The sequence below is a fragment of the Impatiens glandulifera genome, chromosome 3 (genome assembly GCF_907164915.1).
Source record: "Impatiens glandulifera chromosome 3, dImpGla2.1, whole genome shotgun sequence".
Classification (NCBI taxonomy): Eukaryota; Viridiplantae; Streptophyta; class Magnoliopsida; order Ericales; family Balsaminaceae; genus Impatiens; species Impatiens glandulifera.
Window position 1 is genome coordinate 5105273 of NC_061864.1, and position 282873 is coordinate 5388145.

A 282873-nucleotide genomic window follows, 5' to 3' on the forward strand; every position below is an offset into this window, starting at 1 on the left:
TTCTAAATCCCTATAATTTTCTTTAAGTTATCAAAACTATAATTGTTTTAATCCCTATGCGTTTATGGATTGGGCGTCATTTAATCCCTATCCGACAATTTTCAAAAAGTGCCGTGTTGCAATTATCTGGAGAGATTTTGCGTAGTTTGACGTTAACTCACAAACTCTGATTACCATAATTTTAGAGGTGTTGCAATCTGGATATTATTGCTCGTTTATATTCTGAAAAAATATACCTTTGGATGCTAAGTTTCTTAGTTCTGAATGTGATTCGGAATTTTCAATTGGTTTGGAGAGATATATTTGGAATGGTAATTAGACACCTTCAAACATTTTTCATAATGTAATTCTTTATTATTTATTATTAATTCTTAGTAAGATTATGTAGACAGAATCTTTAAAGGTACAATAAGCTGAGAATTTGTTATATGTGGCATGTCTAGAAAATAGAGTTTGAGAAACAGAGCGAATATTAATACACATTCAATAATATATATAGCATATATAGAGTCTAGTCTAGTTATATAGAGTATATATATATATATATATATATTATATTGCCTTGTTGCTTAAGAATTATTTAAAAAATATTTAAATAGCATTCATTCTTTTTATTTATCCTTCCATCAATCAATTTATAATGATTCTCTCTTTTTTATTTATTTTAAATATTTAATATTCATTTAAAATTATTCTCTTATTTATTTATTTTAAATATTTAATTATTTTTATTGCCATAGTTAATTTTTTCATAACCCGTGTACAAAATAATGTCTTTTTATCTGAAAAGAGGATCACTTCACTCTTTTTATGCATGGATTTTTTTTATATTAATTAAACTTTTAATAAAATTAGTTAGTGGGTAAACATAAATATTTTTTTCCCATTATATTTAAGAAAGTGAAAATTAAAACCGTGACACTTGCCTTTTTAAAAAACATTAATATTGTCACTTGAATTACTTTTAATAATCCAAACAAAGTTAAACATTATTTCACTCTCTTCTCATTTATCACATCACTTAATTTATTAATCAAAATACTAAAATATCCTCTATTTTAATATTTTATTTATATATATATATATGAATACATTTTAACTCTTTTTACTAAAAATAATCATCACTTCCTCAAAGTTATCAACAATTATTTTTTTTTTCTTCTTCTAAAATTTTCAAATAACCCCAAATCCGAACGAGATCTAATTGATATAGCGTGTAATTCCAACATTTAATAATATATAAACACTTGAAAGTTGTTTAATTCAACATTTTTGTTTTTTTTTAAAGCTAACCAAGTCAATTATCTAATCACATTGAACGGGTACTTTTAACTTAATTACAACAATGATGAGGTCGAATTCTGAACATTTTTGTTGGGGGCATTATGATTTTGAAGTACTTGAAGAGGAATATATGGTGATTGATTAATGTGGTTTGACACATATATATGCATGGAACAGATTATGTTTCTTCTTAATTAATTAAACTAGAGGTTGCATTTTCATGACTTCCAGCTTCTTTATCTACAATACTAGAGTAGTGCAGATCGATTTTATCATGTAAGAACTTTATTATATTGGTTCAAAACATAATTCCAAAGATTTATTCTAAAAAAATAACTCATCATAAAAGATTATCCAAAATGGAAAGTGGGTGAATGTTATTTAAAGTCTACTAAGATTTTGTTTGATTTTGGGTTATTTAAATAATTATTTGAGTTATTTAAATAATCTTGTTAGGTATTGGATTATAAAAAGTTGGGTTATTGATAAAATATTTAATAAAACATATATTTGTTTTAAAAAATAAATAAATAATATTTTAATTGATTAATTATTTGATTTGTTTGATGAAGAGATAAATATTAAGAGGACTAACTTTTAATCTTAGGCAGAGTAAGGAGTGTCACTTCGGGTTGTGTTTTTCTTGTATTATAAAGATAGATTTAGATGTTTTTCAAAAAGAAGAAAAAAAAAATCCAATTATTGTTCAATTTTATCCAAACAGGCCACTAATCATGGGTCAATTATTCTCTTAAATTTATATATATATACCATGTATAATCCAATTATTGTCCAGACCAAACAATATATATTCGATATCATAAAGTCAACTCACTAACCAAGATAGGAGACACAAGTATTATTTTACACGTATTCATTTTTGTAAAATAAATTAAAATGTTCAATCTAAAGATGAAACCCAAGACAAGTCTTCATAATTTAACTCTAAATTAAAAAAAAAAAAATACCATTTCATCCAATTTATTCAGAACAAGTTTTATACGATGGATCTAATTATAAAGAATATATAACAATTTTCTAATGTTTTTTTTATATTTGTATTTATAAATTTAGCCAGCCATACACAAAAATGTTCCCAATTAGCCAATATTTATCGAACTCCAAGGAGTTTGTTGGCAATACAAATGAATGTAAATAAATAAATATTCGTCCAATTAGCAAAAGTTGAGTAATACCTTAAATCGAGTCCCTATCGACAAATAAACCGGACAACAAACATACCAACAACCAACTACAATTTGTTGCAATATCGATGTATAACTTTATCGCGGTTAAATGTCAAATTATAAAAAGTTAGGAAATATATTAAATTAAATACTTATTAAGTGAAGAATTGTGATATGGATATTTGTGCGGCTTAAGCAAACCCTAATAATAGAAAATGAACCGTCAAGATGGAATCCGTGTGAACGCCTCAACCTATACAAATACAATTTGGTGGGTTTTGGTCCCCCCACCCCCTACCCCTTAATTATCTGTTTGTTGCAGGCACATGTAATTTTCTTTATTATATTACAATACACTCTATAAATGTGACCCCAATTCATTTGACTTCTTCTTTTACTTTATAAATTAAATTCCATTAATAAAATTATTTTCACAAAAATAATAATATATAAAATTATTAAGAATGTAGCATGAATAGGGGTGGGTCAGTATAATATACCTTAATGTTTTATCCATACCTTATACCTTACCGAAAATTTCAGTATACAAAAAATGCATATTTTTACCTTACCTTGATTTCAGTATACCCTGATTTCGATATATCTTAATTTCGGTATATAAAAAATCCATACCCTTACATTACCTTGATTTCAATATACCTTAATTTCGGAACGGTATCGGTAATAAACATTTGATACATAAAAAAAAACATATTAATTTAAAAAAATTAATTTCATCGGTAAGGTAGAGATTACATATTAAATAATATTTCTATATAATTATATTTTGATATTATTCAAAAATTATATTTTATATTTAAATTAATATCAAATTTATTTAATTATTTTCTTATAAGTATCATAAATATATTATATATAGTTTAACTTATAAATACTATTTCGGTATATCTCGATATATTAAAATTTTAAATTTTTTATACTTTTACCGTACCAATAATTTTGGTATCGGTATCGGTATCCTACCTTATATTTTTTTCGGTATACCTTAAAAATCGATATTTTCGATATATTGCGGTACGGTATTTTCGATATACCTTTAATATCGGTAATTTTTCTCATCCTTAAACATGAACACATCTCAATTTAAGGTGTTTTAAATGAGAATTGAATTATGACATTATCTTTAAACGTTGATTCTTGTCCTTCGATTTAAACTATTTAAAAGTTAGTAACTTTTGTATATATGGTTGCTTCCAAATGAGGGAATTTTAATGGTCCAACTTATTATTGGCACCAAACTCAAGTTTTTAATTAATAATAATTAAGATAGTAGGGTATCCAAAGGGAGGTGAATTGTTTTTGTATTTCTTTTAATTAACTTATATTAATTTGTGACATTTGTGTTTTAATTTCCTATGAATTCATAGACATTTCTGTTATGATAAACTAATGAAAAAGTCATACCCTTAAAAAAAATAGCCTTAGCTTCTACCTCCTATTAATGTGGCTAAAGAAAAATTATTATCACAATCATTGGCACAAATCAGAATCTCAATCCATATGAATTAATTAAGTAAATCCATTTTTTTTTTTTATCATAGTCACATCATTGCTGTGTTTCAAATTTTGATTTAACAATTTTCATACCATATTTTTAATTGCTTTAATAAAAATCATGCTAAATCGATCTATTTCACTTTTTTTAGTAGTCTCGTAATTATTTTCTCTGGATGAGTTTGCATTCATTTATATGTCTATTTTATATGCTAATAATTAATGCTCATTTTATGTATCATCCCATTAGAATAATAGATTTTTCTAGATAAAGATAAATATAAAAGTTTCTAAATTAATGAGACTACATTCCTTGTTATTAAAATGACGGGTATTTTACTATATTAAGATAGATGTCACAATAAACACCTTCCTCTCTCAATATCAAATTAAATAATAGCTCATATCTTATTAACTATTTAAAAATATATATAATCAATATTTTATACTAAACACTTAATTACAACTTAGGACACTTGCCTTTTTCATAAAAAAAAATATATATATAGAAAAAGAAAGAATGAGGACCACTTCTCCTTTAGTTAAATAAAATGGTGTGTCTCTGTCAAAGGATAATTACTTTTTGGGTAAAAACAATCAATACTATTTATTTCTTCAAATAAAATTCAATAAAATTAACCTTAAACACAAATATGTGTCAAGTTGTCAACCATATAAACAAGCGAGAAAGAGTGGAGTATTTTTTCGTATCTTACTTATATATCTCAAAATGTTACCCAAAAAACATGAGATAATGGAAACAAATAAAAAAAAATCATTAAAATAGTATTATATATATACGACTTCACAAAAAATAAATTGGTTAATTTAATAACACAATTAAGTAAAAATAGTTGTTAAGAACTTATTTAGAACGACATTAATATTATTAGACTACTCGTCTAGATTTGAATATACATTTATTTTACTTCAACTTTAAATCATTTCAAAGAAAATAATTAATTTATATTTAAGTATACTAATATTCATATTCTATTTTTAGTAAGATTTTTTTCTAAAAGAGTTTATAAACACAAGCTTATTGAAATCTATCACTTTTACAAAGACTTGACAAAGATATCATTAATGTTGAATATTTGAAAACAATTAATTGATTGGAACTGGTTGGAAATGTCTCAACCATATTATCATGATGAAACACACATTTCACATCAAGTACTTGAAATGCAAACCCTAGGGTTAACAAATTGAGATTGAACATGAATCATATATATTAAAGTTCTCTATATATATTTTCAAAAAAAATTGGTCTCGTAGTCCTTAGAATCATTAGAGGGTCGGGCTTACCACTTAATAACGTGAATCATGTCATAATTCAACAATATAATCGATCTCTAGACAACATATCTCTTGTCTATCGTAAAATACATAGACAATCAATATCGATCAGCAAGAATCATGGTTTCATTGATGAAAAAAATATCGTGTGCCCACACCACATCACCCTCGTAAAAGAATAACGGTGACTTTTCATAGTCCCAGTCCCCCACATGCACCACTTGTTTCTATGTCGCGAAAACAGTCCCCTACACCACACCACATTACAGCGCTTGAGTCTTTGTCTCGAAAAGGATCAAATTGTGGAATTGTATGGTAACCGTCCTCAGCCTCAAAAGCCATTTATTTATTATTGAAATTCAGATGTTCTTTTCATTTGAAAAAAAAAGAAAGAAAAAAGTAAGTAGCCAGGTGTTTCAACCAAGTGGAGAGTTGTCCAACTAATAATAATAATAATAATAAACACATCACACAAGTAGCTTTAATTTGTTAATTTAGATATCAATTTCTCTCTATCTCTTCCTTATCTGCACGACGTTCTTCTTCTTTATTATTATTATATTATTATTATTATTATTTTCATTCCTTCACATCAATGCACAGTACCATGGATTTGGACTCACAAACCACAGAAAAAGAAGAAGCAAAATGACAAAGCCAGGAATAAATAATTAATGCAAGAAACTATTTATTTAGATCATCAACAAGTTGATTCATATGTGTGACTTAGAATAGAAATTGGATTATTTTGGGTTTTTTTTAATATTATTATTAATGAAAAATAAAATAAAATTAATCAATAAATTAAAAATTACATTCAACGAAAACCTCTCAATCACTTAAAAAAATTACGTAAGACAATTTAATCAATCTTCATACCAAATATGAATAAAATTGTGAAACTATTATAATAATAGAAAAAGACTGATAACCTAAAATAATAACTCTTATGTAATGTATACATGAAAATTCAATCAAACAAGATCCCTTTGGATCGTGTGATCTTCAAAACACTTGACCTTTTTACTGTTACATTAATTCTTGATCAAATTATGATTCATCTTCCTCCGAGGATTCCGGATCTGGGTATTCGTTCAAATCGGGTTTTACTCGCCGCCGATTAATCGAATCACAAGAGCTTGAAGGATGACCAGCAGCAGCAGCAACACCAGCTTGGTGGGCGGTTTCCATGGCGTCGACCCGAGCACCCACTTCAGTAGCCCGTTTCCGTATAGAGGCGGCGGACATATCCCGAATCTCGTCATGACCGGCGGTGGCGGCGGCGGCGATGAATTCAGGGAAATTTAAACGGGCGGTAGGGCCACGAAGGTAAAAGACGGCGGTGTCGTAAGCACGAGCGGCGGCTATTGGGGAAGAGTAAGAACCGAGCCAGATACGAGACCTTTTGTTGGGTTCTCGAATCTCGGCTACCCATTTTCCCCACTTTCTCATCCTGATTCCTCTGTATGGCTTGTTCTTGTTGCTGATAGTACTATTATCATGTTGCTGCTGTTGTTTCAACTTCGTCTTCTCCGGTGAACAACAATCGCCTTCCATGATTAAATCCTTTTTTTTCCTCGGATGGACGGATAGAGAGAGAAAAAAAGGATGTCAGATTTCTACTAATCCGAGAAAACGCTAACCCTTAATTCATCACTGAATATTTATATAGGGGACGGACAAATTTAACCCAAATTTAACTTAAAAAAATGGAGATATATATAAGGATTCCCTTAGGTTAATTATGGTTTTATTATATTTATTTATATGTGATTAAAATTATTACAAATAATTATATATGAAAGAAGATAAATCGGTTTGTGAATTGGCATGTAGTGTGTCGTCTGGTTGCGGCGGCCACGTGGATGAAGGTTAAAAGATAAGTCCAAACTTGGCCGACATCATCCATCGCACCATCCCTCCTCCAACAAGAAGGATAGAATCGTCATTTACTACTAATAATAATAATAATAATAGTGTGGCTTTGTTTTTGTATTGTGGGCGCAGCAAGAGAGGTCTAGGGATTTTTTTGTCTTTTTCTATTAACTAATTTCTCTTTACGACAAAACAATTTAATTAGGCTCATTTTTAATTGGATTTTTTATTTTATTATTTTGACATTTTTCATCCTCACAAGTTTTCTTATTTTTATTACAATAAAATTTAGCCATACATCCAACCAACATAATTTTTATTTAAAACATTCCAAATAGGAGCAGTGTAAAATTTAATTTTTTAAGACATTGTTTTAGTTTGAGACTTGAGATAAATATTCAATTATATATATATTTATTGTTACATTGTAAATATTAAATTTTTTATTAATTGTTTTTAGAATTAATTGAGAACTAGCCATAGCCATGACACTCCACACTCACATTTATGTCCCTGTTTAAACTCAAAGAGCTTCAGTGAGGATTACTGTGATGTGTAAGGTTAGTTCTTATTTATAATTCAAAACAAAAATTATAAAAAATCTAAATAGTTTAGTTAGTTAAATAATATAATATTTTCTAAGAGGTTACTAGTAAAAATAGAGTTAAAGAAAATTTGTAAATTTTTTTAAGTAAGAAATGACATGTCATTGAATAAAAATTTAATAGAAAAAAAAATTAACTCATTGTTCTATATTAAAATTCCCTTAGAAAATTTATGTTCTATATTAAAATTCCCTAAGAAAAATTATCTAAGTTTATCATTACTAGTTTATTTAACCAGTTTACATATTTGTAAATTAAATTTAAAAGAACTAATCTAAAAATTGTAACATTAAAGTCAACAACAAAGACTTTTGTAATAATATTATATAATTATTATTTAAAATAAAGTTTTATACTAAATAAATGTGACAATAATTTATAAAAAAAATTAATAATAATTAAATAAAATCAATTAACAAATATAACAATCAACAGTTCAAAACTTGAAAATAAAATAATTAAAACGAGATACATATTTTCAAATATCTATTATTTAAAATAATAAAAATTAATTTACTTAACTCTGAAATTTAATAATCACTTTATAAAAATAAATAAATTATACCAGAACAAAATAATTTTAACTAGTTTTACATTTTATTAAATTAATTTACATATCAAAAAATTTAATTTAGATATTATTTTTGTATATTTGTTTTTCATAAACTTAACTTGCACTTAACCTTTCAATATTCATAATTAGTATTGTGAAAAATATAGTGGATATGACTAAAAATTCTAACACTAATATCCAAGTCTATTTTTGTCCCTTTTTCATTGTTGTTATATCTCTGGCTTACAGTAAAATGTTATTTTTTAAGCCCAAAATTTGGCTTATTTGTCCATACCTAAATTCAATATAATTAAATAGAGGAATTGAAGAATGCAAGCATCTTCCACTCATAACAACCAACAGAGCTCATAATCTCAAATGTTACAATTAGAATAAAAAATATGACAATCATTGATCTAAAGAAAACAGACTAGCCCTCATTCTTAATCTGTCACTAAGATAGTAAGCAAATAGACAAAAAAAAATGAGGAGTGCAGATAAGAATGAAGGCTGAAGACATGTGTTGCATTTAGTTGGTTGGGGCAGGAGGAACAAAGACAATTTGAAACACTTTCAGGATTTAGGTCTGAGTTTGAACACACAAAAAGTGTTTCTCATGAAAATTTGTTGACGTTTTCTAGTTCAAACTCAGAAAGGGTTTTCAAGTGGGGATTATATCGCTAACAATTTACATGGGTGGGTGCAACCAAGATAGCATCACTGAAATATTCAGTCAAAAAATAATCCAAAGCTTACCAGAATTCAGCCTCTGTCTTTGTTGACTCAGCTGTGTCATCTTCAAACACACATCCTTATCTTTAGGTACAACTATGGATGGAAGGCAGAGCATAAACAATTTGAGGGGACCCTTCAATCATATCACAATTCATAATGATGGTTGGTTGGCCGGAGTTTGCTCACCAAATTGCTTCCAACCCATCTAGGGCCTGCCTGCCTAATACTTGAGATGGATATAATTTGCTTTCCGGCAGAGGTTGCTATTGATTCATCTAAAGATGACAAAATGTTCTAAACAACCATATATTTTTGTCCATCTATCATCATTCATCCAGCTGGTCTGGAACAGAACAAGAAAATTTCGTATATTGGGTAATTTGTAAAAACATTGGTGATCCTAACTACGAATTGGGGTCAAAAAGACTCTTTATCCAATACAATATAGCAAGTTCATCAATCAATTGCAACCAGTTTGTTCAGCTGAAGAATCAATAGCATCCTAAGTTGCAACAAGCTACATACTGATAATATTCTCAACAAAAATGCAAGCTTTCAAATCATAGTGTAATGAATTATATAATATACCTCAAGATTTTGCAAATTGCCTCTTTTGAAGATCTCCAATAAGAAATCCATTCTCCTATATCTACAAATCAGCTATAAATCAATCAGTAGTATATATCTCCTTCATCTTCACTGTCCAACAAGAAATCATCATCATCATCATCATCTTCATCATCTTCCTCCATTTCTGATTCTTCTTCATCATCTTCATGATAATATGAATTCATTTCCAGGCTATGAAAATCTGTTCTTCCTGCAACAAGATCATCCACCACTCTGTCCACATCTCTATTATTGGCATAAACACCTTGATTTGAGAATGAATCATTTTCCATCTCATCAATATTCATCCTAGGCCTTAAATCCTTCTCAAGAACTTCCCCATTCTCTACCCTATTCCAAGGAACCCACACATCAGCATGTCTACCCAATGCTCTGTCCATATCGCCCACAACAACTGTCCCGAGATTTGATTCTCTAGCTTTCCTCAACATATCTGAAAAGTCTGAGTCGTCTGAAACCAAGAACATCCAGTCGATTCCTCGGCTCATTGAATGTATCATTTGCCGTTTCAACGCCCAATCAGCTGCCTGAGGTTTGTCCTCCACTGTCTTGACATAGACCCCAGCTCGCCGGAGTTCAGCTTCCAGACCGTACCCAACCTTAGGTGTGACCAAGCTCCTCGCGGCATCGTTGTACTTAATGTTACCATCTACGAATCTTTCTTTGTATCTCTGCCGTTTCTTACCCTTGAGAGATTTCAAACGATTGAGCTTCTTCTGACGTTCTCTCTCGTGGAGCTGTCGGAAGTGCTTTTTGAGATCCAGATTGGTGTTGAATTTTCGACCGCAGACGCCGCAGACGTAGGGATCGGACGGCGTTATCGTTCCTTTTCGTTCGAGGGAGTCGAGATGACGGCGTTCGCGGCGCTCGTCGACGACCCACCTGGGGAGATGGATGAAAGCGTGGCGATTGGCGTAGGCAGATACTTCGATCACCTCTCCAAACATCTTCGCTACCCTCTTCAATGCTATGGCCGCGTCGTACGGTGGTCCACGTGGCGGCTTGTTGTCTAGGTCCCACAATACAACCACTTTATTCTTCTTGGATGTGTAGAGGCCCTCCCTGTTTTTCACCATGTCGATCTCTGGACCCAATCTAGCATGGTCGGCGGCGCTGGCTTTGATGGAGATGGTGGGTTTTTTGACGGAGATCGTATGGGGTTCGATGAAGCGAAGCGATAATGGAAGAAGATGGGTTTTGCAGGGAAGAGCTAGCCCTCCATTGCTGATGGAGGAAGCATTCAGTATCATGTTCAATCGATTACACCTTTCACAGGTTTCTGCTAGAACACGAGAGGAAGAAGATAAGGAAAATTACATTTCTTTCAATTTTTAAATAAAATAAATTATTTTTTTTGATAAAATATCATTTATAGAAAACAAATTAATTAGTTGATTTTGAAAAAAAAAATCTTTTTTTTTTTTTTATATTACTAAATTAATTAATTAAAATAATTTTTATATATATATATATACTATTATATATGAATACATTTTATAAAAATCAATAAAGAAACTAAATTTATTTAAAAAAATTGATAGAAATCTATATAAAAAAATTGAAATCTTATCTTTTTAGAAATTAAAATAGAACTAGTGTTACAACCTTGAATGTTGGCCTCGTACTTGGCTTGATTGCGGAGGGCCAGGACCGAGAGGTCCCTAAAAAGAATGTCGCGTGTGTGCGGCATGGGCACCAGAGTTGCGGAGTGTTAAGTGTCGAAAGTTTTTATCGGGGCGCGAGTTTCAAATACAAGGACCGAGAAATGGATGTTAGAATGCGTGCTTGGCTCCGCATGATGCGGAGTGCCGAGACCGAGCTGAAGTGTGGTCGTGTGCGTGCGACCTGAGTGCAAAAGAGTGACAACAGCCAACGCATTGAGTGTGCGCGCACCGAGTGCGGAAAATACGGAGTCGATCGATGACGGTTAGAGAAGGACCGAGGACGATCAGACGAGGGACTCAGAAATGTCAACATGATGAGTTGTGGACCCGAAAATATCAGAATGATGGGTTGAGGACCGAGAAAGTCGGCATGATGGACCGAAGTGGGGGATAAAGTCAGCAGCAGCTGGGTCCGAGGGAAAACGTGGGTGTAGTGGACGATTACAGCCCACTACTTGCAGTTATACCCACGACCAGAAGCTTGTGGCGCAACTTGACTGGGGAAGACCGTGGGACTGGATAATGGACAGTTTAAAGACCGAGTACTAGTAGTTAAAGACCGAGTACTGGCAGTTGAGACCCAAGATTCAGCACCCACGGCCGAGCAGTTAGACCCCACATTCTGGAGCAATTATTTTCCTAGGCTGATGTTATTTATTTGAATATAAATATAACACTTGAGCTGCACAATGACGTTTGGTTGAGTTTTTGTAGAAAAATACCCACAACTAGTGAGAGTCATTTTGTGTGCAGCCAAGTGAGTTTATAGTCCTTCTTTGTAATTGTTATTTGTGAGCGAAATAAAATTATAAAGTTGGGCGTGACCCGTAATTCTGTGTCTTTTACTTTCTTGTATACTTATTGATTGTGTTGTGAGTTTGCTGTTTATTTCTGTGCGAAAATAAATTTCGGTGTTGAGTTTGGCTGATTGTTTTGGTGCGCAAAACAAGCCGCACAAGGGCGAAAAAGTTAGTAAAAATCCGTTGCGTTTTTTGCCCGTGTGACAACTAGTATGATAACCCTGTTTAAAGTCAAAGTATTTTCAAGATGAAATCGAACTCGTGATATTTTGTGGTATTTTAAATCGACTCTTATCACTCGGCCAAATTTGAATTCTTATTTTACCAACAACAATCCTATGAAATATTATTTGAAGCTGTACTATATATTTTTAAATTTTAAAAAATAAAAGCAAAACATGTTACATAAGCAAAGATGGTGGCCGATGTCTTAGATGAATCTCATATAACTAACTTCCATCATCTTCTACAATTTCATTGTCATTTAATTTTTAGATTAAATTCATAAACTTTGATAATTTGATCGGACGTATAAAAAAAATGCTCATACTAAATGAACCAAACCAGGTCCGTCGTCGCGTTTTGGCTACGTTGTTGTTGTCGTCGTAAATCAAGTCCTAATAATTTGAGAAAGATGTTGAGGTTGAGATCGATGAACCCCAATTTTGTTTTTAATAAAGTAAGGTGAAATTATTCCGAAAATAGATCTGTATCTTGTAATTTCTGTTTGGTTCAGAATATTGGATTCAATTATAATTTTTATTTTTAATGAAATGGTTGAAACCTTTACGTGGCTTTCTGAGTTTGACAGCGCTATGCAAATGCATGCCCGACCGACCTGACCTGACCTGTCACTTAAATAAATATAGTTTGGTGTCATTTTTTTAACAAAAAAGTGCCACAACTTTAGGATCAGTTTGGTTTGATTTGATTTGATCTGATCGATCTCACAAAAGTAGTAGTATAAGTAAAGACTTTTTCATCTTTGAAGAAGACATAATAATAATAATGGCATCATCATCATCAGATTTCCATGTGATGTTCATTCCATACATGGCTCCAGGCCACATGATACCAATGCTCGACATAGCCGGTCTCTTCGCCGAAAACGGAGTCAGAGTCACCATCATCACCACTCCAAACAACGCCGATCGTTACATCAATCACAAGATTTTCCGACCACTCATAACCCTAAAACTCTTCCCTTTCCCCACCCTCCAAGCCGGCCTTCCAAAACACTGCGAAAACATAACCGATGCCCCCACTCCAGCTATGTCGATCCGTTTCCTCCGCGCCGTCGATATGCTCCGCCCAGAAATCGAAACCTTCATACGCCAAACCAAACCCCAATGCATCTTCTCCGACGTCCTCTTCCCTTGGACGTCTCAAATCGCAATCGAACTCGGCATACCCAGGTTGTCATTTTGCGGCAGCGGCTTCTTTAATCTCGCCGTTTCTCTTGCCATCCAACGCTTCAAACCCCACGAAAACGTTGAATCTGATTCAACAAAGTTTGTTGTTCCCACCCTTCCGCATCGGGTTCTGCTCACCAGATCCCAGTTACCCGACATAATGAAATCGAGAACCACATTCTCTCAACTGTTTGATCAGTTGAATGAGGCAGAGAGCAAATGCTATGGGATGGTTGTGAATAGCTTCCAAGAACTTGAATCTGGTTATGGGGATTATTACAGAAAGACAATAGGAATCAAGGCATGGCATGTCGGACCTACTTCACTCTACAAAGGCACTCCTCCGACTTCGTCGGAAAAGTACGAATGTCTTACTTGGCTCGACGGCAAAGAACAAAACTCGGTTCTTTACATCTGTTTTGGGAGCCTGACTCGACTCTGTAAGACTCAAATCGACGAAATCGCAACCGCCCTCGAAGATTCAAAGCATTCCTTCATCTGGGTATTGACAAAGATTCTAAAAACAGGGGAGGAAGAGGAGGAGGAGCAAAACGGAGGAGATGAATGGTGGCTTCCTAATGGATTTGAGAAGAGAATGAATGAGAAACAAAAGGGAATCATTATTAAGGGTTGGGCTCCACAGGTAATGAAATAAATTAATCTAATTATTTTTTTTCAAAAGTATACTATAATAACATTCTATATTTCAAAACAAGATATCAATCCTAAGCCATCCGGCGACGGGAGGTTTCTTAACGCATTGCGGTTGGAACTCGATCTTGGAAGGAGTGGCGGCTGGGGTGCCTTTTGTTACTTGGCCGATAATGGCGGACCAATTCTCTAACGAGCAACTCTTAACTCAGGTTTTGAAGATTGGAATTCCGGTTGGAAATGAAGTGTGGAGAATTTGGGCGACTGAGGAGACTCCGTTGATCGATAGAGAGATGATCAAGAAAGCGATGGTTAAGGTTATGGATGGCGGAGACGGCGAGGAGGCGATGGAGATGAGGAATAAGGTGGCGATGATGAGTGAATTGGCTAAGAAAGCTGTTGAAAAAGATGGATCTTCTATTAAAGAGTTCAATGATTTAATCCAAGACATCAAATCTTATAAACCATAAATGAAAGAAAGTTATCTAGGGATTGAAATGATGTAAAATAAGTATCATATCGTTTTGGTTTTATATCCATAATTGATATGGTAGTAGACTATAATAAATAAATTGAAAGGTAAAGTAGTTGTTGATACTTAATCTTATGCTTTATGTTTTCTTAGTTAGAGAATATGTCCAACAAAAAAAAATAAAAAAAAATTGAGTTTTGAGCAAATAGATGCACTAAATATTTAGGTATCGAATCTTCTGCTCCCGATTTAAGTGTTTCACTCTTGAGGATAAATGAAATTGCAGGAGCATTATTTTAATAATAAATCAAAGTTGGGTTGAAGGGAGAGAGAGTATCCGAAACCTGAATTTCTATCCGGGTTTACCCCAAACGCCGTTAACGGAATGTCTAGTTAACGTATGGTGTGAAGCTCTCTTCTCCCAGGCTCCATTTCAAAAGGAATGCAAATATAAGTTTAGAGCGAAGCTCATTTCGCTCTATGCGCCATATAATAACAGTGTATATAGATATGAGATACAGAGAGAAGTGTACATCGTCAGTAGCCATGTAAAACGGAATGAAGAGATCTGTCTATCTGGGCGAACCATACTTAGCCTTAAGTATTTTCTTACCATGACGCTCATGTAAACTGTCTTTTCATGGAAGTGTTGGAGGTTTTACATGAGCGTCAGGGTAAGAAAATATTTAACTCAGTATGTTTCGCCCTAATAGGCGGATCTCTTCATTCCGTTTTACATGGCTCCTGAGCGAAGGAAGTTTCACCCGATTCTATAAGATTATATAAAGTAATTAAAGCGAAGTATGATTCGATCCAGTCTATAAATTAGTATAATTTTTTAATTTTTTTCTAATTTAAAAATAAATATTTTTGGTGAATTTTTGTATTTACATACATGAGTAAATGTTTTTCGTGAAAGGTAAACTTAAATGTTTTTTTCCATGTGTTAGGGGTTTTACATGAGCATTAGGGTAAGAAAATACTTAAGGCTAAGTATGGTTCGCCCTGATAGGCAGATCTCTTCATTCCGTTTTACATGGCTACTGGCAAAGTACACTTCTCTCCGTATCTCATATCTATATACACTGTTATTACATGGCGCATAGAGCGAAATGAGCTTCGCTCTAAACTTATATATGCATTCCTTTTGAAATGGAGTCTGGGGGAAGGGAGTTTCACTCCATACGTTAACTAGACATTCCGTTAATGGCGTTTGGGGTAAACCCAGATAGAAATCCGGGTTCCGAATACTCTCTCCCTCTCTTTAACCCAAATTTGATTTATTATTAAAATAATGCTCCTGCAATTTCATTGGTCCGCAACATGGGACAACTGAAATCGGGAGCAGAAGATCCGGTTTGAAATATTTATTGGTGGTTAATCAAATTGAAATTATAATTCTAGCAATGAAATTGTAACGATGATTTTAGAAAATAATAAGATAATGAATATAAAAATTTGAAGGTATTGTTTCTTTACTAATTATTTGAAATTATGTTAATCTTATTTGATTTTAGATATTAAAACATTGATTATATGTGGTTATTTGAAAAGAAAAGGAAAAGTAGTAAGGTACCGATGTATATAAAAAAAATATTATGATATTTTAGTTAATAATTTAATTATACAATTGATTAATTTATGAATTATTTGAGATTAATTCAAACTAATTAGCTATCTTGAATAAAAATAAAGGAAAAAATTAGATAAAGAAAACAATATAAAGAAGTGACAGATGTGTATTATATATGACTAAATAAAAAACATCCAAATGGTTTTATTAATTTCGGTGTGATCATTAATGGTTTTTTTTAATAATCTTAATTAACACATTTAATGTAGGCCATAGAAAATAATTTATTTAAAAATAAATATAAAATAATATAATATTTTTAGTTAATGATTTAATTTAAATTGTGAATTATTTGAAAGTTAACTAGCTAGCTATCTTGATTAAAAAAAAAGTGAAGGAAAAAAATATAAAAAAAAAAGTGACAGATGTGTATTGTATATGACTAATAAACAAAAATATAAAATTAGTTTTTATTAATTTTGGTATGATCAATAATGAGAAGGTTTAATAATCCTAATTAATACATTTAAGCTATAATTCATTTAAATATTGAGTCATAATCCTACAAAAAAAAATTTTTTTTATCAGTATGTTACTCATGTGTAAAAATATAATTTAAAATTACTAGAAAATTATATTAGTTTTAATGAAGTTGGAAATTATAAGTAAAATTGAATATATGGTTTTGAAACTTTAACCAAATCCTTACAGAAATTACAGAAATTTACATATAAGTCAACTAAAGCTTAAAAAAAATATTTTATAAAATTGTATCCCCATCTTAACCAAATTATACACATTTTTATTCCAAATATTAATGTTAAGATGTTCATTTTTTGTATTGCACGATATAATGTTGTATATTATAGGGAATTAAAATTTAGATGGTATAAAGTGGGTAAAATAATATTTTTGTTAATTTAATTATAGGTACAAGATATTATTCTGAAAAAGAAAAAAAATACTCTGGTATCTATCTACAAAGTTAAAAATTCCAAAAATATGTAATTTTAATACCTTAATTTGGTATTTTCTATTACTTTACACCTCAATTTTTAAAAACAATTAATTATATTAGTGCAACGGCTATATTTTATGGATGAAAAGAAAAGGAATAAATATTATCATAGCTTTGTTTATAAAAGATAAAATAGAAAATAAAAATAATTTATTAGATAGCTAATTATTCACTGAATCTACATTATTACACCATCAAAGAAAAGGAATAAATATTATTACATCTTTGTTTATAAAAGATAAAATAGAAAATAAAAATACATTAATTATTAGACAGCTAATTATTCACTGAATCTACATTATTACACCATCAAATGTTACATAAATCTCTTTAAATTGGTAATCCCTTTTCAAGTATAAAATGTATACCAAATATTAATTTATTCACCACTTCAACAGCAACTTTTTACAGGTAAACAATTGTTTCACCATTTCAGAGTCCCTCTCTCTATATGTAGTATATATATATTTTTTTATAATTTATGATATTTATAGTTTGAATTAATTATCTATATGTTTTGATAAATTGGATGGTTCATGACCTATATGTAATAAAACTGTTCTGTTTTTTTTTTTATTGTAGAAAAATAGTTTATTCTTTGTTATTGTAAATATGATTCATACATATACATATTGTCAAAATAGAACTCCATTTTATTATTTTACTAACATTGAATGGACATTTATATACAGGCAAATAATTGTCGAGTTGAACATTGTCCCTTCCGACTGAATTAATATGTCACAAAGTAATAGTTATTCTTCCGGTGATACTTGTAACGAGGTTAATTTCTTCTTTTTGTAGTTATAATTTTAAAATTTAATTGTTTGTGCTTATTATTAAGAGTAAAAAAAAGGAGTTGACACATTTTTTTTAAAATTAATGTTGCAGAAAAACATCAACGTTCTCCAAGACGAAGAATTGCCCATGAATATGCTCTACCAACAAAGCCCTCACATAAGCATTTTCCAAGAGCATGACATGCAAGTGAACCGAAATCAACAACAAAACCCGCAAATGAGTACTTTTCGCCAACAAAACACGAACATGTTGTACGAGGAAAACTCGGTGAGGAACATTGAGCATAATCCAAGTGCGATTAGACAAACTCCCGTCAGGGAGGGCGGCAATAGGAGGCCCGAAAGAGAAAATGATGTAGTAGAGGCGGTTGAAACACTCGGTGTAGATCAGATCAACGACACTAGGAAGAGAAAACGTAAAATATTCAATCGGCACACCCCACAACAAATTCAAGTAATGGAGAGGTATAGTTTCTTTAAAAATTCTTTTTTCATTTTGTTTTTAAATTAATTCAATTGAATTAATCAAATTGATATATATATTTTTGATTGTACAACTTTCAAGATTTTTCATAAAATGTCCTAATCCTGATGAGGTCCAAAGGAGGCTCTTGGGGCAAGAAATAGGAATGGAGCCTTTGCAAGTAAAATTTTGGTTCCAAAATAAACGTACTCAATCAAAGGTAGATCACTTTTATGATTATTTTTTTTTTACTTTTCTAAATTAACATATTCATAATTTTGATTAAATGTAGATGATTAATGAGCGTAACGAGGTCTTGAAATTGTCTAAGAGTAATGAAAGACTTAAGGCGGAAAACAAAATATACAAAGAAGCCCTCAAAAATGCTATATGTCCTTTATGTGGCGTACCCAAATCATCTGAGAACCGAAGCGAGATTTTGTTGGCCGGTCACAATTTGCCCGCCCACAATGTGAGCATAATAAATTTATTTAAGAAGAATTGTTTTAATTTATTTGATTTGATTTCAATTATTTAGTAATTTTATATATATGATGGTTCTTAATTTCATTTCAATTGTTTGTAGATTGAGAAGAGTGCTAACATTATCTCAAGGTTGAAGGCGTCTCGAAACATCATGCCAAGACAATCGCTTAAAATGGGATTGAGAAACGGAGTCTTGAATCCAACAACCTCGGCCAATGAACATCGGTATCCGTGGGGCAATCAACCGGACAAGGATATGATTATGTATCTAGCACATCTAGCAATGGATGAGCTTGATAAATTGGCCCAAATTGAACATCCTATGTGGTTTCCAAATGTTGTTAATAGCACCGGCTCTAAGTTGAACGAGACCGAGTACAATAGGGTTTTCGCAAGCAGATTAGGGCCTCACATTCCAACTCTCAAATGCGAGTCGTCTCGCCATACCAACAACATTTTCATCGATCCCTTGGACCTTATTAATATTTTCTTGGATATGGTATACATTTAAATATATTTGTGTATATATTTAGTAATGTTGTATTAATTTAAATTTGACTCTTCTTTTGGTTACATAATTATAGAACCAATGGAAGAAATTCTTTCATGCCATTGTTGCTAAAGCTATGACTTTGGAAGTCTGGTCAACTGGAACCGAAGAAAATCGTGACGGGGCCTTGCAAGCGGTAAACTATTTATCATTTGAAAATTGTTATTTTTTCATATTTACAAAAGTGATTTTTATTTGTACATTTTTTTATTGTTAATTGAGATTTTTGTGATGATTTAGATAAACGTAGAATTGCATGCACCTTCTCCATTAGTTCCAACCCGAGGAAGTATGTTAGCAAGGCATTGCAAGCAACTCGGAGAAAAAAGGTGGGGAATTGTGGATTTTTCTATCGATATTGTTCGACCAAGCGATGAAATTAAATATAGAAAAAGGCCTTCCGGGTGCATAATTGATGATTTGGGCAACGGAGTGACAAGAGTTACATGGATAGAGCATGTTGAAGTGGACCACAGTGGCGTTCATGCACTCTATAAGCCTCTCGTCAATCTCGGCTTAGCTTTCGGTGCCAAACGTTGGTTAGGGATACTCGGGAAGCAAACTGACCGTCTCCAATATTTTCTGTCCACTTTGGTACCTTCTAACGACATGGGTATAATTATTAAACATATCGCGATTATTATTATAATTTATTAAATTAGATATTGTTATAACAAATTAAAGCGTTACTCTTCTTTATTTTTTTGGATCATAAGTGGTGACTAGTGTAGAAAGTAAACGATGCATTACTCGATTGGCGGAGAGGATGGTAGAAAGCTATAGCGTGGCAGTGAGTTCGGCCGTCGATCATCCGTGGAGTTTAGTTGATCCTACGGCCGGACCAAAAGAAACAAGAATTCTCATATCGAGGAACACTAAGAATCCAGGGCGTCCATTAGGTACCATGCTTAGTGCTACAAATTCCTTTTGGCTTCCTGCCCAATCGAGAAATATATTTGACTATCTTAAAGAGACAAGGGCTAATGTAAGTAAAATATTTCAATTTTTTATAACAATTTTATTGTTAAAGATATTGAACTTTTTCTTATGATTTGTGTTTTTGTCGAAGTGGGATCTTCTTTCAAATGGTGTAAATCTTGAAGAAATCTCGAAAATTGTAATTGGGCAAGACAAGGGTAGTTGTATCTCAATTTTACAAATGAATGTGAGTATCGAAAACTTAGTTATATTATTTTTCTTTAAAAATTGAATTATATCTATAAGTGAAAATTATTAATTACCAATATAAAGCAGGAGGAAATGATAATCCTTCAAGAGACAAATTGGGATCCTTTGGGAGCTTACCTGATTTTTGCCCCAATTGACATTCAATCCATGGACATGTTGATGAACGGAGGAGATTCCGAAAATGTGGCAATGCTTTCCTCCGGTTTTGTGGTGGTACCCGATGGTTCGACGAGCAATGGAAGTGGTGGCTCTCTCGTTACCGTGTCCTTTCAGCTTTTGGTCGATGTTTGTCCGACTGCTATTTTAAACGAGGAATATACTCAAATGGTTACTAACTTGCTTAACCGAACCATTAATAATATGGAGGCCTGGTTTAAGAACTAGCTAAGGAGTCTTAGTTACAATTTTGTTAAATGTTTTTATTTATTTTTAATATTTTGAAAGATTTGTTATTTTTATTACATATGAAGTAGATGAAGACTAAATGTTGTTGGATGATTGGGACGTGACAAAGTTTAAGTTTTAATTATTTATATATTTGGAAGTTCAATGTCTATACCATTTTCTCAAGAATATATATAGTTTTTATATAATTAATTAATTTTAAACATCGATTTCCATACGAGAAATCTTTAATTGAAGTTTTTATATTATATAAGTAAAAACAATTATAAGGGAATTATTCCATTATCATTTTACCAAATTTTATTTATTTCTATGTTGCATAATATATATAAATGGTAATAAAATAAAATAAAAATTATAGACTATTTTTATTATCAGTGTTTTCAAGCAAAAGTCATGCAACTATTCAACAAAATTGTAAGAAAAAACGTTAAAAAAGTTTTATTTTAGCTAAATTTTTACCGTTTTAAATTTACGATAATAAGATTTTGCGATTTACAAGGTCAATAATTTTGATTTTACGATTTTATACGATTTTTATATTAAAAAAATATATATATATTTAAAAATTAAAAATAAATTATTATTTGTTCAAATAAATAAATTAATATAATTAATTTTGTAAATATAAATTTTATATAGTGTCATTTATTTATTATTATTATTTTATTAATTAATATATAAATAATAATAATATATGACTAATATTTTTAAATTAAAATCTTACTATTTCAATTAAAACTCTCGATCTTATGATATTATAATCACTTTCTATTTGGATCATTCTTGCGTTGATACTTAGTCTCATTCATTCGAACATGTAGAAAAAAAAGGTGATCATAAGATAGTGGGCCATTAACTATTTTATGTAAATATTAAAAGCTTTAGAAAAAGAAAAAAAAAGTGTTATTAGATATTGGGCCATTAACTATTTTATGTAAATATTCAAAGCTTTAGAAAAAGAAAAAAAAAAGTGTTATTAGATATTGGGCCCTTAATAATAATATATAACTCATCTTTTTTAAATTAAAATTTTACCATTTTAATTAAAACTCTCGATTTTATGAGTTACAATAATTTTTTTTATTCCAATCGTTCCTGCAGTTCGGATATTCAGTCTCTATCAAAGTTTTAGACAAAGGTTCTCTTGAGATATTGGGCCCTTAACGATATTACGGAAATATTCAAAGCTTTAGAAAAAAAATGTTATTATGATACTATGCCTTTAACGATTTTACGTAAACTCCGGTTTCCTTGATAACATTGCTGTGTAGGTCTAAACTCTATTGTACTAACCCACATTCCCTTATCTACACAGGCCCATATAAAAACTCAGAATGGACTTTTGTTAAATTATTTAATCAATCCTTTTTCTTTTCTTTATTATATATGGATTTAGTACACATATCTTAAACCATATTTAAGGAATTTTAAAAAATAAATAAAGAGAAAGGCAAGAAGAATTGATTCATAGAGAATTTTATGTCCCATTATTGAATGCTTGTCTAACTGTTAAAAAAAAGTTTATACAAATACAATCCCAAAAAGTGAACTCAAAAAACACTTAAAACTAATACAAAATCCAATAATTTAATGTACATTGGGAGAACATGTCTATATATGAAATTTCTAACCCTAAGTCATTTTTTTTAATATAGGGAGCTTTTTAAAATTCTTTTATTTATGGGTGTAGAAAAGTTTACATGAAACATTGATTAACTCCAAAAACATCTAACAAACTAATATTTCATAAATTGCCAATAACAAATACTTAGTTTAATTTGTGAATGTTTTCAATAGCTAGATTGATCCAATTAAGCAATATAACACATAGAGTATATCTAGAGTTTCAGGAATATATCTAAATAAATTGTTCAACTCGAAATGTGATAGTGTTGAGTTCTATGTATTTTTTTTAACATTGGTTTAAAAAGTGTTAGAGATCTAATATATTAATATTAAATTTAAAAAAAAAAAAATAGAATGATTTAGTTTAGTCGGTTTGTTGTCTTTTGTAAATAAAATATTTAGGGATGAATTTAGTATATTGAATCATCTTTTTTACTCATTTAATAAAATAGATACATAAACCAAGTAAGATGTTTTTTTTTTTTTTAAAAATGCAATTATTTTATTAAGATGAATAGTAAAGGAAGAAATTTGGGAGAGAGAATGACGTGTCACAACATCACTAGTTGTAAAAAATGATAAAAGGGTGAGGAGAGAAGAAAAAAAAATATTATTTTTTCAACAAATTAGGTTGCATATTTATTCTATCTCAAATTTTCTCCCTAATCATTTCTCTTTTATTATTAATCCACATTTATTTGAAATCACAAATCAATAAAAAAAAATATTTAAAACAGAATTGTCATAAATTACAAAAATCAACCAAATGAAACGTCAACCAAATAAATAGAAATCTAATCCAAAATAACAATCAATCATGCAAGCTGTTTTTCGGGCAGGAATAACAAGTCGTGCATATGAATTTAACATTATTTAATCATATTTAAAAAAATAATAATTTTGAAATCAATCTATTTATATATTGTTATATAGCACCTGGATCTAACAAATATTATTTAACCCTATGCAAAAGAAATGTCTTCCAAATTAATTAAGCATCATATGATCAACCTACCTTTCTTAATATGAAGATCAATTTTAGTTACATTCACTTTTATGACCCATTTGCCTAGCTAATATTATAATATATATATATATATATATATATATATAAGTTACAATATTAAACTTGTTAAATATATATATATTGAAAGCAAGCTAGCCCTAAATAGAATGAGACTCAGAAAGAGTGATCATATTATATAATATTTATTTATTTGTTTGCTTTCATGTCTTTTCACATTGATATATATTTCTTATCCACTTCTGACACCTTAATAAAAACACATATAAGTATGCTTCCTCCCATTATTTATTTTAGTAGCATTTTATTAGACCTTATTTGGCCTCTCATGGACTGTCATCATAATTTGGTACAACCCGAAATAAACTTTTAAATAAATTTATTTATTTATTTATATTTTAGATATTTATAAGGTATAATTAATTAGTTATGAATTATGTGGGTCACTTGTTGGAAATTAATTAATGAAATGTGATTATTTTATTCCAATGGGTGGATTGCCTAATATTGTAGACTATATTTACAAGTATCTAGTCAAACCGGTCGGTGTTAGGTTAGCTGTGTTAAATTTGGAATAATTTATTAAAATTATATTTGTACAATATAAAACAAAATGTTTGTGTGATGAGTATTTTTATTAGACATATTACTCAAATTAAATGATGAGTATTTTTTTTTTAATAATTGGGTTTGTAAATAAAGAGAGATTATAAGTGGAGAGAGCAAAAATGTTATGATTATTTATAAAGTTTTGTTTAATTACCCAACTAAGAAAATAATATGTGGAAAGTTGAAAATAGGTAATGGGAACCAATTCTAAAGTTGTTGGGGGGAGCCCTTATGCTATCAAAGTTAATTATGAATATTTGCACATGATATGTCTCCACTCCCACCTTTCTTTTCACAAGATCAGGAAGGAAGAACAATGGACAATGAATTAGACAAATCTACAGCCAAGTATTTTTTTTTTTTAAAAAGTAATTTTGTGCTAAAAGATCGAACAAAGTATGTATATATATATATATGAAACGCGCGTAAAAAAAAACAGTAAAAGAAAAGTATTAAAAAATTCTTATTTGAGAAACAAATTTATGGTTTGAATGGTGTAAATGTTTTATGAATGTTGGTTTTATGCTTTGATTTAAACAATATCAAGTGTTTTGATGGTTGTAATTTATAAGTTTTTTTCCTATCATATTTTAGTTTGTTAATGTGTGATTTTGTACTGAAATATGTATCGATTTTTTTTTTGTCAAGGATACTTTTTTATTTCTTAACATATAATTAACCGATTATTTTATATACAAAATTAAAATAATTTACTTTTAAAAAGAATATTTTAAATTAAATTTGTAATAGTGAAAATGTGATGATTATGTAATTAGATTCCACACTTAATTTAATAAATAACCATGAAAAATAATTATTATCTAAATGATGTTTTAGTTTTATTTAGATGATAATAGGGCCATTTTCATGATGAGTACATAGAAAAAGAAAGAAAAATCATGCAGTATGACAACATAATCTTATATATATAAATTGTTAGCTAGGCGATTATATTACTTAATATGATAATGACTTGATTAAAGAAAAACCCATTAGATGTATATTGAGATTATAATTATTAATTAGTCTTCATTCATTATGTCACTAATCAAGTAATCAAAATATATAATGGCTTCTCTTTTGCAACCCATTATTATTTTTCTATATTTTGACTTTCTTTTAAGTACTTTGGGGGTTTGTAATTCTGTTTATTGTAATATTTTATTAAGTTAAGATATATAACACATTTTAAAGAATTTTAGAGTATAAGTCATGGGTGTAGGGTTTATAAAAAAATACATCTTTTTCTTTCTAATTTTTACTTAAAATAGTTTCATCTCTGACTCCCTAGAAACCCATTAATTGAAAATGTAAATGAAGGGTAAAGGTGAAGGAATTGGGATGAGAGAAAGAAAGATAATATATAGATATTAGGTTAAAAAGAGAAAAAGAAGGGAATTTTGAAAAGAGAAAGCATGTGGGTGTGGGTAAGGAAGGATGTTGATGAATGTGTAAGTGGGGTAATTATATATATATATATAGTAGCTAGTGATCAGAGAATATATAATCGGATCCATGAAGTTAGCTAGCTAGGGTTTGTGATCTTAACATGTGTGATCGAGACTGCCTGCCTGCTGCCTGCCTTTAAAGCTGTAAACCTCCCTCGTGGATCGTGGCCAACTAGATTAAAGTTGTTGTTGAGTCTTCAAGAAAAATACATCAAAAAGCAGGAAAACTGCATGTGCATGCATGCTTTGTTCCAAGTAAATCCACCATGCCAAATTAATAATACTGTAATTAGTTAAATCAAGGGCCAAATCTTCTGTTAATTTGTCACCGTTTATTCAACCAAATTACACTTTTACCAAGATGGTACTTTAGAAAGTTTTAGAATGTTCAAGATAATAATAAGGTAGTTTAAATGACATGATAAGAGTGAAAACGTATTAAGAATCAGGTATGTGGATGTAAGATGTTTTTACTGTGAATAATTTTGCTAGTCAGTTTTCTACATTAAAAAAATGTTTGAGATAATAAAAATGTAATAACGTGATTTTTTCTTTAAGAAGAAGAAACTTTTAAGAAACATTAAATATAATTAAACAAAATAAAGAGAATTGAAATCCCATAACTTAAATAATTAATATCAAGATAAGGGCATGCATCCATTCAAATCCATGTTAACCTAAGTTATTTTTTGTAGAACTTGAACCTCAATGAACACATTTCTCTTGATATTTTCAATATTTTTATATTAAATTATGACAACTCATTACACAAACTTATTTTATACTAGTTTTATTTTTAAAATAATTAGCTAGCTTTTTTAATATTATGAAAAAATGTAAACCTCTTTGTGCATGTAGATTTTAATTTCTTTTAAAATAGTAAAGTGTGTTTAAGAACTCCTCGTGTCACTAGATCAACCTTACAAAAAAAAAAGGAAATTATATATCTGTAGTATAACTGGCTCTCACTTTAAAAAAAAAGAAGTAAAAATAAATAAATAAAAATCATCTCCTCCATTAATTAATTCACCCATCCACTATATATATATATAACTTTTTGTTGAAAGGGAACCGTCACTAACTTTGATGTTACAAATATATAATAAGCGTTTATTTAATTAATTGTTATATATTTCCATGCACAGTTTGATTGATAATAACTCCATGGCTGCAAGAAATTAATTAAGCAAGGTCCCCTTAATTTGTCGTAGCTCGATATATATATATATATATAATCCTTAATTAATTATTTGTGGTATAATGCAAGCTAAAGCAATATTATTATTTCTCTCAAAGCCCCCACCGTCACCAAATTCAAACATTCTCTATCTTTGATTCATCTTCAAGGAATATCATATATATAATGGAAGAAATAAAGAATTTAAATTTACAGCTACTAGAGAAGACGCTTCCCACTTTACCACAATTATATTTTCTATTTGTTTCGATCCGAAAATATTCTGATAGGGCGATTTTTCTAAGTTAGTCGGGATAAACGGATGATATTTATATCATATGTCCCAATCTTACTTTATTGTGCCACAAATACAATTAAATATATAATATAAAATTTATATTTATATTTATTTATTATTTATATTATAAAAAAATTAATATTAAAATATTAATTTATATAATTTTAAAAAATATATTTTTTTTAGAGAATATACAGATTTTTAAAAATCGAACAAATCAAAAAAAAGTTCAACATAAAATGAAATATGTATAAGATGGAGATGATAAACGCATTCACCGCATAACTGTATCCATAACAACTTCTTCTCATCTACTCCATTATCAAATCCTACCGTTAGCTTCGACGCTAACCTTTTACCAGAAAGAACGAAGCACCCAATCTATCAATATTATTATTAATATTTATTTCCATCATTTACTTTTCCTTTTCATTAGATACATATATGGTCCCACTCTCCTTCCTCTTTTCTATCCATCTCCTTTTTTTTTCTTATTAAAATTATTTTATATATTTAATTTGTAATTTATTTGGTTGAAATTGTCTCATTTCCAAAGTATGTAACATTTATTAAAGGAAAAAAGCTCACTTAGACGTATGTACTTGTACAACTAGCTCACTTAGACGTATGTACTAATAAAAGATCATTTAAACATATGTACTATCAAAAATTGGCTCATTTAGCCTCTTTTAATAATCATGGTTAACTTTTATTTTTAAATTTATATATTTACTAATTAAATATTAATATATTTTCTCTCTCTTTCTTTTTCATTAATTAAACTAAGTAATTTATTTTATTTTTAAATTTTTTATTATTTTAATATTAATTTCTCTTTTATATTTCATATTCATTTTTTTATTAGTTTTCATTTCTCATATTTCTTAAATTCTCATTTTTTTTAAAAAAATTTAACAACTATTTTATGAATTTTATGTTTCACTGTAATATTTTTTAAAGATTTTTTTTATTTAATTTAATATAATAAAAATGAAAAAGGGTTTTTTCTTATTTAGTTTAATATAAATAAAAATAAAATTAATAATTTTTTATTTAATTTTTATTCACGACTTATATTAGTAGTAAAAGAATTGTTTTGTCTAATATTTGATTATTACTCTTTTAGTGTTTGATGAATGAGTTTTTATTATTATTCAATTCTTAAATTCTTAATTAATTAATTTTTTTATTGAAAGAATTTTGATTGTTATATTCAATTATTAGGATCAAACAATTTTAAAATAATTAATAATTAATGTGAATATAAAAAGATATATATAAAAAAAGAAATATATAGTTAAAATAATTAAGGATGAATGCTCGTATATATAAAATAAAATTAAAATAATCAATCATAAATAATCATATAAAAATAATAAAAAATTATAAAAAAGATAAAAATAGAGAATTCATTTATTAGTAATAAATGAAATAATAAATGAAAAGGAAAGAGAGAGAAAATATATTAATATTTAATTAATAAATATATAAATTTAAAAATAAAAGTTAACCATGGTTATTAAAAGAGGCTAAATGAGCCAATTTTTGATAGTACGTACGTTTAAATGACTTTTTATTAGTATATACGTTTAAGTGAGCTAGTTGTACAAGTACATACGTCTAAGTGAGCTTTTTTCCTTTATTAAACCTATAATACAATAATACAGATCATTTAAGATAGAGTAAAGTATTTTGAGATTATATACGTAATATAAACTAGCAGCGATTTCTTTTTTACGCTGGACTTTCTATATTCTAATTAAGGTTAATCTAGAATTTACAGTTCCTTTATTTTTTTTTTAAATGTATCAGTCCTTTTATTAAAAAAAAATAAATCCTAAAGTAATTTTACCATTCTTTTTTGTTTTCTAAATTTAGAATTTATTAACCGGAGAAAGATAGCACAACATATTATCATTTCACGATTTCATCTTTTAAAAAAATATCTTGGTTAATTAATTTTATATAACTATTATTAAATTCAATCAAATACCAATGCCAAACCTGTGTCTAACGCTTTGATAACATTTATTTGTTAACTACTCTAAATGTATATAAGATATTTCGTGAATTATAAGTTCGATCGATGACATATGCGTACATTATAATTAAACAAGCAAATTACACGCATAAATATTGTCGATGAATTGTTGCGTGTTATTGGAGATGACTCAAGGAAAAATTAATTCCACCAAGAAATAAATATATGCAGCTATCAATGCATGGCTATGTTTTTACGATTCCATCAATTTATTTTGCTGTTATTCGACCTATAATAGTGCTACTCCTACTACACTTATTCTCTTTTTAATTTATTGCCACTCTAGTTAATGGTCCCATGTGTAAGTGTATATGTAAATGCAACCACTTCATAATAATAAAGGGATGAAAATTAAACATCATTCTTCTTGGACAATAATAACTCTCAGTTTATAGCAGTTGACTTTGTGAAAATAAACAATATAATTCATCTCCACAATAAAGGACTATATATGAACTTCCAAAAGTATTCCTTTGTTATATTTAACCTTATAGTATTGAGGGTAAACTTTAGATAAATGTGTTCTATTTAATTCCTTTGAAAATTTTGTACAGAATTGTCACGAAAGTTCAGTGTCAATATCGGATTTTTCTTAGGTATATGGTCATATCCTGTCACTTGATCGATCGCTAAAAAAGATTAGGATGAATAAATTTTGGTATTTTGAATTGTCTCTAGTCGTCTTTATAAGTGATAATATTTTATTAAGATTACTTCTAGTTTGTTCAATAAGATGCATAAGTTAACTGGTTACATTTCTAAAAAGATTAGCTAGAGCCTAGAGTTTGATGATATATAGAATTTAATAATGTTAGAATAGGTGTAATGAGACTCCTTGTTTCTTTTCTAAAAATATATATTAAAATCAATGCATTAGTTGTTAAGAATCTAAATTTTAATAGTTTTTAAAATTTTATTATATATATATATATATAAAGATTTTTTTTAAATTTATATTTTATTATATATATATAATAAACTATGTCCCATAAAAATCTAAAGTGACACCATATACAATAGAAATCAACAATATATATAATTTTGATCACAAGTTTAACAAGATTAAATTACAAAAGAAATAATAAATTATCAATAACTCAAAAAGCAAATTACATTGCCGAATCAATATAAAAACTAAAAAAGTGAAATTAAATAGAATCAAGACAAAATTTCTTAAGTTACTAATACTATCATTAATTATTTTAAAGTTATATATAGTTTTGCAAACTTTTTGTGAGATAAACACGTATTTTCTAAAAGAGTTGGTTTATTGCTTATTTCTGTTGATAAATATCATTTTACTCAATTGTTGCTTACAGCTTGTCTTGGACGGGGTTAGGTAGGATCATATTTTCTTTTTTTCCATTCTTTAATTCTTTTTCTTGCATTGTTCTGTCCATACTCTTTTGTATGATTTTAGTTGACACTTTCTCAACTTCTCATTTATAAAATAACTATTCACATTAACAGAAATAGTAAAAATAACTATTCTCATTGATATATATGTATTATTTTTACTATATTTTTTTCTTTTTCAAACAAACAAATAGTAAAAATAATACATATATATCAAACAAACATACCATAAATTCTCAAATAATCACCATTGACTTATAAGGTGCAACAAACAAATATGCAATACATTACATTATATGAGTGTAGGAAAATAAATGACAACCTATTTGTGGTACTCTTAACCATTCATTTTACAAATTAAACAACATCAACCAAATAATGCTAAATGCAAATTTTCTCTATTTTCTATCATAGCTAATTACAAAATGCTCTAACTTTTTAGGTTTCTTATTCAACTTTGATTTCAAAATTATTTTTAAAATAATATTTGTTTTTAGTTTTTTTTAATATAAAAAGTTATGATGTTCCACAATCATGACATTCACTTCAATTTAAAGTGTTATAAATGAGAATTGAACTCATAACATTTAATTTATATGTATTACTTTGTCACTTGAGCTACTAGTGAGTTCAATTTATCATATAATATATATATATATATATATATATATATATATATATATTAATTATTTCCACTCATTACTTTTCTTAAAATGTAATTGTTATTGTGATAAAAAAAATGAAAACAAAATATCATTTTGAAAAGGACTAATGAATTAAGTCATCCACCACATCACCGCCCTTAACAAATTAAGTCATTTTTCATAGAGCCTTGAAAGGCAAATCAATATGTTACCCAAAAAATCTTAACAAAATATTAAGGACGATAAAAACCCTACCCCTATAAACCAATATTTGCATTCAACTTTTATCTTCTCTACACATAGTTTAGTTTGATTCAGCGAATGCATTAAAGCTTATTTTAATTACTAAAAATATTATCTTAATTAGATCATAATTTTCAGTTTTATTAAATATTGTTTAAATGTCACCAAATCAATTCTCATTTAAAAAAATAGTTTAAGTTGGAGTGGTATTATATTAATTTTTTAAATTAAAAAAATATATATATGATTCTAAACTATAGTATAAAAACAGCTTCTAAAATTGATTATTATTGATTATATATATATACGCGTTATATCATGTTTGAAATGTATGTTTTTATTTAATGAATAAAATATATAAAGTCACAAACTATCATGTGTATGCATATATCTTCATAATTAATTAAGTTAGAAGATTCTTTCTTTCTTGGCAATTCATTATTCAAAGTAAGATGATCAATTAATTTTGGGCAAAAGTGATGCACATTCTTGTCTTTCACATATGGTAACAAAGTTTCTACATACAGACAGTCACTCTTTTTCATAGATCATGCTCTTTTAAAAAAATAATTTATTTATTAAATAAAAAATTGGTCATATTTTGAACATGAAAAAAACTTAAAGTCAATCCATATATACGACATCAAATTCCAATTAAATAGTTTAGTCAAAATCCATGTCCCATTTGATGAGAAAACATTTTTGGCATTAATAATAATTTTTTTTATCACTTGTTCAAGATGTGAAGTGCATAAAATGCATGAGGTTCCAACCCTTCACATGATATAATCATAAAGAAAGATAAAATTCGTCCGTATTAATAAATCATGAAGGTATTGAGATACTATAAAAAAAATTTAGAGAAAGAAAATACAAAAAAAAGAAAAGAAAAAAAGATAAAGATAATAGTAAATAAATGAGCTAGATTAGATCCATATGGGACCTATGCATGGTATGATTGGATGTTGGGGCACCCCCTTTTTGCATATTAAGCCCCTTCACATTTGATTAAGGTCAGCCCTGGTCGGTCATTTCACTTTGTACTCTTAATGCCTTATAAAGGTTCTAATTATCCTAATTATAAATATACACTTTCCACTTTGAAGATGCTGTTAACATTGATCACTTGCTTTATATATATTTCTTTTTCATTTTATTTTTTTATTTGGTAACAAGTCAAAATCATTTGTTTTACTTTGTTCCTAAATCCTAACCATGGTTAGTTTTAAGTTATTTAATTTACAAATATATAACAGAAAGTATTTTAATTTATTGTTTCCTTAAATTAGATGAATGACAAATTATTTGAAAATTTTACAATATAAGATCATAAATTTAAATGAATGAATCCAAAGAATGTCATTAGTTGACTACTATTATAAACTATAAAATTATTTACATATAATCATTAACATTAAATGACACTAAATGCCATAAAAGTATTCAAATAAAAAAATAAAACATAACAACATTAATATTGATATAGTTGAAATTAGTTAAAATTTAACTTGTTAATCCGAACATAAAGTGCTTGGTTATCAGGTGACGTGATATTTTTATCTACAATTTTTATATTTCGAACGTTATTTAATTTATTAACTAAAATATGAATATATTTTTTTTATTAAATATAATTTTTAAATATAAAAGCATAATAATAATTTAATCAATTAAAAATCTAAACAAACTACCATTTCCTACAATTGTTTTATAAAATTACATTAACCTAACCTACACACAAATAATCCATATCAAAGAGACTCAAATTAAAGAGTGATGATTCCATTCCTTTGTCTTTATAATAGAATATATTCCAAATATACATTTATTCATTAATTTTTTTACTTATATAAAATAAAAAAAATTAAAGTATTTATTTTTAATAAGATTTATTTCATAATATGTTTTAAATTATAATGTTTTTAATAAAAATTGAACATAATATGTTTAATCTCTTAATTAAGACTTTTACCACTTAAATTGTAAAAATATATATTTGTTTTTAACTAAATAGACTTTTGTTAGCTTTACAAAACTTAAAATAACTCCAAATTAGAACCTCAAGATCTGGTCTTATTTATTTTAGGCCATATAAAATAATTTCAAATAATTCATCCTCTTATCTTATGGGAAATCATATATAACTATTCATAAAATAACTATCGTAAGGAATTTACCAAAGCTTACTCCCTTCCTTAAAAGACGAAGTCTGTGATGAAAGTGGGCCCCATCTTGGGCGTTGGGACCCACTTTCCCTTTGATCATCATCATCAGTCATTACATACCCAAATAAATATAATAAATATATTTATTTTTAAATTTTAAATTTTATTTATTTATTTATTTATATTATTTATATTTGCCATGTGATGTAGGAGACCACCAGCTGGCTATGTTTAAAGTGTGGGTCTCTCTCTCATTAGTCATTAATGTCGCTTTCCCTCTCCAAATGCAGCTTTTCCTAAACACATAGTACCGGTCATATTTTCATTATATAATTTTATATTTTAATTAAATTATTATTTTAATAAATAAAAATATACTTTTTCATTCCTACTTAAGTTAAATAAAACTAAGAAATCAAAATTAAACTTATTAATTTAATTATTTGTTTATCAAATTATTGTTTCATCTAGATTTAAATGAATGTATGGTACATCTTTGGTGCACCCCATGGACCCATTTGCTCTTACTCCAGTTTAGGACAATATATATACTAGTATCCAATATATGACAAAATTATACAAATTATTGAGATCTATCAATACCCACAAATATATATTATTGTCTATCATTTAAACAAATCTGCATAATATAATACAACAATATTATTACAATATACCTTTTCTGTTTTTTCTATCAATTATATTCAACAGACAATAATAGTTGGAATTTCACATCTCTATATCTTGATTAGCTAAAATAAAATATCTACAAGTTTATTCTTTTATAAATTGTAATTGATTAGATGGCCATTTGAAATGAAGAGTGTAATGTTTTTTTGATGACCAGTGTGTACAAGTCATCTCTCATGAATAATTATAATTTGTTGTTATAATAGTCGATTTGACTTAGATATTTCTTTGTTCATACTTTTTAATAAACTGTTAACTAATTAATTATTATATTTTGTATCATGTTAGGTGAATTTTTATTGTATATTAATTTAAGAGCAAGGTCTAATTTATTTTTTGTTTTATTTCTAGTGAATAATAATTACCATTTTGAATTTTTGATCTAACCAAAAAAATTCGTATATTAAAGTTAATTCTTAACATGTGTCCAATTAGACTTGGGGAATTGTATTTACAAATATCCTACATTCATTGTCAACCTTACAAATTTCATTAAAAAATTCCAACTTATATTTACAATATTACCATTATTTCATATTTTAGATATTAAAAAATTAATGAGGATAGGGAACAAGAAAAATATTGATAAAAAAAAAATGACAGTGAGTCATTATTTGAAAATTTAATATGAGAGACAATTTTTAAATTTTTAATTCTTTACATTTTATTATCAATATTTTTCATATTCTATGTCATTTATTTAAAATAAAATAGACAAAGTTATCAAATTTTTACTCTTTATTTAGCTTTCAAACCACACAATTGAGACTTTTTATTATTAAAATTATACCAAATGATATTTTGTTTTAACGATTTTAAACACCGTTAATTTATTATTTACGTGACATTCATAAATAAATAATGTATATTACTAATTTAACTATCAAATTTTAGTTAATAGGGTTGTAACTATCAATTTTTTGAAATTCGGTACTCAAAATTCTAAATTCGCTAAAATTTAGTAGTTAAACGAGTAACATTAATTATTTATTTATAAATGTCACGTATGTAATAAGTTAACGTTATTTGAAACCAATAAGATTAAACATTATTCTACATAACTTTAACATTAAACAGTTTTAAACTATATAGTTAAAAAAAAAAAATCAAATTTATCAATTCAGTCAAATAAAATATAATTTAATAAATAACTCAAACAAACAAAAAAACAAGAATATGTATATGAATTCAATTATCTTTTTGGAAACCCATCTTGGAGTTGCTCGGTTAGAGAATTTTTTTATTTTTTAAATATTTTATTTGGGTACTAATTTAAATAAATAATGTTTTTTTTTTTTTTAATAATTATGTATATATATTAACAAATTTAATAATATTTATTTATTTAAATTCACACGTTCTAATTATAATCCAAGTAAAATTATTTTCAAGTTAATTTTTTATTAAAAGAAAATATATAAAATCAATTATTTGAAAGTATAGAGGAAAGATTATTGAGATAATGGAGGCAGCAGGGCGAGGGGCAATGGATCAAAGGTTGGCACCTCGTGGCGAAAAACTCTCCTTCGTGTGAATTTCGATTCTCAGGATCACGTGGCTTGCGCTGTCTAGACGACCCCCTCCCTCTTTTCTTTTTTCTTTTTTCTTTTATATTTATAATTAACCAAATTAGTGGGGACCACTTTTATATAGTAGAGTAGTTAGTATTTAGTGGTAATATTGAGGGAGGACAAATAAGTAATTTAGAGGGGGACGTTAGACAACTGTATTTCAGTCGGCGGAGAGCCGTTGATGAAGAAGAAGGGTATTTCGAGAAAGAGTATGGTCGAAGTTTAATCTTTTCCCGTCAGGAAGCTGCTGATTGCAGAGTGAATGCAAAGGAAAATGATAGTGGTTGTTGTTGTCGTTCTTTCAGCTTTCGTTTTACCCTTTCTCTTCTCTCTCTTTCCTCTATTTTCCCCCAACTACCCTTTTCTCTCTCTATATTTCTCTCTCTCTATACCACTTGTTGTCTCCTGCCTTCCACCACTTCTTCCTCCTCCCTTCCCACTCTCTCTCTCCCTCTGTCATCTTCCTTTGTGCTCTCTGCTACGCCATTTTCACTTTCTCAGCTCTCCAATCCTCTGTTTTCCACCTTCATCAGGATATTTATTACAATTTCTATCCAGCTAACCAAACTGAATTCACCTTCACAAAGAACTGTAACTGTCTTCGTGGCTTCTCACTCTCTCTCTATCTATCTCTATCTCTCTCCTGATTTTTTAAGCTTCCGATGGAAGCGAACACTGAGGACTGCTGCGTTAAAGTGGCGGTTCACATCCGGCCGCTCATCGGAGATGAGAAACTCCAGGGATGCAAGGATTGCGTCACTGTCGTTAATGGAAAGCCTCAGGTAATGTCCGTCTTCGGAATGTGATTGTTTCAAGAGGAGGCCTACGGATTGATTGATTGAAAATCTGGATTAGGCTTTAGGACGGAGAGGTTTTTAGAGATCTGGATCATAATAATGTTGCTTAATTTATCGATTCACTTCTCTCGTTAAGGAATCATCCAGTCCTGCATGTTTTGACTTCATTGCTGTTTTCGCGATTCTTAAATTCTCACGTAGAAGAAAACACTTTCGCCTAATCAATTACACTCTTTGATTTTCTCTTTTTCTCATGAATAAGTCCGATGATAGTGCTTCTATTGTGAGAGTGTTGAGTTTAAAATGGCTTCCGATTTCTGTTTGTGAATATCACAATAACCTCCTTCTTTATTAGACCTATTTTCAGCTCGTTTTATATACTAACCTTTCCAGGTCTAGTGTTGTTGATATAGGATACTATAACTAGAAATGAGCTTTAAATGTTGTTATAGAGAATGCTTTGATTGATCTCAATATACTATACTTGAAGATAGAAAAGGATTGTTTCTTTCGAGCTCTTATTTAAATCAGATTAAAGTTTTACTTTCTCTAACCTTTGAGATGATATTCAATTGTTGATATCTCTTGATTGTGCAGGTACAACTAGGTATGCATTCGTTCACATTTGATCAAGTCTATGGAAGTACAGCTTCTTCTCCATCTCTCATGTTTGAAGAGTGTATAGCCCCACTCGTTGATGGTTTGTTCCAAGGATATAATGCAACTGTTCTAGCTTATGGCCAGGTATGAACTGTACTGTAAATACATCAATTGACTGATAATTTCTCCAAGTTCACTTCATGATGTGATGAAATCTATTATCTTCTGCAGACTGGTTCAGGGAAAACGTACACAATGGGAACTAGCTTTAGAGATGAATCCAGGACAGGTATAATTCCTCTAGTTATGGAGGCATTATTCAGCAAAATCGAGAGTTCAAAGCATCAAAGAGAGTACCAATTGCATGTTTCCTTCATTGAGGTAAACACAGTTGGCCCTTCAATGATCCTTGGCTACCATTAATTCCTTCTGGCGAAAAGTTTACTTATGAATAATCTTCTTAAGAAGCTATTCTATTTATGTTACTTATATTATTAACACGTGGTTATATTATTGATTTGATCTTTCAAGATCCTAAAAGAAGAAGTACGTGACTTGCTGGAACCAACATCAGTCAATAAATCAGATAATATAAATGGACAAGTAGGAAAAGTATCTATTCCAGGGAAACCTCCAATACAAATCCGCGAGAGCTCCAATGGTGTTATTACGCTTGCTGGTTCTACTGAGGTCAGTGTGCGAACGTTAAAAGAGATGTCCAGCTACCTGGAGCATGGTTCTTTGAATAGAGCAACTGGAAGTACAAACATGAACAATCAATCAAGGTTTAACCTCTCTGCTGTCACTTACTAAGGATATTTTCCTTTATAATGGTGAAGAAGATTTCACGAGCTTGATTTTAATTTTGATGCAGTCGCTCGCATGCGATCTTCACCATCACATTAGAGCAAATGCATAAGATTGATCCTGCTTTTCCTGGCAATGGCAATGGCAATTTAAGTGAGAGTATGACCGAAGAATATCTCTGTGCCAAATTGCATTTAGTAGACCTTGCTGGATCTGAGCGAGCCAAACGAACTGGATCAGATGGCATGCGTTTCAAAGAAGGTAATTATAGACTTAGACAACCTTATGTGATGTAATTATTCATATGATTCTGAGACCAATTAAGGGAAAAATTATGAAATTTGCTATATGACATGTTATTGATTTGCTTAACAGGTGTCCACATTAACAAAGGCCTTCTCGCACTTGGAAATGTTATTAGTGCACTTGGTGACGAAAAAAAGCGAAAAGAAGGTCTTCATGTTCCATACAGAGACAGTAAACTAACTCGGCTTTTGCAGGTTTAGCAAGCTCCTACGTTTCGTTTATTGGTTGTATTGTGTCGTTAATGTGACAAAGCAATAACTTTGTCTTTCTCACGTTTCTGATCTTTTGAAATTTTGCAGGATTCTTTAGGTGGCAATAGCAGAACTGTGATGATAGGTATCTCCTACTTTTCTATTTTGAAGTGTGAATTTCATTCACTATTAGAATATTGAAATTGGTGATGATTTTCTAAACTTGAACTTTGATGTTCCTGTTTTTTGTTTATTTCTAAGATGCTCGTTTTCTGTTGTTTTCTTATATCAACCCGACAGTCTCATAATGTTTTCTTCTTTCACTTAGTTGCCTCTGCATGTGTTTCTGAAATTTCAAATTATCATTTTCAATTTAGAAAGTCCTATCTTATCTAACTTATTGTCTTTTCAGCCTGCATTAGTCCTGCTGATATAAATGCGGAGGAAACTCTAAACACATTGAAATATGCAAACCGTGCACGGAACATTCAGAATAAGCCTGTTGTAAGTGGCAGCCTGAGTGTCTGTTTAGATACATTTTTTCTTGCTTAAGCCTATGTGTCTTAAAGGCATTCTACGCATCCTGAGCAGCCTGAGTGTCTGTTTAGATACATTTTTTCTTGCTTAAGCCTCTGTGTCTTAAAGGAATTCTACGTATCCTGAGCAGGTAAATAGAGACCCATTGTCCAGTGAGATGTTGAAAATGCGCCAACAGTTAGAATACTTGCAGGCAGAACTTTGTGCTCGTGGAAATGGAGGTTCGTCAGATCAAATGCAGGTAAACAACTTTTATCTTTCTTTATTTCAAAGTCAGATATTTTTCTTTTCTTTTTCTCATCTGTAATGCTGTTCCAGTTATCCTCTGGACTGATACTAACAAGAAGCATACTTCTACTGTTTTCCTATTTAGATGCTGAAAGAAAGGATAACCTGGCTTGAATCTACTAACGACGATCTATGCCGCCAGCTTCACGAATATCAAAGTAGATGTGGTGTTCGGGAGCACTGTCAAACAGATGAGCTTGTATGTGTTTTTTCTTAACTTAGATATTTATCTTCGTTGGAATTCTCATTTAGCTCAGTGATGCCACAAGGTTGTCGGTTGTGAGTCTTCATGACCATTTAAAAAATAATATATATATATATATATATATATATATATATATATATACATATATATCTGTCGTTTCATGTAATTTGCTGTGGTGGAGCTTTTTTCTAATGTTTATTTTGCTTGAATATTGATTTTTTTGCTATGGGTCCATTCATGTTTATAGGTCAGTGATGTCTGTTCTATGAAGAGTGTGGACTTTAAGAGAGATTTGCAAAGCACTGATTCTTCTGACTACCATATGGATGATAGCATAACTGGTAAGAGTAACGTCTACCTTCTATCAAGAAATAATCAACTATTAATTTGAAGATTGTTGTTTACTTAGAAACAAGAATGTGCTCCAGTTTATTCAGAGGAGACTTCTATTTTACAGGTGATCCTGGAGAAATAGATGAAGAAGCAGAAAAAGAATGGGAACACACCCTTCTACAGAACTCAATGGATAAAGAACTAAATGAACTAAACAGGCGATTGGAACAGAAAGAGGTTAGGTTTGAAAAATATTTTAAAATAAATTCATCCTCTAAATCAAAATGTAGATGCTATGCTCATTTTGCATTATTGAACTCTTCTCTTTGTCTATGAACTTTGCATGTTATGTCCGTTCTTCAGTCGGAGATGAAACTATTTGGTTCTGTGGCCCTTAAGCAGCACTTTGGGAAGAAAATCATGGAACTAGAGGAAGAAAAAAGAACTGTTCAGGTTTTTTTATTCAAAATTAACCAATCAGTCTTAACTTTTATGCAATTATTTTTTCTTATTTTATTATGTTTTATGAATACAGCAAGAAAGGGATCGGTTATTGGCTGAAGTTGAAAATCTCGCTGCTAACAATGATGGGCAAACACAGAAAATGCAAGATATCCACACACAAAAACTTAAATCCCTAGAAGCACAGGTTACAAGCTTGGCCATCATATCGTTTATGATGGAACTAAATTATGTTTATTCAATCTTTGCCTAACATAAGCTTCAACATCCCTTCAATTATCATATACCAGATTCAGGATCTTAGGAGAAAACAAGAAAACCAGGTTCAGCTTTTAAAGCAAAAACAAAAGAGTGATGAAGCAGCTAAACGATTGCAAGAAGAAATACAATACATCAAAGCACAAAAGGTTACTTCCAACTCTAACATGATCTAATCTTCATTGTCCTATTTTTTGCCATTTGTGTGGCTAATATTTGGTTGTCTATAGGTTCAACTGCAACAAAGAATGAAACAAGAAGCTGAACAATTTCGTCAATGGAAGGCCTCTAGAGAAAAAGAACTCCTGCAGGTGCTTATTTATTTTATTTTCGAGTCTTATTGTTGGTTTTCTGGATTGACAGTTTTTCCATGTATTTTTGGTTATTCATGATTTTTATTTTTCAAGTAAAATGAGTTTTAGCAAGTAAATGTTTGGAACTGATAGAGAGGAAGTTCTAGGAGATGGAGAAGCTTTCATTTGTATCAGTCCATATTAGGTTGTTGAAAGGAAGAACCAAGATTTTTAACTGCATATCAATATATCATCACTAGCTTAAATGATGGTAGAGCTGCCAGCTCAGTTGTAGAACCTAGCTGCCACATAAAAAAAAAAAATAATAGTTGTGCATCTTCGTTCATGATGCTTTGCTTAGATCTTAAGATACATTTGACCTTGAACATAGTTTATGATTTACGTAGACTCACTTTCTGGTCTTTATAAATGTTTTGGTTGTATAAGCTATTAATTTTCTCTGAAATATCTTGTTTGGTTTTGTATCATGTTCTGATCTTTGTTGTGCTGCAGTTACGAAAGGAAGGGAGGAGAAATGAGTATGAAAGGCACAAACTGCAAGCCTTAAATCAGCGCCAGAAAATGGTAAGTTTTCCCTTAGTTATGGTAATATGAGATGTAGGCTTTTCTATTTTAGGTAAGGTTAGAGTACATGTCTTGAGAGTTTTTAACTTTTGATTTCGAAGTGGCCTTGTTTCCAAGAGATGGATTAGAAATCATGTTTTTCTTACTCGATTTGTTGTTATTTCTAAGAAGTTTAGCAGAGTACCTATCCTTCACATTCTTGATCGTGGTAGTAGGTAGCATTAGGTGGAGAGCTCTCAATTTTTCTAGAGTAGACTTTAAATACCCCTGGCTCAAATTAGAACGTTGGACGAACGCATGCCAGCCATTGGAGAAGGCGAATCCCAGGCGATATCACCTCCTAATTCCTAAGAATTTGCATAACAACAAACAATAGTAATAAACCAGTACACAGCAATCACTAATGCACTTAAGCAAATGGTTAATCTCATAAGAAGAAGTTCAGGACCGAACAGAGAATCAGTACTAAGCTTTGGCAACAAATAGCGAAAGAGAAATGATGGGCGTTTCCTGGTGTTGAAGACGACCATAAGCACAAAAAAATCGCTTGGCATTTTTTTCTCTCTAAGCCGCTGGATTTTTTTTTTGGGGGTGTTTAGGATTAATACCAATAAAGCATAAGATCACATACACAAGCCCTTACTTTCCCATCCAAAACTTAAGGAAATGTTTTTGCTACAAGATATTCTTGAGCTAACCCTAAATGATAGATGAGATAATCTCAATATGTGTCAAGTTAACTTCTTTCTCCCTAATTGAACACGCAACCATCATTTTTTGTGCATGAAGATTGAATGAACAACAACAATATGAATCTACAAATAGATTTCATAAGTTGGAGCCTTGGAGGTTTCTCTGAATCACATTGACGTTTAAGTGGTTTTTATTATCATTCTGATAGATATTCTATTGTAGGTTCTTCAAAGAAAAACAGAGGAGGCTGCAATGGCTACTAAGAGGCTAAAGGAGTTGCTAGAGGCACGAAAATCTTCAGCACGCGATAATTCAGGTATTTTCGCTTCAGTGAATTCAATAAATGAATTCCAAAACAAAGGTCAAAACAATATTGCCTTTATCCGTAAAAGTAAGAACAAAGAAAACTGTATATATTTTTCTTGAAAAAGGAGAGATAAACTATATATAGGTATCGTATGATTAGCTTTTGTAAGGATTTTAGAGGAAAGCCTGTATATTTTCTTCTCTCTAAAATTAAAATATAGGTGACAAGATACTTCTACTTACGACATCTGATGTTTTGTCATTTCAGGTACAAACGGAAATGGAACAACCGCTCAGGTAAGCATTATATAATATTATAACACATTTTGCACCTTAGAGCATTTTTAACACATTTCCAGATAGTTGATTATTATTCTGGATCGATTTATTTCCAGAACAATGAAAAAGCCTTACAACGTTGGCTTGATCATGAGTTAGAAGTCATGGACAATGTTAATGAAGTTCGCTATGAATATGAGAAACAAAGTCAAGTGTAAGCACTTATTTCAATCTTAACTTACATTGATTAAAAAGAAGATTCTCTCTGCAAAGACAATAATTTCTGAAAACCTCTTATTCCATCTTCAGACGAGCCGCATTGGCAGAAGAGTTAGCAGTGTTAAAACAAGTTGATGAATTTGCAGCAAAGGGGCGTAGTCCTCCGAGAGGGAAGAATGGTTTTGCTAGGTAATGTAGTGTTCCTACTAAATACAAAAGTCATATTTATTGTTTCTTCAATTGGAAACTAGGAAACCCGTCTTATCTTACTTTTGGTACTTGTATTGTACAGAATATCTTCCATGTCACCGAATGCCAGAATGTCAAGAATATCTTCTCTCGAGAATATGTTAAGCATCTCGTCAAACTCGCTTGTGGCAATGGCTACACAACTATCAGAAGCTGAAGAACGTGAACGCGCCTTTGGTACTCGTGGGAAATGGAACCAGTTGCGCTCAATGGGCGAAGCAAAGATCTTACTTCAATATATGTTTAATTCTCTTGCGGAATCAAGGTCATTTTTCAACCATCATATCCTCTCTAATTAGTCTGATCTACATTTTCTAATGTATATAAATTAAACTCAAATATATGGCATTTTCTCATGTGCACATCCTGACAGCAAAAAAGTGTTTTCAAATTGGGTTGTGCACTTAGTCAAATGATATTGTTGCATATCATGATGGATGATTATTCAATGTTACTATCCTGAAGGTGAACTATGACTTCTATTCAATTCCTATTTTGATGAAAATGTACATACATAACCAGGTGCCAATCATGGGAGAGAGATATTGAAGTGAAGGAAATGAAGGAACAAATGAAAGAGCTGGTGGGTGTTCTCCGACAGAGCGAATCAAGGAGAAAGGAAGTTGAGAGAGAGTTGAAAATAAGAGAACAAGCTGAGGCAGTTGCACTTTCAACTCCACCCCCAGTAAGATTTATTATATCCGTTTATGTAGTTGAATTTTTAATAGAAACTCGTTACTTACTCCTCTTCATCATGATGATAAAAAAACAGGCCGCCATCTCTCATAATTCCTTGAAGCATTTTGCTGATGATTTAAGTAGTAGTCCATTGTCCCCAATGTCTCTTCCTGCTCAGAAACAGCTCAAATATACAGCAGGCGTCGCTAATGGCTCTTCCATCAGAGAATCAGCAGCTTTAGCAGCAGATCAAGCACGAAAGGTAAGTACTTACTTATCTTCTTCTTCTCCATCACTTTATAAATCAAATCATCAATTAAAATACACTCTTACTTCATCTTTTTGTAACATTTTAACCAAAGGCCTTGTATTCGGTCAGCATTATTTTAATTTAATCTCAAATAACATATTGTCCCCTCATCGATCAAAATATTATAATCAATCTTTTTCAGTATGTTTCTTTACCCAAACAATTAAATTTTCAATAATCTACACCCAAAATCGAATAAAGCCCAATTAAATAATCCACATTTTTCATCTCTTAGTTCTGTACAATGTTAAAATGATTGAAAGACTTGACCCCAAACTGTTTGTTGGTTGCAGATGGTTCCAATTTCACAGCTGTCAATGAAGAAGCTGGCACTAGTTCAAGGTGGGAAACTATGGAGGTGGAAGAGAAGTCATCACCAATGGCTAGTACAGTTTAAATGGAAATGGCAGAAGCCATGGAAGCTATCGGAATGGATAAGGCATAGCGATGAAACAGTAATGAGGCCAAGGCCTCGTCCACAAGCCTTGCCAGATGTTATTTATCATCACAGACGCTAGCTCATCTTGTCCAAAAATCTTCTTTTGATTGACCGTTTTTAGAATGGCTGGCACCAATAATAGGCCATGGAACGGTGGCAGTTGGAAAATTGATTTCAGGTAAATGTCTAAAAAAACGAAAACTTTGTATTTAATGTTGTTGAGTGTTCTTGTATGTGTACATACTGAGTTTTGTGTTTATTGTTGTGTTTTTAGTATTAGTTAGCCCTGATAAATCTCGGAGTTCTTTGTCGGGTCATAATGCTGGATTGCTGGTGGCTGCCGCTGTGTAGTAAGTAAGTAAGTAAGAAGAGTGATGAAGAGATGATTATATATATACAAAATAATATGGCAAAAACAGTATAACCCAAAAGTAGTAGTAAGTAGTGTAAAAAAGGAAATATGAAAAACACTTTTATTAATCGGGCGGGGTCAGTTTGTAGATGTTTTTCCTTATTATTATTATTATTGTGTCTAATTTTCTCTATATTGTCGGTGTTATTTGCCTGGTGTTGTTGACTGTTGATGTGTGCATACACAATAATGATTTTGGTTTAAAAGAAAAACTGATATTTTGTATAACTTTTCAGATGTCATTTATATTTGCTGCTGCCTCCTAATTGTTGACTTGTTACACTTTGTTTAAGTTTTAACTTGTAACTCGGGTGAAAATTATAAATAGTAAAAAGTTCAAGGACTAGATTGTATATTATGTTATAATTTCATTATACAAGGGATTTCAAGCCCTAATTCAATTGTAGTTTATATCTTTTATTTATTAATGGAAATAATACACATTCATTTATTGAATTTGATTTGAACATTATTTGAAACTAGAAAGTTATTTGATTATAATAATAGGGTTTAGAATTTTGATATTAAAAAAAATTGATCTATTAAAATAATGAAGAAATATATATACTTTTTCTTTTATAATATATCAATTAAAACAAAATATACTTTTTCTTTTATAATATACCAATTCGTTTTTGTTTGATATGAAAAAATTTTAAAAATATTTATTCTTTTTTTTTTAAATGTCCATTTATATTAAAAATGAAAAAAAATCGTTTAAGAACATCGACAAATAATGATATGAAAATAAAAATAAAAAAATAATACTAAATAAATTATCGAGCCCATAAATCGATTAACTCTCCGATAAAATCTCTATTTTAATAATAGTATTATGAATGATACGCATCGGACGATTACGACCATTGAAAGTTCGACGATTTCTCTCTAACTAGGTAGTCCACCAAAGAATAATTGGGATGGTAACCCAAATATGTAGGTATGTCATATCAGCCGCATCAATTGAAACTTCTCATCAACTATCTACGGATTCGGACATCACCCAATGAATCTTAGTAATACTCCACAAAAAACTTCAAATACTAGTCACTCTCGACAATGCAAAAGTAATTGAGTTGACGATTTAACCTCTTCTTGATACATACGACTATTCATAATACAACATTTTTCATAAACATATCATCTGATAGAATTTCACCATGAATAACGCTTCATCCAAAGAACGAGATATTTGATGAAATTTTTAACTCCCAAAGTTTTTTCCCAATAAAAATTATATAGAATCATCTTAGCGAACAACTTGTAGCAATGTCTCACATGGAAACTATCAATATTTTGTCAACGCATACGGTGACACTTGTTTGCGTTCTACCAAAAATAAAACTCTATTATGGGATGAATTTTCAAAATATTTAATCTTTTTCTATAGGGCAAATTACCTAGGCGGCCCTCGAACTATCTCGATCGCTCACTTTTGGCCCTCAAATTAATTTTTGAAACAAATTGCCCCTTCAACTTTTATAAAGGTCACCTGTGGCCCTTCCGTCAACTTTTTAGTTAAATCTAACCGTTTAAATTTAAAATATTATTTTTTTATATATTATCTTTAATATTATATTTTATATTTATATATATAATTATTAAATCGCTTATATATAATATTATATATATTATTATTAAATTTTATATAATTATTAAATCTTTTATTTAATAAATAAATAATATATATCATTTATTTTTATCTATATATATAATTTATATATATTATCTTTAACTAATTTATATATAATATTTATATAATATATATTTTAAAAAATAATTTAAGTGTTAAAAGTATTTGAGTAGTATTATTTTAACATTTAAATTATTTTTTAAAATATATATTATATAAATATTATATATAAATTAGTTAATGATAATATATATAAATTATATATATATAGATAAAAATAAATAATATATATTATTTATTTATTATATAAAAGATTTAATAATTATATAAAATTTAATAATAATATATATATATATAATATTATATATAAGCGATTTAATAATTATATATATAAATATAAAATATAAGTTTAAAGATAATATATTAAAAAATAATATTTTAAACTTAAACCGTTAAGTTTAACTAAAAAATTGACGGAAAGGCCACTGGTGACTTTTATAAAAGTTGAAGGAGCAATTTGTTTCAAAAATTAATTTGAGGGCCAAAAGTGAACGATCGAGATAGTTCGAGGGCCGCCCAGATAATTTTCCTTTTTTCTATATCTAATTCAACTAACAAAATCAATAGACCGATGATAAAAACATTTTCTTTTTACTATGGTATTTCTTCTATATCTTAAAATTATTATTATATTAATATTTTTTATTTAATTTTTTAATTAATTGTTTTAAATTTAGTATAAAGCATGTAAATATAAATTATTGGATATGTAAATAATTATTAAATAAATATAAGAAAAATAATTGAGAGTGAATTTGATAGAATGAATAAGAGAGGGAATTTGAAAGAGGTACCGAAGAAGAGAATGGCGTGGCGCAATATTGATTGACTAAAAAATAACAAATTTTTTATTTCTCTCCTTTTCTCAATCTTTATTCTTTTTCAATTAATTATGTAATGACACGTCAATCAATTTTGAATATAGGAGTTAAGTTTTACCATATTCTAAGTATCTTAATGAATATAATTTATGTGTAATATATATTTATTTATTTTGTTCTTATTTTTAAATAGATAAAATTTGTCAAAAATAAAATAAAAAAGGTGATATATCAATATAGTCAAAACTAAAAAATTATTTCAAACCTTTACTCACATTAAACTCGTAAAATTTTCCAATTTAGTTAAGCAAATCCTAACTTTTTCTAATTGTTTCATGTCGGTTGAAAAAAAAAAAGTAGTTCTTCTAAATTTTGAATAGTATTTAAAAATATTTTGTTTTTGATTATCTAATAAATCTTTTAATAAAAGTAGTTCATTTCAAAACTTTTATAATCCCTTCATGAACCAAACATGAATCTTTCTATTCATTGGGGTGTTACAAACACAAATTTTTGAATTACTTAAATTTCCTATCATTTTGTATGTAAAAACCTATCCTCTCTTTTGTGATCATTACTAATCCCATAATAAAAATTTAATTTTAAAAATATTAGTTCTATATTAGTATTATTTGTATATATAAATAAGTATAAAATTAATTTATTTATAAAAAACATATTATAAAGAATTAATAATTACACAAATTCAAGATAATAACTTAATTTTAAATTAATAAATATAAATTTATTTTATTAATATAAAATTATAAAATCCAGTTATTCAAATGTTCTAAAATTTTAAAACTAATTTAAGAATTTATCTAAATCTTACATTTTTTTCTCTTTTATAATTGTAAAATTTTAAGATTAAACTGATATTTTGCACCAAATGCCATACATAACATAATTTTTCAAACATATTAATTCAATAAAGATATAGATGAATGAATCGAATAGCCATTGGGTCAATTCATATGGGTTAATTAGATAAAAAAAAATAACAAAGATGTGGAGTGGCATTCAATCAAATGCATTATTATCTCGTGGGAGATCAAACTTACTAATTTCAGCACCATCTAAGGATTCAAACAAAGAGATACTAGAGAAAAGTTTGGTACAGTTTAAGGGAATAAACTTTCTAGGCCCTGCTGAATTCCCAGAATCCAGTAAAGGGACCTTTGCCGAATCTTCTAGCCCATCTTTCCGAACCAGTTCTCTTTTAGCCGCGTACTTTCTGCTAATCTCTTCGCGTTTACTATTGTACCTGGACGATGAACTTTCTATAGACCTCACTCCTCTGTTTGATGCATTCAGTTCAGCAACATTTATCTTCTGAGCCTATAAAATATTGGATGGTTCAATGATCTCGTATCAATTGAAGCAAAAATTGAAATCTTACCAAGTTACTGAAGCTTGATTCTTCAATATCCATGTTTGAAAATCCGCGACTACTCGGAAATCGAACAGCATCTTCACAGATTGCATGCCCTTGTTCAAGCCACATTCTTTCTGAGAAAACAACAATTGATATTTATCAGAACTGCCATCTAAAAACAAAAAGACATTCTTTACCTTTTTGCAAGATCAGTAAGCCAGATGGATCAAATCCATCTGTATCATCTTCCTCCATTTGGAATCTAAACTTCTTCAAGTTCCCAGAATAGTTACTTATCCGGGTAAAGGTATTACATGAAACCAACAATGTGTAGACGACCATAATTAATGGATATATCTTATTGAAGTTTTTCCCAAAGAATGGAATGGCATCACCGATAGTCCCCATACGCTACATAAAACAATCAAAGGAACGTTGTTGAAGAAAGATTGTAGAATTTAAGCATTGTTTTTTATAATACCAATGAATTTACCTTTTCAAACACAGTAATCTTCCCATCTAGGTTGAGAAGGTTCAGAAAATTGTATGAAATTGAAGGAGCATAACGAGCAACCATCCTGCCAATATGATTTGTGTAAGCTTCTACTTTAAAAAGGTTTTGAAATGCAATCAATAAAGAAACTTACGAGCATATCATAAGTAAGTTGACGGAACTTGTTTGTCGGGGTGTTAGAGAGTAAAACATAAGCATCCCAACTCTGAACAATGAGTAATATGTACAGATGCACATGTACATAAGAGGGACAAAAGCGGCCAGCTGAAAAGTTATATAATATCAAAATTAAACTAGAGATCCAGGAGGAGATAGTAAAGGCAATAAAGTCACTTTCTTCCATAGATAAGGGGGAAAACCTAATGAGGTTGGGTTGAAGGGGTAAATACCAATTTTCTCTATATCCTTCAGAAGATTTTTTTGCCTTCTAGCTATTCAAATTCATATTGACAAGGCATATAATGCTATGATTTTTGCAGGAAATAGATATTGACCTGAACAAGTGCCTCCTGCTTTCTGACAGATTTTATGAGAATTGAGAACATGGATAAATCAAGTTCACTTAGCAACAATGTTGCCTCTGCTAAAAGAATAGCAGCAGACATACAACCAAGAACAAAGGCAAATAGTCTTTGAAGTTGCATCTTCAGAAAACATCTCCAGATTAATTCTGCATGCAAGATGGTAGAAATGAGGGGGGGAAATTAAACTTAACCCGCGTACTGTAGTAGAGATATTCTAACTAGCCGTAATAAAAAGTAAACAGGGAAAGCAAATGTAAGTCGTTTTCGAACAAAATGTGTGAATCTCGTGAAATAAATTACTCATCAAATTTTATACTAATAAATTACCCATTGAATCGAAAAAAGACCCTATTTTGCCAGAACGTGCAGGTCTCAAGCTTGAAACAAATTTCCTGCATCACAAAATCTAATCTTAACCAAGATTTGAGCATAACTTACTAATACCATCAACATATTAAATAAAATATATGCCCTTTCCTTCACTATAATAACAAACTTCTCTAAAATTCACAAAAACATTATACAATTAAAATGTAAGAACTGACATTGGTAGACAAAAATGTGGAATATTGATGCCATTATAACTTTTAGTGACATAAGCTTTTGATTAACTCACATCAATAATATATCGGAAATATACTTTTTAACATTTTAAAGTATTAAAAACTAAGGATATTTTGGTCATTTGACTTGTATAACCTAATAATCCATTTTTATATCAAACAAAACTTTTTGAAGAAAAAATAAAAGTTTACTTTGAAATAAACCCAGATCAAACAAGCCTTGAACTGTCTTCTCTTTTAGAGTGCGTTCCCTTTCATGTAAATTCCCCAATTAACATGATTCATTTATAACAAAAAAACTAAAAATTTGATTAACTTGAATCTATGGTAGGCAACCTACACCTTTCTTGGCTCATGTATTAATGTAAATATATTAGGTTGGCCATCACTTGTAGGATTTTACTTCAACCAATCAAATAACAGTGCATCAGTAAATTAGTAATCGGAAATTTCAATTAACATGAGTAAAGATTTAATAGGAGATCATGCGAGTAAACAAAATTAGCAAATAGAAGCAAACCATCCGGTTGAACCACAGTGTTCACGATTCTTGATTGTATCCTCCAATTCAAAGGCTTCCATGACATATTTCACGTACTCGCTGCAAACCATGAAACTACACCATTTAATAGTGATTTAACCAATAATATTCTTAGTTGGAAAAGCACCAAAGAATATGAGCTTATTGACTAACTAGTGATCAGAATTATAATAGCTGTATATATATAAACACGTGATCAGATTTATGAAAGAAGTCTCAATTGATTTTCATCTCCATAAAACTAAATAAAAGCATGCCTTGATGAAAAAAATCACGATTTGTGTGGATAAAGAGATAAAAAATTACATGTGACATGAAATAGGAAAATAATAAATGGCAGAAATATAAATGGGATAGAGAGCAGATATATAAATATTACCTTTTATGGCGATAATACTCCCCTCGAGCATTCCTAAGATTCCGTCTAAGTTTGGACATCGATTTCTCATCAGCACCATAATCCATATCATTCTTCTCTAAAAGACTCCATTGGGGCTTCAAGGATGGGTCTTCCCGAAACTGATTAAAGTAAATTGTATACAATTTGAACACAAGAATTGAGTTGTTAACCTTATGTTATGAAGTACATAAGAATCGTTACCATTTCCACCAACATGTTGTTGATAACGTCCAAGCAAGGTCTCAACGGGTCATGCTTAGGCATCTGATTGGATGTCATTTGGGCAACCTAAAGAAGTAAACCATGCAAAGGATGAGCATTAAGAATAGGTGATCAGTTAGCAAATGAAACAACTAAATGGGGGAACGTGATTCAACAAAAAGAAAATCCCAACAAAATTAACTGAAAGAACTTAATAATATACTATATATTCTTCCTTACAATAGTACAATCAGACATAAGAAGGAAAATGAATATGGTAAGAAATAGAACCCAACTAACCATAGGGGTCAAGGACGTGATGTTTTCATGCATTTGAACACAAATTTCTCACGGTTAAAATGTTCAGATCATGCTTGCAAAATCTATCTTCCAAGTTTGGAAGGTGACAAAACAAGGAAACTTCGTACACAATTTTTTTTTAAAAAGGTCAACTTTGTTAGCATGGAGAAAAAATTGAATACAGAGAGTTTCACTTTTTACAAGAAAGCAAAGACAAAAGGGAAACTGAAATATAGTGAAATCAAAACAGGATGGATTCCGATCAAATATAAAAAGTCATATCATGTGCAGACTGGTGAGGACTTACCATAATTTCTTTTGACAATTCTTGTTCAGCGTGATCAAGTTTTGCTGCAGTGCTGCTGATTTTGTGAGAGATAATCTTCTGTCGAGTGGTCCAATCAGCATTTCTCCATATACTTTTCGGAATTTCACTTAAACCAAAACCAAGGAGAAATGCACCTGTTATGAGCCCAAAAGTATTTGAACATGCCATAGCTAAGCCCCGAATGTCATCACTCCTGTAAACCAGTTTGTAAATCAAGAATAATCAATTGTCAACACGAGTCATAAAAAAAGCATACCAATTATTGTTGAGCCATATATCACGTTCTAACATCAAATTAGTAGGTTTTGTTTATAAGGGGGGTAGAGGGGTTAAAAGATTTATGATAGCTAGCAACTGTATATTCAAGCAAAACAAGAATTCTGAAGTACTTCACCAACAAATTACTCTGCTAACAAAGAAGGTTATTGTAAAGTTGCTTCATCAACAATTGCTTAAGTTAATGAGGAGTATTCAAAGGCCAGAGGAAAAATGTCATCCAAAACAATGAGAAACTAACCCATCTTTGTGCATAAGAGAGAGGAGAACAATTCCAAAGAGACCAATCGATCCCAAGATGGCATAGAACTTCAAGTTCGCATGTATACTAGTCTTCAATCTCTCTGTCACCGTGAAGTCTCCAGCATCTTCAAAACCTTGAATAAGGGGAACAAGACCCCTGCTTAGGTTTCACATAAAATAACAAACAACATAAGAATTTATATGCATAACTAAATGATAGAATGTAAGTCATATTGGAGATAAGCTTATTAAAATAAATTGATAAATATGCTTATACTAACAGCCAACAGTATGTTTTCTTTTACTTGCATAAAGGTGGATGCGATTATGAATGAAATAAAAGAAGCATGACAAATAGACCAATTATACAAAATAAAACTTATGTGTTAGCAACCTTGAAACCAGAATTAGGTCCATTTTCATTATCCATTTACACAGTTAAACAGATTAGAATTCCAATCCTATTCTCTTGTCTCAAGTTCAAAATCCAATGCAGCCAATTTTTTTGCAAAGACTAGATTTTGTTCTTGGAGCTTCAAACCTATACTTCGAGGGCCATGTGTTAATAATGTATTTCTTCATTAATGAGGGAACTTCAGTAATTCCACATAAGCAGGACAAGTCAAAGCCTGTTTTGGTGGCATTGGGTTTCGGTGTGAATTTGATAGCATATGTCCCTTTAAATATAGAATCTGGTGGATATTGAACGAAGTTGAGTAGGTAATTTGAGACTTCCATAAGAGTTTGACGAGTTATTTGAACTTTTTTCCATGTGATAGGGTGGGACGGAAAAACAGTGGAAGTTGCCTACAAGCTAAGCCAACACATGAAAGCTGCAATCTTCTGAAAACCATATTCCCAGTGTTTCTTAAGAACCCACTTAAAATAGAAAAGAAGACAAGACTAAAAGAGATATCACTTTTGCTTGTTGACTATACTTGGAAGCTTTTATAGGATATTCTTGCAGTTTCCCGAAATTACAGTTTGTAACCTTGATTATCTATTAATATCTTTAACAAGAAGTAGGAAGGGCCAAGATGCATTTACCAAGTAAGCAAAAATGTACTCCAATATGACCAACTCCATAAGAAAGATATTCCACCATTTAAAGAACCACTTGTGGTCTGCAAAGTAGAGGAGAAAATTATCAAATGTGCGTAGAACCGTTGAACCATAGCAAACACAGTACTATAAGGCTTTAGAGGTAAATAAGGATGTAACAGGAAAAACAAGATAACCAATAATAGTAATATGTTGGAGTGTTCTTAGATACATGATGCAAGAAATAATTATCCCATTTGGAATTGGAAGCTGGTGATTTATTGAGAGACCCTAGACTTTAACAAAATAACTTAAATAAGGTCATACTTAAAATGTCTCAAATAAGATATTGTACATACAAATGTGTTCAAGTCACTGCATTAATAAAGTAAAAATTATTGTCATTAAATATTATACATAATAAATGGTTGGTACCGTCAATAGAATTGAGTCGAGTTTAAGCAGTTCGGGTTAGCTATATATGGATGGTTATACATTTTAAAGCCTGTGTAGCTATTAATGGTAATAATGGGGATAAAGAATAATGTCAAAATGTCTACCATATAAATACTTACTCATAGTTTAAATTTTTCAAAAAAAATTGAGTTATTTGAAACACTTTGGCATGTTATAAAACATTGTATGAGACAGTTTTAAGTATAGGATATTCGAGTATTTACGATATATTACATTGATACATGTGAGAGTAAAAATACAAGTAGAAGCAGAAGCATCAAACTATTTCAGCCTTCAAATTCCCAAAATAATTTCCAAACACTCGTTGACTTATACAAATACATTCAATCCACTCACTTCCACAAAAGTAGCCCATCACATGTAACATAAATAAGCATGTCCCAATAACAAAACATAATCCTTTCCTTTGGAACTAAATAATGTTTAAAGGAAGAACTTGCATTTTGCAAGCAAGAAAACAAGTGAAGGTGTACAGAATCCATTTGAAAATCGGTTTATAAATAATAGTGTAGTGCAACTAGTATAATATTCACCCTAGTTGGAATTTAAGAAACAATTCTTAAAGATGATGTTGACATAGATGAGAACATTAGTTTACATTTTCAAATAGGAACGCAATGAACCTTTCACAGTGATATGTCAAGAAAGAATGATATGTCAAACTTATTCAAAATTCGACAGAGAATGAATTCAGGACATTCCTAGTCCAAGAACTCTTCCCTAGTCAACAAATTGTTTAATAGAAAAACCCTTAACATCCGAGAAAATCAATCAGTATAAGTTCTAAACCTAGCATCTGAACATATGGATGCTTCTGTGAATGTAGATTTGATTTCCATTTGGGTTAATTGTTCTTCTATATATGAGGGTGATTCTAAATTTCAAAATATAATGTGGGTAATTTTCTATTATAGTTTTCAAATAAGCCCATGAACTGATTTGAGTCTCAAATCCCAAGTAGTTTGTATTCACTCAATTTAAGAAATAATGATTGCATGCAGTAGCAGAATAGAATAGAATAGAAACGATACCGTCCAGATATCAGCAGGGACGAGGATGATAATGGAAAGAGAGCAGAACCAGGCATATCCAACTGTGAAGAGAACGTAACGAGGAACTTGAGAAGCAGCAAAGTAAATTAGCGTCAAAACCACCATTGTCAGCGTCAATGGAAGCGAGATGAGGTAGAACACCCACATTCTATCTCCCCCTCGCCCAAAACTTAATTTCTCTGCTACAACAAGATATATATGTCTTCGGATTTAGATCGACCGGATCAAAAATCAAACTTGTTGCTGGAAGAATCGACTAATTCTTTCTCTTTCTCTAACCCTTTACTCAAATCAGGCTCAGGAATTCAGGATGATACTTCTTAATTTAAATCTAGCACTAATCCCAGTTGGATTTGAACTATTATCTTAATTTTTATTAACAACAAATATAAAATAAATTCACTATTATAAAAATATATATTATAATAGGTTAGATATTATTGTTATAAATTTCTAATTAGGTTTAGAGTTGGGTCAAATACAATCATATCTAACTTATTTAGATATTATTGTTATAAATATTTAATTAGGTTATTATTGAATTAAATATAATCATAATTTATTATTTGTGACTTAATTTATTTATATAAATAAGACTGTGTGAATAAAAATATTATAATAATAAGATGAATGACATTATTTCTTGAAGATTTATATCTTATGTTTATTAATTTTCTCATTTAAAATTTTAGATTAACAGTTAATGTGAAATTCATATATAATATATTAAACATTATTTAATAGTAGTGTCATTTTTAACCAAATCAAATAATTTGGTATTTTTAAATAATTCACTAGTAAAAAATGCTCTTAATTATTAAATTTTATATATTTTTTTTATATAAAGATATTTTTCTTTAAAATTATATATTTTCTTTATTCCTCACCTTTTTTTTAACTTCTATTTTAAGTAGAATCAAAACCAAAGAAATATCCTTAATATATATGGTTTTTGTTTCAAAATTGCAAATAAAAAAAATGTAGTATCAATATTACTCTTCATGAGTCTTCTAGTTGAACATTAATAATATAATCCAAGAAATTACCAACTAATTGTCCCATTCGAAGACATCTTATAAGTCACAATAATAATAAATGCAATAATGATTATGTTCTTGTTAATAATTTTGGAATATATATATATAAATATATATAAAGTTGAAAAATGTTACATTATGTAGTGGAACAAAACACATTTAACTAAAAAAATCACTTATACTACTAATTTATTCTAAATTTTAGAAGACATAGAAACATAAAATTTTATAGGTAATAATTTATTTTTATCTTTTTATAAGTTAATTTCGGGCGGATTCTTGCCTTTGCTGTCAAGAAATTTGATGAAATGAAACTAAAGATGCCTCTAATTGCTATAAGTGGCAGCGCATAAAAAAAATGTTGGTGACACTTTTAATTTTTTCCGGACGATTTTGCCCATGTCGCGAGACGCAACCGGCATTCGCGTGACGATTTTTTTTTTATTTTTTTAAATTTCGCACCCGGCATTCGCGAGACGATTTTTTTATCGTCTCGCGAATGCCGGTTGCGTCTCACGAATGCTGGTAGCGTCTCGCGATTGTGGACGTCTCGCGACATGGGCAAAATCGTCTGAAAAAAATTAAAAGTATCACCAACGCTTTTTTTTATGCGCTGACATTTTTATCAATTAAGAGCATCTTTAGTGTCATTTTATCAAATTTCCCTTACTTTCCCATCTCCTACTTATAATATAAAATAAATAAAAGATAAAGTAAACTAACTCATATAGGCCAGAGATATTCACTCTATTGTTATTAAGCGGCCTAAACTAAACTAGGAAGAGGGAATGTAGTTATATTTAATAAAATAAATAATACTTTCATATTAAGATTTAAAAATAATATATTAGACCTAATGAAAAGTCCATATTTTGAATTAAAACTCGATAAGTTGTTTAGGTATTAATTTGGCCTAGCTCAAAGGTTAGGTCTAAGGATGGCAATGGATACCCTACCTGATGGGTAGTGAAATATTCATTCCTGAACCCGATTTTAATTTCACTATCCAACCCCAAACCCGACGGGTATCACTACTTCTATCCACATCCTCAATTCATCGGGTACCCCATTACCCGATTAAAAAACTTATAAGATTATAAATATTGAATAAAAAAACACAACTTTTATAAATAATTTTAAAATAGTAATATCGAAATATTAAAAATATAAAAAAAAAAATTACTTGCCTACCTACGTACTTATTTTCTAAATCTTGAAGATAAATTAGTGTAGAGAAAAAATAGAATGAAAATTTAAAAAATAGAGATTAAATATGAAGAATGATAAGAGAGAAATAATATTTTCTTTTTAAATAAAAGTTATAGTTGAAGATTTATGTAGAGAAATAACTTTTGAGAATATAAAAAAATTAAAGTTGGAGTGTAGTGTATTTATGACAATATTTAGAGTGAAGTGTGGAAAAAATCAAATTAAACTTTAATAAAAAAAAATTAATTTTAATATTAATATAATTGAGTATCGGGTATCGGGTTTGAGTTTCACACACTTCCTATACTGATCCCGTACCTTCTCCCCTTTCCCATGCCCGACTCCGACCCTAAAACCCAATTTAAAATACCCAAGATAGTTAGGCCTATCCCAAGATAGTTCTGTGTCTCTCAAGCTCAGTATAACTTTTATAGATATCCCCTTTCATATATCAATAGCATTCTCTTAGATTTTTTAATTCTTAAAATTCTTATTCATATTATAGCCCTAAGATGAAAAATAAAAAACTATTATTCTTTTGAAATTTATTAGTTTTATTTTGTATTAGGTTAAATAAATATAATAATTTTGTATTATTTTCAATAAAATAAATATTATTTAGTTCGTTAGAAGAATCAAACTTTGTTGAATACTAATAATTTATATTGTTTTTGTTTTGCATTCCCTTACTTGGCAAGCCATACATGAATTGTAGTAGTGTTGGGCTTCACATACATCCAGTCTGACCTTGACATCTCTCTTCGAATTTAAGAAAGTTAACACGATCTCTCATAATTTTAATCTATTAAAAAAAATTCTTTTCACTTGAGCTATATAATGAATTATTACATATTATTATACTGACATATTTTTTATATATATAATATTTGTATGACATGACTAAGAATGAAAGCCCAATTAAGCAATACTACTATGTAGCAACACTCTAAAATAGTTCATTATATATTTTCAATATTGGTATGGTACTATATATTTATAATTTCGAGAAGACTACTATTAATGTTCATGGACCCATGGTCTCATTTTTGTAGGTACAATTATATTACATTGGATCATTCACATTCAATAATGCAACCAACACAAGTGTACTAGTTAGGTCCCATCTTAATTATTCTTCAATTTTGAGGAGGAATAATATATATATGCCAACTTGTAACTGGTAGTATATTTTTTTCAACCCGCCATATCACTTCAATCGAGGTGTTTGTAAATGAAAGTAAGAATATAATTTTCTTAATCAGTCAATACAAATATTCAAAAAGTATAATTAGTGTTCTCATATGATTCTACAAATAGTCAAATACATCTTTTTAATTTTATTTTTATTTTATATACCTTTAGTAATCTGTGAGATTTTATTTTTCTACAGTCAAATATTCTTTTTTTTTTTGATCCACAATTTTGAGAAGATCACAGAAATTAATGACAAATATCTACAAGATGTGACATAATTTATTACAAGTTTAACATAATAAAATTACAAGTAATAAAAACAACATTAAATTCACAACAAAAGATAGAAACTTGATTGTAACATGGCATAAGAACTAAATCAGTATATTTCAGTCTTCTTAGAGTTGAAATTTGTTTTTTTACTTATGATTTTATTATGACCATGGTTCAATTTCTAATTATTTGCCTTCAACTTATTCTTGTTCATCTCAAAATTCTCATTATCTTATTATTATTTTTGTAATTTTTGCCATTGATCATGTAAACTGAATTTTTTATGAGATTTTATTTTACCTTACTTTGCTTTTAAGGATTGATAAAATCTCACCATTATTATTATTTTTTAATACAAATAATATATTTTAAATAAATAGAACAAAATAGTTTGATTTATGTATTCACGAACACTTTTTTACACTACACTTAAAGTAAATAAATATGGGTTAAACAAAATATTTGAAAAGTTATATATAAAATAAACTTTATTAGTTAATAATCTTACTCTCATTTCACATCATTCAATTCAATTTAATTCATTAAAAAAATTAATAAAATATTGTTTGAAATTTTTATTTTTCATTTTATCAGTAAAATACCTTTGAACCAAAAAAATATCATCTTTTCAACATCATTATTTTTTTAAAATAACCTAATATAAAACAAAGCTGAATCACATATATAATTTTGTTATAAGAGCTTTAGACAATAAGTATTTGAATTTTCTTGTCTCTCCTTTTTCTTTAATATTAATTGTAACATACTTTTCAATATAGAGCAACTTTTGTTGTTTTTATGTATTTTTTTTTCTCATTTTTATATTTTAAATATAAAATATATTTTAATAATTTAACCCAAATAATTTATTAAAAAAAAAAATGTACAAGGTCAAAATCAGAAATTAGGCCGACTAGAGAGGAAAAGAGTAAAGAAAAAAAAACAAATAAAATAAATAAATATTAAAATAAGCAGTGGGTGGTTGGTTGGTTGCAACAGCTTCGAGACAAGTCTGAAATTCTATGCCAGCTTTATTTCTAAACCGATGAATCCAAAAAGGAAAAACCAGATCAGATCAAAGGGTCAACAATGTCGGAGTGCACCAGTAAAGATGAACTCGTTAACAGAGTATAATTTCTCATCTCTTTCTCTCTCCTCACAATTCTATTTCCATTTCATTCCTTCTTCTTTCTTCTTCAACTGTAACTCCGTGAAAAAGAGCTAAATTGACTTCATACAGAAAGCCATAATAATGAATCATTTCCACTGTAGTAGATCCGGAAAAACTTCGTAGTCGCCAACTACAATACAAAAAACAAGTCCACTCTCTCTCTCTCTCTCTTTCTCTCTCGTTCCATCGACGTGATTGTCAGTTTCAATGACCTGCAGCACCGGTGCAGATTAGGAAGAACATGATGACGAACGAAGACGTTTCGAAGAATTTCAGGTCACTGGTGGAAGCAGCAGACAGGAAATTCGCAAAGGTTCGTGACGTTCCTGCTTATGGCTGTGGCCCTAGCCAGAGTCAAAATTTCCAGTTTCAGAAGGTGTTTAAGGCTTACATGAAGTTGTGGAAGTATCAGCAAGTTAAACGGACGGAGCTTGTTGAGTTGGGACTACAGCGATGGGAGATCGGAGAAATCGCTTCTCGTATTGGACAGCTTTATTTTGGACAGTATTTGAGGACAAGCGAGGCTAGGTTTCTTCTTGAATCTTACATATTTTATGAAGCCACAATCAACCGCCGTTATTTCGATGGATCGAAAGATAGAGGTGTCAGATTCAAAGAATTGAGGTTCTACGCTAGGTTTTTGCTTGTCTCACTGATTCTGAATCGTTTCGAAATGGTAAAAATCCTTGCCGAGAAGCTCAAGGCTCTCGTCGACGATATTATTACCAATTTCCCGGTAATTACATTTTTAATAATCTCATATCTATGTTTTTTTTTCCTTTTTGGAGTCTTATACTGTCTGTCTTTCTCACTACTATGATCTAAATAGACTTTAGTTTGATTAACGTTCTCTGGAGTAGTAAGTAGTTAATCACGAAGAACAAAAGCATAATTTGGGAAAGACATAATGATCACAGAAGCAACGATAGAGGAAATAAGTCACTCTTTTTCTGTAATTTTTGTTTCAATAAAGGAAGAGTTGTTACATGGAGATGAAAATTTTGTGTTGTTAATTGTGTCTTACTAAAGAGGGAGGTAGTCTTGATATGGCTGCTTGTCATAGAGCTGTCTGTTTTCTACATTAATTCACCACTCATTATGAAACTACCAAATGGGCTCCTGACTGACTGTACACTTAAGGAAATATGATTGACCCCACATTCATAAAAGGTAGTATAGGGAAGTAATATATTTAAGTCTATTTGTTGGTTCCATCAAATTAAGCCCTTTACAATGTTATTCTAATTACAATCGGAACTGCAAGCTCCAATATCCACTATAATGCTCTCTTTTTAGCCTAGACTATGTTAACCCAGCTCATTTTCTTTGTGGATGGGCAAGAGGATAGGGGTGCCTTCCAATCAAGGATATCCTGACAAATTGTTTGCTTTCTTGTTCTGCTCTATTTTCTCAATAAAGTAACTATTTTGTAGTTTTTTTTTTTTTTTTTAAGTTAAGCACTTTTCAATGTTTTCACATAGTTCTTTAACATTTGAAGTTTAAAAAAAAGGAGTTCATCATTCATCATCTCGTTTCAAATTATCTGATCTGATGAAGCAAAAGAGTTGAGTGTGCATCTCATCAAATGGGTTAACATGTTTTTGAAGAAATAACAGATGAAACCAGGATTTCATTCTAGTCAACATGTATTTGTTCAGATGTGACAATTAGATCTTTGTTTGAACAAGTAAATTGATGGCTGGTTTTTATACATACATATTTTCATGGGAATTTATCTATTTACCATAAAATCATTTTATTAGATAAAGTTTGCCTATTGATTAACTGAGTATCTTATGTCAAATATTTTGTTTCTTGGATCTTTAGTCCTTTCTTAAGTGGCTACTTTGTCTATTATCTAGATCAAATTCCTTTACCTTCCTTAGTAAGAAACAAACAAAGCTAAAACAGTGGAGAAAAAGAGGATGGAAAGTTTAGAACTTGAAACAACTTACTAACACACTTTATTTAAGTGGAGCATGAGAGATGATGAATGAAAATAGAAGAACCATTGCATTTCAGTTTAAACAAAAATGTCACAAACAAAGAAATTCAAGGTTGCCTAAATAAGTTACATAGGTAGCAAAATAGTGTTGGTTTGTGTATTAGTAGTTTTTTAGCTACTATAGAGGTCTAAGTCGAATCATTAATATTATATATGCAGTGACCAAATAACTTCCATGTGGTTAAACTATATAATGGTCACCCATGAAAACAACAGCTATGTTTATTTAGTTGTAATTTACATCTCTACTTTCTAATTGAAATATAAATATAGAAGGCAGTATGCGCTCACCTCCATTTTTCATGTGGTCTCCACACACCATTTGTTGAGCTAGATGATTGCATTTAAAGTGTCTTTTCATAAGGACATATTATATCTTGCACTATATCTCTCCAGGAAACCAACTTCAAAGAATGGAAACTAGTGGTGCAGGAGATCACCCGATTCATGAGGACTGACATTGCTTTAGGGAGTGCGAGGCCAATGCGATATTGTGCTATATTTGATGCTTACACATATTCTCATTCATATGTGGCCCGCTTCCATGCAAATAAAGTGCTCAAATTTCGGGATGCTATCCTCACTAGCTATCATCGCAATGAGGTAATTGGTTCCTGTTCTTTTGAAGAATAACAATGTTGTGTGGTTGAACATTAACGCGCAGCCCTCAAAATTCAGTATGTTTGGGATTTCACATTCCAAGATTTTGTTTTTCTGAATCAGTATTATTACTCAGGTCAAATTTGCAGAATTTACATTAGACAGTTTCAGAATGCTGCAATCTCTGGAATGGGAATCAAGTGGATCCTTCTACCAGAAGCGCCAAATTGAATTGCAAGAAAATGGTGGTTTGACTGATCAGTCTCTTACCTCTGGATTAATTGATATAAACTTGGCTGCTGATATGGCTGATCCATCACTGCCTCCAAATCCGAAGAAAGCTATTCTTTATCATCCATCAGTAACACAATTGATAGCTGTGAGTTTGAATATCTCAATACTTCTATATGCTGCTAACTCTTTAGGATATGATACTGCAATTTCTGATTCATTTGCTTGCACTTGCAATGCACTAATACCTTCAAAACTCTCTTTTGTTTAGCACTTAACCCTAGATGTAATCACAGTCCTTGTGATTAATGGTTTTCTAATGCTACCATGATGATGTTTACTGAAAACCAATGCATGTTTTCACAAATTTCCAGCTATTTGCTACCTTGGAGTCCTAACTGTGAATCATTTGTCAGGTTATATTTGTATAAGTGGGGTCGTAGGAGACCTCAGGTTCAATTCTAACTAAGAACGCCTTAAGTTGTAGTGTGAGTGTGGGTAATAGTGGAAATTGGACGATTTTCTGGTCGGAGGAAATGAATGGTAGTTTTACTTCCAAAAAAATAAATAAAAAGTGTAAGGTCGATTATGCGTTTAATTAACATAGTAAAAAGGCATATTTGTTCATGTTGAAACTGTGGATGTGCATTTATTGTCTTATTACCCTTTCTTATATAGTGTCAATTCTTGATTGCTGAAGTCAGTTGAAATGTTATTCCTTATAATGTTTTGGGTTATCTATTAATTTAAAATCCAAATTCACAGTTAAACTTGCAGAAAATGCTCAATGGAGAGCTTGAACTAAAATGTTATTCCTTTTAATGTTTTTTTGTTATCTGCTAGTTAATTATTCACATTATTTATTATATTGCCTCAGGCAGGAAAACATATATGGAGATTCTATCTCTTTCAGTCACGACCATCAATGTCATCTTCTGACATATATTCTTTAGTTGTATACATCCTCAGGAGTGTCATGCCTCCTTAGAACCTGAAACCTTCAAATGACCTATGACAACTTTCTTCTTGGGGTCAAGACTGCCAGCATTTATTATCAGCTTTAAATAAGATTTGCATTTGAAATGTCAAGGTAGATTGTCCACTACCTTGACATTTCATACAGTTCATAAAGAAGACATATATCTCTCAAAACCGCTTTTTTTTTTCCAACAGTAATCATGTTCAGTGGAAGATGTTAGGGGAAAGAGGTCTTGGCACCTTTGTTTACTGAGATGAAAAATAGCTTCCCAATAAAGGAAAAATAAGTAAGGACCAACTTATGAAAAATGTGTCACCAAAATGATGCTTCAAATAGTGTTACCTGGAGACAACTATAAGAAATTTACTTTCCTTCTACTGGACGTTCGCCCTTCCCCTTGTATCAACTATAGCTTGGGTTCCCCCTAAAAAAGCTTCGGAACACCAAAATTCTGCTAATTGTTTCTTACTTCTCCGAATGAGGATTTTCATTGGTTTGGATCTTATTCATTGAGGAGTTATTTACATGATTTTTTTAATGTTTGAACAATGAACAATCTTGCATGAGTTTTCTAACTGAATTAGTCATAAGTTGGTGATGTAACATGGTGTCTATGCCAAAATAGGTGTGAACGAATTAACACAAAAGGGTGAATACGTTTATTTAGTTAGAAAAAACATGATTAGATTATCATGCATGTCGAATGAAAGAAAATATGGGATCTAGTCATATTAGATGGGATGGAGGGAAGGACTATATCCTGCTTTCTCCTAAGGAGTAAAATTCGTTTTCTATGATTATTATGGAATATCTTTCTTCGTGTTCTTTGGGTATGATTCTTCTCCACTAGTCTTCGATAGGGAAAAACTGTAATAGATGTTTTTTCACAAGGAATACCTAAAAGTGAGACTTGTACATGAGTCCGCTTGATCAGATTCATTAATAGAACCAATGTAAGTCAAATATGAATCTGATCCAGATGAGAAACTGCCAAATAAATTTTTATATTTGTGTACTAAGTTCTGTTTCCAAATGTGATCTATGTGAATCACATCCATATAAGATATATCAAAGAAATGGGCCCATTGATGTCAGGACAAACAGTATACTTAATAATTTATGCCTGAACATGATTACTATGATTACATCCCATGTAATCATAATGTGGTGGACAATCGGGAAAGAAATAATTTTCGAAGGAAAAAGTTATGGATACAAGCGTCTCAAAGGATTTATGTTACACGCGTTCGCCTCAATCCGAAAAAGAGGGGCTTGTACGGGATGAGAATTTTTCGATCTTATTGGCATTTAAAATTATTATATTGTTTTCTTATTTATTGTTTTGTTTTTTCCTTCCCTTTCGTAACGTATGAACGCATCTTGCGTTCATTTTAATAAAAGTTGACATTTTTCAAACAAAAAAAAGCTATGATTACATCTCATGTCTTTCTCTTATTTGCACGTGGAATGCATATATTTGCTTTGATCATCTAATGTTGACATATTTCTTTGTTTATTGTTCATTTATGGATGTTCAGGTTATTGCCACTATTTGTGAAGAGCTTGCTCCAGAAAGGGTGCTGCTACTTTACATTTCAGCATCAGGTTACCCTAGTTTTTAGCCAAGGGCTATATATATGCTTCTCGTTGTCTTATCATGCTGGATGACTAAATGCTATCATGTCCACTCAGGGAAGGCTATCCATATTAATAACTCAGTGAGCGAGAGTACAGGAGCCGTGAGGATGTCTTCAAAGGTCAAAATTGTTTCTCATACTTCCCATGGAAATTCTAACTCTGGATGTGAAAATCACGTCAATGAGAATGGGAAATCAAGTCACCCTTCTGGTGATTCCTTATGGCTAGGTCCTTGCAGAAATGGAGGTAAGACATTGGGCAGTTTTGTTATCATTTTTTTTCATATTGATCATTATCTGAAAAATATACATTTGTTATGTTTGTCAAAGATCACAATGATCTAAAACATAATCGGATCATGATTGAGAAAAAAATCTCTATACCAAATGTAACAAAAGAAAATACACTATAATTTGGACTGTGATTAAGAAATTGATTTGTATAGAAAATGAAGCAACAAAAATTACACTAAATTATGCATATGATCTAAAAAAATATCTAATCATGACCTAAAGAAATCTTATACCAAACGGAAAAGGATATCACTTTCAACTTTAAGTTTGGTGATTTTTTAATAATATTGTGATGTGGCAACATGCTAGTTTCTAAATAGGCTTTTGTTTTCTTTGTCATTCAATTTGCATCCAGGCATTCGTGCATTTAGGAGTGTGTATTGCTTGTACTCATTTGATTAAAAATCAGATTATGTTTATTCTTATCAATCATCTCAATTTCAGGTTCGAACAACCTATATCCTCATGACATAATTCCATTTACCAGGAAACCGCTTTTCTTGATCATTGATAGTGACAACAGTCATGCATTCAAGGCAGGTTTGTCCAAACTATATTATGATTTGACAAAATTGTTTAGTTTTCTCTCATGCTGGCCGTATTCTTGTTTTACATGCTTTTATTGCCTAATATTTGGTTTGTCCAGAACCTGAAATTTTGATATTTTATATGCACTGTTTCTCAACTTATGCTCTATTTAAAATCTTCAAATGAATTTTCTTGTACCACCATATCATCATTGAATGCAACTTAGCTTTAGCTCTTTCACGTTGAAATCATATTTACAGTCATGATGCTTTAGGCGGTTCCCGAAAAAAGAGAGCGAAAAAAATTATTCCTAGAGTCGGTATGCGTCATGTTCAGTAACCTTGGTACATATTTGCCATATCTATTTTTTGAGTGTTTGTTAAAGGGAGAAGTTGCTTTTTTTCTTATAGTATTCCCCTCTCTTAGAGTTTGCGGCCTTTTCTTCTCTGGTTCTGTTAACAGTAAATCTTGGCCCATATTTAGGTTGATTATAACTTGAGGTGTTTCTGGATATACTTGTATGTTCATTTAAAATTGAGAAACGACTATTGGATGAATTTTAACATTTGTGACTATTGGAATACTATAAAGACATTTCAAATTTGCGTCTATTGTGAGAATGCAGCTCTACACATAAAAGTCATCATTGCTGGGTTTTAGCATTTAACAAAACAACAGTTATATTAACTGCGGCAGAATTAAAATTTTGTTGAAACAACTCATCCAGAAGATCAATTAGCATGTTCTTAATTTAGTCTACTAGAAGGATGAAGAATCATACCTCTTTCAGATTGTTGTTTGAACTGTCTTTTCTCCACACTTCTTTATGACCAGAGCAATCCAAGTGTCCTGTCTCTAACAGTATCTACACGAAGTCATGGTCCATCAACTTCTCAATGTAACAAGCTTAATCTCAAACTTCTTATGCTAGTAAGAAGAGTATGAGGCTTGGATTGAGAACGAGAGATACGAAGAGAAATACAAAAGATAACTCTTCTCTTTTCAAAAACTGTGTTCTGCTGTCTAGTGAGATAGAAGGATGGCACCATTGTTAGAAACACATTAAGGTTTAGATCAAAAGAGAAAGCTAAAACCTTATGGGAAAAAGATTAGGGTTTTTCTTAAAATCCATGAAAATTCCTATTTTTATTTTTTTATTTCTTTTTCCTCTCATTCCTTTTAAGTGTGGAGGCAATAGCCCTACACCAGGATTATGTTTTTTCCTTTCCATGTATTTGCAAAACCCTAATGGGCTTGCACTGTCTTGGTCTCTAGTCTTTTTCTATGTTATGCATTTAAGCCTCACTCTATTCGAAATCAAATCCCAAAGTTGTCTACGACGTCTCGTCGACTTCTATGCTCATGACACATTAGGTTTATCCAAAATCAACTACTTGATTGTTAATAGATCATGAGCAGTATCTAGCACACATCATGACCCACAATTGATTGTAAAGTTAGTTGGTCTAATCTCAAACTCTTAATTTAATGTGTTTGTTATGCCTTGACCAACTTATACCCACTTGGTTTAGAGTATGTTTTATGTGTCAACTCCTATTGCGTCTATAACTCACGTCCAACCCAAGTACTTTGTTCACTATCCTATGGGATCAGTTACTCATATTCTCGTGCAATTCATTATTCAAACTATTTCATATACATAACAATGAACACATAAGGAATAAAGATTTCATTTATTCTTGAATTATAATATTTAATGTGAATACATCACGTGCGAGCACTTTTTCCAACAATAACTCTATCATGTTGGAACATAGATTTCTCTTATGCTCATCTTTTTGTAGAGTATTAGTATAATCCCCAGGTCTCTTATCCATAAACTATATATTTGTATTTCAATATTTCAATGAATAAATAAATATTTAATGCTAATATATATATATATATGAAACTCTTTCCAGATGATACATGGATCAGAGAGAGGTGAAACAGCGGCATTATTTCTGTCCCCCCTGAAACCATCGTTCAGATTCCCCCCTACTGGTTCTGATGCAGTTCAAAATGGGAGCCAATTTACTCTGTTCTTGACGTCTCCCATGTTGGCATTCTTTCAATTGGTTGGGGTTCCTTCATCGGATGACAATACTGTAAGTTTCTATTACATAATTTATTGCAGATGTTCAATAGTTTAGCATTCTTATAAGGATGTTGTTCTTCTCTGCCTTTCAGGATTTATACGAGAATGCTGAAAAAATACTCTCCGAGGCATTTGCCCAGTGGGAAATAATTATGTGTACAACTAACATGCTGGATCTCGTTTGGGCTCAAATGTTATCCGATCCGTTGTTAAGAAGGCTCATTATCAGGTAGTTTGATGTTTTAAAACGTTTGATTGTGTTGTCACTATTTAACCTCAAGCTAGGCCTTGTTCGGTTTGATTTGTGTAGTGCCAATCAAATAACCCATCACATCTAATCATCAATCAAAACATTTAAATCATCAACCAAAATAACCCACTTTTCAATAACTTAATCGCATAGTAGTTATTCAAATAACTTGCTTGGACCTTGTTTGATGAAGGGTTAATCCAAATAACTCCTTGTAATCCTTTTTTTTTTCAAATAACCTAACATCAAACAACCTGTTGGTGTTGGTGTTGGCAGATTTATCTTCTGCAGGTCAGCACTATTCTATTTCTGCAGTGGAGAAGATAAGAGGGAGGAGTGCACGCCCATTTGCCTACCCGAACTTCCTGCATCACTCTCCCCAAAATCAGAAGCGGTTCGATCGGCTGTCCTTCAGCTAGCTATTCACCTACAAGTTGCAGATTGCTTCTGTTTTGACAACACATAAAATATTTTAATTAAGTAGAAGAGGAGGAGCAGATTGTTGTATATGAGGAGTTTGGATGGAGTATTTTCTTTTAGGTGATTATTGGTAAGAGTTTACACAAATCTAATAGTACAGGAGAGAAAGAGAAAGACAAAGACAAAGTGAAAGAGAGACTTGACTTATTTGTAATTACTCTCTTGTTCCATTTTTTTTTAGATGTTGTGGGTAAGAACTGAGAATATGTTGTTATTTTGAGCGTTTTTATACCGAAATTTGGTGGGCGTGACTGTTATATCATTGGTTGTGGTTAGATGATTCTGTATTTTGATTCATGTTAGGGGAGTTGTGTTTAAAAGGGTTGAAACTAATTGTGATTTGTGGGTGTGGCTGATTATGAAGATATATTACTATTATTACTTTGTACCTGATGAAACAGATGAGGATTAAATGTCTATTTTCATTAATGCTTCTCTATTGGCAACCATTTTCTTAAATAGATTGGTCACATTTGGAAATAACTCTAGTTTTTACAAGCAAGTTATGTGACTTAGAAGTTGGTAAATAGTTTATGGATATCAACTCTAGTATATTCAATACGAAAATAGAGCTGCGTAACATGGGGCCCCAAAAAAATTTTGAAAAAAAAAATCTCAGTAATATTTGAACTTAACATCTTTTAAAAATTATTATATCATTTAATCAATTAAATTATTTATATTAATTATAATACAAAATTATAACAAAATAAATAAAAAATAAGAACAATTTTTATTTTTTGCAATCAGGCTCTCAATCTTCGGAGTCATCCCTCGTCTTAGCGTGTTTCAAGGAGGAAGTCAATGAATCGAATTTTAGATAAGGATTACTCAAAATATTTACAATGAATTTAATTGTCATTTTATAATGTTAATAAAAAACTCAGTCTATGTAAATTAAATAAACATTACAAAAATAATAATAATATTATTCCAAAAGTTTTTACAAGTATATTAGCTTAAAACATTATTTGATTTATTTGGAGTCAAACTTATAAGTATTAGAAATTTTAAAAAAGTTGAGGTAGGTATTTGATAGTTTTATACAAGTCTGAGGAATAGTTAAAATTGTAGAAGAAAAACGATAATTCCATCCAATAGAAATGGAGCATTGAAGCATGACGATCCCTGTTAACTCTCCAAACCCTAAAATCTAAGCCGTCCATTTTGACACCAGAAAACACACACAAGGCATTAATCCTCCGTCCGATATCCGACTAAAAAGCACACGTTTAATTCATCTTAACCTTCCGATTAATCTTTCTTTACCACGCCCCCCTTATATATATCCTTTTGCTACAGCGTTCTTTCAAATTTTCATTGACGTCGCACAAGAGAGAGAGAGAGAGGAGAGAGAGAGGGCGAAGAAGAAGAAGAAGCAAGGAACTTTGTTGTCATTTAATCGGTATGATTTCATAGTTTCGTTTGTGGTTTTGATATCGTGACTCGAACTAGAAAGGCTTTAGGATGTTGTTAAACAAGATATAGGTCTTGATCTGTTATGTGTTTTTGTTTCTGATATCGTGTTCAACAGTTTCACATTGGAATGTATCTTCTTCTATTCGTTATTGTTATGTGAATCATGATGTCTGTAACTGTTAGGGTTTCGTTCTTATCATACGAAATCATGACTTCTGTAACTATTAGGGTTTCGTTCGTTCTATTTAGGCGAAATTGAGGCGATAGGAAAACGATTGTTTTTTAATTGTTTTCCTCTTACAATTAGGGTTTCGTTCGTTCAAATTAGCTTTTCCAAACCCTAATTAGGGTTCCTGTATATTTTGTTTGTTAATTAATTTCTTGTACTCGGTAAATCTAGATGGCTCGTACCAAGCAAACTGCTCGTAAGTCAACTGGAGGAAAGGCTCCAAGGAAGCAACTCGCTACCAAGGTCCATCTTCTCGCTTTTCTGAAACTGTTTATTATTTATCTGCGTAATGTTCTTCCCATTTTCCTAATACAATTGTATTGATTCTTTTACAGGCTGCCCGTAAGTCTGCCCCAACTACTGGTGGTGTCAAGAAGCCACACAGATACCGTCCTGGTACTGTTGCCTTGCGGTATGATTTTCATGTTCTTCAAAACCATTAATTAATTGACAATTTGTTGTTTTATTGACAAATCTGATGATTTATCTTAATGGGTTTTCAGTGAAATCCGTAAGTACCAGAAGAGTACTGAACTTCTGATCAGGAAACTTCCATTCCAAAGGCTTGTTCGTGAAATTGCCCAGGATTTCAAGGTAAGTTGAATAAGAACTATCTTTACATGGGTTGAATTTGATTGTATATTATCTATCAAATAGTAATTGATTGTGGTTGTTTGTTGTGTGTGTGTGGTGCAGACTGATCTGCGTTTCCAGAGTCATGCAGTTTTGGCTCTTCAAGAAGCAGCAGAGGCATACCTTGTGGGTCTATTTGAGGACACCAATTTGTGCGCAATTCATGCTAAACGTGTTACCATTATGCCCAAGGACATTCAGCTGGCTAGGAGGATCAGGGGCGAGCGTGCTTAATCTTATTATTAATGCTTTGATTTGATTGTGTTTTAGGTATGGGTTTATTAAGACTGTCTTCTTTTAGGGTTTGTTTTGTCTTATGGTATATAGATGTGGTGGGTCTTGTGTTAATTTTAGTTTTTTGTTTTGGGCTTGTGTTGGATGAATACTTTATGGGTCGATTTGGTGGTGTGTTTTATCTACTTTAATATAAAGCCTATCTATATGCTAACATGGATGGTGTTGTTTAATTAAATTTCTTATGTTTTATGTTAATATGTTGCTTTTATCATATTTATAATATTCCAAGACTGTTAATTTTAATAAGATTATACTTGTAAAATAAATAAATTTAAATCAATTACTCCAAAACATTGAATATTAGGCTCAAACTTTGATTTGAACTATATGGGGTTCAATTATTAAACTTATGGCTATTTGGTTTTTTTTTACTAACTCGGTCTATTCCGTTAATTTTATTTAACATTTTCTTTTTAATTTAGGCTACAGTTATTGTTTTTAACTAAATGTGTAAAAAAAATAAAAATTTAGAAGCACTGTCTCTCTCTTTATCTTCTCTATTCTTCTTACCAAACCTCTTCTCGGTCAATGTAACCTCTTCATCTTCTCTGTTAATAATTTGTTATCGGACCGCCAAAATAGGTAATTCATCTCCTAGTTCAAATCGAGTCTTCTTCTTATTCAGCGAGAGAGATCGTCTTTGATCAGAATGTGGAAACTCTAAAGTTCTAATCCAAACATGATATAAATTTTCAAATTTCCTATAAGAAGATAACGAGGGAAATGAATTTTTTGAAATGAAAATAGACTATATAGAAGTTGGTCTCCGTAACCACAGATTGATATGGATTCCTTCCAGTTTGAGATAAAAATGATAAGAACAACGGTGTAGAAGTCACCGACGATTATCACGGCAAGGCAAAAGACGATGATAGCGATATTGAATTTGGAGGATTGAACATATGGAAACAGAGCTTAAATGGAATCGGAGCAATTTGCTTGTTCGGAGTCGCTGCTGCAAACTTCTGGTTGATGACAAAGTTTTTATCCAATTTCTTACATTTCTATCTCATAATCATTCTTCAAATTCATAAAAGAAATGACTCAACATGTTTAGTCGACGAAAAGAGGGTGGGCGAGAAGAGGAGATGAAAAGAGGGTGCATGTAAATTAATTTTTTACACCATGTCATGTCAAATAAAATAAACGGAGCAAACGGAAGTTTAATAAAAAACCTCAAATGGTCAAAAGTTTGATAGTTCGAGCGTCGTAGGGCTCAAATTAAAGTTCGAGCCTTATACGGTAAAAACGACTCAAGTTCGAGCCTCAAATGGTAATTGGGCCTTTTATAAATTAAAATTATTATTATTTATTTAAATAAATTAATATAATATTCTGTAATTATATGTTATTTACTGTTTTTTTTATTAATTTATATTATAAATTTTTAAAATTGATCGGTATAAAATAATTAATTATATATATATATATGTAAATAATAATAATATATATTTAATATTTTTTCAAACGCACAGGTAAAAAGTGAATCTTAAGCCTAAAATAAATAAATTATATATATATAAAATATTATCTCATTAATTTAGTTGAAAAAATAAAAAAGTAAAACAAAAATAAAAAATTATTTTATTTTTTCAACTAATATTATTTCATTATCTTTCTCATCCTTTTACTGAAATTCCTCTACAATCATTTATCTAAAATATTATTTAAGAATACTTCTATATTAGTTGGTCAATTTTTCAATTAAATTATTATTATTTGGTTTACTGATTCAATCTAACTTATTAATGACCTGTTCAAATTATTATGTTTTGATTTTTCATTCTCCATTTGTTTCATTTTAAGATCAATTTGATTTAAAAAAAACTTAGTTTGATATTTACAAAGTGAAGTTTAGTTAGAGTAAAGGTAAACAAGCAATCCGGACATCCTATTTATTTATATTGGAGTAATGCAACTGCTGGAGGATAGATTTGGTGAAGTATATTTTATACTAAACCTACTCTTTTTAGACATTTATTTGAACAACACGTTAAATTATTTTAATTAGAAAAAATTAGATCTCCAAACTAGTCATATCATCTCTCAATATTCATTTTTTAATCCATTATTGGTCAACTGTCACCTAACGTTTTATCATTTCTTTTTTTATTCATTCATTATTATATCATCAAATATCATATATATCTTGAGTAATTAAGATAACTCATAAAATCAAATTCTCAAATCTTATCTAAATAATATTTATTTTCTTTTAAAAATAAAAATAGACAGAATTACAAAAATAGACATAAATAAACATTAACACAAATTCATTATTTGATATACATGAGAAAGGCAATTCATTAATATAATTTCATATTAGTAAAAAAAATATGAATATAATTTATCTATAATAAGTAATACACTTTAATATATTTAGTATAAATTAAAAGATTTGAGATGATTTTATTTGGATTAATATAGTAAAATCATTATAATATTAACTAAAAATACTATTATATAAATCAACGTGTGAGCACATACAGAACTTAGTCTTGCCGTTACTTAAAGTTCGTTTTAGTTGTAAAACCCGCCAACCGCGGACTTCTTCTTCTTCAATCGCTTCTCCGCCTGCGATTGCGATTGCGACTGGGAGCAAGTTTTCTTATCTTATATATATATATCATTTGTCAAATCTGCATAATATTCCAAAGATAAAGGCGATTTCAACATGATGCGTTCAAAATCCAGGTACTGATTACTGTTTATCGTAGAAGATGACGAAGAATCGTCATGGATGATCCACCTTGTTTGAATTGAATTGAATCTTCCTTTCTCTATTTATAGGATCAATGTCGTTATGAATCTTCCTTCCTTCCTTCCTTGTTTTACTTTATATAGCTAGCCATTGATTGTTTTGGATTTGAGGCTGCGGCGTATATTGCTCGTGACCGATATATCTCTGCCACTGATGATAACCTTTCTGTGATTTTTCGGAATTTTTTTTCAGATTCGGTTCTGGAAGGAGCCATCAATCTGTATTTTCCAGGACTTTTTCTGCATCCAAGATTTGTAGAAGAGATACATTATTAACGCAGATTGACTCAAACGCACTTAAACCTGTTGACCGAGACGATCCTTCTAAGATCCATCGTTCTTCGTCTCTTGTATTGTTTCTTTCTTTTCTCTTTTTACTGTATTGTTAAGATTAAGAAGATGTTTATGGATTGATGATGATGATGAGATTTATTTGATTGAACAGAGAGGACATTCTGCAAGGATGCAGCAGTTACCGGAGGAAGAGGATGATGATGAAGAGCGGAAGGAGGAAAGACAATTGTCTCCTAAGAAAATTGGAGAGATGAGAGCGGAGATGAATGCGATGAAACAATCGATTGAGGTTTCCGAAAGAGAAATGAGAATGAAAGAGGATGATATAAAGTCAATGAAAAACGATCTTCAGAAGGCGAAAGCAGAATTTGAGATGATCTTAGCGGAGAGGAATAATGAACTGAACAGATTCAAGGAATCCGAGGCTCGTGCTATGAACTTGATATCGGAAAAAGAGATCGCAGCTAAGAACCTCACCGATGAACTGGAGAGAGTGAAGCAATCAGAGGCGAAAACGATGGAAACAATTGTTTTTCAAATGAAACTGTTAGAGGAAACGAAGACGGAGCTAGAAGAATCCAGGTACGAAATCGCTTCTCTTACGGACAAATTAGAAAGAAACTTACCAGTCCGATCCATTATCAACGATGAAGATAACCGCACAAACTACGACGATATCGTTTCAATGAAACAATCAATCGAGAGTTTACAGGCCGAGCTTCAACAAGCAAGAGATGAAGAAATGGCTGCATTAGAAAAAGCAAAACAAATCCATTCACTGAGAAACGAGCTGAAATCTGCAATAGAAGCAGAAGAAAGGAGTAAGAAAGCAATGGATGATTTAGCCATGGCGTTAAAAGAAGTCGCTACGGAATCAAATCAAACCAAGGAGAAACTTTCATTGACAGGATTACAGCTTGAACAAGTGAAAGCCGAAGCAGAACAATTCAAGAAATTGTTAAGAAACAACGATGATAAATACAAGAAGCAATTAGACGATTCGAAGAAAGAAATCGATTTCCAGAAAAACGTAATCAGAAGATTGAGATTAGAAGCTGAAGAATCCCATCTAGCATGGAACGATAAAGAAATGGGGTTCGTCATCTGTATCAAGAACGTAGAAGATGAAAAGAGTCTACTTCAAGAAGAAACATCCAGAGTTGCAGAATCTCTCAAAGCAAATGAAACCACCATTAAAACCCTACGAGAAGAGAATCATAAACTGAGAGATATCCTGAAACAGGGTCTGAAAGAAGCTAATGTAGCTAAAGAAGAAGCCGCCATTGCTAAAGAAGAATGCTCAACGCTGAAGGAATGTTTAGCCGAGAAAGACGAATCATTAGACATAATCACTCTTGAAAACGAACGGCTTAGAATCAACGAAGCGGCAGGTAAGGAAACGATAAAGGAATTAAAGCAATTGCTTTCTTCCGCCACCGCCGCGGTTCTTCCTAAGAAGCCGCCGGAGGATGAGAAATGTGCGGCGGCGGCGGAGGAGGATAACGTGAAGAAGAGATTCAAAACGTTTAGTTTCGACGTGAGTGAGTTGAAAAGAGGGACGAGTGAATTCGATGAAGATGATTTTATGGAATGTGATAAAGTATTTGGTGTGGCTGAGGAAGATGATCCAGCGAGAGCAGAGGCGTTGAAAGGTTCGATATTTGATACGGAATTGGATTCTCCGAATTCGCCACATACGCCGGTTCATAGAAGGATGTCGTCGCAGTTTATGGATACGGCGGAGGGAGATTTGCATTCTGATCAAGATACTGCTGAACAGTTGGAGTCTGATCATGATACGGATAACAGTGAAGGACGGCATTCGCCGAGGAAGAGGAGAGCTTTGTTGCAGAGGTTTACTGATCTTATAAGGATGAGAAAAGGTGGCGGCGGCGGCGGCGGTGGTGGTGGTGGTGGTGCTGGAATTAGTGGTGGCTCATCCCATTCTCATTCACATAAAAAGGAAGTATTTGTTGAATAGGTTTCGCCGGCGGCCGGTTGGTTCTGTTTTTTCACAAGGTAATGACATTATTTTGTTTTACTCATCAGAAATGTTGTATATATAGACTTGTTTACTACAAAACACATCAACATTATTGTTTAGAAATCAAGTTTATTATTATTGTTATGTATTTGCCGATTTGAAAACCAGGTTTTGCATTTGTTATTGATTATCTTTTTTTACTCGAATTTCTCCCGGGCAGTTTAGCAATTCATGTCACACTTATCATTGATTTAAATGCAAAATAACAATTGCATAATTGCATATTGATAAAACAAAACAAAACAAAAGGCACCAATTGAGATAAGAAAATCTTAGTTATTTGAAATGGATGGTTAGTGATAATTTTGAGAAGGTAATGATTTTTTTAGATAAATTTTTAAAAAATATTAATATATAATAATAAAATATAAAGTATTTTAGTATTTTGGTTATTGAGGTGTTTTATAAGAGAAATGATAGTTAAGATGTTTAATATTTGGTTTGAACCGAATATTCGTCATCGAATTATAATTTATCGAATTGGAATAAACCGAATTCAAATTTCATTTTCGATTCTAATTTTAAACTAATTCGAATTCAAATACATTTTTTTATTATATATTTTATTACATATAATTAAATAATTATACATAATTTATTATATAAAATATTCAAATTTGATTCGGTTTTGGAATAGGCTAAAAAAATAAAAATTTTAAACTCAAATCAAGAACTAAAAAATCGAATTAAAGTGATATAATTTTTTCGATTTTTTAGTTTTGATTTTTTAAATAATCAAAACTATGATAATCGAAACTATTCAGAATTTCTTCCTAAATGCAAATATTATTTATATTATTTTTTAGAAACTTATAAAACTTTTATTAATTTTAATAAAAAAAAAAGGCTACCTAACTTAACAATGCTTAAAAAAAAAAATTGGCCCAATTGAATATTTAAAGCTAGAAATTTCATTCGATTTCAACAAATGAGTATTCTTATTTTAAGTGACATTTATTAAATTAAATTATCATAATTAAAAAAATATTTATATTACCGCTAAGATTATAAACCCAAATTAAGTTTCATTACAAATAAATTTCTTAAACCCAATTGATTAAATTTTTATTACAGCTAAAATCGTAAATATATGCATTTGTAATGTAAAAGAGGGAACTTAAAAAATAATTTCATATTTTTTTAATATAATTATTTGTTTATTTACGGCGACAAATTGATTAAAATAAACAAATTCACGTAAGAAGACAAACTTCTTTTAAGAACAAAGAAATGCTCAGCCAGCCCAGCCATGTTCACTCCTCCCCTGATTGCTTATACATTACAAACCCTAAACCCTAAAATATAACAAGTGTAACAGTCACTATTCTTCATTCAAGATCGATTCGTCAGATTTTGATTTTAAAATGTCTAGTTATTTTTTGTGGAAGAAGATGATTGAGGGCGGTAACTGGTAAGTTCTTAGAAATTTACTAACTAGTTTTTCCACTCATCATTTCTTCGCTGGCTTGTTTGACTATGAGTAAAATAAGGCAGAATCTATTGAATAGGTTTATACTGGTACATTATAGATAAAATCTTATGTTGATGTATATTGCTAATGATTAAGGGGCTAGATGAATGCGCATGATAACCATGCGGAATTCTTTAGGCTTCAAGGTACCGGATGCTTTAGGATTCTTCATCCATGATAAAAATGGGTTATAAATCTCAATATGGGGGTGAAGATTATAAACATTCTTAATCTTAAAGTTTATGCTATCCCCAAAAATAGAGTGTTAAATCATTATTGTTAGTTGTAAAAACCTTGTGAGTAAGAAGGTTTTAGATTTGCTGAACTTTTCAAATGGGAACACCCACATATAAGAAGGGTGGATTAAGTTAGTGGGCTGGATAGATGTCACAGAGATATGTATGGTAGTGTTTCCTGTTGGGGCCATACAAAGTTGTGGTTGTTTTTGGTGAACACAATCTCACTACAATTCTGGTCACCTGAGCTGTAGTCTTAAAAAAATGGAGCATTTTATTAAAATGGGTATCCATATCATCATTATTGCATTTCCTGTCATGGTTTTATTTTGGTTTTTGAGTTATACGGGTAGCCCTCTTTGCTTGTTTGACTTAATACATATTTGATCCGTCATGACTCTGATATAATCTCTTAAGTGTATATATCCTTGTGAGGATATAGCTGCTTCTAATTATGCATTGCAGATTTTATTTGTTAATAAAAGGTGTTTTTCATTTTAAATGAATTATGCATTAGCAGCATTACAAAAAAATTCGTTATTTTTGTCACTCATAAACATTCTTTTGTCAATGGAGGATTTTGTTGCTCTATGGTGACTCATGTAAAGTAATTGCTTTGCAGATTTAACCGGTGATCAGCTGATACATTTTATACGTGGGAGTTTGAAATTTCCTTAAGTTTTTTCCATACCAATAAAGTGCTTTGGCTGTTGATTTGATTCATGTGGTTATAGGCCATGGTAATCAAGGACAAAGGTCAGTGATCCCAACTTGATTTGATTTGCATATTCGGGACTTGCTAGTGTAGGTCATCATGTCACCCATGGGCTGGGTGGTTTTGAACGTTCAACATCCAAACTGGAATTTCATTTAAATCTGGAATGCCACGTCAATTCTTGAGACTTGATTTTGTTCTTATACAATATGGCTATTTTATTTTACAATACATGTGTTTAGCTATGTTTATCTCATTACACACTAAACATCTATGATTTTGGCTGCTCAATAACTTATAGCTGTCCTAATCATCGATTCAATATTGCGATCTTACACACCTGGTGATTTCATATATCTATGATGCATCTAACTGAATTAATTGAATGGTTTGACTTTGATTTGATAGACTTGCGCAAAAAGGCTAAACTGCTTGAGAAGAAGAGATTGCAGAAATACAAAATCAGTGCTGAACAGTTACTTGTACTTGAGGAACTACTAGGATATATTTATGTTAATGGTCAGCCAAAGGCAAGTGATTATTACAATAGAAAAGATCTGGTGCGGATTTTCAATGAGATATCAAAGGAAATTTATGGTAACTTCTTGTACCATTCTTCTAATAACTATTACCTCGTGCACATTTATTGGGCTTCTTAAGAATTTCTGCATAATTTGATTTCAACAGTTTCTGAATAACTTTAGAGCACATGTTTGATTTCATGTAGATTGTTACTATTATTGATTCAAGGATTGCAAAATCTTCATAAAAATAAGTTAGAAGTTCATTATCTAAATTGATGTTAAATTTATAAAAATAATAAAACAAATTCAATTTGATTAATATTTATTATTTAAAAAATAAGATATAACAGTAAAGGGGAATATGTAGCTATAAGTTAGAATACTCATAACGTAATATTAAAAGAATAACATGAGAATAGTTATGTTGTAAATGTAATGAAACAAAGAGCACCAATTTATCCAAAATCATAAACAAAATATTTGATAAGGTAAAAGTACAATGAAGATAAAAGGATTGAAATTAAAATTAAATATAGATTATTTAAAAACTACAAGATAACATAGAACATGACTGACTTTGTATTTCTTCATATCATAAAGCATAAAATTGAATGTAGAATATATATTTAGACATTACAAATGATGAGCTAAAAGAATTGATGAAGAATTACATATCCTCATAATATTTATATGTATCCTTAAAATTCTAGCTTAAAATCTTATTCTAAATACAAAGGCTTCTGTTTTAATCCTCATCCTTAAATATCTCATTTAGAGTTTTATTTAGACTCTATTATTATTTAGTATCTAACTGGCTGAAAATTAACTAAGGAGTTAGTGATTAGAGTCTTTTTATAATTTTGTGGGAAATTTGAGATTTCTTCTTGTGTTTTTTTAATTTTGTTTTAAAAGAGAAACTTCATTAAAACTACAGGAGGCTCAAAATCTGAGTTAGCAGTAGAACTGATTACAAAACCAATTTACGAGCAGTATATCCTAATATTAACCTTTAATGTTTCTGACATAATTCATCATCTTCTCAACGTTTTTTTGTGCCATTGACCTGTGTGATAATTAATTGATAATTTGTTAGTTCATGCCTTCGCAACTGTGTTTTGATGGGGATTGACCAATTCAGTTTTGTCACTTGCTATTTGTTCAGGGAAGCTGGGTGAGATACCGGTTGTTGTCGGTTTTGGCTCATTCTTAATGGACATCTTCACTGCTAAAAGTGATCTTGATTTATCTGTCAATTTCAGTGACGGCACTTCTGATTTTCCTTTGGAGAGCAGGATTCAAGTTCTTCGAAAGTTTGCAAAGAAGTTTTATGCACTTCAAAGTAATTCTTAATGCTTACTAATACACTTTAGCCTTCTTGCTTTTGCTGGAATGTGATATGTTTCAAGCCTTACCCCAAACATATTTTGGTAGATTATTTCCTTTGTTTGCTTGGCAACTTAACCATCTATAGTTTTAGTTAATAATGTCTTTTTGTTTGACGAGTCTAAACGCCAATTATGCCCCTAATCTGTTTTGAAGGAATATCATCAGAAAGTACTGAAGTAATTATTAATGCTATATTATTCTTAGAAATCCTATTTGGTTTAGTATTTGTCTCATCATATATAGTTCAATGGTTAATGAGAAAATTAAATTTTATCCTGAAAATCTTTATGTTACCACATGAATATTCCTAACTATTTATGGTCAGAGACTGGATGTTCTCTGTGCTTGCTTCTTGATCAACAAGGCCTTCTTTTCTATTTTTAGGAGCTACACTTTTTTTCCTGCTTATTGTCTACTCAACCGTGTTTCTGCTGGTTCCTAGAGACTTTAGATGTACATGTTTTATTTAGGTTTTTTTCCTCTGAAACGGATACATTGTCTCAGCAGGTATATGAAAGAACAAAGATACAATATGTGCAAGTTGATAAAGTTACCTTATGGGTAAAACACTCCCTAGTTGAGAAAGGCATTTTGTGAGCTAAAACAATCACCTAAAACACAATTTGGGAGCTTACTGAAGTCATGAAGATTTTTGGGTATGAATAAATATTGGGTAGACTAAATGCTGCTTATTAGTCATTAGAAAGGTGCATTATGTAGATGACACCATAGTAACTGGAATGAGGGACGAGTAGCATGGATTAAAAAGAGACTTCTAAACAAGTGTGAGAAAATGGAACTAAGGAAGAGTACGTTTTTATTTTTTGCAAAATGTTAAAGTAATTTCCAATATTAAGGTGGCATTGGTTGATTACTAATACCAACAAAAGAAATTGAATGTTGAGCAAATATCTACTTTTGATCCAAATGTAGGTTTTGTAGAAGCTAAAGAAGATCTAGATTTGATCTAAGAATTCACCTTTATCAGACTCAACTAGGCGTATCATGCGGTGAGCATCATCAATTATCCAAGATAATCTCATCACCATTATCTTACTCAATGATCCATTGGTGAAAACTGAAAGCCTTTTCAAGACTAGATATTTTGTTAAAATATAGTTATGCTCTTCTTGTAGAAACTTATGATAAAAGTTACTATGTAGTTTCCTCAGTGGATAGAAGATCATAAAGGTTATTGTTTTTCTTAAAAGAAATATAATTACATGGACGAGCGGAAAACAAAATATAGTGGCAAGATCATAGATATAATCAAAATCCATGTTGCTCAAGCATTCTATGTAATCGTCTAGTTGAAAATCATTCTAGATGATTTGAAGATCAAATATAAAGGTAGTGGGTGACAAGAAACACAGTTATAATTGTTACCCATAATGCTTAACACCATGATAGTACAAGGCATATTAAACTGATAGACATTTAAGTTAAATGATTTAACTAAATAAAGATGAAGAATTATCATGTTTCTCATATGTTGCATAAGAATTATAACAGACTTTGTTAAAAAAAAAGATTGAACAGTTCAAGTTCCTATATACATGTATCTAAGCTAGGAATGAAAACAGCTATTACTCAACTTAAGGAGTATGTAATTGTAAATTAGCTATAAGTACTAAGTAGGTTGCATTTTATGGAGATTCAATCACTTAAATGTCGGTATTAAGTCCCATTGTTGACGTATTCCATAAATGAACTCTAGTTGAGGAGACATTTAGTTTCCTTTTGTCTTGATTGCATTTCCTTTTTTACCGATGTAACTAGTTTTCTCTTTAGAGATGAGATATGCTATTAGAATGAAGAAGACCATCATGTTAAGAGATGAGCTTGACCTAATGGGCCTTGTTAGTATTAGTTATTATATAATTAGGTCTGACTAACTATTATAATAGGAACTTATGTAATCAATTTCATTATCTATGAAATACAAAACATCGAGTCTTCTATTCTCATATTGTGGGTTATTCTTCTATTCCCATCCTCTTCTATTTCTAGCAAACCCTAGGAGTTTGTTTCATTGGTACCCGTCCATTACGTCTCGCAGCAATGTCTCTTCCTATGGTAGAACGGTTACCGCACAACCAACTCATGTGGACGTTGGCTCCTAGAGTGTGGTGGATTGTTATTACCAAATTTAGTGAGGGTGAGAGTTAGTTAATGGGACTTGGATCCCATACTAGAATTATGGGGTTCTAGTATGGATTTAAATTATTTAATCCAACTAGTTTTTGTATTGAGCATACAAGCTTTGTTTCATCAATAATTGGGTTCTTGTAGTTAGTAGCTGATATACTCTCAGCTCTACATTTATATGAATATCTAGATAATGATTTTTTTTTTCTACCTTTGCCAGAACCAGACTCATTAATTTCAATTGGTGAGAACCATTCATAATCTTTCTGCATACTTGACTAACTCTATGCTGATCGTCCTCCTTTTCACGTAAAGAACTTACTTCAGCTTTGATTTCAGATAGAATCAAATTGAGTAGCCAATGCATGTGTGTGTTGTAGGGAAAGGTCATGTTACTGGGGTGCAGCCAATCTTGAGTGCCAAGGTACCTATTTTAAAAGTTGCTGACTATGGAACTGGCATTGAATGCGATATATCAGTCGAGAACAGAGATGGAGTTCTTAAATCTCAGATTGTTCGCATGGTTTCTTCCATCGATGAAAGATTCCAGAGGCTAAGTTTCTTGGTAACAAACATCTTCTCATCTTTCCTATTCCGTGTGTTCACTATACTCACTTTTTTTATGCACCCATACATGTAGTTGTGGATGACGATGCAAGAAGAAATTTATTTTGCATCGCCAGCTATATTATCTTCTGAGCATAAATCCCTTGCATGTTTGTCATCCTGTATGAATAATTTTATTTGCATTATTCCATTTTATAACTAGTTTTCTTGTTCTCAAACTATTTTTTTTTTGTAAACGAAGCAGTGGAAAAGAATTATGACTCAACAAGTTTGTAGTGAATCTCTTTGCATTTCGTATGCCTTTTTTGCCACTAAAACAGGAAATGTTGACAAAACCTTAACAAACTTAATCCTTTTTGGAAGGGTGACAGTACACAGTCGTTCAAAACAAAAACCTTTGCTGAAATGACCTAATCATGATGATGCCATATGGAACTTTCAACAAAAGGAATCCTCACATTTCCTCTCCTCAGTGATTCATTGGAGGACACCCAATGCTTTGAAGAAACTTTCTCCAAATTTGTGGGGTCTCATATAAACACGTGTTCTCATATACTCTTCCATTGTCTTCAATACTGGCATAATTTACTAACACTAAACCTTTGGTTGTAAACCTGTAATATAGCAAAAAAAACTCTGGTTGTAATGAGGTATAACATAACTTACTGATAACATATGATCAACATTTGTTATGCTTAGAAGGCAAACTACTGCAAAGTGCAAGAGTCCCTCCATATAACGCGGCCTTAGAAAGTGATTATAGTGTCTGGTTCTCTTTTGGTGCATTCTGATGCACATGGCAAATAACTAGAGCTTGGCTATCATGAAGGGGATCAGAAGAAGTCGCGGGTCACTTTATTTAGCTCAAATTTTGAAGTGATGGGACAGAAATTTATCAGAATGTTGAAATTTTTTATCTACTAGATTTAATGTTTATGAATATACAAGAATTTACCCACAGATGGATCTGCTTGTTAAAATTTGTTTACCTTTCAATTTGTTTCCTACATATTCCTTGTTTTATTTTCATCCTACAGATTTGCATCTTACTATATTTTTTTTTTCTTAATTTTAGATGAAAACTTGGGCAAAGGCACATGATATAAACAGCTCAAAAGATCGTACTCTGAACTCCTTATCCATAATATCATTGGTTGCATTTCATTTGCAGGTATGGGTATTACATATGTTATTATTGTTTCACATAGCTCTTGGTTCATGTTAGCTGATTAAAGAAGCAATCAGAAAGTGTTAGGCTGATATACAATTGGCGTGCTTCTTATGTGCTTTTTGAGTTTTCTAAATCCCTTACTTTTCTAGTAGTCAAAGTAGGTTTTTAATGTAGATGTGACAATCCAGCTGACCCACAGTTATTTTGGGTGTTTTTACTCATGGAAAACTATTTTATCTCTTCTCTCTCCCTCTCCAAAACTAGAAGAATTTGACTATTGTTTTTTCAAGGCTTCTTCTATATGCTAACTCTCCTTGCTTTGTTAGGTATACATTCTCCAATTTTATTGCAATTTGTAGAATCCCCATCATTGTCCCTTATATGATGGATAACATACCATCAGAGATTCTGCAGTTTGGTCACACGTTAAATGTTTCTATACTTGATTTTGGTTGACCATCACAAGTGCCATGCAAATTGAAAAGTCTAAACATCTTCCTTCGCTTATTTCTTTCATCTCTTCCCCTTACTGCTTGAGGTTTATTCATGCTTTTGTCTGTAAACAACAGTTATCGTCTTGATCTAATGCAATTTCCTTGCCTTGCAGACTTGCAAGCCTCCTATATTGCCTCCTTTTTCGGTGGTGTTTAAAGGTATTAGCCACAGCCTCTCGTTAATGAAACTACTGCAGGATTATGGTAAAAGAATAGTTTATTCTACTTTGGAATGTAATTTACAAAAATCATCAATTTCGATTTTCACCAAGAATTTCTTAGCTATGATAAGTGGTGGTATTTCAATATCCTCTAAGTAATAACTTGTAAGTGCGTACTGCGTAGGTTATAGGAAAATATGATGAATTAACTCACAATCATTGTTTATTTGAATTAAGTTAATTTCATATTTGTTATTTAAAATTACTTAAATATTTAGATTCAACTCAAATTAAGCTAAAAATTCTAGAATAATTCGGTAAGCAATGGTCGTACTTAACTTAACTCGGTAAGCAATCCGGCGAGAACGTCCAAAAGATTACTTTAACCCCTGAAAATTAAACAAATTATGTCAGTACTATAAGGGCAAAATAGTCTTTAATTACTTTCTCCACAATAGTTTCACATCTTATCAAATCATCTTAGATATAAAGTACTTTAAATTTTGATATAGCTCAAGTGGAAAGAGTCTTTACCTAAGAGGTGGATGTCTTAGGTTCGATTCTCACTTGAAATGCCATGATTTAAGATAGGGTCATGGCTGTGAGATGTTGTTCTGCTTAGATATTTTCATTTAATTTTTCGGACTTAACTCGTTTCCGTACTTAAAATTCTGTATTCAACATTTAACACTTCATTTGAACCACTGCAGTCTTATCCTTATACCTGCCTAGAGAGGACTGTTCAAACCACCATGAATTTAGGATGTTATTAAGATCTGAGAACTGTGCAACTGTGCCATCTCTATTAATTAAGAGAATTTTTACGTTCTAATGATACCAGATGGAGCTAATCCAGTGGATGTGGAGAAAATAGTCAAAAGCTTACATGGCTATGGGAAGGAGAATAAAGAATCCCTTGGTGAGCTTTTTGTAAATCTATTAGTGAAGGTATGAATTTCTTACCTAACAAATTCTCTATTGTAAAAAAAGCATCCAAACAAATTCATATTTTTCTTTTTGGGAAAACGGCTTAGTGCCATTTCATTAAAAACCCCAAAAGAGGGGGAAAATTCTATATTGAAGAGTCTTCAAGAGGCTTCCCCATTAATTAGTCATACAAAAATTGACAGTTTCTCATATGATCTAGGTCCAGAAACAGAAAGTCATCTTTTTCATATGGAACTAGAAAAATTGACCCTTTTTTCCGGTGTTGTAGCTAGCATCAGTGGAGAATCTGTGGCGCAAAGGTTTATGTGCGAGCTCATACCAAGGATACTGGATACGCAAAACATGGGATTCCAAAATTAGCCATATGAGTGTAATTGAATCGTTACTACCTACTATTATCCTCTAGTTTAGATACATTTTCTCAAAACATAGCCGCGTCAATGATGCAGGTAGAGGATTTCACCGATCGATCTGAAAACGTATCTAGGGCAGTGGGAGAACCTCAGCTAAAGAAGATATACAAATGCATCCACCTCTCTCTTGAGCACATTTCATCTTACACTGTTGGTAAGATTGACAAGACAAAGCTGAAGGAATTATTGTTTGTTTTGTCGAAACCTGATGTAGCTTCAAACAAACCTATGTCAAAATACAATAAGAAAAGGAAAGCGGAAGCAGGTCGTCTCAACGATATGAAAAGAGCAAAGTTGGTTTGTCGAGGAGGAGGAGGTGAAGGATGGGAATCGTCGACAACAGAAACGAAAAAAGGAGGCTGGGATGCGGTTGGTCCGAACAACGAATGTAATATGAAAGTAGTGGTGCTGGGAAACGGTTGGGGCTCTTGGGGTGGTATTTCTTCAAAGGGTTGGGGCTCTTGGGGTATGACCAAATGCTGATTAGCCAATATTAGTAACAACCCTTGTGAGATCCAAGGGCCTTTTTTGTGATTATTATTATATATATACTTAAGTGCTGAATCCTTTATTAGTAAACTATGAATTGTTGCAAAACGAAAGTTTAATATAAAAGAAAAAAACCAGCAAATAGTTTGAGGATAAGTTTGTAATTTATTTATTGTAATTTAAAAAACGGTAGTTTGTTCATATTTAATTTACCGTTAAAAAAAGGAAATAGTTACCATAGAAACAAATTGAAATGAATAAAATACAAATTTATTCTTGATTTCATAACAGTTAGTATTATAACCAAATCATTAAATGAGAATATTTGAAATCAGATATATAAACGTTACTATTTATTTATTTATTTAAGAAAAAAGGAATTATTAATCCGAAAGCAGTTAAAAGTAACCAGCAGCGCATTTAGATTCCCTATCAATCTATCTATCTTTCTCTCTCTTGTTCTTGCCGTAAAGAGCAGCTCTTATGAATTCACAATGGAATCCTTGTTTCTATCATAATCGAACAGATACAAACAAGCATTTGTCATTTCCTAAGTAATTAATCCTTCCTTCCTTCCTTCCTTTCAGCTTCAATTTCTATTTCATTGATTCTTACAGCCAGATGTCAAACCCTAATTCGCATTCTCCACTCTCGATTTGATTCACCATTTTGAGAAATGGACAACGCCACTAGCCGGAATCCTCATCACCTCCGGAGAAATCGGCCTCGCCACCGGTCGTGGTGCTGTTCTTTCACTGTTCCGCCTCACAGTCCTGAAAATCAAGCTATATCCCGTCCTAAGCCTGCTAACAAACCTGAAACACCTTCCAAGTACGCTGCTTCTTTTCCTAATTCTCCTCAGAGCACCAAGCTTGGATTGGTCGGACGGATCGATCCTCGCCGTATCTTATCCCCTGGTCGAGTCTCACCTATCGATTCTCAGACCGATTTGGACGATGCCCTGCACGAAGCTGTTATTTCAGAGCCTCCGCGCGTTTCTGCAGCAAATCTCCCTTCTAGATCGAATTCTTTGAGGAGATTACCACCAAAGGAAGCAGCATCTGCTTCTAAAAGTGGATTGAAGGATGATGATAATGGTTGTTTGGGAGCTTTTGATGTGCGTTTGAATCTGAAGGGGAAGACTGGAGGTTCTCTAGTTCTTGAACTGAGTTCAGAAGTTTTGAGTGAAAACAGTTCGGTTTTTGCTGATCTAATTGCAGATCATCGAAGAAAACGCTCCAGCAGTTCGTCTAGGAATTTATGTAGGATTGAAGTTCCAGACGTGGATAACCTAAATGTGTTTCGAGAGACAATTGAGCTGATGTTTGAAGAAGATATCACTAGACGGCTATTGAAGATTGGGGTTTATCGATCCATTGATATACTTGAGGTGATAATTTAATTATATTCAATCTTTGATGAACAAGAATTAGGGTTCCAAAAGTTCACTATTATAATTCATTTTCCCTCTTTTAACTGTGTGTAGGTCTCATCAGGCATCATGTTTACAAAAGGTGTTTCATCGTGTTTAAAATATCTCGAGGCAGTTCCATGGACAGAGGAAGAAGAGGAGAAGCTAAGATCCCTATTTAGTAGGTCCATATTTGATGATACAACAACCAGTGATATCTTAGCCAGACTCTACCCAATGGATCCATCGACCCAACAACAAGATTTAGCCACACAATTGGTTTGGTCAATCACAACTTGTAACGATACTAATGCTAAGAACGAACTGAAATCGTTGGTCAAAGGTCTCTTCTCTAAAAGTTCAGTATACGAGAAGGACAATCAAGATATCAACAGAGAAAACCTATATAACATCACTCGATCTTGTCTTACTTCACTAGTTGATTTGTTACTCACTAATTACGAGGATAAACAACAACCGCTAGTGCAGAGGATCTCCAAGCAGGTAGATAATATCAACTGGGTCGTAGAGATTATGCTTGATCGACAGATGGCGGAGGAATTTGTTGATATCTGGAAAGATCAAGCTGAATTACTGAAAATGCATGAAACTGCTTCTCCTATGGTTCGGTATGAGCTGAGTCGGGTTTCTGCAATGTTGTTCATTGCTTTAGGGACACGAAAGCTGCAGTGCAGGTCGGAGGCTCGGCTCGGATTGTTTCAGGCTTGGTTTGGTCCGATGCTGTCAGATTTCGGTTGGCTTCAGAGGTGTAGAAAGGGGCTAGATGTTAGAGCATTGGAGGATGCGATGGGGCAGACACTTCTTACTCTTCCTTTAAAAGAACAGTATATTCTGTTCATGGAATGGTTCAGATTTTTCTCAAAGCATGGTACTGAGTGCCCTAATCTAGGAAAAGCTTTTCAGATATGGTGGCGAAGATCTTTCCTTAGAGGGTCTGAATCTCATGCAATAGAAAGTCGCTGACTGGCGGAAAAACAGGTCTCGAGCTTTCTCTTTTGTCTTTGTGATGTGGAAAACTTGTTGTTGCTTTGTAGGTTGGAGGCGGGCGATTGATTGATTGATATAGATTTTAGGTGTGTGTAGAATGGTGAATAGATGTTGTTGATGAATGATATTAAAGAATATTTTAGTATTTTTCCACTTTGAAGCTTGAAAGGTTGGTTGTTTAGGAAATTCAGACTAATATTAGCTGAAACAAATTTGGTTGAACCATGTTTCTTGAATTGAAAGTTGGGATTTTCTCAAAAACAAAAGGGAAAGGGAAAGTGTTTTAGTTGAATTCTGAGCCACCCATATCATTGTCGGTATGTTGTTTACTATGTTATTATATGTTCTTGTATTTATTTGACATCTATAATATAATCTTACTTTTGCATGCTTTATATTTTATATTGTTGTTGGGGGGTCTTCTTTATATACAACTTTGAGGATTTTTTGAATTTATTCCCACTAAGCTCTCCTCTGTCTTCTTTTCTCCCCTTTTTTCAAAAAGTGGTAATTGGTATTTTTCTCCCTGAATTTTGTTTCAATTCTCGGATTGATCCATATAATTTTAGAAAAAATTGTTATTTAATATTTAACAAATATTTATCTGTCTTTCATAATTTTTAAACAGTATATTTAATTTTTTTAAACACTTTTTTTACTTCCATTTCTTATTTTCTTTCAATTTTGACTGATTTTTCATTTATTTTATTTAATAATATTTATTTTAAACAAGAATATAATTATTATTTTTGTTTTAAAAATACCATTCATTTTTTTTATTTAACCATTCTAACACAAATTTTTAAATAAATAAAAAAGTCAACAACTACAATAATATTATAAACTAATATATAATAAGCAAAACATCAAATCTAAAGAATAATCTATATTAAATAACATCTTAAATTTCTAATCAAAAATAAAAAGATTTCGATAACTATTCACTAAACTTGACGGACGGACTCGTTATCAATAACTATTGATCTTGGCTCTTAATTGATATTTTTGTCATTACTAAAAGATCTAGTGTGCCATAAGTGGATTCTAACACGATTTTTTATTATGACTTCTTTTTTCACCTACTACACCGTATAATTCTACCTGTTTGGCTATTATCGTATGTCTGAATTTGTTCATCTTTATATTTGTCTTTCCTTCTATTATTTTTTTAATCTCCCACTACATCTTTAATCAAATATTAGTAACTTTTCCTATAAGTTGTTTTATTTGTACTAATTCACCACATAATTCTCAACACCTCCATTTGAAGATGAAATTATACAAATGACATGACAACAATCTCATATTCCGCCATTGCAATCGACACACGAGTCTCTCATATTCTTGTATGTAACTTCGTAGTCATGTTCACCATTAAATTTCACGCGACAAAGCATAGACTTAGTTCTATTATATTCGAAGAATTTCATCGTATTAAGATAAATGTTTGATGCCCATTGAAAAACAGATACTCTTTTTTTTTTTTTTTCAAATTATTCATTATCATTTGACGAATGTATTAATTCATGCTAATGATTGATTTCGTTTTTGTATCCAATATCCAAAATTTAAATGACTCCCAAATATTATTCGTAATCATTTAACATTTTAGTGTAGGAGAAATACAAGTCATCATTCACGGTGGAATTTCAACTGCGGCATCTTTAGCACCTACTTGTATCTTATTCGAGCTTTGTCAAATTATCCTTAAATTCCTTTTTATAGGTTGACTTGGCACATCTCCATAATTGAAATTTCAAATTCAAGTCCTATATTTTTTTTGCCCAACTAATATAAATGTGTCTATAATATAGTCGATGTTGAACTTTAGGCAAAACTTGTTTCCTTGCATCATTATTGCCCGCAAATTGTAATATGTTAAATTATTCATAAATTATAATTATCAAATTATAAAATGTTATAAATTAAATTTACCTTATGCTAGTCAGAAATGAATGTCTAACCCTCCTCTTTGTCGAGACCCAACATCTTGATAAAAATATCAATAAGAAATGAATATTTACCTTATGTTAGTCAGAAATGAATATTTTATAATAATGTTTATCAACTTTCAGTTATATACAAATTTTATTACTGATCATGGTATTTGAATTAGATATAACACAATTTGATTAATTTGTTCAACCCCTCTAATTCATCACTCATCTTCTTTACGAATATTTAGAATCAGTCTTAAAAAAATTACATGATTTTACAAAATTGTTATATTATTTAACATTTATTTAATATTGTTTTGTAATTTAATTTTGTATACGTAACTACTTATTTTAATTAATAATAATTTATTTTAAAAAATATTATAGTTAATTATTATTATTATTTTTTTAATCTTTCTAAAAAATAGTTTATATTTGTAATAGTTTAACATGTTAGAAATATGAAACTGAAAATAACCAAAATAAAATATTATAGTTTTCAAATTGGCTTGATTTTTTAAAGAAAAACAATTTATACATAATTTAATTTTGAAATATTACTAAACTATATTATTTTGATGTCAAATTATAATAATTTACACACAATAGTACTAGTTATTTAAATATTTTATCATTTCAAATTTCACTTTACATAAAACCCCCCAAATTTAAAAAGAACAAACCTTAAAGTTAAAGCTAATATTTTTTAAATATTTTCACATTTGACGCAAAAGAGCACATTTGCCGCCATTTATTTCAAAGAAATCAGACAATTTATTCTTCTTCTTATGTTGATCTCCACTCTCCAACTCCATATCCAGTCTTCTTGAGAGAGAGAGAAAGAGAGATGGATACGCTGCGAGCGGTGATAGATGCGGATCTCAGTCTATGCGACTCTCAGGTGAGATTCATTGTTTAGTCGATCTGATTTTTGAAACGAAATCTTCTCCGCATTCAGTTACTGTATCCATATCTCAGAAACTGACGATTCTCTCGTTTCGACATACGTTCTTGATATATAGCTGTTGCAGGTTCGGAATGACGCCGATTCTTCACTTACGTTACCTTCCGGTTAGTATCCGCCTATAATCTCTTCAATATTCTGAAAAAAGAAGAAGTAAACACTAGCTAATTATCTGTTATCTCTAATAGAGCCTCCAGACATTGGAAATTGGTTCTCTAGCTATGTATACGAATCTTCTACTGAGCTGAGTAAAGACGATGGATTAGGAGAGGATTCTAACATTATTAATGAGGACAACAGCAGAGTTGATTCGATTTTGCAGAGATCTGAGATGCTCGCCAATAAAACCACTCCTGCTAATGAGATCATACATATGAATGAGGTACTCACTTCTACCTGAAATCGAATATGGCTTAGAATCAACCACTCAATTAACTAGTAGTTATATCTATAAAATTTATGTTTATGTGAGACTTTGTGTTGTTAAATTGATCAATACTAGGCTACATTTGGTTTAAGCTAGGTTGAAGTTGAAATTGGATCATTTGTTTGTTCAAGGACTTTAAAAGAAGAATTGAAATTAGAATTATTATGTCTTAGATAAGACTCTTATCACTTGAACTAATCTGTTGGGTTGGTAAAGCTTGAATTGTAAATGAAATTCAATTCCATTTGTCTTAGAATTGAAATTGGATATACGAGTGTTGTCTTTCTTTGAATCTCATATAACATGTTATGGAAGAAGCTAATGTTAATTTTCTTTTGTTGTTCTTAAAATGTTTACAGAATCCAGAATCCTCAGAAAGCGTTGAGCTTCATTCAGAGCCTCTTGATATAGGAAGATGGTTTTCAAGCTATGTTTATGAATCTCCAGAATTAAACTCAGATGATGATGGGTTTCACTACTCTCCCTTCATGGCCACTGAAAAGGAAAAAGATGAAGATACTACTGAGAAACATAAGGAGTTCATACATGTCACCTCAATCAATGACAATGACAATGGCAATGGAAATGACACAGTTCAGACTAGCCATCCTGAAGGAGAAAACAGTCATTTTCATTGTCCTGTAAGCGTCAAACCAGAAGAGGGAACAAATACAGCAATAAGTATCACGATGGCTTGTGAAGTGGATTCATTTGAGCCAATATGCAAGATTAAAGCTCAAAAGTTAAATGTAGAAGAAGAAGAAGGTAGTAGTAGTAGTAATAAGGGTGAGGATTCTGCATATGATGATGGGTTTATACCAATCAAAAGGAGAAGAGGAGAGGAGAATTATGTCATTACAATGAAAAGTGGACTCGAAAAGAAAACAGAGCCAATGAACAAGGGTAAGAAAGAACAAAGTACAATCAGAAATCCTCTTGCAGAAATGACAAATGATCACCATGTTGAGTTTGCTGGAAAATGGCACTGCCCCCAGAAGAATAAGCCTGTTCTTGGCCCTCTTCTTAAGCAAAGGAGACTCGATCAATGGGTTCGTAGATTATGAGTATGTTTTTTGCTCCTTCAAATTCAATGTTTATTTATATGGCTCAGTTAAGTGATTAATAATAAAAATAATTTTTTATTTAAATTTAAATAATGAAATATTTGCTATAATGAAAAAACAAAAAAAAGTGAGCAATCATATAATTCACAGGGGATGGGAATGATTCAATTCAACACGTTTGAATCGACCAGTTTTGCGCCTCTGAGGGTGGAGATCGAGCTTTGGGTGTTGGAAAATCAATCAGTGCTGAATTCATAGTAAAAGAGAAAAAGAAAGAGAAAGAAAACTAAGAAAATGGATTCATTTGATGAAACGTATAACAATGAGGGGGAAGGAAATCAGACAGCTTCTCATCATCCATTTGGCAACGATGGCGATGGCGGCTACAATGCTGCGTATAATTACGAGGCTCCTAGCGGCGACAACACCGGTAATAATTCTCCTCAGCATATGAATTATCATCAACAACAAGAAGGATTCTCCACCGATCAAAACGACATTCAATCTCACGATGATACCTACGGAGGATTCAATTCCTCCCCCAATCCTGACCATGATTCAGGATTTCCTGAATCTAATGGCGATGATTCGAAACCCCCCTATGATATTGGAGACGATACAGACGGAATCTTCAGTGCACCTCCTCCTCCCGATGGACCTTTACTTCCAGAGCCAAATCAAATGCGCGAGGAAGCCGCTGCATTTCGTGAGTGGCGTCGGTGAGTTAGTTCTTCTCCTAGCTAGCTAGCTAGCTAACTAACTATCTATTACAAGAGATCTTATTGTTTGTTTGTTTGTTTGTTTGTTGTTGGTGTGACAGGAAGAATACAATTTATCTAGAGGAAAAGGAGAAGAAGGAGAAAGAGATGAGAGAACAGATATTCCAAGAAGCTGAACAGTACAAGAAAGCCTTTTATGACAAGAGAAATCTCAATGTTGAGACTAACAAAGCACATAACAGAGAAAGGGAAAAGGTAACAAAAACTAATATACACTTTTTACTTTTACTTTTACTCACTTTGATGAATCCATGATGATGTTAATCTGTATGATGATGATGAATCCACCAGTTATACTTGAGCAACCAGGAGAAATTTCACAAAGAAGCTGACAAGCAATACTGGAAAGCAATTGCAGAGATAATCCCATATGAGGTTGCTAACATTGAAAAAAGGGGAAGAAAAAAGGATGAAGAGAAGAAACCATCAATCCATATCATTCAAGGTCCTAAACCAGGTAAGCCAACTGATATGTCAAGAATGAGACAAATCATTACTAAACTCAAACAGCATCCCCCACCTCACATGCTTCCACCACCACCACCACCTGCTGCCGCCGATGCCGCCAAGGAAACCACCACCACAGACAAAAAAGATGCCAATGTAACCAAGAAACCTGATGACCCAGAATCTAAAACACCTTCCCCTGCTGTTGCTGAAGCGGCGGCGCCGGACCCTCCCAAAGCCTCCGAGCCTCCTGTTGCCAAGGCCGATCAAGTTGCTCAAACTTAGATTTTAAATTAGTTTGTAAGCAAGTTTTATTTACTGCTGCCTGATTAATGAAATAGAGAATAAGAAGAACTGCCTATATTAATACTGTTTTCAGGCTTTCTCATTAGGATTGAGGACCCATAACATTTCATTCATTTTTTTATATCAATCAATAATATTAATTGCCAAAATTCGATTAATAATAATGGTGTGATGAAAGTTTACCAAATATGCATATACTATTTAAAGCTATTTATTTAATAATAATTACCAAAAAAATAAAAATGAAGTGATTATCGAGGGTATTTTAGTAATTACACAACACAATTGAATATTGCGGCGGGCCCTTGCATATACATACTGCCATTATTGGTCAGGACTCCTTTATTTTACTTCTCTCTATCTCTCTCTTTCCGTACCAGTTTTTGCTGGAAGAAGATTGAATCCCGTTTGGATTCTCACGACGGTGTCTTCCTTCCTTCATCCACTCATTCCTCCTCTAGTAAACAACTGGTGATGTTATGGAATAATACTCAATCTATGTTGATGAATTTATGAACATATTTGCTATTTCATTATATGATTTCAACTTATTATTACTCTACTCTGTTAATTTAGCTTAGAATCAACCTGCATTTGATTTGCTATGTTCCGATAGTTTCGCCGATGTTTGTCTTATCTAGTATAGCTCGAATTCATTGAATCGCACTTTATCATGTTTCAATGTCACTCAATTTATGGCGTGCGAGTCTTTAATTATGCTGAACAATGTAATCCTCTGTTAATGAAGAAGATCCATCCCTAGTTTTTAGTGTGTGTTATTGAATTATGCTAGGACCGTTGTCAAATTAATCTTAATTATCTTCAGCTTAAACTGCAAAGCCTTTCTCAGACTGAAGAAGTAAAACTTGATGGTTGACTATTGATGATGTGTGTTAATCATACAAACACTAAATAATATAGGTCAAGCTAGACAAATCATAAACATTGCTCATTATCTTTCCAATTTAGTGAATGAAGAATCAAATCGATGAATTAAGTTCAAAATCAAATACTAACAAAAGCAATTGATTCTACAGATTGTAATATCTATTAGCCTGCCCTTAAGTTGCTTGATTATGTACACGGGAGTCTGTACTATAACATCCATTTTTTATTCATAAGAATAGTGCCAGAGTATAACATCTAATTTGATATATTTTTCCTCATAATTTTCTTGGTGTTGCAAACCAGGTATTTCCACAACCAATCTAATGCTATTTATCACTGTACTGACTAATTGATGGTTTCTTTATCAACATCTCTTGTTTGTTTCATTATGCATTTTGAATTTGATTTTAACATCTCTTACGGTTATTACATGATTAGGTTTGAACTGGCATCCTTAACAAGAATTTGGCAGCAAAAGCCTCTTATGATATGTCTCACTGTAAACCATGGAAGTGGAGTTTGAGTTTCATATTCATTCTGAGCTTCCTATTTACATCCACCATATCAACTAACCAAGAACTTCAGTTCCCTTGCAAGCCACCTCAACATAACTCCTACCCTTTCTGCGACACCTCCCTTCCCATCCAAGCTAGAGCCGAGTCCCTTGTCTCCTTCTTGACCCTTGAGGAGAAGATCAAACAGCTATCTGATAATGCCTCTAGTATCCTTAGGCTTGGCATACCTGCCTATGAGTGGTGGTCAGAGTCCCTCCATGGAATTGCCAAAAACGGCCCTGGTATCAACTTCAATGGGACAATTTCATCTGCCACTAGCTTCCCACAAGTCATCCTCACCACAGCTTCTTTTAATAGAAGCTTGTGGCGGTCAATTGCATCGGCCATTGCTGTGGAGGCTAGAGCAATGTATAATGTTGGTCAGGCCGGTTTGACCTTTTGGGCTCCCAATGTAAATATCTTTAGAGATCCCAGATGGGGGAGAGGTCAGGAGACACCCGGGGAGGACCCAATGGTTGCTTCTGTCTATGCTGTCGAGTATGTGAGGGGGTTTCAGGGCGGGAGCGTTCTTGCTAGTGCTCATGCGGATACTGACAAGAGCATTCTTACTAGTGATGATGACGATGCTGAATTGATGTTGTCTGCATGTTGCAAGCATGTCACTGCCTATGATTTGGAAGATTGGGGGTCTTTCACCAGATATAACTTCAATGCTGTGGTAAGATTCTCATTAATGAGCTAAAGAATTTATTTTCATCACAATAGAATACTAAATACGGATTTAAAGTCTGGAGAAACATAGTTTAATGATTTTGGATGTATAAAAATACTTTGTCTATAAGCATGCAATAGAGGTGATAATATAGAAAGAAAGGTGGTTAAAGTTACTTATCATAGAGAGGTATCATATCTTTAAAAAAAATAGGTGTGAGAAACACATGTAAACTTTTAAATTTGAGGTGGTTATGTTTTCTAAACTGAGTTTCATTGCAAGATGATCATGAGTTAACCTTCATTAATAATATCTTTCCAATTTGAAGGAAGACAGTTTTACTCTTAGTGTTTTTTTTGGTCTAGCTTTTTGCTTGAATCTTGAGCATTTATTTTGATGTATATAGCAGGATAGAATTCAAAACATCCCCATTCTGGTGCTTTTCTTTGTCTTTGAAGTTGTGTTGATGTACTCTCTGTTATGCAATGAGTGTATGTTGTTTAAACAATAAGCACAATGTTGTGAGTTCAACCCCTATCTTTCAAAAAATTATATTTTTCTTGTGTTTGACCTTGTGTTAATTCATTTCTTTCACTTAGATCACAAACCAAGATTTTGAGGATACTTATCAGCCGCCATTCAGAAGTTGCGTCGAACAGGGTAAAGCGAGCTGCTTAATGTGTTCGTATAATGCAGTCAACGGCATACCTGCTTGTGCACGAGAGGACCTCTTACAGAGAACACGAGTTGAATGGGGTTTCAAAGGGTGATTAAATTGCAAACCTCATTGTTGAGTATACTATTAGAAAGCACAATTTATTTTAAATCTTTTGACTAATTCATATATTCTTAATGGCACCACTCAGATATATTGCCTCAGATTGTGATGCTGTTGCTACTATATACGAATATCAAAAATATTCGAGAAGCCCAGAAGACGCAGTTGCAGATGCTTTAGGAGCAGGTATTTTTCTACAGACTTCTCAATAAACAGTTTTTTGTTTTGTTTATGATGAGGAGTTGACATATGATTAAAATAATTGTCTTTGCTTATTGCCTTACAAAAAAATGTTTGGGGGAATCTTATTTATTTTTATTTCTTTTCTTGTGTGTGTGGTGAAAACAATGTTTTGATCTAGGGTTATTTAATTAACCAAGTGGTTATTGGGAGTAAATGTAATTATTTAATGTTTTAAAATGTTATAAAATAAAGGGTAATTTTGTATTTTTATCGGTGATTTGAATGTTGTGATGATAGATTTCATCATTATCGTGGGTTATTTCGAAATAATCTCAAATAGCTCATGTCAACAAGGCCTTAGATGGACATGGAAATCAGAATCATTCAGGCCAATTTATATATTAATTGCAGTACAGTTTTCTAAATTTGTCCTTAGAATCATCAAAGTATTGATTATTGAGCTTTTTTGGTTTGTTTTCCTTTTTTTGGTAGGAATGGATATCAACTGTGGTACATATCTTCTTCGGCATACCCAGTCTGCTTTAGAACAAGGGAAAGTACAAGAAAAAGACATAGATAGAGCCCTTGTAAATTTATTTTCAGTTCTAATTCGCCTTGGCCTTTTTGATGGTGACCCTAAGAAAGGAAAGTTTGGGAAGTTAGGACCTAAAGATGTTTGCACTTTGAAGCACAGGGAATTAGCTCTTGAAGCAGCAAAGGAAGGCATTGTGCTCTTAAAAAATAATGATAAATTTCTGCCTCTAGCAAAAAGGAGTATATCTTCATTAGCTATCATTGGTCCTCTAGCTAATCAAACTGAATTGGGTGGTGGATACACAGGTAAAAATCTTTTTGAAAACTTGCAATTTGTCACAATCATGATTCAGATCATTCAGATTTTTGTCTTTTCAACACTCAGTGTTTTTTACTCTTCTCAGGAATCCCGTGTGAGCCAAGGAGCATCGTTGATGGAATGCAAAGATACGTAAAGAAAACAACATATGCCTCCGGTTGTGTTGATGTATCTTGTGCCACAAAAGCCGGTTTTAGTGAAGCTCTATCTGTTGCGAAAGAATCTGAGTTAGTCGTCATTGTTGTTGGACTCGATTTGAGTCAAGAGACTGAAGATCATGATAGACGTAGTCTTCTTTTGCCTGGTTATCAAACGGACCTTGTCAACTCAATTGCGTCTGTGAGTAAAAAACCCGTGATTTTAGTTCTAACCGGAGGTGGACCACTTGATGTGTCTTTTGCTAAGGAAGACCCAAGAATTGCAAGTATACTTTGGATTGGTTATCCTGGAGAAACCGGTGGGAAAGCTCTCGCTGAGATCTTGTTTGGAGATCATAATCCTGGTATGTCTTATCTCTTCTTCATGATTTCATTCATTACAAATTTCTTAACTAGTGGTCACCCACTCTGGGTAACAAGAGACTTGAACTAAAGGGACTTATTGTCATAAGGTCTCACGTTATTCTGAAAGCAGTGAGAGGTCATGATATGGGTTGCTATGCTAGCCTCTAAAAGCTGGCCCGGAAGTAGCACATATCCCATCGCCATGACCCCCACTAGAGACCTTTTAGATGAAAATTCTTTTCACTTCAACTACCATAAAACGGGTTAAAAAAAAACAAGTTTGCTTGGGTTTTACATGCATCATGTAATTTTCCAAAAGGTGGAAGATTGCCTGTGACATGGTACCCGGAGTCATTCACAAAGGTACCAATGAGCGACATGAACATGCGAGCAGATACTTCTCGCGGTTACCCTGGTAGAACATATCGGTTTTACACAGGTGAAAGAGTATACGGATTTGGGTACGGTTTAAGTTACTCGAAATTCTCCTACAAGCTTCTGTCTGCCCCACCAACAACACTCAGCTTATTATCAACAGGATCAACCGAACTTGATTCTTTTTCAAAACGGGCTAGGAGGAGCGCCTATGGAATCAACCACGTTCAAATCGATGATATGAAACACTATTGTGATTCATTGAGATTCCCGTTTGAAATATTGGTGACTAACAATGGAGAAATGGAAGGGGGGCATGTGGTGATGTTGTTTTCAGGATCCCCGAAAGTGTTGGAAAGAAGCGGGAGGAGTCCGGAGAAACAGTTGATTGGTTTCGAAAGGATTGAGACAGTTCCTTATGTGGGTGTAAAGGTAAGGATGATGGTTGATCCTTGTGAGGATCTTAGTATTGTGAATGAGGATGGGAAGAGAGTGTTGGCATTAGGTAATCATTCTCTTATGATAATGCAGCAGTATGGGGAGGATTTCGAGCTGCGTCATATTGTTTCAATAATTCTGTAATTATGTCCCTTTTTTATTTGGCATATTTATGCTATAGCTGAATTCCATTTCACCCTAATAAAGAACCCTTCATATCCGATCTTTGTTTCTTTCTTTCCACTAGACCATCTCCCAAAATCAATCAATTCATCTAACCGCCTTTGGGTCTTAAGCGGTTCAGTTTGATCGTTTCCCTATCGAAAAAATCATCAATCCAATCATTAATATCAGTTTTTTAAAATTTCATCAGTTGGTTAGTGATTAAACGTCGATTCGGTTTTAATAGTTAAAGACTTTCATAAAAAAAAAAACAAAAAAAAACAAAGTTTGATACACTAAACTATTATTATCTTAAATATTAATTATTTATAGACATAACTAATTGTTTAAAAAGGGATAAGAATTGAAGTTTATAGTCTTAAGACTATATAAGTATTCGATTTTGACTTGTAACACTTTAAATTGACATCTATCTCGATTATGACTTGTAACACTTTAAATTGACATCTATCTCGATTATAACACTTTAAATTGACATCTAACTAGATTAGTTGTCAATTTTCTTCATTTTTTTGATTTTGCTTTCACCGACCAACTGAGTTTTTGGTTTTTCTGAAATCTTAATGATAAAAAAAGGAACAGTAGAATATTGAACACTGCAACTTACAACACATATTATTGATTGTTAATGAAAGACAAATGCAACCAACTTTTGAGTTCCCATACATACATTGGCCACATGTTAATAATAAGATACATGCTTCATGACAGCCATATATATTATATGTCAAACATACAACACACAAATAAACAAACAAACAAACTTCATTCATTATTTTTTAGTTGACTGCAGCTACTTTCCCACCACCACCCCGGACACCACCCCCACAACCGCCACATCCACCACAGCCACCTCCACAGCCGCTACATTTCCCACCCTTTTCCATATTAACACCACAAGCTCCACCGCAGCCCCCGCAACCTCCACCACACCCTCCACAACCACCACTCTTCACTCCAGTTCCACAACCGCCACAACCTCCACCACAGCCTCCACAACTGCCGCTCTTCACTCCAGTTCCACAACCGCCACATCCTGCACCACAACCTCCACAACCGCCACAATTTTCTGTTCCCACTATAGATATTTCAGCTTTCAGTTCTGTTTCCTCCGTTTGAGGAGCAGTCGGAGCAAGTTCTGTTAACTTGCCCTCTTCTTTAATGAGAGGTTCCGCATCTGCCAGTTTCTCTTCACAATTCACCAGGCTATTAATGTTATTATTGTCGTCGTTATTGTATCCTTCCTTTTTCCAAATGTTAGCAAGGATAAAAGCCAACACCAGACCAGGCAATACAAACCATTCCTCATTCACCTATTCCACCAAAAATATAAACAAACTCATACATAAAAATCGTGTGTAGAATTTCTAAATATTGAAATAAAGATAAGTTACCTTGCACGATCCACATTTCAAATCAAACAATGCTACTGCTTTGCCATATGGATCAGCTGCAGAGAACTCCACAACAGTGATGAACTCTTGTTCACTTCTTTTGTTTGTGCAGGTTTTCGGTTGATATTCCAATCTACGTCCAGTGAACCATTTGATCTGTTCAAACGAATCATACACGAGAGTTACACTCTTGTTTGATGAAGAGTTATTTGGATTTCTTATCTCATCATTTTGATCATTTCATCAACTAAATCATTCAAATATTCAACCAAAATGACATATACACTTACTTTATTTTTTTTATATAATATTGTAAATATTAAACACAGGATATTTTAAGTCATTTAGCACAAATAACATATTTTTTCATCATTTTCCCAAAAAAATCCTACATCAAACAAGCTCTAAGCAATGCAGGGATAATAGTAATTGTTTCCAAATAGTGGGTTAGCTGAAACAACTTCCCAAAGACATGGCAGTAACCTTCCAATTTTCATAAACAAAACATATTTTTATTTTCAAGTCAGAAAAGGTTCGCCAAACTCAAATTTACTAACTCGAAATAAATGGATGTAACTTACCATCCTATGTCCTTTGAGGTCAATGAGATCACCATGTGCACGAGATCCCTTCTGAAGCTGAAAAGACCATTTATAGTCCAGCAAAGACCACTCTGACCCGTTAAACTCAGCAAGATGTTGAGTCTCACCAGATTTGGTAATGCCAACAACCTCTTTGCTCATATTGAAGTTGTTCGACCCTTTAGTTTCTTTTTTATCCCTAGGATATACAAAGGTAGGGATTTGTAACAAACAATTACATAACTATCATCCATGGAAAATAATTAAAACAAGATCATCAACTTTCACGCTACTAAATTATGATTCATTGCTTTGTGAAGCTCTGATTGATTTCCAAGAAACTTATAGTGCTTATTCCAATTAAGTAAATTTAATTTTTTTAATTTAAAATTACTTAATTATTTATATGAAGCTCAAATTAAGCTATAAAGTAAGAGTCGGCAAAAGACAATTTAACCTTGTAAATTCATCGATAAGGGTAAACTAGTAATTTTAAATCATTTTCAACACTAATACCACATTTTATTAAATCAATTTTCATATCAAGTACTAAAAATTTAGAATTTTGCATTTGGTTTATTCAGTATTGAAAACAATGATTTCACCCTTTGTAAAAAAGGAAATTCCACTGTTCAATTGAAATTGCAGTTTCCCTATGTAATATTTCTATATCAAGTATTGTCACAAGTTAATGCTTCAAAAGTAAACTATGAGCAAAAATGTGAATGTGTAGTAGTACCTCATCTGCAGGCTGATGATCTCACCACCACATTCATCAACAATATGTGTCCAACTCTTAGTGAACTGAACCCTCTTAGGAAGTGGGAAAAAGCAAGAACTGTTTGTAAAGGAACGTGATCGGACCATGTTAAAACTATATGGTTCTGATGTTGGTGGTGTGAACGAAAGGGCAACCAAAAGACCAAATGGCTTTGACTTCTGCGTAATAATGCCAGAACTGGGCTCAAGCTCAAGCCATTTTTCAAAGTATAGAGTTGAAGGTGAGGATACAAGTTCCTCCAAGGAGATGGAAGTGGAACCGATGGTTTTAACCGCCTTTGGAATTGGCAATTTGGATGAAGAATGAGCTACGAGGTCAAATATGAGATTTCCAGTAGGTTCGCACTGGAATAAAGCCACCTGTTTCTGCCCATACTCAGACATAATATTGAGTCTTCTCTTGGCATTAAAGATATTGTCAGGCTGTGTTTTTCTAAACATGACTGAAATACTTCCCTTTTGTCCTTCAGGTAAGTTTCTCACTGCAACGAACTCTAACATGATCTGGGAAAAAATTATATGAAATTATAAATCTAAATCAATAATTCTACATTGCATTTCCTTGTGGTTTCAATGATCTGTGACTTCGATTGATCGAAGGTTATTTGGATAAACAAGTGGCGATTTCCAAATAACCTTGCTTGATGTAGGTTATTTGTGAAAAAAAAACATTAAGAGTATAAATTTACGATGGGAAAAAATAATTATTTAAAAATAAAAGTAGAAGGTATTTTGGTTAATGATTTCAATGATATGAATGATGAGTAGTTTTGGAGATTGTTTGGTTAAGATTCAGAGAACCCTAAAATTAATAAAAATGAAAACTCCTTGAGCCAAATCCTGAAGGGTTATTTGAATTTAATCCAAATAACATCAATCAATTTAATTAATCAAATTATAAAAAAAAAAAAAACAAATTACCCTCATAGAAAATATATTTTAGTCATTTATTCCAAATAATCAACTTTTTCATCAAACAAGTATTTTTTCTTTCAAAAACCAGATTATTTTAAAAAAACAACCCTACATCAAACGAGCCCCAAGCATTTAAAGAATAGTTATTTACCTCCACTGACATGACAACCTTTGAAATGGATGTAATTTTCTCATGTTGAGTAATTTCAACATCCTTTGTTTTCAAACTATTGGACTTATAAGGAATAGTAGTAACAGGAGATGGAGTCGAGCCTCTGTACATTGCCCCGGCTCTCCAATATCTTGAACCAAATGTTTCTTCCCACTGCTTGGTAGTTTCAGAAAATCCAGTATCTAACTTCTTCCCTTTTGACCTGTCTGAATCAGTGTCATCATGCTCTAACACCTTACCAAGTGTTTTTACCAAATCCTTACAATAAGAAACCGGATTTAATTGATGAGAGTGCCATATTAGATCAATGTCATAAGTTGGGACACAAAAGCATTTCACAGATTTCTCCCAGTTCGACTTGATTAGATACAGAAATCCTTTGTATCTAGCAATGGCTGTCTCAAGAAAAAGATCGTAGTTCATGTGCTGTTTGGATACCTGTTGTTACCAAGACAAAGGAAAAAAATAAGTTGTGCAAAATGATTAAAGAACAAATTTGGTTTAAACTAAAAAGTCGATTTTACCTGATAAGAGAATGGGATTTGCCTTTTGATACCAGAAAGAAGATCATATGTGGTGTAGTTAGCAGCATCAGAAACATCTTCCATAGGGACAGATACTTCAGAAAGATGATTAAGGAGGTAAGGTTCATTGGGATATAGTTCACTCCAGATTTTCTCAGTTTCAGTTGCTGATACATCTTGTTGAATAGACGATAAAACATTTTCATTGTCAAGAATCCCACCATATAGTTTCTCACAGTCAGATTTGTATCTAACCTGAATATCCAAACCAAAAGGATTAAGTGAAAAAGATAAAGGTAAAAAAAACAAAATCTGAATAGAAAAAAAACCTACTGGATTGAGCCTGTGACAGTGCCAAACCCATTCACAGTCAAGAGGTACAACCAAAGGTCCTTGAGTAAAATCCTTGGACTTACAAAATTTCGCAAGCAAAGGGAGCCAACATGTTTTATACCTGTAAAATGTCTTAGGTTTAACATTTTCCCTAAAATATGAAACTAAATGAAAGACGATTGATTAATCACCTGTAAATAGCCCTCTCTATAATAGAATCTTCATAGAGCCAACGGTTTTTATCTACAGTAGACAAAAAGAGAAGATGCTTTTTGGCAACAGTAAGAATATCCACGCTTATCTCAATTTTCTGCGCTTTATCCCATTCTAACTCCGATTCCATCTCTCCAACCAGTCTATCTGATAAGATCGCACAATCAATTCAACTAAACAAACATATATGATTCAAAATCAACTACATGAAACAGTGATCGTTGATCGTCTATATATATATAATATAAACAATTACTGTATTCATTTCCGATCATGTTAAACAAAATCAACAACACTAATCATCTTATTGAGAATCTTTGCGATGGAGTAATGAAAAGTAAAAACAAGAAAAGGAAATGATCAAAGTAAACTATTACCAGAAAGCTTGATCGAGCTTCAGTTCTCTTCTCGGAACGATGAAGATAGGAGAGAGAGATTAATAAAGAAACTGAAACAGATTTTTTTTTTTTTTTAATGAAAACAGATATTTAGCAGTACGTACTACCAAATGTCATGAAATAGTACGCATTGAGTTTAATTACGAAATTACCTAAGAAATGTATCAATTTATTCAAATATTCTTTTAATAATTTATATTTAACAAAATTATTCAAAATTAGTTAAGTTTGGGAGGAAATTTCTTAAAGTCAAAATTTTACATGGTCCTTCAATTTGTATTATATGCTTAATAATTATACTCATTCTTTTAGGTTTTGTTTGAAATTAGATTCTTGGGTTATTGAAAATAAATATTTTGTTTAATAAAAAAGTAAATTATTTGAAAGAAATTACTAAAAAATGTCTTTAAATTTAATATTTTTAAATAATATAAAATAAAGTATTTTAATGATGTTTGGTGAGATTTTCAAATAATTCACATCAAACAAGTTCATATGAATTATTAGAATGAGTTTGTTCAAATGTCATTGTCAGGAAGTTTCTCTTATACACTTTGGAGTTGTTATCTTGTTATATATTAACATCATTATTTAAAATTAAATAATTAATGTTTATATATGATAAAGTTTAATTAATTTCAGAATATTTCAAATAAAATAGGTAGAATTGAAGGAACAATAAAGAAAAACTCATTAATTACTTGTAATAAAAACATCATGTTTGCTCATCTCCTTCATCTTGACATTGACGATATGTTAAACTAATATTTAGCACGTGCATTATACGGGCAATAATATAAAAAACTGTGAAAAACAATTACGAGTAATAATATTAAAAAAATATGAAAAAAAATTACAGATAATATTTTTAATTTTATTTTTAACCCTTTTAAGTTTATGGGTGGGTCAACCCACGATCCGACCCAAGTATCAATTTATTCAGCATCATTATATATATATATAGTTAGTTAAAAAGTTGAACTTATATTAATGTTAAAACGTTTTCCGCGTTCATCAAATTTGGTGTTGAATTAAAAATATAAAGTCTTAGTAGCCTAGTTGGTTAAAGGGTTGTACTTGTTTTTGTTAGGTTGCAAGTTTGAAACATACCTCTAGCATTTTTAATTTTATTTTTAACCGTTTTAAGTTTATGGACGGGTCAACCCACAATCCGACCCAAGTATCCAAATTAACCACGGCTCTCGACCCGGCAATCCGGACACTTTAAAAATTAAGCATCATCATATATATATATATAGATTAGTTAGTTAAAAGTTGAACTTATATTAATGTTAAAACGTCCCACGTTCATCAAAAATTGGTGTTTAATTTAAAATATAAAGTCTTAGTAGTCTAGTTGGTTAAAGGGTTTTACTTGTTTTGTTAGGTTGCAAATTCGAAACATACTTCTAGCATTTTAAATTTTATTTTTAACCGTTTTAAGTTTATGGACGGGTCAACCCACAATCCGACTCAAATATCTAAATTAACCACAACTCTCGACCCGGCAATCCGGACACTTTAAAAATTAAGCATCATTATATATATATATATAGATTAGTTATTTAAAAAGTTGAACTTATATTAATGTTAAAACGTCCCGCGTTTATCAAATTTGGTGTTAAATTTAAAATATAAAGTCTTAGTAGCATAGTTGGTTAAAATGTTGTACTTGTTTTTGTTAGGTTGTAAATTTGAAACATACCTCTAGCATTTTTTATTTTATTTTTAACCTTTTTAAGTTTGTGGGCGAGTCAACCCATAATCCGACCCAAGTATCAAAATTAACCACAACTTTTGACCCGGTAATCCGGACACTTTAAAAATTAAGCATCATATATATATATATATTTCAAAAAGAGCTTTTTTAGAGTATGATCTCTTTAAGATTTTTAAGATGCGGTAACAAAAAAAAATCATAATTTTAATATCTCATTCACAGATCTTTATTTCTTTTTAATGAAAATCGTCAATTTTCTTTATTTGATCCCAATGTTTTAGGGAAATTTTTGTAAGTTTTAAAATTTAAGGTCTATTTAAATATCTCATGCAAACCATTCAAGGTCAGCTTAAATATTAGCCATTGAAATATATATATATATATATTTAAAAGGAAGTGTTCCGACAACCAATTCATTTTTTTTTAATAAAGACATCCACTTTCTAGCTAGTTTCTACTATAAAGATATTTTGGTACTTAAATAAATCACTTTTCTCATCATCATTATCATTATCATCATTATTATTATTATTATTATTATTATTATTATTATTATTATTATTATAAAAAACAGATCCAACACGATCAAGTTGTAAAGTAGAGAAACCAACAAAATATATGTTGTTTTTCTCCTAATGTATCGTAATATTTTATATTCATTTTACTTTTAAAATACATATAAACTATTTAAATATATATATATATATATATATATATATATATTAAAATGATGCCAAGTAATTAATTAACTTAAAGTAATAATAACTCTTTATTAAAAGAAGAAGATTAGGCCAATAATTTGTTTATATAGTTTTAGAGTGTTTGTTTTAATGATTTGAATTATATGTATATTATGATTACTATTATGATTATAATTTGAATTAATATAAGTGAATAGATAAAAAAAAATAGTAATACTATATTTTAAGGATAATAATATATATTAATATTAAGGGCCTGTTTGATTTAGTAGTGTCAATAATGCATTTTATGTAGTGTGGGCGTTTTGATATTCAGACCAAAAGTGAATTCCAAATGAAGTGAATTGTACTTTCAAACTCACTTCAGAATAAGGTTGTCAAAATTGAGAGTTTATGATGTAATATCGTTGGGCAATTATAAACTCGTAAAATCTATAATTTATTTAAAATCTTAAGGTTTAATTTTAAAAAATAATTATTATATAATATTATTATTTATATATAATTAAGTATTTTATATTTAGTTAATTTTAAAATTTTATATATTTAAATATAAAATTAATTAAAAAATAATAATAAATAAATAACACTATAAAAAAATATACATAAAAAACAATTATATTAATTAATTTATTATAATAAATAATAACTTTATGTTTTAATTTTTAAATATAAATTTATTTTTTAAACATAAAATCAAAATTATTTACAAACTCGTAAAATCTTATTATCATAAATTTAAAATCGTAAAAATTTATCTATATAAGAGTTTAACTTAAAATCAGACTCATTAACCTTATGTATAATGGAAAAACTTAAAATTTTAAAAGTACTCAATATTTTAAAAACTTAATTTCGAGTACAAGTACACATATATTAGATTCCTCTTTCATACTAGCCTCATAAATATAAAGCTAAATTTTATTAAAATTTTGTGTTTCAAAAGATGTAAAAATGATTTATTTAAATTAATTGGGATAAATAAATATTTTTTTTTGGTTTTTTAACATTATAACGTTTTATAAAATATAAAATAGTGTTATTTTAATAATTTTAATGATAAGATATTATATATATATAAGGGCAAACTACTTGGGCGGCCCTCGAATTACCTCAATTGCTCACTTTTGGCCCTCAAATTAATTTTTGAAACAAATCGCCCCTTCAACTTTTAAAAAGATCACCAATGGCCCTTCCGTCAACTTTTTGGTTAAATATAACGGCTTAAGTTTAAAATATATTTTCTTATATATTATCTTTAATTTTATTTTTTTATATTTATATATATAATTATTAAATCGCTTATATATAATATTATATATATATATATATCTTTTATTATTAATTTTTATATTTATATAATTATTAAATCTCTTATATATATATATATATATATATATATATTATTTACTTTTATTTATATATATATATAAAATAAAATTTAAAAATAAATTATATGTATTATCTCTAATCATTAATTATATATATATATATATATATATATATATATAAATTTATATAATTTATAGAATATATATTTTAAAAAATAATTTGAAAGGTTAAAAGTAATGATAATCTTCTAATTACTCAATTATTTTTAGCACTAGAATTATTTTTTAAAATATATATTATATAAATTAATTAAAGATAATATATATTTATTATATAAATTATTTTAAACTTTATTTTATATAAATATAGATTAAAATAAATAATATATATATATTATTTATATATTATATAAAAGATTTAATAATTATATAAATATAAAATTTGATAATATATATATATATATAATATTATATATAAACGATTTAATAATTATATATAAATATAAAATATAAGATTAAAGATAATATATAAAAAAAATATTTTAAGCTTAAGCCGATATGTTCAACTAAAAAGTTGACGGAAGGGCCATTAGTGACCTTTATAAAAGTTGAAGGGCGATTTGTTTCAAAAATTAATTTGAGGGCCAAAAGTGAGCGATCGAGGTAATTCAAGGGCCGCCCAGGTAATTTGCCCTATATATAATAATGCTTAATTTTTAAAGTGTCCGGATCGCCGGGTCGAGAGCTGTGGTTAATTTGAATATTTATGTGAGAGTAAATGGATACTTGGGTCGGATTTTGGGTTGACCCGGCCATAAACTTAAAACGGTTAAAAATAAAATTAAAAATGCTATTTATATGTTTTGAACTTGCAACATAACAAAATAAGTACAACCCTTTAACCAACTAAACTAACAACGCTTTATATTTAATATTAAACACCAAATTTGATGAACGCGAGACATTTTAACAATAAAAGTTTAAATTTTAAACTAACTAATCTATATATATATATAATGATGCTTAATTTTTAAAGTGTCCGGATTACAGTTCGAGAGTTGTGGTTAATTTGGATATTTATGTGAGAGTAAATGGATATTGGGTCGGATTGTGCGTTGACCCGCCCATAAACTTAAAACGGTTAAAAATAAAATTAAAAATGTTATTTGTACGTTTCAAACTTGCAACCTAACTAAGCAAGTACAACCATTTAACCAACTAGGCTAACAATATTTTATATTTAAGATTCAACAAAAATTTGATGAACGCGAGATATTTTAACAATAAAAGTTCAAATTTTTAACGAACTAATTTATATATATAATGATGCTTAATTTTTAAAGTGTCAGGATTTCCGGGTCGAGAGTTGTGGTTAATTTGGATATTTATGTGAGAGTAAATGGATATTTGGGTCGAATTGTGGGTTGACCCGCCCATAAACTTAAAATGGTTAAAAATAAAATAAAAAATGTTATTTTATGTTTCGAACTTACAATCTAACAAAAATAAATACAATCCTTTAACCAACTAAGCTAACAACACTTTATATTTAAGATTCAACACCAAATTTGATTAATGCGAGACATTTTAACAATAAAAGTTCAAATTTTTAACGAACTAATCTATATATATAATGATGCTTAATTTTTAAAGTGTCCGGATTTCCGGGTCGAGAGTTGTGGTTAATTTGAATATTTATGTGAGAGTAAATGGATATTTGGGTCGGATTGTGGGTTGACCCGCCCATAAACTTAAAATGGTTAAAAATAAAATAAAAAATGATATTTGTATGTTTTGAACTTGCAACTTAACAAAATAAGTACAACCTTTAACCATGTGTGATGATGTGGTTTGCCGAGGGATAATAGACCAGTATCATTTGAAAGTGGTTAAAGAAATATGAATCAAATATTTGATTGACCAAAGTTTGAGGTCACGATGCTAATTATTAAAAAATATGAATTAAATATTTGATTGATAGTGAAAGTGTAAAATCACGAGATGAAAAATTCATTCGAAAAAAATATGTAATAAAAAATGTAAGAAAAAATAAGTTATTTTATCGAAGTGAATAAAAGGTGGAATGATAGCGTTATATTTTTATTTTAATAATTTTAAATATTAAATAAATATTATTATAATTTATTTTATTTTTATTCTTATTTGTGTACATTTAAAAAAAAAAATTCTAATTAATGTAATATTGGTCACTCAATCTATTCATTTATATCCATCAGGGGAAAGTACAATTATTAAGAAATTGAATTGATGTAATAATGGTCAAGCAACCCATTCATTTATATCAGGGGAAAGTACAATTATTAAGAAATTTAATAATGGTACTTCTTGTATACAAATAAAAGTAAGGCCGTGTTTGGATTGGGTTATTTTAATAATCCAAAAAATCAAGCATCACTTTATTTCTTTTCTCTTTTATTAAATCACTCAATTCATTCACCAAAATATTAAAATATTTTTTATTTTAAATTATTTTTATATATTTTTTTATATATATCAATACACTTAAAGTATTTTTACAAAAAAAAGAGCATCATTTCTTCAAAATCATTCAATTATTTAATTTTTCTTTCTCCAAATTATTTAAATAGAAGAGTGATAAGGGAGAAAATTTAAAATAAAGAATAATATGTCATTATATGACTGGACGAAAAAAAGATAAAAGTGATAAAAAAAAAATTATTATTATTTTTTTGATATTACATGTCAAGTTATTCCCTTCCCATTTTCACTCCCAAATTTAATTTACCAATCATTATCATCTCTCATTTAAATAATTTGAAACGAATCTTTACTTTTCATTCTGATTTACTATTATCAATATTTAATAATATCAAATTAATTTAAATATACTTCACCCCCAATTAACATATAACACAAGTAAAGAATTGCGTCTGTTACAATAAATTAAAAATTAAGAGTTTGATTTACATTAAAAAAATGTTTTAAATAAAAACTTACTAATGGAGAATCAAGCCACTTAAATTATATACAGACTTTAAAACTTACTAATATAGCTCAAGTAAAAGAATTATGCCTCTTAAATTACATCTATTACATCCAGACTACCTCAATCCCGTTGTTATAAGCATGATCTCTAAGAAAACAAAATTCATGGATTCAAATTTTACTAAGGGAGATAGAGTTGTATTTACTAAATTAAAATTAAAGTAAACAAAATTGCTCCTAAAAGACAAAATTTACTAACTCTATTTTCACTGAAAATATCTTTAAATTAAATTAAAAAAAAATCCCAAATATAAACTTTTAAACTAGTTCTTTAAAATTTTAAATCTATTATAATAATATTTTAAAAATTTATTTAACATAATTTTTTTTAATTAAATAATAATATATAACTAATATTAGTGAATACAACTTTTAATAAAATTTAATCTACCACTTTAAATTATTGTCCCCAAAAGGAACATAACAGAACTAGAAACATAAGCCCATTTCTTTCATATAATTTATCTCTTGTAAAAACCATAACTGAACAAGGTTTTAGAATGAGAACTTTGGGTTGCTGCCTGTTTGTTAGATGGTGTGTCAATAACATAATTACTTTTAGTGTGATAGTTGATGATGGTGGATCATAGAGTGATTAGAAGTAGGTGATGGATAATTACTTTTACTGTGATAGGTTGATGATGATGGCCATATGAGTGATTAGAAGTAGGTGACGGATGTTCGGATGAATTCAAATTTGCAGATGGTGGACCATGACCATATGAGTAATACTCATTTCAAGATATTTCAAGATATTTGACGAGATCTTGCAACCGTGATTTTCGATTCTCTCCTTCCACGGTGAGCCCCGTTAACACCAAAAAAAAGCTGAAATATTTTCAAATTTTTTTTTTTTGAAATAATTCAGCCGATTTTCATGATTAAGAAGTATAATAGTTATCGAGTAATGATAGAGAGCGCGAAAAAATTGACAAGAAAGTCTAGGGAAATGATGTGTCATTTCCTGAGTGGTTTGAAAATTTGAAAATCTGAAAATTATCTCTCCTATTAAATTTTCAAATCACTCAAGAAATGACACATCATTTCTTTAGACTTTCTTGTCATTTTTTTTCGCTCCCTATCTGTACTCAATGGTTATCTCATCAAACGATACATCTTTAACCGACGTAAGAGTGCGTATCATCGATTCATACTCTTCTGAAAATCCATTCATGATAGTCGTAGATCTTGATCTTGATCTGATCATATTTCTCGTCACATATTAATAAAAGAAAAATATAATTAAAATCTAGCCTAACTAATAGTCAAATGATTACTAGATTAAAAAAAAAAAAAAAGTTATACCATCTTTTAAGGATAATAATATATATTTAGGGCCTAATTGATTTAGCAGTGTCAATAATGCATTTGATGAAGTGTGGGCGTTTTGATATCTGAAAATAAAATCCAGACCAAATTTGAATTCCAGATGAAGCTAGTAGTCAAACTCACTTGAGTACAAATACACATCTATTAGATTCCTCTTTCATTCTAGCCTCATAAATATAAAGCTAGATTTTATTAAAATTTTGTGTTTCAGATGTAAAAATAATTTATTTAAATTAATTGGGGGTAAACAAATATATTTTTTGGGTTTTTAAATATTATAGTGTTTTATAAAGAATCAAATAGTGTTATTTTAATAATTTTAATAATAAGATCCTAAGACAAAATAAATAATTATTGATGTAATAATGGTCAAGCAACCATTAATTTATTTCATGAGGTAAGTACAATTATTAGGAAATATTTATAATTTATTACTGTACTTTCTATATACAAACTTAGGGTTTATAGGCTGAGTTTTGAGTTTGAGCGTTTGCGTAATAAGCTGCTACAGTAACTTTGCGTAATAAGTTCACGCAAAAAATTATAATCAAACACACTTTTGCGTTTAAACTCAATTTTCTCTCGACCTCCCTCCTCACTTTTAAAATTATAATTTCAGCGTTTAAGATTATAATTTCAGCTTTTTTCTCTCTTATCAATTTTAAATAGTTTTTTATTCATTCTCCCTAGTCTATTTCATTCATATTTCTAGTCATTTTATTCATTCTCTCATCAATTTAATCTCTCTCTAATCATTTTATTCATTTTCTCTCATCTATTCCATATATTTATAATTTTTTATATATTTATATAAAATTATTATAATAAAAAAACATACATTTAAATATATTTTTATTTATTATTTATAATATATGTACCTAAATATATAAAATAATTAAGTAAAATATAAAAATATAAATACATTATTATTTTTTTAATTTATAAATTATAGTTTTAAAAATTAAACTAGTTTTAATTATTCAAAAGTATCGAATTATAATTGAAATAAATTATAATACGAATAGGATGAGAGAGCTCGAAAATAAATGGACAATTAAAAAATTAGAGCAAAGGGAGAGTGTGAAAATATATATAATAATAAATTATTATTTTTCATCATTTATTTTAGAATATATTATTTTTTAAATTAAGTAATTTATTAATATTTAAAATTATGTATTAATAATTTTTTTTTATAAAAATTAATATATTAATATAATTTATTTTGAAATATATATTATTTTTTAATTTAAATCATCTATTAATATTTAAAATTAAATTAATATATATATATAATATTAATTATTAAATAATATTATAAATAAAAAAAAATAAATAAGCTGAACATATAAGCTGAATCAAACATGCCAAAACTTAACAATTAAATAAGCTAACATCAGGTAAATCTGAGAATAAGCTGTCGTCAATAAATTGAGAATAAGCTCAATCAAACTAGCCCAAAACAAAAGTAAGTATTCAAGGTGTTGGATGAAATTATTTATCTATTCCAATTTTCATGTACCATCATTTTAAATACTGGTACATTCAATTTGGGATTAAAGATTTCATTTCATTCAAGATTGGTTTATATTTTACTCTTTCATTCTAATTTACTCTTATTAATATTTAATAATATTAAATTAATCTATTTGCTTGCTGTATAAATTAAAATTTTATTAGGATAATCTAACTCAACTACTCAAGTGTCAAGAATCATGCTTAAGAAAACAAAATTCACGATTCGATTTTTACTAAAAACGTCTTAAGTTAAAGTGAGAAATCGTGCTATATTTACTACATTAAAAAGAACTAGTTAAGACTTAAGATATATCAAATGTAGAAATAAAAATCCCTAAAAACTAAAATTTACGAGTTCAATTTTCACTAAAATATTTTAAAATTAATTTTAAAAAAAATTCAAAATATAAAAATTTAAACTAGTCTTTAAATTTTTTATAATAAAATCTTACAAGTTTATAAACAATTTCAGTTTTATATAAAATTAAAATAATATTATAAATTTAAAAAAATATTATTATTTATTCAATGTAAATATAATTTTTTTTAACATAATTTGTTTATTAATATTTATTAATTAACAATAATATATAACTAATATTTGTAAATTCAAAACTTTACCAATTTACAACTTGTAATGAAATTTAATCTACCACTTTAAATTATTGTACCCAGAAGGAACATAACAGAACTAGAAACATAAGCCCATTTCTTTCATATAATATATTCTACAAACAACATAAACAAATGACATGCATCTCTATCTTCCCCATTGTTTTTCCTAAATCAAACAAACCATCAAATTAACTCTCGAAGATCGAGTTTGAGTCGTCGGGCTCACTCTCAGCAGTAGTCTTAGTCTTATAGTCACATTCAAAGTACTCCTCTTCGATTGTCTCCTTCAATATCATAAGCCTTTCTATAACAACTGGTTGATTCATCTGCTTCACTTCTCTCATTTCCGTTTCTTCTTTATTAAGATGATAAACATCCAGCATTATAGTCACCCACTTATGTAATTCCTTCGGTGTCCTGTCTCCCACAAAAAAAAAAGAAAAAAAATTACATCAAACCATAGAGATCAGGAGAATTAATTGAATATCAATCAATCAATAAATTTTACGTGTAGACTGCGCTTGGATCTTTGGATTGATGCTCGTCACCAGGAGAGAAAGCAGTAGCCAACGCTGAGAATCTGTCTTCAGGATCCGTTATATTCAGCAAATATTTTAGCAGCTTTATTTCCTTTGGGGCTATGGTTCTCAAGCTGCTCTTCATGGTTTTGTAAAGATGATACATTATATCTTTAACCTGGATTATTATATACATGATCAATAAGTCTACTACCAAAAGATTGCAATCCTAGGTTACCGATGCCAAGAAAATAGTCTGAAACATTAATCTTTTACATTCCTTATTGATCATGTAAAATTTATCATTCAAAGACAGACTAAACTCATACACAAGTTATCATTCAAAGAAAATAGTCTGAAACTTTAATCTTTTACAGTAAGCCTAATACACAAGTTTTGAAACACCTGGATATAATAAATCTAGATCCTGAATGAGATTATGTTTGGAAACTAAACTCATTCATAGACAGACTCATAAATTTATGGGTTGTTTCTCATCTGTGTATCTAGAGGATAAAAATGAATGAGATTATGTTTGGAAACTAAACTCAGTCAAACACAAATTCAAAAATTTCTCATAAGTATCTGGATGAGATTATGCTTGGAAACAAAATTTGGAAAAAAAAACCCAAGATTAAACAAGGCAATAACTATGCATCTGGACAAAGAATCTACAAAAGAAAAGAAGAGATAACAACATCAAGACTAAAACAGGGGTTTGTATTCAACTAGTAATAGTACCTCATTCTTCATGGTAGATGATTCCTTTGCTGCAGCCCAAGCACTGTTTATTAACAAGATCAAAGAAGAATCAAGCTGTTTCGATTTCGCAAGACTTTTAATCTTGTCACAAGCTACTTCAACTGAAGAAGAGTTAAGTATACTATTGAATTTCTCTTGAGCAGTATCGAATGTGTCCACAATCTCCAGTGTATTGTCGAAAGCAGACACAGCAGCCAAACACCTAGTCCCCAATCTAGATATTGCTGTTCTTCAAACAATGCAATCTTATGATTAATTCATAGCATATATATATTAAGATCTAAATAGAATTCAAGAACATACATACATATAACATACCATCGCGATCCTCCAAGCCTTCATTGGTCTCCCACAGTAAACTGAGATGGCGAAAGAATTCATCAGTGAAGTCCTTTCTCCTTCTGGCAACAATAACATTAATATCGGTTGGATTATCCTGAATCTGTTTAACAAGTTCAGCATGAACTTCCATTTCCTTATCAACCCTCTTAACTTTTCTTGATAAAGAAACAAACTTTTGCTTCAATTGAGGATTGGTCTCAGCATCAGCCCTAGACTGACATCGATTATAGAACCTATCACTGTATTTCTTCCACTCATCTCTGAAAACCAAATACTTCTTCCAATCCTTGGCTCTGGGTTTCTCATTTAGAAATAAATCAATCATCCTATCACAGAATTGAGTAATTGTGTAGCCGTCAGCCACTTCAACATCTACTTCCTGTTCCTCCTCCACTCCGGCAGACGTTTCTGAACAACAACATGAGGTAATTGGAAATGAATCCTAAGTCTCGAATCACTATATATATGAGAAATTTGACTTACTGGTGGTCGGGAAGGAACAGAGAAGAGTGTGAGGCCTTGAGCCGATTGTTGTTCCTCCTTTGCTTGACTTTGATGCGGCATGGAAGAGAAAGGAAGTAGATAGTGAGGGCACTTTTGAGGGATCGCCATTGAAGGAATGTATGAAAGCTCTACTAAGAAGAAGACAGGAGTTTTGAGGATTGGTAATTGTAGTGATCAAACAATTATCAATTCTCATTCTCTAAGGAGAGAGATAGAGAAGGAACGTTATCTTAGATACCTTCCTGTAAATAAAAATGGTTTCTTCTACCTAAAACCCCTTCCACGCTAAAACCCTACAATTTATTGGGAAATTTGATAATATGACCCTAAAAACTTAACTATTTTGAAATTTAACCTCACTAAATTTGGTTTTGTTTTTAACCTTTTTTTATAATTTTTTCCAATTATACCCCTGAATAACCTTTTCAATATTTTTTTTTTCTTTTTTCTTTTCTTTTTCTTTCTTTTCTTTTCTTTTCTTTTCTTTTCTTTTCTTTTCTTTTCTTCTTTTCCCCCGCTTTCCTCTTTCTCCCTTTCCTTTCCCCCCGACCGTTGCACTCCCCTTCTCCCCGCTTTCCTCTTCATCTTCTTCTTCTCCGTCACCTACCTCCCCAGCCTTGTTCCGTTTCCGTTTCTCCGCCGACGCCAAGCTCCGCCGCCGACGTTCGCCAAGAAGCCCAACCATTCGTCGATCGCCAAGCCGAACTTCTAGCCAACGGACATTTGAGGTTAGTTTAGGTTTATAGTTTAGGTTTATTGTTTGTTGTTTGTCATATTTTCGTGCCCTAAGGAGCTTCGTTCGGTTTGTAATAGTGAGGTTTATAGTTTAGGTTCGGATATTCGGTTTGTTCTTGGCCGTTTTCCTATCTTTACTCTAAGTATCTTTGTTGATATGTCAGTGCATTGATATAGATTGTGCTTAGATTGTTGAATAGTTAGATATACTTGAGATTGGTGAAAATGCTAAGATTGATATAGTTTGAAATGCTGAGAATGTTTGTGAATATTTGCTTTCCATGTTTTGCTTATTATGAATATGAATGTTTGTGAATGTTTTGCTTAGCTGGTATAGGGTTTTAGGGTGGTGAACATTAGGGTTTTAGGGTTTTAGTTTAGGTTTAGGGCTTGGCGTGGGGGTTGGGCGTGGGGCGTAGGGATTAGGCGTGGGGGTTGGGCGTTAGGCGTGGAAGTTGGGCGTGGGGAATGGGTTTGGGCGTGGGTCTTGGGCGTGGGGCGTAGGGCTTAGGCGTGGGGCGTGGGGAGTGGGCGTGGGGGCGTTGGGCGTTGGGCGTGGGTAGTGGGCGTGGGGGCTTGGGCGTTGGGCGTGGGGGTTAGGCGTGGGGGATTGGGCGTTGGGCGTGGGGCTTGGGCGTGGGGCGTTGGGCTTGGGCGTGGGGGTTGGGGCTTGGGCGTGGGGGTTGGGCGTGGGCGTGGACATTGGGCGTTGGGCGTGGGGGTTGGGCGTTGGGGGTTGGGCGTTGGGCGTTGGGCGTGGGCGTTGGGCGTGGGGGTTAGGCGTGGGGCGTGGGGCTTGGGCTTGGGCGTGGGGCGTGGGGCGTGGGGCGTGGGCGTGGGCGTGGGCGTTGGGCGTTGGGCGTGGGGGTTGGGCGTTGGGCGTAGGGATTAGGCGTTGGGCGTGGGTAGTGGGCGTGAGGCGTGGGGGTTGGGCGTGGGCGTTGGGCGTTGGGCGTAGGGATTAGGCGTTGGGCGTGGGTAGTGGGCGTGAGGCGTGGGGGTTAGGCGTGGGGCGTGGGGCTTCAATTATTAATATGATTTTATTGTTTTTGATCAACCAAACTGTGTTTATGATTTTAATGACTGTTTTTGCAGATGGCACCAAAGGAAACCATTCTCAATGATTTTAATGGTCGTGTTTCATGGAAATCCACCGGTCCTAGCTTGGCAAAGATAAAGGAGAGGTTTACTCACCATGATCTTTTGGATAGGGCTTTGCAGACCCAATTCAAGTCTATATTCCAAGCCCCGACATTATTATTTTCAGGAACCATACTCCATCAGATGCTTATCAGAAAAGTCAGTTCAAATTCGAAGGAGATAAGGTTCATGGTCAAAGGTAAGGAGGTCTGCTGGGGCATGAAGGATTATGCATTGGTGACAGGCCTCAACTTTGGCAGATTTCCGTTGGTGGAGGAGGTTGAAGAATGTCCACCCCTTGTCCTCAAATATTTTAAGGGTAAAAAAGATGTTAAACTGAAAGAGCTTGAAGACCTTTTCGTCGGATGCTCTGATAAGGAGGATTCATGGAAGATGGGGCTCATATTTCTCATTTACCAGTATCTGTTCGCATCTGATAACAGGAGGAAGATAAGTTTAAGAATCTTTCACATGGTGGAAGACATGGAGATGTTCCTCCAATTTCCATGGGGAAAGGTGTCCTTCAGAGCTACCCTGCAGGGTATTGACAAAGATATCAAATACCTCCGTGGATTATATCTCTTGAAGAAGAAAAACTGGAACAAGAAAGACGTATGTGATGTCGCTTATACTATACATGGGTTCGCACTAGCATTCCAAGTGTGGACCTATGAGCTTATCGATACATTCGTCCCCAATTTTGCTGAAAAGACACCGGAAGATGATCTTACAAGCCCAAGGATAGTGCTCTATAAATCTTTTAGGAGTTATACCGGACCTGAGGTATCTACAGCCATCCAGGAGTGCACTGTTCGAAGAAGAATTCATGAGTCTGCGGAGGAGAAGCGGATGTACTCTGGGGACGACTTTGAAGATATGACAAACAACATTTATGATGAATTCTTTGGATGTGATACGAGGAAGAGAAAGATTGAGGTTTTTGAAGAAGAAGAAAAACTTGAAAGGACTCCCAAACCGCCGACCAAGAAGAGTAGACATATTAGTCCCAAGGTCCCTGAAGTTAGTGGTGAAACTAGCCAAGAAAGCTCCTCTCATTCAATCCCTTCTGCGACGACTCCTATTCCAACTGTGTCTCAAGACTTAACTGCCAAACTTGATGTGCTGACAAATGTTGTGAATGAGATTAAAAAGGATGTCAATGACATTAAAAGTGAAATCAAGCTCATGAAGGACAATCAACAACTTATAATCACATTATTGGGGCAAAGAAATGAACAAAAGAATGGTGGAGGAGAAGAAAAAGAAGAGGCAGGTACAGCTGCAATTGATACTCAGAAGAGGACGACAAAGAGAAAGAATAATAATCTTACACTTGTTGAGAATAGAACGAAGAGGAAGAATGATGATGTTGATAATGAGAATAGGACGAAGAGGAAGAATGATGAGTTGATGAACTCTAAGAGGAAGAAGAATGACGATAAGATGAAGAAGACTGAGGATGATGATGAGATTACAAGAAAGAGGAATGAGAGGAAGGAGAGGCGAGAGAGGCTGACGATTTTGTCAAAGAAGAAGATTGATGATGAGTTGGCCAAGAAGAGGAATGCTGAGAAGTTGGCCAAGAAGAGGAAGGCTGAGAAGAGGAAATCGAAAAAGGTACACACCCTAAACCCACACGCCTAAGTCTCACGCCCCACGCCCACTACCCACGCCCCACGCCCACTACCCACGCCCCACGCCTAATCCCTACGCCCAACGCCCAACCCCCACTCCCAACGCCCAACCCCCACGCCCCACGCCCAACCCCCACGCCCAACCCCCACGCCCCACGCCCAACCCCCACGCCCCACGCCTAACCCCCACGCCCAACGCCTAACCCCCACGCCCAACGCCCAACCCCACGCCCAACGCCCAACCCCCACGCCCCACGCCTAACCCCCACGCCCAACGCCCAACCCCACGCCCAACCCCACGCCCAACTCCCACGCCCACGCCCAACCCCACGCCCAACGCCCAACCCCACGCCCAACTCCCACGCCCACGCCCAAGCCCCACGCCCAACGCCCAATCGCCCAACTCCCACACCCACGCCCAAGCCCCACGCCCAACGCCCAATCCCCACGCCCAACGCCCAATCCCCACGCCCAACCCCCACGCCCAACGCCCAACCCCCACGCCCAAGACCTCAAAATGTATATTAATCTCATTTCATTTTTGATTTTGCAGAACGATGAGGAGGAGGAGGACGAGTACGAGGACGAGGAGACTGAGGAGGAGGAGACTTTGGAGAAGGACGAGGAGACTGAGGAGGAGGACGAGGAGACTGAGGAGGAGGACGAGGAGACTGAGGAGGAGGACGAGGAGACTGAGGAGGAGGACGAGAATGACGAGAAGACTGAGGAGAATGACAAGGTATGGTATAGAACGTGCGAATCCCCACGTTCTACAATGTATATATATTAATCTGATTTTTCATTGTGCAGAATGATGATTCGCCCCCCACGCCAAAAACCTCTCGCAAATTGGTTTTTGATGGCTCAGAGGAGAAGAATGATGATGTGCATGAGAACAAGGAGAACAAGGAGAATAAAGAGGTGGAGGAGAACAAGGAGGAGGGGGAGAATAAGGAGGTAGAGGAGAATAAGGAGGAGGAGGTGGAGGTAGAGGGGAATAAGGAGGTGGAGGTGGAGGAGAACAAAGACAAGGAGGCGGAGGTGGAGAAGGAGAAGGAGGTTGAGAAGGAAGCTGAGAAGAATGACAAGGTATTGCACCACGCCCTACATGGGAATTCCCCCCTACATTCCAATTCCACAATGTATATTAATCTAATTTTTTGATTGTGCAGGAAGAAGATTTGCCTCATGTTCCAAAGGAGAAGAAAGAGGAGGTGGAAAAAGAGGTGAAACAATTGACTCCCTCACAATTTGTTGGTAAAAGTTTTCGGAGAAAGAAGAAGTCGAAACAATTGGGGGAATACACCGACCCTGGTGGGAAAGGGTTTAAACTAAATGATCCGGTTAAGGTTAATCCTTTGTTACGAATTGACGAGGAAAAGATGAAGGAGTTGAAGAAATGGTTAAAGAGTGATGCAAAGGATTTCAAGGAGTTGACGACTTGCTCTGCAGATCGTTCTTTATTCAACAGATTGCTCAAGCCTCAACAATGGTTACACAATACGGTAAGTATTTCTGTTCTCTATTTTTTAAACCCCACGCCCCACGCCCTACCCCCACGCCCCACGCCCTACTCCCACGCCCAACGCCCTACCCCCACGCCCAACGCCCAACCCCCACGCCCAACGCCCAACCCCCACGCCCAACGCCCAACCCCCACGCCCAACCCCCACGCCCAACCCCCACGCCCAACCCCCACGCCCCACGCCCAACCCCCACGCCCAACGCCCAAGCCCCACCCCCACGCCCAACCCCCACGCCCAACCTCCACGCCCCACGCCCAACCTCCACGCCCCACGCCCAACCTCCACGCCCCACGCCCAACCCCCACGCCCAACGCCCACTACCCACGCCCAACCCCCACGCCCAACGCCCAAGCCCCACCTTTTGTTCTACACCTAATAATTTTGCTTAATCTATAATTTTTTTCGCAGGAGATAGATGAAATCTGTCATCTACTGAAACGAAGGGTTGAGGAGTTCCCTAAGACATATCCAAGAAATTTCTCAATTGCTGACTCCAATTTATCTCAGAAGATGAATAATCGCTATGAAGTGTTCACCCCGAATCCTGCAGGCTACAAATTCGACGATCTCATGGAATACGTAATTGGTGAAGGAAGTAATCCTTGGAATATTGTTGATATGATATATGTACCCTTGAACATAAAGCAGAAGCACTGGGTCCTGTGCAAGATTCATCTACAAGATTGGTGCATATATGTATATGACTGCGAACAGAATATGTTCTCAAAGGATGAATATGACACATTCTTGGAACCAATGTGTGTAATGGTTCCGTACTTGCTTGAACAGGGGTTCAGCACGAGCGATAAACAAAGGTTTCCACATATCAAATTGGATGCGATGCCATATTCCATAATACCACACCCAATAGTCCCAAAGACAACCAAAAGTGGGGACTGTGGGGTTTTTACTATTATGCATTTGGAATACCTTACTGCCTCATTGGATATATCAAATGTGGTCACTGAAAATATGAATTTTTGGAGAAACAAATGGGCAGTAAGGTTATTCCATCAAATTGTAGACCCTTGATCTAAATTCAATATAAATAGTTATTTTGTTTGCTTTAAATTTCATTCTAAAATTAGTTAATTATTGTTGTCTTTGTTAGATTCAAATGAATGAGATTTTCCAGTAATATGTATAACAAAACCTTAAATTAATTCAAGTAAATGATATGTAAAGCTCCAACGCCCAAGCCCCACGCCCAACGCCCAACCCCACGCCCAACGCCCAACGCCACGCCCAACCCCACGCCCAACGCCCAACGCCACGCCCAACTCCCACGCCCCACGCCCAACCCCCACGCCCCACGCCCACGCCCAACCCCCACGCCCAAGCCCCACGCCCAACGCCCAACCCCACGCCCAACGCCCAACGCCACGCCCAACTCCCACGCCCAACCCCACGCCCCACGCCCAACCCCCACGCCCAACCCCACGCCCCACGCCCACGCCCAACCCCCACGCCCAACCCCCACGCCCCACGCCCACGCCCACTCCCCACGCCCACGCCCACTCCCCACGCCCACGCCCACTCCCCACGCCCACGCCCTACCCCCACGCCCTACGCCCACACCCCACGCCCCACGCCCACACCCCACGCCCCACGCCCACACCCCCACGCCCAAAGGCCCACGCCCAACCCCACGCCCAACCCCCACGCCCAAAGTCCCACGCCCCACGCCCAAAGTCCCACGCCCCACGCCCAAAGTCCCACGCCCCACGCCCAAAGGCCCACGCCCCACGCCCAATGGCCCACGCCCCACGCCCAATGGCCCACGCCCTACGCCCAAAGGCCCACGCCCCACGCCCAAAGGCCCAAGCCCCACTTATTGCCTTTGGGAACCTGCACATCAGATCTGTTACAACAGAAAAAAAGTCACCTGCACATATACCACCTGGACAAAACTACCACCTACATATATAAAACATCATATGGAATAGTAACTAATTCAGTTGGTGCAAAAACTTACAATTTAACAAAAAGATACAATTTAACCAAAAGAAATATTGTCTAGAGAATGTGGCAAAGATGAAGATTGTGAAGGTTGTTCCAATTGTGACGGTTGTGAAGGTTGTGAAGGTTGTGCCACTTGTTGTCTTGAAGTAGATGGTGCAGGCATCACTGCTTTGCATGTTGCCCTGTTATGGCCTCGACCGCCACATGAGTTGCACCGTCTCTGTTCCTTACGAGGCTCACCTTGTGATGGCCTACGCTTTGTTGTTGGCCTACCCTTCTTAACCTTGATGGGGGGTTTTAGACAAACTCGTTCCTTGATATTTTCTGGAATATCCCAAGAACCTTCATCGCAAACTGGATAACATGTATCTACATATGCCATACACCATGCTTCAGTTGTGAAAAACCTGAAAAAAAAACATTTAAGTTATATAAATTCAATCTTAGAATTAAACAATGCAATAATTCTCTAACCTTGAGCAGTACTCATAAGGAATTGTTTTCCGAGAACGGGCAGCAGCAAGGGCATGTTTACAAGGAAGACCAGATAGATCAAATACCCTACAAGTACAAGTTCGAGTTTGGAGATCAACTTGAAAATCATGTTGACCGTCATTCACATGAAACTCGAATCTGTTAAGCGGATTAACGGTGTAGAATCTGGCCTTCTCGGCTTGTTCACGTAAGTACTTTTCATAATATTGAGATAAATGTTCTGTGTGGTTAGAAGCTTTTTCTCTTCTATCATGAAACCATTCTTGTAGTGTGATTCGTAAATACTCAGCCAATGTTGATATGGGATATTTCCTAGCATTTCTGCACTGACTATTAAAGCTCTCAGCGTAATTGCTTGTCATTTGATTGTATCGAAAACCAGGAAAAAATGCACGACTCCATCTCTCCACTCCTATCTCTTCCAGATAGACAGCAATACGAGGGTCCTTGGTCTTGATCTTGTCAAAATGGAGTTGAAACTTTGGAACTGTATATGCGCGTGAAGCCATATCAAACTCATCGTGGCAATTATCGGTTTTGAATTTGGCCATAATATTCATTTTGATGTGGTATGTGCATGCCGCGTGATGTGCTTCTGGAAAAACAGCGGACAAAGCATTGGCAATACTTGGGTGTCTATCAGATACGAAGACGAGATCCGGGACTAATCCAATTGCCACTCTTAATTGTTGCATAAAATATGTCCAAGAGTTATTATTCTCCGAATCAACAACGCCAAAAGCAAGGGGAAATAGTTGTTCATTCGCATCCAATGCAATCGCAATCAATAATTGACCTCCAATCTTGTGTTTAAGAAAACTAGCATCGACGGACAATACTGGACGACAATACTTGAAACCTCTGATTGAGCAGCCTAGAGACATGAACATATATCTGAAATGACCATGCTCATCCGTCTGAATGTCAGTTATGGTACCTGGGTTACTCTTCGCCAACATGAACAAATATGATGGCAATTTTCCATATGATTCCTCCACTGTTCCTCGCACTGCCATTAATGCTTGTTCCCTAGACCTCTAAGCCTTATTATATTTCAGCTTAAACCCATAATTTGTCTGCATGTCTTCCATTATTTTCTTAGGCATGTGGTCATGGTGATGGTCCATATACTTACGTTTGATGCACTCCGCAATTACCCATGATGGTGCTTGCCTCACATTCTCTTGCCTCGTCAAAATTGAGCATGTGTGTACATTTAGTAATTTTCGAATCTCAAACATCTCTTGAAATTTCCCTTTCACAGCACGCAACCTCCACTTGCAATTCTCATTCACACATTTCACAAACCAAAGAACTTTTGTAGACTTTTCGATTTTGAATTCAAAATGATTAGCCATCGCATATCTATGCACCCTCAATTGAATTTCTTTTTTGTTCTCATAAAACGTACCCACTTCCAATCCGTTTTCAAGGGTTAATTGAGCATGTGTTTCAACCGGGATTGGTTCCTCAACATTAATGGATGTTTTCCTCATAGGGGAAATGGCTGGCCTGGGTTCAAAAGGGGGGGGGGGGGTACTAGCAACCAATTCACTCGGATGAAGAAATGGGACTTGTTGTTCTTCATTTACTGCATTGTGTATGTCATTTTGGGGGAGTGGATCTTCATGCTCAAATTCAGAAACCTCCTCTCTTTGGATTTCATCCGTTGGGTGTGAAGGTTGTGACTTCTCTAGTAAAGATACACAAAGAGGAGTGTTTTGCTCTTGGTGTGAAGTCGAAATATGTTGCACATAGAACATCACATCTTTATCACATCGGATAACAGCAGGAGGAGCTCTTTTAAAAAGACAATTATACTTCACTTTCAACACTAAATCATATCTCACTTTGTCCACGCGAATAGCATCATAGACGATTTCAGTTAATTCTTCATATGTAGTATTTCGGGATAGATGCACACCTACTAAAGAATTTGCTTCAAAAGAACTAACACCTTCATCATCTTTCAGCCACTCACCATCATATAGGACAAAACAGCTAACATATAAATTGGAATCTGCAATTGATAGAAATTTAAATGTTAGTGTACAAAAGAAAACCTACCATAAATGGATCGTTGGGCTTGGGCGTGGGGCGTGGGGGTTGAGCGTGGGGCCTGGGGCGTGGGGCGTGGGTCTTAGGCGAGGGGTGTGAGACTTGGGCGTGGGGTGTGGGCGTGGGGGTGGGGCGTGGGGCGTGAGACTTGGGCGTGGGGTGTGGGCGTGGGGGTTGGGCGTGGGGCGTGGGTCTTTGGCGTGGGGCGTGGGGAGTGGGCGTGGGGCTTGGGCGTGGGGCGTGGGCGTGGGGCGTGGGGCTTGGGCGTGGGGCGTGAGGCGTGGGGCGTGGGGCGTGGGCGTGGGGCGTGGGGCTTGGGCGTTGGGCGTGGGGCTTGGGCGTGGGGCGTGGGCGTGGGGGTTGGGGGTTGGGCGTGGGGCGTGAGGGTAGGGCGTGGGGCGTGGGAGTAGGGCGTGGGGCGTGAGGGTAGGGCGTGGGAGTAGGGCGTGGGGCGTGAGGGTAGGGCGTGGGGCGTGGGGGTAGGGCGTGGGGCGTGGGGGTAGGGCGTGGGGCGTGGGGGTAGGGCGTGGGGCGTGGGCGTGGGGTGTGGAGGTGGGAGATTATGCGTGGGGCGTGGGGCGTGGACCGATTTTGACAGCATTTCGTTTACGTAGCATTTCCCAGCATTTCCCAGCATTTCAACCATAACATAGACAGACATTCAACCATAACTTGAATGAAATGAGATTGATAGAAATGAACGTACCCATTTAGATGGTCTCGTCGTCGCGGGGTCTTAGTTGGGTCTCAGGCGTCGCGGAGCTGTGTCGTTGGCGTGGCGGCAGTTGACTACGGTGGTGGCTGTCAGTTGGGGGAAGGGAGGGTGGTGGGGTCGCGGTGGAAAGGAAGAAGAAAGGTGATTGGGGGAAGAAGGGAATGTTTGGGAAATGGGGGACATGTGGGGGATGGGGGTGGTGGGGGACCAACGGGAGGGGAGTGAATGAGAGGAGAGAGGGAAAAGAAAAGAAAGAAAAAGAAAGAAAAAAAAATTAAAAAATGAAAAGGTTATTCAGGGGTATAATTGGAAAAAATTATAAAAAAAGGTTAAAAAACAAAACCAAATTTAGTGAGGTTAAATTTCAAAATAGTTAAGTTTTTAGGGTCATATTATCAAATTTCCCCAATTTATTTTCTGTTTTTTTTAAAAAAAAATTATTTTGGATAAGACAGTGATATTTATTTAGGAGCAAATTAAGTATTGTACCATGCATTTCGAATTTATAGTTTTGATATAAATAATACTTGTTTTAAATATAAGAGATAAAAACAATATAAAAATATTGTTTTAAATGAAATCACCGACGAACAAACATCAAATTTAGTGTTAACGAGCTCAAAAATACTCAAGAAGATAAATAAGTTTACCGAAAATCTCCACCGAATTTTCATAAAAAAAATTCACATTTTATTATAATAATAATAGTGTTGTGTAGTAAACGCATCAATTGACCACGATTACTGAAATTCTTACCATTCATTTCGAGTCAAATAGTTCACTAAATATTATTTTATTTATTATCTCATTAATTATTATTTTATTCATTAATTAAAATATTTAAATACTATATATTTAAAAATAATAATATTTATAATTGTATATTAATACTCACTACTATAGTTATTTTATAAAATAAAAATAAAATAGATATTCTTAAAATTACTCCATTAATATTATTTAAATAAGTCCAAATTTATTTAAATAATCTAAACTGAAAAACTTTTTATTTTTAATGTAAAAAATTAAGTAACGCCCAACATCAATTTAAAGCTTTATAATCAATTAAACAAACTATTCGAATACATATATTTTTGAATCATTCACTTATACCACTAAACTTATAATTTTTTTTAAACTAACTTAAGATATTTTTATTAATTTTAATGATATTATACAAGTATTAACCCGGCCCGTGCCCTAGCTATATATCATTTTTTAGTATTTAGTTTTAAATTTTATATAAAATTAACAATTATGTCAAGTTGTCAACTTCAAGATAAAAAAAGGAGGTTAATTCTAAATGCATTAAAATAATGGGAGATAATTGTAAGGCAACAAATGATGAAGAAAACAAAGAAACAAGTTTCTTGTTTTTGATTAAGACAACGTTAATTAAAACGGATTGTTCTATGACAAAAGTTAACCTTAATTCATTAAACCTTGGAACTGCCTCCATTTGATGCTTCTCCCCCAGCTGTTCTTAAGGCACCTCTAGCTTCTTCTCCCTTATAATTCCATATCAAACCTAAAAACCAAAATCTTATTTAACAATTTTCTCTCAATAATTTTTATAATTATGGCGCATGTTGGAAGGCGTGGGAGGGTCGATACAATAATAGACGTCGCAAATCCGATAAATTTCACGGGTGGGCTCGAGTTCTCAAGTCTAACCTACACCGTCACAAAGAAGAAGAAAGTTGATGGAAATTGGGTTAAGCAAGAGGTCGACTTGTTGCACAACATAACTGGTTATGCACCAAAAGGCTCCATAACGGCTGTTATGGGACCGAGTGGTGCAGGAAAGTCGACTTTTCTTGATGGTTTAGCTGGAAGAATCGCTAGCGAAAGCCTCAAGGGGAGAGTATCTCTAGACGGTTTGGATGTCACCCCTAGCTTGATCAAAAGGACTTCCGCTTATATAATGCAAGAGGATAGGCTCTTTCCCATGTTAACCGTCTATGAAACACTCATCTTCGCAGCCGATTTTCGGCTAGGTTCGTTTTCTATGTCCGAGAAACAACTTCGGGTCGAGAAGCTCATTGAGCAGCTTGGATTATCGGTAAGCTTTCTTTGTATGGAAGTTTTTTTTTTTAATTTTATCATTAAATGATAAAATTCATTTAGTAAATTCAAGTTTTTGCGAACATTGATTGATTGTGGTGAAAACAATCCAACAAATTAAACCTAGGTCTCTAGTGATAAAGTACATTTTATTTTTAGTTTATGTTAGTAGTGTTGTTCTATAAATGGTTAAATGTGTTGTTTTTCTGGGGTGTGTTTAGTAATATATATGGACTGTTTTTTTTAGTTATTTTTTGTCACTTAAATTACTATCATCATTTATTTAAGAAAAAATGAAGTATTTTAGTTAACTATTTAAATCGATGATTTGAATGGATGCATGCAGTCGTCGAGGAACACATACATAGGAAACGAAGAGACAAGAGGGATATCGGGAGGTGAGCGACGTAGGGTCACAATCGGAGTTGATATCATCCACGGCCCGTCATTGTTATTCCTAGACGAGCCGACATCAGGGCTAGACTCTACGAGTGCCCACAGCGTGATCGAGAAGGTTCAAGACATCGCTCGATTAGGTAGCACGGTGGTGCTCACCATCCACCAACCCTCCTCAAGAATTCAACTACTTCTCGACCATCTCATCATCTTAGCACGAGGACAACTCATGTATCAAGGATCCCCCAAAGATGTCATTCTCCATTTAGGTCGAATGGGACGAAAAGTCCCCAAAGGAGAAAACTCCATAGAATTCTTGATCGACGTGATTCAAGAGTACGATCAATCGGACGTTGGCGTTGAGGTACTCGCCGAGTTTGTTCGCACCGGGATGAAGCCTCCGCCACTCGACGACGACGAGATGTCGGTTTTGACCGCCGTCCCGTCCCCACGTCCCGGGGATTGGGGACGACGCCATCGGTCGGAGGACGCTGATAGAGATTTCGACAGAAGTTTGAGGAGTAGTCATGGGAACACATCGATGTCTTGGACCCCACGGTTCACTCCTTCCCGTAAAAAAACAGAGCAAGCCCGAATTGGGTAACCTTATAACACCATCTTTTTTAAATGATTGATGTGAATATATAATTAGATTTCATATACTCTAATCCCTAACTACAGTCATTTTCTTTTTTTAAACAAATATTGATGGTTTGAATTTGATTGTAGATTGTCTCCAATGTATAGCTACTCCAAGGATATACTATCAAGCACTCCAACTCCTCATAGTAGCGACTACATTGTCAACGAAAACGACTATCGAACTCCGAGCAACGCCGCCTCCGGCGGCAGCCACCTCGGCCCCAAGTTTGCCAATTCCTTCTTTAGCGAAACATGGATCCTCACTAAGAGGAACTTCATAAACATAAGACGCACGCCTGAGCTCTTCTTATCTCGACTAATGGTTCTAACCGTAATGGGCTTCATGATGGCCACCATGTTCTTCCATCCAAAGAAGAACATGCAAGGCCTCACCAACCGTCTAAGTTTCTTCATCTTCACAGTCTGTCTCTTCTTCTTCTCATCAAATGACGCCGTTCCCGCATTCATCCAAGAACGCTTCATCTTCATTCGCGAGACATCTCACAACGCTTACCGAGCCTCTTCGTACACAATCTCGGGTCTCATCACATACCTTCCGTTTCTAGCTATTCAAGCAGGAGTCTACGCAGCCATAGTTTGGTTCCCCTTAAAGCTACGCGGTTCGTTCTTATACTTCTTCGTGATGCTTTTCGTGTCGCTTTTGACGACGAATTCTTTCGTGGTGTTCGTGAGTTGCGTAGTGCCGAATTTCATTCTAGGGTATGCGGCGGTGATAGCGTTCACGGCGTTGTTCTTTCTTTTTTGTGGGTACTTTGTGAGTAGTTATGAAATGCCGGTTTATTGGAAATGGATGAATAAGATATCGACGATGACATATCCTTATGAAGGTTTGTTGATGAATGAGTTTCAAACGGATAAAAGCTTTGGGAATAATGTGGGAATTGAGGTTAGTGGGTTCGACGTGTTGGAGCAGTTGTTAAGGATTGATCATAAGGATGAGAAGAAGATGTGGGAAAGGGTGTTGATCATGTTGGGATGGGCTGTTCTTTATAGGATTTTGTTTTATCTTGTACTACGTTTTGCGTCCAAGAATCAAAGGACTTGAACAAATAATGTTTAACTTGGTGTTAATTTGGTTTGGTTGTAATCCTATAAATTAAGCCATAATTTATTCATATGTTTCTTTTTTTTCAAATAATCACAAATGCACAAAAAAAAAAGAGGTATATTATTTTTAGGTTTCTAAAGAATCCTTCAATATTTCTTTTTAAATTTTAGAAGCCTCCTTTCAATTTTTCTTAGTAAAATTTAAATCAAAAACATTAAATTTCTTAAATCACAATACTATTTCAATAAACAATCTTAATTAATATATATATATATATATATATATATATATATATATATATATATATATATATATATATATATATATATATATATATATATATATATATATATATATATTATATAACCCACCGCCATGACTAACATTTGGTCTCTTATTAAATAAAAATTGAACATTTGTCTTTTAAGAACCATTTTTTAACATAGACTCCACACTTTAAGCTATTTTTTTTTGGTAGGTGAACATTCTCAAATCAAAATATTCTTAATGAAAATTGAAGTTAAAACTTATAATTTTCTGAAATAAGACTTAATTTTAAATAAACTAGTGAAAGTATTATGAGTATAGTTAAATATTTAAATTTAAAAAAGTGATTTATTTTCAATGTGTAGTACTCTTTATTAGGGATGAGCTCGACCGACCCAAACCATTTGATATGGTCTTTTAATATAATGTAAATTGATCCATTAGGGGTCAATTAACATTTAGCCAAATAATTAATTAAATCAATTCAGTTTGCTACCTCCACCTACTGCAAGTATATCCTTTAAACCGTATCAAAAGGGAAAAAAAATTGAGCATTAGAAACAAAGAATTGAGAATAATTTATAATAATGAATAATATTTTAAAGCTCAATTCTTTTGTATTTTGTGTTTCTCTTCACATTCAAATGTTACAAATAAGGACATTCAATATGATTTAAAAGATTCATCTCACCTTTTTAATATATTTAAATACAAACTGACAATTTATTATAATATTATAAATTCATATATATATATATATATATATATATATTTGTAAATAATAATAATAATAATAAATTTACTTAAGAAATTTAGCAAACATTATGAAAATAAAATACTTTTTTTCAGAAAATAAATTTTGATTTTTGAGGGGAAAAAATTGATAAGTAAAATAATACAACAAGATCATCTAAGGCGTGTATATAAATTTATAAATGAAGCAAAGAAATATATACAGCCAATCATGTACGTTCTAATAATGAGTCCAAATACATTTTGTTGAAGGTTGGATTGAAGGTCAAATATGATATAGACTAATATCCTTAAAAAAAACCTCTACACATTCAGAATATCAACCCTGGTTTTATTTTGTAATTTCTTGAGAACTATGAACATCTTAGAATTGAATTTTTTTAATAAGAAAATTATGAAATAAATCCACCAAATTTGTAACAAATAACTTTAAATCAAGTCAACAAAAATGTTCAATTAGTTCAAATAGTTAATTAATAGACTAGGCATGGTTAAGGATAATTTATATTTAAAAGCATCTTCGTGACCTAGACTTCAAATATTTTAGTCTTCAATTTAGACTGTCTGAAAGTGACATTGATTTTTCTTTTTTAAATCAAAGAATAAAATGAGAAATATAGTATAACCCGACATTTATGACATTTACTTCAATTTAAGACGTTTTTAATGAAAATTTACCTCAGACATTTGTTCTCGTAGACAATATTTTTTCACTTGAGCTACCAACCTGAAAGTGGTGTATTGATGTTGTCAAAGCTGTAACTTCTGAAACAAATTTAACAACTAAAACTATTTTCAAACCAAAAAAAAAAACACCAAATTGATAGCCGAAGTATATATTATTGCTTCCTCAAGGTGAAAACTCACCAAGTTGAAGAAGAATTTACGAAGAAACACTTAAAAGAAGTCAATTTTTCATGAAAACAAATTATGTGTTATTTGCACAGTTAAGTTTATGTGACTTACCGACCCCAGAAGTTCAGGTACTCAAATCACACCATTTCTCCCTGTTAAAAAAAGACAAACATGAAGTAGACTTCAAAACAACCGACAAGGAGAAAAAGGGGAAGATTATAGAAATAACTAAATAAGAAGGATAGCTCCGCCCAAAATATTATTATAATTAAGCCTAATTTTCATTTGTTTAATATACCATAAGAAGACCAACCACTAACCAATCAAACTAATCTTGCCAATTCAACATATTTGTTTAACAAGCAACCCAATCAAAACCCATTTTACATTATCTTAATCATGGACCCAGCCAGCCATAATCATCATCAACATAATCATCCCCTTCCTTTCCTTGCTTCAGTCTTATTCACATTTAGTCAAACACATATGTTCTTCTCATATACCAACAAGTGCTGGAAGGAGAAAACATCTTCAGTCTGTTTTTGAGATTGACAAAGAAGGATGGAGCGAATTCAATACATGACCACCAAATGATGGAAAGAGTAAATTGGGATTTCATATCGGGTTACTGTTACATCTTTTGCCTATTTATTATATCATGTCAATCTGCAAATGCAAAAGAAGGTAAAGTAGTTTTACTACTATGTTTTATAAATATTGTGTTGAGACCTTCCCTACTTTGTTCATGTATACAAGTTTTAGGATTGGGGAAGAACATCTTTAATTAATTATTACAATCTACAGTAATCATGTCAATATCTGAATTTAGAAATCTATGAAGGCCAAGAACACAGGAATGTACAAGGTTAGAACCAAGATACATCTAGGTCAACCATATGCACGTTTTCAGTAAAGACTAGACTGAACATGTAGCAGTAGCATCAATACCAAAGAATACCATCTACAATAATCATGTCAATATCTGAATTTAGTAAAAGTCCTAATGTCTTGTTACTCAAAAAGCCCCAAATAACTTGGTTTTTTATAACCTATATCAAACGGGTTATTTGAAAATAACCCACTGTTTCAAATAATCTCAGATCAAACAAGGTCTTGATACAAAGAGTAAACTTGGATCTAAAAAGTTATGTACATATATGAAACTATGCTTAGTCGAGTATTTCACTTTTCCTCTCTTTTGCTTATGAGTTAACATGATCATTTTTCTTAACAGCCATCTCATGTGATGTCATGCAGGATTTCTTAGTATAGATTGTTGTGCTGAGTCAAATTTCACCGATCACAGAACAAATATAAGTTGGATAGAAGATTACTCTTGGTTTCCAGATCGATCCACTTGCCAAAAAATAATTACTTCCGAGAAAACTCAAAGACTCTGTGATAATTCTCGAGTTTTTACTTCAAGATACGGAAATATATGGTGTTATAGTCTCCCAACAGTAAAGAATCAGGTCTATATTATAAGGGGTACCTTTCTTCCTTGGAATCGGCAAGTGGCAGAAAGAGGCTCTTCCTTTGATATTCTCATAGGAGTTACATCCATAGCTAAGGTGGTGAATACTACAAAGGAGACAGAGGCAGAAGGAATATTCAGAGCTACCAGTGACAACACTAACTTCTGCTTAGTGAAGGAGCAAGGATATCCTTACATCTCAAAGCTTGAACTGCGGCCTTTGGATATAACACTTTATCTGACTCCAGAATCATCCAGAGTTCTTAAATTGATACACAGAGTCAATGTGGGTAGTAGCACCACTGAGATCAGGTAGCTCACTCCATCCTGTTAAAATATATCAAACAAAACATATTTTTTTCCTTTAATGTTTCAAAAACAACCAAACTGGCATCATTGAATGGTTCAAGATCTACCCTCCTCTGATTAGGTTCAAACTGTACAAGAACAGAAGACATTCACTAAACACGTCTATACTGTTCATCGTTAATTATTATTTATTATCAATTTCAGGTACCCGGACGATCCATATGATCGAATATGGAGGGCAATGTCCAACACAAACCAGGCTGAGAAATGGGTATCATCTGTCATAATCAATATGGACAATGACATAAGAACAGCACCTCCTATACAAGTGTTACAGACGGCTCAAGTTCATGAGGAAAATTTGGTGATACTGCATAATGATCTTGAAACTAAAAATCGTAGTTATGATCTGTACTTATACTTTCTTGAGCACAATAAATCAATTCAAAAAGGGCAAAGGGTGTTCGATGTATACATAAACAATGAGAAAAGGCAGGAAATCGATATAAAAGCTGGGGGATCCAATTATAAAGCAGTTGTATTGCCTTTTACAGCAGATGGTTTTTTCAATTTGACGTTAACCAAGGCTTCCAGTGATTCTCCCTTTGGACCCATTCTGAATGCTTATGAGATCTTGCAAGTTCGACCATTGTCTGAAGAGACTTTGAAAGAAGATGGTCAGTTTATGCTCTCCCACAAGTTTGACAAAATAAAAAGGAAATTTCAAGATTTTTTCTTTATTTTGAGATTGGTCTATTAGCTTGCCAATTAATCTCCAAATAATGGAATGAAAAAAGGCTACCTACAATCAAAAGATATTATTGTAATTAAATCGTCATATTCTTTCTAACTTGCCCTCTCTGTGTATAGTGGAAGCCATATTGAAGGTGAAAAAAGAGTTACTCAAGAACAACAATGGGAATAATATTCTTAATACTTGGAATGGAGACCCATGTCTTCCAGTGCCATGGAAGGGCCTTTCTTGTAATCAATCTGGTAATGATTCAACAATCACCAAGCTGTAAGTTATTCTTTTCCTTTCAACTTTCAGTAGATACAAGGCCTTGTTTTCTTGTACAATTCTCCAGAACCACTAATAAATCCAGATTTTCGGTACCTGTCAAACAGAGCCTTAGAAATATGTTCTGAAGTAATTCCAACACTTAATATTCAAAATGTCATCAGGCGGTATAGTTTATAAGCAACTCAACTCTCCTTTCTTTACCTGTAACGTTTCAGGAACCTTTCATTCAGTAAACTACAAGGACCACTTCCTCTTGCAATTGCTCAACTGATTAATCTGAAGGAGTTGTATGTCATCAATGTTTACTTTTATGTTGTTCTGCATTAAGGTTGTATAAGTTTGTTAATAACCATATTTTTAATCTCCACAATGCAGGAACTTGAGCAACAATGATTTCACTGGTGTCATTCAACCATTTCTATATTCCTCAATTACATCAGTGTACTCTTTCTCTCAAATCTGCAAATGAAATGCATTAGTATATACATCATGAATCTATCAATTAATAAATCTTGTCTATCATATTTAGACTATTTGGAAGCAACTTTCAAATTTCATTTCTTCTTTTTCTTTTACTTTTACTTCTACATATATCAAAATCATTTATAATAAAATGATATTTGGTAAAAATCACCAATTTTTAAATAAGGTAATTTTGCAATAATTTCACCTGTATGAATCATGGATACGAACTAGAGAAGCCTAACCAATAGATGGAGCTTACTGATAATGGAAATTTGTTAGGGTGTAAATAAGTAAGATAGGGTCAAAACATTTTTGTGAACAAAAAGTAGATGGATAGGTATCAGAAGCCATAAGTTGAATCAATAGAATGAAATGAAAGATTCAGTTTTTTAATGTTTCCTCATCTACTTTCTTTGTGATTTCTCACCTTAGGCTTTGGACATTTCTGTCTTCAATCCTAACTCACCCTGACTTCCATTTGGTACATAACATAATTACCCACAACTGAAAAGGCAAATTACTCCAGATAACCAAAACAGTACATGAAAACTGAGTGTAATAGGATTATAGGACTTGACCAGCAATTGAAAGGGCAAAAAATTTGAGAGCAATTAAAATAGTGCCCTCTCATGATTTATATACTCCATGCTTGCCAACTTACTTGCATGTCCAGACTTGGACATTATGATATAAAAATAAATTGGCTATTTAAGCTATCCTTTTTAATTTATTTATAAACACCTGACTTCCTATGTTTTACCATATATTTCCTACAAGTCTGCTAGAATATCCATTTCACTAAATCACCCACATACTTATCCATACAGGAATCCAAAAGTACAAAGATTCCAGGAGAATACCAATTAAAACACCATTATTTGCATTGTACTTATAGTAGAGATAACTACCTTAATAAATGACATTATCTTAATCAATGTATCACATTTCAAACCAATAACACATCTGGAGTATAACACCGACTCTAATCCTCATGAACTGATTGATCCATTATTTCCTTTACAGTGATGTCAGCAACAATAATATCAATGGGGCAATACCAGAAACTTTTAAATCACTTCCATATGTGAAAACAATGTAAGTTCATATATCATTTTGGTATACTCTAGCAAGAACGTGCATTTCTATTGATAGAAAAGTTGGAAAGAAGAAAAGATAGCTTTACTAAGTCTTTGCAGAATGTAATATTGAATTGGAATGTTTCTCCAGAAATGTGTGAAAGAATCATTCCCATGGTAAAAAAAAGAACTATCAATACATACTCAAGGCTAAAATTAGTGTATAAAGCTCTGGCCCATTGGTGGGGGGACAGGAGAAACCTTCGTGTCAAAATGAAGACTAACTCTTTGGGTTTTCTTTGAACTACTATTTTTCAGAAATCGGTTATCTAAAGGTCAAGAACTATCCAAATCAGAAGAAACTGGAACAAACGAGGTTGTGACAGAGAAAACATCTACTCCCCAATTCACCAAAGTATTAGTCATAGGAACAGTTGCTGGGGGATCTTTCACGCTCACTGCCCTTGTAATTATCTTTGCCTGCTGCTACAAAAGAAAACTTAAAGATGCTCGAGCTTTTGATGAAAAAGGATGCCAAATGACCAAGAGTAAGCAACCCAATCTCCACGAGTCATCTAAATGATGGACAGATGATAAAAATATTTCAACTCTCACTCTCTCTTAAACTGCAGGTGTGATATTTTCCATACCCAGCATGGATGATTTTGTTCTGGAGCCAATACACATACGTAATTTCACTTTGGAGTACATAGAAATGGCCACTAAAAATTACAGCATTTTAGTAGGTGAAGGAGGTTTTGGATCCGTTTTTCGTGGAGCTCTTCTTGATGGTCAAGAAGTGGCAGTAAAAGTCCGGTCAGACACATCAGCACAGGGAACTCGTGAATTCAACAATGAGGTAGAATTTCAGGCACTTCCTAACATATATATTATGCAATAAAAAAAAGAAGAGGATGTTCAAATCACAGTATAGCGTAAAATGTAGTTGATCCAAGCTGAAGTTGTAGTTCCCTACTTCATATGATGGTTCAGGGCTGATGGGTGCTGATATCTCAACATTTCATAAACTTAGTTGACAAAATGCATGTTATGTGCTACTTCTCTACAAGGATAAAGAAACAGAGAGCTTAATTTCCCTTATGACATATAGTCTGTCACTTCCATGAACTTGTCTACAAGGATAAAGACTCAGCTGGCTTATAATTATCCACTGTTCATTACCTTGGGTGAATAATTTCAGTTTTTTACACAAAAGTCATAACTACACTAGAACTATTTTCATGACGATATTTCATGGAAGAAAATATATCACCATGATTTGCCACATAAAGAAATTAACATATTTACCACTGTATGGTACAGCTAGAGCTTCTCTCATCTATACAACATGAAAATTTGGTGCCCCTCCTTGGATATTGCTGTGAAAAAGACCAGCAAATACTTGTTTATCCCTTCATGTCCAATGGCTCGCTACAAGATCGTCTCTATGGTATAATATATACCTTCATATTCAATCTAATCGGTGTATTCTTTAAGCTGCTCTAAATTATTCAAAATCTCTATTAACTCTATAACAGGTGAAGCAGCAAAAAGAAGGACATTGGATTGGCCAACCAGGCTTTCGATTGCCCTTGGCGCTGCTCAAGGTGAGCCAATAATTGACCTCCATCTTAGTCATGAAGCATTTTTATAAGAAAAATCTTGGATAAATAAAACATGGAGAAACAACAAAGCTACAGATATCTTTGTGGAAATAGGAAATAAAATACAACCAGTTAAAATATGTTTAATTGCCTACAAGGAGGAAAAAATATTGACTACACTTTTCACATAGGAATGCCTAATATAGGTAAATAACAGGTAGAAATAATTTCCTAGAAATTGCTTGACTTGGAAATAGTCATTGGTTAGATGATCTTCTACTTATTTCAAATAAAAGTCTCACACATAACAATAAGAACAATATTACCAGATTTTGTAAATTGACTTATAGCATTCACATAAATTAGCATCTGAGACCATTGGGTTTCCCCAAAACACATATGAGACCATTTGATGACACAATACGTTGATTCCAAATGATCCAGGAAAACCACAAAAGCGATTATATAGAAGTATCAACCAAGGACATTCCTCTGCATACACAATTTGAGAACACTTCAAAAATCTATTGTATGTTTGCTAAATATAGAGATGATTAAATGTGAAAACATCAAGCTAACATAAACACAAATCGGTTATTGTGCACAGCTAGTGAGTTTGTGCAACAAATTAATGGCTTAATAACTCGTACATGCTTGGGCATACTTATTCAAGATTTGGTTGCTTAGTGATTAACGGTGGGGATTGGAATAGGAATAGAAAAAATAATAATAGGTATTCCACTAATTTCTTTCATCAACTTTCTTTTGCAGGTTTGACCTATCTTCACACATTTGCTCGACGTTCTCTCATACATAGGGACATAAAATCAAGTAACATACTGCTGGATCAAAGCATGTCTGCCAAGGTGGCAGATTTTGGCTTTTCAAAATATGCCCCTCAAGAAGGCGATAGCGGTGCATCCCTAGAAGTTAGGGGGACAGCGGGATACTTGGATCCTGAGTAAGTAAAAATTCAGTTTTGTCCATCTTCTAAGATGGACAATACATGCTATAAAGCATTAAAACAGAACTAGAACTTCGTGTTACTGAAAAGAGTCTCCTATCCATTTTCAGGTACTACTCAACCCAGCATTTGACAGCAAAAAGTGATGTCTTCAGTTATGGAGTTGTACTGCTTGAAATAATTAGTGGAAGAGAACCTTTAAATATCCACCGTTCACGTAATGAGTGGAGCTTGGTTGAATGGGTAAGGGAGCTAGCTATATATGTTCATTTCTTTCTCTTAGTTATTAATTTAGAATTGAATTCCAGACCTTGACCAGAGTTTTCTGTTCAAACATCAGTCTATCATAAAAACTAGTCACCATTCATCACCATAGCGGGATTCTTAGTTTGTAACAAAGCCTAAAATTCCTGATAAAACATACTTTGTTGCTAGAATTACATAACTTTGGACAAATAGAAGGTCTTCTAACAAATTAAGCTCGTAAATGGAACTAAACCATCACCATTCCTATCCTTAAGTTCTATTTATATGCGCATGTTTTCTAATAACACATCTACAATCCTGGCAGGCTAAACAAAACATAAGGAATTCAAGAATTGAAGAGATTGTGGATCCAAGTATAAAGGGAGGTTACCATTCCGAAGCAATGTGGAGAGTGGTGGAGGTTGCATTGGCATGCATTGAGCCCTATTCTGCTTACCGACCATGCATGGCGGACGTCGTTCGCGAACTTGAAGACGCTTTGATCATAGAAAACAACGCATCTGAATACATGAAGTCTATATCTAGCTTTGGAGGTTCAAATCGGTTTTCTATGGAAAGAACAAATGCACTTCAGCAAATTGCAGGTCCCTCTGAAATATCATCTGTTGCTATTCAACCTACACCACCACAGCCAAGGTAAGTGATAGCGGAGTTGAAAGTCTCTAAGAAGGATCAGTAGTAACTGACCTGATCTGATCTGATCTGATCGGAAAAGAAATTGGTGAAGCAGCTCTTCAGATTGAAGCCTAGGGATCAAATGATGAAGCCGATTCACATTCCCCGCTCTCATTTTGCAACTCCTTACTTTTTTTTTTGTTCTAAAAGGATCGTTCAGACTTTTTCAGTTTATTCAACTAAAATAAATATGTTTATGTTTATGTTTACTTATTAATATTTTGTAATTTTTCTTGACCTTTAATTTTTGGATTTAGGGTATAGATTTTTGAATTTTAAATTTTGGCATTTGGGTTTAAAATTTTGAGTTTAGTATTATAATAAAATAAATAATATATATATATATATATATATATATATATATATATATATATATATATCTTGGGATTGAAAAAAATATAGATATTAAAAGTATATATCGAAAATACCGTACGATAAAATATCGAAAATATCGATTTTTAAAGTATACCAAAAAAAAGGTAAGATATGATACCGATACCGAAATTATCGGTACGGTAAAGGTATGAGATTTTTAAAATTTTAGTATATCGAGATATACCGAAATAGTAATTATAAGTTAAATATATATATATATATAACACTTATAAGGAAATAATTAAATAAATTTGATATTAATTTAATTATAAAAATATAATTTTTGAATAGTATCAAAATATAATTATACTAAAATATTATTTTATATATGTCTCTCTACCTTATCGATGAGATTGATTTTTTTTAAGTTAATATGTTTTTTAGGCATCAAAGGTATAATAGCGATACCGAACCGAAATTATGATATACCGAAATCAAGGTAAGGTAATGTATGGATTTTTTGTATACCGAAATTAAGGTATATCGAAATCAAGGTATACCGAAATTAAGGTAAGATAAAGATATGCATATTTTGTATACCGAAATTTTAGGTAAAGTATAAAGTATGGATAAAATATTAAGGTATACCGACCCACTCTTATATATATCCTTACTCATATTTTGCTTAATGAGTTAAATAAATTAACATACCCTAAGTCATTTTCCAACTATTTTCGAAATAAATAAGAGAGACCCTAATACTAACCGCTTATAGACTATTCAACAGGTTAAATATTAAATTTATTTAAAATTTAAAATTTTATTTTATTCAAAAAATGATCAATTTATATTCAAAATGTTGAAAATTGTTTGAACAGAACAACAAAATTATGACATGAAGAGAAAATAAATATAAATAAAAAATGTTACTTAATAGGTTATTGAGTTTGTAAGTCTTCGAGAAAAACGATTAACTCATCGGCGGACTCTACCAGCTTTTCAAAATGAATCTCAAAAAAACATCATAATAATAGTATTATGAATTATACGAATTGAACAACTGCGATAATTGAAAATTCGACGATTTCTCTTCAACCAGATAGTCCACCAACAAGTAAATGAGATGGTAACCCAATTATGTAGGTCTGCCATATTAAATGCATCAATCCAAATTTCCTAAAACTATCCAAAGATTTAGGCATCATCCAATAAATTTAAATTTAAGTGATCCTCTAAAAGACTTCAGATACTAGTTACCCCTCGAAAATGTAAAAGTAAGTAAGTTGTCGATTCAACTTTCTCGTGACACATACGACTAACCATAATATATTTTTTTTTCATGCACATATCATCCATAAGACACCGTAAATAACTCTTCATCCAAAGAATTTAAATTTTTATTGTTGGTATTGTTTATAATATTGTAAAATTTATCACACTAAAGTAATTTAAGTGGTAAGAACGATTCTAAAATATAAATTGTCACATATTCGATTCTCACTTAAAATATTTTAAATGAAAAGACAGATAATGGAGATTTCATATTAACTTTCTATAATAATAATAATAATCCTCAATTTTAAAAAAGACTTTATAAATTTCAAGTATTATTTTAAAAATTGATATGAATAAACCAATCCAATTGACTAAGAATATAAAAAACATGTTCTAAATGTTTTTAAATATATTATGTTTACATTGTTTTGGATATTTAAAAATAACAATTTAAATGTTAGATGTACTGTTTTTATAATTAAATATTATTTTAATAAACAAATATAAAATTACAATATATGATTTTTTTTTCAATGTATTCATTTATTTTGAAAACTCATTTAAATATAGGTTTGATTTCCACATCAATTAAGTAAGAAAAAAAATCAAACAAATATAAAAAAAGTACAAAATTTCCAAAATAATTGAATTGCAATTAATTTTCAAATATTAAAATTGAGTTTAAAATAAATAAAAAATTAAAATTCCGTGTAATCCACTAATCCCCACTGAAGCAGTTGTGGCCGTTGGAAGTCCAGAAAAAATAAAAAGAAATTCTGCAACCACCAAAAACTCACCCAAAACCAGAGGGTGGTAAGTGCTTAGACGAAGATAGGGTCAGAACTATGATCCAATTCAATTCCTCAGAGAGAGAGAGAGACTAAAGAGGAAGAAGAGATAGATAGAGAAAGAGATAGAGAGAAAGAGGAGAGATGGCAATGTCAATGGCGATGGTGTTTCGCCGCCTCAGTTCTTCTGTAGACAAGCCAGTCAAGAGTATCTTCAACGGCGGTCCCTTCTATTACATGGTCCGATTTCTACTTCTACTTCTACTTCACTTCAATATCATTCTTCTGATTTTCTTTTATCTCTTCAATTCCTGCAGTCTTCTCTACCTAGCCAAGATGTTTACGAGAAATCAGGCGTCACAGTTAAGCCTCATCAACTTCTACTCTTAACCTTAATTTTCATTCAGTATCGTCTTTTCTCACATGTCGTGAGTTCTATTCTATGTCCAGTGGCCAAAGCAATTGAACTCTCCACTCGAGGTCGTCGATCCAGAGATTGCCAATATTATCGAGCTTGAAAAGGCCAGACAGTGGAAGGTTTTCTTTAATCATTTTTTAATCAGTTTTAATGTTTTCGTTGATCCTCATTGGGATCATTTCTTCACAAATGGATATGAATTAACTAAGCATGACCTAGCTAGTTATTCATTTTGCTTTATCTTATTGCTAATGGTAGTTTACTTTGTCTTGTTCTCATCAAGGGGCTCGAACTTATACCTTCAGAAAATTTCACATCTTTGTCTGTGATGCAAGCGGTTGGATCTATAATGACTAATAAATACAGTGAGGGTTACCCAGGTGCTAGATATTATGGAGGAAATGAGTATGTATTTTCTGCTTCATTCTATACGCTTATTTGGAAAGTAGGATTTATAGAAACTTTTTTGCTTGTATATCGATTCTGGATGGATTAGATTAAACTTTTTGCTGGATCTTGATCCACAAGTTTGTATTACAATGTTTTCAGTTTTATTTTCATTTGTATAAAACAGTTGGATTTTGCTTCATCTACTCTTAGTTTCAAATATAGTAAAAGAATATGCACAATGATGTCTTGTCTTTCAGGTACATTGATATGGCAGAAACTTTGTGCCAGAAGCGAGCTCTGGAAGCATTTCGACTGGATCCATCTAAATGGGGAGGTAATAAATTATGTTCTAACTTAGCTCAATGCGGGTCAGTTATATATATATTACTGAAATTGTTTTTTTTTTTCATGCAATCTCACATTTAGAGGTTTTAGGGAACCAATTAGAACATGGTTTCGTGTGATTCCTTCTTGCATCTTCTGCAACAATTCCACAACATAGAAAAAAAAATGAGGAATTCTTATTTGCTTTTTGTGATCATGCAGTAAACGTGCAGTCTCTGTCTGGGTCACCGGCTAATTTCCAAGTTTACACAGCATTGTTAAAAGCTCATGACAGAATCATGGCTCTTGATCTTCCTCATGGTGGCCATCTTTCTCATGGATATCAGGTGTTTCCATCTTCCTTATTAGTCAGATATACCAACATCTTCCAAAATGAAACCAAATGCATGTGAAGAGATTTAGCTGTAGCTGTTAGACATACCACAGACTGCAGCAGGAGCGATCACTAAGCAATTTATTTGATTTCTTTAATTTGACAAATAAAGGCATTAACTTCCTTTCATTTAAAAAAAAAATAGATAATTTATCCTATTACTAGATTGGACAACTTACCCATACCAGGACCCCAATCACCATACAGTGAGATTAGACCGAATTACTAAATATCCTATGTAGTTGAGGTGAAGAAATTAGGACTTGACTTGTAAAGATGTGAGTGACCAAACACAATGTATGCCTTTATTCTACCTATGGAATCCATCAAATTGATTAACTTTCATTAATATGTTTCTATTTATGGTGCGAGCTAAAAAATATGTATTTGGTTGTTTTCAATATCTTACTCATTGTTGCCTTTCTCTTGTGAGCAGACTGACACAAAAAAGATATCTGCAGTATCCATATTCTTTGAGACAATGCCCTACAGACTGGATGAGACCACTGGATATATAGATTATGACCAGGTAGCCATTTGCTTTTCCAGATTCTTGAATGTCCACTTCTCGGTTTCTCCTATTCTGTACATTCATTGTAGATACTTGGAACTAATGAAAAAAAATTCTGGTATAAGATATGAATTGTAATTTTAAAGTGAATAGGTGCATTTCTTTTAATATCAGCTAAAACTGAAAGAGTTCCCTTATCGAATGGCAGTTGGAAAAAAGTGCTACCCTGTTCAGACCGAAACTCATAGTTGCTGGTGCTAGTGCATATGCACGTCTTTATGACTATGCACGCATTCGCAAGGTAAACTGCTTTGAGGATTTAATATATGTTTCAACTTATTAAACTATGAACTCGAGATTAAAGATCTTGTTAATTTTTACCACAGGTGTGCGACAAGCAGAAAGCTATTCTGTTGGCTGACATGGCACACATCAGTGGGTTAGTTGCGGCTGGTGTGGTTCCATCACCATTTGAGTATGCTGATATTGTGACCACAACAACTCACAAATCACTCCGTGGGCCACGTGGAGCCATGATTTTCTTCAGGAAGGGAGTGAAAGAGATTAACAAGCAAGGACAAGAGGTATGCTTTCTATATCTGATTTCCACCCTTTGTTTACACAAAAACAAATTCTGTCTAAATTTTGTTTTCAAATGTTTCTGTATTTGATAAGAAACATAATAAGTGTTTCCAAATGGTCTATTTCACTGTAAAGGAGCAATAATCAATGTTATTTCGGTATCTTGTTGAAGGTCTTGTATGACTATGAGGATAAAATCAACCAAGCTGTCTTTCCTGGACTTCAAGGTGGTCCACATAACCATACTATCACTGGCTTGGCAGTTGCATTGAAGCAGGTTTGATTTTGAAGTAAAACTATTGTTTAATACTTCCAATATCTAGATGAATTAAATAGTTCACTCTTAAATGGTTCTCTCCTTTAAAATTTAGCTTTGCTTTATACAGGCAACAACTCCAGAATACAAAGCATATCAAGACCAAGTGCTCAGTAACTGCTCAAGGTTTGCTCAGGTATGATTGATTGATTCTAAGCTATTAGAAACATCATGGTAAACCGGTTAAATTCTATTCATATATGTAATCTCACGTGTAGTAACTTTGCAGACTTTAATGGGGAGTGGATATGAACTTGTCTCTGGTGGGACTGATAACCACTTAGTTTTGGTGAACCTTAAAAACAAGGTAAGGAGATAAATATTGGCATTTCATTTTAAAAAAAGAAGGTAATTGATATTGAGAAATATGCTTCAAACAGGGTATTGATGGTTCTAGAGTAGAAAAGGTGTTGGAAGCTGTTCATATTGCAGCCAACAAGAACACTGTCCCTGGAGATGTGTCTGCCATGGTTCCTGGTGGCATCAGGATGGGTAAATATTACTCACTTTTTCTTTCTAAAGATACAGATCGTGTTACTTTTCCAAATGAACATTGCATCATGGTCACAATCACTATCTAGATTTTTCTCGTGTTTATATTTTAGTCAAGCTAGTAAAATGATTGAATACTATATCAGGGACACCTGCTCTAACTTCAAGGGGATTTGTGGAGGAGGATTTTGCTAAAGTTGCAGAATTCTTTGATTCTGCAGTAAAATTGGCTTTGAAGATCAAATCCGAAACTAAAGGTTATATTTTTTTTACTCTAAATGACTCTCTAGTGTCTTAAGTCTTAACATCAACAGACAACAACAATAGGTGGATTGAATTATTTTTTTGATGGAGCAGGAACAAAGTTGAAAGACTTCTTGGCAACATTGCAGTCAAGTTCTTCAATCCAATCTGAGATTTCTAAGCTCAAACATGATGTGGAAGAGTACGCAAAACAATTCCCAACAATTGGTTTCGAGAAGGAAACCATGAAATACAAAAATTGATCATTACCATATTCTCTGCAACTACCGTGGGTAAGTAAGTAAACATTCCCACTGATTCATATCTCGATCTATTAGACTATTAACATTTTGTTTCAATAAATTTCTATTTTTTCTTCTTATTGTTGGGAAAAGATGCCAATAGGGGATGCAAATTATTTGGCAGTTGGAAGCGTATATAGTCTCATGTGAAGGATGGGTAATTTTGAGCTTTGACTTATGATAGAAGATGTTATCATCTCATCATCAAGTGCATAATGTATATAAAGAAAAAGAGGCTATAAAAGCAATAATTTGTCCCTATTAATCCCCATTACACTAAATTGAAATACCTCTCACTTTTGATTTTGCTATTTCACTCTCTTTTATCAATTAATTCGCATTAAATTGAATAAGGAAGAATATTATTAACAATAATCTCATTCTTACTATGTTTAATCAAAATTTATCAAATTTAAGATTAATTGATTTGTATAAGTTAAACTTGGCCACATTCATGTAGTCAGAATATTATCGATTTATCATAATAGTTTAAGGTTATGATACAAATTTATATCATACTCGGTCTTTACAACCCTAATAGACCCAATACAAAATCTTAAATATTTTTTTAAAGTGTTTAGTTGAACATTTAAATAAACCCAACAAATATAAAATATTAAAGTATCTATAATTGAGTTGTACATGACAAAAACTCAAATATTGAAGTCTACTCAACAATTCATAGATTATGATTGGAAGCCATCTCTACATATTTCTAAACATTTGAAAAAAAATGAAATCAGTGTTATTAATCCTCATTTTTGCTATTATATAAAAATTGTGGTGAAAATAACTCAACAAAAACAGTTCAAAATTACAAGATTTATAGTAAAAAATAAAAAATATTAGGGCACAAAAACAACATCAACATGATAATTAAAAGGACTCGATTCAGTGAAGATATGAGAAGATATGATGACCATAAATTAGCGGACGGACCGGTAAGAGGTTTCTTCCACGAAGAAGACTTTCTCGTATAAACGTTCCTATTTGGTCAAAATCATAAAAGAAAATGTAAGTGATTTATATTATATTTGATATAAAAAATATGATTGATTTTTTAAGTAAAAAAATGAAAAATTATATATTATTATTATTATTCAGAAATTATGTTAAATTTTGTCAAATAAATTAATTGTGTTGTCATTTTTATTTTTTATTTTTATCAATTAGACGAATGCAAGAGTATTTTTTATTTTATTTTTTAAAATGCTTCATTTTAATTGAAAAAATTAAGCATAAGCATATTGATCTTTTAACAATATATTGCATTTCTATTAAAAATGCATAAGAGAAAAGAGGTGGTGGGTGGTTTGTCGAGTGTGAGATCGAAATTAGTGGTTGGTATGAACGAACATTTGAAAATATGTGAGGTCACGAGATGGAGGTCGGGTGGTGGGTGGTTTGTCGAGTGTGAAGTTGGAATTAGTGATTGGTTTGACGAGCATTTAAAAGTGTGAGGTCACGAGATGAAAGTTGGTTGGTGGTTGGTGGGTGGTTGGTCGAGTGTGAAGTTGGAATTAATGGTTGGTTTGACGAGCATTTGAAAGTGGTTAGTGTTTGGTTTGACATTGGATAAGAAGTCTTTGATCAATTGGGATTGATTGTTGATTGTTGAAGTGAGAGTAAAAGAGATGTTGACTAGGATTGGTGAGTGGATTGTCGAGAAATATAGACATGAAAAAGTGAGTCACAAGATTAGGGTCAATGGGTGGTTTGTCGAGGGGATACAAGATATATGAAAAAGTGTGAGTCACAAGATAATGGTCAATTAGAGGGTTGGTGGTTATGAATAAAATAATTTTATAAATTTTATTTTTTATTTATGTCTTATTTATCTTTATTTTATAGCTATAACTATGCAACGCATGATATCTTACCTGTTAAATATAATAATTTTTTTTTTTAATTTAAAATAATATTACTTTGTTATGGTAGATGAAATAGTAATATATGCTAATTTATTAGGGTGGATGAAATAGTAAAAAGAAATTAAATAATGGAGAGCTTGTTTGATGTTGATTTTCACATTTATTATATAATTTTTTCATTTTATTCATTCAATTAATTACCTAATTTTCTAAATTCAAAAAAATAATATATATATATATATATATATATATATTTTATAATAATTCAATCAATTAAAACACAAATAATTTATTTTTTATTAAACAAAAAAAATAAAAACTCTTAATTATGACTTGAATTTTACTGCAGAAGTGAGGAATATTGATTGCTATAATCAATATATCTTCATTTTACAGCAAAACTTAGGACATTGATTGTTATAATCAGTCTAACTTTCCTTTTACATTATTATTTTTTATACAAGTGGAAAATATAGTTTCAATATTGAAATAATTGAATAAACAACTTGTAATGTGAATGCACACTTCAATTAAGGCTTTTCTGAACATAAACAAAATAAAAAATGACAAAAAAATTAAAGTTCACATTATTTGTTTCAAATAATCCAACCTATAAACCAAACAAGCTCTTAATTAAGACAGACAATTGTTTCACATTAACAATATTACACGGGTAACACGACAGACATGAAAAAACGCGTGGTCCATACTTAGTATACTCTATACGTAGTTGACAGACAATTGACAGAATTTTTTTTACTTTTACTATAAATATATATATATATATATATATTTGATTATTTACCTTTCTTTTTCTTTGTTAAAATTTATTTTTTATTATTCGGAAAAGAAAAGGGGAAGATAAAATGCTAGAATTGAGATTATTTATTTAGAATATTTGAACTATTTGGTATCGAAGTTTAATCTAGAAAATGATGTTAAAAATAATAAAATAATAATAGGACAACATTTATTAAAACTACGAGGATTAACTGTTTTTGGTTGATGGACGTTGTGGTCATTGTGGGGTCCAGTGACGTAATCAGTGTAATCTAGAAGACTAACTATATATAAGACGTATTATTACATAAGGAAAACAGCCCTCTTGCAATTAAATTAATACTTATTTCCCTAAATACAAATTAACAATTAACATTAATTATATAACGTTACGTTATTTAATAGGATTCCAATCTATTTCTGAAATAGTTGATTTAACAATAATAAAAAAAGAATAAATCAAAATACAAGACAACAAAACATAAAACAAAATATTAGGTGTGATACATCTACCAAGTCCACCCAAAACAACTTTTCAAAAAATTAATATTTTCAAGAGTATTTATGTTAAGTTGCAGGTGAGTTTCAATTCACCTACAAATAAAATTTTAAGATAGATATGTGATGTGTGCTTTAATTTTTATTTAAAAAAAATTAATTTAATTCATTATTTGCTCTTATAAAATTAAAAAAAATATAATTTATATTTATTTCTTTATTTTATCAATAATTTTTCAAGCTCATCCAAACCTTAATTCTTCGACATGGTCGTCCCACCTATTTTTTTTTTTAATTATTAAAATCAAATTAACTAACGTGTATATTTAATATGAAAAATGTGAATGAATTATATGAATATATTAACAAAATTTTGAATAATTTTTTTTTATATATATAAAATAAAGTTTTACTTGAAGAAAGGGTAAGGTAGCCAAAGTTAAAGTTGAAAGGGGTAATTTATCATTTTATTTATTTATGACATTGGAAATAACTACCTAGCTATCCCCCACTTACTCACTTCACCGAGTAATTATTTCTTTATTTTAAATAAAGTCATCAAATACTCGTAAAGAATAATAAAATATTTAGACTATAAATAATAAGAAGGAGCTCGCTTCTCTTCTGTTCTCTTCTCCATTGATTTCTCCACCATACTAATTCACAGTAGTCAAAACTCCAAAGGTAAAGCTAATTCCTGCGATTGCGATTGCGATTAAAACAGGGCACCAGCAGCAGCAGAGCAGAGGAATGGAAAACGCGTTAGGTCTCCTCAGAGTTCACGTCGAAAGAGGCATTAACCTCGCCATTCGAGACGTCAGCAGCAGCGATCCTTACGTAATTCTCCGATTAGCCAAACAGGTAATTATACAAATTATTTCATTATCTCATTCATAAATCATCATCATCATCATCATCAATTGAATTGCAGAAGTTGAAAACTCGAGTTATAAAGAAGAATGTAAATCCAGAATGGAAAGAAGATTTAACGTTATCAATCTCTGATCCCGATCTCCCTGTCAAGCTGGTAATAAACCACCCTACTCGTACTACTAATTAATTAATTGTTCTTCCCAATTCAATCAATAATAATATTTTATGATTGTTTTATAGCTTGTATATGATAAGGACTTGTTGAGTTTCGATGATAAAATGGGAGATGCAATGTTTGAGATAAGGCCAATTGTAGAAGCTGTTAAATTGATAAGAGGGATGGGGGATGCTGACCTTATTCCAAGCGGGACAATAATTGGGAAGATAGATCCGACAAGAAATAACTGCCTTTCCGAGGAGAGTCACATTGTGTGGGAGGATCAAAAGATCATACAACATATGTTCTTAAGATTGAGGAATGTGGAGAGTGGAGAAATCAAACTTCGACTACAATGGATTGATATTCCTCGACATCCCTAGATTTGATTCCCTGTTTTTATACATATATTAGTAGTAGCTAGAGGAATTTGATCTTATAGTCACTCTTCATATTAATGTTGATTAATGTTGGCTATCAAAAAAAGTTGTTTGAAGTATACAGACTAAATGAATAAATTGAAACTCATATTAATATGTTTATTATCCAAGAATGGTGAATTATATTTAAGAGGTGGATATCGCTAACTTTTGTGCGAGGTCATGAGTTTGAACCCACGATAAGTTTTACACATGTTTAAATGATTAAGTGTGTTTTTGGGCTATGTACTTAACCCTTGTGGCTACATTTTAAATCTATTCTTTTAACTTAGTAACAACAAGAGTTGAATATCTTAACATCTTTGAAAAGTCTTGGGTTCGAGTCCGTCAGACGGTAAATTCTGCGTTTAGTTAAATCTACACGCTTAAGTTTGTTTGTGGGCTATGTGTTGAACTCTTTATGGCCACATTTTTTTTATATTTAAGAGAAATAAGGAAAAAGAAAAATACTCATCATCATATTTGTTTGAACTAGTTGCTCTAAACTAATAAGACAACTTTAATAAACAAAGGGAAAGCAAGAGAAATATATATAATGTATTATGTTACATTTCAATTGTGAATAAAATAAGTTGAAAGTCATAGTATACATTATATATAAGCAATACTTTATTTTAAATATAAACTATAAATGAATAATTTATGCATTTAACATTTTTCTTTGTTCTCTTTATTCTTTTTGAATTATTTTTATGCGATATTTTATCTTTTTGATTAAGGGTGTCTGCCAATGCACTTCTTTACCTTATCACTAATAATGTCAACTAAGTGAAGTGAAAACCATTCTTGATGACCACCATTTTTTGTTTTCAAAATTATAAACCATCACTATGATGGTCCACAATCACTAGTCACTTTAACTTTGTTACTAGCCACTAGTTCCCAGTTTATTATTTTCAATTGGTTATTTTTATGAAGGGCCTATTAGAAAAAGGATAAAATAATTAAAATCAGCAAGACTTTGTTTACCAACCTCTAAACTTGCCTTTTATCTATGTAATATTTTTTGTTCTTCTTGGGACTTCTCTTTGTTTGTTTTTCTAACAGGGAATTTTATCTTTTTGAAAAATAATATTAAAGAATGATGATTACCAGAATCACATTAAAGTTACTTTTTTAAATTATTTAATTAAAAAGTGAAAATAATTTATTTGCACTTATTAAAAAAATAATAATTAAAATAAATTACTTTCTACTCTCTACTTGAATAGATTATAAAGAAAAATAAAAAGTGTATTAAAGTAATATTTAGTATATAATATATAATTAAAATATATTATACTTTATATTATTAATTATTAATTTTAATAATTTAAACAAAAAGTAAAATATATATTTTAAAAATAGTTATATATTTAAAGTAGCATTTATATTTGTATAATTGTTTTTAATATTTAGTAAATATTAAAGAAAAAAATAGTTATTATTTTAATATATTTTTTTATAAAATTTAAAGAACTTTTAGTTAATTAAAATATCTACTTTATACTTTTATAAATAAAAAAAACTATATTATAAGGAAAATTATAAGTAAAAAGTATCAGATATGCTCTATTAATTATTTAGTCAATATTACAGAATTTAAAGTAAAAATATAAATTAGGTTAATTATTATAAATTATTAATATAAAATATTTATTAATTAATATATTTAATCCATTATTTAATTATTTTAAACTTTAAATAAATAAATAATTATATTTATTTAACTATATAATCCTATATTATTGTCGTATTCTTAATATAATTTTATTTCATATAATATAATATTATTGTCGTACTCTTAATATATTTTTGACGTGCAAGACAAGGTATAATCAGTGTATAATTTTAAAATGAGAATAATATTAACGTATTTTAATATTTTAAACCGTATAATACAAGTTTTAAAAAATTATATAATAATTAAATAAAAAATAGTGAGATAATACAAATTTTAAGAAATTATGTAATAATTAAATAAAAAATAATGAGATATACATGAATTTTTTAATTTTTTTTAATTTTTGTATGAAAAAGATAAAGCATGTATTGATAGGCTTTGAATACATTTGTTCAATTTTCATTTTTATGATTTTCTTTCTCTCTCTCTTCGGATGATCTCTTAGTCTCGTGGGATACATCGATCAGATTTTACTTCTGCGCAAGATACTCTATAGAACCCTAGTCTTTACAGGATCCTAGCTCCTAACTAAGGTGGTGGCCATGGCAGGTGATCATCTCTTTCATTCATTCCTTCCTCTGCATTTGGTTTAGTTTCTGATAAATGTACTACTTACTGTTCAAACTGAGTATGGAATCCATGTTCACATTTCCTTTGGTTGGTTGTTGATATCAGGTCACTGGAAATGATTTGTCTAGCTATTAGTTTAATGCCCTAATCTAGTTTCTGATCAGCTATCATTTAGCTCATCCCTGCTGCTGTGTTATTTACTAACTATTTGACAGACTGAGATGAACCACTTGAAAGGTGTTATATTTATGTAGCATTTTGTCTAATCTAATGATGATGGTCTGGGAATGGAATGTTCTTGGTTCCATCTGATAGCTCAGTAAAATCAATTGAACTTAGGAAGTGTTCAAGTGAGTTTGTTGGTCATTCAGTTGCAATAAATGCAGATCTTTCGCATAGGATATTTGAGATTTTTTTTAGTTTTTTGGGTACTTCTATGTTGGGATTAGTAACGAGTTCTAATTTAATATAAATTTTATATTTGTTGGGAATTTGCTTACCGAAATCTCTTATTATCTTCTTCGGATTGGGGTTTACAAAGTACCTGTTTATTTAAAATGTAACGATGGATGATGATTTTGAGGGCGGTAATTTTTTCGGTGAAAAGATTTAAAAGGTATTAATATATAATGATAATTTAAAATAAAATAAAAGGTATTTTAGTATTTTGGTTAATGAATAACGTGATGTGACAAGAGAATTGAAATGATGTTTTTGGATTGTGTTATTTAAATAACTCAAATTGAAGGAGTGTGTTTTGCTTATAATATTTTTTATTCTCTTTCACCTTGGCAGATGTTTCTAACCTACCGAGTTATAAAAACCGTCTGCAAGAGCTGATGCAGAAATCGAATATGGACGTTCCAATGTATCGAACAACCTCTCAAGGTTGTAAACCAGAATCTGGTTTTAAATCGTCTGTTGTGGTCGATGGAGTTCGGTATACCTCTGAAAAAATATTCCCTAAAAGAAAGGCAGCTGAGCAACATATTGCAATGATGGCATTTGAAGATGCATCGCAAAAGATTAAGAGTGATGCATTATCACTCATTTCCAAGGTCAGTGACATGCTTCATCTTGATATTATTAGTCATCTGTGTTCTATTTTTGACTTTTCTTATTATGTTTCTCATTCATTCCATGTTTGTCATTTCAATTGAAATAAAATCCTGAATCAGATTAGGACTTCGACTCTCTAGTCAATACCTCATCCTTTTTCCTCATGTTCTTTCTTTCTTTCAAAACCTACAATACCTTAAGTAGTCTTTTGTCCTTGTTTCCTTTTCCATCCTAAATTGTTGTATACTTCTTCTATGTATTTTTCATAAATATTATTTCCCATCTTTGCACAGGATCCAATATTCTGCAAGACCATTGTCAATGAATATGTATCAAAGATGAATCTTGAGAAACCCGTGTATCATACTGTTAAGGAAGAGGGGTTGCTCCAAGTATTCACCTCTTCTTTAGTCTTTAACGAGGTCAAATACACCGGGGAGGTTTGTAGAACAAAGAAAGACTCTGAGTTACTAGCAGCCCGCGCTCTTATTATTTCAATTTTGGGTAATCCTTCCTTCATATATAAATCTCTCTACTATGCCTTGTTTATGTTATTTGCCAGAGGCCCAGATGACCCATGTTCCAATAAAAAAATAATCTTCCGAAAAACAAGCTCTTTGTTAGTGCTAGCTAGGTTGTTTGGAAATTGGCTGATGTTATAAATGATGAACTTTTGCAGGTAAGTCTGATACAGGAATAATGATGGCTGCAATAGTAAAATCAAAGTCAAAAAAACATTACGACTTGTTAAATAATGGAAGGACTATTGCTCCCCAGGATTATGTAGTTGCGGAAGTAGTAAATCCTGAGACAAGTCTTGTGATACAACCCGATAGTCAGGTAGAAGAATTGGTTGTTGTTACTAGGACTGATGATAACTCAAAGGGCTTACTACTACCACACACTACCAATGTTCATCACCCTGATCCTTCTGATAACTCAAAGGGCTTACTCCAATTGGTTCCACTCTCATTGGATGAGAAGCCTCTTGATGTCGAAGGTGGTGGTCCTCCGGAAAATCGAAAAAGATCAATGAATAACAGCACAACAAAGAATAATAAGAAACTCTGCATAAATGCTCAGTAAGTAATGTTTTTTTTATACCAATCTATCATTCATTGCAATATTTATTCATTAAATCTCCCCTTTTGTGTATAACAGAGTAGACAGTTCTGTTGCGGAGATGAAGATGGGTCAAGTTTTGGCTGATGTTGTGCATTCGAACGAGGCTCCTTCTTGTTCAGTTGGGCCTTGAGTATTCGGATTGAGTTATCTCCTTGACATTTAGACATGGTAATGGTATTAATCATTTTTGGATAGAGTAAAGACTTGTTGTTATGCTATGACAATGATGATGTTGTGACTGATAAATTTTATGTTGTGGTGGCAAAAACTAAAATGATGTTGAGTTTTTAGTTTTTATTTTTTATTTTTATTTTTTGTATTACATCAATCATTTTTAAGTATCAAATTAATTAATTGTTCTGTTAAAAAATGAAAATATTTTTATTTGATTTTTATTAAATTAAAATTTTAAATATAAAAAAATATTTTGATTATTTTATCTTGTAAATATTCTAAATAATTATTTTTTATCAAATAAGTTTTTATTTATTTATTTTTATTAAAATCTTAAATGATTTGAAATTCTTTTTATAAATTTATTATGATTATTATTTTTAATGATATAATATTTTATAATATATTAATAAATGTAATAATGAATTTTCTTTTAAATAGAGTTTTATGTATTTTATTAATAATATATATTATCTCTTGTTTCATATATCTTTGTAGTCTTGAATTATAGCATATAAAAATCTTGAAAAGTATATTTGTGAAAATAATTTTATTTGTATTTGTAACGTTAAAAATCGATCCTTCCTAAGAAGGGTTTTTTGTTACTCGATAGTTGCGTCCTATAACTTAAATTCTTTTTGAGTATCGAGTGATACGAGGAACCAAAATAGTACACTTGACTATATGCATTTAAAACATCGATTTAAATTAGTTTTAACTTTTTTAGAGTTGACACATAATTACTACTCGAAATTAGAAAAAAAATAGTTTAAGTGTTCAAAAACATTTTATTATTCTATTTAGTTCGGTATTTGGTTACACGTCATGAAAAATGACTCTCGCGTTACGTCTCATGTGTCTGTCACATTACCGTCTTCACTTTAAACTTTTGGTCATTTTAAAAAATATATTATTCTACACCTTATTTATTTATCTAATTATAGGATATGCGTCTAAAGATAATTCAAGCCTAAACATGTGTATAGTTTGTATCATTTTGTTCCTAAATCATAGTCTATGTTATGAGTCGTAAATCTAAAAATAAAAATGCTAGTATAAGTAACGAGGAATGATATCTTCATAAAAAAAATTAGTTTAGAAAGAAAATAGATTTCAAACTAATTTTATGCAAATTATATATTTATATATAATTATTAAATGAAGAAGAAAAAATAAACCAAACGGGTCCTAAATAAAAACATTTTTTTGTATTTTTTTTTTGAAAATAATATTTTCTTGATGTTTCTTAGATTCGTTTAAAGCATTTTGGGTAGGGGTAATTATTTTTTTTAACCAATTCGAAAATCGAACTGAATTCGAATTTGATATTCAGTTTGAATTCGAAACGAATTCAATTTTCTTTTTTCTAATTTTATTAATAAATTTTTAATTCAAAATAAGATTTGAATTAAGATGTTGAACGAGATAGATCTTGAATTCAAAATATGTGTTAAACGAAGTCATATAGATAAATCAAGATTTAAGAATTTTGACAAAGAAGAAGTTAAGAGATAAAGATATTAGATAGATCAAACCTCATAGATATAGTTGAAGTCCGAAAACTCTTTCATATGAGAATGAAGAAGATATGCAGTTGAATTCCGAAAACTCTTTCATATGAGAATGGAGAAGAGATGCAGTTGAAGTCTGAAGACTCTTTCATATAAAAATGAAGATGAAAGAGTGAGATGACAATAAGAAATTATGAGAGATTATGTTAATTTTATATGAGAATAGATATGAAAGAGAGAGGAAGAAGACTGTGGCTTGAAAATCATAGTTAGAAAATATATATGAGATGGTAAAATTAGGTTTAGAGATTAAAAATAAGGTGGGCAGCGGCGGCTAAACTTAGGTTTAGTGAATGAATGAAAAATTATTATATATAATAAATTATATATTATATATAATATAGAATAAATTATTTATTATATATTAAACAATAAAATAAAAATAAAAAATGAATTCGATTTTTTGTTTGATTTTCGAGTTTGAAAAAACATTCGAAAATCGCATTTGAATTTGAATTTGTTTGAAATTCACATCTAAAATTGAAAATGAAATTCGAATTCGGTGAATTCAAATTCAGTCAGATATTCGGTTATACATGACAAATTTTCGAGTTTTGAGGAATCCAAACAGGACTCGAATTTCCCAGAAAAAATTATGTACTTAAATTACCCGAAATATCGGTTCGGAACCAATGGGTACCCAGACCCGAACAACCGACCCAATTTTTTAAAACTATTTTTTTTTTACTTTTTTAATTAATTTTAATATATTTATACTTTTTTAACATATTTTTATTAGTTAAATATAATTTGAATCAATTTAACAAAATTTAAATTTTTTAATTTAATTTTAAAATATTTAATAATATATTAAAAAAATTATGAAGTTAAAATAAATATAAAATATTATATTAATTAAAATAAAACAACCTTAAATTATATCATATAAAAATAAATAATAAAAGAATAAATAATATTTATATAAAAAACAAATATTAATAGTTAATTGGGACAATGCAAATATAAATTTTGTGGTCCGTAACATTAAAAATATATATTTTTTTAAATTATAATAATAAAAAATGATATATAAATGTTTAATATATTATAATAGAAAAAAAAATAAATTAAAAAATAAGATAAAAATGTTATATTTATATATTATAATATATATTTAATATAAAATAAAATAAAAATCAAATTAATAACCTAATATATAATTAATAATACTATTGTAGGATATAGACGGTATAAAAATGAGATTTATATGTGTTACTCCTTCTAATGTAGGATATAAAATTAGAAGCTTAATATACATTAATTCTTTCTCCTAATATATATATTTACATATTAATTTATTTTTATTAAATTTATCTTTTTTAAATAATTTATCTCTATTAAAAAATATATATATTTTAATTTATCTTTTTTAATTATTTTTTTTAAGATATCATTTATATAATATTTATTTCACTAATTAATAATTTTTATATTTAAATATATAATATTAAGTAACATATTATTTTATATATAATAATAACAATAATAATAAATATAATAACACCTCTAAAATAAGCTATCTCATATATATATATATACATAATTTTTTTTCTTAATTAATTTTCTCTAATAATTTATATATAATAATATTAAAACATAAAATTGAAAGTTTCGTACATTTGCTCACCCACATTGATTATTTCTTTTAATATATATATATATATATATATATATATATATATATATATATATATATATATATATATATATATATATATATATATATATATATATATATATATATATATATATATATATATATATAATATTACCTAACATATACATATGTTTTAATGTATATAATAACACACTATCTCATTATAAAATAATTTCTATATCATAAATTTCATTCCTAATTAATTTATTTCCCTTAATATATAATAACAATAACAATCTCTCTACAATCATTTAAATTTCTTTTTTCTAATTAATTTTTTTTTTATTTTCTTATTTATTATATAATTTCTTATCTCTTGTTTAATTTTTATCATTAATTTTATTATAAATATATTTTATCCCTTTTTATATATACTTTTTAAATTTCCTAATTAAATGTTTTTAACATAAAAAATATATATTTCTCATCAATAATTTATATATTTATATATAATATTACATTTTTTATTTTTTTTTATAAATAATCCTACTTTATAAAGTAATAATAATAATAATAACTAATTTATATATAAATATAATAAAACTATATATATATATATAAATATATATATTGACCAAGTTTTTATAAATGCACTTATAAAATTAATAACAATAACTATTTTTTATTTGTTTATTATTTTCTCTCTCATTAATTATATATATATATATATCCTAATTAATTTAATATATAATAAGTTTTTGTAATTGATAAATAATAATAATTAATTTATATTTTTTAATTATTTTCTCTCTCATAATTTACGTCTCCTAATTAATTTATATAATAATATTTTATCCTTTATTATATATATATATATATTTACTAATCATATAAAATATATATCTTATCATCAATATATATAAATATATATATATTAATATATAAATTACACCTATAATAACACTATATAAAAAAAACTACATCAACAAGTTATTATAAAATGCAATTATATTATTATTATTATTATATAATTTTTTTTTTCTCTTTATCATATATTTACTCACTCATCATATATCATTTCTCTAATAGAGAAATGATTGAGAGAGGGAATTTGAGGGAGGAAACGAAGAAGAGAATGATGTGCCTCAATTTGATTAGCCAAAAAAAAAACTAAATTTCTCTCTCTTCTCACTCATCACTATAATTTTCTTTTATAATTATGAATAATTTATTGATTAATATAAAGATTTACTAATTGTTAATAAATTAAATACAAAATATATGTATGTACATAAAATTATAAAATTATTTCAACAATCTCAATCTCAATCTCAAGTTGTCTAGCAGTTAAAGTGATCACATTTTATGTTTAAGATCAGGGTTTGAATCTCAAAAAATACAAATTTAAAAGTGAGAATATTTGAGAGATCGATGCATTTGAAAGTGTGAGGTCACGAGATGAAGGTTGGGTGGAGGCATATGAAAAAGTGTGAGTCAATTAAGGGGTTAGTGGATGTTTGTGATTGGTTGTCGATTTGTTGAAGTAGGAATAAAAAATATCGACTAAGATTGGTGGGTGGTTTGCCGATGGGGTAAAGAGACATATGAAAAAATGTGAGTCACAATATTAAGGTCCATTAATTGAGGGATTAGTGAGTGCATGATCAATTGAATTTTGGTTGTTGATTTATTGAAGTGGTAAAAGAGGTTGTCTAAAATTGGTGGGTGGTTTGCCGATGAGGATAAAGAGGTATATGAAAAAATATGAGTCAAAAGATTAAGGTCAATTAATTGAGGGATTAGTGGGTGCATGATCGATTGAATTGGTTGTTGATTTTTTGAAGTGGGTAAAAGAGGTCGACTAAGATTGATGGGGTGGTTTGTCAAGGGGATAAAGAGACATATGAAAAACTGTGATTCACAAGAGATCGACTAAGTGTGAGTCACAAGATTAAGGTCAATTAATTGGGGGATTAGTGGGATCGTGATCGATTAAATTGGTTATTGATTTGTTGAAGTGAGTAAAAGAGGTCGAGTAAGATTGGTAGGGGTGGTTTGTCGAGGGGATGATGAATGTTTACCGAGATAAAGAGACATATGAAAAAATGTGAGTCTTAAGAGATCAACTATTTAACTATTAAATACAAAATACATAATCATACACAAAATTATAAAATTATTTCAACAAACTCAAGTGGTCTAGAAGTTAAGTGTTCTAGATTCATGTTTAAGACTAAAATTCGAAGTGGTGGTAGTGGTAAAAAGAGGTCGATTAAGATTTGTGGATTGTTTGTCGAGAGGTAAAGAGACATATGATGGGATAAAGAGATTTATCAAAAAGTGTGAGTCACAAGATGATGGTCAATTTGGGGTTAGTGTTTGGTTTGACGAAGGATAAGAGGTGTGTGATCTATTGTGATTGATTGAAGTGGGGGTAAAATAGGTCGACTAAGATTGGTGGGTGGTTTGCCAAGAGGATAAAGAGGCATATAAAAAAGTATGAGTCATAAGAGGTCGACTAAGATTGGTGAGTGATTTCCGAGGAATAAAAAAGACATATAAAAAAAATGTGAGTCACAAGAGCTTGACTAAGATTGGTGGGTGATTTTCCAAGGAATAAAAGAGGCATGTGAAAAAAGCATGAGTCACAAGAGTTGACTAAGATTGGTGATGGTTTTCCGAGGAATAAAAGAGGCATGTGAAAAAAGTATGAGTCACGAGAGTTGACTAAGATTGGTGGTGGTTTTCCGAGGGAATAAAGAGGTGTGTGAGGTCACTAGATGAAATGTCGATTTTGATATTTTTGGTGGTTGACTTTTCGAAGTGAGGGTAAAATATAAAATGTCTTTATAATAAATTAGATATTAGTGTTTAAAAATATATGTATGAGATGTTGATTGACCGAAGTGGTCGATTAGAGGATTGATTGTTGATTTGTTAAAGTGAGGTAAAAGAAGTCGTGATAAGAATAAATATGATGATATGTGAGGTGAGATTTGTGATGATAAACCACCCTACGTACTACTAATTAATTAATTAATTGTTCTTCCCAATTCAATCAATAATAATATTTTATGATTGTTTTATAGCTTGTATATGATAAGGACTTGTTGAGTTTCGATGATAAAATGGGAGATGCAATGTTTGAGATAAGGCCAATTGTAGAAGCTGTTAAATTGATAAGAGGGATGGGGATGCTGACCTTATTCCAAGCGGGACTATTATTGGGAAGATAGATCCGACAAGAAATAACTGTCTTTCCGAGGAGAGTCACATTGTGTGGGAGGATCAAAAGATCATACAACATATGTTCTTAAGATTGAGGAATGTGGAGAGTGGAGAAATCAAACTTCGACTCCAATGGATTGATATTCCTCGACATCCCTAGATTTGATTCCCTGTTTTTATACATATATTAGTAGTAGCTAGAGGAATTTGATCTTATAGTCACTCTTCATATTAATGTTGATTAATGTTGGCTATCAAAAAAAGTTGTTTGAAGTATACAGACTAAATAAATAAATTGAAACTCATATTAATATGTTTATTATCCAAGAATTGTGAATTATATTTAAGAGATAAATATCTTAGCTTTTGTACGAGGTCATGGGTTTGAACCCACGACAAGTTCTACACATGTTTAAATGATTAAGTGTTTGTGGGTTATGTACTTAACCCCTTGTGGCCATATTTTAAATGTATTCTTTTAACCTTGTAGCAATAAGAGTTGAATATCTTAGCATCTTTGAAAAGTCTTGGGTTCGAGCCCGTCAGACGAAAAATTCTGCGTTTAATTAAATGCTTAAGTTTGTTTGCTATGTGTTTAACCCCTTATGGCCATATTTTTTTATATTTAAGAGAAATAAGGAAAAAAGAAAAATACTCATCATCATATTTGTTTGAACTAGTTGCCCTAAACTAATAGGACAACTTTAATAAACAAAGGGAAAGCAAGAGAAATATATATAATGTATTAGGTTACATTTCAATTGTCTATAAAATAAGTTGAAAGTCATAGTATACATTATATATAAGTAATACTTTATTTTAAATATAAACTATAAATGAATAATTTATGCATTTAGCATTTTTCTTTATTCTCTTTATTCTTTTTGAATTACTTTTATGCAATATTTTATCTTTTTGATTAAGGGTGTCTGCCAATGCACTTCTTTACCTTATCACTAATAATGTCAACTAAGTGAAGTGAAAACCATTCTTGATGACCACCATTTTTTGTTTTCAAAATTATAAACCATCACTATGATGGTCCACAATCACTAGTCACTTTATCTTTGTTACTAGCCACTAGTTCTCAGTTTATTATTTTCAATTGGTTATTTTTATGAAGAGTCTATTAGAAAAAGGAAAAAAAATAAAAAAATCAACAAGACTTTGTTTACCAACCTCTAAACTTGCAATTTATCTATGTAATATTTTTTGTTCTTCTTGGGACTTCTCTTTGTTTGTTTTTATAACAAGGAATTTTATCTTTTTGAAAAATAATATTAAAGAATGATGATTACCAGAATCACATTAAAGTTAATTTTTAAAATTATTTAATTAAAAAGTGAAAATAATTTATTTGCATTTATTAAAAAAATAATTAAAATAAATTACTTTCTACTTTCTACTGAATAGATTATACAGAAAAATAAAAAGTGTATTAAAGTAATATTTAGTATAAAATATATAATTAAAATATGTTATACTTTATATTATTAATTATTAATTTTAATAATTTAAACAAAAAGTAAAATATATATTTTAAAAATAGTTATATATTTAAAGTAGCATTTATATTTGTATAATTGTTTTTAATATTTAGTAAATATTAAAGAAAAAAATAGTTATTATTTTAATATATTTTTTTATAAAATTTAAAGAACTTTTAGTTAATTAAAATATCTACTTTATACTTTTATAAAAAAAATAACTATATTATAAGGAAAATTATAAGTAAAAAGTATCAGATATGCTCTATTAATTATTTAGTCAATATTACAGAATTTAAAGTAAAAATATAAATTAGGTTAATTATTATAAATTATTAATATAAAATATTTATTAATTAATATATTTAATCCATTATTTAATTATTTTAAACTTTAAATAAACAAATAATTATATTTATTTAACTATATAATCCTATATTATTGTCGTATTCTTAATATAATTTTATTTCATATTATATAATATTATTGTCGTACTCTTAATATATTTTTGACGTGCAAGACAAGGTATAATCAGTGTATAATTTTAAAATGTGAATAATATTAACGTATTTTAATATTTTAAACTGTATAATACAAGTTTTAAAAAATTATATAATAATTAAATAAAAAATAGTGAGATAATACAAATTTTAAGAAATTATGTAATAATTAAATAAAAAATAATGAGATATACATGAATTTTTTAATTTTTTTTAATTTTTGTATGAAAAAGATAAAGCATGTATTGATAGGCTTTGAATACATTTGTTCAATTTTCATTTTTATGATTTTCTTTCTCTCTCTCTTCGGATGATCTCTTAGTCTCGTGGGATACATCGATCAGATTTTACTTCTGCGCAAGATACTCTATAGAACCCTAGTCTTTACAGGATCCTAGCTCCTAACTAAGGTGGTGGCCATGGCAGGTGATCATCTCTTTCATTCATTCCTTCCTCTGCATTTGGTTTAGTTTCTGATAAATGTACTACTTACTGTTCAAACTGAGTATGGAATCCATGTTCACATTTCCTTTGGTTGGTTGTTGATATCAGGTCACTGGAAATGATTTGTCTAGCTATTAGTTTAATGCCCTAATCTAGTTTCTGATCAGCTATCATTTAGCTCATCCCTGCTGCTGTGTTATTTACTAACTATTTGACAGACTGAGATGAACCACTTGAAAGGTGTTATATTTATGTAGCATTTTGTCTAATCTAATGATGATGGTCTGGGAATGGAATGTTCTTGGTTCCATCTGATAGCTCAGTAAAATCAATTGAACTTAGGAAGTGTTCAAGTGAGTTTATTGGTCATTCAGTTGCAATAAATGCAGAGCTTTCGCATAGGATATTTGAGATTTTTTTAGTTTTTTCAGTACTTCTATGTTGGGATTAGTAACGAGTTCTAATTTAAAACAAACTTTATATTTGTTGGGAATTTGCTTACCGAAATCTCTTATTATCTTTTTCGGATTGGGGTTTTCAAAGTACCTGTTTATTTAAAATGTTACGATTGATGATGATTTTGAAGAGGCGGTGATTTTTTCGGTGAAAAGATTTAAAAGGTATTAATATATAATAATAATTTAAAATAAAATAAAGGGTATTTTAGTATTTTAGTTATTGAATAGCGTGATGTGACGAGAATTGAAATGATGTTTTCGAATTGTGTTATTTAAATAACTCAGACCGAACCAGCCTTTTGTCTAATCCATCTTATAATCCTTGTACATTAAGATGTTCTTTATTCATATTATTTGTCTAATAGATGAAGTTACAACTTCAGATTATTGAGGTTCTAAGAATCTGGTTTATTAAGTTTTCATATTGGAAATAGGTCTCTGATCTTTAGATGATCTTGCTTACAAATTGCCTGTCTTGAATTTTCCTTTTCTTGAGATAAGTAAAAAATGTGTTCTTGAAATTGAGGTATTTTGAATTTCTTGTTTCTAGAAATGTCTTCAATGCATGATCAATTCCTCTTTACCCATCAAATATGTGTGACATTTTATTATTCAATAGTTATGTTTAAATCCAAGTGTGTTTTGCCTTTTTTTTGTTTATGATATTTTTTATTCTCTTTCACCTTGGCAGATGTTTCTAACCTACCGAGTTATAAAAACCGTCTGCAAGAGCTGTTGCAGAAGTCCAATATGGACGTTCCAATGTATCGAACAACCTCTCAAGGTTGTAAACCAGAATCTGGTTTTAAATCGTCTGTTGTGGTTGATGGAATCCATTACACCTCTGAAAAGATATTCCCTAAAAGAAAGGCAGCTGAGCAACATATTGCAATGATGGCATTTGAAGGTGCATCGCAAAAGATTAAGAGTGATGCATTATCACTCATTTCCAAGGTCAGTGGCATGCTTCATCTTGATATTATTAGTCAACTGTGTTCTATTTTTGACTTTTCTTATGTTTCTCATTCATTCCATGTTTGTCATTTCAATTGAAATAAAATCCTGAATCTAATCATTAGGACTTCGACTCTCTAGTCAATACCTCATCCTTTTTCCTCATGTTCTTTCTTTCAAAACCTACAATACCTTAAGTAGTCTTTTGTCCTTGTTTCTTTTTCCATCCTAAATTGTTGTATACTTCTTCTATGTATTTTTCATAAATATTATTTCCCATCTTTGCACAGGATCCAATATTCTGCAAGACCATTGTCAATGAATATGTATCAAAGATGAATCTTGAGAAACCCGTGTATCATACTGTTAAGGAAGAGGGGTTGCTCCAAGTATTCACCTCTTCTTTAGTCTTTAACGAGGTGAAATACACCGGGGAGGTTTGTAGAACAAAGAAAGACTCTGAGTTACTAGCAGCCCGCGCTCTTATTATTTCAATTTTGGGTAATCCTTCCTTCATATATAAATCTCTCTACTATGCCTTGTTTATGTTATTTTCCAGAGGCCCAGATGACCCATGTTCCAATAAAAAGAAATCTTCCGAAAAACAAGCTCTTTGTTAGTGCTAGCTAGGTTGTTTGGAAATTGGCTGATGTTATAAATGATGAACTTTTGCAGGTAAGTCTGATACAGGAATAATGATGGCTGCAATAGTAAAATCAAAGTCAAAAAAACATTACGACTTGTTAAATAATGGAAGGACTATTGCTCCCCAGGATTATGTAGTTGCGGAAGTAGTAAATCCTGAGACAAGTCTTGTGATACAACCCGATAGTCAGGTAGAAGAATTGGTTGTTGTTACTAGGACTGATGATAACTCAAAGGGCTTACTACTACCACACACTACCAATGTTCATCACCCTGATCCTTCTGATAACTCAAAGGGCTTACTCCAATTGGTTCCACTCTCATTGGATGAGAAGCCTCTTGATGTCGAAGGTGGTGGTCCTCCGGAAAATCGAAAAAGATCAATGAATAACAGCACAACAAAGAATAATAAGAAACTCTGCATAAATGCTCAGTAAGTAATGTTTTTTTTATACCAATCTATCATTCATTGCAATATTTATTCATTAAATCTCCCCTTTTGTGTATAACAGAGTAGACAGTTCTGTTGCGGAGATGAAGATGGGTCAAGTTTTGGCTGATGTTGTGCATTCGAACGAGGCTCCTTCTTGTTCAGTTGGGCCTTGATTGAGTATTCGGATTGAGTTATCTCCTTGACATTTAGACATGGTAATGGTATTAATCATTTTTGGATAGAGTAAAGACTTGTTGTTATGCTATGAAATAATTGTTATTGTTGACAATGATGATGTTGTGACTGATAAATTTTATGTTGTGGTGGCAAAAACTAAAATGATGTTGAGTTTTTAGTTTTTTTTTTATTTTTTTTTTATTTTTTGTATTACATCAATCATTTTAAGTATCAAATTAATTAATTGTTCTGTTAAAAAATGAAAATATTTTTATTTGATTTTTATTAAATTAAAATTTTAAATATAAAAAAATATTTTGATTATTTTATCTTGTAAATATTCTAAATAATTATTTTTTATCAAATAAGTTTTTATTTATTTATTTTTATTAAAATTTTAAATGATTTGAAATTCTTTTTATAAATTTATTATGATTATTATTTTTAATGATATAATATTTTATAATATATTAATAAATATAATAATGAATTTTCTTTTAAATAGAGTTTTATGTATTTTATTAATAATATATATTATCTCTTGTTTCATATATCTTTGTAGTCTTGAATTTTTAGATGATATAAAGATTTCTATAGCATATAAAAATCTTGAAAAGTATATTTGTGAAAATAATTTTATTTGTATTTGTAACGTTAAAAATCGATCCTTCCCGAGAAGGGTTTTTGTTACTCGATAGTCGCGTCCTATAACTCACATTCTTTTTGAGTATCAAGTGATATGAGGAACCAAAATGGTAGACTTGACTATATGCGTTTAAAACATCGATTTAAATTAGTTTTAATTTTTTTTAGAGTCGCCACATAATTACTACTCAAAATTAGGAAAAAAAATAGTTTAAGTGTTCAAAAACATTTTATTATTCTATTTGGTTCGATATTTGGTTACACTAGAAATGACTCTCGTGTTTGCTTGTCACATTACAGTCTTCACTTTAAACTTTTGGTCATTTTAAAAAATATATTATTCTACACCTTATTTATTTATCTAATTATAGGATATGCGTCTAAAGATAATTCAAGCCTAAACATGTGTATAGTTTGTATCATTCTGTTCCTAAATCATAGTCTATGTTATGAGTCGTAAATCTAAAAATAAAAATGCTAGTATAAGTAACGAGGAATGATATCTTCATAAAAAAAATTAGTTTAGAAAGAAAATAGATTTCAAACAAATTTTATGCAAATTATATATTTATATATAATTATTAAATGAAGAAGAAAAAATAAACCAAACGGGTCCTAAATAAAAATATTTTTTTGTGTTTTTTTTTTTAAAATAATATTTTCTTGATGTTTCTTAGATTCGTTTAAAGCATTTTGGGTAGGGGTAATTATTTTTTTTAACTAATTCGAAAATATGTGTTAAACGAAGTCATATAGATAAATCAAGATTTAAGAATTTTGACAAAAGAAGAAGTTAAGAGATAAAAATATTAGATAGATCAAACCTCATAGATATAGTTGAAGTCCGAAAACTCTTTCATATGAGAATGAAGAAGATATGCAGTTGAATTCCGAAAACTCTTTCATATGAGAATGGAGAAGAGACGCAGTTGAAGTCTGAAGACTCTTTCATATAAAAATGAAGATGAAAGAGTGAGATGACGGTAAGAGATTATGAGAGATTATGTTAATTTTATATGAGAATGGAAATGAAAGAGAGAGGAAGGAGGCTGTGACTTGAAAATCATAGTTAGAAAATATTGGGCTGAAAAATTAGGTTTAGAGATTAAAAATAAGGTGGGCGGCAGCTAAAGTTAGGTTTAGTGAATGAATGAAAAATTATTATATATAATAAATTATATATTATATAATAAAATTAATAAATTATTATATATTATATATAATATAGAATAAATTATTTATTATATATTAAATAATAAAATAAAAATAAAAAATGAATTCATTTTTTGTTTGATTCTTGAGTTTGAAAAAACATTCTAAAATAGCATTTGAATTTGAATTTGTTTGAAATTCACATCTAAAATTGAAAATGAAATTCGAATTCGTTGAATTCAAATTCAGTCGGATATTCAGTTATACATGACAAATTTTCGAGTTTTGAGGGATCTAAACAGGACTCGAATTTCCCTGAAAAATTATGTACTTAAATTACCCGAAATATCGGTTCGGAACCAATGGGTACCCAGACCCGAACCACCGACCCAATTTTTTTAAACTATTTTTTTTTACTTTTTTAATTAATTTTAATATATTTATACTTTTTTAACATATTTTTATTAGTTAAATATAATTTGAATCAATTTAATAAAATTTAAATTTTTTAATTTAATTTTAATATATTTAATAATACATTAAAAAAAATTATGAAATTAAAATAAATATTAAATATTATATTAATTAAAATAAAACAACCTTAAATTATATCATATAAAAATAAATAATAAAAGAATAAAAAATATTTATATAAAAAACAAATATTAATAGTTAATTGGACCAATGCAAATATAAATTTTGTGGTCCCTAACATTAAAAATATATATTTTTTAAAATTATAATAATATAAAATGATATATAAATGTTTAATATATTATAATAGAAAAAAAAAATTAAGAAAAAAGATAAAAATGTTATATATATATATATATATTATATAATATATATTATATAATATATAATTAATATAAAATAAAAATCAAATTAATAACCTAATATATAATTAATAATACTATTATATATTAAAAAATATAAACTGTAAACTGTATAAAAATGAGATTCATATGTGTTACTCCTTCTAATGTAGGATATAAAATTAGAAGCTTAATACATTAATTCTTTCTCCTAATATATATATTTACATATTAATTTATTTATTTTAAATTTATCTTTTTTAAATAATTTATCTCTACTAAAAAATATATATATTTTAATTTATCTTTTTTAATTATTTTTTTAACTTATCATTTATATAATATTTATTTCACTAATTAATAATTTTTATATTTAAATATATAATATTAAGTAACATATTTTTTTATATAATAATAACAATAATAATAAATATAATAACACCTCTAAAATAAGCTATCTCATATATATACATAATTTTCTTTCTTAATTAATTTTCTCTAATAATTTATATATAATAATATTAAAACATAAAATTGAAAGTTTCATACATTGCTCACCCACATTGATTATTTCTTTTAATATATATATATATATATATATATATATATATTTAAATATATAATATTACCTAACATATACATATGTTTTAATATATATAATAAAACACTATCTCATTATAAAATAATTTCTATTTCATAAATTTCATTCCTAATTAATTTATTTCCCTTAATATATAATAACAATAGCAATCTCTCTACAATCATTTAAATTTCTTTTTTCTAATTAATTTTTTTTATTATTTTCTTATTTATTATATAATTTCTTATTTCTTGTTTAATTTTTATCATTAATTTTATTATAAATATATTTTATCCCTTTTCATATATACTTTTTAAATTTCCTAATTAAATGTTTTTAAGATAAAAAATATATATTTCTCATCAATAATTTTTATATTTATATATAATATTACATTTTTTTTATAAATAATCCTACCTTATAAAGTAATAATAATAATAATAACAAATTTATATATGAATATAATAAAATTATATATATATATATATATATAAATATAAATATATATATTGACAAAGTTTTTTTAAATGCAGTTACCTTATAAAATTAATAAGAGTAACTATTTTTTATTTGTTTATTATTTTCTTTCTCATTAATTATATATATATATATATATATATCCTAATTAATTTAATATATAATAAGTTTTAGTAATTGATAAATAATAATAATTAATTTAGATTTTTTAAAAAATTTCTCTCTCATAATTTCACGTCTCTTAATTAATTTATATAATAATATTTTATCCCTTATTATATATATATATATATATTTACTAAACATATAAAATATATATCTTATCATCAATATATAATTATATATATTAATATATAAATTATACCTATAATAACGCTATATAAAAACTACATCAACAAGTTATTATAAAATATAAAATGCAATTATATTATTATTATTATTATATAAATACATTTTTTTTCTCTTTATCATATATTACTCACTCATCATATATCATTTCTCTAATAAAGAAATGATTGAAGGAGGGAATGATGTGGCTCAATTTGATTAGTCAAAAAAATAACTAAATTTCTCTCTCTTCTCTTTCATCACTTTTTATCATTTTTCCAACCAGTGATGTAATTTTCTTTTATAATTATGAATAATTTATTGATTAATATAAAGATTTACTAATTGTTAATAAATTAAATACAAAATATATGTATGTACATAAAATTATAAAATTATTTCAACAATCTCAATCTCAAGTTGTCTAGCAGTTAAAGTGATCACATTTTATGTTTAAGATCAGGGTTCGAATCTCAAAAAATACAAATTTAAAAATGAGAATATTTGAGAGATCGATGCATTTGAAAGTGTGAGGTCACGAGATGAAGGTTGGGTGGAGACATATGAAAAAGTGTGAGTCAATTAAGGGGTTAGTGAATGTTTGTGATTGGTTGTCGATTTGTTGAAATAGGAATAAAAAATATCGACTAAGATTGGTGGGTGGTTTACTGATGGGGTAAAGTGACATATGAAAAAATGTGAGTCACAGTATTAAGGTCCATTAATTGAGGGATTAGTGAGTGCATGATCAATTGAATTTTGGTTGTTGATTTATTGAAGTGGTAAAAGAGGTTGTCTAAAATTGGTGGGTGGTTTGCCGATGAGGATAAAGAGGTATATGAAAAAATGTGAGTAGAAAGATTAAGGTCAATTAATTGAGGGATTAGTGGGTGCATGATCGATTGAATTGGTTGTTGATTTTTTGAAGTGGGTAAAAGAGGTCGACTAAGATTGATAGGGTGGTTTGTCAAAGGGATAAAGAGACATATGAAAAACTATGATTCACAATAGATCAACTAAGTGTGAGTCACAAGATTAAGGTCAATTAATTGGGGGATTAGTGGGATCGTGATCGATTAAATTGGTTATTGATTTGTTGAAGTGAGTAAAAGAGGTCGAGTAAGATTGGTAGGGGTGGTTTGTCGAGGGGATGATGAATGTTTACCGAGATAAAGAGGCATATGAAAAAATGTGAGTTATAAGAGATCGACTATTTAACAATTAAATACAAAATATATAATCATACACAAAATTATAAAATTATTTCAACAAACTCAAGTGGTCTAGAAGTTAAGTGTTCTAGATTCATGTTTAAGACTAAAATTCAAATACCAAAAAATACAAATTTAAAAGTGAGTATTATAAAGATTTGAGATATTGATGTTGCATTATTTAGTATAATATATGTTGGCACAACTTTTAAACAATGGATAAGAGGCGTGTGAAAGTGTGAGGTCGGAATTATTGGTTGGTTTGACAAGCATTTGAAATTGTGAGGTCACGAAATGTAGGTCAAGTGGTGTATGATTTGTCAACCGAAAGGATAAAAATGCATATGAAAAGTGTGAGTCATAAAATTATGGTTTGGGGGGATTAATTGTTGGTTTGACGAGGATAAGAGGTGTGTGATCAATTAAGATTGGTTGTTGATTGTTGAAGTGGTGGTAGTGGTAAAAAGAGGTCGATTAAGATTTATGGATTGTTTGTCGAGAGGTAAAGAGACATATGATGGGATAAAGAGATTTATCAAAAAGTGTGAGTCACAAGATGATGGTCAATTTGGGGTTAGTGTTTGGTTTGACGAAGGATAAGAGGTGTGTGATCTATTGTGATTGATTGAAGTGGGGGTAAAATAGGTCGACTAAGATTGGTGGGTGGTTTGCCAAGAGGATAAAGAGGCATATAAAAAAGTTTGAGTCATAAGAGGTCGACTAAGATTGGTGAGTGATTTCTGATGAATAAAAAAGACATATAAAAAAATGTGAGTCACAAGAGCTTTACTAAGATTGGTGGGTGATTTTCCAAGGAATAAAAAAGGCATGTGAAAAAAGTATGAGTCACAAGAGTTGACTAAGATTGGTGATGGTTTTCCGAGGAATAAAAGAGGCATGTGAAAAAAAATATGAGTCACAAGAGTTGACTAAGATTGGTGGTGGTTTGCCGAGGGAATAAAGAGGTGTGTGAGGTCACTAGATGAAATGTCGATTTTAATATTTTTGGTGGTTGACTTTTCGAAGTGAGGGTAAAATATAAAATGTCTTTATAATAAATTAGATATTAATGTTTAAAAATATATGTATGAGATGTCGATTGACCGAAGTGGTCGATTAGAGGATTGATTGTTGATTTGTTAAAGTGGGGTAAAAGAAGTCGTGATAAGAATAAATATGATGATATGTGAGGTGAGATTTGTGGTTGATTTGTCGGGATAAGAGGCCAGTAATAAAAGGAGATATCAATGGTTAAAAATATATAAATTAGATGTTAATTGACCGAATTGTAAACAGTGTGTGAGGTCTCGAGATTAGTGGTCAAAATTAGGATTGGTGAGTGGTTCTCTAAAGGGATAAAGAGACATATATATATATATATATATATATATGAAAAAGTGTGAGTCAAAAGATGAGAGGTTGATTATGGGGATTGATGATTGGTTTGATGAGGGATAAAAGGTGTGTTAAAGTGTGTGTAAGGTCATGATATGAAATGAGATGTCGATTGAGATTTGACGGTTGGTTTGTAGGAAGTGGGGAATAATTTAAGATGTTGGTAACAAATTAGATATTAGTGGTTTAAAATATATGAATGAGATGTTAATTGACTGAAATGTAAAAGTATGCGATGTCACAAGATTAGAGTTTGACTGTGATTGGTGCGTTGTTTGTCAAATGGACAAAAAGACATATGAAAAAGTGTGAGTCACAATATGAGAGGTCAATTGAGGGATCGATGTTAGTTTGACGAGGATAAAAGGTGTGTGAATGTCTGTTAGGTCACGAGATTAGATATTGATTGAGATTTGATGGTTGGTTTACCGAAGTGGGGATAAAAAAAGGTTGCGGTAATATAAAAAAAGGATGGTAACAAATGAGATATTAATGGATAAAATATATGAATGAGATATTAATTAATCAAAGTGTAAGTGTGTGAGGTGATGAGATTAAAACTCGATTGAGATTTGTGGGTGATTTTCCAAGTGGATAAAGAGAAATATGAAAAAATGTGAGTCACAAGATAAACGGTCGATTGGTGGGATTTGTGGTTAAAGAGGTCGTGTTAAGGGTAAAATGATGAAATGAGATGTGAGATTTGTGGGGATAAGATGTTGATAATAAAGGAGATATCGATGATTAAAATTAATATGAATGAAATTTTGATTGATCGAAGTGTAAAAATGTGTGAGCTCACAATATTATAGGTTGATTGAGATTGATGATTGATTTGTCGAGTGGGATAAGAGGCATGTGAAAAACATAAGGTCACAATATGAGAGGTCGATTGAGATTGGTGGTTGATCTGACGAGAGATAATATGTGTGTGAAAGTGTGTGAGGTCATGATATGAGATGTGGATTGTGTGATTGGTGGTTGGTTTGTCGAAATGGTTGTAAAAATGGTCGCAGTAATGGATAAAAAAGGTCGGTAATAGGTAAAGTATGTCTAACATTACTTTAGATAATAATAAAATATATGACACAACTTTAAGCAAAATCTATGAATCGATCTATTGTAACTAAAAAATAAATGGTGTAATTAACTAGTAAGAAGAAATTTATATTTCTTTTGAAGTGCTTTTCAAATTCATAAAATTAATTTTTATTTTTATTTTAGATATTTGATGTTAAATTTGGGATTGAACCTAATTTTTATATACTAAAATAAAATTTAAAATAATTATATTTAAATAATATTAATTTTATTTAAAATATTATAGATAAATAATATTTAGCATACCTGCCATAAACATGACTAACATAGTGATCAGCTATTATTGTTTGCTAAACAATTATCATTAGTTTCATTACTGACCATGTTAAACACATATATTATTATTATTTTAAGTTTTGGAAGATACCACTACTAACCTCCTTTAAAAATTGTAAAATCATATACGAGAATATATATTTTTCAAGTGATACTAAACAAATATATTAAAAGTTAAACAAAAAATTAATGAGAGTACCGCTATAATAATCAAAACAAAACAATATCATTTTATTTTAAAAAAAATAAAATAAAATTGATCATAATAACTAATTCTAGGTACACGTTGGGACACGTGTTAGGAAACAACTTATCATTTCCCATGATCTTCCAAGGTTATCAATAATCCATAAACAAGTTGGAAACAATATTGTTGTATCATAATATCTCATAATTTAGTTATAATTAGTAATTTTTATACACAATTTTATCACGTAAATTGTATCATTCACAAATTAAGTCAGTATATCTATAGAATTGAATTAATACATTTTAAGTTCGTTATTTAAATATATCCTATTTAATATTTAATAAATCGAATATTTGATTTGATTCGAATTAAATTACCTATCTAAATTTCTAAGACGGTGGTTTTTTATAAGTGAATATTGAATATTAAGAAATATAAATAATTAAATATTACTTGGGCTATTAATTAAGGAAGTTGTGTAGCAATATTATAATATATATATACCAAACAAGACCTGTATTAGGTTTTTAAGTCTTTTTCAATAGTAATGGAAACCTAATACCGCGTGGGTTCCATCAGTTGCTAACAAAACCATGTGGCGGTGGATATATATTCTCTTTAAAAATGAAAAAAGAAAATAACCAGTCTTTTATTATTATTATTTTTTATATTTTAGTCATCTCAACATGAACTACTCCCCCACTACTTAAAAAATAATAATATTTAATTAAAATTTTGTATTTGAGTATTTTTTTAAATTTAGTAATGAGATCATAAACAGACTATATTAAGTAAAAAGTAGTAAATAATTTATATTTAAATAATAATAATAAAGTTTAGTAGCAACAGCAACGCAATAGTTAATAATATAATAATAATAATGTTAAACCTAATTAAACAGTTAATTAATTAAGAAATAGATCTAATAATAGCGAAAGAGGTATTGAATTGAACAATACAATAGCCCTAACCCTAATTTGTTATCTACCTTTTGGCTGGCCGTCATGAATCATGATGATGATGATGATCAAGAAGCAGCTTTAGACATCATCTTCTTGAACTCTTCGAAATTGACGTGACCGTCACCGTCGGCATCGACGGACCTAATCATCCGACTACAGTCTTTCACCGAGCATTTCTCACCGAGGCTCTTCAACACAGAATGCAATTCACTTACAGAGATCAGACCATTTCCGTCGCGATCGTACAGGCTGAACGCGTCTCTAAGTTCCTTATTCTTATCAATGGCGCTTACTTCATCGACGGCGCAGTAGAAATCCTTGAATTCATTCATATCGATGAATCCATCGCCGTCCTTATCGATTTCGGACATCACGCGATTTACCTCCTCTGCTGAGGTCTCTGAACCGAGCGCTTTCAGGATCGCACTGAGTTCCGATTGGGAGATCTTGCCGTCGCCATTGGCGTCGAACTTGTTGAAAACCTTCTCCACGTCGCTGATGGATGACATCGTAAGTAAGTAACTGATCGTCGGGAATTCACAAGTTATGCGTGATGGATCTTCTTCTCTATATAATGGAGAAAGATAGAGAGAGAATCTGGCGATTCGAAATAATATTGAGTTTTTGAAGATTCGCGAAAGGCGTGGCTTGTGATTTCAGTTATCTGTATACGCGTTATTTTTATTGAAGACGCGTTTGATTGTGACTGGAGTAGTAGGCCTTTTTTATGTTGGGCTTTTGCCCAATTATTCATTATTATATTCAATTCTTTTTTTTTTTTGTTTGTTACTAAATTATATTTTAATAATTCACCTTTTGCTTTATCAATTTATTTTCAAAAACAATTTGCACATTTTTTTTTAATTTAATTATAATCTAAAATCATTTCATCCATTCAATTATCACATTAAACAAAATATTAAAATATTTTTTATTTTATTATTATATAATAATATAAAATTTTTATAAAAAAATTACTTACTCAAAAGTATTACCCACTCAATATATTTTAAATATACCTAAATTTATTAAAATAACTCAATCAATCAAGCTATTGTTTTTATATTATATATATTTAACTTTAAGATTTCTTGGTATTAAAGCAACCTTGAATATATTAGAGCCGAGGCTTTCACTCTAAGAAAAAGTTTTGGATAAAAGTTGAAAATTATTTTTTCTCTGGGGGTTCTTCCGATATTTTTTTTTGAATAGAATGTCTCGTTTTTTTTTTTTACTTAAATTTGAGTTTTTTTTTTTTTTTTTGGATACAGCATTTTATTCAATGAATTTTACGTTCCGAATTTTTATAATTCGAAAAATATTTACAGTGGTGGATAAATAGATCATTTTTTGTTCATACCCTTTGATTATCTTGATGATCTTTTCTAGAGTCCGCATTCACCTTATTTTTAGCAGAAAAAAAAATAAAATTACCGGAATTGAAGTGATTTAATTATCACTTAGTATAACATTTTTTGGTGTTGATTATCCCCATCGATTACAAACAAGTTTCAATGTTGTTCAAAATATTTATTAAATTAATTTTGACATCGTTTGATTAGTTTATTTGGCTTGTTTTACCACATCACTCATTATTATAAATTTTTTAAATTATCTTAAAATATTTATAAAATTGTTTTTTTTTATAATTTTAATTATTACAAATATATTATATTATTTAACATCTAAATTAAATTCTTATTAGTTAATTGATTTTGTTAACATTATTTTATAATATTAATAATTTTTTTATAATTTATATTTTTGTCAATCCAAACAGTATTTTTTTTCTTTCTAAGAATTCTGCTCTTATATTTTCATAAAAATGTTAAAGTTTTAACTTTAATATATTGTTTCTTTCATTTTTTAATAAATATAATTTTACCTTATGAATAAAATGTATCTTAATATTTTTTTAGAATTCATACATGGTTTCATTTTAGTTTTTGAGTTCTTATATTAAATTAAATAGATGATTATGCATTATATTTTAATAGTTAAATTTATAATAGTGAATAATTGAATATCCTGTAAAAGTCTAAGAGTCAATTTTGAATTCTGTTCTAGAACTGAAGATATTTATTAGAGGTGGACGAATTAAGCCTTTACACGAACTAGGCGTGATTTTAGAACACACGTTTTCTCTTCAATTTTATAAAAGAATATTTTTGTCATTCAAGCAAAGAATCAATTATTACTCACTTTCGGCATATTATATATATATATATATATTATATATATAAATTTTAATCAAGACTTGAATAGGTGGCGTTAGTTCTATTATATACGGATTCTTATTTTTATTTTTATAATAATATATTATTAAAAACTGATATAATTATATATATATATATATATATTATAATTATATGTTGGAGAATTTTAATCAAAAGAGAATTTGATGTTTGACTAAAGAAAAAGAAGAAGATTTTGATATGTAACATTTTTTTTTTTAAGATTTCGATTCACACAATCTTTCTATAATAAATATGCTTTATTTTTTAAGGGATCATCTATGTTTAATTTTTTTAATTCAGACTTAAATAAAGGAAATCAACTGGAAGTCTGGAACTCATAAATTAACCCTAACTTGGGGGTTGAGATCAGCTGTTTTCTAACACGTCAACATGTACCATTATAATAATAAAACGAAACAACATCATTTTATTTGGAAAAAATAATTAAAACTGAACTTAATTCTAAGTAATTGATTCTAGATACATGTTCGGATCACATGCTAGGAAACATCTAATAATCTCCCCTACTTTACATTTTAACTCTAAAGTTCAATTAACTTACGTCTTAAATAAAAACATATTTCATAAAATGAATAATAATAAGAACATTTTAAATAAAAGTAAAATCATTACTGTAATATGTATTATTTCAAAAACTGAAAACTAATAATAATAATTAATTTATTTTTTTTAATAGATTGAGAAAAATAAATTAAAAATGTTTATCCCAAAACATGTAAAGCATATAAAAAAAAAAAAATGCAGATTGAAATATTATTTTGAGAAATGATAAACTCAACGAAAAATTCAGCGAAAGAGAGTCTACGAATTCGATGCCACGTTGTCTCCACATCCCGAAACGCACAGTTTAGGTTTCGGGTTCCGAAATGACTGTTTGGGACATTTTTATTTTCTCTCTCTTACCCACGTGCGTTTCGGAACTCGAAATGAGCGTTTCAGACATTTTTAATTTTTTCTCTACTATCCACGTGCATTTCAGAACATTTTAAAAATTTTTCTCTTATACTCAAATGGCATGCCAAGTCGATTTGTGGACTTACTTTCTCTAAAATTTTGGTTGAGTTTATCATTTTTCTATTATAAGCATTTGTTCTATAGTTCGATTTCATTTAAAACGTTTTAAACCAATAGCCTATTTTTTTATTTTATTAGACACATTTTTTTTATTACTTTAATTATTTAGTTTATTAATACTATTAAAAAAAAGTCTTTGTTTATAAAAATAAGTTTGAGTGTGAATTTAAATATATGAATAAATTAAGTTTCGTTTGATGCTCTTAATTAATTAATTAATAAATAGCTTTGTACATAGGCTCATAAATGAGAGAGACGTGTGCAAATCTCCACTCCATTTCTTCTTCTTCCCCATCATCAAGAACCGACGGTTAAGGCGCTGTGGCTACTCATCATCAATCTTCGCGATCTGTTTTCTCTGATCAAATTTCAGGCGACGGCGATGAGGAATCTAACTAATTGCCTCTTCTTCTTCTTCTTCCATTCTCTGCTCGGGCTATTACTGTTGACGATCCTCTCTTCCGTAGACGCCAATTCAATCAGCCTCAAACCTCAGGAATCTGCGTATGCATCCCCTTTCTCCATTATTACCGCCACTACTACGTCTCACTCTCAGGTAATTTAAACCCTAGAACTCTGATTTTCATCTATTTTCCGTCGATATCAGAATTCATTATTGCTAAAAAGTAAGGTTGTACATCGATTTTCAGTGTTTGTTACTTGTTACTCGATTTTTTTTTCCATGAATTTTGTCATTACGTTCGATTTCGATCTTCTTCTTATTATGCTGGATTTCTTCTTATTATGCTGGATGTTGAATAACTCCGTTGGTTAATTAGTCAAAGTAAGTAAACGGAGGGGAGGAGGAGAATGGTGTACTTTTGGTAAATGACAATAATGTCCTTGTGTGAACTTCAGTATTATTTAGATATTTCTCAAATGTGTAATTCAGGTCTGTTGTTGCATTTGCTGAAACTTTGTGTAATTTATTTTTTATTATTGTTTTGACACTATTCTCATTTATATAATATCGTATTGAATTTAAAAAAAATAAAATTTGGTAGGTTGGTGAATAATTTGAAGTGTATTAGTGCCTCTGTTCAATGGCTATGTGACAACTTCCTTTTATTAAGGTTATTGAGTGTGAATTTTGATATGTAACTAGCTCAATCAAACTATTGCTGCTGTTGCTGCAAGTTGTTCATACACGGTTACTATAACGACAAGCTGCTCGTCTCCCAAATACACCCGTGACCAAATCAGTCTCTCGATGGGCGATTCCTTTGGAAACCAGGTCAATTATCTCTTTATTAAAACAAATATCTTGTCCTAAATTATTGTACGATGGTGTTGTTCTTTATATTCCATTCCATTTGCAGGTAAATGCACCGCGAATAGACGACCCATCAAGTGGCGCATTCGAGCGGTGCTCGGTTGATACATACGATATATCAGGGCCATGTTTGTACGAGGTGTGTTATTTGTATCTATATCGGAGTGGTTACGATGGTTGGATGCCTGAATCAGTTCAGGTCGATAGTTATTATACTGGCACTTCCACATTCTTTTATGACACTTACATTCCGGCCCAAATTTGGTATGGTTTCAATTATTGCCAGAATCCTCGACCTTCAGGGTCCTCATCGATGTTTGTTGCTTCTAAGTCATTGCCCATACTCGTATTTATGGCGTTTTTATTAGTAGCTATTTTCAATATCGAAGCTGCTTAATTTGTAAGGTTTGATTTTTACACTTTATATGTACACTATTTATTATTAGAATCATCCATCACTATTCTATTTTAGTCAGTTTGTTATCACAGCAATACCAATTCACTCAAGTTCTATTAGGGGTTTGTAATTTGAAGGGTTGAATTAAAAAAAATGTTTTAAATATTTTAAATATTAGAAAAAATTAAAAAAAAAACATAGATGTTAAAATTAAAATTTAACTTAAATGGTTAAATTCTCATTATTTTAAATTAATGATAATATGATTTTAGAAATATATAAATATTTTTGATTTTACATTAAAAAATATTATTTATTCAAATAAATAAATAATTATAATTAATTTTATAATATTATTTATTTAATTTTAATACATATATTTTTTAAAATGATTAAGGTATAAAATACTTATTTATATATAAATAATAATAATAAATAAATAATATTTTTAAATTAAAATATTTTAATTTCATGTAAAACTTGAATTTAGGAGTTTATAATTAAACAAATCTCTCAATGAATTGTTCATATAGAAAGAATAATTTTGATAGTTTGTTTCCGAAAATTGATATCTAAATGTAATATGATAGTTGGGCCGGGTCAGAACAGTCCACTCCGATTATATTTCATAGTCCCGTACTACTAATAATGTTTTACTTAAATTTCAATACCCAATAATATAAAATAATATACAAGATAATAAAACTACCTTTTTTTTATTTATTTAAGTTTTTTTATTTGACATATCAACCCGCACTTCTAAACAGGGACAAGAGAACTGATCAAAATCGAATTGGATTTCCAAAATATTTAAGTTTTTGTTTTGTAACGATGGTATTTAGGTTGCCTTGTTTGGAACATTAAAAACACACATATATATATATATATTATAAATTATTAAAAAAAAATTAATTAATTATAAAGATTTATAATAACTAGAATTGATTAAATGGTATGACCAAATAATTAAGCAGGCAAAAAGGTCACACTCCTTTTTCAATCACCCTTCCAAAATATAAAAAAAAATATATTTAAGTTGAGTTAAGGTATCTGACCTCAAGACTACAATTAGTAATAACCTAACAGTAAAACCAAGGCCTTATTTTAATGGTTTTTTTTTTGAAAAAAATTAGAGAGCGAAAAAATAATTATTGTTAATGATTTTGAGTAGATAATGATTATTTTTAGTAAATAAATTTAAATTGTATTAATATATATAAATAAAATAAAAAATAATAATTTAAAATAAAAATATTTTAGTATTTTGGTTAATGAAATGAATGATGTGATAGTTGAGAAGTGATTGATTGAAAAATTAATTTTGTATAAATTATTTAAAAAAACTAAAGAGAACCAAGAATTGTGTGTATATTGGCACCACAAATTGTTGAATCCCAAAACAAAAAACGTACCAAATCTAGTTTTTCAAAGAATAAAAAGGTTCCAAAATGTCTATTTTTACCAACAAAATATGTGTAGCCTTAAACAATAATAATAATAATAAAACTTACCCAAAAGTCTAGTCTAGATGTAACCCCAAGTATTTTTCTTCTGCTGCTTCAAAGATCTTTGCACCTAACTTTCTCAAAAGAAAGTGTATGAAAATTCCTTCAATTTTAAATATAAGCGGTTCAACTAACTTGATAAACTATATATTCATAAGAATGACATTTTCCGGTCTCATTAATATAACACTATATATAGAAGACTATATTCTGTTGACGTTTCAACTAATGATATAGCTCATGATATATACTAACAAATATTATTAAATTAAAAAGTAATTAAAACAATTTATTTAATATTAATTGGCAATATGACAGTTGTGAAAATAATAGCCACAGCTTGAACTTGTACCTAAAAATGAACATTTGTTAAGCAACCTGATAAATATAACTCCTAAACTCTAGGACAACCAATCATATTATCTATATAAAGAAATAAACCTTATATACATTCAATCTCCTAATTAATTTGTTTTACAAACCAAATTATAAACGATCGATAGCTTAAACTATACATTTCTCATTTAATCGAAATCTAATTGACCCGAAGAAATGGCCTCAAGTGACACTCCCGAAGATAAGGCCGACAGGGAGCGAATCTTCAATCATTTTGACGCAAACGGAGATGGGATGATCTCTTCGGTTGAGCTTGGGGATGCTTTGAAAACCCTAGGATCGGTTACGCCAGACGAAGTCAAGCGCATGATGGCTGAAATTGATACCAACGGAGATGGCTACATTTCTTACGAAGAATTCACTAGTTTTGCTCAAGAAAATCGAGGTCTAATTAAGGACGTGGCCAAGATCTTTTGAGTAATTTATTTAATTATTGTTGTTAATTTTAAAATTGGATGCATGATGATTACATCATATTCTTGCATGCGGTGTTGTAGAGAGTTCTGAATTGTATTTTCCATATTGACATATGAATTATGGTTGCCTTGTCCCATTTTGTTGATTGGGACTTTCTAATTTATAGATTATTATTTTTATTATATATTAATTAGGTCAAACCACATCCATTAATACAATAATGTACTGTTTATCATGAATCAAAGTTCGATTAGGACATTTAATCTATATTAAATATTTAATGAATTTTTGTTTCACCCAAATTATAATCAAACTCAAAATAAGTGTTGTGAATAAATTAAAGATGCTAGATCGCGTCCATCTTTTATATAAAAATATATAATTATTATTTGGAGTCCGATTTTTACAATCATAAATTTTACTTAAATTATTTAAATCGCTATTTTAATTTACTTCTCAATATGTAATTTTTGCTTACCTAATTGGTATTTTTTCAATTTGTCTTGTAATCAAATTTGGTCATGAATGATCTCACAAGAGGATAAAATTACTTTTGAAGATAGGAGTCTCACATAAAAGTGACAAATGGTTTCCAATATTAATTTCTATTTTTTTATAATAAATTTTTAAACGGTAACCGTTTTACTGGTCAATGTTTAGTTTGATTTGAATTTCTCCTTACTATTATAATTTTTATTTCATAGTGGTTCATTTGAACATATTAGTTAAGTTTAATGAGTGAATTGAATAATCAAATTCCGGATTTAGTTGCAATTTGAATGTCATTATCAAGCCGATTGGATTTATAAACTATTTAATAAGAAAATAAAAGTTATTCCAAAGTTGTGTTTGGAAGTGTTCTTTGAAACTTTAAACTCTTATTTAAAAATATAAATATAGAAAGGATAAGTGTGGTTGGTTCATCAAGAATTCTTATAGATATGTGGGATGCAATATTTGGTGATATTTATGCCACGTTAAAGGTTTACCGGGAGCATTCAATTTTTGATAGTAGATAATGGAAGTTTGATTAAATTTTAGTACGCCATTTAATGTAGTGATAAATGTTTGGCGAAGGTTTCTCCGATCGATCAAAAATATGTTTGACATTCGGTTTAATGATTTTTGTTAACCTTATCATATATATAAGAAAACTGAATAGTAATGATAGACATGATTATCTCCTCTCTATTTTTTCTCGAGGTTTTATGGTGTTTTAATAAAATATAAATTTAATTTTAATAGCATAAGAGATTTATTAATAATTAAAATTATAACAAAATGATTCTTACATAATAATCTTGTAAATAGGTCTTAGATGGAAAGTTATGCCAAAAACATTAAGACAAAAATATAATGGGAATTAGGTGAACGAATTAACCACTACAAGCAAGTCTACAAAGACCTTAATTTTCTTTTCGAATACGTCTAGGTTTAGTTTTTATTTTTCAAGAGGACAATGTTGCAATATATTTGGATAAAACTCAGGATAATCAGTATTGATGTAATGGTAACATAACCTCTATTTTATAGCGTTTTTAAGTAGTAATCGAACATTTAGTTTTTACTCTATTAAACTCTTTTCTAAACGAAAAGAAACGAGCATAAACATGAATTAGAAGTAAAAATGCTTCAAACATGCAAAAAAAAATCTTAAACTCAATGAAAATTTCAAACCAAACAAATATATTTATAATGAAAAATCTCTCTTTTTTCCTCAATATATCAGAAAGCAAGGACAGGAGAAGGAAATTATCAACATAAACTTGTTCTACAGAGACTGTTTTCCAATCTATATACAAACACAATCATCTTCAGTCAGCCTCTCTTATGAAAAAATCTATAAAAAAAATTGAGAATTTATTGTAACATCATCATAATCACCGACAATAAAGATTATCGTCATCTTCAAGATCAGAAACGCCAAGCATCGCCAATGCAAAATGACTCGACATTCCTCCGCCCCCACCATTCCTTTGATTATGAGATTGAGAATAACAGTTGTTATCAACATAATCACTAAACTTGTTATTATTTTCCTCTCCTGATCTTAATATTCTTATCACACCATCAATAGAAGGCCTCTGAGATTCTTCGCTATTTATGCAAACAGCCGCTGCCTGAACCATCTTCGCTACTTGGATCATGCTCTTTCGCGTCAATCTCAGCCTTGAATCATACAGCTTCTCCGCAGATCCTTTCTCCAACATTGACTTAGCCTACACCAACATTAAAACAAAAATCATTTGTTGTTGTTTGTGAGAATTAAGGATAACAGTTATGGAAATTCTTAATGTCCTTCCCCTTACAAGAGAATGACTGAATTTTACCCACCAAAATTAGTCGGACCTTTTCTCAACCACTTCACAACAAGTTTAGGATTTTTAATAAATTAACAAATTTGTGAAGACAATTTGAAAGCTTACCCACGCAACTAAATTCTCCTCTCCTGTTCCCCTTCTCGACTCTATAGGCTTTCTTCCGCTTATAAGCTCCAATAAGACAACTCCAAAAGCATACACATCTGTTTTATCCGATACTTTCCCATGCTGGAAGTATTCAGGAGCCAGGTAACTGCATTCAATTCAATTCAGTTCAATTCAATTCAATTTAGTGAAACAGAGACTCATATATAGTTAAAAAAAGTATATACCCGAATGTGCCTTTAACCGTTTTGCAAAGGAAAGGTGAGGAAGGGGCATTTGTCCAAGTAGCTAAGCCGAAGTCACAAACCTGGAAAATACCCATAAAGATAAATACAAGATTTGATAACTAAAAGATGAAAATCAGATGAAAGATAAGGTAATAGTTAAGCTTACTTTAGGAATTTTGTTGGATGAAAGGAGGATATTGGAAGGCTTAATATCTCTATGAACGACACATCTTTCATTCCCATTATGTAAGTATCCTATGGCTTCTGCTATTCCAATGGCGATCTTATACCTTGCTGACCATGGAAGTGATGGACGGTTTCTCTTCACCCCTGATCTCTTCTTCTCTACAGAAACAAATTTAACTTCCTCTTATTCATGTTCTTCAAAATTTAGGTGTATAAAAATAGGATTTAGAAATCACATACCGTGTAAGAAATGTTCAAGGCTTCCACCAGAGACATAATTGTAAACCAAAAAGAAACCCTCTTCAGCATCAATGCAGAATCCAAGTAATGGAACGATATTTGAATGATGAAGAGAGCTGGCAATCATAAGCTCTCTGCAAAATGCCTTGGAGGATTCTTTATCTTCCTTGTCTAACCTCTTAATCGCAACAGCATTTCTTAAAATCCCAACTCTGCCTCTAAAAACACAGCTCAAAGCACCTCTGCCCAGCACTCTGCCTACTCATCAATCAATCAATTAGAGAATTGCGAATAAGAATGAAGAACACCATTCAAAAAACTTTACAAAATTAGAGATCTAATGATGAATGTTATTTACCTTTGGAAAAACTGCGAGTGGCTGAGAGGATTTCAGGGAAAGTAAATCTGATCAAAGAACGAGCCACAGGGGAGATGCGTCTCTCCAGAGATTCAATCCTTCTCCATTTCATTTCTTTGGAAAGAGGATCCATCAACCCATTATCCAGATTCAACATTAGAACAGTTGCTGAAGAGGGATTCGAATTCACATTCATGGATTCAAGCTCAACTTGAGAACATAAACTAAACCGAAAAGAAGAATGAACCGATTGTGGGTCTGTACTTGCTAACTCCGGCCCACACCCACCGGATTCCGCTAGCAACCAAGCTTTATTGTGCTCCTCCATCCTCTGGTTGTTTTCATTCTCTTCTTCTTCTCTCTTCTCTATTCCCCGCCCGCCGCCAGGATTGACGAAACAAGATAACCCAAATTCCCAAATCATCTTTTGCAGCAGCGTTCTGAATTTCACCTCATTTTCGTAATCACAGTGCTGATTAGCTACAGGATCAGAAGCAGGAGCAATTTGGTGATTAAGAAGTTCTCTAGATTTAGTACCACTTCTTCGATAACAACCCATTTTGCAGCAGATCTCTATGAATAAGACAGAAACCCAAAAGAGAGAATACAACTTACAAGGGGGAGAAAAGTCCTAGATACTTTGCTTGAAGGAGATGAGAGAATTTCTTAACATATTCTGGAATTTGAAAAAGAAAGATAAATACTTGAAATTTGATTATCCTATTCCATTAATGGAGAGAAGAGAAGAGAAAGGAAAGAGATTCTTGCTGCTCATGCTACAAATGACAGCAGAACCCACTACAAATTTATAAAGCGAGAAATGTAAAATTACCCCTTGAACTTGTTGTAATCAATCAAATAATACCCTGAATATTCATACAACATTCATTAATAATTCTTACAACTATTCAAAATCATTAGGATTATAACGGCTCTTCAAGTGTAAATGTCAAAATAACTCATTTAATTTTAAATATTATATCAATTTTAAGGGATAAAATAGTAATAATATATAAACATATATGAAGGTGAATGAGAAAAAAAAAGAAGAAGATTTCTCCGTACACCCTAAATTTTCTCTAAACATGTAAAATATTGTTACTGTTTTTAACATGCATATTTTTATTTTAAAAATACTTATATTAAATAAAATATCAAGAATTTAAAAACCATCCTTATACAAAAATTATTATTAAAATTTCGAAATGGTTTCACTACGAATGCAATAAACTCGTGTCATACCATGTTTTAAACTCGTGTCATACCATATTTTAACATGAACAATATGTGAACTAAAATAAATTATTAATTTTTTTTGTATTAAAGTCCTATTTTGTGATAATACTTCTAAATTTGTATAAAAAAAAAATCATGAATAGACAGGAAAGTATTTAAATATATAAAAAATATAAAATAGACACGAAATAGAATGTGACTTAACCAATTTCTAGGATAGTATAATTTATGTGGATGAATTATTTTTATTTTATTGATCACAAACATTCGTCACATTTTATGTTAATTGAGTAGATTTGAAATAATACAATAATTAATGTCATAATTTGAACTTAAATGTAATTTATTTTATTTTATATGATTAGAAAATTGATAATTGATGGGTATTAAATTTAGTCAATAAAATAATTTGAATTTATCTAAACGTCTTAATTAACATTTTTAATTACTACCGTTTATTTCCTAGTAAATTAATTTCCTTTTCCAAAATAAAAATAATAGGTGAAAATGCGGATAAACAATTAATATATATATATATATATATATATATTGTTAATTATAATTAAATAGATTAATTTATTATTAAAAATGTTATAAAATAAATTGTTATATACTATTATATTTAAATTAATGAATTTACTGATAAAAAAACTCTTAAATTTACCCAAAAGACTTGTATTTTGCAGAATTTATTTGTATAATACATAATTTAGTAATCTCAAATATTTTAATCAATAAAATATGCTTTAATAATAAGACTATAAATAAATTTAATCAGTAAAGTATACTTTTAATCATATAAATATTTATAATAAATTTTACATTGTTTAATTCATTTTCTTTTCAAAGAATAATTTGCTAACAAATAGAATTACATATATGAAATTAACCAACTTTTATTACTAGCCATTCAAAGTACAGTTGGGTAAAACAATTCCAATAATTTTTTACAAATTATTTAAATATTCAAGTTTTCTTATTTAATAATTTTAGTTAGATCAATTAGAATTTTATACCATTTTCCAAAATAAATTGACAGTTTTTAGTGTATAGGTTAATTCACCCATGGTTTATTTAAGAATTCAAACACAAAAGTCTTGTTTAGAAGAATAAATATTTTAATTTTCAGTAATAAGTAAGCGTAGTGATATGTTCGTGTGAGCTTTTTCAAGTTTTAAAATTAAAATGAGGTAATATCAAAGGTAAAAATATTAAAAAAAAAAAAGAAAAGAAAGAAAGGACAATTAATTTTTTTGTTTAAACCTAATGAAGCAAATGATCATCAAATAATGGGTTTTGGTCAACTCAATTAGATGACCCACGTGGAAGACAAGGATGATTAAGAATGACCTATATTATATGATCATTGCATGTGAAGAGAACTAGAGGTGACAAGTTTGTGGGATTATTTAGTTGGACAATTTATATGGTTTAACTAGATTATAATTGATTTTGATGCCTTAATTGTATGAAATAATTCATAATATTATATATGATTGATTACATGTTAAGATGACATTCATGATTTGGTGACCACCCAACCACCCTCCAAAAAAAACACAAGATAAAATTGTGGACATTAAGAATAGTCTTTTAATTCCTTACCCACAACCACTCTTCTTTCACACCTAAAGTTTGCACCTTTTGCCCTTTTTTGGTCCCTCTTGTCTTTAACCTTGTACTATATTTGTCTTTTGGAATCCTTTCATTCACAAGCCTCCATAACAAGGGTTGTTTAGTTTACTTTGGTTGTGAATTAAAATATATTAAGGGTTGTTTAGTTTACTTTGGTTGTCATTAAAAAATATATTCAAACATTCCAAGTGGGTTCCGAAGACTCTTGGGCTACTCAACACATTCGCTCAAGCAATAACCGAACTTATCTATAATAGTTATCGGTTTTGTCAACAATATTTTGTAATAGGATAAAATAGACGTCGGAGCAAAACAACAAAGTTAATATGATGCATAAACACACATAGAAGGATAACATAAAAACGTATAACAAAACAATGTAAAAATAAATCAAAATGAGATCAACAAAACGAGAGGGCATACAATAAATATATTCACAAAAGGAAATTTCATGAAGGAGTGCAAAAATAACATTCTAAATATTTTTCAAGAGATCTATCAATTGATCACCCAAACATTTTGTCAAAATATATATATTAGCAAGAGATCAATCAATTCTCATATAAATATATATTAGCTTTATAACATGCCTCACCATATGCAATTAATATCCACTTAGAAAGGGTATTTTGTTTGTCTTTTTTATGAATTTAGTTGCTTCTACATTTGTTTATATGAATTTTGTTGCTTCTACAAATTATTAACTTTTTTTAAAACCAAAAATAACTTTTTTGGGAGAAGCTAACTCCAGCCACACATACTTCAATTTAGTTAGCTAGATAGAGTTTTTAAATGGGGTTATATATAATAAGTATGGTGATGGGTTATGGTCTTTATAATGGAGTGAGGGAATATGATTCTTAATGTTAATAGCAAGCATGTCTGTTAGAAAGCCTTACAAGTAACATACATATTTTTTCTTACCTACAAAATCTTATTTTTCAATGAAATCACATGAGCTTGTTTGAGATTTTTTTTTTAGGTTTTGTAAAATAAAAAGACGACTAATTTGTTGAATAAAAATGTAAGTTCTTTGAGTTTGTAATTAGTTGAATTATTAAAATGTTCTTTTATATTTAAAATATATATTTAATAAAAATAAAATAGAAATCATTTAGTATTTTAACTGATAAAATAATGTGATAAAAAAATATTATACAAAATTCAAAAAAATCAAAAAAATATATATAAAAAAAAACAAATCATATGATGTCGACAAAAATTAAACATTTATAATTTGTTAGGTTGCGTTCCATTTAAATTTGTCGTGTTTCGTTTATATATATTAAAAAGTTGAAATCGAACTTTAAACTTTGTTCTCTTACCCATCTCGATTTTTTATATTAATTTAAAATGTTATGACATTATTTTTCTTAAATTTTAACTTAAAATATTTTTAGTAAAAATTAATAACTTAGATTTTTTTACTTGAGTTACCTACTATAGTGAATTAATATTTTCATTTTATATTTCTAAAACAATAATGGCCATTGAAATCAACTATGAGTTTATTAAATACAAAATTGTATTGTAGTGTGGTGTGATCTACCTACAACACAATAATAAGTTGAATAGATATGGATGATGAAAAGCAAGGAAAATATTGCATGGAGGCCCCATTAAATTCTATCTTTAATAATGAAATTAACTAAATTTTGTTAAACTATAAATGTTTCTTAATTTGTTATGTTATATTTTCCACAACATTTAATGTGGTAGTTGTTGAACCACTTGTGTAGGCCTTCATACTTTGTAGGAAAGAAACACTCTCATTTCATGGACCTTCATTGGTCTTTTAATTTTATTTCTTTCTCAAAAGCCAATTTTTGTACTTCAAATGTCTTAGGTATATAAAAATAAAAAATTGTCCAAATTTAGGGTAATTGGTTTGAATCATAATCAATCACTCAATAATATCAAATGTATTTTATGATAGATATATATAGTAGATCAATGCTTTAACTATGAAGAGCATGTTTTAAAAAAACTAAGGTAGTTAAAACATCAAATTATCCCTTCTAACACCTTTCATTATTTTTAAACTAAGGTAGTTAAAACATCGAATTACCTAATTTATTTATTTATTTTTGATTAATTTCACTTTTAAAAGGCTAATAAGTCAAACTTAGATAAATTTTTATGATTTTAAATTTATGATCTTAATAGTTTATAAGTCTATAAATTATTTTAATTATATGATTTTACAATAAACTGAATTTATATTTACAAATTCAAATATAAGTTATTACATATCCAACTAAATTCAAATATAAGTTATTACATATCCAACTAAATAAATTTATGGAACTTTTTATTTTATTAGTATTAATTGTTTTTTAAAATTAATTTTATATTTAATTGTATATACAAATAATAATTAATATTATCTTATAATTTGAAGCTCATGAGTTACAAATATTTTCATTTTTTTTTCTCTTAAACCTTCTATACTGGAATGCTTAATTGTCATTAGTTTGGTCAGTCACTCAGTTGATCAGCGTTCTCTTTGGGCCTTTGTCCTTGTTCTTTTCTGCATTTGTCAGTCTTTGGTATTTTGGGCTTTTCGGCCCGTATACTATTTTCCCTCTCATTTTGCTTCACTTTTTCTCTTAGCTTTATATTTATTTTTATTTATTTTTTACGGTGCGTCTTTAATCTTTTATAATGATAATTTATTAATATATATTATTAATATTATTATGCAGAATCCATTAGTTTTTATTTATTTTTTTGCTCAGCAGAATCCATTAATCAAAAAATGGTTATACGGTCACTTCTTTCTTGTGAAAAAACAATATAGTATCTCCAGAGTCCAGACAATGTAGTTAAACAACTAGGATGAGCCCATTTACAAAATCAAATATATATATATATTGAAATTGGGATATGCCTTATAAGCCAATAAAAGTTACAAAAATGTAATAGGAATTGAATAAAACTAGCCAGAATATAAGTTGATTAAAAGAAGTTTATTTTGGCTACTTTCCATAAATAGAAATAGCATTTATTAAATAATTTGGTTGTTACAAATCTAAAACAAATTAGCCAATGTTTACCCTTCCACAAACTAGTATATATATATATATATATATATATATATATATATATATATATAAATAAAATAGTGGTTCCTAAAAGATTAAATATTACAAATTTAATTTTCACTTAAAACATCTTAAATAATTTAAGTGTATGTTTAATATTAAAAAAATAAATAAATTAATAATTAGTCAACTATATAATATAACTTTGACTATATATATAGTTATCAAAGTCATATTATATAGTTGACTAATTATTAATTATTTTTTTTTTAATACATACACTTCAACTTAAGACGTTTTAAATGAGAATCAAACTCGTGATATTTTATCTTTTAGGAACCACTATTATCATTTAAGGTACCTTTAATAATGAAAGTTTAAAAATTATTTTAATAATAAGAATTTATTTAAAAAGAATATTAGTTAGATATTATTAATTAATTATATATATATAATTTAGAAATAAAAAAATAACACTAAAAACAATTATAGTTACAAAATCATTAATTATAATAATTTATTTTAAAAAAAATTATACATATAAATTTACTTTATTACTGTAAAATCGTAAAATTCTAACTAATTTATAAAATTGAAATAATTTATAAACTTATAAAATCGAAATCATAACTTTAAAATTATAAAATTTTTAATACATAGATTAAGAATTTATGTAAACCAAATTTGCTAATCTTATTTATAAGTTAGCATATGACCATGGTGAGAAACATAATTCATTGTGTTTGGACAATTTTTTATTAATTAATATATTTTAATTATATATATATTAACAAATTTAATAATATTTGTTTCTTCAAATTCAATTCTATTTATCCATTTTCGATCTGTTTATAATAAGAAGGCCCGTAATAGAGAAGAATGCATGTAGGGGCTCACCAGGGGCTTTAGCCCACCCCTTTGAGAATTTTTGTTTTTAATGTAAATATTTACTCTAATTCGATTTTTTCCATTAAATTTCTATTCTCTAATTATTTTCATCTAATCTTATGTTACTTATTTTTCTAATCTTCAAAGAGGTAATATCTCATCTTCAATTTTTTTTTCCAAATTCTTCCTTAATTTTAAACTTCTTAATTAATATAATCTTCAATTTTATTATTTATATGATGTTCAGAACTGATTTTACAATGTAGGTTAGATTGAATGTATAATCCCTTGAGAATTTATAATTTTAACATTACTTAGTTTTTTCTTTGTCTATTTTTTCTTAATTTCACTTCAGTTGTTCTATAAAATACTCACTTTCACTTTAATAGTTAAGTTTATCTTAAAATTCAATATAAACCTATATAGTATGAGAATTGAACATTTAATTATTTGTCCAAATAACATAATATAACAAATATATCTAAAAAAAAAGTAAAACATTAGTTTGCTCTCCAAAGGCATTAATATTAAAAGAGAAATCGTCAAATTAGTCAAAATCATTCCACTCAAAAACTAATTTAGTTAAAGTTTTTCAATTTTCTCTTACAATTGAAGTTCTTAATGATCATTCTCCAAATGAAAGACAATGTAACGCTGAAGTTCGAGATTACATTAAAATTCAAGATCACTTCAACTCTAATTTTTAGATCGTGATTGCTCGTAATATTATAGATTGTGAGGGTGGTAACATATATACAAGTTCCTTTTATTATTATGTTTTGTTTTCATATAATGTGGTGAATTTGTTTAATATTTATTTGAAAACAAACAAACATAGGAGGTTGCTAGTCCTAGCTTGAATTTATGATCAGTTTGGTTTAAGAAACGACGGCTAATTAATTACCGGGGCCCCTCCCCCTCTCTATCTGTCGACTCTTGACTTAAATTATAAGAGAAAAAGTAGAAAAATCGAATACTAGCTAGCTAGCGTGGGCTACTTGTATTAATGTATTATTGGAAGGTATCCCATTTGAAAACCCTAGTTATTTAAGGACGTCCTCTAAATGTTTTCCATCATCAATCCATATATTGTCAAATAAAACGGCCTGCAGCTTATCCATCCATATCCTATATAAAATGTGAGATAGAATTCTCTTCTCATTATAAAAATAAAAAATAAAAAAGACAGAATTGAGTGACAGAGAGAGGGATCCATGCACGTGCACATGAGCTTTGGAAGAAGGGAGGAAGTTCCCTCTTTACCATTAATTACATGAACTACTTTACAAATAATATTAATATTAATATTAATAATAATAATATTATGTGTTTTGTGTTTTTTGTTGGAATCTTAAGACGTGGGAGGGCTAGCGAGAGATCCGCCGATGCTTTTGCTGCACCCTCAAACTTCCCTTCCCTTGCCAGCTAAACCCTAATTCCCATGCTAATAACAAACCCTTGTTTCCTTTTTCTTTTATTAAAAAAAAAAAAACACAATTTTTGTTACAAGTTTTATTTAATAAAAACCAAAATGATCTAGTAAAAAACGGGTTGTTAGTGAAGTTTTCATACGTTTAATTGTTCAAATTACAAAGATTAATCGCAATTACAAGGTATTTGGCTAATCAAACTAGGTCCAATTAAGTATAAAGAATATCTTATCATCATTCCATTTATTAGCTAGAGGTTTTCTTTTTCTTGTTCCCCATGACTATTAACTACCCTCACATTCAATAACCATTTCTTTACTATTATTTCATGTTCACTTCCATGTGACTTTACCCCTTATATCTCAATTTTAAATATATTTCACAACCATATATAAATACATCTTTTTTGCATTAGCCCTACCTACTTCCAAAACCTAAAGTCTTCCTCAAACAGCTTCAATTAATTTTCATCACTCTTTCTCTCTAGTTCAACTACCAAGTATGTCTCTTCTTTCCAAGGAAAGGAAACACGCCCTTCAAGAGGCCGTTGTCGATAGCACAACCGCGCCATCTTCGGGGAATCTAATCAACCATGATCAATCTCAAGATCTCCATAACTATAATTCTTCGAATTCGGTTATAAGTTTTGAATCTGGTCACAATAACAACTTCTTGCACAACGTTAATCAAGGATCGGTTAGCGTAGGAGGAGGAGGATCTTATCTTAGGTTCGATCATCATCAACAACAACAACAGATATCTCCAACCTCAAACGGCTATGATGACTACCCGTTTTGGGAGGACAATACTAGCTTGATTAATGAAAGTTATCCACATTATCAGAAGAGTAATGGAAACAATGGTAAAGCAAAAAGGAGCCTCTCGAGGGATTTCAACTATGATCAAATATCGGGAAGCAGCATGAACAATAACAACAATAATACAATTCAACAAACCGTTGTTGAGAAAGATCAACAATTCGGATGGCCAAGCTCGTCGTCGCAATCATCTTCTGAAGTCGATATGGTGGCTATTGAAGCCATTCACGATGTGCTTGCAACTCAACAATCTCCAGTCGCTGGGGCTGGCACCGGCACATCCCTCAAACGTCGGCTTTTGGTACTATTTTCTTTTGTTAATTTTTAAAATTAGTTATTCAAATTTCACCAAAAGTACTACTATGGGTAAAATCCCCCAATAAAATTTGGTTAGGACATGGTTATGACATGAGTAGTTTAGATAGTTACAAACTATTTAGTAAAAAAAAAAGTAACTCAAAATATGAATTAAATCAACCAAGAAGAAGCAAGAACCACTATTCAATGTTTTGAGCTAGGTTTTTATATTTTGAATGTTCCAATCTTTATACTTTGTTCTTGTTAATTTATTCCATTTATTTTGTTGGACTCGAGGAATTGTGTTATGATATTTTTTAATATTTTTTTTTGAGTAAACCGAGATCTACCTAGATATTAATGCCCTATTTTTCGATCTTATTTCAACCCACTATAAATTTTATAAAACTATCTTTTTACCTTTAACTTTCTTACCTATTATATATGGACCTTCCAATCTTGTCAGAATTTTCTTTTTGTTAATTTAAATGTATTAAAGTAATTATAGATAAGCATATATATATAGTTAATTTATAATTTAATTTCATATGTAGGGAGATAACACACAAGCTATCAAGAAGCAATGCAATGATAGTGGTAATGGTGGATCAGTGCTCATTAACTCTAAGTCTAAGACAAAATCAACAGCAAATCCATCTCTATCCAAGGATCCTCAAAGCATTGCAGCCAAGGTAAAAAATTATTTCTTACCAAATATTTTAAAAATTGATACAATATTAATAGTTTTCATTAAAACTACACTCGTGCATGTGTCCTCATGTCTTATTTGGTTTTCTTATTACTTATAGAACCGACGAGAACGAATTAGCGAGAGGCTAAAAATTCTGCAGGAAATGGTTCCAAACGGCTCAAAGGTGAAACAAGTATATTTAATTTGTTAATTAAATAATTAGGTGTTCAACTAATAATAATAAGTACTAAGCATGGTAAGGAAATTGGTGTTGCAGGTTGATCTTGTGACCATGTTAGAAAAAGCTATTAGTTATGTCAAGTTTCTCCAGCTTCAAGTGAAGGTCTGAATTACAAATTGTTCCCTCATTTAAATATAATTAATTATGTTTCAAATGATAAATTAAATGTATGATTAATTAATTTGTAGGTTTTGGCTACCGATGAATTTTGGCCAACCGCGGGAGGGAAAGCGCCGAACCTTTCGCAAGTGAGGGAAGCCATAGATGCCATTCTCGCATCCCACAGAGACAGAAATTCTAGTTCCAAGTGACCATTAATTTAGCTTACCATGAATCCATGATCAATGTGGACATGAGGAGAAGAAGAAGAATAAAAACTTAGCATATAAAATATTATCCTTTTCTTTTTCCAAGTTGTGAACTTAATTAATTAACTTGTCATAGCATTATAATAATGATCGAAGCTTTCATTAATTAATTAGATTATTATGAAGAAGAGAGGGGCTAGCTGGTTTTGTTCTATGTCAACGATCGATATCGTACTTGTTGATGTCATACATTAACTATAATTAATTTCAGGTATTTAATTTTAAATAAAGTATACTTTTTTGGCTTATTTATGTACATTTTTTATTTTATTTATTTATTCTTATTGATGTACCCTAGCTAGATCCCTAGTCCAAATATTAAACCTATCTAGACTTAAAGCTTAAAATATAAGAGCAATTACTTTAAAATTTAACAAGTTATATATTCACATTTTCATATATATGGCTTTAAAGATGGAAAAACAAGTAAGTTACACATTATCTTTTTTTTTTATATATATAGTTATGGCTGATTATACGTTAACATATAATTAGACATTTTTTCGAAGAATTTTTACTTGTGATATATCCATTTATAATGAGTTACAAAACACTTTTTCAGAGATTTTTTTTAAATATGATACGTCAATATGTCGATCTATAATAAGTTGCAAAATCCTTTTCCGGTATTTTAATAAATTATTACTGCTTTCTCGTTTTCACTAGAGCAATTAGCTTTAAACTTAATTTCTAGAATTCTTTCACTTGTAAATAAACATAGCAAGTTAAAATTTGTAAATAACAATATTAATGACTATATATATTTCCTTCAGGCAGTTAGTATTATATTATAAGTTATTAAAATGAAATAAAAACACTTAATTAAACTTAGACTAGCCTAAAATCTTATATAACTAGCTAGTTCACACTTCTCTTAAAAAATAGCTTCAAATCATCTTATGTTTACGGCTTCAATGTTTTTCTTTGTTGTAAATATTATGTTGTTGTATTGTATTGTATTGTTATTGAAGCAGTGTTATTATTTTCATTGTTATGCATATATTTATTATAGGTATATATAAATATCAAAATCAAAATTTTACTTGAAATTGCTGGTTAGTGGTTACTTGTAATTGTAAATTCATTAAATCAAAATTTTAAATTGTAAAAGTTTATACTAAAATATTATTAGTTATATATTATTATTATTATTATTATTATTATATATATAATTAAGTATACAAATAATTTAATAAATAATAAAAAATAAAAAAGTTTTACTTAAAACGCAAGTTAAAGTGGATATTGTGGTTGTGGTTGTGGAATTATGCTAACTTTCAACATTACAAATTAAATAAAAATAAATTACACTGAACAATAATAGTTAGACCATCTACAACCCACAAACTCATTTTCAAACCCAAAATACAGTAAACGTCACATAAAACAATAATTCATCTCCAACCCAAAAACTCATTTCCAAACCCAAAAGAATATTCTTAAAATATTCCTTTTTAACACTAACTTTTAACCTTATTAATATTATCTATATATTTATCAACTTCACATATTTAACCCCAATCTTTTCTTATTCAATTAATAAAATTAATTATATATTAATAATTCATACCTAACAAAAATAATTAAATAATACATTTAAATAAACAAACATTATTAATAAAAAAAATAAATTTATATGTTTATTCGTAACTATAAAATAAATTAGATAAAATTTTAAATATAATATAATTTAATAATTTAACTATACATTTAAAAATATTATAACTTTTATCTTAAAAAGAAAAAAAAAAGTTTAAAGTTTAATTTTGATTATAGATATATAAAGTTATATATAAAAAAATAAAAAATAAAATAAATTGAGGGCCATTTTAAAAAAATGGCCAAAATGGGGAATGAACCATGAGAACCCAAATATGGGTTGGTTGGAGGAGAGAGACCTCCAAACTCATTTTGGGTTTGCGAATGGTGTCCGGTTGTAGTGAAAAAGGGCACGCATAATACCTGTTGGAGTTGCTCTTATATATAAAATCAAATTATATGAGTTCATTTATTTCAATAAGTAATAATTAATTTTGAATTTATAAATTATTACAGTAAACTATTGTATAAAATCGAAATAATTTATAAATTTATAAAATCGTAAAATGTTGAGACAGTAAAGTATATGTTAATATATTTTAAAATCGTAAAATAATAAAATAAAATAAAAAGTTAATTCAACCATTTATTTCACTATAATAAACTAAAAGCCTTTTCTTTTAACAAATAAGATGATGTTGATTATGATGGATCTATATCCCCAAAACAAGAAATTGAGGCATGACTCACACATATGTCTAGATTCAAAAAACTTACTATGAGAGACATGGTCATGTCATACAATCTTATAAAAAGTTTATCAAGGATCATGTTGTTTTCAGAATAAGGAGAATATTAGAAAAATGTACGCTGAAAAAGGTAATTTACAAAATTTGTAGCGACATTCACTGTCGCCGAAAATGAATTAGAAGACGATGTTACAAAAAGTTGGCCATATTCTTCCAGATCTTCTTCTAATCTCTCGTATTGTACTAAGTTTTTGAGATATGAGTGTTTGAATGTTTCTTATTTACTGATATTTCGTATCTACCAACAATCATTTTTTTTAGGATTTGTTTTGTTTATATGTTCTTATGATTTAAAAAAAAATTGATTTGTGACAAAAATATATCATAACTTGTACTCATAATTATATATGTTAAATTTATCATTTGACTATGATATTCACAATTAAATGTATAAATGAATTCGATCTTTCTCAAAATGTTAAATTAACCAAATGCACAATGTCCATTAATCTCTGGGATCAAACTCGTTTGATTTTTTTTACTCAAAATTCAACCCTTATCGTATATTATTTTCAATTACTCAATTTAATAATTAAAACACACTCTTATTTTAATATTATAAAATTTTAAATATAAAAGAACATTATAATTTAACAAATTAAAAACTCAAATAACTTAATTTCAATATAAAAAAATCTAAAATAACCAAAATCATGATAGCATGTGTTGTCATATAAATTGTCCACTGTCAACAATTGTCTACTATACATATATTTAATTCTCAATTGCTAATCATTAATTAATTAAAGATAATTGACAATTAATTAATTATATATTATATTAATTAAGAATATGAAAGACCAATTAGACTAAAGAAGTTAACATGGGTGATCTGTAGTAGAGAGAAATAGTGAAGATTGAAAAAAGGGTATTTATGTAATTAAGATCTTGCACATGAAAGACGTGGGTTTGCAGAGGAAGCAGACCCCATGTTTTATTCAACCATATCTCAAACCAAAATCTCACTTCCATTTAATTAATTAATTAAATTACAAACAGAACATAAAAAAAAATTCCTTTTATTTTTTTATTATTTATAATATCAACTTAGCCAGCCAAGTCACACTAAATTTTGACTTTCCCTATATAATTGGATCAATATTAATTATTAAGTATTAATCACAACCTTAATAGCAATTCAAGTGATTAAAGTCAGATCATAATCAATCAAATTTATATATTTTTCTCAACAACAAAAAATCAATATATAATTATTTTGTTAAGGTCTCTAGTTGTTGCGGTTTTTGTTAGAATGTAATGAAAAAATGTTTTGTATATAGTTCCTATATATCTTCAAGGGCATAAGGTAAGTGACCTTAATTTTAATAAAATGAGACCAAATATAAAATAATTAAAACTTGTTTATTAATTATATTTAGTGTAATTTTTTTATCATATATAGAGGGAACATTATAATATTATAATTTGTAGATAGACATGAATAATTAATCATGTTGTAAAATGAGTTGTACACATAGTTTATATAACATGTGCACACTAAACTAACTCAATTTGTTTAATAAAGCTAAATTTATCCATTGAATTTACATTTGATTCATATATCGTTTAGAATTATAGAAGTTTTCAATGAGTCCATAAAAATTAAAATAAGATTGTTGGTGTTTGAGGCTCGGTCCATCGATTAAAAGTACAAAGTTAGATTTTGTTTATGACAAATATTTATAACGGAAATAGATGATTTGAACATTTTTACAAGTTATAGGACATATTGAGTCAAGTATAAGTTTAGTTGTCAAAATGAGAGAGATTGAATTTTGTTTCATATAAGATATGCATTTTTAATGCATATAACACATGAACACGTGCTAGATCAATTTGTGGAGGTAGAAAAGAGTTGAATTAATGTTTCATTGATACTTATATTATTATTATATCAATATAAGATATATATATCATTATTACTTAGGTCTTACCTCAACAACTAGCATTATGTGCTTCATTTTATTTTCTGGTCAATTAATGGTGTCATCTGATTTTATATTTATCAATTGCTAATTAAGAGATCGAATTAATAAATAAGTAATTTTGTCGACACGGGCTATCACAAGTTTATTTTTAGGGTGCATGCAATTGATTAATTTTAATTAGTTGTATAAATTCTTCAGATTGAGATGGGTTGATTGGTTAAAATACCTACCCTTGATTTGTTCATTGGAATGAAAATTCAATTTATTGTTTTATTGAATATTTTTATTTAAATATATATTGAATTAATTCTTAAAATCTTATGATTGTATAAAAAATATTTTTAAAGTTTATATATGTTTTCTTGTTGGGTAAGCTTATAACATTTTATACACTATTATTGTTTGTCAATTTTAATATTGTGATTATTTTCATCTTCTAAGTAATAAAAATAAACGTTGTGGTGCAAGTAATCGGATTATAATTAAGTCACTATATAAATATTATTAATGGGTTTTACAATAATTATTATCTAAGTAGATTTTTTATAATGATGGATTCAAATTATCTTTAATAAAATAAAATAATATATGTTCAAATATGGTAGATGAATTCAGTGTGATATATATTATAATGATTAATTAGAAGTTATTATGAATAATCCTTGGTTAATTAATAAACAAATCAACACACGGATTTAAAAAGATTTACTTGCAAAAATATATAACTTAATAGTAGAGAATTCGAGTTTTCTTATTCAAATTATTGATTTTATTTTGATTTTATCTTTATGATAAAATAGTTGTTTATATCACAAAATGAGTGTTCTTGAATCTATAAATCTCATCTTGTTATTATAATAAAAATATAGCTTGCATAAACTTAGATCATTGGTGAAAACGATGTGTTTGATTTTAATATTAGTTTTCTACTTATTATTTTATTAGTATAATATTTTTTATTTTGAAAACTATTATAAGTTAGGTTTGTTATTCACCTATTTTGTAAATTATAAATTTAAGTTTTTTTTTTTTTTTTTTATATAAATTGTTACAATTTTACTTTCAAACACCTTGTTATTAGATCTAATCTTATTAAGTGTTTGATAATCTTCTTAAATGAGCTATAACATTAACATCCGTTGTTTCTTATGAATAAATGTTTGTGGCCTTCACGTCTACATTTTAGATACCGTACAGTCAGTATATATAATATAATATAATATAATTAGTTATTTATAAACTTAGTCAAATTGTGTTATACTCTACTCTAATCTAAAGTATAATATAAATTGATAATGATATCATTGACAATAATAAATCTTCATAGAGTATTAAAAAGTAAACATTTTAAACAAGATTGAATCCATAATAGTATCGTCATTTTTTCATGCCGAAATGTTTTAATGCCCTATCGCCAGGGTAAGAGTAAGGTAAGAGCTTGGGTATTAAATCTAGAAAGATCACTCTAGTGAAATAGATTATTAAATAACTGTAAATTTGAATTATACAAGAGAATCAATCAATCGATAGCCATTGGAGTAATGCGTTTCCTAGCAGGTTTCTGAGTTGGAGTTATAAACGAACTTGTTGGCGTTATAGCTTCATTCTTTTCTTGTATTGTTTCCGCTTTTCCATCATCCAGATTTCCATTGCTCGATTCCATGTTTGAGCAGCCCATGTTTTCTGCACACATTTCATTCAATTAAGTAACATTTTAAAATATTAAATTCAAGCAATATTTTACCCATATCACCAAAATAAATCCAATTTTCATCAAAGAAGGTATTGAGTTATGATATAGGAGTAAAGAAAACCCAACCTGACAACGAAACAGGTGAGCCTAATTCTTCGTCATCAAATTCTACTAGAGTACAATACCCATCTTGTGAGGACATCGCTAAATATTTACCATTAGATGACCTACGTATAATAACAGTGCAGAATCCAATTAAAAACTCTAAACCTGTCAAAGATATTTGATGGAAAACAAAAGGAAAGCGTAAAACTGTACCATGAGATGTCAGTTATGGCTGCATAGTGAAGTCCACCAAAAATTGCTATGGGTTCGGTGCTCTCCGTATCAAAAATGTATAAAGAATTTAATGTTGCCACAGCAAAAACAAGGCGATAGGGGAGTTTGAAGAAAGAAGCTGTATTGTTCTCACAATAGAAATAATAACAATAATCAGTGACAATATTGAAATAAAATCAATTGCAATGAATGTGCTATTGACCTGAATTTGATCCCCTTAGTGAAAAAGCTATTGGGCAGAATCTCACTGCCACAGTAGGTTTACTGGCACCAGGAAGCATTAGAGCAGGTCTGCATGTTACCAAACATAAATTCGAAGAAATATTTTTTATTGGAAAGAAATGAAGATTTTCCTTAACTTGTATTGAAGATGGCCAACTTTACCCCAACCCTTTAAATCAATCATATTTTATCTTATTTTACCCAAATAACAAAATGTATCCTTTCATTACATTGACATAAATGCACTTGATTTCAAAGCAAGTGTAAATTTGGCCTGGTTTAGCTAATTGGATGTCTTACCTAGAAAGATCCTTTCTGGAGAAAATATAAGTTGCATTCAAAGATTCTGATAGAGGAAAAGGTTTGTAGGAACCTGAAATCAGTAGTAAGAAGAGAACATCAGAGCTCTTAATAAAAGCTCCATAGCTTATTATAAAGTGATCAAAGGAACTGAAATATTCAGAAGATTAAGAAACCAGAAATTATCAAATCACTCTGATATTATTAGCTGCTTAGTGTTTGTTAGAAAATAATTTAGTCATATAACCTAAATAATCCGTTTTTTCATCTAACAATATATTTTTTCTACATCAATCAAGCTCTCAATGATACCATACAGTAGATTAATTTGATGAAGCATTCTTTTGTGACCAAGAACTCAGATATGAGATAGAAGTTGAGGATCAGCAAAATGAAATGATGTTCAAAACTGCAAATAGTACAATATAAAGACAAAAGTCAATACCTGCAGGTACAACCAAAAATGATCCATCTGGTGACCATGCTAATCTTCGGAAAAATGATGGCAATGTCTCATCGTGAAACAGATGAGTTTTAGAAGACTGCATAGAATCCATATTATTAATCTTTATTGCAGATTTCAAAGTTATATGAAAGAATGTGGATTAGTCTCCAACCTTAGCTTCTTCAGCAGTTTGATCCTCAGACTTTAATATGACATGTTGACAAACATAATTCATCTTATCGTTGGCCTTGGTTTTTAAATTTTGATGTTTCTTAGCATAGACCCGGCAAGTTCTGTCTGAACTAAGTGTAGCAACATACTTTCCTAATGGGTCCCATGCAACACCTTGAACATAGTGGATATGGCCATCCAAGATCTGATGGACAGATCCTGATAACAAAAAAAACTGTCAAGCTAAATATCAATACCTTTGTCAACTCTACCAAGTGTAAGCATGTTTAAACCTTTATTAATATCCCACACAATGCAGGAATTATCCACTGATCCAGAAACAAGAAAAGCTCCATCTGTTGACCATTGTAAGTCCAGCACATCTTTCCGATGATAACTGCAGGGAGAACAGTAGTGAATTGAAATGTTCTGATTATACATGATACATAAGTTATAATTATTTCTGGTTGTTCATCACTTCCTATCCTATTAACCAATTTAATCAATAAAAAGTAATATTACAAGAGCATTCTAGTTTCTCTTTAAATTAATATAAAAAATTGAGCAACTACTACTTTAGACATAAGTTCTCTTTGAAAGCACACACAAGGATGACAAACACTGTCAAAGAACACACAAGTCTTGGTCTCAGGTGAATTCCTCATTAGGCATTTGAGTCTATAGTACCCGAGAATTCAGATATGTAGGCATTGTAAGTTGATATTTCATAAATTCCAAAAGAAAAGTATGAATCTTATAATCATTTCAACAAACAGGAGACGTATTAATTGTTAGGCATGCTTCAATTTTTCTCAATCTAAATGTCTGTCCAATCAAGTTTACTAGGATCTGCATTATCTGTTAGATTCATTCACCCAATGTGTTGATCGTCGTTCTACAATGAAGAGGTTGAGTACTTATGTAAATCACATATGATGCTATACTTCTGTTTTTCTTCACCCCTCTAATTTAAGATGAGTGATCAACTAAGTGTGTCACCCAACTAATGTAAGTGTCCCTTTATATTTTTATCTCAAAGATGAAAATGAATGGGACTTACGACAATGCTCTGAGTACTTTCCATGCCTGGCCTGCATCAACATTGTGCATTTTCCATATTAAAACATCTCCTCCTACACAATGGAAATGAAGTATGAGTATATGATGCCAAACTAAAAGGCATTGTACATATAGTTTTTCAAAAAGGACAAATTCTACAGCAGAAACATACCATCTGCCGCAGAAGCAAGCTGCTCACCTGCATAAAAATAGAAACATATGAAACTTCAAAACAAATTAAAATAATAAGAAATTTGATTAACATAAAGACTTAAAAGTGAAATATATCATATCACCAAGATTTTTATAGGAATAAATTATGTGCATTCTATGTATACTATAAACATATGCACGATAACTAAACATCTATTGCAGCATGATGCTAACAAAAGTATGTACAATTAAGTAGTTTGTTCATGAAGTGTTTGCAATTTCCCTTATGTTGTTTTGCACCTAATAATGATCTGGCATAGTTTGGCATTCACCATAGAGATGTTAATAATGTGGAGCAGTCAGGTCTTGGACTGTAAGATGGGCAACTGCCTAAGTACATTGCTTGCTTTTGGTACCAAGAGCATATTTTCCTTTATGCCCATAAGTTGATATAGAGATTTTGGGAAAAGGTAGTCAGTTGGAAGAAGCAGTAATCACAGGAAGTGGGGAGGAGAATAAAGTTAACAAAGAGAACCTATTATAGTTATCATCACTATAAAATATTAAAGGATGGAAAGGGATGTCTCCTTGATGCATCAAGCAAACACCTAAAAATCAGGTTGAGCAGCAATTCTTACAAAATGGTTGTGGAGGTCAATTGACTAGTGTATGTTCTTGGTCAACTGAAGGCAATAAACTAGCAAGTTCTGGCCAAGACTTAAAAGGAGGCAATTAAACTTGACATATTATCTGGCTAGAATCACATCATTGTTGACTTTTTGTTTAACTGGGGAACTAAATGGAATATATCGAATGTGAATTCTTTTACAGAGTTTATGGAGGTTGATTGGGCTGTGGATGGAGGTTTAATTGGATTGTCTCTTTCAATATATACCAAGTAGGATTGAAATTGTATCGTGGACAAATACAACTTACATCATATACCTTCCAAAGACCACAACAATAAAGATGAAGCACCAGAGCAGTGATCTCTTTACAGAATTCAAATTCCCAAATTCAAATGCTTGTATTAAAAGCTTTATACGATGAATGACAAAGGTACACAACTACATTAAAACAACTTCCATGGTGGCAACTTTAAATCTCAGTTTAGATGTATCCCATATTTCCAACATACACAACCTAGAGAATTCTAACAGCATCAACAGTTAACTATGTCTGCCAAAAAGTTAGATGGATTTAGAAATTGGATATGAACATCTTTTCATCATAAACACTCAAAGGTGTACCAATTGTTGGATTTACTTTGCCTTGCCTATTTGAATGCTTCATTCACAGGGACCATATATTATATAAGATGTTTCCAAGCATATTGTATTACATAAAAACCTAGTTACAGGATTCCATACTATTCCCTGAAAACAGTAAATATAAAAATGTTTCTCTTGCCCAATAAAATGTTACCTCTCAAGATATGAAGGTCTGTTTTAGTCTGAGAACTAACTTATTAGACAACCCACGTAAATTCTTTACATGTTAATTCATACTGTTGTTGTGAGCATTCTTTTGCAGCTTAAGATTTTACCATGGTAATAATTGCACACGACTCTAAGGAATCGTGTTCAATATTTCCTTCCGCAAGGTAATAAAAAGAGCTCCTTTTTTAATTACATACCTTAACTTAAGCTTTTAAATGAGTAGATAACATAACAATAATCATAATTACAAAGAAATTAAATTTGATTCCAATGACACCGGGAGTATTATGCTTGATCTTAGTGATTTGATTAGAATGGGAGCATTTGAGGTTTCTTGCTTCTCTTCAGGAAGGGTTTGGGGTGGTTTATGAGCAACATGTAAGGATTTACACGTTGAGCAGAGTCTAATTAAGTTTCGGGCATTTTGGTTTTGAAGATTTGTCATTTAGATTATAGCGTGTACGAGGGCTTAATTAGTTCTTTATCATTTGAGCTTCATAGTTCTTTCTTTAAATGAAAAACTACAATGGTGATTCATTTTTCTTACTCAATAACTTTCATCCTTAAGAGCTACAAGGTCTAGACTCTAGAATGCGAGGTCGTTCCTTTCTCCCTTATGTGTCCTTTTGAATCGTTGATTGTACTAGCCGCACACACTTGCAGCATTTATTTATACGAGCTTTAACTTTTCGAAAAGATAATTAGCTAAATGAGGAAAATATTTGATAGTGCAGGGTTCCCATAGCAAATAGGCACAAAAGATAAGATGTCAAGACGAGCAGATTATTACGCTCATTGTAGCTTGCATATATAATGAAATAAACGATTTTCTGACACATGAAAATTGGAAATAAGCTACACCCTAGTCTAGTCTTCTTCTATTCGCGTGAATATCGTAAAAGCGTGAATACTCGAAGTGTATTAAAATAGATACAAGTCAGTTAACATTCAAAATTAAAATAATTACCAAATTAGATTAAGCAATATTTCCACTTTACTACTCTACACCCAATATGTACATGGTCTCAAATTCATCAGTAAAGAAGAAACCCCTTTTCTTTTTCGCAAATTATCCATGCATAAATATGTAAAGGAACGTCGTTTAAGCACAACAAGCACATCGACAATAGAGGTGAAACTATAACCAAAAGTTGTTTCATTAAGCAATTACACATCCATACCTGAAGGAGAGAAACGAAGAGCGTTTACAGCAGATGAATGATAAGAAAGGCTATTCACGTAAGTAGCGGTGGGGCTTTTCTTCTGTGGTTCGTCAAAACTGATGTTCCATAGCTGAAAATCGAAGTAAATTTTGCGATAATTAGCAAAGAAATAGCACAAATGATTAGATATAAAGAAATGAGACTTTACACTGACTAAATTAACAAACAATAATAGACAGCAGATGACCTTGATGTCGAAATCAGCACCACCAGTGGCGAGTAACCCCGAGAGTGGATGGAAATCTAGGGTTAGGACAGGCTTTGTGTCATGCCAATTGATCTGAACTGTACCTCCCTTCATTTCAGAAACGGATTGAAAGTATTCTAAGAATCCGAGAATAGAACTAACGAATGATCAGTTGTTCACCAGAATTTACCGATTAAGCAAAGAGAAAAAGAGACGAATCTAAACGAATGAAATCAAAATGCGCGCGCTCTAGATTTGATAGAGAGAAGGCGGGAACATAAACATGTACAGTTCATGAGTTCCGTCTGTCTAGGGCTAAACTTGGGGGTATAATAGGAAACTATAATGAATTCAGTCTTTTTCTTTTTTTTCTTTTTTTTAATGCTAAATTTTGTATTAATAATTGCAAGTAAATTATTAAATTATGAATAGTGAAAAAAAAATATTCAATTATTAAATAAAAATATTTTAAAAATATTAATATATAATAATTAAATAATAATTAATAATTTAAAATATATTATATATTTTAATAATTTTGATGATAAATAACAAACTCAAAGAGACAAGGCGAAAAATCGTTAGGACGTTATTTTGTACGATATTAGTTCTCTTTCTTAATTAAAATATAAAAATATAAAAAAAATGTAAAATTTGAACAATAGATGTAATGAATTTTTCGAACGAATTTTTCGAACAAAAATTATGTTTTTATTTAAATAAGAAAACCCTAAAAGTGATTTTATTTTATATAAAATATGATAACTTTATATAAAATATTACTAAAAATTTGTAAAATACATTTTTGATTATATTAATTTATGCAAGAAATAATTTTGATTCTACAGCCTTCACACCTCAGCCGCCTGCCTATATTCTTCATCTTCTTCTTCCATCGAACCTGCAAGGTCCAGCAGCAAAATACAGTGTTTTCGTCCAATTTCTCCTTCCAGCAGTAGCATTTTCGGCTACAGCTTCCATAACCATCAGTCTCAACCTGCCGCAGCACCACTTACAGAAGAAAACAGCCGCTCGCTGCCACCAGGCAGTCTACCGCGGCCACCGAACAGGTATCTCGCCGCTTTGCTCTTTTTTTTTGTTTTTTAATATTTTGCTTTACAGCCGAGATAGAGACTCGTCTAATTAGCTCATATTTGTGACTTCGTTAGTTGTGTTTGAATTTGCTAAGTAGAGCACTGCTTGAACATCGATTACTTGCTGAAATTTGAGAATCTTCAATCAAGTGTTGTGCTTGAGCTGATTTTTTTCTCTTTATACCTCTCTTTCAAATTTGTTTATATAGAAGCAACTTGTTGCTATGTGATTCCTTTCTTAATGTTGAAAAGTTGAATTTTTGTGTTAATGTTGGTTTAATAGCTTTCCGTGCAGGAGGACAAGTTTCACAATGGCGTCTGCTTGTGAAATTATGGCCTTGCAAGTAGGTTCATTTTCATCTTATGTTAATGAGTATCTCATTCTTATGTTGATTAATGATAAAAAGAATTGATCTTTGCAGGGTTCGCATAAACAAAGTTGGTTTTTGTCAAAGTCTTCGATTCCTCAACGAAAACGGCTGGCTAGGGTTATGCTTCGCTCCCAAAGTCTGTTAGCTAACCAGTTCAATAAAGGAATTTTGTCAAGATCAGCTACTGGATTTAGATGTTCATCGTCGTTAAAGATCAGAGCAATGATTCCTGGGAATCTTGACGCTACAGTTATTGAACCCAAGCACCTTTTTCCGGTTGGTGAAAAAGTCATACATTTTTACCGCGTTCCATTGGTTCAAGAGAGTGCAACTGTTGAACTCCTGAAATCCGTCCAGACAAAAGTTTCTAATCAAATAATTGGCTTGAAGACCGAGCAATGTTTCAACATTGAGATTGTTTCTGAACTCTCAAAAGAAAAACTTTCTGTCCTCAAGTGGCTTCTTAGAGAAACCTATGAGCCTGATAATTTAGGGACAGAGAGCTTTCTTAATGAGGAGAGCAAGGCAGCTTCAGACACGGTTAGTGTTGAAGTGGGTCCCCGGTTGTCTTTCACAACAGCCTGGTCTGCTAATGCTGTATCTATTTGCAAGGCATGTGGGTTGGAAGAGGTTATAAGAATAGAGCGCTCGAGGAGATACTTGCTCTTTCTCAGGCCCGGAAGTGGATTATTGCAAGATCAAATAATGGACGAGTTTGCTGCGATGGTTCATGATCGGATGACAGAATGCATATATACGAAGACACTCACATCATTTGAGACGAATGTGGTCCCCGAGAAAGTTAAGTTTGTACCTGTAATGGAGGAGGGGCGGAAGGCATTGGAAGAGATTAATCAGAGGATGGGTTTGGCATTTGACGAACAAGATCTAGAGTATTATACCAAACTTTTCAAGGATGATATCAAACGCAATCCGACAACAGTTGAGCTTTTTGATATTGCTCAATCTAATAGTGAGCACAGCAGGCACTGGTTCTTTACTGGAAAGATTCTCATAGATGGACAACCTATGAGTAAGACATTAATGCAGATTGTAAAGAGCACTTTGCAGGCAAACCCTAACAACTCTGTTATTGGATTTAAGGATAATTCCAGTGCAATCAAGGGTTTCCAAGTGAATCAGCTTCGACCTCTTCAGCCGGGTTCCACTTGTCCACTTGACATTGCTATTCGTGATCTTGATGTGCTATTTACAGCCGAAACCCATAATTTCCCATGTGCAGTAGCACCTTATCCTGGTGCAGAAACGGGCGCAGGAGGTCGAATCAGAGACACTCATGCTACTGGAAAAGGGTCATTTGTTGTTGCTTCTACAGCAGGTTATTGTGTTGGTAATCTTAACATTGAAGGAAACAATGCCCCTTGGGAAGATCCATCGTTTATTTATCCGTCGAACTTAGCTTCACCTTTGAAAATTTTGATTGATGCCAGCAATGGGGCTTCTGATTACGGTAACAAATTTGGGGAGCCTTTGATTCAAGGTTATACCAGAACGTTTGGAATGAGGCTTCCAAATGGGGAAAGGAGAGAATGGTTGAAGCCTATCATGTTCAGTGCAGGTATTGGGCTCATTGACCACACCCATATATCAAAAGAGGAACCTGACATCGGGATGCTAGTGGTGAAGCTTGGAGGACCAGCTTACCGCATTGGAATGGGAGGTGGAGCGGCATCTAGCATGGTTAGTGGTCAGAACGATGCTGAGCTCGATTTTAACGCTGTTCAACGAGGCGATGCTGAAATGGCGCAGAAATTGTACCGTGTAGTGCGCGCTTGTGTTGAAATGGGAGAGAAGAATCCTATTGTTAGTATTCACGATCAGGGAGCTGGAGGAAACTGTAATGTCGTGAAAGAAATCATATATCCGAAGGGAGCTGAAATCGATATTCGGGCGATCGTAGTTGGGGACCTCACAATGTCGGTCCTAGAGATATGGGGTGCTGAATATCAAGAGCAGGACGCGATATTGATCAGACCTGAAAGCCGCAGCTTGTTACAGTCAATTTGCGATAGAGAAAGGGTTTCTGTGGCTATTATTGGAACGATTAGCGGCGATGGTCGTGTTGTTTTGGTAGATAGTAAGGCAGTTGAAGAATGTCGCTCAAATGGGCTTCCTCCGCCGCTTGCTGCAGTTGACCTCGAGCTTGAGCGAGTTTTGGGCGATATGCCTCAGAAAACCTTTGCATTTCATCGAACCACTCCTGCTTTGGAGCCTCTTGATATTGCTCCCGGTTTTACAGTTATGGATGCTTTAAAGAGAGTAATGAGGTTGCCTTCTGTCTGTTCGAAACGTTTCTTGACGACTAAAGTCGATAGATGCGTAACGGGACTTGTCGCACAACAACAAACTGTGGGGCCCTTGCAAATCCCTCTTGCTGATGTGGCTGTTATTGCACAAACCTATAATGACTTCACCGGAGGTGCGTGTGCGATTGGGGAACAACCGATAAAGGGTCTGCTGAATCCGAAGGCGATGGCTCGCCTCGCTGTTGGGGAAGCTCTCACGAATCTTGTATGGGCAAAAGTTACGTCTCTTTCTGATGTGAAAGCAAGTGGGAATTGGATGTATGCTGCGAAACTCGATGGGGAAGGAGCTACAATGTACGACGCAGCCATTGCTCTTTCGGAGGCAATGATTGAACTTGGAATTGCGATCGATGGTGGGAAAGATAGCTTGTCTATGGCTGCCCAAGCATCAGGTGAGGTTGTCAAGGCACCTGGAAATCTAGTTATAAGTGCCTATGTTACTTGTCCTGATATAACCAAAACAGTTACTCCTGATCTGAAACTCGGAGATAATGGGATCTTGCTTTTCATCGACTTGGCAAAGGGAAAAAGACGCCTTGGTGGGTCTGCTCTTGCTCAAGTATTTGACCAAGTTGGGGATGACTGTCCAGACCTTGACGATGTTTCTTACTTGAAGAGGGTGTTTAATGGTGTTCAGGATCTTCTCACAGACGAGTTGATCTCAGCCGGTCATGATGTTAGTGATGGTGGCTTGATTGTGTGCGCGCTTGAAATGGCATTTGCTGGCAATTGTGGTATTCATTTGAACTTGACTTCGTCGAACAACAATAGCCTCTTCGAAACTCTTTTCTCAGAAGAGCTTGGCCTTGTTCTCGAGGTTAGTAAGGATAAACTTGGCATGGTAGTGGAAAGACTCGACAAAGCTCACATTTCTTCTGAGATCATCGGGGAAGTAAGTTCTACACCCATAATCGAGTTGAAGGTCGATGGGATAAGTCATTTGAACGAGAAAACTTCGCTCCTTAGAAACGCATGGGAGGAAACAAGCTTCCAGCTCGAAAAGTTCCAAAGATTGGATTACTGCGTCGATTCGGAAAAAGATGGGTTAAAGAACAGGCATGAACCGACATGGTCATTGACATTCACTCCAACATTTACTGACAAGAAGTTTATGACAGCTGCCGTGAAGCCCAAAGTAGCTGTGATTAGAGAAGAAGGCAGCAATGGCGATAGAGAAATGTCTGCTGCATTATATGCAGCTGGCTTTCAACCATGGGACATCACAATGTCGGATCTCCTTACTGGCAATATATCACTTCATGACTTCCGAGGAATTGCATTTGTTGGAGGTTTTAGCTACGCCGATGTGCTGGACTCCGCGAAAGGTTGGTCAGCTTCAATAAGGTTCAACCAACCACTTCTTAAGCAGTTCCAAGAATTCTACGACCGACCAGACACATTTAGCTTGGGAGTTTGTAACGGATGTCAACTGATGGCTCTATTAGGTTGGGTCCCAGGTCCGTCTGTTGGAGGTTCATTAGGGTTCGGAGGAGACCCGTCACAACCAAGGTTCGTTCACAACGAGTCGGGTAGGTTCGAATGCCGATTTACAAACGTGACGATTAAGGACTCTCCAGCTATAATGTTGAAAGGAATGGAGGGTAGTACTATTGGTGTTTGGGCTGCTCATGGTGAGGGCAGAGCTTATTTTCCAGATGATGGTATTTTAGAGCATGTGATGAAGTCAAGCTTGGCTCCGGTTAGATACTGTGATGATGAAGGCATTCCAACTGAAACATATCCGTTTAATCTGAATGGCTCTCCTTTGGGTATAGCGGCCCTTTGCTCTCCGAATGGAAGACATCTGGCGATGATGCCTCATCCTGAACGTTGCTTCTTGACGTGGCAGTATCCGTGGTATCCTAAGCACTTGAATTTGGACAAGAAAGGTCCCAGTCCATGGCTGCAAATGTTTCAAAACGCCAGAGAGTGGTGCTCCTCCTCCTAAGATAAGGTGAATGTTTTGTCCTTAGTTTGCAAAATTTTAAAACATGATTTTACTGTCGTCTGATCATTGTGGTTCTCTTGTTCTTGGATTCGGATTGGATAAACATTTTCCAAATTTGAAATGATTTTTAGGTGACAGGTACAAATTAAAAGTCTAAACTCTTGTCATTTTTGAATCAGGCGAGTGCAATGAATCTGGAGAGAGCAATCCAGGAAATTTTAGACAAGGGTTCGTACATCTTTTAATTACTATGAGAGTGTTAGTTGAATATTTTGTATACTGTATATTCACTTTTTTTTGTATGGATTTATTTTCTTAGATTCTGATTATGGTTTGAGTTAACCTTATTTCCTTTTTCATTGTTGATCTGTCATCAGTTTTTATAATCTCAACTTAAAATTTGTGGATCAAGATTCATAGCATATGATTCGTCTAAGCAGATCTACGTTAGCAAGCCTATCCGAAAAAATATATATAAAAATATTTTACTGTTTAAATTACTTAAGTTCCTAATTTTTTCAATTAAATATGTACTTCATTTTTTTATTTGTTTTTTTTTTCTAGTATACCCCTTTAACAGTCAAATTGTCTTGAATATTTAACACATGCTTTTCTTTGACTAAGTTTTCAGGCATTTTTTTTAACATTTAGTGATTACTGATTAGTGAAACTATTTTAGTATACAAGTTTTCAAAACTACTCTATTAATATCTGAAAATTTTACTTTTTTAAAAATTATTTATACAATTCAACATATAAATTATGAGTTATTTGATTTTGTAAATATTATTTTGTACTTACTAATTAAATCTATATGTAACTCTTTATCAAAGAATTAATTTATAAAAAAATATGTATGAAGTATGATTTTGAAAATTCTTTTTCAAAATCTATAATTCAAATATCTATTATCTTGATATGAATATTAATAGATATGTATTAAAAATGATAGCGAATAGATATTTTTCGTTTTTATTTACTGTCAATTGTATACCTCTGTTAAGATATTATATATGACTATATTACTTTGATTTGATACATCATATATTTGATTGATTTTTAAGTTTTTTTTTACCAAAATACCCTTAACTATGATTTACATCTTACTTCCATTGTAGTCGGTTTAAATTAGTGATGGTCTAAATAAATTTGAATTTGGCCCTTACAGTTTATAAAAAACAATATATCTGATAACTTAAATGTATCATATTATAGTTTATCAAGATTTGTATATCTTATAACAACTTAAATGTATTATATTTGATGTAATATTATTCGCAACAGTGAAGAGGTTGGTTTCATGTCCTATTTAGGGTTGTTCACAAAAATTATTCCTAAACACCAATTCATTTTGTGGTTGACGCGTGTGAAAAATTTAACACGCGCGATCGAATTAAGAAATATATGAACATCTTAGATCTTAACTGTCTTATATGAAAATGAGGAGCCCATTTACCATCTTTTTGGAACTGATCATTTGCTTTCTTGTTTTTTAGAAAATTCTCCACATCACTTAGTCTCCTTTAACTTTCTATAAAAATTGATTGATATCAAAGAAATGACAATCAATGCTGAAGACTTTATATTAGTGAATCTCTATCGTGCTAGAGAAAATTTTAATGTAACTTACTGCAATATAGACTATAGTTAATGTATTTTTAAGAGGCGTACAAGTTTTGTGATTTTTATTTTATTATTAGATTTTTCACTATAAAATTGGCGTGTCTCAATGTGCTTAATTTTATTATTTTATATTTGGTTTAGTTCTCTTTATTGTTGCATTCTCGCACAAAAAGAGATACAACAACTATTATGCAATTATTATTATTATTATGTATTTTTTCTCAACAAATTCAAACTCAATAATAAATATATTTATTCATATAGATATGTATTTTCATATTTAAAATAAAAATAATATTTATTAAAAAAATAGATTTGATGAAGTTTAATTAAAAAAATAAAAAATATTTCAATTTGATTTATGTAAAATCTACACTATCATATAGTTAGAATTAATATGTTTTGAATATTATGTAGCTTAATTTTATAAATCACCCTAGATTTGAATGGTTGATTCAGGGAATGAGTTATAATCTTTACCTTAATTTAAATTATGGTTACTTTTATTTGAAGCAAATATTTTAAATTTTAATTAATTTTTTGTTTTTTTGCTAAATTTGATTTGTACAATTTGAAAACAAATGTTACAACAAGCAAACATGCTCTTCAAAAACCTCAGAAAATCAGAATGAAGCCCTGGTAAAATGAATATGTTTTAATAATTAATTATCTAATTAATTAATAATGACCTTAAAAATACTAAAATATCTTAAATTTATTTATTTATTTATTTATAAATGTAATGATAATAAAAAGAGAGAAGATAATATAATATAATAAAAGGGTAAAATCAAACACTTGATAAAAGTACAGGAGGCTAGTTATTAAAAATTTTGGACCTTTGGTCTCCTTCCCCAGTAATAAAAAGAGTAAAAGAACGCCGCTTGTTGAAACCCTAGTTAAATAAGAGAGTAAACCCTTACTCCCTATGTCTACTTGGGGACGATGATACTCCCGTTTACTGATGCTTTCACACTTCAGCTTCCAACAGCCGTAACTTCCATCGCACCTGCAACCTTCAGTCGGTAGCTTAAGCTAGCAGCAATCGTTTTTTTTTGCAACCGAACAGGTATTTCGTCCCATTGTTCTTCATTTTTGTTTTAATCAGCTCTTTCCAACTGTTACAGCCGCAATAGAGACATATTTGTGTATTATGATGCTGAAATTTGTTACTGCTTCAACTGTGTTTAAATTTTCTAAGTGGAGCACTACTTAGGAAGCTGTAACTGCTTACATTTCATCGATTTCTCCATATACTCTTCTATGTTTGCTGAAAATATGGAAAGTAATTAATTTATATAATGATATGCTTTGGATCAAAATTGAGATGCATATCATTTTTATTACTTGCTGAAGTTACAGTATCTTCAATCATGTGTTGATACTTGAATTTTATGTTACAATATGACGTGCTTCACCTAAAGATTATTGTTTTGGGCTCTGCAGAATGATTTCTAGCTGAATTTGGGTGGTTTAAACTAATAAATTTGCGGAAAATGTGAGATCTGGACATTTGATTGTTTTCACTAGTTTAAGTTAATATTTTCATGGCATCAACATGTGTTTAAGTTCTTTTTGCATCCAATTCTGGCTTTTGTATATGTGTTTTTGTGATATGTCTATGAGTGTTAGAGTGATTTCGCAGTCTTACCATATCTTCACCTATATAAAGGAACAAGATCTTGCTTAAGAAGGTAAATTTCAGTAGTTAGAACTAAAATGTTTGGATTCCCTGTTTGGAGTTTTTCATGGTCTTTTTGTAAACTTCTACAAGTTTATATCTTTCTTGTTTATTGTATGACAACACAAATTGCTGCAATGTATTATTCACCATTTTTTGCAAAGGTCTCAATGCGGTATGTGTTGGTTTGATTTCTTTTTGTACATTTATATGTTTATCTAGTAATTTTTTATAGGTTTAGAATGTATATTTGTATACACACAATATAGTATTCTATTTAAACAGTCTTAATATCACCCACCAAAGTTGTAAAATTAAAGGATTTCTTAAAAGGTTTCATTTTTTTGTTCTATTATATTATTTATTAATCTGAATATTTAATATTCTGTTTGTCAGTAACTTGTTCATTGTACTATTTATCTACTATAACTTTTCTGACATCTATTACAGTGTATGCACTATGATAAACTTATTGATTTCCATTGCCTCAGATAACGTTATATTTTGGATTGAAGAATAGGGGTGACTCTTTATATGCTCATCTCACCATGAACTCTGTAGAAATGTCAGCCAATGATGGTTCCCAAGGTACATGTACTCTCTAAAATCTCACACATAACTTGCATATATGTAATGATGAACTTCTATTAAGTAGGATATAAATATTGGAAGACTATTTTATTTGGCTATGCTGGCTGAGGGTAGAGATGGTTTAGTTCATTGAATAACCATGTAAATAAGACATTTGCATGACCAGCTTTATGCAGTTATAATCTAAAAATAAAACTTTACAATGGATAAAAGACCAAAGCAAAGTAAAAGAAATCATGAATACTCAAAATTAAATGATCTTGAATTTCACTCTCTTTTTTAAGTTCTGGTTGAGATTTATATCATAGCTTCTAATTTATCTTAAAATATTGATTACTGTAGATGTTTCAAAATGTTTTGTTTTCAAGAGTCGTCTGCAAGAGTATGTACAGAAAGTTGGACTTTCTACCCCAATATACGAGACCATTAAAGAAGGACCACCCCATGAACCTTCGTTTAGATCCACTGTGATCGTGAATGGCGTTAGATATGATTCTTTGTCGGGTTTCTTCAATCGTAAAGCTGCAGAACAATCAGCTGCTGAAGTTGCTTTGGTGGCATTTGCCCAAAATGAAGATAAGAATGACTGCATCTCTCTTCCAGTGGTAATTAATTTTTTATTTTGAAGTATGATTGAAGCTATACATGTACATTGCATTTTTTTGTGCTAACATATCCAGCACACTTCAATAGGATTTTTTATTCCCATGTAGATAGATAATGTAGGAGTTTCTTAGACTGACATGGCTGTAGGTATGCTGAAAAATATTTTTCCTTTATATTCTCATTTAGATGTAGTTCTTCATCGTCTAATATCAGGCCACCTATTTCACTAAAAAAATCAACAATGTTAATTTTTATTTTTCTTTGGGAACATTTACTTGTCACCCAAAATTTGATTCCCAAATGAGCAGGCAAAAAAGCCTATAACATAAAAGGGGTGGTGCACAAAGAACCACTGTAGCACCCCTGGTATACCAAAGAAAGATCAGAACTCTATGACTTCATGTGTATGTAATGGTGTATCAAAAGTGAAACCAAGACAAAAGGATAGATAAAAGTCCATCCAATTAGTTTTTCAGCTTCTGTTTGCTGGAACTAGGAGCAGTTAAAAAGTAATAATGTTCAAAGCAAGATGTAATTAGTGTTCAAAATCATGTTGTTTCGGAATCTGAATCTAATATAACAGAGAAATCGCCTATTAATTTCAAAATCTGGTTAGAATAAATTCGTTTCCAAAGGGGATCTCATCTGGATCCACATCTGCATAAGAAATCTTACAAAAATGGTGTTTCCAAATGAAGGCATTTTGTAGTTTAGTTTATTATATTCTATCTCTGAAATTTGCAATATATCTCTAATTTAGATTTCCTCTGAGCATACCACATGAGGATTTATTTATATTTGATGAATGAAACTTACCTTCTCAAGTCCACATGTCTACAGTTATGACTTCTACTAAAATACAAAAAATAATTTATCTTAATATTTCTAAACCATCAAAACTTATACCAACTGGTAAAGCATACTTGTGTCTCTTGCATGAAATGCCAATGGATCTACAGCTCTAATAGTTTTAATCTTTGACCTCTTGGATTGGTACATGTTAGTAATTGCTTTGCATTTGGATTTACCTTATTGTGGATAAGTAAAAGCCTTATATTCTTATAAGTAAAAGTAAGTTTCCATTTGGTTTACAGGATTTAAGAAGATTGATATTGTGTCTCATCAAGACAACTACTAGTAGATACTAGCATCTATATTTATATAATATATATATACACAAATATTGCATGAATATTTTATTGCACCTAAGTTTTCTATTGTTTTGTTCTCGAGGATGCTATGATATATCTGTTAGTCACTTTAGTCTTGCAACATGTTCCAAATTTACGGAATAATTGTGTCAGCAAAGTTTTATTTTTTGTTACTATTAGCTGTTGGTTGCTATGTCACTAGTCATGCTATATGACTTGGTGAATGATGACATTTTTTTCCTTTGTCTAATGTCAATTATCATTAGGCTGTGTTTTGACGTGTATAATTGGAAATAGAGTTAACATTCCAAATTTATATGAATTGAAATTGAATTACAATTCAATTCTTATGTTTGAAGAAATCATAGAACTGCAATTCCAAGGTGTATAAAATTGTAACCTTAAAAAAACATATACATCCAATTTCTGGAATTATATTTCCAATTCTTCCCTAACCATACATACATACATTATTTATAGTTTCATTTATTGCATATGATATTATTATTGTTATTCTGATCACCTTTTTTTTTCAATTGTAAAGAATGAGACAGGCTTGTGCAAAAATCTCCTCCAAGAATATGCACAAAAGATGAACTACGCGATGCCAACCTATTCATGCAAGAAGTACGAAACACCTGCAAAAATGATTCTGTTTTCTTGTACTGTCGACATTGGAGGTATTAACTATATAGGAGCCGCATCAAAGACAAAAAAAGAAGCAGAGATTAAAGCTGCCAGAACTGCCCTATTAGCTATCCAAATGAGTGATGCATCTGAAGCATCCAGCGAGAGACCTTTTGTCAATTCCATGTACACAGTCCTTCCATGCAGAAAGAAAGGAAAAGATTTTGGAATCAGTTCTCCCGAAATCCCTAATATTCTCAAAAGCAAGAAAAAAAAATTCAAAAAGAAACCTCCACGAAAGAGGCGGCCTGGACCGAAAAGCCAGAAGAAGCAATTCCAGGATGGAGGCAGTTTGGATCAGTTTTCTTGTGGAGAGCCAAATGGGACACAGTTACAGGTACCGATTTCTTATCATGAAGGTAATTCTGGAGTTCCTAACGATGTAATGCTCTCGTTTCACGGAGATGGTCTGCCAACTTCTTTTCTCAATGAGGTACACATTAATTTGCTTTGTTTGTTTTGACTGGAGCTGGGTTTGGCTCTTTTTTTTTCTAATTTATTTAAAAAATATATTTGTTTACAATATTTTATTGAGGTGAATTAATGTTCTAAAATATTTTTTAATTATGTATATATTATCAAATTCCAGCAACAACTCCAACTCCAGGCGTTTCCAAACAAAGCTGATTCTACCCAAGAAATTGTGGCCGTAGATACTATCCCATTCCAAGACAATCACAAAGATCCACCGGTTTGTAGTGATTTGGATACGGCACAAACACAAGTTATTGTGGCCATGGATCCGATCACATTCCAAGACAATCACAAAGATCCACCTGTTTGTAGTGATTTAGATACAGCACAAACACAAGTTATTGGGGAGTTGAGTTCAGTTTCGGCATACGAGAAGATTGAAGGGTAAGAAATGAATCCTTTTTTAAGGGTATATTTATTTTTGGGGTATAGAGGAGGATAACATGATTTCTCCTTTACATTATAAAAAAGGGAACTATTTGCTGTTTTGCTATGGGTATTAATTATTTGTATTTGCTAGAACCGGAATTATGAATCTTCCTTATGTTATATTTGTGTTTTAAGCTATGAACCAAGTTTGGATGGAATTATGAATTTATTTTATGCATATTTGAAGATTTAGTGACATATGAATAGTAGCAGAATTTTCAACAACCTGAAAGTAAGGCATCAAAATAACCAAAAGAAGGTATTAATTATTATTATTAGTGATAAAGTCTTTTTTAGCAACTGAAAAACAAACTGTGACGACTATGAGAATATGGGACAAAGAATTATTATAAATAAAGCCCATCATTGTGTGGACTGAATAAAGGCATATGCATGATTTGGCCTTTGCAACTAGTTACTTATAATTTATTCATATTTACATTGCCCTGTTTGGAAATATTTTTTTTAGAATTATTTTGTTTATATGTTGATAATTCAATATGGATTTAGGGCATTTTTTATATAGGTTTATTAGAATAAATCTTGGATTATTTAAAAAATATTGATATGTGTTTATTTTGAGAATTTTTTTTTTTTTTTTATAATAAAACTCAAAAGGTATTAATATATATAGAGAAATGATAGGAATGATGAAATATTTTTTATTTTTTAAATCAAAAATGTTTTAGTATATTGGTTAATTGAAGTGACGTGGTTGATAATAGATGTAATAAAATTATATTTGATTAATGTAGTTAAAATCGAGAGTTTATTTGAAAAAACAGTAATAGTTTATTTACAAAAATATTAATTATATATTATTATTATTATTATATATAATTAATTTAAATAATAAGAATAAATAAATTACACTAAAAAATATATAATTATATGGGTTTACTTAATTTTTTTTATTTGAATTCGTAATTTATAACATTCTGTTTATGTAAAGTAGTATATAATCGTAAAATCGAAATAATTTATAAACTTACTTAAATTTATATGCAAAGTATAATCCTTAGACTCTTTGTAATCATACCATTCTAAAATTTAAATGAAATTTTTAAAATTTGTGATTTGATTATATATAAATTTAGAAGAAAAAATTAAAAACCCACCGAACAATGAATTCAAATAAGTCCAAACTTGTTTTTAACTCCATTCTTATCCTCAGCTACATAAAACAAACAAAACCGACCTCATCCATTTTCTATCTCTTCCACCTCTCATTTTATTCGGTTACATTTCCTTTTATTACTATACTAATTCCCAACTCTTTTTCAATTTATTTTCCCTTGTATCTAAAATAATAATTAAATAAAGTAAAATAAATATATAATACATTTTTCTTGAATCTTTTGATATTTGAAGCTATATTACAATTTCCATATGGTCAATTGTTTCACAAATAGTTATTTTTAAAACCACTTTCTTTCATGTTGATATTATTGGCTCATATTTATACCATTTTGTTCTATATGTTGTATGTAGTGCTTGTACTTTTTTTTGTTTGTTATTATCTCATTATCATGTATAGTTTTAATATATTTTCTAAGCAAATATATAAAAGTCCAACATCTCTCAAGCCATCCACTTTTCTTTAACCCTATCATTTAAATATTTAATTAAATTGTTGCAACATTCTTATTTTGTTATGATTATATGTTTTTAGCATCCAATGCATTTTCTATAACAAAAAAAATGATAATATTTTAATTGTTTAATTCAAATAATTATTAAAAAGAAAAACAAGTTTATAATTAAATAATATAAATAATCATATATCAAACAAGTCCCTAGAGTAATGAAAATCTCACTATCATCAACCCAATCTCATCATCTGCTTTAAATGTTTTTTTTGGTTCATCCATCTATATCAACAAAGTTGTCTCTCTTTATATTTGGGGGTCAAATAATATGACATTTTATTAATATAAAAATCAAATCAAATTTAATAAACATAATAATTATTATTTTTATGAAACTTTTCTAGGTTGAATTGGATTCGTATTATAATTTTATTCCAAACAAGTCTCAATTTAATATTAACAAATTTCAAAACTGACTCATTACTATAAGACATTTTTTTCAAATTGATTCATGCCGACCAACTTATTCCATTCTTATTTGTTAAATTAAATATTTCATTAATATATTCTAATAAAAAATAATAATATTCAAAACTAAAACAAATTTATCAAAAATTTCAAGATTACAAATGAATTAATAATTTTGTATCACCTAAAATAAAAATATTACAAACCAAAATATAATTTAAGTTGGGCTCCTTGAACGACCAATTGAAATTTCGAATCTTTTCTTTTAAACCTCACCATTTGGTTTCCTTATTGTTGAAGACTTGAAGTTATACAAAACAAAGACAATTTTAAACTCCTTGAACTTATTATTTTACGTGATATTTATAAATAAATAAAATATTTATGTTACTAATTTAAATATCGAATTTCAGATAACTGAAAGTTTTGACTACCCATTCTCTGAAATTAAGTAATCAAAACCCTTTTATAGTTAAATTAATTATATAAATATTTTATTTTATTTATAAATATAGCATAAAATAATAAGTTAACCATGTTTTAAATAGTTCAGAAGACGAGAGTCGGCTTAAGAGACCAAAATGTCACATGTTCAATTTTATCTGGAAGCGTTTTAAATGTCACATGCTAGTTCTCTTTTAGTTAAAAAAAAAATAAAAATAAATAAATAGTTTAGAAGATGAAGTTTAAAAAAATGTTCGAAATCCTAATTAACCCCTATCATTAATAGAACCCAATTTGATTATTACACCTTTAAACTTTAAATTATGATAAAAAGTATAACTTGAAATATGACTATTATTCTAGAAAAAATATAATATTCAAAATAAGATGAATTGTTTTGCTAATTTGTAATTTTACAAAATAATAAAAAAAAATATAAGGCCGGAGCCGTTGAAACTTGAAAAGTAGAGTAGCGAAGTTGTCGCTTAACGCCACGGCACATATCCCTACGTTTCATATTTCTCTTTCAATCTCTCTTTTTCTCTCTCTCTCTCTAGAAGACCTTTTTATCTCTCCTTCTTCATTCATTCCCAATTCCCAACGCCTACTACTTGTCAAAATCCACTCGCCGTTATGGAATTTTCCGGCACCAGTCCCGATACAGATTCACCTACCAACACTTCAGATTCCTCCTCTTCATCACTAGCCGTCCAACTCACGCTCCGCCTCCTCCAATCGGACGATCCATCTTCCAATATAAAAGCCGCCAAGGAGATCCGACGCCTCACCAAGACCTCATCCAAGTCTCGCCGCCACCTCTCCCTCGCTATCCAACCGCTTGTTCGTATGCTCACCTCCAATTGTCTCGTATCTAATGAATCCGCTCTTCTAGCTCTTCTCAACCTAGCCGTCAAAGACGAAAAGTACGTTTTCCGATTTAACTTCACCTCAATTTCATCAATATTACCTCCAATTTCATGTTAATTTCTTCTCTGTAATCTTAGATCGATCGAGTCGGTTTCTCGATAAGCTTCAATTTCATCTTTAGATATTATCATTGTTTCTACACTCATTTTGCCTAAATATTTGCTAGAATACCTTGATTAATGAGTAACTTAACTATGGAAGCTTCAATTTAGGGTAAAATAGTTTTGAAATACATTTTCTGACAACTGAACTTACAAATCAAATTCAACATTAGACATATAGATCTATAGCTAGTTAGCTGTTGAATTGCAAAAGTTGAATAAATTTGGTAGAATGGTTAATTAATTAGCTAGGTTCAATAGATAGATAGATACATGTGTTTGGCATGGGATGCCTTAATTACATATACAGATTAGGTTTTGAAGGTGGTGGTGGTTGTGTTTTTTTTTTTTTACTTTTTTTTTCTTTCTTTTTTTTTTTCACATGGTTGCTAGCAGCTCTTTTTGCTTTATAGTTGTTTTCATAACTTGATTTGGAAGCTATTACATGGATTCTGTTTGACTCAATTCTACTATATGTTTTCTATATTAAGTATTTTACTTTATGTTTTCAAAAAAAGGCTAGTAGATAATAAGCTAGATAAGGGATTTTTGTACTAAAACTATTGAAAGTAAATCTGCCTTATTTGAAAAAGAGAACAATTGTGGGTCTTCCTTGGCCAAATCTTTCATATGGCTTGCTTTTGAACTAACAATTTGTGACCACTCATTATGAGCTAGACAAGATATTAATATATATGTACATGGGATGGGAGGGAGCTTATGTCAAATCAGATCTTATGACACATAATAATAATAATATATAGTTGAAGAAGTACACTATTATGTTATAGAATTAGATGTATTCAAAATGATAAATATAAATGAATTTTATTTGTATGGAAAATAAGTCAAAATAAAAATATCTTAATTTAAGTATGTTAATTTCATAAAATGTGGAATTAATGTTTTTTTTTAAAAGACTACTTTTAATGTAAGTTGAACAATTTTAGAGATTAAAATTGTCTTTTTGATGTTCTTACTGTAACAATGATACAAGTTATTCATAATTTATCAAAATAAGTGATATTTTATAGGTTTAATTTTAAACAATTAATTGATTTCAAATAACAAGTTAAGTGTGTCTAAAAAATAATTTTTAAGTATTTGAAATGTAACTAATTGAATTTGATAATTTGTAACTAATCTTGGGACAATGTTTAAAATATCAAGGGATTGTTAGGTAAAATATATATTTTAAAATGAAATATATTTATTTAATTTTCTTAATAAATATTAATGATTAACAAAACATTAATTTATAGGGTGAATTTGTTTATTTTAAATTCTTACTTATGAGTTAATAAGACCTTCTTCTGTTGATTTTTTTATAAATAATCTTAACAAAAATCATTTCCTTGCTTTTTAATTTATTATAAAAAAACAATTTATTCAAAATCACATGTGGGAATCATTTTTTAAATAATCCACTAGTACTCGACAAAGCCTTAATTTAAAAATCAAACCACCTAAAGTGGTTTATGGACACTATTATTTATTTATTTATTCCCTAAACTACCCTTTGAAACAGATTTATAAATAATTGACAAATATTGTTGGTTTAACTTGTGCAGAAATAAAGTTTCTATTGTAAATGCGGGTGCCTTAGGACCAATAGTTAGTTTTCTTCGTTCAAACAACTTAACTCTGCAAGAACACGCCACAGCATCACTTCTAACCCTATCTGCATCCACCACCAACAAACCAATAATCGGTTCTTCCGGGGCCATTCCTCTTCTCGTTCAAACATTAGGTCACGAGATCTCACAAACCAAAGCCGACGCACTAATGGCCTTATACAACCTCTCAACACATTCAGAAACTCTACGAGATTCAATCCTAGAAGCAAATCCCATTCCCTACATCGTCAACATGCTCAAAAGATCTAAAAAGTCATCCAAAACCGCAGAGAAATGCACGGCTCTGTTGGAATCGTTGGTAGCAACAGAGCCTGGGAGGATCATGTTGACGTCGGAAGAAGGTGGTGTACTTTCTGTAGTTGAAGTGTTGGAGAGCGGTTCTGTTTTAGGTCGAGAACATGCGGTTGGGACGCTTTTAACTATGTGTGAGAGTGATAGGTGTAAATATAGGGAGCCGATTCTTAGAGAAGGAGTTATACCGGGGCTTTTGGAGTTGACGGTTCAAGGAGGGGAGAAATCGCAGGGGAAGGCGCAGAGGCTGTTGCGGTTATTGAGGGCGTCGACGAACCCTAGATCGGAGTTTGAACCGGATACGTTGGAGAATATAGTTTATAATATTATATCTGGGATTGGAAATGAGGAACAGTGTGGGAAGGCTAAGCAGATGTTGGCGGAGATGGTGCAGGTAAGTATGGAACAGAGCTTGAGACATTTGGAGAAGAGGGCGGCGCCGGCCATTGCTAGTTGTGCATCTTCCAAATGAGCTCACTTTATTGGTTTGGTTTGTACATTTCTTCTTCATCATCTTTTTCCTGTTAAAAATGCTAGTCCAGACTTTGTCTAGTGACTGGTTTATAAAAAAAAAAAAAGTGTCAATAAATTTGGGAAAAGCTTAGGAGGATGTTCAGAAGCTTACTAGAGTCTTTCTTGTTTGCATGTAGCTGTTTATAACAGAAGAGAGGAAACTTGTGTATAATTATACTATTATTATTAAATCATAGAAAATCTTTCGGATTATGCTTTGGATTGAGGTCGAGTTATCTTCTGAATCATGTTTTATCAAGGAGTCAGGATACTCTATGACCAAAATCCAGCCTACAGGGTTATTTTTCGACTGTATTCCACTCATAAAATGACACCTATACACAAAAGTTATACACAAAAGTGAAGCATCACCCTCCTTATTTGTTGATTTTTTTTTTCTTTTTTTTACAGGTGATGGTAACTTAATAGATACAAACAGTGCCTTTACGGATAACATCGAACTAACCCTTTCGACAAATATAGTAATGATTACAAAAAATGACCATTTTTACCCTCTGAGCAGAGACTAGAGTTCACAAGAATAATGAATTCAAATAAAATAATCATATTTGTCGGGTTATTATGAATCAAAATCTTTAATTTGAAGCATGTCACTAACAGTTACAAATGAACACAATCGATAATCCAAAACCCAAATTCGGATAAATGATTCAGGTGTCACAATGATCCAGTGTCAATTTGTAATATAACCAGATTTTACTAGGACAATTTTAAATAACCCTTATAGTGGTGATGTATCACTTTCAAGAGGAAAAGAATATGAAAAAATAATAATAAAAATTATCAAAAAGATTTATTTATTTTGAAATTGGAAACATTTTACAATTTTTTTTTAATTCCTTGTTGACTTAAGTTGAACCGGTCACTAAAAATTTGGGCCTTTTTTTTTTCGGTGTTTTAAACCCAGGTAAAAGTCTAATTCCTAAAACAGAGATCCTCAATTTTGTTTATTATAAAATATTAATTATCCTTAAAATAAATCATAATATAAAATAATAGATAAAAAAAAAGAAAAAAAGTCAGTGAGTGTTCTTGTTTGAGTCTATACCAAATTTCCATTGAGCTTCCTATTCGTGAAGTCATCATCCAATGTCTACAACACTACTATTTTCTCTCCATTTGTCTTCCATCTGAAACCCTAATTAAAAGCGAATCACTCACTCTTTAGTTCCAAAGTGGGATCAGACTAGGTTTCGACGAACATTCACTTAATTGTGAAAAATGGATGATCCACTGGAGAGGTTGCAATCAGAAACAATGGAAGAGAGAGAGGGATCGAGCATGAAGGAAGAGCTATCCATGGAGATTGATCCTCCCTTCAAGGAAAGTACTGCCACTGCCGAGGACTGGAGGAAGGCATTGAGCATGGTTGTTCCTGCTGTGGTCGTCCTACGCACGACTGCTTGTCGCGCTTTCGACACTGAAGCTGCTGGCGCCAGCTATGCCACTGGCTTTGTTGTTGATAAACATCGTGGAATCATACTTAGCAATCGTCATGTTGTCAAGCCTGGTAGATGATTACAAAATTAACTCTATTTATCTTCCATATTCCTTCTTTTTATGTCCCTAATTCACTTGGCTTTATGTTGTTATAGGACCTGTAGTTGCAGAAGCTATGTTTGTGAACCGTGAAGAAGTTTCTATATATCCTATCTACAGAGACCCGGTTAGTTATCATACTTCAATTTGCATCTGTGTAAACATGTCCAATGGCCACAATTTTTTTTATAGCAAAATTAAAGATTAATAATGGAAAAAGCAATCAGTTGATGCATTTTACATGAAGTATATTAGTGCAAGAAATGCTAAACACCCTTCAACAAAGAGAATTTATCTTTCTAGAGACCGCAAAATTTGCTTGGACATATTTATATTGATTTGAAAGCTTTCACAGTGAATCTACATCAATAGGACAGATCATGTGATTGGTATATCTGGTTACATGAAGTATATTAGTGCATGCACACACACACACACTCTCCTTCCTTTCGTGGTATATCTGGTTATATATGTTTCTTTGCAAGTTTCTTCTTCCAATTTCATTGCATTCTTATGTTAGTTTTTGTATTACATATAAATATGCATATTTAAAATAGATTTTGGTGGACTACTTAATCTTTATATGTGCATATTCACTCTCACAGAGAAAGTAACTTATGTTAATGTCATGGCTTTCCTTTCAAGGTACATGATTTTGGTTTCTTTCGCTATAACCCTGGTGCCATTCAGTTCCTAAATTATGAGGAGATTCCTCTGGCTCCAGAGGCTGCTTGTGTTGGATTAGAAATCAGAGTTGTTGGCAATGATAGTGGAGAGAAGGTATAATGATATTACTGTCTTTCACTGTGATGTTACAAGCAGTCTTTTAATGTGATGTTGCATGAAACCCTTAAAGTCATATGCCATTTCTATATGTTTATTTAAGATAATATTTTTATTCAACTTCTTTTATGAAACCTATAACAATATTTTGCTTGTAGTTGCTGTTTGCATGTGAAGAACTTGATTTTCTAATCCTTCCATGGGAAATTCAGAATCATGTTTGTCAATCCAAAAAATGAAGGGATTTCTTTTTATAAGTAACAAAAGAAATATAAATTTGGACACATATTGTCTGAGCTCACATTTTCTTTTTGGGTGCTGGTGAAATATTTCTCATGAAAAAATGATTTTTCATAAAGACATCACGCTTGCTTGGAAACCAAATTAGGGAGTCTTTCCTATTGAAGAAAAACCCTAATATGCTAGCCTGACTTCTCCCTTGTTTTTCTTTTTGTGTACTGATTCATACCTTATGACAAGAAACAGTGTTTGCAAAATGTAGTCCCCAAATATTAAATCGCAGTACCTCCTAAAGTCTCAAAGCTCTTTCCTCTCATGTTGATGATGAATGTTGAAGAAAATGCAAATGTTTTACCAGACAAAAGAGTAACATTCTTTATTGAGAACAAATACTCTTGAAAGTGGATAAATAGGAAATCGTATTGTGGCTTATAGTAGTTCAATGGACCATCCAATATGGTAAACATTTGTCAAATACAAAAGACTTGAAGAAAATCAAAAGTACACGTCAAGGTCACCAACTCTTTGGCTTAAAAAAAAAGTACACATCAAAGATTTTTTGTTGTTGAAAAAATGTTCATTTCTAAATCAACACAAGGTGTGAGTGCAATATGCGTTCAAAAGAAAGTTACAAGCAAAAAACACTAACAAAGGAAAAGGAATGCCGTACGAATAACAATAACAAAGGGAAAGGAAAGCCATAAAAACCAAAAGAAACTATTAGATCCCTAGCAGCTCAAAGAAATCCCATTTTGTGCAGATTCCTCATTAGCCCATTACTATTCACCACCTCTAACCTTAAGAAATAATTGGATTATTGGTGTTTGACTCTTTGAATGCGTGTATGCAGTCTTTGTAGGAAATGTACTGTGGTTTACTTGGAAGTGTCAAAGGGTTGAATTCTAACTAAGCTGGACACACAGGAGTAAGGCCACACAATAATATAGTAGTTATTATGTCCTACTAGCATTTGAGTTTAGTTAAATCCATAATAAATGGATAAAAAATTTCATTTCATGCGTTTTCCACGATTAGCTGTTTAACTAAGCCATAGAACATATTTCCGAGTTGCGAAATTTGTAATGAGTTTTGTTTATGTTTCATGTTGTGAGAAAGCTTCTTGTGAGGGATGGGGAACTATTCAAAAAAAAGAAATTAAGTTGATATGGGAAGATTTCCAATACGTGACACATGTGTCTACCGTGGGTGGCAGAAAATGGTATATATAGTGCGGGAGGTTCTTAACATTAGTAGGCTAAAGGCTGATTTCTGGAGTTTTTGTACTCTCAAGTGTCTTAATCTTTTTTATCATTTGATGGACATGATGGATAAGAAAATGATGTGGTAGGGTACATAGACTTTTTTCTCATATATTTGGACTCAGTGATTTAGATCCATCAATCTTGAAAGATCCAAAATAAATGGATATTCATAACTCTGGGACCTGAAATGATAAGCTTATGCATAATTAGCTACATTTGTGAAGAAAAGCTGCACTGTAACTTTGTATTTGTCCAACTTAGCTAATTTTTTTTTTCTCTTGCAATCATCGTTTAATTTTTTCCTATGTAGGGGTTGTATGTCTTTTTATTTATTGGCCATGAATAAAAATGCATGTTTTTTGATTCCTCTTACTTAGGTCTCTATTTTAGCTGGTACTCTTGCTCGTTTGGATAGAGATGCTCCTCAATACAAAAAGTAAGTAGTCATCATTTCCATGTATATATCTCTACTTTTTGTCATCCAATATCTATATTTTCCGAGTTTTTTTATTAATTGCAACACTATTATGAAAAGGTACATATTTTTCTTGACAAGGACTAGTTTATGTTTTTGTGATTACCCACTTTGCAAGAGGCATAATTCTAAGGAAATTGAATGGTTTTGTGTGCCTCTCAATCCAAACTAGAAAGCTTAGGTTCTGAGACATATTTTCCAGAAAAAACAAGGCCTTTCTCCTTTGTTCAACTCGTAAGATGACATGCTTGTATATTAAATGATATTTCATCTGTTTTAATTATGTTTTCACCTTTAGTGAAAAGCGCTCAGTTTTTTCATGAAACTCATTTTTTCATTAAAACAGGGCCCATTAGGTTTTTTTTTTTGAAAAATGTCAACTTTTATTAGAAAGAGCGCAAGATGCGTTCAAACGCTACAAAAGGGAAGAAAAAAAACAAAACAATAAATAAGAAAACAACGTAAGAATTTTAAATGTCAATTAGTGTGTTAACAAGGACTAGTTTAAGGGAATTCACCTAATTGTTCAGTTCTAACTGACGTTTCCACCAACTCCTAAGGTAAAACTTGCTAAAAAAATTTCCATTTAAAATTAGTTTTGAACAGTATTGTTACAAACTTATTATTGTAAAAGGCAATGAAATATATATTTTTAAAAAATTAAAGCTTGTTTTATTAAGATAGTCGCGAAATGCACTTAAGAATACAAGCAACAGCATAATAGAACAAAAAGGGTGGGAAAAAGAAAGAAGTAAACGAAGAAATAAACTTAAATACTTATTGGGATATCTTTCAAGGATTAAAGTTATGCACAGTGAGCACATGATCAAAACAAATCCAAAAAATAATTATTTGTCATTCCCACAAAATTGGAGCCAATGCCGGCATACAATCGTCTCCACCTGATGATGTCCATAGCGTGCCTGGATAATACGCGTGAAGAACAGGGAACAAAACCCGCAAAATCCTTCATGAAAGCCAATCTAATCCATCCATCCCATCCCAACTCAACACAAAGCCTCATCCGCACATACAATTCAATTACAATCCTCAACACTTCCTGCACATACCAATCATCGAGCTAATGGAAAAATCAATGACCTGAAGAATTGTTGGAAAAATGTTGTTTTATTGAAAAATTAGCAGAATTGTGCTTATGTCGCATAGATCTGAAGAAGAGGATATGTCATATTGTAAGATGAAATTAGGTGAATTATTTGTTGACGATGTAGTGATAAATGGACCAGTGTCCTTTACGCGAGTACCATAGTTGTGATTAAAATGATGTCAATTTTGTTTCATAATTGGCCAAAATGCTACATTATTAAGTTGCTTTCTCAAAGGCCTTTGTGTTAAATATTATTCTTCCCTTTGTTAAAATGGCCCCGTGTCCTTTAAGCCAGTACCATAGTGATTAAGATGATGTCTTTGTTTTATAATTGGCCCAAATGTTACATTATTAGGGTGTCTCAGAGGCCTTTATGTTAAATGTTATTCTTCCCTTTGTTAGCTCAAGTTACAAGAGTCGTGCCTAAGAGACCAAATGCCGCGGGTTCGATTCTTACTAAGAACACTTTAAGTTATTTTATTGAAAAATGAGCAGAATTGTGTTTATGTCGCATAGATCTGAAGAAGATGATATATCACATTGTAAGATGAAATCAGGTGAATTACTTGTAGACGATGTAGTGATAAAGGACCCCGTGTCCTTTACTCCAGTACCATAGTTGTGATTAAAATGATGTCAATTCTGTTTCATAAATGGCCAAAATGCTAGATTATTAAGATGCTTTCTCAAAGGTCCTTATGTTAAATGTTGTTCTTCTCTTTGTTAAAATGTCCCGTGTCCTTTACGCCAGTACCATAGTGATTAAGATTATGTTAATTTTGTTTTATAATTGGCCAAAATGTTACAGTATTAAGGTGGTTTCTCAAAGGCATTTATGTTAAATGTTATTCTTCCCTTTGTTAGCTCAAATGACAAGAGTCGAGTCTAAGAGACCAAATGTCACGGGTTCGATTCTCAATAAGAACGCCTTAAGTTTAAGTGGGAGCTATGACTGTAGGGGTCGTGTTAGCTTCCTAAATTCAAAAACAAATTATAAATAAAACCTAGAAACTTCTCTTGAACATGAGATAACTTATTGATTATTTTTCATCAATGCAGGGATGGATACAATGATTTCAATACTTTCTATATGCAAGTAAGCTTTCTGCTAATGCTATATTTTGTTGCGTTTGTGTCATCAGGTGGAATTTGTTCTAAGTTTGTGCTTCAGCTCTAGTGACTTGTATAGCTGAATAGGATTGTTAAATGGCATCATTAATTCAGTTGTAACTTCTCTATATTATAAGAGCACCTTTTCTTTTTAAGTAATTTTTATGACAGGCTTAGGTTATTAGCGGGACCTTGTTAAGTGAATTTTTCCTTATATGTGGATGGTTGTTTGAGTGGTTATACAAGATGTCTTTGACTGACTTTGTTAGATATGTTGAATTTACTGTACAATGAATTTGGTTTTGGTATTTCATATGTTGAATGTCTATGAGCAATTTTTTTCTGCATTTATACCCAACATTTTTTGGGAAACTATTTTTATTGTTTTCTTAGTGAAAAGGGATTGATAGGTTTGGGACCTATTTTTTAGCTCTTATTGTTTTGAGTTATTTTCGTATCGCGTGATTGTAGAAGAGGCAGGATTAGCCAGCTCAGATTGTAATAATTGGGTGTTCTTTGTTGTGTCATTCTTTGTTAAGAAATTGATTATATATGTATGCAGAAATGTGCTTGTTAATGTGTAGGCAGGATTGCAGCAAAAATAAATATATACTTAGGCAGAATAATTTCTTGTCCTTCTTATTTTTGATTCGTTTTGGTTTTGGTCGCGGTTGGTACAATCGACACCACATATTAAGTCTGAACTAATCCCTGCTTTATTTTTGTGGAATCCCAAAGTTGGTTTCTGTGGAATAGTTTCTTAGACAAAGTTGATGATATCAGTTCGTACATGCCTTGGGTACCATGTGCAAAAGACTGAGTATAAATGTGTTATTTTAAATAAAACGTGCTTGGGATTTCCAAAGACTAATTGTTAATTAATTAGAAGTACATGTTGTAGACACTCATGTTGTGATTAAGTTGTTACACATGTGACTAAATTGTGTAGCAGAAAATAATGGAAATTTTTACTATTTGCCTTAAACATCGCATTGCTCCTTTTCCCCTCAAGCTTCCACGAAGTTGTGTCCATATATATACCCTTGCTTTCATTCACAGGTTAATATTTCATTGTTCAATGAATTTAAAAGAGTTATGAATTCTTCTGTGATTTGTTCTTCATTATTGCTCATGGCCTGAGAAAGGTGAAAATGATATTGACCGCACTAGCATATGACAAATATCAGTTATGATGATCCTCTAGTCCTCCCCATTGGAAATAATTATTATCCCATTATCACCATATTTTTCTATACTCAAATGAGAATGAGTGTTGATACGTTGAAAAAAACTCTATTTGTCTGAGTTACATGGAAAATAAGCAGTGACAAAATCTTCTGTCACCCCCATCCTAATAATATTAATTAAAACTATTTCCTGGTAATCTCATTTTTTTAGGCATGGTGGATGTTTCCCTATATATTATGAGAATGAATACAAAGTGAAACATATCAAAATTTTATTTATTTTTCTTTACACCTCCATTAATGTGAGTCCGGGGAGTGGATTCATGACAAGTAGTTGCTAATTGTCAAAGCCCGATTGGGATTCTTCCTTTTCTTGAAGTTTGAGGATACACTATTATGAACGCTTCTTGCGCTCTTTTTATTTAATGAAAGTTGATCTTTTTCAAAAAAACTATTATGTCAATTTGACATTGTAAAAAAAGTGGGAGGGATGTTTAGAGAAAGAGAGGTCTCTCTTATTTATATTGTTATGCATTCCATGACTTGTATAACCCTCATATCTGCCTGGATGGGAATTAAAAAAGGGAGGAGGGGTGCTGGGACTAGATACTAAATTCAAGAATTCTATTAGCACTGTTCATAGCTGTAGATTAAATGCAGAGAAAAATAAGAGGCAGGGAAGAACCAGTTTTTATGCCACCATGAGTGTTGCTGATGTTTATGCAGATGATCAGTATGAGAATAGGATTTGGTTTTGGATTGACTGTAATGTTTATGGTTTTTATTCACCTTACATGCTCTATTCTTAATTTTACAGGTTTCATTCTATTTTGGAATTATTGATGTTGTAGAAGATAAATGTATCCATTGAAGTTCTATAAATAAAAAGAGGAGGAACTAACTCTTTTAGAGAATGTGTAGCTCAATCTCACATAAATATTTTTGTAGGAAGTTCTTTTGTCACATGACAGTTTTATGTTTGTGATGTCATGTTTGGCATTTCAACTTTTTCTTTATCATGCCTGCAGGCAGCTTCGGGAACTAAAGGGGGTTCAAGTGGTTCTCCAGTAATTGACTGGCAAGGTAGGGCCATTGCTTTGAATGCTGGGAGCAAGTCGTCAAGTGCTTCAGCATTCTTCTTACCTTTAGAAAGGGTGAGTACTAGTTTCTTTCTTTGTTTCATGGTCTACATAGTTCCTACCTGAAACCAAATAGGAGTTGTAAAGGTATTGAATAGATGAAGTTTGTAGAAATAGATAAGGTGTAATCCCAAAGTGAAATCTATACTCATAGCTTCTGTTGAGGAAGTGAAATCCCAAAGTTTCTCATTTACAGTGCTTTAGGTATTATTAGAACCCCATCAACCTTTCTGCGTCTGTCTATGTTGATTGAGCCCTTTGCTTCATGATGGTTTAGATCGGCTGGAATTTTGTATCGGCTGTAGTTTGGCACTAGGAGTAGCTATTGTTTCTGAATTTACACTTGCTTGGTAGTCCATAGAGGAGAGCATCCTTGTGTGATCAGTGAAGTTTTCATAACTGAAGTATTAATGCTGTAGTGATGCTACTCGCAGGTCGTAAGGGCATTAAAAATCTTGCAGAATGGAGGTTTATCTAGAGATAAGTGTGAGGCAGTTAAAATACCCCGTGGCACACTCCAGGTTTGTATCCATTTTATATCTTTCTGTTTCTTTAATTGGTGATCACATTATTCACTTCTCACCATTTTCTGTGTTCAACATAATGCATCATGGATTCTTATGTTGTTTTCTTATTTATTTATTGTTTTGTTTTTTCCTTCCTTTGTAATGTTTGAACGCTTCTTGCACTCATGGAAATGTTTCATTAGGTGCTGCATTAATTTTCTTTTATTTGGTTTGATCACATTCTGGAAGTAACTTATGGTTGTTTTGATTATCTATGTTTTGGGGCATCTATTTGAGGTTCCTACAAGCTTTTAATAAACAATATGTAATTTCTGAAAAAGTACAAGCATCATAAGGGTCAATATGTTACTGCCAAAAGAGCTGTTTATGTATGACCCAGTAATCCTGATTGAATGCCAACTTGGAATCATTTATATATGTACTTATAAAGACCTGTAAAGAAGCTAGGACACTTCTGAAGAACTAACTATTGATAGCAATATTTTCCTTAACTCTCCAATATACCGTAATACTGGACAGAGGCTATTTTCATATTAATATAAATTGATCTTTGTCTGTATTCTTCCCAGGAAGTTATTGGATTTTGATGGACTTAGTCCCACAGCATAATAATATCTGACTACAAGGCTTTGCAGTATTTGACTGATCACAACTTTGTATTCCATTTACTTAAGAAGTTCCCGTGTGAGTTCATTAGAGGAATGTTTCAGGTTGATGAGATTGTAAGAAAAAATATCAACTTGACTCTTAAGCATTGTAATTGGTTATTCATGCAATAGGTGGGTAGATTAGCTCAATCCATTGTGCAATTGGAATTGGATTATAGCAAGAAGACAATGAGTTTTTCATATGTTCATTCTGTGTTTTTGTTAAAGGAAGTCAGTGATTAGCAATTTAGCATTCATTGATATCACTCCACTCATGTATTTTGTAGGCAACATTTATTCACAAAGGGTTTGATGAGACACGTAGGCTTGGTCTGAAAAGTGAAACAGAACAGGTGACATCTCCTGGTACCATGGATGTTCATCTCCATGAAGCACATTTCTTTATTCCCTAAATTTAATTGATATTTCTTTGATGCGGATAGATGGTACGTCATGCTTCTCCACTTGGTGAAACGGGAATGCTTGTGGTTCATTCTGTGGTATGTAAATATTCTTTACTTTCTTATGACTTTTATTTTATATTCTCTGCGGATAGCTACTGAGTTACTCTGCAGGTTCCAGGTGGGCCTGCTCAGAAACTTCTTGAGCCGGGTGATATTCTTGTTCGCATGAATGGGGATGTAAGTTCTTCGCCATTATGTATGTATATCAATAATCTACATTGAACATAAGTTTTGCACACAATATCTTGGTATTTATAAGGAAAATTGCTCAAAAGCTCAAATAGCCCATTGAACATGTATGGTTTATCAAATAACCTCTCTCATTGTAATAATTTCAATGATTCAGTCAGTAACCACATTATCTCATCAAGGTTTGGGGGTTGTCAACTCAACAGAGTTACAGATGGAATGAGATTTGATGGGCTTGAAATTTTGTTGAGGTTATTTGATCCACACGAGCAAGGTCAATGGGTTATTTGAGTCAATCAAAAGTTAATATGCTATTTGAATTTTCTTCCTTTATTTATTCTGTTCACAACTGTTATTGTACTCATTTAAGTTCGTAGTTTTTTTCTTCTATTCTTCTCATATTAGACCTTGGTTCTCCTTTTCTCCCTACCCCCACTCCCTTTTTTGCAATGCTTGAACGCACCCTATATTTCTTTTTCTAATGAAAAGTTGGCCCTTTTCAAAAAGAAAAAGCTCAAGAGAAATGGTTTCAATATTGCGAGCACATGTTGCTTATCTTGTAAGTAATCAATCTCATTTTCTTATGCACTGCCCATTTTTGAAAGGACTTTTGGATATGTTATTCAGCATTCTTAAACTTGACTATGTTATGCCTCACTCAATCCACATTTTTTGGAGCTTTGGACTAATTGGAGTTGGAAGATTCTCCTTGACAAGAGTTGATATACCTTATATATTATCATCTGGTAGACCTTTATGGGATGAAAGGAGACAATAAGGAAAAACCATTGTCATGTTTGAAGAGCAAATTCCTTAGTGTCTCACTTCTATTGATAACGTCTTTGTAGTCATCTCGGTGTGGGATATGTTGGATGTGGTCGAGAGCCTTAGACAATGAATTGTTTTGAGTTGTTTTTCTTATTTTTAATTTTATTTTTTATTCTACAAACAAAAAATAAAAAGTAAGTAAACATTTTCAACCATACAAATTTTCTTTGATTTTCCACAAAGAGGTAAATGTGTTTTTTATGCAATTTATTTGATATAAAATGAACATTGATCAGTTTCATGCAAAGGGTGTCACACCCCCTGCTTGGCCTGGACTATTGTTTCCTAGAAGTTAATAGATAATAGTTATTATTGTTACCGTGTTATGACTGAAAATGCCGACCATTCACAAGGCACAAATAGATAACTAACTAGTCTATGGAATTGTTTCATGGTATTTACCCAATTGTTAGTCTTCCAGGAAAGTATATTTTATAACCTGATGAACAGTTCAGGATAAAGATTGTGTAATATGACTTCTATGTGGAAATCTATAGCTTCAGCAATTATATTTAACAATAATCTGTGGTACAGGTGCTTACTCAGTTCCTGAAAATGGAAACTCTACTAGATGACAGTGTGGATAAAAAAATTGAACTGCAGATTGAAAGGGGTGGCACACAAATGACTGTAGAACTAATGGTGAGATACTCAAATGCTGGCTAGTACAAACTTTTATTCTTTTTATGAAATACATTGTAGGGTCTCTCTTTCTGTATCCCCCACGCTCATTTTCATGTTACACTTATATGAATGATATTGATATTTTAGATGTTATTCATGACATGAAGTTGTGAATTATGCTTACTTCATCAAAGTAAGTATGAAACCTATATGCGGGTAACCTGCAATTGGAACATAGTCAAATACCTTGTGACTGAACTGATGGAGTGATTGTAGAGTAGAATAGGAGATGAGAGAAGGGTACTATCTTGAGAGAATCTGAAATAGAAGAGATGAGAATCCTTTGCAAGGAGGTGAGAAAATGCGACTAGAATGGAGATGAGGAGAGAGAAGAACCTGAGGAGGGAAAAACAGATTTCTAATTCAACATAGGGGGTATTGGTGCCAATTCCATTAATTAGATCTTGCCAAATCCAGAATTATTCATGTTGTTAAAACATCTAATTAACACTTGAACAAATTCTGTTAATACAGCTTATTATCTCCTAACGTCTGCTGACTCAGCCTATTATTGGGGCTGAAGGTCCTCCTTATCAGATTGCTTCAGCTAATTATTTATGGAATGATTCTGCTAGGTTTAAATTTCAGTTTCTTATATGCTGCTAAATTTCTATTCTATCAGGTCCAGGATTTGCATTCAATAACTCCTGCCTACTTCTTGGATGTCAGTGGTGGTGTCATACACCCTCTTTCATATCAACAGGTTTGTTTGACTTTGATGCTTCAGCTTCATATAGTGGATAAGATCTTTTAGGTTATAGAGGGGGATTTTTATCTGATTTTACGTGCAGTTGTTTATTTCTAGTTGTGTGTATCATATGAAATATGATTCTATTCATGTAAAGGAGTAGCAAGAGTATTTTGAATTATCGGTGCCCTTTCTTTTGGCATGGTTGCAAAGGAGAACATGGATTAACATTAATTCCCATGTGACTACTAATAGCTGGCCTCAAGTGGAAATTCTAGAAATTGCATAATGTTGTATTAAGTTTTGGAGTAAGTTTGATTACTTTACTTGCTTATTTATTTATTTAATTATTTATTTTTATAAAAAGAATAATGTTGTAATAGATCATTCATAGGTACTAGATAAGTACAAGAAGTTAGTTTATGATTGGTGTATGTTTCTTTGTTTCCAATTTATTGTTTTCTTAGACTGGAAATATTCATAACTTAAGTTGACTACTCAGATCAAAAAAATGAATTGTGATTTGAGTAGGATTTGATTTGCGGTTTTATTTGATATTGGATTTGATGCCCTCTTACGCCAACATCTTACGTCATATCATTAGCTTATATCAAGTCAGCTTGTGGTGAATTGATTACATTTCAATGGAAGCTTAGTGCATGTGAAACTCTTGAGGCTGCATTTTCCTAATAATCTTAGGCTAGACTGAGCTTATTATTTGTGATATTTTGAGCTTCATTTCCTTTTTCAATTATATTTTGAAAAATTAATGAATGTATTAAATAAGTTATCGCAAAAATTACGACAAGGAATTGGGCTTCATTTTCTTATTTCCTCTTCAATTATGTATACCTGGCCAATGGTACAATTTTCTTGTTTTATCCATTGTTATTGTGGCATGTATAGCTTTCTCGCAATTGCGTGTCATTGGAATTATTTGACTAACAGTTCTCTGAGAAATGTTTCTTAGTTAAATAAAAAACACTTCATATCCAGTAAATTGTCATCTATGATGTTTCTTTTTCCTTCTCATTTCTTATATGATTGAGTATCTTTGTGTGGATGTGTGTCTTCTAGGAGCTTTCATATATATTTTTTTTGATATAGTGTATACTTAAATTTTCTATGTTTGCTATGAAGGTTGAATGTTAAGTGATTGTCCTTGTCTTCTTTTCATTCAGGCTAGAAATTTTCGCTTTCCTTGTGGGCTTGTTTATGTTGCCGAACCAGGGTATGTTTTCTATTATGTCTCTCAAAAGTTTAATCTTGAAATTCGTTCTTAGGCAATCTTTGTTAATATTTTCCTATGGAACATAGGTTTGCTACAAGAGCAGAATTCGGCCATTTTACTTATGAAATAGATATTTTGTGTTTTAGTTGTTAACAATACCCATCTTTTGTAGGTACATGCTTTTCAGAGCAGGAGTTCCTCGCCATGCCATTATTAAGAAGTTTGCAGGTGAGGAAATTGCAAGTGTTGAAGATTTGATATCCGTGCTGTCTGGGTTGTCTAGAGGTGATCGCGTGCCACTGGAATATATAGGTCACTTGGATCGTCATAGGAGGAAGGTTAGATCATTACCATCAATCTCTTTTCTCCAATTTCACCACATACCATTAAAAATAAAGGAAACACAAAAATAAAGTGTCAAAGCATGAGAATCCATCCATTGTGGGTATGCTCATCCAAGATGCATCTATCAGCATTCATACTCATGTTTCCACTACTGTAATATTCTTCTACTGTTTCGACCAGTGCACACAACATTCTCCCATTGTTTTTTTTGTTGAGTTACAACGTATTAGACCAATTTCTAAACTTTGCACAGGTTAAATTACGAGCTTTATTTGATATAAGTGAGAATCTTGATTGGCCTCTAGGTTTTTCCGTGTTTTTGTCAAGCTTCTCAAAACATTGTCATACCTGTGTGTGGTACTACTACAACTAAGTAACATGATGTAATAGAGAAACTAAAGGCTTTCAGAAATATCTTTATGTGGAACATCATTCGACATGCACGATGAAGCCCTTACTGTATTTAATATTTATGTCTCAACTGTATATGGTCTTTGATGTAGACATTTTCCTGTGCAGATAATTTATTCATCTAGTTTAATGATTTTTTTTATTGAAAGAGGGGTCAACTCTAGTTTAATGATCTTATATTAGTCCCACCTTTCTTTTTCTCTTAGTTTTAACGTTTAACATTTCTACCTGCAGTCTGTCCTTGTCACAGTGGATCGGCATGAATGGTATGCCCGGCCACAGATTTACACACGTGATGACTGTACCGGTTTATGGAGAATAAAACCTGCATTGTCACCTGAATCTCCTATGTTCTACACTGGCCTGAGTAATGGCAAGCAAATCCATGCAAATCACACGATTCCAGTTGCTGATGAAGCCGTGATGGAGCATACAGATGTAGAAGTAAACAGAGAATTGGTAGATGGTATTCCTAGCATGGATCAAGTTGCTAAGAAAAGGCGAGTTGAGGACTCTTCTGGTGATACCAATATTATTGCTAATCGTTGCTTAAATGAGCATAGAGATGTGGAGTTGAGAGATTCAACAATTTCAGAAAGTACAATTGTCAGGGATCTCCAAGGAGCAGCTTCTGCAACTTCTAAGGCCTCGGTAGCTGAGCGTGTCATAGAGCCTACTCTTGTAATGTTTGAGGTAATATTGTGGATCTATAGATGTGATTGGCTTCAACTTGTCTTCTGTTTTTTGTTTTAGATCCAATTTACTTTTTGTCATTGTTCAGATTCTTTTTTCTCTGTTTATATTTATATCATGGCATTTTGACATCACCAGTTCTCACCCTAGGCACGTCATGAGCTTCCCCAAACCTTAAGCTAACAACTATGCAAGTTCTGTTCACATGGAAGATCCTCATATATGGCTTCAGTGTTCTCATCTTAGTGAGCTACTGCCATCAACTTTGGACCATTGACCAGACCGCTTCATTCAGAAAGTTTGATAAACTAAGGGCTTGTTTGGTCTAGGGTTATTTTTTCAATGTTTATTTAAATAAAAAACATGTTTGGGTTGTATTGTAGTTGATAAACTAAGTGAATTATTTGGGTCAAATCATCAAAATATTTTTAGTATTTAATATTTTAAAATGTTATAAAAAATAAAGTAAGAGTGTTTTTGTATTGTAGTTGATGGGTTGAATAATTTGATGAGAAGTGATTGATGATGAGATGTTGGTTTATTTGGATTAAATCCAAATAATGCACACCAATCAAGCCCTAAGTGTGTTCAATTTAGTTATGGTTCTTTCTTTTTCTTTTCTTTTTTTTTTTTCTGGAAAGTTATGGTTCTTTCACCAATGCTATTTCCTTAGATTGTCCATGCAATTGAATTAATAATTTGAGATGGTCTGGTCATGCAGAATAGAACTACTGATTGCTCTAGTTAGATGTAGTACTGTAGTAGTTTACATGTAGAAAGAATTATAAAGGACAGAGGAAACGTTGATTAACTCTAGTAAAGTGGTTAGAAATTATCTGATCACATGTAATATCCATGCATTAATTCCCCATGATTGTGCTATATGCTGTAGGAGTCGTGTAGCCAACTCAAATTAATTGGATAAATTCTTTCCCATGTTAAGTTTCTTTCCCTGCATGATATGCTACATAATGATATTCAATGACCAGAAACTTTTCCTGATACTATTTTCATACAAGCTTTACCTTTTATAGACAAAATATTTGTTGGTCAAAAACAATTCACTACTACTGCATTAGAGTATGTTCGTAACCTTGCTGTGTGTTGCACAATGCATGGAATGGAATTGTGGCATATAATCTAAGTATGGCATTGCATGCAGTCTAAATACCAAAACTTGTGATATATTGTAGCAACTTTCTATGTGATAAATTACCTTAAAGCATCAATGTACTCAGATATCTGTGATTAGAATGCTTTAACCCGATACTACATTGCAGGTTCATGTGCCACCATCATGCATGGTTGATGGTGTGCATTCACAACATTTCTTTGGAACAGGTGTTATTATATATCATTCTGTAAAGATGGGATTAGTTGCTGTTGACAAGAACACTGTTGCAATATCTATATCTGACGTGATGCTTTCTTTTGCGGCCTTTCCAATTGAAATTCCTGGGGAGGTAAAAGTTTTGTGTTGTCTACAATGTTGAACTCTCATAGATTTTGTCTTGTTCATTTCTTAGACAATGTGTTCTACTACAGGTTGTTTTTCTCCACCCCGTCCACAATTTTGCTCTTATTGCATATGATCCTTCTGCTCTTGGGCCTGTAGGTGCCTCTGTTGTTCGTGCTGCGGAACTGCTCCCTGGTAGCTTCTCATATACATATATATTTTTGGACTTCATATTATTTACTATCTAGCAGTTTGATACAGAATTTGTATTTTTTTAGCTTCTCAACCCCTAGTGGTTTGTTACATTGAGGATTCCCTGTAACTACCCTTCAGTTTAGCAAAGATTTCTTTTTCCTTATTCTTTGATTATATTTTATTTTTTGCTCTCTCTAAGCAGCTATATAAAGTTGTGTAATCTAACTCAAAATAATAGAAGATGTCTTTCAAATGTCTATTCACTTAAGTATTCAATTATACATTTTCATGGTATTTGTAATTTGATGGAGAGATGAAAGATTATTATATCCATCTTTTTTTATGTTTTCAGATGAAAACACTATGAAGGGTCGTTTAAGCTATTTTTCTTTATGATCTTCTATTCTCGACTCTTTTTCTTTTTTTGTTACGTGGGAGTTTTACAGTCTGAAGTTACCTTCAGGTTCCCAATATACATATTTTAATATACTTCTGTTTTCTTATTTCTAATGAGATCTTAATGGCATGTACTTCTGCAGAACCTTTACTGTGTCGTGGAGACTCTGTGTATCTTGTAGGGTTAAGTAGAAGCTTGCAAGCAACTTCAAGAAAATCCATTGTTACCAACCCTTGTGCTGCTTTAAACATAGGCTCTGCTGATTGCCCAAGGTATAGAGCAACAAATATGGAAGTCATCGAACTTGATACTGGTAATTTGAAGTTCCTGTTGCTTAAAATTGATCCAGGCTAACTTATGAATTGTAAAGAGGAGTCGACCCAGGTGTCTATACTCTCGTTTTTGCTTTTCAAAGATGAACATCCTTAAACATTTCATTAATGATATCATCAATGATCTGTCTCAGATTTTGGTAGTACTTTCTCGGGCGTGCTTGCTGATGAGAAAGGAAGAGTTCAGGCTATCTGGGGAAGTTTTTCAACACAGGTTCGTCTTATTTGGTGCTTTAGTGAGTTAGTTTAGTTTTTGGTAGTGCTTTGACAGTATAATCCTATATACAGCTGAAGTATGATTGTAACTCATCAGAAGATCATCAATTTATCCGTGGTTTACCAATTCATGCAATTACCCATGTCCTTGACAAAATTGTATCTGGTGAAAGTGGCCCAAATCTTCTCATTAATGGTTTCGTAATGCAAATGCCGTTGATTAGGATCTTAGATGTCGAATTATACCCTACTCTCCTTTCCAAGGCTAGGAGTTTTGGGTTAAGTGATAAATGGATTCAGGTAAAATTCTCTGATTTCTGTTCTCTTACTCCTTATATATTTCTCTTTCTTTTAAAGAAAAAACAAAATTATTTGTCTGCTTATGTGATGCTCCTTATATCTTTCTCACCAGAACAAATATTTCTTGTAACTAGTGTAATGCATATCACCCCTCCAAAACCCGAGCAGTAAGAGATTCTAGATAAGGGGGGTATATTTGGGGTGTATACAAAGCAAACGAAGGATTTTTGTTCATTTTGGGGGAAGGTTTCATAAATATGGATTAAATTAGAATTTTTAATGCTTTGTCAAAAGTTGTCATTGCTGATGGCGGTCAAAAACATATGTTTTTTTTCTAAAAAGGTCAATTTTTATTAAAAAGAACGCAAGATGTGTTCAAATGTTACAAAAGGGAAGAAAAAAACAAAACAATAAATAAGAATAAATAAGAAAACAACATAAGAATTTTAAATGCCAATAAGATCAAAACATATGTTAATTCTGAATTATTACTGGTTCTACAAAAAGGGTGCATTGGGTGTTCCATACTTTTTATTCTCCTTCTGTTCATCTTATTGGATCAATTTCTATAAAGTCAGTGTTGCATTTTATTGGATGTTTTGTGGGTCATTTTCCATTTCTTAACTTCTTAGGTTTCCCCATGGAAAATAAACTTAACCTCTTATTTCAACTTTTTTATTCAGACGTGGTGTAACATTGTTTAAAATAAATTGACTATATATGTTGTGTCAGATATCATAGTCAAGGTGTATTTTGTGTCAGATATCATAGTCATCTTTAAATCTCATTGATTAGTTTGTTTGTGTAGGCTCTAGTTAAGAAGGATCCTGTTAGGCGTCAAGTATTATGTGTTAAAGGTTGTTTGGCGGGATCAAGTGCTGAGAATCTTTTGGAACAAGGTGACATGATATTGGCAATTAATAAGGAGCCTGTCACATGCTTCCGTGACATCGAAAATGCTTGTGAATCATTGGACCAGTGTAAAGATACTGATGGAAGGTTGAACTTGACTATATTCCGACAGGTGATCAAATGTACTTAATCATCTAGGTCTCTATCATCAGCTTTCCTGCTTTCATTAAATTGGTTGAAGAAGTAAACATGGTTTGTTATGGTATTCTTTTGACTATCACTTTCTTGTTTATTATAATTTTGTTGATTTCCATTGTTGAAAAGTCTTGGCGAAACATGAACATCTAATTCAATGTGGCCATCTCATTAATGAGCATAACATACGTGTCTCATTTATTACAAACTTCATGCTTGTTTCTTTTTGAAATAATATCTAAATCATTTGAGCTATACAAGACATTCCATGCTGAGAACCATAAGATGTCTCCCTACCATAAGATGTTGTTGGAGTGAAAAGAATAACAAATGTAGCAGGATACACTAGCGCTTTCCTGGAGCATCTCTTATATGGACAATAGCACGATTGATAAAATGTTGTATATTTTGGCAGGATCGTGAAATTGATCTTCTTGTCGGAACAGATGTGAGGGATGGAAATGGAACAACACGTGTGATAAACTGGTGTGGTTCTATTATCCATGATCCACATCCAGCTGTGCGTGCTCTCGGATTTCTTCCAGAGGAGGGCCATGGTGTCTATGTGGCAAGGTGAGTTTTCTGAAGTTCAATTTCATGGGTTTGTTTGATTTTGATAAGATGAATCACATTCCTAAAGCTTAGATGCTGTCCTTACACATTCCATAAAATTTTGCCCTCTTTTGTTTATTTTTTTGGGTCAATTTGTTGGTCTCTATGTGGCAAAGTTTTATTAGAGACAGTAATTAGACAATCAGCTCTCTCTCTCTCTCTCTCTCTCTATATATATATATATATATATATATATATATATATATATATATATTAATTTCATGAAAACTGTATTCAGATTGTTCTTTAATCGTCTTTTATTAACTTTCGAGTAAATTTATATTGTTAAAAGACCTATTTAGCTTTATGATTGCAAATAGATCTCCTATTATTGAGTTCATTTTTGTTTTTAATATAATTTAGTATTTTAATATTCTTGATTGAGAGCTAATGCTATACAAGTGATGTCTGTAAGGAGTTTGGAATAGTTTTGAAGAATTAGTTTAATGTAGAGTAAAGGTGCCTCAGACATTCACAAATTATGTAAGTTGAGGATAAAACATTTTGTGTTATCTTCTTTACCTATCTTATCAATAAATTGGGTGTTTTGCTTTCTTTTACGTTCTAAATTTCTTTCACTTTAACGGGATACGGTCAAAACCAAATCCCGAGGTAATCGAAGGACTAAAAGAAGCCAAAACAAACAGTTCCTTACTTCTTCTATTGTAGCATATTTTAGGAATTTAGGGTTCTGCATTTTATCTTTGTTATGAATTTAGGGTTCTGCATTTAGGACTTATAGTTATTTCTGCATTTTATTTTAGAAATCAGTATTCTCTATAAGAATTGTTGAACATAGGCTTGCCACATGACCTCAATACCAGTATAATTTAATTTTCAACTACTCAGTTTTCTTTTTTAAAGAAATTGAGATTCATTTTACAGTAAATGCAAATTTGGGAAAACCAAAAAAACATGACATCAATTGTCATAAAACAAAAAATTGTTTCAACGGTCGGCTAATCAAGCTGCTCATTTTGTTGGAAAACAAACCTTTAGTGATAAAAAAAGGTGGGACATATGTTAGAACCATTTCGTCGTCTCTGTAATGTGAATTAATATTTAGTCGTAACTTGTATCAATGTTTTATAGAAAGAAGTTCGTTTCAAGGAGTTCTAAGCATGTAGACATTTTATTTTAGGTAAATGTATAGTGATGCAATTGGAAGACCACATTTAACTGCTTATTGTTCAGGACCTATGTTATCTTATTCGAATGATTTCTTTCATTGTTGATTTTGATTTTTTTTTTTAAATAAATCGAATTTTTACGTAAGACTCGTATGGTTTCAGGTGGTGTCATGGCAGCCCTGTTCATAGATATGGCTTATATGCACTTCGGTGGATTGTTGAAATCAATGGGAAACCAACGCCTGACCTAGATGCATTTGTTAATGTAACCAAGGTTTGTACTTTTATGTCCACTTGACTTGAAGAAGCCATTATCTAATCCTCTACAAGAAAAGAAAAAAGTGTTAACCATATATATATGTGTTATTCAGGAAATAGAAGACGGGGAGTTTGTAAGAGTGAAGACGATCCATTTGAATGGAAAACCTCGAGTATTAACACTAAAGCAAGATTTGCACTACTGGCCCACGTGGGAGATTCGATTCGATCCGTCGTCTGCAATTTGGAGGCGGAATACAATTAAAGCATTGGCTGGAAACATTGCCTAAATCTAATCGATTTTATTTTCTTTCAGGCTAATTTTAAAAGCTTATTTTTTTACCTTCATAAATTACATTTGTCATATTTTGAATTCTGAAGCCTCAGGGGAATTTAAGTTATTATTTACTTGTGCTATTAACTTCCATATGTGATTTTATTTCAAGTTATCCTTGTTTGGAGATAATTTTGTAAGGCAACTGAAAAAAAAGAAATAAGAATTACATACAAATTGTGCCTATATGCTGCTGGTGTTTAGAAAATTTGGGAGTTATTTTTAGGTAGAAATTATTAAGTTTTTTTTTTACTGAAATCTGAGATGTTAGGAGAATTTTCATAATATATTATAGTTTGTCCAAATAACATAAAAAGAGGATAAACAGAAACAAAGTACAAGTACTAATTGATGAACAACAATAGGAATTGGAACAGAAACACGAAAGCCCCGAGAACAGTTGTAGCTGAAGAACACCAACCGGAGGCACCCGAGTGGATTGAAAAATCATATGGGTTCCCTGGTGGAGTGGTTGACGGAAAGTAAACAAACCGAGGAGGTGGTGGAGGAGAAGTTGATAGTGGAGGTGTTGGAGGTGGTAGTGGTGGTGGTGGAGATGGGACAGTTGTTGCAGTGCAATAAGATGGTGGGGATGGATCAGGTGGCTGGCTGCATTGATCACGATCAGTACATGGATTGATAGTGATCATTGGCTCTTGTTCATCAAATGTGGTTGAAATGGAGCTGATCTCAATCCTCTGGTCAGAGATTAATGTGGTTGCATTAATAATGGCCAACAACATAAACATGATCATAGTAAAGATGTCAACTTGGTGCCACATTTCCTTTACTCCTTTCAAAGTTGAAGGAGTTTAAGTCTAGTTTAGTATGAGAAAGGATTTTATCCATGTGAAGGCTTCTTAGTTCATGCTTTATTCAGTTGTTGGATGCTTCCAGTACTTAGCAGCCTGCAGAGCAAAGTAAAGAATTTTCTTTACTATAAAAAAAGATAGATAAAGTAACATTCCTCTCCCATTTCTTTCTTCTTCTTAACCTAATACTAATATAATATTCATTACTATCATTAGTATAAATCTAACATGTCTCAAACAAGTAACACACATCATTTTAATGGGAAATTTGAGGAGATGACCCTAAAAAGAGGCCTAAACGAGGAAAGTGAGGGTCACTAATTTAAATAGCGCTGGTGACTCCTTTTTTTTTTCTGAAGAAAATGTCCCTATTGCGTCACGCATCCTCAGGTTGCGTGACGCAATTTTTAATTTTTTTATTTTTCAAAAAATTTTAATTATGAAAATTTTTGGACGAAAATGCTCCAGGTGCGTCACGCAACCTCAGTTGCGTTACGCAATCGCGTCACGCAACTCCAGTTGCGTTACGCAATCGCATCACGCAACCCCAGTTGTGTTACGCAATCGCGTCACGCAACCCCAGTTGCGTCACGCAACCCCAGTTGCGTCAAGCAACTGCGAGACGAAAAAAAAAATTGAAAAAAAAAAATAAAAAAAAATCCGGTTGCATCACGCAATTGGAGTTACGTTACGCAAATGTACAATTGTCATTAAAAAAAAGATGGTCACCAGGGCTATATAAATTATCCACCCACACAAATTGTAATTTACCCTATAAGTAGGGTCAGTAGGGTCATCTGCTCAAATTTCTCATTTTAATAACATAATTTAAATAAATAACTTTATTCAAACAAGGAAACACATCATTTTTAAACTAATTCCCCTTCTTGAAGTGAGAGATCTGAAAAATAATAAATAAAAAAGTTTTTTTAAGGGAAAGGTTATAGGTTTATAGCTAAAATCGTCTTAAATGTTTCGTGTTAAACGCACTTAATTTAATCCGTAAAAGGGATGATAATTTTTTTTATCTAATTAACATTTAAAATTATTAAGTTGTTTTCTTATTTCTTATTTTATTAACATAATTTTGTGGTCTTTTTAATAAAAAATAAAATTAAAAAAAGGACATTTTCAAATAAAAAATGTTCAATGTTGAATAATAAAAAAAACAATCTTTAACAAAGAAATGAGAAAATGACAATCCTCTATTTCCCAGGCGAACCAAGATAGAAGACTTTCTTGAAGCTGTTGTATATTCAATCAAATCATTAGAGAAAATTTATGTAATCTCTAGTGCGTTTCTTCCGTCATCTTTCTTTCATTGATTTGTCTCAAAAGTCAACAAATTGGACTAACTCTTGCTCTTATCTATCTTCAGGTGAAGAAAAATCCCAATATAGGTTAGGGTTTATGTATGACGAAAAATCACAACTTTGCTTGTTTCCATTGTTTAGTTTTCTCCGTATTTCTGTAAGATAGTTGCCTGTTGCTTAAGAAGTTTTCTTTATGTTACTATAGCTTTAGGGTTCTGATTTTTTAAGCTTCAGGATGGAATTTGATTGTAAAGCTACCTGAGTTTTGAACGTGATAACGATGGCTCCACCAATTCTTTCCCTAGCCCTTCCTTCTCAAACAGGTCGAGTTCTCAGCATTCAGTCCCATACGGTTCAGGTATTATTGCTTTATATCAATGTACTCTGCTTAATGTTGAACTACATAAATTAAGGAAGAATGAAAATGTTTGTATGTTTCTTCGGGATCATTATCAATCTGAAGATGTACCTAGTTTTTCTAAATTGAATTTCTTCCTCCTTACACTAAAGAAGTTGTATTAACTCTTACTGGATTTACAGTTCCTTTCAAGCTTTGTTCTTTTGTGTACAAGTTCAATTTGCGTTTGAGAAAATATCTCAAATATCGCTCAACTTGTGTGAAAATTTCATGTTTTTCTAATAATCGAGAAAGTTCCAATCTGCCAGAACTGTTAAAATTTCATTTAACCCACCCAAACTCACACTTACCCACTGAAGAACTGTTTGCACTCCTTGCGTATATTTTTTGTTGTTTCATTCAGAATCTCCTGTCTATGTGGTGAAGTCTGCAAATGTTTGTTTCCTAAGATATTTTCTCATTTGCATACAATTCCAAAGATTGTTAAATGGCATACATCTTTTTCATGGTTATTATTAGGGCTATGTAGGCAATAAATCAGCTGTTTTTCCCCTTCAATTATTGGGTTTTGATGTGGACCCAATCAACTCAGTGCAATTCTCCAACCACACAGGTACTAGGTTATTTATATTTAACTCAAGATACTTGATACCTGATAATCTGAATTGGCCTTAGAATCTATAAAATTTCTGTCCTTAAGTTCTGTACTTCAGTCAATGTAAGGGTTTACTTGTTTCTGATCGACGAGAAAATGATGTGCAGGGTATCCAACCTTTAAGGGGCAGGTTTTGAACGGACAAGAACTGTGGGAATTATTAGAAGGCCTTGAAGCAAATGATTTATTATTCTACACTCATTTATTAACTGGTATGTTTAATGCTATTCCCTTGCATAATGATCCATCTTCCAGAAATATGGTACTGCTTTCCATAAACTAGTACTAGGACTAGTTTGATCTAGGGTTATTTGAATGACCAAGTTGGTTATTTCCAAATAACCTTGTTTAATGTAGGTTATTGAAAATTAGGTTATTTGGTAGAAAGACATTAGGGATATAAAACTACAAATATATGATTTTTAATTTTTTTTTACGTGTTTAGGGTATTTTGGTTGATAATTTTATTGATGAATGGATTGTTGATTAAATAGTGGGTTATTCGGCATTAATCTCAAATAACCTCCATCAAACAAGGCCCTAGTTAGTGTTCCATGAGTTGACTAGTGATTAGTGATTTGTCTGTTGATATTTAAAGATTTATTCTTGACAGGAACTTGTTACTTGCGAGAATAAGAAACATTTGGACCATGTTCACTGCACATATTCAGAAAAAAAAAAGAAAAAGGTTGCATGCATTTGTTGTTAGATTGATTAAAGCATACTATAGAGACTACTTAGAGTTAATATGTTGACAGAGATTGCACTTATTCTCCCATTTCCTTGATATATCTGCAACTGCAGTGCACAGTAAATACTCTATTACATTTTGGTCTCATAGAACTGATCCCCTTCCAGTTATGATTAACCTGTCTATGAGGTTTATATTTGACTCTCTTTTGCTAAATCTGTTAGACTCACACATAATTTATTATCATGTGGCTATACAGCGGGAAAGGAAGTTTATCTTGTTAAATATCAGTTTTCCTCTACTCATATTGATGCATCATTTTTCCTTTTGCTTTGGATAAGTGGTTATTTGTCAGCTGGTTCGAGAACTTAAGTTTTCCTAACATGCTTTAATCTGAAATCAAATTGAAGTCAACATATTTTTTGTGCATTCTCACCAAATTCTATGATATTGGCTTATCTGTAGGCTATATTGGCTCCGTTTCCTTTTTGACCACTGTGTTAGAAGTCGTCAACAAGCTTAGGTCTATCAACCCAAAGCTTACTTATGGTAAGTTGGAATCTCAAGCCTCTTATTATAAAACTAAAACTCCTTTCTTCCTCTATGTTTATTCAAAATGTCTTCCAACTTACAATTACCATTACCTCATGGTTGAATTTTTACGAAGAACAAACCACTATTACTACTTACCAAACAAAATGTTAGTAGTTTTCCCATTTTTGCTGCTACTGTACTTAGCAAGAGAAGTTTCCTACTAAAAGATCAAAAATAAAGAGAACTCTGTTTACTGGAAATAGATGCTGCATCTTTCATTTATTGACTGATTTCAGAAAGATGTAGTCTTAGTGGCAGTCTAAAATATGTTGGTTTTGAATGTGTAGTCTGCGATCCAGTTCTTGGCGATGAAGGAAAGCTTTATGTCCCCATGGAATTGGTATCCGTATACCGTGAGAAGGTAGCTCTTTCACTTCCTTAAGATTAGTATCATCTAATTTGAGTAAAAACGTGAAATGGCTCTTTCACTTCCCGCCTAAAGTAGTGTCATCAAACGTGAAATGAGTTTTATCCTTTCAAACAATAATTGAGTCATTTATCAAAAAAATAATTTGAGTAAAAACTATTCCCTCCTGTTATTTCTAGGAATCAAATATGCCATGATTTCAGGTCAGACTGAATCGTGGCTTGTGCAGGGCCTGCAGCATATCACGTGTTTTACGTGATACCTCATGTTATACTAGTAGTTTTATCCATAAGAAATTGTTTTCTGCTATTTATTTCTTCATGGTCATAGTAAACAATTTGCTCCAGGTTATAGTATATTTGTGGTTTTCATGCCCAACTTTCTGAAAAAAGGACTAATAGTCCCTTGTTGTTTCACTGATTTGATATGTTTAGAAGTTCTGGTCTATTTTTTTACATTTTATTAATGGTGGGAAATACTGCATAGCGACTAATTTGATTTCAAGTTTTTTTTTGTTTGACTTGTTATGTGTTTATCTGAATTAATTAATTAACTTAATTTTTGTTGAACTTGTATGTATAATCACTGTCTTCTTATTAAGGTAGTCTTTCTCTATTCTTTGTTCTCCCTAAAAGAGCAAGTGTTGTACTTGCATTCAAAAGAAAGAAATCATGCTTTGTACATAGGCATTATTTTCACTTTGCCAATCTCCTCTTTAGGTTGTCCCAGTTGCCTCCATGTTAACTCCAAACCAATTTGAAGCGGAGTTATTGACTGGTTTAAGGTATCTTGCTCATTTTATATTATGCGAAGTGTAAAGTCTGACTTGCATTTCTCGTTTTTTCATTTAAGATGAGCATTAACTTTTATAAAAGATGTATCTTGAGCTTAATTATATTTTCTATCTGGAATTGTAAGGAGAAAAGTATCTGGCTCGTAATCTTCGTTTGCATTCTTTTGACATTTGATTGGAAAAAAATGAGGATTTATAATGCTAATTTTAAGGACATCCTCGTGATTTGGAGAAGAGCAAAAGAGATGGTTAAAATCACATCCATCTGCAAGATGGGACTTGGATGCATAGTTTTAATTATTATTATTACTTTGGAAGGATGGAGTCATTTCATCAATCCATTGTTTTTTAGAAAATGATGAAAACCCATCACAAAACCAGATTAATATAAGTTACGACCTGATTGGTGAGAAGATAATCAATACACAAGAAAGATAAAAAAAAAACATCAACAACATAAAAAAGAACAAGAACAACACAAGGTACAAGCAGCAAGGAATTAATACCAATTATGTTTACTGCCTTTACAATCTCGTCTGCATATTAATTATATATTTTCTAGATTTTGGCAAAACCACTTTGACCTTTTTTTTAAAAGGTCAACTTTTATTAAAAAGAACGCAAGATACGTTCAAACGTTACAAAAGGGAAGGAGAAAAACAAAACAATAAATAAGAAAACAACGTAAAAGTTTTAAATGCCAATAAGAATCGGAAATTTTTTATCCCGTACAACCACTTTGACCTTTCATTTTGCTACGGCAACTAGATGTGCTTTATCGTTTTTTTGGTAACCTTGTGTTAACAGAAACAAGTTCATTTGTCACAGGATTGTATCAGAAGATGATGGTAGGGAAGCTTGCAACATCCTTCATACTGCTGGACCTTCAATGGTTTCTCATACTCACCCTTAATTTCCCTAACACCTTGACATATTTATTTTCTGTTCCATTTTTTCTTCTTCTTAGATAAGCAGCAATCAAATAGCAAGACTCTACTGTATTAACCTAGTAGAACTCGTGATTATATTTCAGGTCGTCTTAACCAGCATAAGCATAGATGGAAATCTTCTTCTTATTGGAAGTCACAGGAAAGAATTGGTAAGTTTTTCTTAGATTGGTAGGATGCAGAATTTCTGATCTTTGAACTTGTGGTACAACCTGCCACATACTTCCTTAAAGATTTAGTCCCGAGAGATTTACTACTACTGACTTTCATTCTGTTCTGGACATGAATATTTAGACTGCATCATATTGTTTTACTCTATAATGGAGGTAAATGTGATTGATGGATAGCCTGTCATCTAAAGAGTTCTATGATCTCTTTGCATTAAGATGCTTGTGGAAACTGATCCAGCATGATTCTAAGAGCTATAATCTTATAACTTCATGCATAGCTTGTGTGGCCTGTACATGTTCTTCGTGGACGATTTTCTGCAATTCGTTGCCATTTTTTTCTTTATTTAGTTCATGGTTTCTTATCAGTGAACTTGCCAAAAGCTGTACCTGCAATTCATTAAGCATTTTACTGTTCAACTTACTGGATGGGCTTATCTATTGTAACTCTCACATCATGACAGGATCAAGAGCCTGAGCAATTTAAGATCGTGATACCCAAAATTCCTGCTTATTTTACGGTATAAATATATTTTTGGGTGCTTGATTTACATAGTATCTGTAGTTGTTTCAAGTCAATACCTAGATCTAATATTAGGCTTGAATTACTACTGGTGTTAGTGTAAGGTGATTATTCTGGTTTGAGTAAGTTCTGTTTCTAAATGTGATCTCATCTGGAACCAAATATGTGTTTCCATATGGGGTCACTTCCTTCTAAATTGTCCTTTGTATTTTTCTACCTGCTCCATTACTTCTATTAAAAAAATTCAGCTTCTTCAGCAAAAAATAAATAAAATGCATCTTGTGTTGTGTTTTGTTTAGTTTTTATGGATCTTCTTTTTGAAGCTAATTATCCCAAATGAAACTGTTTGCTGTCTTTCAATAATTGCCAGGATTGAAATAAAAGAATTGTCGGCTAAACTGTCCATCCTTGTTGCTTTCTTTCTGACAACTCTGTAGGGTACTGGAGATCTAATGACCTCACTGTTGCTTGGATGGAGCAATGTAATTTCATTTTCTTTAGACTATTTAAGATTTTCTTCAGTTACTGAAACTTTCATATACCCGTATTCAAATTGATATGTTCCTTCTTTCCATGATGCAGAAATATCCAAACAGTCTTGACAGAGCAGCAGAGCTCGCTGTGTCGAGCTTACAGGTAGGCAACTCTCGCTTCTATGGGTTCTTGCTACTAACCTTGTATATTGTAGAATTCTTTAATGCTCAAATGCTAAGAATATGAACTTCATTTTTGGTAACTAGAGTATATCTGGCATGTCTCATTTTCTTAAAGCTTTAACATTTGCAATCAAGTGTATTAAGTATAATAGAACATAAAATCATTTGAGTTTTGAACTTGGATGTTTGTTTTTTTAGGCTCTTCTACAGAGAACTGTAAGTGACTATCGGAAGGCAGGATATGATCCCCAATCAAGCAGCCTAGAGATTCGGTTGATTCAGAGTCAAGATGACATTCGGAACCCTCAAGTTACATACAAGGCTGAGATATATAAAAACCCCAAAGCCGAGAGATAGAAACAATTGTGAGACGAAATATTTCTTAAGTTAAGATCATTGATCAAAGGCCAAGGGTGGTTGATTTAAGAGTTAAAGACTAAAGCTCTCAGTTTAATATCATTGAAGTGCATTTAATAATGCTGGAGATGATTAGTACTATTTTATGTCTTCCTCTTATACTCCCCTTTATTTCATTTTTCTATACGGTTTCTATGTTTGTTACAAGGTTGACGCATAACTTTAATTTTATATATTTAATGTTACAGAAATTAAAATATATGTCAATTCTATAAGATTGTGTTGTGATCTTGTGATTTATTTATTTTTTGAATTAAAAGAACTAGTATGACCCCTTAAAATTATTTTGGTCATGGTCTTCATTTTTATTCAAAACGCTTTCTATTCGGTAAATTGAGTTTTTAATGATAAATTGATATTCTACCTGCAAGTTAGTCTATCACATAGGCTGAACTTTTGTGTTATGAAAACAATTTAATGAATGTTAGATCTTCTCAAACAAGTTTCAAATTTTTCTGAATTGTTTTTACAATTTAACATTTGATTTTTGTTAGGATGTTCAGGTTTTCTAGATGTTATTTTCGTTTCTTTGTAATTTTAACTCTTAAACGATACTAACCTAGCCTTCATTGAAACTACAAGATTCCTTAGGTGGTTTTAAGGAACAGATTGATCATGATACCTACAATCTAAACATTTAATGTGAAAATAGGTAAGATGGTAACATTTAACAAAGCAGCAAGAAGTAAATCAACTCTAATTGAATTAAAGTGAAAATAGATAAGAGTCAAGAATCAAGAAGATCTAAAGATAGATAACAAACTAGAGCAAGATCAGTATCATTGTCAATGAGAGAAAAAAAACAAAGGAAACAATTCTTATCACTCTGAAGACTTGTGACTGACTGACTCTAATCTCAAAATTTGCAATTTCAAGAAAGCTAACCTCTTCAATAGAAACATGAAAGAAAATAGTAAATTGGAACCTCAATTTTCCTTGAAACAGATCAACCTCACAATTGATTCACCTATTACGCCTTATTTTCGACCTTCACCTCGCTTGCAGCAGCCTCATTAGAGCAATGGTTCTTCAAAACAGTAGAAATATCATTCTCAGATGCTCCAGCAAGCTTAAATCTGCCTATAGCATCATCCAAATTCTTTTTCCAACCATCCTTCCCCAATCTGCATTCAATCTGAGAACGCTCAAACAACAAGTTACCCCAAAACAGATGGATCTGTGACCTCATCATTGCCGCTTGTTCAGCTGCTGCTGCTGCAGATTCATCCGTTGAAATCTCCAAACCTTCAAGCTTTGACGACTCACCCGATTTCTTTCTCTTCTTCAATAGTTCTTCCAGTTTGTTTACACTTGGGTCCGTCACCTCTTTAAGTCTCTCTTCTTCCATCTTCTCCCACATTTCAGTTGCAGTTTCCATTTTCTTCTGAGCGTTGTCAAATAGCTCAATCGTTTCAGTCGGGTCCCAATTAGACAAATCTTCTTTCCTAGCAAGGACAAGAGACCAATGAAGTTTCGCCATTTCAAACTGCTGTTGTCCAAGTGCTAACAGCCCTTCATAGAAATCTGGCTTAATCGAGATTGCTTCCTCATATTTCTCTCTAGCCAGAGAATACTTTTCTCTCACCCAGTCATAAGCTGCTTGTAGCTGCGTTGTAACCAAATCTTTTGCAGCAGAATCATCGATAGGAATCCGTTTCCTAGCAGCACACATGTGAACATTCCCCCAATTGAAGAAAGCTAAAGCGGCCACCTCTTGAAATTTTGCAGCAGCTTTATCAAACAATGATTGAGCATCTTCGCTTGTAACCGTCTCCTCTAGGGCCTCCGAACATAGCTCCATCCCGAGCTCGTGCATGTCAATATGTGCATCTGGGTCAATTCCAACATGTGTTCTGAACAGATGGGCAAATTCAAACAACCAATCGTCCATATCCGCTTCCTTGTTCTCAGAATCTTGTAAGATCCCAATTTTGTCCTTGGGAGCTTCCTTCACCATTTTATCAATCTCAACAACATCAACAGTTTCCACCACAGTATCGCTTATTGACGAGAGGGATCCTCCCTCATCTCCTTTAACCCCTTCACTTCCAAGCAGCTTGTCCTCATCCTCAATAATAGGTGGTTCCTGCTCAGGGCTCACCTCAACTACATGTAATCTTAATACGCCAACAAATTCCGCCTCACCTATTTTAGGCGAAAGACTGTCAATGCATAATTCAGCTAATCTCAGTTCACCAGTAGATGTTATAGTCACTAAATCACCATCATTATCTTTATACTTGATCAGGACTGACTTTGAAGAAGGGAATCTTTTGGTTACGATTTCCCTCAGTGATCTGAAGTTGCAATTGACCGGCATTTGTGCCAGCCTTATGTCGTGGTCATAAACAAGCTTCAAAGATCTCCACTGAACTGCAGCAGCCTCCAAAGCCTGACCATTCGCCTGTGATGGCACTGCTGAAGATATATGTTCCTTTTGGCTATCTTTAGTGGAATTCAACTTTGAAGAACCAGGCATAGGCTTCAAAACAAGTTTCGGTAACTGGCTCTTAACCTCTGGAGCAGAAACAACAGGTTGTTGGACATTATCTGGTTTATAGTTAGGAGGAAAACCAGCCGATGCCTTCTTGGGAACTGGACGTGCAGGCAGACAGGGCCCAAGACCAGCCACAGGCGCACCAACGGCAGAAGCTCCAAGGGCAGCTGGTGATGGACGGCTCTGAAGGTCCTGCTGGGCCTCCTGCCTGGGCCCCAGCACTGTTCTTAGTCGTCCAGCAATCTCCAAGGCATCACTATGGTTAGGATCAACGCCCAATAGAGACTGCACATCTGAAAGTGCCAGTAAATGATTTCCCATAGTCTCGTATGCCTTTGCCCTGCGTAGGAGAGCTCGGCCGAACCTAGGTTGAACCTGAAGCGCCATTGAACACTCGGCTACAACAGCATCGTAGTCTACAGGTTTCATTTGCATCAAACAGGCTGCTTTGTTACTATGGAACACAGCTCGGTCTGGGTGGCTTTGAGGTATCATTTTGAGGGCACTATCATATTGGTCAAGAGCACCTACAAAATCTTTCACTTGAAATCTTCTGTTCCCTTCTTCTTTGAGCTCGTGAGCCTTTTTCAGAAAAATCGGAGAATTCAAATTGACACCAATATTGCCATTCGGAATTTGGGTAACCACTGTTGGGTTAGCGCCAGCCTTCTTCTTTCTCCCTCCAGATTTCCCCATAAATGTAAAACCTTTTTAAATCTAAAGATATAGCGATTCAGATGTGGGTTTAAAGAAAAAAATGGACTAACTTCCCACAAGAGATTCTTCAAGTTTTCGTTTTTCCAATGGAGAGATGGAAAGAGACTTACCTTACGCTGATATTGATGCTCGTTCTATAACGTATTGCTGGAGTAGGAAAAGTGAAGTAGAAATGATGTTTAAGGGTAAATCTTTAATCTTAGAAATGCTTGAAGTTGACGATCGATAGATTGTTCCTGGCCGATGGAACCGAACAGGAACCGAATAGCGAAGAGTTGAATCTAGAATCGCCGATTCAACCTTGAGGCTGCTGTTCAAGAGGCAAGAGAGAAGATAATCCCGATTTTGGGATTTAGGGCACGACACTTATGAAATGAGGAATTATATTTTCATGTTTATTTCCTATTTTCATTCCTAAATATGTCCTCCTATTTCTTATTTTTCTTCAACATATTCCTTAACTCTTTTATTTTAATATTTCTTTCATTTATAGTTTATTTTTTATAAATAAAAAAAAAATAGTTTCAACCATGTTTTCTAAAACAATTAAAATAAACCATCTTTACACTTTTTTAAAATTTTAAAACACACAACCACAATTCTAAATTACACATATTCAATTATTAGAATTTGATATATTTAGAGTATCCATGTATAAATATTAAAATTATTTTAATATCAACACTAAATTCAAAATCTTAAAAGTAATAGATAGTAATAAAAAAAATAATTGGGTTATGACATAGTTGACCACAATATGTCAGTGTTGGTCCATACATTTGCCCATATCTATAAAATTCAAAATAGTAAATAATATGCTTCCAAATTATATAAATAAATATTAACAAAATTCATTTTTTTTCTGGTTGAATTTGTATGAAAAGTTTATTTTACTTAATGAATTGTGTGAATTTGTGTGTTGAACTTGTTAAATTGACTCGACCATATCTAACAGTTGATTTTTTTGGGGTTAAAACTATTAAATATTAAATTTTAAACTTATATTATCTTTGTATTAAAGAAGGATTTTGAGCAATTTTAATAAGCTTAGCAAATTAATTAAGTCTTACACAAATTCAACCAATGAAATAATATATGGCACAAGTTTCTAATAAAATCAAATGATTAACACATGTTGTCTTGTTATAAAAATTTGTCTATTTAAATTAACACATTTAAATATTTAATTAGGATATTAAAGTACTTAATTATAATTTAACCAAAATCTTTAATATTAAACAAATTTTATACTTACAATTGTTTTGGTCAATTCACTTAAAACTTCATTTTTATTAATTTATATAATTAAGTTAATTCATAAATAAATTTTAAATAAAAATATAATTTTCAAATAAGCTTATTTATTATATACAAACAATTAGAGTTGGGGTGGTAGACAAAATTATGTAGAAAAAAATATACTTAACATTTTTACTTCGTGTGTCTTAAAGATGTTTACACTTTTCATTCTTCTTACTTTCTTTAGCTTTTATATATAAATATAGTATCAAGATCTTAAAAAAAAATTGAGAATTTATTCAAATACTAATAATAATTTATTTTTTTAAAAGTATTAATAATATATTAGTATTATTATTATATATATACGAGCAAATATAAAATTAACGAACAAATAATAATAAATAACACTAAAATAAGCTATATTTACAAAATATATTACATAAATTTATTTATTTGAAAAGATATAACATTTTTTAATTTTACAAATATAAATTCATTTTGTTATAAGATTCAATAAAAAAATTGAAATCAAAATTATTTACTCACAAATTCGTATTTTATTATCGTAAATTTAAAATATTAAAATTTAATTAGTTTAAGAATTTTTACTTAACCTAAAGTTATTAACATAATTTAAAATCTTAAAACAAATAAGAGTAATTTCATTATATATATATATATATATATATATGATAAAAACAGACTAAATAACAAATTTACTGATTTTTTTTAGCAAATGAGAGAATAAAATAATAAATTCACACAAATCTCAAGTGGTATAAGTAGTGGTATAAGGGCATTTGTAGCAGAATTCTTAAAACGTGTTTTATCTCTATTACGAAGATAAATAATATAAAAGCGGTAAAAAAATGTTTTATCAAATTTTTTTTTCTTATAATTTTTAAGGGATGATAAACAGTGAATCTTTACATTTAGGGATTACTGTAGCATCCCTAAATAATAAAATAATATATTTTTTTTATGACTAACCATCCCGCCATTTTTTTTTCATTTCTAACAATCCCGCCATTGTTTTAATGAATATTTAAATGATATATGGATAAGGATAAGGAAACTGACGTAGAATAATTTATATTTTGATTCTCTAAAATATAGATATTATTATTTTATATTATTTTTAGGGATACAAAATTGAAAAGCCGGTATAAATGTCCTAATTAGCTAGTTGAGTTCATAAAGTTTCAAAACTCGAAAAAATCAATTTATCAACCAAACTCAATGTATCCATTTTTTATATCTTATATTAATAGTAAGTATTATTTATGTATATTTAAGTTAAGGTACTTGCAATGTTGTAAACTTTTATTTAAAAAAAGTATATTAGATATGGGGCATCTCAAAACACAAGGGCTGTCACCCATCTAGAATATGTTTATTTTTAGTTATTATTTTTAATTTCTCACATGGCTTCCATGGGGATCATTGTTTTGATCTTCTTGGAAACTAGCTTTAATTTCTTGTGTCTTAAGATAATCATTAGTTTCACTAGCAAGTTGATGATATCTTAGAAAGTATCATTATACATATCTCAATTCCCAACTATATAGTATTATTTTTTTTACATTATAATTATATGTATTAGTCACAAATCCACAAATGTATTTACTGTAGTTTCTAAAAAGAAAGAGATGTTCATACATGTCTTTCTTAGGTATTCTGAAGTTGATTGGGGGCAAATGACTATTTACAAAAAAAAAAAATTAAAAAAATTGGAGAAGTAAAAATAATTTTGAAATTGGTAGAATAATTATTGAAAGATCTGTCATGTTAAAGATTGTGAATTAGAAACAATAATTTTATATTGAGATAAATTCTTAAAATACAATCTATTAACCCAATCATATGTATTAGTTTAAGTATATGTTAAGAATTTGAGAGTTGAGGTTGCTATGTGTCCTTTACGTTTTGTTTTGCATTTTGAAAAAAATAAATTAAACTATTTTAGCTTATTTGAGGCAGTATTTTTTTTATTATTATTTTTAATTATCCCGCTTAAATACAAAACTCTTTTAGATAAAATTAAATCCGTAACTTTTTGGTTTCTTAAACCAAACTCTTATCCTTATGCTACCTTGGCGTGGATTAAACTGTCAAAATCGAGAATTTACGTAAAATCGTTGTCAGCTGTGAACTCGTAAAATCTAGAGTTTAAGATAAAATTGTAAGAGTTTGAATTGAAAAAATAATAGTTATATATTATTATTATTATTTATATATAATTAAGTATTTTATATTTAGTCAATTTTACAAATTTATATATTTAATTAAAAAAAATTAATAAGTAAATAATATTATAAAAATATTATAGTTACAAAATTAATTATATTAATTAATTTATTTATATAAATAATAATTTTATTTTATTATTTTTAAATATAATTATATTTTTAAATAATAAAATTTTATAAATTCGTAAAATCGAAATTATTTATAAACTTATAAAATTGTAAAATCTTGTTATCGTAAATTTAAAATAGTAAGAGTTTACCTATTTAAAAGTTTACTTAAAATCAGGACTAGTTAACTTCAAGTGAAATCGTAAAATCTTAAAATTTTAAGAGTTAACTCGAAATTAAAAAAAATATATTATCTTAATGCTACATAAAGCCCGATTATTAAAAAAAAAAAAAAAAAAACCATATAAAAGTTCAGCCCAGGCCCCTGACCCTGAGATACTCGGCCCAGTACCCATCCTCTCTTTCCTTCTTTCATGCTATTCCTCTTATTCACTTCAGAGTTCAGACTCCAGCATCAGTCTTCTTCCGGTATTAGTCTCCGAGTGCCAACTACTGCCGACTCTCTACTGGTATGTTTTTTGTTCTTATAAAGTTAAACCCTAATTCCTAAATGATATATGCATATAGTTGAATTCTTACTTTAATTAATTAAGTTATTTGAGTTAGATATTTGTGTTAGATTGGTAGTTTAGGTTAAATTAGCTGAATTCTGATGTTAGTATGTTCATTTCAATGTTTCAAACTCCGGACATGTCATCTTATAGCTTAATTCTCACCACTTTTGCGTTTATTCAGTCTATTGACACAACACTGAAATATATTTTTATTTTGTGTTTTAAAAGATAGCACAATCAGTTTACGGACATTGAGAAGGCAAGAAGGCAACAAGCATTGTTTTTGACAATATACAAATATTTATATCTATAGCTTTTGTTTGTTATAACTATAATTCAAATAATCATACAATATGAAATGTTGCAAATGATCATTATGAATCAATTTAACAAGTCTCATTTCTGTAACAGAAAAAGGTCTAGAGCAGTCCAAGCCTCAGGAACATCATTTGGTGGGACTAGGGAAAACTGTACTGTCTGTACGTTGTAATCTCAATTGGAATTCTTATAACTTACTTATCAGTGTCATATCCGTTTAAGGAGAACGAAAGATATAGAAACGATGGAGATGGAGTCAGAAACAGCCCTAAGGCTTGTGAAGAGCGGCGTAACTCTTCTCCTTCTCGATGTCCCCCAGTTTACTCTCGTCGGCATTGATACTCAGGTTTCTGTTTTTTCTTTGTTTGTGTGTTCATCCATAACCTATAATTATTATCAGCTTCGTACTTATAGATGCAAATGCAAAAAATGTGAAAAATAAAATAATGACATGATAATTAATGTAAAGTTGTTTCCCAAGGCAGGTCTCTTGGTTCACACTATAGTTTTGCTCATTCCAAGTGCTAATTTCATAAATAACCCCGCTCAAATGCGGTTCATTAGAAGCATAAGAACAAGTCAGACCACAGACGTACAACATAAACATGAATAGAATCTATCAACATCTTTGACCTGATTCATTTCTGATCAATTTCTTGCAGATGTTCTCTGTTGGGCCTGCCTTTAAGGGAATCAAGATGATTCCTCCTGGTCCTCATTTCATCTACTACAGCTCTTCTAACAAGTAAATATTTACTCACACAGTTTGGGGAATGAATAATCTATCCATTGTTGTCTTTATTTATTTATTTTTTATACTATCAATTATGCTCCATGTACACTTATCTGTATTCATAAATATGTGCTTACATAGTTTGATAATTTATCTTTTCTTTTGTTGAACAGAGAAGGCATCGAATTCTCAACAGTAATTGGCTTTTTCATAGATGCAAGCCCATCAGAGGTTCTTTTCACTTTACTTTGGTTCAATTCTTGTTTTTCTGTTAATATGTGAATTTTTAGATTTGGTTCAAGTTTTTAAGGTCCTGTTTTGAATTTTTCCCCTAATCACATACAAGTTAGAAAATATCTGATATTGGATGAGTTTGTCTAATAGGTTGGTTAGGAGTGTACTATTTCTGCCTTAATTGGATAAGGAGTATATATGTTATCAATTTGGATTGGACTAACTAATGACATACACTTTTGGCTTCATTTGGTATTGCGGATGGTCGTATTGAAGCTTATATGGAATGCGTGTTCTTTCTGTTGCTCATGTAGATTATTATCCCATTGGATTTGTTATGTAGATTTGGATGTTTCTAGAATAATGTGGGTATTTATATTTTAGAAACAAATAGAGAAATTGAAATGCCACCAAGTGGGGTTTTCAGATAGGCACATTCATTTTTTTGGTTGTTGATTTCAAATAAATTTCTCACATAAGTTAATATTGACCTACAAAAGATGGCAATATGCTGCAATAGAATTGGAAATACGAAAACCAATTTTTGTTCTTTTAGGATGAAAATATTAAACATTGATTTTCAACTCATAGACCATTATATGTTGCTTGCAATGACTTTAAAATGAATGGTCTTATATTCACCACCTATTTCAAACATCGAACAAGCGAAATAAACTATTGTCCAATAAGAAATTTTACCTTCTCCCCATCGATAAAGAGTTCTCCTCACGAATAATATGATTAAAGATAGTCCTATGGACATATGAGAAAATAATTGGCACTTAATAATATGATAGGGTGGTTTCCCTTGTAATTGACATGTTAGATGTGTATGAACGAGGGACAATAACCACTTAGCAAATTTAAACGAGTGGCAATATTCTTGCAATATCACGCCCACATTAGTTCATAATTCCTGAAATAGTCATTGCCTTGAATTCATCTTGCCCGTTTCATAATCGTTCTTCTTCTTCGGCTTCATTCTCTTCTTATGTATAAACAATCTCTATCAAATCATATCTTTCTCAATACAACCATTTCTAAACGGAAATACAGTTTGATTTTTATGAAATAAGAGTCCGATGTGGTTTGTGATATTGCAAGAAATTCTGTTAATGAGTTCATGAAGGTAAGTCCTTTGCTGCTTCACGTCTACTTTGTTATATCATGAAGAATTGCCCTGTCCCTTTATGTTTATGGTATGTACTTTTTGTTCCCTACTATATGAATTAGGCCTATGCCTAATAATAACTTATCCCATAATATGAAGGTGGTTGTTCGCAAATGGGATCAAGTGGAAGAAAGGTTTCATAGACTGTCAGAAGACGAGGTTTGTACAATTACATTTTGTTTCATATTGGCCCCATTTGGAAACACTTTTGTTCATGTATTTCGAAACATTTCCAGATATGACTAAATTTTGTTTCCAAACGATTTTGTATTTGAAAACGTTTCCACTTACATAAACAGAAACAAAAGTGTTTCCAATATAAAACCATGTGTCTTTGGTCGTAAGTGATTATTAAAAACAATTTTTTTCTTTGTTCAATGAAGGAAGAGAGATTTAGTCAAGCGGTAAGAAACATGGAGTTTGATAGACATCTTGGACCATATACACTCAACCAGTATGGTGACTGGAAGCGCTTGTCTAATTACATCACAAAGAGTGTTATAGAAAAGATTGGTAAACATGTTCCCATTTGAAAGGCTGATTTATGTAGTTACTCAATTTTCTGCTTTTTAAGTGGTGTCTTCTTTTATAAATGAATGCTGAAACAAGTGTATTTCATAAGGTGTAGATACATTTGAAAAACGATTAATTTTTATATATTTTATATTATTTGAGGACTAGACTTTGCAGTCCATTAATGTCACTTCTGAACACTATCATCAATTTTGCAGAGCCCATTGGAAGGGAAATCTCAGTTGAATGTGAGCCCGATATAGCTCAGAGTATATTACAAACACCTGGTGAGAAAACTTTGGGTGAGCAGTTGAAAAGCACAAAGTCTTCCATGGTAGTTAATGAGCCTCAAAAGAAAAGCTGTTATTATACTCCAATTCCCCATCTTGTCAAGCACAAAGGAATCCAAGGACAAGAGCTCACTTCTCTGAATCTTGATAAGGTATGAATTGATCACGTGTGATTGTGCATATTATAATAAAGAACCCTTTAAGTTATACAACAAAGAAGAAAATGAACCATAGGATTTGCAATTTGCATCCTGCATAACTCAAAATCTACTCATTAGCAATTATCATAATCAAACATTATCTCAGCTTGCATCTTTCTTCTTCCTTGGTGGTATGGATGAAGAGGCTCCAATGACATCTATGTAAAGTTGGGACCTACAGTTTACCCTTTAACGAGTTGCTTTTGTTTCCCTTGTGCTTCATCATATCATTACCTCTGGTGCTTTTGAAGTTCTACACTTTAGAGCTTGTTTGATGTGCTTTTGAAGCTCTACACCTTCTGCTACACCTGTTTGAATTTCACTTGATGTTGCAATTCAGTTTTAATTTATATCTCTGACTGTTGTATGACCTGTTTTTGTTAGACACAATTGCTAGAGAGCATCCTAATGAAAGAATATGGAGGTTCAGAAGACTTAATTCTTGGTGAGCTACAATTTGCATTTGTAGCATTTCTGGTATGACAAGATTCCATTGTATACATACTTAATAGCTATTCTTAGTTAAAAGAGACCTTTTGTCATACTTGTGATATCTATCAATTTGCAGATGGGACAATCACTTGAAGCATTTATGCAATGGAAATCACTGATTTGCCTCTTTTTTGGATGTTATGAAGCTGTAAGTATGATTCTGTTGCTGAAAGTTCAAATGACAATTCTTCTATGTTGCATCTCGTACTAAACTCAAACATGATACGAGTGTATGAATGTCTATCAGTATGCTAATGCTTGTTCCTTTGGTTTTCTATATTGGAATGTTAATTTGTCTAGCAACTGTAGGTATCCATTCCAATGATACATCTCCTTTTGCTACCATATCTTTCTTTCCTTTTACACATGTTTATTTTTCGTGGAGTAGGCTACCACAACATCCCACAACCATGATCCTTCTCTTCAATCAAGGTGCTTCAGTTGGGACCTCAACTTCCTAAGACTTTCACCACTTAAGCTAACCTGAGTGGGTTTTTTTTCTACTATATCCACATATTTTGTCTTTCATATATATATATATGTTTGTATATGAAAGAGTGAATATAAAAACATAAATATGATAATGGCTTTAATGACATTGAAAAAGTTCATGCAACATGAGTAACAATGGAGATGTGTATTTAGGGATGTGGATGATGTGAACCATGGATTTTAATGGGCATGGGAACACATCATTGGGGTACCTGCTTTGTTGGGACAGACAAGAGTTGGTTTTCACAAATAGTGGGTTGAGTAGGGGAAATTGGCAAGTTTAAAATTTCTTTTATTAATCATCAAATTTCAATTGTTTATTGGAACTGTCACTCTATATGAACTACCCTAATTATCGAAGTTTTTGAGAGTGAAAAAGAATAAAATAGTATTTTGAAGATTTCTTTTTGGAAAAAAAAGAACATTGAATTTGTAAGAACACTCAGTTTAACTCATTTTCTCTGAACTTTGTTTTGGTTGTTTGATTAGATTAGCAATTAAAAAAATGTTTAAACTTTGAAACAGAATGTCCAATGGGAGCTGGTTTGTCTATGATATGACTATGGACAACTTAGAACAACCACCTGATTTGGATTTTTAGACATGTTTAGTGGTGTTTGTAAACTTAACATCATAGTAAAACTGATACACATCTTCTTTTACTTTCATTTCTTGTACTGCACTTTTGGCTTATTTGCTTCTGTCTTATATTGATACTTTGATGGGTTTGGATCTCTATTCCTAACATTGTACGATTAAATTCTGTCAATTGTCTACAGCCTCTTCATACAAGGAGTCAGCTTTTCACCAAGGTAATGCTATTGTGCCCATTTACTGTTTAAAGGATACATCTATTTAGTGTGTGAACCTTGCGAGTATTAGACGTAATAAGTGAATTTTGATGCATGCGAATAATACTGTTTTGTATATCCCAGTATGTACTAGGAAAGAAGATCAAATGAGCTCCTGAACTATTGAAAGGATTTTCTATGCTCTGAACTTTTATATACTGGGTCAAATAAGCGCTACGATGAAAGGTAAATCTTGAGAGTGTAGGGGCTTATTTGATCTTTATGTTCAAGGGCTCTTTGTTCTTCTTTCCTTAACACAGGTTGAATGTCATGAATATTGATGTTTTATCTGTTTCCTCCACTTGCCCATTTTTTGTTACTTCTTCTGCAAGAATAGTTTGTTAAGAACTATCTTCATGGTGTTGATCAAGGGTGTGGTCCAAGTATGAAAGACTGATAATGAACATATAATAATAAACTAGCAACATGATAACTATTTAAGGGTATTTATAATGGGTTCGAGTATGAAAAACAGATAACATTCAAGTAAAACATTCACCACCTCTCCTTATAACTATTTTATTATTCCGTCTTCCAAAAAGATTTTTTTGCTTCATTCCTCTTAGTATTTGCTTCAAATTGACTGAAAATGCATCGTCGCATTTTAAGTTTGTTTCCTTTTCCACAATTTTTATCATTAGTAGTATAAAGTTCCAATTAAAAAAAAAGTCCCATGAAGTTTGATAATCATAAGCATAAAGATTTCCCAGTTTGCCATTGTCTTATCTTCTCCAACATTTGATTTCATTTTGCAGTTCATTAATGTTATTTATTATCAACTGAAGCATGGGTTACAAAAGCAGGCAGATGCCAGGGGTACTACAGGCAATAGTATGCTTCCATTGTTGGATGAATCTTGGTTAAGTTCTGAAAGCTTTCTATATCATCTTTGCAAGGTACTTGTACTAAGTTATTAGAATACTACTTCTGCCATTAATATGATTACATTTTATTTGTGCATAAGGATGGTTCTTCTTCTAGATGATAGGGATTAAAACTTTTTGGCATTTCTGTTCCTTTTTGTTAAAACTTTTGGCATTTCTGTTCCTTTTTGTCCTTGCTTCTCATTTTATTATTATTTGTGAACGCACTTCGGGTTCAAGCCTATTTTGAAATAAAATTTTACTCAAAAAAAGGTGATTACTTATTAGATTCCTCGTATGGTTTATTGAAATACCATGTTAACTATGATTACAACCAAACCTGCTGCTTTACTTTTTAGCTTTTACTGTAGGATTTCTTTTCATTGGTGATGGAAGCAGTAGTTATTGACGGGGATCTCTTATCATGGGTAATATTCTCAAGTTGATGAAATCATTTTATTCTTTTCTAAAGAAATGAAATCCAGTAACTAAGATATTCCTTCTGTTTCTGCAGACAAGGAGTTTGAAACAGCTGCTAGAGGACACGCTCGGTTGGGAGTTCCAGCAGGGAAACGCTCTAGATTTCAATGACGATGATGAGGTCAGATTTTCCATCTATTTAGCACATTTCTTTGGGTATAATTGTGTTTTATTTCGTTGAACCGAAACCTAATTATCTTTCTTTCTATATACCCAACCATTTCTGCAGTTTGCTCCAGTAGTTGTAATGGATGTTTGAGGATACAATATTAGGAAGATGTGATGGTGACTGTGCTACACAAAACAGGGAAGAATGGAATGCGAACTACATTTTAAAGTGTACATTTTAAATGAAGTCCATGGCTATTAATAGCATTTGTTGTCGTCTGTCAAGCCTCCATATGTATTTTGTTCAGCTGTTGTCTAGCTTTGCGAGAGTTGTTAAGAAACAATATTTAGATGAGGAATTGTCTATAAAGTTGCCAGTTTTCAAATGTTGTCACATCTCGAATCCACACTAGGATAAGTAATCTTTTAAACAAAGTTCATTCAATTGAAAGAACTACAACAGCAAAATCATATATTTGCAGTAAAAAAATCATAAATCATCGTAGGAAGCATGAGGGCCGGCTGTGCAGCCAGGGTCAAAGGGGTCCTCGGCTCCACAACAATGCCAATACTGAAACACTTTGCCCGAGTCGGAAGTGTCCATCGTTCCACCCGTATACACACTCTCGAATTTCCTCTTCGTTTCTCCTGAGATCATCATCATCAGATGTCCAACATTATTAAACAGTTTAATGAAAACGGTTGCATCAAAGTAACCATTCAACTATAATGATCACAACTTATTGTAAGAAACAATTCATCTAGAAAGGATTACAGAAAATGCTAGCACAATGTACCAAAAGTTGCATCTCATATGAGTCAATACTCCTCTTAGAGAAAGCATAATAAATAATACTTGAACAGAAACTCTGAATGAATTGACATGATTCTTACTTAGCATAGGCAGAAAAGAAAGAGCTTGATATCATTTTCTGCAGTAACCTAAACTCGTTTATCTAAGCAAAATCAAATAAAGCGGAATCAGTGAAGTTGTAATACTTGTAAAACTGAAACGTACCTCCGAAATGAGCAGTGTGATACCGACAAGTCCTAGGATCATTGTGTAGAGGATCGAACTGAGTCTTGCAATTCTTGCAAGTTCTTAACCTCGAAGGCTCCGATATGCATCGGATTCGACGAATTGCTGATAATTTCTTCAAACTAGTAACCGCCACGACGCTTGATATCCTTGAATTCCAAATCGATGTGTGAAGAATTGGCGGACTCAAGGCCGAGGTATATGCTAACATTTTTCCGGTGGCCGGAAGGAAGTGTGTGTGTGTGTGTGTGGTGAAGCCGTGAAGGTACGACTTACATACACCACCACCAGGTCTCATCTCAATATTTCTTTAATCAAATGTTACAAATATATATTAAAATTTATTTTAACTAAACTTATTTATAATATAAATAATTTTGAAAATAATTACAGTATCTAAGTATAATTAATGAGTTTAAAAATATTTTTCTTTTTTTTTTCCTTCAACGTTTGTTTTTCTATATTTATTGTTCGAATATTTTTATTATTTTTTTTATTACTTAAATTTGAGTTTGTGCAGTGTTTTTGTTAAATTAGTCCTGTTATTTTTTTTCAAAACAAATTTTTGATTTGAAATATTTTTAATCCAAATAATATTTACGATAGTTGATATGTAGTGTTACTCATCCTCTTCTATTATGTTGATTATGTCTTTTATAGTCTCTATTATATTTATTAAGAGAAAAATAAATTATATTGTTGAATTTGTAGTTAATTCCTTGTTTATAATAAGAGTATTGATAGAGAGAGGGAATTTGGTGAGAGAATTACTTGATGTTACTTGGAAAATGTAAAAGTTGTAGGAAAGAGAAAAAAAAAAAGAAATTATTTGATTTTTTCAACAAATAAGATTATGACAAGTCATTCCCCACCAAATTCCCTTACTTAATCATTTCTCTTCTAATATAATAAAGAGAGTTATTAAAAGTCATTAAGATAATTTTATAAACAATTATGACTTACAAAATTTGTTTGGCTTACTCACTAATTATAAAAAAAGTACAATTTTTTTTTTTCATTTATTCAAAATATTTGGTATTATTGTAGATTTTTTTAATTAGAATTTAATTTTCAAATTTATTATAATATTTTACATTTAATTTAATTATAAGGGGATATAATAGATTTTATTATTTTTTTGTCTAGATTTAATTTAGACAATGAATGCAATTCTTCCATTTTATCATATTCATTTAAATATCAATGAAAAAATTGTTTTTATTTTTTTTTTGTGTCCCTGTCCACCGTCTTAACGAGCATACACCCTAGTACATGTTCTTTGACCCTGAAGGCATTCCCGAGGGTAGGGATTTAGTAACATTTTTGAATGATTGTCTTGTTTATTAATAAGTTGTTGAGATATTCAATAATCCAAGTAATATAATATATAAATAGATCTATTTTTTTTTTTAATTTCCTTGGGAGATTGAGAATATACAAACTTTCTATAGACTGTCCTATTAATATATTATTCTATTTTAGGATGTTAGCAATGCACATTATTCTTGTCTTAGTTGTTTTAATTTTGATATAGGTTATTTTTAATTGCAAATATTTATTTTGAGAAGAAATTTAAATATCACAAATTTTAGTAAATTGCAAGTGTGTGAAAAGAAAAATTCTTTGTTTAGGTTTATAACAACCTATAACTGTTTTGTAGGGTTAGTTGGAGTAAGATGTTTTTGACATTATAAGTTGGTCCCTCTTCCTCTCCCTGTATTTCTCTCTATCTCTTTCTGGGAGAGAGTTGTGGGGGGAGGGAGAGAGAGAGATGCAAAATTCTCTCATCTAAGAGAAAAGATCGAAGACCCTGCACCGATTCCTTTCTCTTTGATCATCTCCCCCGCCCCATCCCATCGCCAAAACCTAGCTAGCTAGCTAGCTAATCAAATCATGAAAAGACCACAAATGGTGCGTTTCTCGGTCCCATCTTTGATCATATTGGTCATGATCATCGTCTCCTCCAGATCTGTGAACGCGGTCGGAGTAAACTTCGGGACCCAAGCATCGCATACGCTGTTACCGAGCATTTTGGTCAAATTGCTACGCGACAATGGCATCTCCAAGGTTAAGCTGTTCGATTCGGATTCATGGTACATGAATGCCTTCGCAGGATCTGGCATCGAAGTCATGCCCGGAATTCCTAACAAGGAATTGCAGAGACTCAGCGATGATTATGACAATGCCAGAGATTGGGTCGAACAAAACATTACAAAACACTTGCACGACAAGGGCGTCAAAATCAAGTAAGTAATTACGTAAATTTTATGTTTTTTTTTGTGGAAAAAAATTAAATTAACCTATATCCGCATGCATGCAGGTATGTGGCAGTCGGAAATGAGCCGTTCTTGAAAGGCTACAACGGATCATATTTAAAAACAACCCTTCCAGCCATTAAGAACATTCAAAAAGCTCTAAACGAAGCTGGCCATACCCAAATCAAAGCCACCACTCCTCTAAACGCCGACGTCTACGACGGAACCGTTCCATCATCCGGAGATTTCCGATCCGACATTAAACCAATAATGCTCGAACTAGTTCATTACCTTAACTCAATCCATTCCCCTTTCATCGTCAACATCTACCCATTCATATCCTTCTACCAACAAAGCGCAAACTTCCCAATCGAATACGCCATGTTCGACGGCGGCGCACAGGGCATCGACGACAAAGGCACCCATTACGACAACATGTTAGATGCTAACCTAGACACCTTATCCTGGTCCTTAAAAAAAGCCGGAGCATCCAAAATGAAGATCATAATCGGAGAAATCGGATGGCCCACGGACGGCGACGTGCACGCGAACGTAACCATAGCGAAGCGATTCTACAATGGGTTTTTCAAAAAAATGGCGTCCAAAAAGGGGACGCCTCAAAGACCAGGGCCAATCGATTACTATATCTTTGGATTAATTGACGAGGATATGAAGAGCATTGCTCCGGGAACATTCGAGCGACATTGGGGAATGTTCTATTACGACGGGAAGCCGAAGTTTAACATTGACTTGACAGGTCAAGGGAATGATCAAAAGTCTGTGATTTCGGCTAAAGGGGTGCAGTATCTTGAGAAATCGTGGTGTGTTTACAATTCGAAGAATAAGGATATGTCTAAGATAGGCCCTGCTACGGCTTATGCTTGTTTGAATGGGGATTGCACGAGTTTGGAGTACGGTTCGAGTTGTAATAACCTCCAAAAGACTCAGAACATAAGTTATGCGTTTAATATGTTTTATCAGATGAATGATCAGAGCGTTGAGGCCTGTGATTTCAATGGGATCGCTACCATTACGAACAAGGACCCTTCGAGTGATGGTTGTCGGTTCATTATTCAAATTCAAAGTGGTGGGAGGAGGAGGTTTGAAGATTATTATAGGCTCAATTCATTTGTTGGGTTTTTTGTGATGCTGTTGTTTACTGCATTGTTTTAGTGTGTGTTATTGGTTGATTGCATTGATTTGGTTTCAAACCATATCATATGATGATTGATGCATGCTAGCCACTTTGATGGATCGTTTATTGATGAGCTAGCTTATTCAATAGTTGATTAATGCCCTTTTATCACAACCACAGGTTTTACTATGATCACTTAAATTTGAATGAGAACTGATCTCTTGTGTACATCACTTTAATCCAATTGCATCCCTTTGAGGTAAAAATGTTCACAATTAGAAAACTGGAATTATGCAATTGCTAGTAATGAGTATTCTATCAATACTCTCAAACTCCATCGAATAAGACAACCCAGAGCATCAACCCGGTTTAACACCAACGTGTAAACATAAATTATAATTTTGGGTATTAAGAGTCAAATTAATTTAACAATAATCCACGGTGATGGTGCACACTACTAATTATCAAATCATAATAAGAATGTTTGAGTTTCTTGATAATATGTTTGCACAAAAACTAAACTCCGTTACGCTGTTTTTGGGAGTGATGAATATGGAACTGAAGAGTCGAGATTGAGAACTAGGATGAGACTGAAAAAAAAAATCTTGAGAAGGCTAGCTAGAGATTTCTCAATTCAAATTGTAAATTGTACTTGTTTTTCACATGATCAATGTTTCATTATGCAAAACTAATAGGTTGCAAGTTCGATTGCAAATTATATTTAACCGGAGATGACCTCATTGTGAGGGATGAATTAAAGGAATAGTGGTTAAGTATGTGATCATAATTGTCGTGTTGAGAAGCTTCAGTTCCTTTCTTAGACTAAGTTATTAGGGGTTATTTACAAAATATTTATTGGTGATGATTTTGAGAGATTGAATTATTTTTTATAAAAGATTTAAAAATATTAATATATAATCATGATAATATATATATTTTAAAAAAATGTATTTTTAATATTTTAATTAATAAATTGAGTGATATAATTGAGAGAATAGATAAAATAATGTTTGATTATGCTTTTTTTTTTTTTATTAAATCCAACTTTTTCCTAACTTAAGATATAAACGCATCTCTTGAGGTTGAGAAATGGGATGAGATGGAAAGAATTGGGGATGAGTTGAAGTTAAACTTGGAATCATGAAAGATGTTAAATATGGTTAATTTGGCTATAGTAAAGTGACAAGCATGCCATTGCCAAAAGGTTAGAATGCTACTCAAGTTGCATGAATAGGTTAGAATGCTAGTATAGGTTTTCTATTAATATGTTCATAAATACATAATTGCCCTAATTTGTCATGTAAACATTTAATATATTGGACCCTAAATTCTCTCCATTATTGGAATATAGGTAGTGACATGTTGAGTCATTGAATTATTCAATGAATTTGTCATTCACCAACTTCATACTTTCGTTTAAGAAACATATTTTTCTTGAAAAAAAGACAACCATCTCTTGCCCAAATAGTAATATTGCATTACTTTATCATTCATTCCTAATAAGAAAATTGGATTGTGGTTCTATCATCACTAGGATCATGATCAACTTTGTTTGGATATATACATGTTATCATCTGTGTATGAACTAAAAAAATATAAATATATTAATTTACATGGAATAATGTTTTGAGTATAACTTAATTATTATTATATATAAATAAATTTAATAACATTTTTTCACTGTTTTTTTAAAACACTCATATCCAATTCAGAGCTAGATATGAATTTGAATAAAAATAAATTTTAATTTATTTTTCTTTTCAAAATTTTCATTAATGTTTAAAATATACTTTAATTGTATATGTATTAATAAATTTGATAATAATTTATATTGAACTCCCAATATTAAAAGATGTTTTCAAACAAAAAAGTAGTAATTTATTTGAATCATTGTGTTAGAAGTACTTATATTTTGGGTTGTAATTTTGAATTCCATTTTATAAACACAATTGGTACTTGAGAGAACCTATTAACAAATTACAAATAAAAAAGTAGTTAAAGTCAACAATAACAAATTAAAGACATAAAATCAATTAAGGAATAGACAACAAAATTCATATAAAGTCCAAACAAAAACTTCAAGCTTTTCATGGTCTTAGTTCCCAAAGACGCAACTTCAAAATCTACCTACAAAACAAAACCTAAAATGTTTATTTGTTTTTAACATGAATATGTCTTAGGCCTGGTTCGATTTGGGTTATTTGAATAACTCAAATCCAAAAAATATGTTTTCACTTCCCCTCCTCCATCACATCATATTACATCACATCACTCAATTTATTAACTAAAATACTAAAATATCATTACTTCTTCAAAATCACCATTAATCATTAATTTTTAAATAATCCAAATTCTTATAAATAAAAAAAACCCTTAGTTTACCAGTTTCACTTCTAACAAAAATCAGAACTCTTACTCTTGTTTACCTTTACTATGATATGTGTTCTCTCCCAACGTTTATCCTTGCTTTTGATTCCTCAAACATACATTCCATATTTACTAAACAAACTAAAGCTCCTACAA

General features: G+C 31.3%; 37 protein-coding genes and 2 long non-coding RNA genes across 48 annotated transcripts; 27 read left to right on the forward strand and 12 right to left on the reverse strand.

Annotated features, from left to right (window-relative positions):
* Positions 1 to 6196: 6196 nt before the first annotated feature.
* On the reverse strand, positions 6197 to 6963 carry LOC124931904 (ethylene-responsive transcription factor ERF011-like). The gene has a single exon (XM_047472483.1). The coding sequence runs from the start codon at positions 6840 to 6842 to the stop codon at positions 6336 to 6338; it is 507 nt and encodes a 168-aa protein (XP_047328439.1). The 5' UTR covers positions 6843 to 6963; the 3' UTR covers positions 6197 to 6335.
* Positions 6964 to 9454: 2491 nt separating this feature from the next.
* Positions 9455 to 10982, reverse strand: LOC124931621 (glutamic acid-rich protein). The gene has a single exon (XM_047472131.1). It carries the CDS (start codon positions 10931 to 10933, stop codon positions 9725 to 9727), a length of 1209 nt encoding a protein of 402 aa, XP_047328087.1. The 5' UTR covers positions 10934 to 10982; the 3' UTR covers positions 9455 to 9724.
* A 2141-nt stretch (positions 10983 to 13123) lies between these two features.
* On the forward strand, positions 13124 to 14706 carry LOC124931566 (UDP-glucose flavonoid 3-O-glucosyltransferase 7-like). The gene is made up of 2 exons (XM_047472058.1): positions 13124 to 14202; positions 14276 to 14706. Exons 1-2 carry the CDS (start codon positions 13156 to 13158, stop codon positions 14678 to 14680), a joined length of 1452 nt encoding a protein of 483 aa, XP_047328014.1. The 5' UTR covers positions 13124 to 13155; the 3' UTR covers positions 14681 to 14706.
* Positions 14707 to 18155: 3449 nt separating this feature from the next.
* Positions 18156 to 21144, forward strand: LOC124928983 (homeobox-leucine zipper protein ROC2-like). The gene is made up of 9 exons (XM_047469236.1): positions 18156 to 18538; positions 18639 to 18717; positions 18829 to 19008; positions 19123 to 19521; positions 19607 to 19708; positions 19813 to 20185; positions 20289 to 20557; positions 20642 to 20737; positions 20827 to 21144. The coding sequence occupies exons 1-9, from the start codon at positions 18156 to 18158 to the stop codon at positions 21142 to 21144; spliced, it is 2199 nt and encodes a 732-aa protein (XP_047325192.1).
* Positions 21145 to 36412: 15268 nt separating this feature from the next.
* LOC124928690 (kinesin-like protein KIN-4A) lies at positions 36413 to 45513 on the forward strand. The gene is made up of 26 exons (XM_047468946.1): positions 36413 to 36842; positions 37455 to 37601; positions 37689 to 37838; positions 37989 to 38242; positions 38332 to 38525; positions 38640 to 38764; positions 38870 to 38906; positions 39174 to 39265; positions 39429 to 39539; positions 39672 to 39785; positions 40039 to 40132; positions 40249 to 40361; positions 40488 to 40577; positions 40660 to 40773; positions 40877 to 40993; positions 41075 to 41155; positions 41651 to 41722; positions 42638 to 42731; positions 42990 to 43018; positions 43117 to 43214; positions 43310 to 43408; positions 43512 to 43733; positions 43991 to 44153; positions 44241 to 44408; positions 44750 to 45073; positions 45170 to 45513. The coding sequence occupies exons 1-25, from the start codon at positions 36723 to 36725 to the stop codon at positions 44972 to 44974; spliced, it is 3123 nt and encodes a 1040-aa protein (XP_047324902.1). The 5' UTR covers positions 36413 to 36722; the 3' UTR covers positions 44975 to 45073; positions 45170 to 45513.
* Positions 45514 to 48840: 3327 nt separating this feature from the next.
* On the reverse strand, positions 48841 to 55950 carry LOC124932658 (LMBR1 domain-containing protein 2 homolog A-like). Of its 2 annotated transcripts, none has more exons than XM_047473320.1 (14): positions 55636 to 55950; positions 54134 to 54210; positions 53085 to 53243; positions 52547 to 52760; positions 51940 to 52026; positions 51718 to 51857; positions 51318 to 51398; positions 50562 to 50626; positions 50205 to 50380; positions 49844 to 49974; positions 49690 to 49774; positions 49394 to 49607; positions 49221 to 49330; positions 48841 to 49159 (listed from the first exon to the last, which is right to left on the reverse strand). In XM_047473320.1, exons 1-14 carry the CDS (start codon positions 55801 to 55803, stop codon positions 48842 to 48844), a joined length of 2025 nt encoding a protein of 674 aa, XP_047329276.1. In that variant the 5' UTR covers positions 55804 to 55950; the 3' UTR covers position 48841. The 2 variants fall into 2 exon arrangements, with proteins under 2 accessions (XP_047329276.1, XP_047329277.1); XM_047473321.1 differs by having other exon boundaries at positions 53085 to 53220; positions 55636 to 55773.
* Positions 55951 to 60559: 4609 nt separating this feature from the next.
* LOC124929218 (protein SCAI) lies at positions 60560 to 70077 on the forward strand. Its single transcript, XM_047469518.1, has 9 exons — positions 60560 to 61276; positions 62942 to 63148; positions 63282 to 63524; positions 65894 to 65960; positions 66048 to 66239; positions 66731 to 66822; positions 68737 to 68922; positions 69005 to 69141; positions 69439 to 70077. Exons 1-9 carry the CDS (start codon positions 60782 to 60784, stop codon positions 69626 to 69628), a joined length of 1809 nt encoding a protein of 602 aa, XP_047325474.1. The 5' UTR covers positions 60560 to 60781; the 3' UTR covers positions 69629 to 70077.
* An 821-nt stretch (positions 70078 to 70898) lies between these two features.
* LOC124928750 (histone H3.3) lies at positions 70899 to 72410 on the forward strand. Its single transcript, XM_047468997.1, has 5 exons — positions 70899 to 71047; positions 71462 to 71533; positions 71626 to 71702; positions 71794 to 71884; positions 71987 to 72410. The coding sequence occupies exons 2-5, from the start codon at positions 71462 to 71464 to the stop codon at positions 72155 to 72157; spliced, it is 411 nt and encodes a 136-aa protein (XP_047324953.1). The 5' UTR covers positions 70899 to 71047; the 3' UTR covers positions 72158 to 72410.
* A 2471-nt stretch (positions 72411 to 74881) lies between these two features.
* On the forward strand, positions 74882 to 77403 carry LOC124932015 (WEB family protein At4g27595, chloroplastic). Its single transcript, XM_047472611.1, has 3 exons — positions 74882 to 74914; positions 75174 to 75330; positions 75426 to 77403. Exons 1-3 carry the CDS (start codon positions 74895 to 74897, stop codon positions 77253 to 77255), a joined length of 2007 nt encoding a protein of 668 aa, XP_047328567.1. The 5' UTR covers positions 74882 to 74894; the 3' UTR covers positions 77256 to 77403.
* A 1164-nt stretch (positions 77404 to 78567) lies between these two features.
* LOC124932672 (protein HESO1-like) lies at positions 78568 to 88249 on the forward strand. The gene is made up of 10 exons (XM_047473337.1): positions 78568 to 78729; positions 79648 to 79781; positions 80149 to 80337; positions 81427 to 81603; positions 84179 to 84363; positions 85441 to 85536; positions 86144 to 86189; positions 87033 to 87139; positions 87408 to 87509; positions 87589 to 88249. Exons 2-10 carry the CDS (start codon positions 79763 to 79765, stop codon positions 88033 to 88035), a joined length of 1368 nt encoding a protein of 455 aa, XP_047329293.1. The 5' UTR covers positions 78568 to 78729; positions 79648 to 79762; the 3' UTR covers positions 88036 to 88249.
* A 221-nt stretch (positions 88250 to 88470) lies between these two features.
* On the forward strand, positions 88471 to 90778 carry LOC124929519 (BTB/POZ domain-containing protein At2g13690). Its single transcript, XM_047469900.1, has 2 exons — positions 88471 to 89431; positions 89528 to 90778. Exons 1-2 carry the CDS (start codon positions 88718 to 88720, stop codon positions 90434 to 90436), a joined length of 1623 nt encoding a protein of 540 aa, XP_047325856.1. The 5' UTR covers positions 88471 to 88717; the 3' UTR covers positions 90437 to 90778.
* A 2420-nt stretch (positions 90779 to 93198) lies between these two features.
* LOC124928985 lies at positions 93199 to 94852 on the forward strand. The gene is made up of 4 exons (XM_047469238.1): positions 93199 to 93298; positions 93420 to 93468; positions 93550 to 93743; positions 94148 to 94852. Exons 1-4 carry the CDS (start codon positions 93245 to 93247, stop codon positions 94850 to 94852), a joined length of 1002 nt encoding a protein of 333 aa, XP_047325194.1. The 5' UTR covers positions 93199 to 93244.
* LOC124931508 (clathrin light chain 2-like) lies at positions 94128 to 96520 on the forward strand. Its single transcript, XM_047471988.1, has 4 exons — positions 94128 to 94852; positions 95003 to 95571; positions 95673 to 95826; positions 95923 to 96520. Exons 2-4 carry the CDS (start codon positions 95147 to 95149, stop codon positions 96361 to 96363), a joined length of 1020 nt encoding a protein of 339 aa, XP_047327944.1. The 5' UTR covers positions 94128 to 94852; positions 95003 to 95146; the 3' UTR covers positions 96364 to 96520.
* Positions 96521 to 96734: 214 nt separating this feature from the next.
* On the forward strand, positions 96735 to 101850 carry LOC124929079 (probable beta-D-xylosidase 6). The gene is made up of 7 exons (XM_047469345.1): positions 96735 to 96855; positions 97711 to 98505; positions 99099 to 99265; positions 99366 to 99463; positions 99953 to 100300; positions 100399 to 100815; positions 101136 to 101850. Exons 2-7 carry the CDS (start codon positions 97762 to 97764, stop codon positions 101771 to 101773), a joined length of 2412 nt encoding a protein of 803 aa, XP_047325301.1. The 5' UTR covers positions 96735 to 96855; positions 97711 to 97761; the 3' UTR covers positions 101774 to 101850.
* Positions 101851 to 102401: 551 nt separating this feature from the next.
* LOC124928844 (glycine-rich domain-containing protein 1-like) lies at positions 102402 to 107218 on the reverse strand. Its single transcript, XM_047469096.1, has 9 exons — positions 107102 to 107218; positions 106703 to 106871; positions 106512 to 106632; positions 106179 to 106433; positions 105634 to 106092; positions 104527 to 105071; positions 103788 to 103986; positions 103207 to 103362; positions 102402 to 103125 (listed from the first exon to the last, which is right to left on the reverse strand). The coding sequence occupies exons 2-9, from the start codon at positions 106852 to 106854 to the stop codon at positions 102592 to 102594; spliced, it is 2421 nt and encodes an 806-aa protein (XP_047325052.1). The 5' UTR covers positions 106855 to 106871; positions 107102 to 107218; the 3' UTR covers positions 102402 to 102591.
* Positions 107219 to 117440: 10222 nt separating this feature from the next.
* Positions 117441 to 119745, reverse strand: LOC124929466 (uncharacterized protein At4g37920). Its single transcript, XM_047469833.1, has 5 exons — positions 119469 to 119745; positions 118962 to 119393; positions 118623 to 118867; positions 117872 to 118059; positions 117441 to 117780 (listed from the first exon to the last, which is right to left on the reverse strand). The coding sequence occupies exons 1-5, from the start codon at positions 119683 to 119685 to the stop codon at positions 117552 to 117554; spliced, it is 1311 nt and encodes a 436-aa protein (XP_047325789.1). The 5' UTR covers positions 119686 to 119745; the 3' UTR covers positions 117441 to 117551.
* An 11583-nt stretch (positions 119746 to 131328) lies between these two features.
* On the forward strand, positions 131329 to 134006 carry LOC124932354 (ABC transporter G family member STR2-like). Its single transcript, XM_047472974.1, has 3 exons — positions 131329 to 131816; positions 132165 to 132814; positions 132944 to 134006. The coding sequence occupies exons 1-3, from the start codon at positions 131334 to 131336 to the stop codon at positions 133920 to 133922; spliced, it is 2112 nt and encodes a 703-aa protein (XP_047328930.1). The 5' UTR covers positions 131329 to 131333; the 3' UTR covers positions 133923 to 134006.
* A 1097-nt stretch (positions 134007 to 135103) lies between these two features.
* LOC124932790 lies at positions 135104 to 136498 on the reverse strand. Its single transcript, XR_007098777.1, has 2 exons — positions 135912 to 136498; positions 135104 to 135672 (listed from the first exon to the last, which is right to left on the reverse strand). It is a non-coding gene; the product is annotated as an uncharacterized LOC124932790 (long non-coding RNA).
* Positions 136499 to 136635: 137 nt separating this feature from the next.
* On the forward strand, positions 136636 to 143666 carry LOC124928987 (nodulation receptor kinase-like). Its single transcript, XM_047469240.1, has 14 exons — positions 136636 to 136687; positions 137058 to 137586; positions 137788 to 138260; positions 138454 to 138604; positions 138823 to 138894; positions 138983 to 139048; positions 140096 to 140167; positions 140467 to 140696; positions 140781 to 141007; positions 141472 to 141598; positions 141687 to 141755; positions 142524 to 142713; positions 142827 to 142959; positions 143288 to 143666. Exons 1-14 carry the CDS (start codon positions 136636 to 136638, stop codon positions 143621 to 143623), a joined length of 2727 nt encoding a protein of 908 aa, XP_047325196.1. The 3' UTR covers positions 143624 to 143666.
* A 2421-nt stretch (positions 143667 to 146087) lies between these two features.
* Positions 146088 to 150319, forward strand: LOC124928868 (serine hydroxymethyltransferase, mitochondrial). The gene is made up of 16 exons (XM_047469117.1): positions 146088 to 146276; positions 146354 to 146398; positions 146487 to 146573; positions 146738 to 146859; positions 147102 to 147178; positions 147391 to 147515; positions 147999 to 148091; positions 148282 to 148374; positions 148460 to 148657; positions 148828 to 148932; positions 149042 to 149107; positions 149201 to 149278; positions 149352 to 149463; positions 149610 to 149720; positions 149821 to 149999; positions 150102 to 150319. Exons 1-15 carry the CDS (start codon positions 146181 to 146183, stop codon positions 149967 to 149969), a joined length of 1557 nt encoding a protein of 518 aa, XP_047325073.1. The 5' UTR covers positions 146088 to 146180; the 3' UTR covers positions 149970 to 149999; positions 150102 to 150319.
* Positions 150320 to 153781: 3462 nt separating this feature from the next.
* LOC124932187 (protein C2-DOMAIN ABA-RELATED 1-like) lies at positions 153782 to 154703 on the forward strand. The gene is made up of 3 exons (XM_047472803.1): positions 153782 to 154018; positions 154089 to 154184; positions 154271 to 154703. Exons 1-3 carry the CDS (start codon positions 153908 to 153910, stop codon positions 154568 to 154570), a joined length of 507 nt encoding a protein of 168 aa, XP_047328759.1. The 5' UTR covers positions 153782 to 153907; the 3' UTR covers positions 154571 to 154703.
* A 3482-nt stretch (positions 154704 to 158185) lies between these two features.
* On the forward strand, positions 158186 to 159288 carry LOC124932987. Its single transcript, XM_047473708.1, has 3 exons — positions 158186 to 158423; positions 158599 to 159001; positions 159081 to 159288. Exons 1-3 carry the CDS (start codon positions 158258 to 158260, stop codon positions 159172 to 159174), a joined length of 663 nt encoding a protein of 220 aa, XP_047329664.1. The 5' UTR covers positions 158186 to 158257; the 3' UTR covers positions 159175 to 159288.
* A 10432-nt stretch (positions 159289 to 169720) lies between these two features.
* On the forward strand, positions 169721 to 170708 carry LOC124928995. Its single transcript, XM_047469247.1, has 3 exons — positions 169721 to 169958; positions 170133 to 170535; positions 170615 to 170708. The coding sequence occupies exons 1-3, from the start codon at positions 169793 to 169795 to the stop codon at positions 170706 to 170708; spliced, it is 663 nt and encodes a 220-aa protein (XP_047325203.1). The 5' UTR covers positions 169721 to 169792.
* A 9029-nt stretch (positions 170709 to 179737) lies between these two features.
* LOC124932179 (probable calcium-binding protein CML18) lies at positions 179738 to 180465 on the reverse strand. Its single transcript, XM_047472795.1, has one exon. It carries the CDS (start codon positions 180350 to 180352, stop codon positions 179909 to 179911), a length of 444 nt encoding a protein of 147 aa, XP_047328751.1. The 5' UTR covers positions 180353 to 180465; the 3' UTR covers positions 179738 to 179908.
* Positions 180466 to 183439: 2974 nt separating this feature from the next.
* On the forward strand, positions 183440 to 184910 carry LOC124932178 (embryo-specific protein ATS3B-like). Its single transcript, XM_047472794.1, has 3 exons — positions 183440 to 183731; positions 184281 to 184409; positions 184495 to 184910. The coding sequence occupies exons 1-3, from the start codon at positions 183558 to 183560 to the stop codon at positions 184843 to 184845; spliced, it is 654 nt and encodes a 217-aa protein (XP_047328750.1). The 5' UTR covers positions 183440 to 183557; the 3' UTR covers positions 184846 to 184910.
* Positions 184911 to 186862: 1952 nt separating this feature from the next.
* On the forward strand, positions 186863 to 187345 carry LOC124932693 (polcalcin Che a 3). Its single transcript, XM_047473361.1, has one exon. The coding sequence runs from the start codon at positions 186903 to 186905 to the stop codon at positions 187161 to 187163; it is 261 nt and encodes an 86-aa protein (XP_047329317.1). The 5' UTR covers positions 186863 to 186902; the 3' UTR covers positions 187164 to 187345.
* Positions 187346 to 188826: 1481 nt separating this feature from the next.
* Positions 188827 to 191368, reverse strand: LOC124930877 (probable serine/threonine-protein kinase PBL7). Its single transcript, XM_047471246.1, has 6 exons — positions 190601 to 191368; positions 190243 to 190500; positions 189983 to 190161; positions 189817 to 189896; positions 189590 to 189737; positions 188827 to 189382 (listed from the first exon to the last, which is right to left on the reverse strand). Exons 1-6 carry the CDS (start codon positions 191157 to 191159, stop codon positions 189044 to 189046), a joined length of 1563 nt encoding a protein of 520 aa, XP_047327202.1. The 5' UTR covers positions 191160 to 191368; the 3' UTR covers positions 188827 to 189043.
* Positions 191369 to 200754: 9386 nt separating this feature from the next.
* Positions 200755 to 201186, forward strand: LOC124928663. The gene is made up of 3 exons (XR_007098571.1): positions 200755 to 200823; positions 200917 to 200982; positions 201069 to 201186. It is a non-coding gene; the product is annotated as an uncharacterized LOC124928663 (long non-coding RNA).
* Positions 201187 to 206825: 5639 nt separating this feature from the next.
* LOC124931115 (chromatin assembly factor 1 subunit FAS2) lies at positions 206826 to 213056 on the reverse strand. The gene is made up of 12 exons (XM_047471505.1): positions 212756 to 213056; positions 212527 to 212638; positions 209926 to 209952; positions 209755 to 209827; positions 208988 to 209091; positions 208696 to 208913; positions 208524 to 208620; positions 208079 to 208151; positions 207759 to 207847; positions 207536 to 207674; positions 207344 to 207444; positions 206826 to 207207 (listed from the first exon to the last, which is right to left on the reverse strand). The coding sequence occupies exons 1-12, from the start codon at positions 212867 to 212869 to the stop codon at positions 207044 to 207046; spliced, it is 1311 nt and encodes a 436-aa protein (XP_047327461.1). The 5' UTR covers positions 212870 to 213056; the 3' UTR covers positions 206826 to 207043.
* A 539-nt stretch (positions 213057 to 213595) lies between these two features.
* LOC124929404 (probable phosphoribosylformylglycinamidine synthase, chloroplastic/mitochondrial) lies at positions 213596 to 218854 on the forward strand. Of its 2 annotated transcripts, none has more exons than XM_047469755.1 (4): positions 213596 to 213825; positions 214133 to 214193; positions 214272 to 218501; positions 218675 to 218854. In XM_047469755.1, exons 2-3 carry the CDS (start codon positions 214161 to 214163, stop codon positions 218493 to 218495), a joined length of 4257 nt encoding a protein of 1418 aa, XP_047325711.1. In that variant the 5' UTR covers positions 213596 to 213825; positions 214133 to 214160; the 3' UTR covers positions 218496 to 218501; positions 218675 to 218854. The 2 variants fall into 2 exon arrangements, with proteins under 2 accessions (XP_047325711.1, XP_047325712.1); XM_047469756.1 differs by having other exon boundaries at positions 214145 to 214193.
* A 2163-nt stretch (positions 218855 to 221017) lies between these two features.
* On the forward strand, positions 221018 to 225946 carry LOC124932878 (double-stranded RNA-binding protein 1-like). 2 transcript variants are annotated; one of them, XM_047473589.1, is made up of 6 exons: positions 221018 to 221187; positions 221565 to 221616; positions 222291 to 222387; positions 222733 to 222995; positions 224692 to 225267; positions 225424 to 225946. In XM_047473589.1, the coding sequence occupies exons 3-6, from the start codon at positions 222348 to 222350 to the stop codon at positions 225694 to 225696; spliced, it is 1152 nt and encodes a 383-aa protein (XP_047329545.1). In that variant the 5' UTR covers positions 221018 to 221187; positions 221565 to 221616; positions 222291 to 222347; the 3' UTR covers positions 225697 to 225946. The 2 variants fall into 2 exon arrangements, with proteins under 2 accessions (XP_047329545.1, XP_047329544.1); XM_047473588.1 differs by lacking the exon at positions 221565 to 221616.
* Positions 225947 to 228681: 2735 nt separating this feature from the next.
* Positions 228682 to 231921, forward strand: LOC124932851 (U-box domain-containing protein 4). Its single transcript, XM_047473535.1, has 2 exons — positions 228682 to 229161; positions 230838 to 231921. The coding sequence occupies exons 1-2, from the start codon at positions 228872 to 228874 to the stop codon at positions 231664 to 231666; spliced, it is 1119 nt and encodes a 372-aa protein (XP_047329491.1). The 5' UTR covers positions 228682 to 228871; the 3' UTR covers positions 231667 to 231921.
* An 855-nt stretch (positions 231922 to 232776) lies between these two features.
* On the forward strand, positions 232777 to 253740 carry LOC124928683 (protease Do-like 7). Of its 2 annotated transcripts, XM_047468939.1 has the most exons (24): positions 232777 to 233238; positions 233324 to 233394; positions 233913 to 234047; positions 235930 to 235988; positions 238195 to 238231; positions 240461 to 240586; positions 241006 to 241092; positions 242033 to 242098; positions 242189 to 242245; positions 242321 to 242386; positions 243761 to 243868; positions 244533 to 244613; positions 245780 to 245829; positions 246002 to 246167; positions 246820 to 247278; positions 248559 to 248741; positions 248824 to 248929; positions 249469 to 249639; positions 249793 to 249872; positions 249947 to 250174; positions 250983 to 251198; positions 251637 to 251794; positions 253126 to 253237; positions 253335 to 253740. In XM_047468939.1, exons 1-24 carry the CDS (start codon positions 232950 to 232952, stop codon positions 253509 to 253511), a joined length of 3288 nt encoding a protein of 1095 aa, XP_047324895.1. In that variant the 5' UTR covers positions 232777 to 232949; the 3' UTR covers positions 253512 to 253740. The 2 variants fall into 2 exon arrangements, with proteins under 2 accessions (XP_047324895.1, XP_047324896.1); XM_047468940.1 differs by lacking the exons at positions 232777 to 233238; positions 233324 to 233394; positions 233913 to 234047 and adding an exon at positions 235149 to 235215.
* A 159-nt stretch (positions 253741 to 253899) lies between these two features.
* Positions 253900 to 254337, reverse strand: LOC124928996 (sulfated surface glycoprotein 185-like). Its single transcript, XM_047469248.1, has one exon. The coding sequence runs from the start codon at positions 254335 to 254337 to the stop codon at positions 253900 to 253902; it is 438 nt and encodes a 145-aa protein (XP_047325204.1).
* A 1225-nt stretch (positions 254338 to 255562) lies between these two features.
* On the forward strand, positions 255563 to 262076 carry LOC124931599 (pyridoxal kinase-like). Of its 5 annotated transcripts, none has more exons than XM_047472109.1 (14): positions 255563 to 255660; positions 255746 to 255767; positions 255915 to 256038; positions 256558 to 256651; positions 256801 to 256905; positions 257850 to 257933; positions 258266 to 258339; positions 259065 to 259129; positions 259967 to 260030; positions 260172 to 260237; positions 260717 to 260773; positions 261213 to 261257; positions 261358 to 261411; positions 261630 to 262076. In XM_047472109.1, the coding sequence occupies exons 3-14, from the start codon at positions 255961 to 255963 to the stop codon at positions 261786 to 261788; spliced, it is 945 nt and encodes a 314-aa protein (XP_047328065.1). In that variant the 5' UTR covers positions 255563 to 255660; positions 255746 to 255767; positions 255915 to 255960; the 3' UTR covers positions 261789 to 262076. The 5 variants fall into 5 exon arrangements, with proteins under 5 accessions (XP_047328065.1, XP_047328064.1, XP_047328062.1 ...); XM_047472110.1 differs by having other exon boundaries at positions 255636 to 255660; positions 255746 to 255837; XM_047472108.1 differs by having other exon boundaries at positions 255590 to 255837.
* A 525-nt stretch (positions 262077 to 262601) lies between these two features.
* On the reverse strand, positions 262602 to 265438 carry LOC124932745 (protein CLMP1). Its single transcript, XM_047473424.1, has 2 exons — positions 265173 to 265438; positions 262602 to 265062 (listed from the first exon to the last, which is right to left on the reverse strand). Exon 2 carries the CDS (start codon positions 265039 to 265041, stop codon positions 262819 to 262821), a length of 2223 nt encoding a protein of 740 aa, XP_047329380.1. The 5' UTR covers positions 265042 to 265062; positions 265173 to 265438; the 3' UTR covers positions 262602 to 262818.
* Positions 265439 to 269008: 3570 nt separating this feature from the next.
* On the forward strand, positions 269009 to 276312 carry LOC124930916 (protein AAR2 homolog). 2 transcript variants are annotated; one of them, XM_047471287.1, is made up of 15 exons: positions 269023 to 269131; positions 269588 to 269628; positions 269717 to 269840; positions 270157 to 270239; positions 270401 to 270458; positions 271732 to 271791; positions 272016 to 272145; positions 272364 to 272587; positions 273020 to 273112; positions 273204 to 273275; positions 274399 to 274431; positions 275226 to 275366; positions 275705 to 275761; positions 275848 to 275934; positions 276043 to 276312. In XM_047471287.1, exons 3-15 carry the CDS (start codon positions 269739 to 269741, stop codon positions 276070 to 276072), a joined length of 1170 nt encoding a protein of 389 aa, XP_047327243.1. In that variant the 5' UTR covers positions 269023 to 269131; positions 269588 to 269628; positions 269717 to 269738; the 3' UTR covers positions 276073 to 276312. The 2 variants fall into 2 exon arrangements, with proteins under 2 accessions (XP_047327242.1, XP_047327243.1); XM_047471286.1 differs by having other exon boundaries at positions 269009 to 269131; positions 269588 to 269840.
* LOC124930918 lies at positions 276198 to 277274 on the reverse strand. Its single transcript, XM_047471288.1, has 2 exons — positions 276940 to 277274; positions 276198 to 276569 (listed from the first exon to the last, which is right to left on the reverse strand). Exons 1-2 carry the CDS (start codon positions 277256 to 277258, stop codon positions 276412 to 276414), a joined length of 477 nt encoding a protein of 158 aa, XP_047327244.1. The 5' UTR covers positions 277259 to 277274; the 3' UTR covers positions 276198 to 276411.
* Positions 277275 to 278907: 1633 nt separating this feature from the next.
* Positions 278908 to 280388, forward strand: LOC124928999 (glucan endo-1,3-beta-glucosidase 8-like). The gene is made up of 2 exons (XM_047469252.1): positions 278908 to 279206; positions 279281 to 280388. Exons 1-2 carry the CDS (start codon positions 278908 to 278910, stop codon positions 280386 to 280388), a joined length of 1407 nt encoding a protein of 468 aa, XP_047325208.1.
* The last annotated feature ends 2485 nt before the right edge of the window (positions 280389 to 282873 follow it).

What these genes read in the sequence shown, in the direction of transcription:
- LOC124931904 (XM_047472483.1), bottom strand. Translation starts at nt 6,842, where the DNA reads ATGGAAGGCGATTGTTGTTCACCGGAGAAGACGAAGTTGAAACAACAG.
- LOC124931621 (XM_047472131.1), bottom strand. Translation starts at nt 10,933, where the DNA reads ATGATACTGAATGCTTCCTCCATCAGCAATGGAGGGCTAGCTCTTCCC.
- LOC124931566 (XM_047472058.1), top strand. Translation starts at nt 13,156, where the DNA reads ATGGCATCATCATCATCAGATTTCCATGTGATGTTCATTCCATACATG. An exon ending in TTAAGGGTTGGGCTCCACAG is followed by an intron (nt 14,203 to 14,275) that starts GTAATGAAATAA and finishes TTTCAAAACAAG; the next exon opens with ATATCAATCCTAAGCCATCC.
- LOC124928983 (XM_047469236.1), top strand. Translation starts at nt 18,156, where the DNA reads ATGTTGCAGAAAAACATCAACGTTCTCCAAGACGAAGAATTGCCCATG. An exon ending in ACAATTTGCCCGCCCACAAT is followed by an intron (nt 19,009 to 19,122) that starts GTGAGCATAATA and finishes AATTGTTTGTAG; the next exon opens with ATTGAGAAGAGTGCTAACAT. An exon ending in GGTACCTTCTAACGACATGG is followed by an intron (nt 20,186 to 20,288) that starts GTATAATTATTA and finishes TTGGATCATAAG; the next exon opens with TGGTGACTAGTGTAGAAAGT.
- LOC124928690 (XM_047468946.1), top strand. Translation starts at nt 36,723, where the DNA reads ATGGAAGCGAACACTGAGGACTGCTGCGTTAAAGTGGCGGTTCACATC. An exon ending in ACATTCAGAATAAGCCTGTT is followed by an intron (nt 39,266 to 39,428) that starts GTAAGTGGCAGC and finishes TATCCTGAGCAG; the next exon opens with GTAAATAGAGACCCATTGTC. An exon ending in GTTCGTCAGATCAAATGCAG is followed by an intron (nt 39,540 to 39,671) that starts GTAAACAACTTT and finishes TTTCCTATTTAG; the next exon opens with ATGCTGAAAGAAAGGATAAC.
- LOC124932658 (XM_047473320.1), bottom strand. Translation starts at nt 55,803, where the DNA reads ATGTGGGTGTTCTACCTCATCTCGCTTCCATTGACGCTGACAATGGTG. An exon ending in ACAACATGTTGGTGGAAATG is followed by an intron (nt 51,858 to 51,939) that starts GTAACGATTCTT and finishes TACTTTAATCAG; the next exon opens with TTTCGGGAAGACCCATCCTT. An exon ending in AGATTACTGTGTTTGAAAAG is followed by an intron (nt 49,608 to 49,689) that starts GTAAATTCATTG and finishes TGTTTTATGTAG; the next exon opens with CGTATGGGGACTATCGGTGA.
- LOC124929218 (XM_047469518.1), top strand. Translation starts at nt 60,782, where the DNA reads ATGATGACGAACGAAGACGTTTCGAAGAATTTCAGGTCACTGGTGGAA. An exon ending in CTAGCTATCATCGCAATGAG is followed by an intron (nt 63,149 to 63,281) that starts GTAATTGGTTCC and finishes ATTATTACTCAG; the next exon opens with GTCAAATTTGCAGAATTTAC. An exon ending in CAGTAACACAATTGATAGCT is followed by an intron (nt 63,525 to 65,893) that starts GTGAGTTTGAAT and finishes ATGGATGTTCAG; the next exon opens with GTTATTGCCACTATTTGTGA.
- LOC124928750 (XM_047468997.1), top strand. Translation starts at nt 71,462, where the DNA reads ATGGCTCGTACCAAGCAAACTGCTCGTAAGTCAACTGGAGGAAAGGCT. An exon ending in GGAAGCAACTCGCTACCAAG is followed by an intron (nt 71,534 to 71,625) that starts GTCCATCTTCTC and finishes ATTCTTTTACAG; the next exon opens with GCTGCCCGTAAGTCTGCCCC. An exon ending in AAATTGCCCAGGATTTCAAG is followed by an intron (nt 71,885 to 71,986) that starts GTAAGTTGAATA and finishes TGTGTGGTGCAG; the next exon opens with ACTGATCTGCGTTTCCAGAG.
- LOC124932015 (XM_047472611.1), top strand. Translation starts at nt 74,895, where the DNA reads ATGATGCGTTCAAAATCCAG. An exon ending in ATGATGCGTTCAAAATCCAG is followed by an intron (nt 74,915 to 75,173) that starts GTACTGATTACT and finishes ATTTTTTTTCAG; the next exon opens with ATTCGGTTCTGGAAGGAGCC. An exon ending in TCCATCGTTCTTCGTCTCTT is followed by an intron (nt 75,331 to 75,425) that starts GTATTGTTTCTT and finishes TTGATTGAACAG; the next exon opens with AGAGGACATTCTGCAAGGAT.
- LOC124932672 (XM_047473337.1), top strand. An exon ending in GATATCAAAGGAAATTTATG is followed by an intron (nt 80,338 to 81,426) that starts GTAACTTCTTGT and finishes CTATTTGTTCAG; the next exon opens with GGAAGCTGGGTGAGATACCG. An exon ending in TGGTTGCATTTCATTTGCAG is followed by an intron (nt 85,537 to 86,143) that starts GTATGGGTATTA and finishes CTTGCCTTGCAG; the next exon opens with ACTTGCAAGCCTCCTATATT.
- LOC124929519 (XM_047469900.1), top strand. Translation starts at nt 88,718, where the DNA reads ATGGACAACGCCACTAGCCGGAATCCTCATCACCTCCGGAGAAATCGG. An exon ending in GATCCATTGATATACTTGAG is followed by an intron (nt 89,432 to 89,527) that starts GTGATAATTTAA and finishes AACTGTGTGTAG; the next exon opens with GTCTCATCAGGCATCATGTT.
- LOC124928985 (XM_047469238.1), top strand. Translation starts at nt 93,245, where the DNA reads ATGGATACGCTGCGAGCGGTGATAGATGCGGATCTCAGTCTATGCGAC. An exon ending in TCAGTCTATGCGACTCTCAG is followed by an intron (nt 93,299 to 93,419) that starts GTGAGATTCATT and finishes CTTGATATATAG; the next exon opens with CTGTTGCAGGTTCGGAATGA. An exon ending in TTCACTTACGTTACCTTCCG is followed by an intron (nt 93,469 to 93,549) that starts GTTAGTATCCGC and finishes TATCTCTAATAG; the next exon opens with AGCCTCCAGACATTGGAAAT.
- LOC124931508 (XM_047471988.1), top strand. Translation starts at nt 95,147, where the DNA reads ATGGATTCATTTGATGAAACGTATAACAATGAGGGGGAAGGAAATCAG. An exon ending in GCATTTCGTGAGTGGCGTCG is followed by an intron (nt 95,572 to 95,672) that starts GTGAGTTAGTTC and finishes TTGGTGTGACAG; the next exon opens with GAAGAATACAATTTATCTAG. An exon ending in ATAACAGAGAAAGGGAAAAG is followed by an intron (nt 95,827 to 95,922) that starts GTAACAAAAACT and finishes TGAATCCACCAG; the next exon opens with TTATACTTGAGCAACCAGGA.
- LOC124929079 (XM_047469345.1), top strand. Translation starts at nt 97,762, where the DNA reads ATGTCTCACTGTAAACCATGGAAGTGGAGTTTGAGTTTCATATTCATT. An exon ending in TGCAGATGCTTTAGGAGCAG is followed by an intron (nt 99,464 to 99,952) that starts GTATTTTTCTAC and finishes TTTTTTTGGTAG; the next exon opens with GAATGGATATCAACTGTGGT. An exon ending in GTTTGGAGATCATAATCCTG is followed by an intron (nt 100,816 to 101,135) that starts GTATGTCTTATC and finishes ATTTTCCAAAAG; the next exon opens with GTGGAAGATTGCCTGTGACA.
- LOC124928844 (XM_047469096.1), bottom strand. Translation starts at nt 106,854, where the DNA reads ATGGAATCGGAGTTAGAATGGGATAAAGCGCAGAAAATTGAGATAAGC. An exon ending in AAATCCCATTCTCTTATCAG is followed by an intron (nt 106,093 to 106,178) that starts GTAAAATCGACT and finishes TGGTAACAACAG; the next exon opens with GTATCCAAACAGCACATGAA. An exon ending in TGAAATGTGGATCGTGCAAG is followed by an intron (nt 103,126 to 103,206) that starts GTAACTTATCTT and finishes TTGGTGGAATAG; the next exon opens with GTGAATGAGGAATGGTTTGT.
- LOC124929466 (XM_047469833.1), bottom strand. Translation starts at nt 119,685, where the DNA reads ATGAGAATTGATAATTGTTTGATCACTACAATTACCAATCCTCAAAAC. An exon ending in CTGTTCCTTCCCGACCACCA is followed by an intron (nt 119,394 to 119,468) that starts GTAAGTCAAATT and finishes GTTGTTGTTCAG; the next exon opens with AAACGTCTGCCGGAGTGGAG. An exon ending in GATCCAAGCGCAGTCTACAC is followed by an intron (nt 117,781 to 117,871) that starts GTAAAATTTATT and finishes TGTGGGAGACAG; the next exon opens with GACACCGAAGGAATTACATA.
- LOC124932354 (XM_047472974.1), top strand. Translation starts at nt 131,334, where the DNA reads ATGGCGCATGTTGGAAGGCGTGGGAGGGTCGATACAATAATAGACGTC. An exon ending in TTGAGCAGCTTGGATTATCG is followed by an intron (nt 131,817 to 132,164) that starts GTAAGCTTTCTT and finishes GGATGCATGCAG; the next exon opens with TCGTCGAGGAACACATACAT. An exon ending in ACAGAGCAAGCCCGAATTGG is followed by an intron (nt 132,815 to 132,943) that starts GTAACCTTATAA and finishes ATTTGATTGTAG; the next exon opens with ATTGTCTCCAATGTATAGCT.
- LOC124928987 (XM_047469240.1), top strand. Translation starts at nt 136,636, where the DNA reads ATGAAGGCCAAGAACACAGGAATGTACAAGGTTAGAACCAAGATACAT. An exon ending in AGGATGCCAAATGACCAAGA is followed by an intron (nt 140,697 to 140,780) that starts GTAAGCAACCCA and finishes CTTAAACTGCAG; the next exon opens with GTGTGATATTTTCCATACCC. An exon ending in GCGGGATACTTGGATCCTGA is followed by an intron (nt 142,714 to 142,826) that starts GTAAGTAAAAAT and finishes ATCCATTTTCAG; the next exon opens with GTACTACTCAACCCAGCATT.
- LOC124928868 (XM_047469117.1), top strand. Translation starts at nt 146,181, where the DNA reads ATGGCAATGTCAATGGCGATGGTGTTTCGCCGCCTCAGTTCTTCTGTA. An exon ending in AAAAGGCCAGACAGTGGAAG is followed by an intron (nt 146,574 to 146,737) that starts GTTTTCTTTAAT and finishes GTTCTCATCAAG; the next exon opens with GGGCTCGAACTTATACCTTC. An exon ending in GGATCCATCTAAATGGGGAG is followed by an intron (nt 147,179 to 147,390) that starts GTAATAAATTAT and finishes GTGATCATGCAG; the next exon opens with TAAACGTGCAGTCTCTGTCT.
- LOC124932187 (XM_047472803.1), top strand. Translation starts at nt 153,908, where the DNA reads ATGGAAAACGCGTTAGGTCTCCTCAGAGTTCACGTCGAAAGAGGCATT. An exon ending in TTCTCCGATTAGCCAAACAG is followed by an intron (nt 154,019 to 154,088) that starts GTAATTATACAA and finishes ATTGAATTGCAG; the next exon opens with AAGTTGAAAACTCGAGTTAT. An exon ending in CCGATCTCCCTGTCAAGCTG is followed by an intron (nt 154,185 to 154,270) that starts GTAATAAACCAC and finishes ATTGTTTTATAG; the next exon opens with CTTGTATATGATAAGGACTT.
- LOC124932987 (XM_047473708.1), top strand. Translation starts at nt 158,258, where the DNA reads ATGAATCTTGAGAAACCCGTGTATCATACTGTTAAGGAAGAGGGGTTG. An exon ending in TCTTATTATTTCAATTTTGG is followed by an intron (nt 158,424 to 158,598) that starts GTAATCCTTCCT and finishes GAACTTTTGCAG; the next exon opens with GTAAGTCTGATACAGGAATA. An exon ending in AAACTCTGCATAAATGCTCA is followed by an intron (nt 159,002 to 159,080) that starts GTAAGTAATGTT and finishes TGTGTATAACAG; the next exon opens with AGTAGACAGTTCTGTTGCGG.
- LOC124928995 (XM_047469247.1), top strand. Translation starts at nt 169,793, where the DNA reads ATGAATCTTGAGAAACCCGTGTATCATACTGTTAAGGAAGAGGGGTTG. An exon ending in TCTTATTATTTCAATTTTGG is followed by an intron (nt 169,959 to 170,132) that starts GTAATCCTTCCT and finishes GAACTTTTGCAG; the next exon opens with GTAAGTCTGATACAGGAATA. An exon ending in AAACTCTGCATAAATGCTCA is followed by an intron (nt 170,536 to 170,614) that starts GTAAGTAATGTT and finishes TGTGTATAACAG; the next exon opens with AGTAGACAGTTCTGTTGCGG.
- LOC124932179 (XM_047472795.1), bottom strand. Translation starts at nt 180,352, where the DNA reads ATGTCATCCATCAGCGACGTGGAGAAGGTTTTCAACAAGTTCGACGCC.
- LOC124932178 (XM_047472794.1), top strand. Translation starts at nt 183,558, where the DNA reads ATGAGGAATCTAACTAATTGCCTCTTCTTCTTCTTCTTCCATTCTCTG. An exon ending in CTACTACGTCTCACTCTCAG is followed by an intron (nt 183,732 to 184,280) that starts GTAATTTAAACC and finishes ATATGTAACTAG; the next exon opens with CTCAATCAAACTATTGCTGC. An exon ending in GCGATTCCTTTGGAAACCAG is followed by an intron (nt 184,410 to 184,494) that starts GTCAATTATCTC and finishes TTCCATTTGCAG; the next exon opens with GTAAATGCACCGCGAATAGA.
- LOC124932693 (XM_047473361.1), top strand. Translation starts at nt 186,903, where the DNA reads ATGGCCTCAAGTGACACTCCCGAAGATAAGGCCGACAGGGAGCGAATC.
- LOC124930877 (XM_047471246.1), bottom strand. Translation starts at nt 191,159, where the DNA reads ATGGGTTGTTATCGAAGAAGTGGTACTAAATCTAGAGAACTTCTTAAT. An exon ending in CACTCGCAGTTTTTCCAAAG is followed by an intron (nt 190,501 to 190,600) that starts GTAAATAACATT and finishes ATTGATGAGTAG; the next exon opens with GCAGAGTGCTGGGCAGAGGT. An exon ending in AGGAGAATTTAGTTGCGTGG is followed by an intron (nt 189,383 to 189,589) that starts GTAAGCTTTCAA and finishes ATGTTGGTGTAG; the next exon opens with GCTAAGTCAATGTTGGAGAA.
- LOC124931115 (XM_047471505.1), bottom strand. Translation starts at nt 212,869, where the DNA reads ATGAAGGGAGGTACAGTTCAGATCAATTGGCATGACACAAAGCCTGTC. An exon ending in GCTTGCTTCTGCGGCAGATG is followed by an intron (nt 209,828 to 209,925) that starts GTATGTTTCTGC and finishes TCCATTGTGTAG; the next exon opens with GAGGAGATGTTTTAATATGG. An exon ending in ATTTTTGGTTGTACCTGCAG is followed by an intron (nt 208,152 to 208,523) that starts GTATTGACTTTT and finishes TACTGATTTCAG; the next exon opens with GTTCCTACAAACCTTTTCCT.
- LOC124929404 (XM_047469755.1), top strand. Translation starts at nt 214,161, where the DNA reads ATGGCGTCTGCTTGTGAAATTATGGCCTTGCAA. An exon ending in GTGAAATTATGGCCTTGCAA is followed by an intron (nt 214,194 to 214,271) that starts GTAGGTTCATTT and finishes TGATCTTTGCAG; the next exon opens with GGTTCGCATAAACAAAGTTG.
- LOC124932878 (XM_047473589.1), top strand. Translation starts at nt 222,348, where the DNA reads ATGAACTCTGTAGAAATGTCAGCCAATGATGGTTCCCAAG. An exon ending in AGCCAATGATGGTTCCCAAG is followed by an intron (nt 222,388 to 222,732) that starts GTACATGTACTC and finishes TGATTACTGTAG; the next exon opens with ATGTTTCAAAATGTTTTGTT. An exon ending in CAACTTCTTTTCTCAATGAG is followed by an intron (nt 225,268 to 225,423) that starts GTACACATTAAT and finishes ATCAAATTCCAG; the next exon opens with CAACAACTCCAACTCCAGGC.
- LOC124932851 (XM_047473535.1), top strand. Translation starts at nt 228,872, where the DNA reads ATGGAATTTTCCGGCACCAGTCCCGATACAGATTCACCTACCAACACT. An exon ending in CTAGCCGTCAAAGACGAAAA is followed by an intron (nt 229,162 to 230,837) that starts GTACGTTTTCCG and finishes TAACTTGTGCAG; the next exon opens with AAATAAAGTTTCTATTGTAA.
- LOC124928683 (XM_047468939.1), top strand. Translation starts at nt 232,950, where the DNA reads ATGGATGATCCACTGGAGAGGTTGCAATCAGAAACAATGGAAGAGAGA. An exon ending in TCGTCATGTTGTCAAGCCTG is followed by an intron (nt 233,239 to 233,323) that starts GTAGATGATTAC and finishes ATGTTGTTATAG; the next exon opens with GACCTGTAGTTGCAGAAGCT. An exon ending in TCAATACTTTCTATATGCAA is followed by an intron (nt 238,232 to 240,460) that starts GTAAGCTTTCTG and finishes TCATGCCTGCAG; the next exon opens with GCAGCTTCGGGAACTAAAGG.
- LOC124928996 (XM_047469248.1), bottom strand. Translation starts at nt 254,337, where the DNA reads ATGTGGCACCAAGTTGACATCTTTACTATGATCATGTTTATGTTGTTG.
- LOC124931599 (XM_047472109.1), top strand. Translation starts at nt 255,961, where the DNA reads ATGGCTCCACCAATTCTTTCCCTAGCCCTTCCTTCTCAAACAGGTCGA. An exon ending in GAAGTCACAGGAAAGAATTG is followed by an intron (nt 260,238 to 260,716) that starts GTAAGTTTTTCT and finishes ACATCATGACAG; the next exon opens with GATCAAGAGCCTGAGCAATT. An exon ending in TGTTGCTTGGATGGAGCAAT is followed by an intron (nt 261,258 to 261,357) that starts GTAATTTCATTT and finishes TCCATGATGCAG; the next exon opens with AAATATCCAAACAGTCTTGA.
- LOC124932745 (XM_047473424.1), bottom strand. Translation starts at nt 265,041, where the DNA reads ATGGGGAAATCTGGAGGGAGAAAGAAGAAGGCTGGCGCTAACCCAACA.
- LOC124930916 (XM_047471286.1), top strand. Translation starts at nt 269,739, where the DNA reads ATGGAGATGGAGTCAGAAACAGCCCTAAGGCTTGTGAAGAGCGGCGTA. An exon ending in ATAGACTGTCAGAAGACGAG is followed by an intron (nt 271,792 to 272,015) that starts GTTTGTACAATT and finishes TGTTCAATGAAG; the next exon opens with GAAGAGAGATTTAGTCAAGC. An exon ending in TTCTATATCATCTTTGCAAG is followed by an intron (nt 275,367 to 275,704) that starts GTACTTGTACTA and finishes CTTTTACTGTAG; the next exon opens with GATTTCTTTTCATTGGTGAT.
- LOC124930918 (XM_047471288.1), bottom strand. Translation starts at nt 277,258, where the DNA reads ATGAGACCTGGTGGTGGTGTATGTAAGTCGTACCTTCACGGCTTCACC. An exon ending in TCACACTGCTCATTTCGGAG is followed by an intron (nt 276,570 to 276,939) that starts GTACGTTTCAGT and finishes TGATGATCTCAG; the next exon opens with GAGAAACGAAGAGGAAATTC.
- LOC124928999 (XM_047469252.1), top strand. Translation starts at nt 278,908, where the DNA reads ATGATCATCGTCTCCTCCAGATCTGTGAACGCGGTCGGAGTAAACTTC. An exon ending in GACAAGGGCGTCAAAATCAA is followed by an intron (nt 279,207 to 279,280) that starts GTAAGTAATTAC and finishes GCATGCATGCAG; the next exon opens with GTATGTGGCAGTCGGAAATG.